Raw genomic sequence first — 286,911 nt, 5'->3', positions numbered from 1 at the left:
AATGGAAATATTTTGTTAAATATATGATTTGAATTTGATTTCTAAATTAATATGTTTCAGAAATATATTGATTTTTGTAGACATAACAAAATTCAGTTGCTTAACTTCTTTTTTTCCCTTTAATTTAGAGCCACACTCAAGAAAACAGGACATACAATTGTCAACTACTGTTTTTATAAAAGGCAAGTGTTGATATATAAAAAAAGTTTCCTCTCATTATGCCTCTTTCATTTTACAGTAAGATTCTATCCATTGCCTTTTCATCTTCAAAAAATTAGTAGAAAGAGAAGAACTTCCACAAAAATACAAACAATTATCTTCAAGAAAACAAGTTGCACAATTTTCAAAGAGTCGATCTGATACATTAAAGACATCTGATGCCCATTAAAGACATATGAATGTTCTTTCTAGATCTGTGTTGAAAATTAAAAGTGGCACTTCTTTGAACCTGTTATCTATTAAAAACAGAATAAAGATGTAAAATAGCTGATGCCCAGAAACTTAGAGATTAGGATTGTCTCTTGAATTTTAAAGTCTCTAAATACCATATTTCAAACAGAAAATGCAATTACTTACAAGTTTCTTGGACTTTTTAAACCACAAAGACAACAACTTACTATGCCTTGCCACACTGTTGCCAAACATCACCACAGAATTCAACCCGTAAAGCCAGAAATGGAGGATTATTTCCTAGATAATAACAGGATTTCTTGTCTGATGTCAGACAGGAAGAATGGGATAATAATTTATTTTCTACAAAAACCACTGTGGAATTAATGAAAACTACCAAAAAGAACAAAGGTCACAATCAGGAGCTCGTGGGGATTACAAGAGCCTGGTAAATCCAGTGGTGATCATTGACAAGATCTTTTTCAGGAGGCTTTTCCTGCAACGGCTGGATTTATCCATAGTGGAATACAAAGCCCATATATGTTTATCTCCTGTGCTCTAACTCACTGCTTCTGAGGAGGTGAAGTCTTGACTAGAAATCTACAACCTCCTGCAGCTTCATAACACATTTCATAGAAATTCAGTGCAACTTCTACACCCAGGAAGCTCTCCCTGAAAAAAAATTTTAAAAAATCCTAAAATCAGATATGAGAAAAATCTATGTAAGCAGAAGTTCTAGATTATCCAAAGTTCCTGAAAGTTGATGCTTTTTTGCCTTTTAAACATTTATCTAACAATGCAACGTTCAGTACATTAATAAGCCCTTGATACTTATTATATGTGGATAAAGAAAATAAGTGACTATGAAAAGAAAGTAAGAAAAGTAAAAGAAAAATTTACAGAGATAAGAAACAGTAAAATACATTTTAAAAAAAATTAAGAGAAAAAATCAGTAGGGAAAAGTTCAGCTCACCATTGTCCTAATGTAAACATGTGCCTTTAGTTGAACTAAAAGATGTAGAGTCTGAATATCTTAGCCTAAATTCAGAGAGATGCTTAAAACATGTTTCAATTCATCCTAATTCAACCAAACACTGAAGAATCTGCTTGATGCCATGGGTCATACATATTCTTAAACTTAAGTGTGTTACACTAGGCTGAATTTTGCTGCTTTGGAAACTGAATACCCTGCTGACTTCTTAGGTGACCTTAGATACATTTAATTTCTCTCCCTGACTTGGTGCCTTTATCTAGACTGAAAACGTTGTAGCCCGTGAAGTTCGATTAGCCAAAATTCCTGTAGATTTCAGTGACACAGTTCCAAACTGAAGCTTTCCTGCAAATACTGTTCAGAAACCACAGAAAAGTTTGCAAAGCAAAGGTAACACACACATTCACTTCTCAGGTGCTGGTTGCCACTGTCATTTAGCACAGAGTGTTTCATTCACCCATTTCTTCCACTCCACTGCCTTCCTCACTTCTTAGAGATGGTGACAAGGAGTCTTTTCAGGTGATTTTTATCTTCTAGCTGGACACGCTGTGTGCATCCTGACTGCTGCTATTATTGCATGGAGTTGTACTTAGTCCATTGCAGTACCCTGTCTAAGCACTTTTGTGTGCACAGTCCTGTTCTGGAGTTTGAAGTCTGCTATAGTTAGAGCAGAGTAAACGTTTATGTGATATTCAGATTTTTCAATTTATTTTTTGTGTGACCTGCCTAGTGCTAAAAATCCAAATGTAGTCAGGCATAGCAAATATAGATGAGGAATACACTGGGACTATAATTAACAAAGTGATGTTGAAATGGCGTGATGATTTTATGCTTAGATTTTGCACTCATCTCTTTTAAGGTCCTTACCCAAAAAACAATAACATAACATTACTGCATTTCCCCCATTTAAATTATTCATGTTTGGTTTTATACTTCCTGAAACTACAGAGACAAAAACCTGTGTAATTTTCCCAGAAATGCTGTGCTGGGACAATTAAAGGTCCAGGTGTTTACATTTACAGGCAATATAAGAGCAGAGTAGGTTACATGTAAGCTTTCCTCTGGCTCAAGGCTCCTAGTTTGTATACATATGGCTTCTAAGGTGGGTTCTTCCTTATTTATTTTGTGGTTTCTGTTGCTTGTTTTTACTGTTGTAGGTTAAAACCTGATTTATATGTTTTGAATCTCCTTGCAAAGCCCCCAGTGTTAGCCAGGCAGAACTGAAGTTGATGTTGGCTAGAGAGCTCCTTGACGAACTTCTAATTTTTTCTTGCTCACTGTAACATACTGATTCAACTACATTTCCTATTATATCTATTTAATTTACAGAAATATACCTCACAATTGTTATATTTATATTCTAAACTTCGCAAAATGAAGTCGGCATTTACAATAGTTTGCATATGTTGCTGTATTATATTAGCAAATTTTTGTTTTCATTCAAAAGCAGCTGAAATAGTTGCTGGGCTATAGGGGCAACAGACTAAGTAATTAAAAATCAATATTTTCTGGACATTAAAATGAATGTAAATAGTTAGACTTGAAAGTGTGTTGTAATCTAAATCTGTGCTTTTTTTCTAAGGGAAAGCTATGACAATACCGTTTCTGAAGGTCTTTGATAATCCATGATGATCCAAGTGATATTTTAGTATGTAATATTATGATATTTGTAATAAGTGATATTTGTAGCATGGATATCGGGATGCACTTTTACCTGTTTCATGATTACATGTACCAATATTAATTTGTTTTTCTTTTGGAGCTCAAACTATTACTTATGAAAATTTTGAAATGTGCCTACATAGAACCAGTGCTTCTTTAGTCAGTAGTTGTTCTGTACAAAGAAATATTGAGCTTTTTCTCTTTTTTACTGCAGCTAATCAAGAGCAAAGCACTTGAGATCAGAACAATATTCAGGCTATAACAGTAACTGGTGTGAAGGGGAGGGAAACAACTTTTTCGCTTGTGTTAGTTCTGCTGTGGGGAAAATAACTGTATTTTTGAGAGTAACTCGGTGGCATAGTTGTGGAACCTCCTTCTCAGTTACTACTATCTACCCTTACTGAAGGGAATGAGAGTGCACAGGCTTTGAACAAAATTATCATTAGCAATACTTCATGGACTGACAAGAAAGCTGTCTGACTTTCTCATTTTGTGGTAAAGTAGCAAGTAAATGAGTCAACTTTTTTTGAAAGTAAAACTCTGCTTTGCAGATCATTAAAGGCAGTGTTCATCCAACTCATCTTCAGCTGTGGCTAATTAATTAGATTTCTCAATTCTCATATTGATGCCATCTGTAATCAATAGTGATAAGATGACCCTGTTTACTTTTCCAAGTGATGGTTGAAATTGAATGAACAATTTTCTGTAGAGATATATCCTGTTCTACTAGACAATACTAATAAACTTGTAGTTAACGGTTACATTAATAAATGATCGTAAAGTCAGTCCTCTAAAATATTGCTGCTGTTCTGTAGCAGTTCTGGAGGGCTGGGGTTTTACAGTTTTTATTTGTATCTGATCAGCTGAGAGTTCAAGAAAAATATCCAACACAAAAGTATTTTGATACTGAGGCAGGTGTGATGCTGTGCTGATGTTCTCCATTTTTTTTAGAACAAAAATACCCCATTAATATTGACATATGAGATGACTTGTCAAGAGTGAAAATACTTTCCTCATTGTAAGCTAAAAGCAGTGTTATTCACTAACATATGTAGTTCAAGCAAGAATGTTGAAATGCCTTGAGTCTGTATCATAAAGCAATTGGCATGTGACATTTCTCTTCTCAGTAGTCTGTAACAAAATCTTTAATTATTTTGTAGTGGTGTCATGAACTTACCTATTAGAGATGCCAGTGACCCTATGTATGCAAAATTTCTGGTATTTTCTTTGATTATGTGTAGTGATTTGATCTAGTGTCTAACATACATCAAAGATGCTTTGCCTTGGATGACAATAAAAGAGACGGTGATACAAACTAAGCAAGTGGGACAGTGAAAGAGCATGTGCCTACAAACACAGCTAGTTAGTCAACACAACTGTAGTTACTGAAACCACCTAATAGATACTTCACAGACAGCAACAAGATAGGGTTTAGAGCTGGAATCCCATAAAGAAGCAAAATAGAAGGAAGAAGTAAATAAGATCTTCTGAAAGCATAAAGTTCAATAGCACAAAATATCTACCATACAAAATAAGGTCTATCAAAACTGCAAATTTTGTTATGGAGAATCAAATTTTGATTTAGGAGAATCAGCCAAAGTTGCTTATGGAAATAAATCTATATATCATTTGTTCTGTCATTTCCACATTTTTCTACCACATTTTTATTCAAAGAACAGAATATGCATTCTTCATACTTTTCCCTACATAGTCTTTCTCTGAACTTTTTTTTGTTTTATCTTTTTATTGTTCTTGAAATTGAATAATATAAGGGAAAAAATATCAACCGCCAAAGCCACTCAATAATTTTTCTCTGGCTTTGAAATACGTATTCATCCAGCATTATAATTTCTACTGTCTAATGCTAAAATTTCTTTTCTGTGGGTATATTGTTGTAGACACAGACCAAAGTAGGTAACATGTTATAGTTCAGATTTTTCCATTAAAGCTCAAAGGTTTTTATTCTCCAGGTAGCATAGAAGGAATGCCCATATTTTAGGGCATTCTTGCAATTCTTGCAATCTAAATGTTGAAAAATAGTCAAAATAAGAATATATTTCAAAAGCAAACTTGAAAACTTGATTCCATGAGAAGTCTACCACTTTTAGGGTACTAAAGAGAGGATTTTCCCAGCTGTTCATGCACATGTGCCAATGTTGTACGTGCGTTGTAGGAAAACCTCATTATGTCCTACCAAGGGAAGATGTGAGGAATCATCTTAATCCTGAATTCAGCAGAGCATCTGGGCATTTGTTAGGTATTTCTGAAAGGTATTCATGATAGGGATTCAGAAATGGGATAATTAAAGCAGCAATTGTACTCTTGATTGCTTCTTCTGACCTGATGAGTACTTACTCATAGTAGCAGTGTCCACTGTAGAAAAGTACTTGAGTCAAAGAGAGATAACGAGTTGCTGAATAAGGCTAAAAGGTACATTTTTTTGTTAGTGCTTTGTTTGTGTTGTGTGGCATTTTGAAGCAAATCTGGCTATTCCTGTTGGTTGCAGTTCGACTTATATTAGGGAGAAATCTCAGAACACGGATATTTAAATCATTACAAGTGAAACAAAATCAGGTGTGTATCCAAAATGCCCTAGTAGCTAATGGATATTCAGGCCATGAGGACAGTCTAGAAGTAACACATAAAGGCTGGGTGCTGATCCACACCATCAGCTGCTTTTCTCTAGATATCTCCATCTACTGGTTTATGGTACTTGATAACACAAAGCCAGCCTATGATAATTAGGTACTGATCATAAATTTTATTTTGTATTAATTCACTTTACCTTTGCTGTATATTTGGGACTGATATTATAGATACTATGTATGCCAATACCCATATCCCCAACCCTCAAAATTCTTCTAAGGGGTAGATGTGTATATTACTGTGTATTGTTATGCTGTACACGTGTTTCCTTGATTTAGAATATTGCCTCCCTGCTAGCAGCATCCTATGAAGCTCTGTTTGTTTGGTTTTGGTGTTTTTTGTTTTGTGTTTTTTTGGGGGTTGTTTTGTTTCTGTTTGTTTGTTCCCCGCCCCACCCCCAGCCCCCCCTGCCCCATCCTGCAAGAATAGGCGTTGGCTGTATAGAATAGCCCGTGTTGTTTGCATCATCACATCTGCTCATTGTCCTAAGTGTATTAACTGAATAGGATTTTCAATAGGGTCCTAGTATCAGTTTCACTTTTCCCTTCCCTGCTGTATGTTACATTTTTATGTATACGATTAGGAAAAATAAGATAAATCATGCAGATTTATTGAGCAAGTACAGCTGACTAATCTGGGCAAGACTCCTTTAATTTGTTGGGCTTTGATTTTTAAAACAACAAAAAGTACCTTCTACAAGCTTGAACTGCTTTGATAATTATTTAAACCAGGAGAGTCAAATACTTGGAAATGTTGGCCCATCCTCTCTAGCAAGTCAAGGAATTTATACCCATGTAGCTCGTTCAAAGGTCCTTTTGTAGAAGTAGGAGTATGGAGAATATCTTGTGAAGGGTTATGGAGAATATCCTGTCAAGTCATGTGATATGACTGGAAAGAGCTGGAACCAATATTTCCAGTTATAGTTGTCAGTGTGTAGTGAGAATCAGGACATACATTCAACAGCAGAATAAAGAGCTTCCAGTGCAGTTTAAACAGTATAGACCATTATCAGAAATAAAATGGAAAGCTATTGTTGAAAGCTAAAGAATTACCTAGCTTTTTCTTTATTAACATTTGCATGATTCTATAAATCCATTTATGTAATTAATTAATGATTTATTTGCATGACTTGGAATTCTACCCCCTCATGAGCTGCTCTGCCATGTTCTGACGGGGGACTGGGGGAAGGCTGGATTTCCTTGTCCTCCATTTGTCTCCTTAGAAATATGAAGAAAATACTTTGATTCTTTGAAAAAAACAACCCCCCAAAATGCTCCAGCACCTGACGATAAACATCGGTCTACAAATGCTATGAAAACCTCTGTTGTTAAGTATGTTGGCAGTGCCACTGAATGCATCAAGACTGCCTACTGGATATCCCTGTGTCTTTTTAAATAGAAAGACTTGGAAAAGGTTTCTCAGATGCTCTGTGTTGGATATTGGTGTAAGGGTTCTCCATCCCCTGCCCCACCCCTGAAATCTATTGGCAGAACTTTATATAAATGGTGAGATAATTTCTCTTTCTGACTGAAGAATCATAAAAAAAAAATCAACTACTACAAGAAAAAAAATGAGAAGGTCATTAATTTGTATTTTAATTTATATATTTCAATTGCTTATTTAAATAATTCAAACTGGGAAAAAAAAAATTTACTCTCCAGCAAATTAATTGTCTAATCGTACAAGCTATTGTCAGACTAGGACCTATTCTTGAAAGTAATCTGCTAATGACACTGTTTAGAAGTAGAATGTTTCATTAAAACGTTTCATGATGTCAATCAGGTTTGATAGGGCTAGATGCTACAAAGAAGGTGTGCCTCTCCAACTCGCGGACTTGAGTAGGTGCATCCATTTGAAACTTAGTCAAAGAAATACCGGAAAACAGTTCTGGATTGACATAAAACTCAAGTTTACATTTCCGTGTATAATATGACAGAAAGGGTTTTAAATAGAAAATTTCTTCAACCTTCTAGAATATTTATTTTATGTATATGCTTAATTATAAATTTATTCACTAGCACAAAGTCAGTGTGAAACAGTATGTTCTAAAAGCTCAAGATTAGAAGCTTAATTTTAAGGTGTTTTTAGTGAAGAAACATGGGTTATACAGTTTCACAACTGCTAGTTTGTTTTTCTTTTGTAAGTTTTGAGTTATTCAAAATATTATTACAAAAGGACATACACTAAATTTAATTATTGTTATATCGTGAACAATGCTGATTCCAACAATGAACAGAAAAAAAAATGCTGGTTGGAAAAATTTGTATACTAAACCAAAATTGCAACTTAGAGTACCATTCACCCAAATAGATGTTACAGTTATAAAAATAAATGGGTTTTGTAATTAAGGTGAATGCATGACTGTTTCAGTATACCAACACCTTTAGAGCTACTTCTGTGACAGAAAAGCTATTTAAAGGACCACTGCAATGACGAAAGACTGACAATATGGAGCAGTACAGAAGGGACCTCATTAGTTTTTTACAGGAGGAAGGAATTGGAAAGCTAAAGCTTTCAGAGGGCAAGAGTCAGGCAGTGTAACAAGGAAGTCCTTATCAGAACTGTGTCTGTTCACCTACTACATAGCAACCATTGCTGTTGAAATTCAAGTGAGAAGTGTCTTAAGACACTGTGGAGAATTGTGAAATGTCTGTAAAATGTTGTATCCTCACAGAATTATCTGTTACAGGATTTAACTTAAAAATGCAAAGATGCAAACCGAGATGTCCTGATAATGAGTAATAAGCAAATAATTATTTACTATGTGGCATTCTTGTTTGATAGTAATGATAGTATCATGGCAAGAATTAAATACCCACGTCAGATGTTTTTTATGTCACTCATACAGAAGAAATAACTTGGAAGGCTTTTCTAATGCAGTAATTTGGAAGCTGTGCTTTCCAGTAGCTAGAGAAGTTGTTAAGCAGTAGTAAATATCCAGAACTGAACAAGTATTTCAGATAATTGTATTTAATCTGTATTAAAAAATAGCAAAAAAAACCCCAAACCAAAACAAACACACCCCCCCACACAAATCAAAACAAAAAAAACAAAGGCAAACAAAACAATACCCCCAAACAAACCACCAGAGAATTAAACTTACATTGAAGGTCTTTAAATTTGCTAGGAAATGTGCTGGCTTCTTCTGTTACAGCCACATAAGAGTTTGTCCAGCAGAGTGACAGGGGACAGGAAATTATTAGGAATGTACAATAGGCAAAATTCCTTCAACTTGTCTTAACACAGATTTATTGCCATGAAAGAAGACATCTTAAGCCAATGAAAACTGTAATGTTTAAAAGATTCTGAATGGTGAATTGTCACCCTTTCTGTCTCTGACCTTCAAATACAGCATCCACCTGTATTCTCTACTCCTTGATAGTTCTATCAGGCTTTTTAGTGTAGCATACAGCAGTCCCTGTTCTCAGCAGGGCAATTTTATGCCCTACCATCTCCAACAGGACATTTTCTTTCTTTTTTTTTTTGTCCTGCCTCACCAGCTGACAGCACCCACAGGACTTGGTCCCAGCATGGCCCATGCTGAGGGGTTTGTGCTTCAGCAAAGAAGGAGGACTCTCTACCCTTGAGCTTGTCATAACAATTGTGAAAACCACTTGTGACAGCTGAGAGTGTACATACATTCACATTTATGTTTGAAGCGTACAACCATGAGACAGAAACTTGCCAAGTTAAAGAAATTTTGTAATCAAAAGTGTACCAAGACAAGGCTTGCTCAGAAAAGAATAAGCAGAGCTGTAACACCACAGCAGGAGAGCCAAGGTGAAACATAGTCTTGATGTAGCTCTTGGTCCTTCCAAAATATGGGAAGCTATATATAACTAAATTATAACATGTGGGTCCTTATATACAGTTGTTAGACCTCTAGATAACACTTATGCTTCCAAATTAAGCTGAGAATACATCTAACCTGTATGGGAATGTAGCAGAAGATTTGTCAAGGTTAGTTAAATGTAAATATGATCAAGTGACTTGCACCTGACTGTAGAAAAAGCACACACACCACACCAATTGTTTTACTGACCTTGTGTGCTTGATGAGTAGAACCTGTGTTAGATAACATAGGCCTGTGAGAAACTCTCGGCACCTTATCACTATGTCTGAGATTCCTGCTTTCTTGTGAGAAAGAGCAGGAGGCTGCGCCTGCCTGAAGCCTTGAAATACAGGCGAGCTCAGCAGGCCCAGGGATCTTCTAGCAGGGCTGAACTGACCAGCGCCTGCATTCCGGCTTCTGTCACCTCTGCCTGGGAGCTCAGATGTGACTTCGGAGATCCCCCAGTGGAGAGGTAACTAAAATAACACTTGCTCTTTGCAATGCATTTGTGGCCTCTGGCTCTTCTTGTGAAGTGTCTGTGTATGTGTACACAAACCAGCAAAACATTTTATGGATCTCACTGTAACAAAACATGGAGAATTGAAAATCAAAGCTGTCAAATTTGTATTAGAAAAAAATTGCAGCACTGATAACAGGTCTGATCTGCATCCATCATTTTTGTAAACCATAATGTTTGTCATAGTCCTCTACAAAAATTGTTCTTTTAAAGAACATTAACATTATGTAATTTTAATGCATGCATTAGATTTTCAACTCCTAGTCTTAATCTCTCAGCACCATTATTCAACTATTCATACATTTAGTTAAATGTTTTCTCATACAGGGTTAGAGAGGTTTTAACAGTAAGTCATGGATGAATTACAGAAGCAATTGAACATTCCAAACATTTATTTACATTGTGACACTTCAAATGAACTCGGAATTTGCACCTGTTTTCTTAGAATAGAAACTACTCAAAGATCAGCAAGGAAATCAATGTTTCCCAAATTCAGAGCCATATCATGAAAACTGATAGATATTTAGCTATTCCAAAGGATCAAGATTTTATCCATGCTCTAGTTTTGGTGGCAAACTATAGCTGCTTTTATATCTCATGTCCTGGGTTGTAAAGGATCTCCCTAAGTCAAAGCGTGGGGAGCTCAGTAAGTTCTATTGAACTTGGATGCTCATTAGGCAGAGAATGGGTATGCCCTTGCTCTTAATGAATGCAGTTATAAGTGTTATTCCTGTCTCTTGGCCTTTTATGCATATTTCTTGTGCCAGAATTCAGAGAAATTAATATAGAGACTTGCTTGGGATATTGGCACTTGTCTTGCTCCTACTTCAAAGCACCTTTCAAAAATCTGCAGAAGATGAGCACAAGGCATAAGTAGAGAGATAACTAACCTTCCCAGGAAAAATGAGTGTGTCTCCTAGGAGCAGCTTTTATAATTTTTTTAGTAATAGAGAGCTATGAAAACACATGCACTTGAAATACACCAGTTTTTCTTCAGTACCTCCAGAATTTCAGATCATACCTTCTAGCCTTAAACAAGACAAGCACTAGCATTAAATTCGTCCTTATGTTTTCCAGCAAAATTAATATACTGTGTCTACAGTTTGCTAATACAGCTTCTGACCAAATCAGGCACTGTAAAAAGAAAACAAAACAAAGCAAAGAAATCCACCACAAACAAGCAAAAACAAACCACAGAAAAACCCCAAACAAAACAACAACAAAACCCAAAACAAATAAATACATGAGTTTATAAAGCAGATTCTTTGTAATCTAAATGTAGTCTTTTTAAAACAAGTGGGAAAAAATCTTAAAAAAAAAAAAAAAAGCATATATTTTTATTCTATCAGTACCAGGAGAACTGATGACATCCACATCCTATATCATGATATGCAGCCAATAAAGTCACTAGGCAGGGTTAAAGCACAGAGGCTGACAGACAACATGAAAATTCATTTCTGTTTCTCTCTGTTGCACATTTACATCTAGAGAACAAGCAAACATCTTTTTTACCTTAGGTTTTCTTGCCGTGATTTCTCATGTGGCTGCTGTATTTCTTCCAAGTTAAAGAAAAAAATTCCCTTCATATGTAGTTTGATAGTGTTGACTGTCAATACCTGTGATTTATATGTAAAGATCTAGAACTTGTGTGTATTGGCAAACTTCTTCAGGGTACTGTTTTTCATTAGCTCAATGAACAAGAGCTACGTTCTGAGGATGTTATGGATGAGATTTCAACAGGAAGGGAATCGTGTCACATCTCTGCCCTTGATAAGATACCAGATGTCTGTTTGATCTTATTCCTTGTAAGACTGGTTCATTGTATCTAGAAAAGCTGAGAAAACCTCTGCAAAGCTCAACCTTGTGATATCTGGACCTGGAATTACACGTTCAGGAGTCTATTTCTGATAGGATGCTCAGAAACAGTTTAATTTAAAAGTGTGTGTGCTCTCAAAGCAAAACTGAGCAATTCTTGCAATGTTTTCTGTAGCTAAAGAACATTATGGCAAGGAAACTTCTCTCACTTGTGCCATTCACTATTGACATACTGAATGCTTATATGTATATGTATACATATATATAATGTTATTGACAGCCAAATGGCCAAGAAGCTGCCACAAAGGCTATTTGCAGCTGCTACTTTATGATATCGGTTGTTTAAGCGGTACAGCTCCCTCTCAACCTGGGCTGCATGCACAGCACAGTTGAGAGTGCAGGACACATCCTGCAGCAGCTCTGCTCCTGCGGCCAGGCAGCACAGCTGCTGGGAGCTGTTGCACACTGGTGATGTCTGAAGCGTGAGTATATCCTTAGCGTTAAACGTTCTTGCGGATGCAAAAGCTGTAACACTGAAGAAGTGCTGCAAAGCTACACATGAGTTATCTGTTCAAGAGTTTCCCAGTCTTGTAACCTGAGGGATGAAAGGGGAGCATGTTTCTTCTGAAGCAGCTCACTGGCTTATGCCCCAGGGCCATGTTTCTTGTTTGAAACTTGGCAGTGGTTGGCAGGTCCTGAGATTCCTTCAGTAAGGTTAAAGATGTAGTTCCAGATTTAACTTCACTATTGTGTTTCTAATTCTTATTTCTGTATCCAACTTTGAGCAAGCATTAATACAAGGCTTTTGTGAAAAATGATGTTGTCTGTAGGGTTCTTCTCTTTGACTTGCTTAGGCATATTCACAGGGAAACTGTTTGTTCTGGGCATATGGTAAGACTTGGATTAAAAACCTCTAATAAGTTTTCTGGTGGTAGATGCCTCTAGCAGCATGCTGGAGCATACTAGCCTTATTTCAGAGAGACTCCACTGATGAAGCTTATAATGCCGTGTTATGACTCTCTAGGTCTTGAAAACTTTCCAACCTACTATGTCACTGATGGAACTGAAATAAAGAATAAAAATGTTCACTGACATCAAAGGCAGACAGATTTGCCTGGTTTGTTTTTAACTCCACTTAAAATATGAAGACAGCCAAAATCACGTGGGAGGGTACTATAATGTAGTTGAATCCATTCTGCAAGCAGGTATTTACAACAAAGGTGCTGGAAAAAGAATTTCCTATTCAAATGAATGTCTACATAAAAAAGAACTTTCGAGTCTCGTTAGACCTTCTGATGAAGTGGACTTGTATACACTGACTAAATGTACTGCAGAAATTGTAGTGGGACTGGGTGTGGTTGTGTAAACTGAGTATCAAAAGTTGCTTATAGTCATGCTTCAAACAGTGTTGAGATTGTTTCTTTATTTAGGCTAAATGTCGTGTTAGACATGGCAAGTTCAAATAAAATTTGAATGCGTGCTTTTTGATTGAGTAAACCTTTAAATGTCTCAGAGGTTCTCCATTATTGAAGTTACATTAACATAATAAAAAGGCAATCTTGCATGTATACTTTATCGTTATAAAGCATAAGCACTGGTCTTTTTTTAAACTTACAATTGAATGTTCTTTTACATAAACATTTCTTTACAGCACAAGAGCACAACAATAATAAGTGAAAATATACCCTCTAAGACAGTCAAACCCACACATTTGCTGATGCATTCTCTTTGTAAGAATAATTGATCAAGTTAGGGTTTGTGTTTGAAAGGTTTTAACAAAACTTGCCATTTAGCTTAAAACAATTCTCTGTTATCTCTGAATTACCCTAATTAACCTTTTTTCAGCATTAGTAAAATGTCGTTAAATTATATGTTAACTACCCAACTCTTTATGTAATATTCCTCTTGTTACAAGTTATGAGTAAGGATTCTGACAAAGTGATTTCTAGCTCTCTCCATCTCTTATGAGGCCATGCCATTTCGTTAGCAGGCTGTTTACTCCAGGGATGGTGACATAATAGATCCACTGGAGTCCAGGGTAAGAGTTCATAGCTGTAGTCAATACAATTCACTTTATAAGTGTGTTAATCACAATGAGGAACAGTCAAGGAAGACTTTTTTTCTTGTATTTTTACTTAAATTTGAGTACTGGAGAACATTCTTAAAATACAGTAAAATGTAAACATTTTCAGAACAGATCTGTTCTGGTACCTGAGTAATATTATTCAAAATAAAAGAAAGTGCCTTGCAGATATTAGTGTCATTGGTCTAATCACACAATTAAAGATGCTGAAATGCAAATGTATTTTTCAGGATGAGATGCAAATGACATAATAAATAGATTGAAATTGGGCTGTCTATAATTAAAACAAAACAGAAGCCTTTAAGTGCTTCCCAATTTTAGTCAATGGCCAGGTAGAAGTGTTCAATTTGGATATGAAATGCTTATTGCTTGATTCTGTGATTATAGAGTACGATAATTAAAGGCTGATGAATGATTTATTAGTTCTCTTAAAATATATACCATCACTTTCAGTTTAGCTTCTCCTCCTGTTCACTTGCTGAGCTAACTATAGATTTGAAACTTTGGGGGCTTTGCCAGAGATTGTATTGTCTATATTTATAACATTTTAAAAAAGATATCAGTCAGTATTTTAAAAGGTAGTTTTCATTAAGCTTCTATTCTTTTCTCTGCTAGTCTCATTCCTTTTCTGTGCTCAGCACAATCAAGTAGTGAAGCAGGAGACACCTACAGTGTCTGGATGTTTTCCATCCGCTGCTCCTGTAACTCTTGCTGTGCCGGCTGGGACCCCTCAGCAGAGCCTGGAGGGGACAACCCCCCGTGCTGCTCCTGTGCTTCTTGGTGGCTTAGTTGCATTATTTCTGTGCAGCCAGCTTGGCAGTACCGGCCTCTGGGGCTGATGGAACTCACTCACTGACCTCAGGACTGAGCTGGGGCCAGAGGTGCGCATGGGAGAGAAGTCTTTCCATCCTAATTACCAATACGGCCATATTCTTCTGGGGCCTTTGGCCTGAAGCATGTGACTTATTTAAAGTATATAAATAGTTCCAGTGAACTCAGAGGAGCTGACACTTAAGTATTTTACTAAACTGAAACATCAACCTGGGTATTCTCTCTCTTTGATTGTCTGCTGTTGTTTCTGCTTATGTAATGCATATTTTTAATTAGTTAGATCCTCTGTGCGATGTGAAAGGTAAATTACAAATACGAAATTCATAGCAATTGTGTAAAGGATTTAAAATATGTAAAATAGTAGTTAACATCTAACAGTATATAATCCATACTGTATGACAAAGTGAGAAAGGGTTACTTCTGCTGGGGTGAAATTTTAGTAGCTCAAACCAAATTGTGTCGTTAAATTAAATAATGGATTCTGTTGTACTGTTGTGCATAAAAGAAATTGTATTCAGAATCTGTTCTTTGAAGTGGATGTGGACTTGCAGGATGTATGTACACATGTGTATGTATGTGGATTTAGCAACATGTATTTTGGTCCCATTTTATATCTAATATTTCTTACCAGTAAAATGTGATATCCAACAGGAATACTGAAGCCTAATCTACAATGCCGTGTGTAACCATCAGACCACTGGCATCTTCTATACTGGTTTTGAAGTGACAGCATGTATCTGTTTCCCAGGACTCACCTTTCCCTCCAGAGCCGGTTTGGAGCGGAGGGCGCTGGCTCTGCAGCGATGCGCTGCTGGCACACCAGCCAAGGGCGGGCACAGGGCAGGCACCCCAGCCTCTAATCAGATCTGCCCTCCATCAAGAGGACGGAAGGGCTGGATGCAAACTCAGAGGAGTTAATGGAGGGGGTGTAAAAATGTCCTGGCTCTGAATACATTCCACAGGGAAAGGAGTAACAGGGAATCTATTTTGCTGAGAACTGCTTTATTTTAAGCATATCTTAAGGAGAAGGCAAAGCCACTCAGCAGACAAACTTGCATGGAGTGCCCTTGCTGGAAATGTTTATGCTTTTTCATAAAGGGATGCTGTGCATGCTAATATGCCAGTGCAGTGCTCAGCTCTTGGAGCTGGGTAAAGCGAAAGAGTAAAGACCTTGTAGGGAGGTTAATCTCCTTTGGGAACATTGCCTTTGAAAATACCTGCCATTTTGGGCAGCCTGATACATTCCGAAAGCAAAAGATTTTCTCTTTAGAAGTCTTTCCATAAGCCCCAGGGAAAAGTTATTTCTAGCAGGGATGATTAAGCAGTATCCAGAAAAGGGTGCACTCCATCAGAGACAGGAAAGTCAAGCCTACCTTCAATTTGGTGGTGGTATTTTAACAAAGGGCTTGTAAGAGCCCCTGAGAGAGCCCTCTGGCAGAGGCAGTGTTGATGTGCCAGGTCTGAAAGACTTGGGCTGGGGGATGCTCACGCAGCTAATGGCTGCTCACACCAGTCCAGGACATTCCTGTTTCTCTCGCTGTTTGGAAAGTATTTAAATTCACTTGGCAGTCTAAGCACATGAGTTCTTTTTGAAAGAGGTTTACTGCTGAAGGTTATGCTGTGCTTTTCATGAAGTCACAGAGCTTTATGTGTTAAAGAGTTCTGGACAGTAAAACTACAAGTAATTTCTACTGACCATAGTCCACTAGAAATGTAAACTGGATTCTTCCTTTTAGACAGGAATAGTTTACAGCAATTCTGTTAATCCATTCGGGGAGGGGGGGCAGGAGGGAGAAATACTGCAGCTTCTTGATTTCTTTACTATGTATGAAATATTTCCTGCTTCACCTATTTTTATTTATTACTATTTTATGTTAGAAAGGGAACAAAAGCTTTAATCTCCAATCTCACTTCTCAAATATTTCTGCATGGAATGAGAGAATAGAGGAAACGATTAATGGCATTATGGCACATGTTTTGCTACGGGTATTGTTTTAAGATGGAAGCCATTTTGACAAGCAAGAATATATGTTTGTACAGTGTTTATAATTAATTAATTTAATCAATTTCTGAACAGTATTTGCCCTGTATAGTAACAGCTTGATCTCCCTTGAAATACATAAAGCAAGGGAAACAACAGTCTCAACATTAATCTCTGGAAAGCAAGTGTTATTATCAAAATACATTTGAGTTTTATTTGAGAGTTATGAATTTTTGGGAGGAGCATTTCTGTTTGCTCTAAAAGGATATTAAAGCAAATAAGGAAGATGGAATCTTGCACTGGAAAATTAGTCTCCTTGGAGAATAAAACTTCCTTTTGAAAATGGGAATGTTAATTATTAATCACCTCCAGAGACTATCTCCTGGAGTTTCTATGAGTTTTTCTTTATTTGATTATATACATTTTTGACTGATTAACCAATTTTTTTGTTCTTCTCAGTCATAAATAGAGAGAGACACCTGCTGATTAAAGTGGAATTTATCAAGCGTAGGACAGACTCTCTTGACAAAGCAGTTTAAAGAGCAGAGAAATAACAGGAACTGATGCATTTAAAGATGTTCAAAATATAAAATAGTTCAGAGGATTTTTTTTTCTTCAGTCTCTCACATGCAGACTTATTGAAGACTGAAAATTTCCAGGCAGAGTCAGGTTCTTTTTTTTTTTTTTTTTTTTTTTTTTTCCCTCAGGTTTCCTAGTTTTCTTTAAAGAAACTGAAGATAAATGGAGGGAATATTTTTTTCTACTCCATCTCAAGTTGTTTGTGAGTCTCATATTTTTCTTTTTGATAACATTGTCCTGCCCAGCAAGCAATACCCTTCCTTCCAGCCCAAAATGATAGCACTGATTTTTTTCGTAGCTACAATGAGGACCATGATGGGCTCTGTATGACCATGTGGGCTCTCTCCAGGTGACTAAAGCTAATGTCAGAGGAATGCTGATGAAAAGGGACTCATTCAGCACCCTCTTTCCTTGTATGATTTATGCTCTAAGTCTGGTTCACAGCTTAAGCAGTGGGGTTGTCAAATAATTAAAATATTAAGTGGGCTGATGTTTGACTAGTCTTTGAGAATTTTTCTCTAGGAACACAATAAAGCCCACATGGCAGAGGACCTACATGTTTGGCTTTTTGTTGTTGGTGGTGGTGGTGGTTGGTTTTAATTTTCACATATAGTACGATTTAGACCTCATATGAGAGGGGAGATTTTTTTCAGGTCTGTTGTTAATTCTTTAGCTGGTAGCTGCCAAGGAAGCATGCTTGTACAAAGGGAAAAGGTATGAGATTGCTTTTTCCACTATAATTTTCAGGGTTGACTGGCTAGTCCTGTCATTGCCAGAAAGAATCACTGTTAAGACATTTGGTGAAAGATTTAGTTTTCACTTGGTTTGTAACAGCTATCAGGACCATGCCAGTCAGGGTTGCCTTGAATACACTGTGGAAGCTGGAATAGGGTCTGACACTACACTGTACCAAAACTACCATATGGATTTGGAAATCATAAGGTAAGGTTTCTTACTAGAGACAGATTAATAGAAAAGAATATCTTTTAACTGGGAATGTATTTTACTTCCTTAACTGGACATATGATTTTGGCTTTTTATTGTGCTATGGGACTAAGATCAGATAAATTGATCTGAACAAAAAAGCTAGGAAATGAGACATTAAAAATACCACAACTCTGTCTGTTACTTACATCAGCATAACAAGCAGTAGTGGTCAGTACTAAACATATTAGAAAAATGACTATGGTTCAAATCCCTCTTGCTATAATTCTGTTATACTGTCTGCTCTGTATTTATTACATGCAGTGGCACAGCAAGAAGTTGTATTTTTACTGCAGCAGACCTTCATCTGCTTTGAATGTTAAATCATTTCAGAATAAACAGCAACTGAAATGACTGAAGTGAATGTAGCCTGCTAAAGAATTTTGCACTAATGATTTCTACAAAGAGAATTCAGCCTTGTTAAAAAGTATGTAAACAGTAAGAAGCAATTCTAAAGCCCTCTGATGTCAATTGAAGCCTTTCTATTTCAGAAACTCGTATATATTTGCTTTAGAAAAGCAGCTTCTCTACAGTGGAATGCTCACAGCAATTTCAAAAACAGCAAAGCAATTAGTTTTCTTAGTCTGGGGTTGCTGAGGCTGTGTAAAAAGAAAAAATATCAGACATACCTAAGCAATGGGTTGGGAGGAGGAAGAAATAAGGTCTTTCATATCAGAAAATAAAACTCAGCTTTCAAATCTCCCAATGAATCTTAACCTGTAATCTAATGTCAAATCATAAAAAGAATACAAAATTTGCTGTGTCACTTAGTGATCTATATAGTCTTTAAATCATGATAATAGTTCACTTTAATTGCCACAAGAAATGAAAAATGAGCAAATATTTAAATAAATATAGCCTATCATGCTGCATCTTTAATGTGAAGATAGGGTTATCTTTCCTCACACTTGCAAGGGACCATCTTATAACTCTATGTGTAACTTGTAGGATTTTCATTATTTTTATATTGTGTTTCTAGGAATGATACCGAACATAAAACTAGGTATCCGTAGTGTACAATACAAAAGATCTGAGGCCAGTGCTTTAAACTTAATGGCCAAACTCATTTAGTTCTCTCTAACTGCCCTAGATGAGCACAGTATTGCCCAGGCATGGTACAGGTATTCTTCTGGAAGGAACAGGGAGTAATTTTATTAACTCTTCACTCGGAGAACACTATTAATCCTTAAGGTGGAAGGGACTAGTTGGTTATAACAGTTGATACAACAGGCTTTTCCTCCCCTTCCTTTTCTGCTTCGTGACCTGTTAGTGAAAGGTCCTATTTTGTGATGGTATCTGAAGCATGTCCTACCTAAAAGGCACAAAAAAGACTTCAGAGAATGGTGCTTATTCCTGGGAGAAACAAATTATCAGAAATATATTAATGACTAAATCTATAATGGAAGAGACAATTCTCGAAGTAGAAAGAAGTCGTCTTCACTTGTATTAGGAATAAGCAAAGGAGAGAATGAAGGAAACTGTCTGGTAATCCTCAGCATTCAAAAAGAGTTATTAAAGTAGTCGTTCTGGGTCTCTCTAACTCCCTGCATAGGCTGTGGCTTCAGAGATGCACAAAGCTGAGACTGCGGACTGAATGTTTGGGATTTTTTTCCTCATCTGACTTCCTATCAAACAGGTGCTACCTCTGAGCCTGTCAGCTAGAGTACCTCACATCCTCATTTCTAGGATTTCTAGGAGTCTAAACTGAGATGGAGCTGGCTGCAGCACACAAGGTGAGATGAACCTTGCACAAAAGAGCAGACATGCCAAGTAAGTATTCAGCCCAAGCGCAGTACAGCAGCTCTTCTGCCATAGGAACAAACATTCTTGTGAATAAAGTCAGATGAAGATTTTTGTAATGCTCACAGATGATGGAAATAGAAATAGGATTTCTTAAATAAAAAAGTTGTTGCCCAAGGCAAGGTTCTATTAGCATTTTGTCTCTTAGTTCAGTTCAGTGAGTAAATTCATTGCTAATGGTTCACAAAGAAGTTATTGCATTCCCCCCTCCCAGCTCCCCAAGCTACCTGTACAAAAGGCTTGTCTGGTGCTCATTGACGTGTCTTTTGAAATGCCCATCTTCCATAGTTGACACAGAGAGGTTAAGTTAGTGCACAGTGCATCTGCTGAGCCATAGTGCCTTATAGCAGTTGAGGACAGAAGTACCCAAATTGTGAATTTGTTTCCATTGTATGCTACTTGACATAATAATTGAAAACTAGATTATCCTCTTCACAACAACAAATGCCTTTTTTTTGCTGATAAACCATTTTTAGCTGAAGAGTCTAGAAGGTCCCAGATGTTACGCTTCCCACTTCTTTAATGTAAGATATTACATAATGTATTTGCCTGTCATGCCCTTGAGAAAGGACTTCTTGTTCATTGATTGTTTACACAAAACAGAAATGCACAATTCTCTGACAATGAGAATCTGACTAATCAGTATGACATTTGCAAAAGTAATCACTGATTACAGAAGGGCATGTAAAGATTGAGCTCAAACTCTGCTGTTATACAATATCAACACATCCAGCAGAACTATATAACTTATGGGCAATTTTTCCAAATAGTCCAGCTTATTTTCAGTTTTTGAAGATCTCTATAGATTTGTGACTCTTTACCCTGTAGTTAGTTTTGAGAGGGTTAGATTTTTTTCTGCAGTGTTTTCTCACCTCTGTCATTTCATTCATTCCTCTGGATGTGACTTGGACTTGCCATTGAGTCTGGCTGAAAACTGAAGGTTTTTGCTAAGCTGATTGGTGCTGGGACAATATGCAAAATGTAACCACAGACCTGCAGCTCTTCTATTTGTTCATGTGTTGCACAAGTTCAGGAGTTTTCATTGGTCACCGGTGATTATTCCGCTCCCCTCAAGTAAAATAAGCAAAAGGATAAATTCACTTATATTTGTAATGCAAAACTTGTCATGGAGCTGAAAGTTTGGCTTAAAATCATCATTTTCCTGGCTTAAGGAAAGGTTATTAAGATTTGTATTTCTAACTACAGGTTTATGGGTATGATCTCAAAATATTAGTGGCCTATTTCCTTCCTCTAGACTGAACACAAAATCTCTCAAAGTAATTAATCTTGATGAATTTGTATTAACTTCATCGGAATCTGGAAGCAGAAAGAAAAGTTCTGAGTATCTGACTATAGCTCTGACTTACTGAGAAGCTCAAACACTGAAACCTCACTTAAACTAGACTGAAATATGATCAGAACTCAGTCCATGTCTAATATCTAAATGGCAGTAATAGCATTACGTTAGTTCCTCAACTGCCACTCTTGGCAGAACATGATAGGTTATGTAAGGTGCTTTCGCATAAATGCACAGTAGGAGATAGTGGAAATTCAACACCTTTAAGGGGTGACCTGGGAAAGATGATCAGAACAATGTATTTCATTATTGCAGACTTGCATTGAGTGTTGGAAATTCAGGAGTCAAGAATTATTTCATTCGTAGTTCTACTGTGCAGTTCTAACATAGTTGATTTAACCTAGTCATGGCTTGATTTATCTGTCTGTACAATGAATGCAAAATTGACCCAAACTTCACAAAGTTATTAACAGACTTAATGCTAGATGGGAGTTTTGCTTTTTCCTCATTTTTTCCCCCAAGAGTCTGGCACTGCCACTGGACAGGAATAGTGTTTGCCCTTTTATAAAGTATTGAGCCTTCTGTGGTAATGAAAGAGTAGAGAAAAGGACAGTTTTATCTCTGTTCACTTGCTCTCTTGTGCAACACTGCAAATATTATACAACCTGTTTTTTTCTGTGTATTATTTAAAAAGCATTAAGATTTCACTGCTGAAGAGCAGTAGGGAAGGGCAAGTGATTCTGTTGATATAGCTGTCAACTTTCAACACATTAAAAGGTTAAGAACTTGAGGTATTGCACAGCAAAGATTTTTAAGAATCTGATATTCCAAATCTCTATCCAGCGTCAATTGCAGCAGAAACTCTCTCTGAATAATTTGCATAGCAACTGTTGCTAAGAAAAAAACCTGCAGCCTAAACCAAAATTCTGATAAATTCAAATCCTATCAGCATTTCCAGCAGCTGGAGAAGACTAAATAAACATAGTTCAAATGGCTGGCTTCCTCCAGCAATGGTATTTTTAGATGTTTCAAAGAAAAATAATGATTCAGAACACACAAATATTCTTGCTATATATAACCTTAGGGGGAAGGGGGAATGGCCATATCAAGGCAACAGAGCATCTAGGTTTCAGATGTGTTATCTGACCATGGGCATAATTAATGCCTGAAATCATATGCACCTGCTCAAGCAAAGTAACTGATACTTCTGTCTTCCCCAGGTTCAAGCACCCTTCAAGGTGTTGAAAAGGGGTGTTTCCACAAAGGCCTCAAAGTCAAAACATAAACTATCCGAAATTTATGAACTTCTCCTGTTCAGAAGTGTTCCCAAGTCACATTGAAAGGCAATGGAGAACCTCAGTTTGCTCCCCACACACCACTCCTAGTTGAGTTTTGATACACAGTAATGTATCTCCCTAAAGATTTCATCTGGTGGAAAGTTTTTGGGGAAGTGCATCTCCATAGCATCTGGAATAAAATAGTGAAAGGTTAAAGAGAAGTACAGTGACTATTTCCTTTAGGGGGAAAACAAACAAACAAAACCCATAAATAAATACCAATGAACATAGCATGCAATGCATTGATAAAAGCACATGTTGACTCACACTAAAGTAGTGTAAACTGCCAACAACACTACTGAATGAGGCCAAACCAAGTAAATCCAAAATTATTTTCTGTTTCAGCTAAGACTTCTTAAGTCTCAGGCCCTGCGGTGTGACTAGCCTATCATAGACAGTCTAGGATTAGCCTGTAGATAGGAATGGGTAAATTGATGGCTGGATTGCCCGGCAGAAGGAACTAAGTATCAGTGCAGTAAAAAGTAATGTTTGTAGTTCGTTTTCTAAAACAAGCTCCCATCAAGTAGATGCCTTCATCTGCTGCTAAAGATATGTTATTTTTGTCAATATCAGGTACAACTAAGTTGTTGGCGAAAAACTGCCAAAATAGAGAGAAATGAACCACAAACTGCTTCAGGACATACCTGCCTTTATAGCCCATCTAATTTGTCCTATTTTCATGTGAAGTAGATGTAATGCTTTCACTAGCACTGAAGGAAGCAGCAGTTATACACAAAAGTGTATAACATTCCACTCTGCTCAAAGTATCTTTTCAAAATTAATTCAGAGTATATTTTTCACTGAAAGTAGCTGGGGCAATAGTCTACAAGACCTTAGAGGCTTTATGAAGTATCTGAATCTTGGAAATCTACTCAGTGAGCTTTCTGTAGTTTACCTGCGAATTTTCTAGTTCCCTTTTAAGTTGTCATTTGGCTAAATTTTCTCTAGTTGCTGCTTTCCAGGTTGAACTGCCTTTCTCCATCAAAAATAACAAGAAAGGTCTCGCTGACTCTAATCCTTCAGATGTTGCTGCAAGAGTCAGAAGCAATATGTGTGTTACCGGTCCCCTTTTTGGTACCACTTTAAATACTGCAGCAGTTGAAAGACATCTGTGTGGATGGGTCAAGTGGACTATCACTGAACTGCAGGACACAGCACTACTATTTAGCTGGGTGTAGATGTCACCAGATCATGGCAAAACTGCTATGTGAATCACTCCTATCCAGTCCTCCACTCCCCTGTGCTGCCAGGAAGCAGGAGGATGCAGATGAAGACTGGAGTTCTCCTGAGCTGGTGGCGGAAGACCAGCACCTTTAGATATGCTGTGAATCACACCTCCTGTTCTGTTCAGATGCAGCCAGAGTCTCCAGCATTTGCTTACTCCTGCTATGCACCCAGCAGTCCTCGAAGGTAGGAGCTGTATGCTGTGGAGTGGTGCATTTTGAATTTATCACACTTTTTGTGTAACTCGGACCCTCTGGCACAAGCTGTCAGCCAGTGCAGAAAACTGCAGAGATTTCAGAACACATCTCTGTGTCCAGGAAGAATAGAAAGGATATTTTTTTCCTTTGAATTTAAGCTTAATGTCCTATGTGTAACTCTTGATTCTGTGGCACTGGCAATGTCTTATGAATATGAAGATGCTTAAGAATATTTTTTTACATTTTGCAGCCAATTAGTACATGATGGCCTAAGGGAAGAATCAGAGGAAGTAGCCTAGACTTTGTACTCCCTCAGGGAAGAAGAAATATGACAGTGAAATAGGTGTGAGACTTGGCCATTTGGACAAGGTCTAAACAATCTAGAAAACAGCAAAGGTAAGAAGCACAGGGAAAGAACAACATAGCAGGAATGAAAAGGGAAAAGAACTACAGGAGAAAGCAGAGAGACTGGTGCATCTCTGCACCCCCCCTGCAGGTCTGTCACCAGCATGATGGCAGGTGGGTCCCCCATCCTCTTGTCCCATCATCAGGCACAAACTGCTTTCTGGGAAGAGCTTTAGGTTTCTCCTCCAATTTCTGTCATCTGCATTTCTGAATGAAGTGCCCATCCCCTTCCCTGAGGACAGCTAATACTTGTTTTACAGATGAAATAACTGCATAGCCAGAGAATCTCATGGGATATGAGTTGGATACATAAATAAGTTTGACGTCAGAGATTGCAGGATCCCTTGGCGTGCTGCATGTCTGAGTGATGTGTGAATCCCACTGAAAAGGGGTAGGGCTGAGCCTGCCCCTGGGACTGGGCTGGTTGTGCTCATGGGCCTGCAGGGACTTTGCATTCCCCTCTAATTCAAGGGCTGTGAATGACCCACCTGATTTTTGGCTACACTTTTCTCTGTTCTTGCGGATATACTTCTGGGAATATTTTCATTAAGAGCAGCATGGTAACATATTGGAGAGAATACAAGCAAAAGAATAAGTAGAAAAATAAGAACATTATGACCACGTATTGGAAGATTCTGCATCTCTAAGTTTTTGAAAAGATGAGACTGTAATTTAATAAGCGCCATTTTCCAACAAATAAGAGTAGCTCTAGGGTGCTTTTTGAAGGAGTAGATAGCTCTGTGCGAAAATAGGAGTCTTTAGCTATGGACTACCATTAGATTATTTTTTCCTGCCTTAATGATATTTATGTAGCTTTTCTGAGTGGAGTTTGGGCTGCTTAACCCAAGTGCAAAAATACAATTTTGTTTTTCTTGGTGTGTTGTGAATGAATGCTTTCTTATCAGCCAGTCTGGAAGCTGGGCATTTAGGGAAAATGTGCTGCATCCTGAACCTCCTGATAACTTCCTAAATGCAGATACAAGCAGCCATATATTCACATGCAATGACATGATTTAGGGTTGAAAGATTCATGATACTTTTTCAAAATACTTCTGAACCTTAGTTTGCATTAGTAAAAAAAAACAACCTTGGTGCATCAAAACAGCCTTTACCCTAAACACCAAATGTGAATGTGCTTCTGCTGTCTCTTTCTTTGCTTTCCCGTTGGAGAAGCCAGGTTTGCCAGCATCTTACGCAGGATGGGGCATGTGCTGAACCAGTTTGTTTGAGGATGTTGTCAGCTGCTGGTGGCCTTAGGAGCTGGGGGCAGGATGGCGTGGGCTCTGGTCCTGAGGCCTGTAAGCCAAAACAAGTAGTAACTGAGGGTTAGAGCTTTGGTCCTAGTTTATTTTTTCCTTTCAGTTATTTTTGAGTGTACTAAACTCTCATTGCTTACTTAAAGCTGTAAGTGCTGAAGATTTTGTGATGTTGGATGAAAACAAGTGTATTCCTGCCCTATTTCATTATATTAATTTGTTAATTAATAAAATAATAACAACAACATTCAGATTTTTATAAAGCTGAAAATATAGGTAAATATTTTTGTCTTGAACAATATAAATTCTTAGAGAAAATGATAGCACATGTACTAATCTAAACTGTAGCACAATATTAACAGGGAGGACTGACAGTAGCTTAACATTGTTCTCTTAATACATGTTAATATTGTTATCCTGGACACTTAAAGAAAAAAACCTACACTTTCTTCCATAATAAGAGGGTTTGTTTCTTTTCTATTACATCCATCTGGAAAAAATTGGGGAAGCTGAAATATAACCAATAACCTATTAAGAGCTCAGTACTGCATTTCCTGGGTATTCAAAATGCTAGTGTTTTCTAAAAGGAACATTTTAATATTCTGCAATGCAAACAAGGTCATAATGTCATGCAAATTAACTTCCAGATTGGAGAGGTCTCCCATTCACACATTTGTTATGCTCCATTTTCATGGATGCTGATGACATCAAAGCATTTAGTTAAACCCAATGTTTTATTGCAATAGAAGTGCGGTGAAATGATAGATGGATAATATGGTCCCATAATCGCATTGCTTACTGGCACATCAGCAAAATATGTTTCTTAATATGAATTTGACAGCTTATGCTTATTGAAATTAATGGTGAAACTTTGGTTGGCTTGGTAGTCTGCAAGAAGTTTTCAACAGTAGATGTTACATTGAAAAGCCTCTCTGAAATTAAACAATGCAGCATTATTGTAATATTGAGCAATAAAGCAGAAAATGTCTTTAATAGTGAACTTTGTTAATCAAACCTGCAGGGGAAAACAATGAAGACGGAATAAATTATGAGCTTTTTTTTTTCCTAATGCTGTATATGACAGTGGCTTTAAGAATAAGAGAATAGTAGCTGTTGGTGAGGCTTCTTCAGAGGCTTTGACAAAGAGTTTTGTGATTTCTTCAAATCACCTGTTTACCAGAAATCATATAAATCACACTGCCACTATGAAGAGTAAACGAACCTTCATAAAGATGTGAGATGCCAGTGAGTTGTGTGAATCTGTGTAGGTCTCCTATAAATGAAGCAGAAAATCTCTTGATGAACAAATACAAAATGCTGATAAGCCTGTGTAAAAATTTCTACTTGGGAAAGTCACTTTAGAATATTCTTCTGACTGGTTACCTGAGTGTTGTGGACTTGCATGTGTGTAGAGAGATACTTTAAAAGATGAGTATTTTATTTGAAAAGGTCTCATAATTGTTGTTTCCTTCTCTGTTCCTGTATTTCTAGCCTAGCTCTGCCTGCTTAAACACATTTGAAGGCAGAAGAGGTACTGTTAATTACAACAAGAAATGTCATTAGAGCTCTTCTCAGTCAAAGAGCTTAAGAGAGGTTAGCTCTTGTTTAAGTATTTGAAGGATGTCTGCACGAATGAACAAGTCTTACAGTTTGGAGTTCTTCATCCAGATTAATTATTTTTGCTCTGTCTTCCCAAACCCTGTAGTGACCACATACATTTCAAGAAAACAAAAGAATAAAATGCCTTGGAAAATAATTATTCTTATGAGAAAGCATAAAGTGTTCCAAAACTGAATTTAAAAAAAATAAATAAATTTTTAAAAAAATCGGGTTTATGTACTACACAGAAGCTGCTGTGTAATCATTTTTTTTTTCAGAGGATATTATTAAACTAATCAAATGCTTTTAATATCAGGGTGCAATTACTAAATTTTGGTGACCAAATGCAAATATTGATCAACTACCTATATGTACATTTCCTACTTACTGTATTAAAAGGTTGGAAAAATCAAATTATTTTCACATAGAAGTGCTGGAGGTATTTGTTTAGAATTGGACTCAATTCCACTAATTTCAGTAAAGGTTTCAAGCTGGTGGGTTTGTTCCTCTGCGTGCCAAGTCTTAGCTCTTGTTTCAGAATTCTGACTAGGCCTGGACAATACCAGCTTTGGAAAAACAGCAGCATGAAGTCCATACTGCACCAAACAGAATGGTTCCCTGATTCACCACAGAGCAAGAACTGTGTTGTGCCACTGAATGAAACAGAACTTCTGAACAAATTTTGTCTGTTGACTTCGTCATACAGTGTCACTAAACAAGCCCTATTTCTGGTGGTATGCACAAACTCTCCGAAAAAAAACCAAAAAACAGAGAGGTTCAATGGCATTGTTTTTAATTTGTAGTATGGAAACTGCAAGGTTTCTCTTTGCCAGTCTCTTTCCAGTTGTTTACTTGACATAGGTTTTTAAAGGGACAGATAGGGCATAGATACATCTATTCTGACTGAAACACAAGTTGTGTTAGTCACAGCAGTCCCATCTCTGCCTGAGTGGTCCAAAGCCTGGTGGAAAAAACCATACATTTTCCATTGGTGAAGCTTTGGAGTAGATAAAACTATTTTCAGTGCAGATGAAATAGAATATACATGAAATAGCTTTGAAACTGATTACGCTCGTGATGACATTTGGAATGTAGAAGTCCTGTCTGCACCGTGACAGCTGGGTCCTGCTGCTCGTGGGCAATGCAGCGGGGTGGGAGGTGGGACATGAGGCCTCTGTGCCACACGGGGACACCCACAGTGTCCTTGCAGATGGTCTTGAGGGAAGGCAGCCCAGTTACACACCTCTTGTCAGCAGAGGAGCTGACTCCAAGGTAGCACTCTGGGAATCTGTTCAGAGATGCCAAAGTCTCAATTAATTTGCAAGAGAGTACTCCAGGACCTTCCCTTAGGTGCTTCATCTGGTCTGTGAATTAAGTGCTGATGCCAGACTCTAAAGAGCAAAACCTGTTTGTTTTGGTAGATGGCAGAGATGAGAAACTGCCGAGCGATACATGTTCCTCTCCTTTGTTTCCAGCTTCAGCAGGTCACCAAAACCCCTTCAGGTTTTTGCAAGTTATTAATTTCTAGGCACTTGTCCCAAGGAGGCTGAGTGATGGCTTAGGCTCACCACAGCTGTCAGCCACCGGCTCTGAGAGGAGAAGGAAAGTTTCTAAAACTTCCTCAGTGTGACAAACAGAGCACATTGTACTCCTTACAGCAGCAAGTATGATCTGTCTTTACCTTCCAAAGTTTCTCTATCAGCCATAGTTTGCTCTTTTGTTTTTTAAACCCTGTCCCCTTCTGAAATCCTTGTTTCTTCCAAAATTTAATTCAGGGTCTAAATAAGGCAGGTGACTTGTTTTATACTTACAAGGCAAGAAATTCTTGACTTTGAACCCATAATGTGTGTGCTGTGAATAGATGCCCAGCATGTATGCAGTTGCATGGGAATTGTACTTAGTCAGCAGTCTTCAGGGAAGTTTTCTACAGCAGTGATCACCAAGAAAACTATTAGCTGAGCCCAAAACCTGCTGATGGGGCATTATTTCAGAATGAGCAGGGCTGGGTGTGATGATAAGGTTAAATGAAGGTGGAGAGGTCAGGGGAGCTGCACTGCAACCTGGTGTTCAGGCTGAAGTATTAATGAGGCAGCCCAGGAGGATGTATTTGACAGTGAGCTCAGAATATTATAAATACTGTGTTGTCTTTGAGTCTTTCTTTTTGTCCTTCTGGATAATGCAACTCAATTCCCCTTTCTCCAAGTCTTTCTCATTATCTGAATTGAATCCTAAGTGTTACATTCAGAGCCTCTTTGCCTTTACTTAGAATTCCTGAGAGGGAAGCGTCTCTTGCCAGGCAATTTTCAACTCCTGCTAGAGTAGGCTGAGTTGTTTATCTGGTTTTTACTTTTCAAATGGTTAATGATAATGAACTGTAATTGAGAATTGCTTTGGGTTGATTAATATGCATGTTGTCATCCATTTATCTCCCTGTTTCCTTTGAAATCACCTTCTCAAGAATTCGGAATGATGTTTGGTATTCATTTTTTTTTTCCTTTTCTTCCTGCCTTCCTGTTAATATTTTCAGGCTTTTATTTGGTACTTTTTTAGAACTGAATTCTTCTAATGCTTTTTCTGAGCAAGTTTCTGAATCTCTCTTAAAATTTTTGTTGCTGTAGGATTCTTGATTTTTAGTCACTCTATTATAGGTTTTTAAATGTGTTGCCAGTATATGAATAGGAATAGAAAAAAGTTCTTAAGCAAGCTATAAGTGAAAGTTCTAAGTTAGGTTTTTGTTATTAACACGTCTAGATTTGCTGGCTTAAGATTAAGAAAACAAGATTTCATATTTCTAACTTTTGTTTTGTCTTGACCAAAAATCTGGAATAACAAAGTATCTACCTGACTGTTTAGTTTTTGAGAGAGAAAACTTTGTTATTGCTGTGCACAAATGAATTCCTGTAGACTTGTTTTTTTGGCCATTCATAGCATCTCTCTGCTCCTCAGCCTGTTGGAAATGCTGGGTTTGCGGCTGAATTACTGAGGTGTAGCATGGACCTCATGGTGTAGCATGGGGCTCATCACCTCCCTGATTCTGTATAAATTAAGGAGTGCTGTACACCTTTGAAAAACTTATCATTAGATACTTCTGGAATGTTGTTGCATGCAGGTAGCTCAGACTCCTTCCTCCATCAGGCGACCCCAGCCTCTGTGCTTTACAAGTCAGTGATGCATCCTGAGGATCATCCCTTGGACCTGTCCTGGGTTTATTTCTAAAGCTTCCACAAATAGCAAATCTGCTTTCTGAAGCAATGCTCAAAGAAAGTGGGAAATGGGAGCTCAGCTCTGAAAGCCTCATTAGTGTGTTTCAATCTGAGTGATCCCACATGAAAGAGTAAGAGGACTGTATCATTAGCAAGAGAAACAAATTTTGTTCACGATCGTTCACAGTTAAATGGAGAGCTGAAAATAATAACAGATGAAAACTAATATGAAATTGTGTTTATTCTAGTTCTATTCATCCTAATTTTAGTCAGCCTTGTGAGAACACTTTCCAAACATCGGGTTTGGAAGAGACATTCCCATCTTTAAGAAAGCCAAAAAAATAAAGCAACAACAAAACAATCATAAATATCTGTAACTATTTTTATATGTTACATTGCTTGTTATTTCCTGAAAGAAAAGTTTAGTATTATGGTCTTAATGACAGCACTTCATTGTCAGCTATCCTCTCTTGGAAATACAGCTCCAAACATCATCAGTGAGAACCTGAAAATCTAGTTCTAAGAGTTTTCGACAAGCTCAGCTCTAAAGATGGATTTGACTGTGGATACCCCCTGATTCAAAGGAGGCTTAATTCAAAAATATTAAGTCCTTCTCTAATGATTTCTACCTCATGTTTTAACATGGATCCTTCCACTTTCTGTATAAGTGCTCATTGTTCAGACTTTTGACCAACTATGACCAGGACACAGGCAGAAAGAGCTGTGTGCTTTCCTTCTGTATTTTATTTGCCCAGGTTTGTCTCAAAAGTTTTCCTTTCCTTGAAAAGTATCACTTTTTTAGAACATGTAGAATACCAGTAGAATGAAGGAGATAAGTTATTACTACATGACGGTTCTTAATATGGCATTTTGTTTCACATGAAGGCTTTTAGGAATGACCAACTCAGAGTTTTAGGATGCTATTCAGGTGGTGAGTCTGAACGCAGTATTATGATTGAGGTGGCTTGCTGCAGCTGCTCAGCCTTTATTGTCACACCTTTCCACTTTGTTTTGCAGAGAAATATTTCAGGGTCCAAAACTGCATTAAGGGGTTCTCAATGCCCTGTGCCTTGGTGAAGAATACCCATGTTGCACGGACCAAAATCAGCTGAAGTATACTCTACTTTGAGTACCTACTTGTGCACCAAGCCAGTGTCATTATGCAGAAGTCAAGCTGTCAAGGATTTAAGAGTAGGACTGTGCAGAACACCATGAAGCTTCTGTCCAGGTTCGTTTGTAGCCAATGAAGGCAACAAATAGGGGTGTGTGTCCTGGCGTATCTCCAATGAATAAATTAATAAGGCTGCTGTTGTTTGCCTCAGTCATGAGCTATCTCTTCTGTGAAGTGTGTCAAAGACAAATCATGTCACTTTTGACTGCTGTGACTTATAAAAGGAAAAATATTTATGTATCATGAAATCTAGCCTTTTGTTTTTAAATATTTTCTCTTGTAATTTCGTCTCTGTTACAGCATTATTGAGTTTCTTTGCATCAAATTACTAGACATCATAACTCTTGTCCTTATAGTGAGTAGAGGTTGAGAATTGTTTTGACTATTGTTTCTGTTCTGTAATTCAGACTCCAGTTCGACCCCTGTGTGCATTAGCAAAGCAAAACTTGTAGTTGTGCCAGTTCGCTCTGCTTTCCCAAATGGAAAATAGGCAGGAGAGTACAATTGTATAATTAGAAAATATACATTTGTATCTATCCCCCACTGCTCTGAAAGCAGCTTGCCACTCTGACTCTTGCAGGTGGAAGAACAGCTGTTTCACAGTTGACATCCGTGCTGCCCCTTGGCCAGCTGGCAGGAGAGGTCCGTCATTGCCTCCCGCTTGAGTTCACAGATGTCCCCTCTGAGACACGTCTTTACACAGAGGGTGATCAAACTGCGCCAAACTCGGCACTGCTGTTCAGTACAGTGGGGGAGTTACGTGTCTGCGAGCTTCTGTTGACGTGCTGATAAAAAAGCCACAGAACTGTCTGGGGAGTCACATATAGTGTGACAGAGACTTAAACAAGCAGTTATGTGGACTGTGATTTATGGTGTGACTCCCATGGGGACTGTTTTTCACTTCGAAAACACAGAGAAGACAGTGCTCATGCCAGCTCTCGTTGCTGCTGCCTGTGTGTATCTCCTCTCCTGAACAGCCTTGCTCAGGCCACTGTCCCACGGGGTCGGTCCCGGCTGTCCCAGCGTACTCAGTTACACACCCTTTCCTGCTTTGGAGGAGGAGTCAAAATAAAAAGTGAAAAGGTTTATGGGAAATTTCAGGGGTAAAAAAGACAATTTATAGTTGTTATTCAAGCAGGCAGTGCATCCTCCCCTATATATTTCTCAGAAAGAATCGATGTTCAAAAGAGGATCAGGTAGAAAATAGCTGCTCTTGGGCACTTACTGTATCACTTTGTGAGCTGTAGACCAACAGCGTTGTAAGCAACACTGGTTTCGTTTTTCCAGGCGTGAACACTTGTAATGCTACTTTTCCTAGATGCCCTATACAATGCTCAGTTTGCTACAGTTACCTAGTTTTCTGTTTTTACAAAAATCACACTGAATGGGCTTTGTAAATTGATAATGCATCAGCCTCCTGTGAAATGTGAAATATATGTAAGCCAAGGAAATTTTCCGTGAAAAATAATCTATATGCTTACGTTGCCTATAGGCATACAGACTAGTAAATGCCAGACATTTCTCTTCCACAGTCCTTGACTGCAAAGCAGTGTGAAATAAGGCTAATTGATCAAGAATTATCATAAAGTGTAAGGTCATTGATTGCCAGAAATACTGAAAGTATTTTAAGAATAGAACTTAAGAGGAAAATAACTCCTAAGAATAGAAGTTTTATGTGTAATCCTGCACTGTTTATTCCAATTGAACAAGCAAACAGAGCAATTCAGGATAGAAGCTCCTGACTAAAGACACCCTCCTGACCAAAGGATCATATTGGTAGCCCCTCTGTTCCTGCCAGGAAAAACCTATACCCAGATTCCTCATCTTTCTGCTATACCATCCTTCTATCTCTTATTGCACAGAAGCCACAATAAAGAAAACCTTTCTTGTTTACAGCAAATATGGTTGATTTCAAATGGCACAAAGGCATTAGTCTATAACAACTGCAGGTCATTTTTAAAAATAGCTGGGGAAATTTTTATTTTCCTTACAGAGGGGGAAGGGTTCATAATAAAGCCAAATATATTCAATGTGGAAGAAGAAATACTGTAGTGATGTCTTTCCTCTTTCTCCAAAAGGGCTTTTAAACAAGCAATTTTTTTTTACTAATTTGGACAATGTAATAGAAACACACACATAATAAGAACTTTTGATGTGTCAGGTTAATAATCTGTTCTTTGTTAGCACTGAGACACTTCAGGGTGTGTGTTAGTGTGTTATTGACTTATTTTTTTTCAGATGTCAAAGCAATGCCTTTGGTTCTCTTCTCTCACCTTAGGTGCGCTCCAATACTGAATTAGAGCAGCCAAGCCCTTTAGGGCTGGAAATGAGCTGGCATGGTGGGACTGTGCTTTGTGGGACTTGAGAGGTGAAATAAATCCTTCCCAGAGGGCTCTGAAACAAAACCAGCCACCAAATGTTTGGAGGGAATGTGGGTCAATCAACGATTATACCATTGCATCAAGCAAATCGACTGGTTCAGTAATTACTACTTCCCTCTTCAAAATGAAGGGGTACTTTTTGGTTTGCGGTTTTTTTTTTTTTTTGTTTGGCGTGGGATTGTTGTTTGGGTTTGTTTGTTCATGGAGTTTTTTGTTTGTTTTGTGGGTTTTTTTTGTTTGTTTGTTTTTCTTGTTTTTTAATTCTAAAGTAAAGTGTAAGTATCTGCTATCCAGTAGCACGACAGTCAGTTGTCCAGTTGAGACAGGGCTGACAGGAAGGACAGCAGGCTTGGAAAGATTTCGTCCAACACATGGAATAAAACTTTAAAAAGCAAGCAAATTATTTCACTTCTCTGCAAATTCATTTCTAAAGCAGCCAGGCCATATACACAAAAACTCACTTCTGATAACTAATTCCTGTTTTCAACAGTGTGGCTGTAGGGGGGTTCAACCATGATCAGATGAGGCAGAAAAGTGTACACAAGCAAGAGTGAGCCTTTGCAGCTCCTGCAACACTATATATTGCACTGTTTCAAGAAGGCACTGTTCTGTAGTTTCTCATGCCTCTTCTAAAATGAAATTTGCTTTTATGTGGCAAGGAACAAAAGTATTCTGAAAAAAAAAAAATCCCTTCAGCTATGACAGTGTGGAGGAATCCCAAAGCAACTCATTCTCCTTTCTTTTATCCACTTCTCAGCTACTAAGTACTGCAATGATGTTTATCTAATAACTCCATTCTCCTTGAGGCATATTTTCTATTAATAGTAATTATCTATGACTTACAATTTGTCTTGAATTCTCCTTACTAGTGCAGCACTTGAACTGATTATGTACTCCCACTATTAGAATAAAAAATGATGTGACTGCATTCTTAATAACAGCTGCGTATAAGTGTGTGCATAAAAATATCATATCTTCTGAAAGTGAGAGGTGTTTCTACCCACAGTGAGGTGGATGAATGTTCACCAATTGCAGAATAAGTGGGATGAAGAGGCTCCTGACATTCTCTTTGACGAGATAGAACATCTCCTGACATTGACTTGCATCATTTGGAAGATTCAGATCATTCTTAGTATATTTATATATTATGGAAACTCGGAGAACAATGGTAGTTTTGGTATTTATCTGGGGATTTTTGCTGTAATAAGCATGTAATAAGGTAGACCCTGATGTGAAGAGTTTACAGTATATGTAGAAAAGACAGAAATCATTATTGTATGGAGTCCCCAGATGTAAGTTCCAGAGAGATCATGAACTTCTCAAGGTCATGGGTGAGACTTTTGACAGCATCAGGAAACAAATTTAAATACCCTTGATCCTGGTTTAGTGTCTTTGCTATAATGTCCTATATCTTACTGGTTTCCTTTCGGCAACTGAGAGTTGGATCCAGTATCCAGTTGGATCCTGTATCTGGATTGTGGTTGAAATTGTATGTTAGCTCTTCACTGCTTTGAATATTTGAGCAAATCCTCCTCTCAGGTAGGTGACTGCTATCCTTTGCCTGTTTGAAACAGGAATTCAGGTTTTGCTAAATACACATAAGTAGGTTGGAAAACTCCAGCTAAAAGAAGAGCAGGTGAACTTTATTCCTCTGCAAAATTGTAAAATGTGTCATTTTGCAATTATAAAGCACTTAGAGCTCCTTGTATGGTTGATAGTCTGTTGGTAATTATAAAACATGCGACAGAAGAAGGAAGTTATGAATTCTCACTTTTGTTCTGTCTTGACTCATCTGACCTTGGAAAGTTGTGTTGATCTTTAAAAGCCATCTGTGATTTTGAGTGTCATATGTACATACAACCTTACATGAAGTTAATGAGAGTTAGAATTTTTCAGTGCATCTGGTGCTGAATGTCATATTAAGCTGGTGTACCTGCCATCTTAGTTTTCTCATCAGTTAAAAAACAATAAGTTAAAGGCACCCAGCACATGTGTATTTACCTCACAGGAATGAGGTAAAATTAAGCATTTTGCCTTGAAAAATCTTCTGAAAAATCTATTAAGAAAAATACTGTTGTAAAACATGGCAAGAAATAAAAAAAATGGTTTAAAGTTATTGCTCTCATTTTAAGCATTCTTTAAAAATTCATGTTAGGATATAGTGTCAGGTCCTTTGGACCTCAATCTTTCCAGCTTTATGTTTGTAAATTCCCTTGTTTCCAAAATGGATAGTAATTTGCATTCCCAGATCTGATTTATAGATATAATCAAGGCCTTTTTTATGAAGGGCATGGCTTATTCTCATTCATTGCAGCTACAGGTGTGGTAGTGGTTGAAGAAAGCCCTCAATATTTGGATACATTAAGTGGGATGACGGGTGAACAGTACAAGCCTGTTTGAATATCAATAGGTACAATATTCCCATGGGGAGCGAATTCAGTGATGTTGAGCCCACCCAGCAAATTAAACCAGAAACAAAAATTTGCATAAAACTGTCTTGAACAGATGTTCATCAACACAATGCAGTCAAAGCTTTTTTTTTTTTTTTAATCAAGAAGTATAGTACAAACATTAGTTTATTGTATTTGGTGGGGGGCAGTGGGGTGGGATGTGTAGCTTAATACCAAATCTACACTCACTAAAAAGGTAGAGACAAAAAAAAAATCAGAGAACCCTTCAATTTTCTTTTCAAATGAACAACTAGTAGATTCTAGACTGCAAAACACACAATTACATTTTATTTTGTTAAAGTAATAGATCATTCATAACAGAAACAGAACTAGTAATATTGCCTGTACCCACTGGTGCTACCTATCATTACAATATGTTCAAATTACTAATATATTTAATAGGTGTATAATCTTGCATGGAATGTTGCATTCTCATTGATAATCTTAAGAAATGTTTAACAGAAATGCAAGTTTTCAGAATTACATAACAAAAGCTATGTCAGGTAGAGAAAGAAACTGAAAGACAGAAGTGATTACGAGATAAATAATAATTAATTAAAAGTAATTAAAATACATGCAGAATTTAGGTTGGAAAACTTCCACAGTTTTCTGTTGTGCCATTGGAAGCAAGGTGGTGAACTACATGGCCACCTTTCTCCAGCTCAACCTGCAGTTCTCATGCTCTGCAGAAATGAGTGAATGAGACTTAACATTGCTGAAGCCTTTGGAAAATCCTGTTTTAAAGATACAGTGAAGCTGGCTTATGTTACGTTAGAATTTATTGATGGATATCTGAATAAATTTGCTGCTTCTAATTGTTGAAAAATTTGCAGTTAAATCTCAGAATTGTTGAATGGAACTAGCAGATAGGTGCTAACTTACTCCTCAGTCTTTGCACCTCTTTACTAGTAATAGCAGTACCTAACATTGTTTTAATAAGGCCACAAAGTGAATTTTTTTCTGAAAGGTATGTTTACTTACGAATTTCCGTAATTATCTTCTCAGGTTGACAAACATCTCTCACAATTTTTTATATTTAGCATAACGAGTGAAGCCCCCTGAGCTCTGAGAACATTGCTTTCTGTTAATTAAAGTAGGACTTTCATACTAGATTTTAGCTTCCATTAGGTAACTGCAAATTTTGCACATTTTGCAAGGAAGTAATGAGATGGAAATATTAGGCCAACAAGCCTAAAGCAGGAATGATATACTCTTTATAACACTCGATGTAAAGTTCAGTAGCCTGAATTGCTTAGAATGCTTTGGAATTGCTTGGGAATTATTTTCCCAAATAGTCTTTGGCTTAGAAATTTTGAATACAAGCTTATTTGCTTAGAAATGCTGGATTTTGTATCAAAATAAGGTGTAAAGGAAACACTGAAGGAAATGTTTGTTGGACCTTCCTCAAAGTGACATTTACAGCCAGTAAATTACCTGAGGCTCTTTGTGGAGTAAGCAATTGAAAATGACAATTATATTTTGAAATTTCTCTAAATATTTCCAGTGAGAAAACACTGATGATAAAGAGAGCAAGTTAATAGGTGTTATTTAGACCCAGTTTATCTTGATCTAATTTGATGGATGACTGAGAGCTCAACAAGACTGAAAATCTGATGATATCTTAGTGCTGAACCTTTGACTTATCAGTGCTTTGTGACTTATTTGAATACACCTTTATATGTTGTGTTATAAAACATACAATCATAGTAGCAAAACTAGATAGCCTTGGAATATTTAAAATGTACAAATATGTTTCTGAGTCTTGTAACCAATCACTTATTTTTTTTATGGTAAAATATTGTACACTGAAATTTTTGCTCCTTGACAAGTACCCTTCTTTCTCCTAGCTCTCCTTCTCAAGTTGTGCACCACAGATTAGTCCACACTTTTTATATATATCTAGTATTTAGATAAATGGCATTGGAGACTTTAATTGCAATTGTTAATCCAGCTGTAGCATGATGAGCTGTTTTAGAGGCTTCTCAGCACATTTGCCTGTGCAACTGTTCTGATTGGGAATATCTCCTTTACATACTACATTTTCTGCATAATTACTTTGTCGTAAGGTCAACTAATCTATGCATTTGCCTGGCACGTACAGTATGGAAAACAACTCTAGCATTTTATTACTTAAGTGCACTGACTCTCTTATTGACCTGAAAGACTGGGTTCCAGCAAACAACTGGCAATGTCGTCAATAAACCATGTGTTATGGGCGTGTAATTGTGTGCACTGAAACAAGAAAAGAACACAAGTGTGTCTACAAATTAAATAAAAGTTCTGTAAATTACAGGTCATCATAAGCATTTTAATTAACCTGTTTAAAAGTGGAAAGTTAGAAATGAGTTCTTGAAGGAACTGTTGTGGAAAAGTACCTTTGAGCCATTTGTCCTCTGTTGTAAGACACAGTGACAACATTCACTTGATCTGAGATGTGTACAAGGTTATGTAATAATGAATTCATATTGATTTACTACAAATATCTGTATTTAGATCTGATCACTAAGTGACTTTCACAGGCTTCTCCTTTCGTGTGAATAGATATCCATTGGATTGGCACTAGTTTAGAATTTTGGGATTTACTCGTGGCTTCTTCCTATTTTATGGAAAATTGAAATGTCTTTACCTCTTATCCTCCTTACAGTTGTCTATCTCCTATTTAGAACTTGCTATGAGACAAAAGTAAGGACTGAAGTAGTATGTAAACTGAGGACATATGGTGCTAATGGAGAAAAGTTCATTGGCAGTATCATGTGTCTGTGTGACTTATTGTGAAATAATGGTTTGACCGAATTGTGTGCCCAAAAAGGACTGTGGGATTTAGGACTAAGAGGTGATCACTTGCCTGCCCTTAGCTGCATGGATGTCATCATAGTCTGGAGCACTTTCTTTCTACCTTTAGAACTGCCATCAGGAGACACTCTGGTATTCCAGCCTCCTCATGGGAATGCTTTTATGAAAGTGCTTTGTAACAAGAATACACTGTCTCCAAAATGAACACAGCATATTAGATTGAAAAAGTAATACACTCAAGAATTATTTTATTTTATAGGAAAAAAAAAAGCACAATAAAACAACTTAGTGCACCTTGTTTCACTATTTCAAGAGGTGGCTTAGCAGTAATAAATATGTATTTGTGAACAATGTATTCAGCAGTTGACGAAAATGTCATAGTGATTTGTATTTACTTAGCCATGTGTAGAAAGACTTCTTAATGTGAAAAAAATAGATGAAGTAATTGTACAGAGGAAGTTTGGGCTTTTGGAGTTATGAAAGAAAACAGTTTTGATATTTTGGAGTGCTGTTTGAAATAATGAGAACTTTATAGAAATGCGAAAGAAATGCAGAGGTGACTGCCGTGGGCTGGAGTGGATAATAGTAGGTGATGGCTATAGTCTTGTTATAAAAGCCACAGCTATATGTGTCCCATATAACTCAACAAATTACAAGCAGAGTTTGCTATTCTAATTCTTAGAATGAACCAGAAAAGACAAAAAATAACCAACTGCTGTGATTTTCAGCAACCTAAGAATCTGTGAACCAGTCAGTTTCACAGGACTGGGACATTCTTGGACACTTTCTAAGACAAGAAGAAATTTTTAGGCAGACTCAGCAAGATAATTCCAAAACTGAAATAGTCAAAGCTGCTTTCTTTGACAGTTGTGAGAGTGGCAGATGTGTGGCCCTCTTGGACCAGCCAGCAGTAGCTCATCACCAGTAACGGAGCATTACTCGCTTCCAGGCAGCGTCTGGAACAGGCGACCTTTGGCTGCAAACCAATGGCTATAACCATTCTCTGAATGTAGGTCATAATTCCTCACTGTTGTGTATGAGTATCTGAGCTGCCTTCTTTTCTCCTTAGACCAACCCCTCATGGCACTTTGTTCACTCAGTTTGTGCCCTTTCTGAAAATTTTGACAATCTTGATTGTGTTTTGTATCTGTATCTCGGGCAGTATCTGGGATGGTTGCCATGGTCCTCTTAGTGTGTGCTCTTTTTTTGGAGGCCACCTGCATTTTTGCATTGCAGTTGGTGCACTAAGTCTGGTATGTGGGGACTGTATTGAATGTTGAAAGCACTGTAAATTTAATCTTCAAATTTACAGCAGGAACTGTTGCATTCTCACAGGTGAGAGTGAAAACACCTCCTCTCAAAGTAAAGGAGTTCCTGTCCTCCAAAGTTCTGCATAATAAAAGGTGTGTCACCTCAGGGACACTATTCCGGATGTGTGTCCTACATTTCGTCATTAGTTCCACTGCAAACTGGTGTTTGTACAATCGTTAGGAAAGAACTAACTTACATTGTAGATAACTAAATTCTGATTAATTTCTGTTGAAACTGTTTCAAGGGAAAATGGGTCTCTTCAACAAACAAAAATTTTGTCCACTGGAGAATCTGTGGTGTTGTGTTTTTTTGTTTTGTTTTGTTTTTTAGTGGAATATCACCTACCTTCTTTAGGGAAGGTGTTTTGGGGATGGTTATACAGTTTAGACACAAACCTAAAACATTTCTCCAGAAGGATTAAAATGAAGAAAAAAGATTTGGAAAACTAATGCTTAGATTTTAATTAAGTCACAAAATAACTTACGATTGCTCTGGTTTAATCTATGCAGATCAAAATCTCACAGGGAGGGAAGCCAGGATCATTTCTCTGTCTAGTTCTACATTTAAGCTTTGTAGTGCAAGAACCACTTTTGCTCCTTTGTGTAGTTTCTTTACACAGATGTAAACTGGGCCTGGGTGTGGGACATGCTGCACTTTGCAGAAAGAAAAACCTTACGCAGAATTCCTTCTAGACAGAAGAACCATGTAAGGAAAGCATTCGCATTAATAATAGGTTAAGTGGGGGTGACACATCAGTGGTGTCACTGCTGGTGGCCATATATTGACTTAGCCTATCAAGTTTTCATTTAACTATCTAGAAATGTACGCAGAATGATACGAGAAATGACAGAGGAACACCGTTCCCAACAATTTCTGAGGGAATGTTTTACTGTCTTTAGAATGAAAGCTGGTGGGTTTATATTTCCCTGAAAACTATGTAAAGGAGAGTTGCGCTGACTTGAATGCTGTTTGCTTACCAGGTTCTGTGTTTTGTTGATAGGTGACATCATGTCAGAAAGGACTGGAGAGAGACTCCTAAATCTCGGGGATTCTCCATATTAAAATTTTGTTGATGCTCATTATCATGTGGGATTTGGCTTTCATGAACATAACATGTCAGCTGAAGTACCTTTAGCAGCAACTGTTGGGATTGCACTCAAGTCCAAGTATTATTCAATTTTCACTATTCAACTGATGTGAAGGAACTAGAAGATCCACTGTCTTTCAACACCATATAAAAATTGTTCATGGATCCATATTTTCTCTGTAATCATGCCAACACCTTTATCATCTCTTCAGCCTTTAAGGCAATGTGAGTAGTGCGGCACATAAGGAATGTCTCAGATGGTGAATGTGGGTCTTGTTACTGTCAGTGTCTCTTCTCAGAGACCATTACACATGACATTTATTTTGAATAATCTTAATGTCTGAACTGTCCCTTGCATGTAAGTAACATGTAGGTAACAAAATCCAGTTTTGCCTTCTCCTTTTAGTACTAAAATCAGAATAGTTTCCAATTACATTTTTCAATTTAGTGTATCCAGGAATTATTTTGTCCTTGTGAGAGCGTCATGGGAAATGTTTTGAGATTGCTGCAACTTTAAATGGAACTTGTAGAGAGAAAAAGTGTTAAGTTTGCCCATCACCGAACTGGATATTTTCATGGTGATTTCATAAAATTAAGGTGCTCATTTATAAAAGTCATGACTCCTTGATCAGCCCCCAATGAAACGCTACCTTGTGAATGCGTAAATTGCTTTCCAATCTAAAAATAAAGGCAGGATGTTGGAGTCATGTGGATCTTAACTTCTAGTACGGCTGGAATTAGAGTCTTAAACTCGCTTAGCTTTGTTTGCCGCTTGTTGGTCCTGAATAGAGCACATTTGCCCAGTGGTTTTAATTTATTTCAAGTACACAATAATAATGCTGTGACTGCCCTGTGAAGAGCTGTTAATGAACAGATCTCAAACACAGAGAGTGGTTTTCTGATAAGGAATTTGTGCATGACTGCAGAATAGAAGTACAAATAGGTAGACTGTGTATAGGGCTTCTTATAAAGACATCTGTGGTCTTTCTGGCTTCCAAGTGCCTGCACCCCTGAGGGTTTTCTTCTTTATTCACTGTTATAATCTCCTCAAGTTGCCTCAATAGGGCAGATAAAGGATGGTTTGGTTTTTGTTTTCATTCTTTAAAAAAAGTACTGCAATAGACATTACTAAGCATAACATTTAAGGATAAATTTGCCTTAATTTGTGTAATTACTGAAAGTTGTAGACTCTCATTTTTTCTTTAGCTGGTCTTTTTAAGGAATCTCAATCTGTGATAAATGGATTTATGTAGCTTTTTGTAATAGGTTGTTCGATAATAAATGTAAGTAATACAGTACTATTACAACAGAGCTATCACATAGGTTTAAAACCTGGTATTTAAAACAGCTGTTTAAATATGGCACCAGTTAGTCTCAGTTATTTCCTTTCACTTTGGACTTATTCAGCCTACTTCAGTAGAATTACTCCACTTTTATGGTGTTGGAAGTAACATCGGAATAAAGCCCTTAATGTAGTAAGGGTAAAACTTACTGCTTTGTCATATTGATTTAAGAATCTACCTTAAAAAAAACCCCTTTATTTACTATCAAAAGCAAGAAGTCTGGCTCCAGCTGTCTGACTTCTGTCAGCAAAGGCTCTGTCCACCTTATTAGAAATGGACTTTTCTGTGAAGAGACAAATACAGTATAATCTGCAGACAGATATACTTGAAGTATAAATATAAATATTTCAAATCCAAGACTAGACAGATGATGTGCTTATTATTTCTTAAATCGGGAAGTAATAATTTGAAAACAGGAACTTTATGGTTGCTGCACTGTAAAATGTTTTGAACTATTTTACAGAGACCATGTTGAGTGTTATTAAGGTCTTACTCCAACTGTGAGTGATTCAGCAGTTTACTCCTTAAAACAAAACCTACCTACCATTTCCTGGAAAATAAGACCAACCCCAAAAATAAGCCTTAGCATGATTTTTTCAGGATTTTTGAGGATGCTCAAAATATAAGCCCTAGTTACAGTTTGTAAAAAAAAAAAAAAAAAAAAAAAAAAAACAACAACAAAAAAAACCCACGTCAATTTAAATAGTGTCCAAACAGCTATGCATCCAAAAAAAGTAATAAGTTTTGGAGCAAAAATTATTATAAGACCCTGTCTTATTTTCAGGGAAACAGGGTAGAAATGTAAACTGATGAAATAAGATTCAAAAAAATTCCAAAGGTAACATTAAATGTCCTGATTCTCCATGCTAGGCCTGCATTGCAGAGATATGAAGATAAGGTAATTTCTTGCCCTCAGTCCATGTATAACTCGCTAAAACTTGACAATGTGCATTGATTACATTTATTGGCCAAACCCCATCTTTTTGATCATACAAAGATATTCCTGCTTTTAAAGATAAGTCTATTCCAGGGAAATTCAAATATTTGAAAAAAGAATTAGTCTATTTCTGATCATATTTCTAGTCTGTCTCACCATCACAATTTTTCCCACAGACTCATTTTTAATATAAGTTCCTGAGGAGATTGCAAACATTATGCATTGACTTAAATAATAGTTGAGTCAGATCACTTGGTAGACACGAAGATGAAAGCAGACAATAAAAGGCATAATTTGAGCTTTAGTATTTGTCTTTTACTATGATTTGTTTCACAAGCAGATAGAACCTGTGACTTCTTTGCTGAGAACCTACATTAAAATCTCATAACTATTTCCCGCATCTCTGACAGTAACGTCATGTCTTCATGTAATTTCAACCAGCGCACTGAGTTTGTGGCCCTTAGAAAAATCACCTTCTAACAGTTGATGTTTCCTGACTTTAACCAAAGCAAAGCTGGCATTCGGTTGTAGTAATGAAGCTTTTTTTAATGTACAGGAATACCAGTTACAAGTATTCTAGTAGAGACTTTTAGATTATTAGTTTTGCATTACAAGATATTTCTATCTGCTCTGTGAAAATATAATTAAAAACAAAGCAGGTGTGAGGTGGGGAGAAAAACCTTTGTAGTAGTGCCTGAATATATATGTGGCCTGAAGAAGGCTTATTTGCCTTAAGGCATGTAAAAATTTAGTACCTTAAAACTATTTGAGATTACTCTTATTTACGGAGTAAAAAATAGTCTAGTCATAACTGAGGTCAGATATGTTGCACCGTGATTCAGCATAAATGCATGTTACATGGTTCAGGAAGTTCTGCAATGACTCGTATTGTCTTACTTTTGTGTAAATATATTAAATAGAGGAGTTAGGGTTGTTTCCTCACCTGGGTTTGAAAGATCACAGATATTTTGGTTTTGGACAGGATTTAGACAAGTGTGTGTGTTTTTTCTTTTTATTATTTTTTTTTTAATTTATTTTTAAAAGACTCTCCAGATACATGAAATTCTGTTTCCTACTTTACAATTGTGGGGATGACTTTGGTTTCTTTGGGTTCCTTCTCTTGGTCAAACTTTCTGTTTTAAGACTCACACCTCAGCGTGGCTTGGTCGCTAAATTTCGATATCCTTCACTGACACTCAGTTGCAGTCACTTGTATCAAACTGCTGTCTGGAAATGAACTGTGGATCTTTATTCTTTGTACGCAATCATCACTCCAGCCATGGTTGAGTGATGATGTTGGAGTAGCAATGCAGAAAAGAGTAGGTCTCTCTCCATTCTGCCTATAGATAAGGACTATTTTCTTCACAGATTTCTCCATAGAGTCAGATGACGGACAGCATTTATGCAGAGACTTGCAAGGCTTTGATTGCTTACTGATTAGAGGAAAATCCTGCAAGAATGAATTATATAAAGAAGGCAGATGAGGAATGCTCTTCTTGTCATGAACTGGAAGAGAAACAAGAACATGATGAACTCAGCAATGACAAAGTCACCTCTGAATTTTGTTTGCGTATATATAAGAGAAAGGCATTAAGTTAGTAACATGACAGGCTCAAAATATCAAACCACTGGACAGTACGCACATTTCTGGGGTTTATCCAGCTCGTGCTTCAGCTTCTGGTGAGGTCTGTCTTCTGAACATGGTAGTGAATGATCTCAGGGCTGACCTAGCTGACCGCTGCATGGTTTCTATTTCTTAGACCTGCTGGATTTTTATTTGGTTTAGAAAATTTGAAAAAATAATGGGGGTGAAGGAAGCAGGGAGAACAGCACAGATCAGTAATACTACAGACAAATGTGTAACTGAGGTTTCTACTGTACTATGTTAATTCTGTAATTGTTTTCCTAGGTCTTTTATTTCTTGTAATTCTGATCAAGCAGAATACATTTAAAATTAATTTAAGCTACACTCTGTCCCTTTGAGGGGTTTGTGGGCTAAAACCAGAGCATCCTTTCTATTGGGATACATAGGAAGTTAGGTTAATGCTGAATAATGTATTAACAGAGTGCAACAGAGCACGGTAACTGCCCATCTTCTCCCCCACAGTGTCCTGTTCTGCACAAATTCCCATCTCACAGCAACTTTAGCTCTTGCTCTTCCTATTGAAATACAGTCAAAAATACTGGAAGAAACCCATATCCCCTAATTTTCTTTTTTTTTGTATTGAATAAAGAAACTTATTATTTATATTTTCTATAGAAATACATAGGCATATATGCATACATAAATATATACATATATTTATACAAAACTTTTCAATTTATCTGCTTTTTTTACTGTATTGTTTGGTTGGTTGGTGTTCAACAATAACCAGGATTGTTAAGAACTGACATTGATTTTAAGTAATTACATTTATTCTAAGATATAACTTGACATTATTAACATTATTATTGATTACACCTGTGTCTCTACGAAGCATTTAATAGGAAAAATACATATTCCCTTCCTACCATTCCAACAGATACAGAGAACAAACCCTTGTCTATCTTTTCCACATGAAAAGCTCCTTTGAAAAATGATAAGCAGTCTTTGTGCTCATGGTGAAATATGCTATTAAATACCGAGACCTGATAGTACATTTTTAAGGTGCTGTTATAGTTTCCTAATCAGAAATTACCACTATTTTATACATTGAAATATTACACTCCAAGGAAATAGTGTCTATTTAGGAACTCTCTGCATCTGCTGTAAAATTCGTATTTAGATTTCTTTTATACAAAGATCAGATATAAAATTTAGCTGCTTCAGTGTCACTTGTTTCTCCACAGCTTTTAAACATTTTCATTTTGTGCACAAACCATTTTTAAAATACTCTGAAAACTTGTATAGATATTGATGTACTCAAAATAGAAAATTTGTCAGTGAGGCAAGAACGAGTATAGTTATACTGAAAAATAACCTGTGTCGCTATAGCACAATTTGCTTTTTGCAAAATAAGATGTATTTACAAATTATAAAATATTTTCCCAGTGTCCATGTTTTAATTTTTTTAAAAAATAGTATATAAAGGCTGAAAATGGGAAAAATTGTCACAAAAGGAAAATGAAGAAAGAATTCAGTGCAATTACAAATACATCCAAGTGTGCCAGCCTGCAGCCAGTCAGGAAAAGCAAACTGCAAACATGACATCTCCATGCAAACAGTAGTTACTGACTCAAGTCTATTTAAATTGTCCCATTTACGCTCTTCAGAGTTCAAGAACAGGAAGTACAACAAGTGATCTCACATATTGAGCCCAGCTACTGCACAAGGAAAAGCTCCGTAGTCCTCTTGAAATGGGAGGAAGAAAACAGCTGGAGCTAGATCATCAGAGAGCTAAAAATGCTATGGAGCCAGTAAAGCAGTTGACAGTGTACTGGTGTCAACTCTTTAATCAGCCTCTAAATATTTTCTCACAGTGACTAAGATGTTTGTTTAGACAAAGCAAAAGTCCCTGAATTTCCTAAATCAATGCAACATTTAATGTTTCTGTTAAAGTTGATTTACTTTCAATGTATTAATTTTAAAGATAGAAGTCCTTATTTTTTATTTGGCTGCATGTAAATGTTCCTTGGGTGCTTTTGACTCCCACTGGTGTCCATTACACCTGCAATGAAGTTGCCTTGGGTTTGATTTGATTAGGCATAGTTTTTCAAATTACATTCTTAAAAAGGATTATGGAGGTGAAGGGTGAATATATAGTAAAATAACAGATGACTATGAAATATGAGAAAGAAATCCTGCAACTGTTTGTGCTGAGAGTGACAAATGAACTAAAATATTGTTTTGAAACTCTGAATATGCTGACAGTATTTTGCATCTGGAAAAAAAGGTTCCAGGGAGCTTACTACAGGCAATTCAGTAGAATCAGCTGATAAAATGCAGCTTGTTCCCTAACTACTTGTCAAGACTTGCTTCTAGGAAGTTCCCTGGAGTTGGAGACTTGCATTTAGCTTGATGAGTAGCTGCATCTTTCTGTCTATTCAGCTTTAGACCTTGAAAATTCCCTGACAACTCAGTCCTGCCTTTCTAGATCCTACCCAGAAATTGCTTGTTATTAGTCTGGTTGTACTTCCAAAAAAGAAAAAAAAAAAAAAAAGCAGTATCATAACTAACTAGCTAAAGTACATAAACAATAGAAAAAATAGTTTCTATTTCCTTTTTTCTTATATCTTGTTCTTTATAAATATTATTTCAAATTTAAGGAGATGAAAATGAAATTAAAGAAAATAAGAATTGATCATTTATCTTTTCTGTGAAAGGGTTATGAAAACCTGATGCGATTGCAGTTCCCTTTCATGGGATTTCTTAACAGTATTTTGGGTGTGTTTCAAGTGCTGCAGATCAGTACAGCTCCTCACCTTTCAGTGAAACTATGCCAAGTTGCATCAGTTCAGAATCAGTCTTATTTTAGCAACTTTTACTGTATTTTTTAAAAATAATCCTGTTATTGTTGTTTTATATCAATGTAAACATTCTGTTGTTTATAACAGAATTAGAACAAATGCACATTCTTTTCTTTGACAATAGAACAAAATAATTTAACGAGAACTTTTATAGTAAAATCAGTATAAGAAATATGAAGGAAGTATTGTTAGAGCCCTGTGCAGCTTCCGTCTTTTGGATTTGTCCAGAGTTTGTTTCCAGGTCATGTTGAATGTAAGTATTCCCTGCTTGAAAACTGAGAGCACCTGCAGATAGACCAAATCCTTTGAAATCCCTTCAGCCCTATATGACCTTCAGAGAATTCTTTGAAACCTTGAGCTGATCTTCAGTTGGACTGATGGTCATTTCGAAGATGCATTGCAGTAGGTTCAAAGAACTGGAAGAAAAGTGTAGAGAAGTTTAAGCTATGGGTGGTTAACTACAGAATCAACCAACAAACCCACCTGATTTCTAACTGTCTCAGCAGACTTAAAATAGAACTGTGTTATAAGGGAGAATCCTCCTAGAATTTGATGTTTGTTACCCAGATCATCAACGCTCAATTGTGTATATGGCAATAACTGTTTTGTCCTGAACTTTATTCTTCCAGTCTTTAGACTGAAACGTGATGTAACAATATGCATTGCAATTTTTATCAATATTAACATACTGAAGCTAAATACTTTTTCAGTTCTTGTTTCTTTCTCTGTTTTTGTTTCTTCCCACTTGACCCATGCATCATTAGCATCTTCTCTTCTCTCTGTCTCTTATGTTCTCTGCGTCAAAATAATATCCAGGACTCAGCACATTTAGCACATTCAGTGACTTTGTACGTTCCTCTACTCACAAACATAAAAGCTGGCCCCTGCTTGTTTTTCATCAAAACTTTAACATCCTATCCTTCTTCAGTTTGATTCACTCCATCATTCCATGTTTCATTACATTACAGACTGTAATATAAATTTATAAAAATTAAGACCCTTTACTTTCTAAAAGAAGATATGCAAGAAGATGTGAGAGCAGCACACACATTGCGAATGATATGGCAAAGGTAGAGTATTTGTAGTCTTCTAATTAAAAGGACATGCTTTGCATTCCAAATCAAGCAAGTTTTAAAATAAAGTAAGCATGCAATTCACCTCCCAAAGTCACTGTCATAAATTAGTATTCAGCTCAAGGACTTAGGAAGATTTAAAACCAAAAGCCAAGCCAAAAAATGCTGTATGACTTTTTCTCATTTGTCAGATAGGTTTGTTCTCCTTTCAAGAACTTCTCTATTTGGCTAATCTAGACAAATGCGTATTGTTTGTTACTGCATAGAGCTTTTTGTGGATGGCAGGTATGACTGTAGTCTACAGATGAACATACACCACAGAAACATGCCTGCTCTGTTTTGCATGTGTAGATCATGGGGATGTCACATCTTCATACCTTCCATCTAAATTAATTACAAACTGACCTTCTGTAGTGAGGGAGTAAGTCCTCTTAGAGTAATTTAATGCTTTATTTTTTTTATATTATAAATGGCACAGTGATGTTGTTAAGCATCTGTCAGCATTACAGTTATAAAACCTTTTGAAAGGTTGGCTTATCATACAAGCATTGGCATTTTCTGTGGTCTAAAAACTGGCATCTGTTATTTCAACTGGGGATTCTTTCATATATATTTTCAATTACGTCATTTTTTTCCACTTTCATGTTATCCTTTGGTTATACTAGGTTCTAACAGCATGCTAGTAAAATGCAGGCAGAGAACTATATTAGCTTCATTTCTCTACTTTTACCAATTTAACTGTTGTCCTGCAATGCTATTGCAAACCAATTTACACTGAAATATCTTTTCTCTATCAAGTTACATGGTGGATGACTGCAACGGAATGTTTTCCCAATTGTTCCAATGGAGAATAGAACCATTTATTTAAACAGTAAGGACAGAAGGTAACTTCAACTCCATCCGTGTATAAAAAGCATTCAGTTGAAGCATTTAGTTTCAACTTGGATTTTTTTTTTTTTTTTGATTCAGAGAATACAGCTATTTTGCTTAAAATTAATATTTTCCTGAATTTTTACTAAGAAAGTTTGCTATTATCTGGTTTACTGAGCTGGATGTGATCCTGTATATATGGCAGTAGAAATAGAGAGTTCAGCCTAAGATACTCTTGCTATCTGCCTAATCCTAGTTGCTCTGAAAAAATAATACTCAAATGTTTAAAGGCATACATTTTTTTAGAGACATCTTGTTCATTATGCAAACTTCCAAATCCTAAACTTTCTGTGTAATGAACATACTTTTAGTTTACATGTATAGTAAGATAAAGTGATTAACCTGAATACTTCAAAAAAATAAAATGATTAAATGGAGGGGGAAGAGAAAGGTACTCCAAGGAGCACTTTGAAAAGTACTGAAGCCCCAAGGTTCTTATAAATATTGTCAGATACAATATACAAGAATGACTTCTTCATTTCTGTAACATATGGCCCATTACCTAAGCCATAAGGAAAAATGCTTAGTGGTGCACAGAAAAGTACCAAACAGCTTAGGAGAGAGCTCCTTATTTCATGCAACTGTGTCGTTACATTAACAAGGCTGCTCATTCTAGCTGGAGGTCTGACTGCAGAACATGAAGTGAAAAATGCTTCTTGCACTTCCTTCCAAGTCAGAGTCTGGCCACAAGATAATTACATGAGTTGCAACTAATGTTTGATTCCAGTGATAATTGCCTGCTTTTACAAACCCATTCATGAAAAGCTTCTTGATTTATTCTATATGCACCGTCCATAGACAGTAGGTAGATGTTCGCTTTAGGAATCTCCACAATAACAGACTTACGTGAATGTTGTTCTATGCTCCAAACTGCACTAATCAAAAATCCTAGAACGGTGTGCAACAAGAACTTCTGCACAGGAAATTTGGTTCTTTTAATGAACTGATTAGATTTTTTTTTTCCATTTTGTTTTTTAAACAAAAGCCAAATGAACTCAAGGAAGTAACTCAAAACAGGAAAGCCAATATATCTAAAATATTGCATAAAATGCACTTTCTAAATGAAATTAAATTTCTTAACTGAGTACCAATATTTAATCTTTTGGGCTTGAGCCTGTGGTTGACTTGAAATGGCCTTGAAGTATGCTCACCTAACTTTATCTTCTCCACTTCAATTGAAAGGTTTAAATATTTTAAATGTATTTTTAAAGCAAAACCAATCCTGTTTTTCCCTGAAAGTAACAACTGATAAACCGATACAACATATTGAATTAGAAACCTAGCAATGTGTATCTCACTCATTATTAGTTACAGCTGAGTACACAAACAGGAAAACATCATTTGCGAATAAGAGTTTGATCAACATTCTATGTAACTGTTTTACATTCTTCATAATTTGAAACACCCCAGCTGTCAATACTGTTCTGTTTTCTGAATCTTGCTGCTAGATTTCTGTCATTCTATAAGGCTACTACAGAACATAATTTCTGAATTTGTAAGTTTGTGAGCTTGCAAAAGTGCCATTTTAAAAATATTTATAGTCAGCACTATGCTCTAGACTTTAGAAGTATTTTAAAAGCCTCGTTGTACTATAACTATTAATATACAAGGTTCAGTGTAAATAATTCATCACTACCAAGGGATATGGCAACTATGTTTCAAACATTTCTAGCTTCAAAATGCGAACAGTTAAATGAAATCACTGGAGTTATGGCAAGCTACAGAAACTGAGGAACTGGCCTCAAAACAGAAGCAGTAATGATTATAAATGAGCTTTTTTGATACTTCCCTTCTCTGATTGAGATAAGTAATTTGCACACATAGTCAATATTTTAATGGCAGGATCAGTAACTCTGGCACAAATGCTAAATTTAGCATTGGGCAGATTTTGAGGGGCCAGGAGGTAGCAGCTGTGACCTCTTGAGAGAGACATCTGCAGAAACATTTGTAAGAGATAGGGCCTCCCATCTTCCTGCCCTCCTGATTTTATATGAGCTGCTTGGCAGCATGCTCCATCTTTGAGAGACAGCATTTTCCCGATCCTACCAGTAGCAAAAATCAGCAAAATTAGAGGCTAGTAGCCCCTGCTTCAAGCAGAGGCAAGATGCCACCCGTCAGCTGATCAGCTCTGTTGTGTTACTTCAACATCTCCTGACTGTCCATGAGATTTCCCTTGGCGTGATCTACCTCTAATCTAGGAAACAGAGGCACAAGCTGCTCGCCACTCATACCAGATTGCCAGCCTCTGTTTTTATTGATGCAGGGACTTTGTGCATTCAGTACTATCTAAACACTGTCATTATCTCTCTAGTTGTCCTAAATAAAGCTAAATGTACCAATCATATTGACTGCAATGTACAGTGAGATGCAAAAATTCTATGGCAACGAGGCAAATGAGTATTTTTTTACCAAGGAAACGGGACACCATTCACTGCATTTAGGCAAAAGGAAAAAATGGAGAATTAAAGCATTAAAGACTTAATACAAAGAAACAGGAAAAAGCAGTGTTAAAAGGTATACAAGCAGGGACTCTTGATTCACAAACTGTATACTGCAGTTGTCAATTCTTCACACTATGGATAAATGTTTAGAATGAATAACAAACTTTTTGAGGGAGACTGTTCTCTTATTACCTCACTGAGCAAACCTTAGGAGATATTAAAGTTCTTGTCTCTTTCACTACATTGCTTCAGCAGATAATTCTACTGTTCCTCACTGCAGATAGGAAGATTAAGAAATGGAAGATTTAGTTTGTTTGCTGAGAACGGCATCATACGTTCCCTTACACAATGTGTTCTGCTCAGTGCAACACGGCATAGAGATAAGTGTTTACATTTCTCATCTTCAAATAGCCTTTCTGCATTGTACTGAGTGCTGCCACAGCTGACTTTTTTAGAGAAAGCTATTATCAGTAACTTTCCTAAGAAAGGACTGATTAACTGGAGTTGCAAGAGTAAAGGAATAATGAAAATAATGTTGGTCAAGTAAATCTATTACATATCATAAGCAAGTAATCAGAAATTCTACTACTCACTTCCATTGTGTCTTTTGAAAGATAAACAACCCAGTATACGAGGTTGAATCCTGCAAATGCCACTGGAAAGAGGATCCTAGAATACTGGTCTATTTTACTTGTGCCTCCAATTGGTGGTGGTGGTGGTGGAGCTGGTGGAGGAACAGACACTGGTTGACACTGGGATGCACTATTTGATATTATGCTGGCTTCAGGAGACTGTTCTGCCTGAGACGTTACAGAGTTTACTCGCTTCTTCAGGTTACAGTTAGAGTCAGAATGCTGTGGAAGAAAAAAAGAAAAAGGAGGGAAAAAAAGGGTGATTTTTGGATACAGAATCTTAGGTTTTGTGATCATTAGGCTTCTCTCCACCTTTATACTCAGTTTTCTGATTTTATTGCTGTTTCTCTGCTATAGAGCAATCTAAAGAAATCACAACAATAATGCAAATATACAGAGGTATGTTTGTGGCCTAAAGCTTTTCTGTAGAAACATAAAAGAATAGGTGATTTCTATATTTTTAACATGATAATAAATGGAAGCTACTAGAGAGAAAGAAAAGATTGAGCTAAAAGAAAAGAAGGTAGTGGTGTATCTAAGGTGCAATATATTGGGATGACTGAAGCTTATGTAGATATGAATCAAGTTTAAACAAATTAGCACATATGGGCTGGTTCAAGTGCAATCTTCACTGTGTGAGCCCATTGAGTTTTGGTAAACTTTCACTGAATGGAGTTCAGCTGTCATGCGTGTTAGTCCCAGACTAGCTGCTTATGAACTAGAAATCTGCTGCATAAAAGAAATAGACTACCTTTACAGTTGCTGAAGACACGTTAAATTGTCCTGTAGGTTTTTCTGGGATGACATTTCATTTTCTAATATATCTCATGATTCCCACAGCAGTTTCATGCATACAACTGAAGATGAATACTCATTCTAACTGTAATGGGACTATTTTTATTTTCATTTATGGCAAAATGAAACTAGATTATTCCTTTATTTTATGCAATATTCAAAGCCAGGTCAAATACATTTTTAGAAAGCTGTATGATTGCTCTTAAAAATTTAGCTGGACCTCAGGAAGATTTAGATTTTGTGTCTTAGTTGCTAGGCTGACATGTATATTCATTATATACACCTGTTCTGTTTGTGGCCAAGTTGCCATTTTTTACTTGCACAACAGTAGAAGTAATAGATTCCTTCCTTGCAGAAATGGTTTAGGAATAAGATCTACCCCAGGATCTAAGCCTGCTTTAATGGATATAGGTTACCCACTTTCACAGTACTATCAAATGGGAGGCTGTTTTCAAAATCCTTGCTGCTACTGCCACTGCCCAGGACTGCCATTAGTAATGTGGCTGCATGGCAGCAGTCATAAGAGTCGGCTGATGGCTGAGAAAATATGGAAGAACGCCTAGAGCATCAAGTTGTTTTTCGTTATTTTAATATGAAGTACTCACATTTTCTGTTAACAGGAAGCAACAGAAATACCCTAGAGTCTAGCAAGAGTGCTAACATACGTTTTAGTCTGAGGCTTCATCAATAAAGGAATGTAAAACTTATTTTCACGTTATTGATGAAGAGTATTGTGCAGCAAAATCACACAACATACACAGCTACTCTTGGGTTTGACTAAGCAGCTTTTTCGGTCAGCAGAACAAGATGACTGAATGACTGAAGCTGATGAGGGAAGTCTTACCCAATGTAAATAACTTAGAATACAACAGCATATGTATCTATTGCAAAATGGAATAGTAACATTTGAATGGTTTCAAGGTGGCCAAATTCTGTTAGATATGCAATTTCCAAAGTCATTCCTTGGGAGTGATTGAGTGGCAATCATTCACTCAAATGCAGCCCACTGTCAACATTTTTAGGATTTATCTTGCAGGATTTCTAAGCATGGAAACATATTTTAGTCAATATTTTAGTCAGATAAATGAATTGTTAATTAAAATGAAAATAAGCACTTTTTCAAATACATTGCTTATACCTTGGCTGTAATTTCTCTAATACAAGACTAGCCTAACACACCTGGTATCTCATGTATGACTGAAATAGAGTTATAACAGGATTTATCTTATTAGCGATCAGTGTTACACCAGAATTTCAGAACAAAGGACGTTGCTATAACATGATGCCAAGTTCTGCTTGTGGATGAATGCACTGGTATCCAACTGAAGTTGGGGAGAGATGGGTTCCTCACAGCTGATTTTAGTCTAAAAGGTGGAGAGAACATCATCTGATTTGAGAAAAAAACCCAACAACAACAACAACAAAAAAACAACAACAACAAAAAAGAAAAAACACATTTTTTTCTGTATCGATCTCTTTTTGCCTATTACGTTTTTGTTCCCCCACATCCCATCAACACTTCCAACTTGCCATATCCCTCATTCTTCCACTTTGCCATCTACACATTAAATTATTAGTATCATGTTTTGAAAGGATATTAATAGCATTCGTATTCCGGGACTGTGCCTATCTGGAACGCAGATGTTGGATTTTGTATTTTCTAGTAACACAGCAAGCAACAGAGAGACTTTAATGGAGGATGATCTACAGATGTGTCTCAGAAACAGGGTTATCCATGTCCACTTGCACTAATCATAATAATAATCCCACTCTATAAAAAGACTGACTGACAGAGACTGGGCTACTGCTTTCATACAAGTTGCTCTTCCGTTTTGTCCATATGCCCTGCTTTGAACTGAATTGTAAAAGTTACAAGGTAGCTTGGTTTTTGCTTTACTATAAGAGAGCTTGACCTTTTGTGGAGAATGAGTGGTTCCTAAAATACAAGTGCTAAGGTGCATTGTCACCCTTTTCATCAGTGATATTCTGGAATACAGTGGGTCAAATTCTGCTCTGGATCATTCAAGTGTGAATCAGGAGTTACTGTAGTGAGGTGATGGAGTTAACAGTAGGCAGAATAGATGTAGTGTATGGTCTGTGGATGATGTTCAGTATTGAACCTATTTAGAATGCAGAGGTAGTAAAATCATTGTGATCATCTGAATATGCTCTTGGTAAAGTACAATCTTGGTAGTTATTTTATTTATAACATTTATTAAATCTCATTCCTATTGAAGAAGGATTGCTACAGAAGGATGATTATGTCATTGTGATTTCATCTCAAATTCGAGACAGGAAGATCCGGAGTCAATGTGTGCCCTCAGAACTTGGGCAGCATATTAACTAACTTGATTATGCTCTCGCTTACGGGCCACTTTAGGTCAATTTTTATCAATGAAGTGATATTAATAACTTCTCATTACCTAAAATAGACTATTCCACTATTTAGGAAGGACCAGTGCATTTTATTGTCTCAGTAAAGTCACAATTTTTTGTCATGCTCTTCACCTGCGGGTGATGGTTTAGAGTTGATATAAATCATTAATAAAGTCCCTGAGTAGTTCGTTACACTGTCTTTAACACCCTCGTGTGCCTATCAGCAAGTCAGGGTCAAGACTATTTTTTTTTGTATATTACTACTCAGGATATGGAATTCTAAGTCCAAATTTATCTCAGATGTGTAATGAAGATGTTTCTCAGTGTGGCAGCTGACTGTAGGTCAGACTTGCTGCCCCAGAACCACAACTCATATTTTTCATTAGAATTTACTGCTAAAACAAGGAGAAGGTGGTGAGAGGAAACCACATAGTTTCTTATTTCAGCTGAGTTCTGAAAAGCAGATACAGTAATTCATCTACTGTATTTACATTTAACTTTTTATTTTGATAAGGATTACCCACAATGACATCATAAACTTTAGCAAAACACAGAGAGAAAACAAGAATGAATAGTCTATTTTGCATAGTTTACATAGGCAATCACTCAAATAGTAAGGACTGTTTTAGAATAATTAAGAGCAACAAAAAGAAGCCTGAGGCAAGGCACACTGTCGTAAAGAAATAATGAATTTTGTTAAGTACTGAATCCTGATTCAGAGGAGTACTCTTGCACTCATGTGGAATGCTAGTCCCATCAGGCAATTAAACTTGTCACTGTGTATGACTGCCCGGTGACACAGAACAAATTGCAAGATCACTGTTTAATTTGAGGTATCATAAAACTAGACTAGACAAAGACTGGTGTGTATATGGGCTAGTAAGGTATAGTCTGGCTTCCACTAGGTTTATGCAGCTCAGCTCTTTGATCCCCTGGAAAGCTCACAAAGCAGTCTCATCTTGTCTGTAAAGGTGCAGTTCCTCACAACTCTCATCAGTATCACTACAATTTGCTTATGACCAGAATGTCTCAGGAAGCTCTCAGCAAATTGCTTGGCTTCCAGATTTTAAAAATACAGCATATATAACCTTGGAGTAAATGGAATTTTTTATCTGCTTTTTCTGATTTTTATATAGATGCTAACTGTGATTTATGAATGTGCTTTGTTCTTATGTTTCTCCTCCTCAAGAGATTTCTGTAATTCATATTTGTAAAATTCTCTACTGCTTTCTGTTCCTTTGTACTGCAAATACATATTCTCACTATCAGTTTAGTTTATGACCTAGCAGTAACATGAGTATCTTACGTATGCACTTAGATACTGGATAACTTTAAATAAATTAATATCTGTATTCTCACTTATCTCTCTTTTAATCACTTATATCTCTTTTTCCTGTGGACAATGCAGTAAAAACAGATTAATGAGAATAAACTCTAAAACTTTGGATTAAAAATGTGTTATTCCTCCTTTTCTTTATAATGTATTGGTTAAGGATATTGAAATTTCTGACCACAAATCACATGAAAAAAACCTATAAACAAACAATCAAAAAAACTAGGACCAAAACTAAATGTTCATACAAGGCAGAACACTAAATTAAATGTTCTTTTTCGTTGTCCATCTCACTAGTAGATACAGTTTGAGTGATTTCAACCATTCATTTTATACACATAAAATCACGTGCTAGTGACCTAGCTGCCAAAGAGGGAGTTAAGCATAGTTTACCCCCCGAATGTTCCACAGTGATCTGTAAATCTCTTCTCAGCTACTGAACAATGCACATGCAGCACCTTGTAGCAGTAAAGCTCACCATGTCACGTAAGATGCCCTTGGGCATGCACTAAGGTACCTCAGTCTTTACAGTTCTGTGCAGTTTAAGTATCCATCTCATACCAGAGCTTCATTATAACCTATAATTTAGACATGTCTTTGCATATCTCATCTATGGGATCTGATTCAAAAAATGTGTATTGCAAACATTTAAAACAGTGTTCTCCATAATCAAAAGCTGAATACAGTTTAGAGGTCATTAACAGTCCTAGCTTTAGGCATCTCTTTAGGAATTCTGTTTCCTTTCCTAGAAATACTATAGAGAATAACACCCAAATTTGTTTTCTTCATGCTTTACCCTAGTAAAAGGGTTAAAGCACTCAGGTTAAATTACTCACTTGGAGCATGAGAAAGCCATGTTCAAATTCTTTCTTAACCTTCAGGGACAGAAATTCACGTCTTTGAAAACATAGCCTAACCATCAGGTGAAGCAGTAGGGAGAGCAGAGACTGGAGCTCTAGTCATTCTCTTGTCAATGTGAATGTACTGTGGTAGAGTCTCTTCCTAACATTTACATGTAGCATATCAGAAAAATCAAATAATTAGCAAAGGATGTGTTTATCTTAAACAGATTTAATGTTCAAAGTCACATTCAGCTCTTAAACTTATCGGTGTCAGTCCTGAAAACAGTCCCTGTCTGCATTTACTCTGCTAAATTTCTGCAGCATATAGGAACTACTTTGAGGGTCTAAATGAGACTGAACTGCACAAACAGTACTAGAGAGGTTTGTTTGGGATTTTTTCTGTAATTTAATTCTGTTTTGTTCTTACTGCCTCCATGCAAAATGGTACTGCAATTAGACTTCAATGCTAAACAAAAAAAATGTCTAAATCCAATTCTTCTTGAGTTTTTCTATTTTGGTGTATGATATCAGCTACTCCTAAACCTTTCTTACTGCCATGCATTGGCTTTGCCAATCAGACAAAGATATAACTCAGGCAGAATCAAATAATCAGCATCTACTTTCCTTGTTGGGATGACAAAAAATCAATATAATTGAAAGTTGTTGTTTGTTTTTAATAGTTTACTTCATAATATGCAATTGTGGAGGAGCAGGAAGGTCTCCTTAATTCGATTGAAAGTGCCACGTTCTCAGCCAAGACTTTAATGCATATAGCTGTTTCTGTTGGTAATACAAATAGAAGTGCTGTCTTTTGAGTTGCACTGGGATACTCATTAGACATACTCAATATATTCTGACGTAATTACAGAAAACTAAATCCTCTATAGTGAAGTGATATATGGCTGCTTTGCCATTGGGCAGGGTTGTTTAAAGAGAATGAGAACCCTTTTCTGCCCAAGCCATGTTATTTCAAAGCATAGGAACATTGTAATAAGAAAGATCTCCCAGCAGTATTTCACAGTTCTTTGTGGTTTTCTGTTAAAACTACAGGTCAAGCTACCACCCTGTAACAATCGTTTGTCTCTTACATGCAGTCTCTCACATGCAAAGGATGTCTTTTGATCCACTGTGTCTGTTCCCTGACCCCCTTGCAGAGCGTTACTTTAAATGGTGCATTCCAGACAGTATCACCGATTCCCCTTCCCCTGCAACTTCCACTACTGCAATATTCCTGGATAAAGGAAGCCATAATGGTGAAATAGTATGATTGATATAGAAAATAGACATTTGAAATTAATTCAAAAGCTAAATGCCATAATGTTTTGTTGTTGTGTTTTGTTTTTTTTTTTTTTTAAATATATGTATATATCATAATGTTTGGTTTTGGCAAGCTAGAACAAGCTTGGTCACACTATGAATAAAACCAGGTTTCTGTCAGGGTCCAGATGACCACTCAGCTTGTTGCCGTTGTATTTTGGAGTGGAACACCCATAGTTTGTACTTCACACAGGGATTGCCTGCAGCTGACAAAGACAGCAAGCCAAATTCTGCTCTCAGTTAACGGAGGTAAATAGAGCGGCTTTCCTGGAACCAGATCAGACATGCTGGGCTGTCATCAGTTAACTGAGTATATGGTCAGACCATCGTCTCTCTTACTGAAACCAGTGTAGTCCAATGGCTTAAGCAGAGTTTCGTCGTCTGCCATCTTTCTTTTCTGAGTCTACAGGTTTTTTGGCTACAATATAAAATCGAGAATATTTTTTTTCATTTGAATGAAGCAAGATTTTACATAAAATTAACTAGACCAAAGGGGAAGGAGATTTTTTGATAGTATTTTGAAATACTTTTTTTTTTTTTCCTTAGGAGACATAGTTAATTTGGAATTTAAAAAAACCCTCAATATATTCTGTAATTATGCTTATCTCAATGAATTTAGGCCCTCACTCAAGCAGTAAAAGCTTCTAACTGGCTGCTTTAGAACTCCCTTGACTTTTCATTTATACCAAAACTGTCTCACTGGGCTTCTCTTATGCAAAGCAGAAGAATGGGTCTCCTGTTATACAGAAAGTACCAGTTCATACAGCCCAAGGCTATTCCCACCACAATGTTCTTTAGCCACTCTTCAGGCACTTTAAGATTATTATTAAAAACATCTAGTCTATATTGCTATTCTTAATGTTGCTACTGGTAGCAGAGTTCTATTGGCAGTTGTACAGCCATAAATATGTTCAAGTAGGTACATCTCACTTTTTCATTTTTATTTTTATAAATGGACTCCCCGAAACTGAGTAAACCTCCACAATCATCAGAATTTTTCTCAGTGTAAAAATACCATCTGACTTCTATAAATGCAGACGACAGTAAGCATTTTTGACACACTGTTCACAACTCTTCATGCTATACCTGCCCTTTCATATAGCTAAAATTCTGAGAACTTTCATGCACTTAAAAATCACAAATAAAAATACTAGTATTACAAGTGGATAAACAACTTTACTATCCTATCTTAAACAGCTAAAAGAATTTTTTAAAAAAATTCACATATTAGAAAAGACAAGGTAAAAAAGACCAGGGTATGAGGGAAGGGCAAGATTTTTTTAAAATCAAATAAAGTACACAGTTAAAAAATATTTTAACATATAAGACATGGATTCTAATAGAATTTTTTTTCCTAATGAGTTAGAAAATATTTTAAGAAGAGAGGCGGAGTAAATGGGGAGAAAAAAGAAGAGCAGGAGAGGGAAGATAAATTGTAAACAATAATAACTGAGCATTGTAGCAACCAAAAAAGAAAAAACTGGAGAGAAAACTGATTAAAGAATCTAGAGGCAAACAAGCAGAACAAGTTGGGGGGTATAGGACAAGAAAAGGGAAATAAAACAGCTATTAAATCTACAATAAGAAAGGAACTGAGTATTATGCTGTGTGTCTTATTTAAATATAACTGCCTTAAAACCAGTAATGTAACTATAGAAGTAAAAAGCTCAGTAGAGGATGATAATCCTGAGGAAATGGTCATATCCTCACGCAATCAGCCTGCGCTAACTATGCTGTTAGCACTCAAATTGGCTGGTTCAGGTCTGTTTCAGCTGAAATTATATCACTGCCTGCAGTATATCCATCTGTGTGACAACACACAAGAGTTCTTTGCCCCTTACCTTCACCACACACAAAAAAGAAATAAAATAGTAATAAAAAAAACTTCAAAAAATCTCTTATCCTGTAATTACTCCTTTTTCCCAGCTTGCCCTTCTGGAATGGGGTCTTTTAAATGTAACAGTTAATTCTTCTAGAAGCTATTCTGACTACATCATCTTTCCTTCAATTGTAAGTATCCTTCATTTTTATGATCACATTGATTTTGCTTTTTCTATTACTGAAGAGGTGGGTTCTCACAGAGAAGTGGTCCTGTGAGAAAAAAAGTGGTGGACTTACGGGGCTCAAAAATTACTGTCTTGGATAATATGATCTTTGAGCAAGATCAGGACTATGGAATTTCGTGGACACTATGGGGTGTTTCAGAGTCTGAATTTATCCTGGGACTTAGATGTGATGGGATTTACTGCTCTGCTAAATCTGTATGCTGTTAGCTAGTTGTAAATAATTTTCTTGATTAAAAGGTTGCAGTGTGCTTCCTAGATGTCTGTTTTATTACTAGATGCCTTTTTGTTTTTCCTTGGAAAGGCTAACAAGTTAATATTTACAAAATGAGAAAAACGTGTCTTCAGTTTGGCTGTATGCCTGTTTGTGGCTGAAGATCTCAATAAGAAACTTGAGATCTTTTAATTTCTTTTTTTAGATTAATTTGTTCAACAGCCATTTTGTAGTTTGTGCTTAGCTTGGTCTGCAATGATACAGAGGCCAGGTAAACCTGACCCACAAGTACTGAAGGAGCCTCAATCAGCAGGAGTATGTTCTAATATACCTGGGCACATGCAGAGGCTTATTTTTTGCAACAGTTGTCTTCTGGAGACTGGGGGAGGAGAGGTGAGGGGGATGTGGTGGTAGCTTTGTAGCATCTGCCGTGAATTCACCAGCAGTAGCATGCGCAGAGCGGGCCAAACTTTTCATATCGCTCAGCAGGGACTTCAATTAAATAAAAAGTAGCTGCATTTTTTTTGTCCTTCTTGGAAACCTCACTATGAGTAATTCAAACTTGAGTAAGGAAGTGTGTGCAGGAAAGAACTGAGCTATTGTTCCAATTCATTAAGTAGCAGCTATCAATATTTTCCATGCTACATAAAACCAAGTGATCTCTCTTTTTCCTGATAGCTTGCCCTCAAAAAAAGAAAAAAAAATTCAACAAGAAATAAATGAAATTTTAGTACATTGTAAAGTTCCTTCTGTTTTAACAGTATTTTTCTTATTTTGTACTACTTTACTGTTGCAATGTTCTGCTCATTCAGTCCAGAGTACTTCTCATTCAAATATTATATTGGGGAAGGGGGACTATATCCTAATTATTGGCAAACAGATACTCTCTTTTCCTCTCATTGTTTTTTGTCAGGTTTAAATGTAATTACAAAAATTTACTGGTTAAAATAAATGTAGATATGAACATTGCAATATTGCCAAAACTAATTCAGCCTTCCTGCTGTCACTTTAAAATCAGTACAAGATTCTGTGAATGTTTGTGTCCAAGCTCCTTTTAGATATTTTGGACTTCCTTTTGTATTTTCTTTATACAACTGTGGTTTAAAAACAAACAAACAAAAATGTATAAAGATTTGCTTCTTTTTGTATCTATATATTTCATGAAAATAAAATACATTCCTCTATTTTATTATATCTTACAATGTCTTCGATCTTTTTAAATAGTAAAAAATGTGTAAGCAAAATACAATATGGCTTACAATTTTTTAAATGTTAAAAAAAATGTAAGCAAAATACCATATGGCTCACAAGCACAATGTTTCCAGACTGAAGTGAAGAACATTCATGGATTAGCTCCAATGAGGAGCAGTGGCAAGGTGCCCTGGAGTTTGGCTTCACTATAATATGGAACTTATCAATTATGACTTTGATGGTTTGTCTGTACTTAAATGTTATAACCTTAACTGCTGTCTATAAGCAAATGTGAAAAAATGACTATGGGGTGAGTCAGGTGTTGTCCTGATGTTCAGTAGCTCTTAGATTGACTTCCTTATTCAACTATAGACTCAAAGGTTTTGCAGAAGGTCATTCAAATTCTGTTATTCCTCTCAGAATAGGAAATGTGGTGGTAGTAAAACTGATTTTGAAAACAGGAGGGCTAGGGCTATAGGGATAAATATATTAATATATGTTGTGAGACAGCATTCATTACTTAGCCTGAGATGTAAAGAATAATATTTACAAGCAACTCTGACAAACATTTTTGATACTAGAAAGCCTTCCTATCTTTCGCATATAGTAAAATCTATCCTTAATCTTTACATTTATGTTTTTTCCCCAGGCTCCCACCAACACAGATTTTTATGAAAGTAACAGATGCCAAGTTTATGTAAAGGCTAATTCCGCTTTTTCCAGATGACCCACTTATGGTATGTACCAGTGTACTACAGTGATCCCATAATCATCTGGCCAATGCACATGTTCATTCCATTGTACAGTGTCCTGCAACTCCGTAGTCTGACTGAGAGAACCACAGCTGCCTGACCACACTGCCTACAGCATTGCTCAAGAGAAGTATTATGGGTAACAGTCTAATGGCTTTCCTTAAATATCTTACCAAATAAACAACTCTCTAGTAAATCATATCCCAAATTTAAATAAACAGTATGAATAAATGAAGCCTTTTCGTTTTCTGAAATAAGAACGATGTCTTAGATAAATAGACATGGTCTGGTTACATAATCTGTCTCAGGTTAAGATCACTTTAATATTGTTTTGCATTCACTACTTCAGCTGCCTCTTCCTATATGATGCTTATTATCAGAAAAGCAAGCAATTACCGAGACAATCTCGTCCTCTGCCGGTACAGTTGCTGCTGATAGTGCTGCTGCCAGTGCTGCTGCCCTGGCTGCCTTCCTCATTGCTCTCTGGGTCTGAAGATTGGTAAAGTAGTTGACAGCTGCAAACTCAATAAGTGCAGAGAAGACAAAGGCAAAGCACACAGCTATGAACCAATCCATGGCGGTTGCATAGGACACCTTGGGCAAAGAATGGCGTGCACTGATGCTTAAAGTGGTCATTGTTAGAACTGTAGTGATTCCTTGAAAATAAGGGAAAGAAAGTGGGGGAATTAGATTTTTGCTTCAACACTCATACTCTTAAATTCATATATATTAAAAAACCCCACAACTCCTCTTTGGTTTTCGCTGTCATCCTACATAACAGCTGACTACCAACACTGCTAAGTCTTTTGTATTCTTGAGTAATTAATGTATACTGGTTTCAGCATCTAAAAGCTCTGAACAAACTTCCTTAATACATTGAATGGACTGAAAGTTAAGATAACTACATACTACCCGGTGCAGCTTCTTAGAATTGTAGTGAACATGGGTATAACAAAATTCGAGGTCAAACTATGAAAGACACTTTACTTGAGGGGTTAGTAAGTGGAGCGTTTGGCAGAAATCTAGATTAGCATACTGTCATTTCCCAACAGTAATCCTATATTTCTCCTGTTGTTGCACAAGACAGATCATGGTTTACAGAACCCTCACTGAATCAGTTGAATTCTGCATTAAAACCAGTGGTAGGCTATGATCCAAATATTTATAGTAATGAGAGTTTGGTCCCCTGTGTCTTTAATCACTGGATACATTGTTTAAGATTCAATAACACTATTTTGATTTAAAAGTGCCCATAGTTACAAATACAGGACAGAAAAGCTACTTCTCTACAGCTGCTTATCTATTTTCACACAACAAATCTGGTTATGTAGCTCATGGGCCCTACAGTGTTATTCATGTGAACTCATGAATTTATTCTTTTTGTTTTGAAGTATACAGCATTAACAATGTAGGAAACATACTTCCCACTGTTGCCTGATAGAAGTTAAAAGTGCAAAAGCAAAGTCATTCATTGACATATGAGCCTCTATGACTCATGTTTACTTATAATTATGCCTGCTGGAATGTGAAAATTGCAGGTATGTAAAGATAGCAAGTGGAGAATACCCCCTTCTGCTCTTTTCTGCAATTGGGAAAGGGTAGGTGGGAAAGTAAAGGATGTTAAAATGTCATGTTATGGTGATGAATCAATGCACTATGAATGATGCTCGGTGGCAAGGATGCAGTGTCATTACATGCTGCAGCATCAAGACAGGGTGACTAGATCATTTCTTTCACATGATGTAGCTTGCCAGCTGTCTGAGGTTAGCTACATCCCAATGTTGTTACTTAACATGTTTTAATTAAATGCAAATAGGAGACGGTATAAAAATATGTAGGATCTCTACTTCTCCCAAATCTGCCAGACTTATTTTATAATATGAATACAAGTATGCTGAGATATATTCCAATTCCAAAGGTCCAGAATGAACCTTTCAATATGATGTGTGATTAGATTAGAATCTGTCCATGTGCTAGTTAGTAATAAAAATGATATATTCTGTGTCTGAATAAAAACTTACTGCAGCAGGAATTTCAGCTTAGGAATATGACTCCTTTTCTATTACAGATATAGATAAGACTTCTCTCAAAGTAGAGTGAATATTGATGAAATGCTCTGCACAGTGGAAAAATACTTTATCAAACTGAATGCCAAATTACAGTTGGTAAACTGTCTAACTGATGGTTGTTTGCCCTTGTTTTTCAACTTTGACACTTCTTTGTAAGTTTTGAAGAATCTGTTACTTAATGCAAATACTGAAATATGTTATCTTTTCTTATTAGAAATGAAGCAACAACAAAAAAAACCAAAACACCCTTCCCTATCTGAGACATTATTATAAATAAAGTTTAATGACTCAATATTAATTTAAAATTCCCAGGGGGACCTCCTCGGAAAGTAGAAACTGAGTACTATCTTTCTGCAAAATAACAGATTAATTTTTTGCCAGGAATAAAAAATATTAGATAAAGGCACATAAAAATGTGAAATAATAGCCACTGCCATGTGGATTTAGAGCATACTTAAAACTCAGCCTCCAAGAACCATGTTTTCAATTCTAAGAAATTTCTGATCATATCATGCTTCATAAAACTTCACACATATATACATATATATGTGTAGCTACATACATAGCTCAAAATAAAACAAAAGGAATTTTGTACTAGCAATCTGCCGTTCTTTGCAATGACACAATTATAAGTATTTCTGTCTCCCATTTTTCACTTGCAGGTCTGCAAAGAGTGGGTGCTTATGACCATTAATTTATCTTTGCAAAATGTTCAGAGTATTTTTTGTAATATTACCTGCAAAAGATAACTGGCATCCATTTTAGAGGTAAATAGAGTTGCTAAATGAATTTGTTCTGAGAAATTGGTTTTGGCACACCATTGTTACTTTTCTACTGTTAATTTCTCTCAGCCTTAGAGTTTGGGAACTGAGATGTAAAACTGAAAACTTGTAATGCAAGTATTTCCAATATGATGCAAAAAGGATAATTTTAAATATTTTCTTTTTCACTGGGGCCTGAAAGTCTTTTTTTTTGTCATAAGGAATTTGCCCTCTTTTCCTTAGATGGAGCTGTTCAAAATCCAGGGAATTTTGAATTAGTGAGGACTATAAATTCAGACTGTGCCTGGGAGAAACAAGAATGGAATAAGGATTGAAATACATTTTTAAAATGTCAACGTGACTAATTTTCCACAATACTGAGAAAGATGTCTATTTTACTATTTTTGTAAAATATTTACTGTTTTTAATTCTGTATTTACTATGTAGTATGGTATCTAAGAGTTGTTATTCTAGGGTTTGGGGTCTGTATGTAACTATTACTGCATCAACTAACGACTTATTTGCACATTACTTCAAGCATATAGAATTGGCTTCCACTGCCCACTAAATAGGAAATACATTTTGCTCAAAGTGTAGAGGATGGCACTGTGTAGTCCTGAGATGCAATATAAAGCCAAATCAGGTAGCATCATATTTGGTGTACAAACCTCCTAGATATATTTTGTGCTTCAGTTGCAATAAACATAATTGGGAATCTACTGCCTGATATTTTAATATTTTTAAGCACTTAAAGAAATCTCAGTTGCCAGAAAATAATACTTGTAAGTGCTTAATGATGTCAAACTGCATCTCAACTCCCAACAGGGATTTCAAGAACAAAAGTGTTGATCTTTCTTTAGAGGCACCTGAGGAAGTTGTGTTCATTCCACATTCCTGAAAGTTTGCAATGCTTTTATGAATACCCTTTCCTGCAGGTAGAAAAAGCCGACTGACTGAAGTGAAACTATATACATTCTGTAGCATGCTAACTACAATTACATACTCTTTTTTTAATTATGAGACTTGCATCATTTATGCTTAGGAAACATGTATGGTTAGGAAACTGAAGACAAGTCTCACAAAGGGCCTAAGAGAAAACAGATAGAGTTGCAAAATATATATGTGTAGGTAGTGGATTCATGAAGTTTTTGACAAGTTTTGTTATTTTTACTTAGTATTTTTATGATTGGTTTTCTAGAAGCAACACTTCAGTCAGAGAAAGTTTACCACTTAATAACGAGTGCAGCTGAAGTGTGGAGTGGTGTAAAATGTAATAGCAGAACACACACTAAAAGTTAAGGAGACAAAACTCAGCTTTGGGAGCATTAATTCAAACCACTGGAAAAAAAAAGGGCCTTGCCATACAGTATGGACACAGCCTTCATATTCCAACTTCAACGTGTGCTAGGGACAGGGTTCATCTCACCTAACTTTATCCACCTCAAGTCCTCAGTACTTGTTTAAATACCTTGGTAGGCAAGTGGAAGAGAGCACTTCAGAATGAATGCTAGATGAGGTACCTCACATCAGATGAGATTAATTCCATCTCATGTGATTTTTTTTTTAAAGCTTTAATTCAGATGGGTTTCACAAGATAATAAATCAACAGAAAATGTCCTCTTCAGAAAATGGAGAGGGTGACATTCACTAAGAAATCGTCCCTTCCTGCATATGAAAGCATATGGAGGGGAAGAAAACATCACGAACAAGTCTTGGCTAACCAAATATCCTGAGTAATTTTGACGCTCATTGGCAGACTGAGTATTATTTGGTTTAATTTTAGTATTTACTTTTGTTCGTTGAAATCTACTAGCTGTCTTTTCCAAGCCCCACTGGATTACAGTAGCTGTTCGATACAATGGATTCAATACAGTGAATGGAGTGAATGATGAAAGAACAAAACATGAATACCAGCCACGGTTCTTGCTGGAACAGATTCTTTGTTGATCCAAAACACAACTTGGGACAGGACTACAGTCATGATGCATGGAATGTATGTCTGAATGAGATAGTAGCCTATTTTCCTTTGAAGATGGAAATAGAGCAGCTGAAGTGAATATTCACCTAAAACAAACAAGCAATGAAAATAATGAATGAATGGTATATGAGATGCTGAACAGTTCGAAGACCTTAATGCAGCATACCAAAAACTGTTCTGGCTGGAACAGACTCCTTGTTAATCCAGAAAGACACCTGAGAAAGAATGACTGTCATAATGCATGGAGTGTATATCTGTATCATGAAGTAGCCCATCTTCCTTTGCAAGTGGAAATAAACTGTCATGATTACATATTCACCTGTTAAGAGACAAGTATGTCAGCATCATTGGGCAACATCATGAGTAAACATTATTGGCTTAAACCAAACATACTGTTCTGAGGAAAGCACTTACAGGCCTCTTAGTGCATAATAAAAATAAGCGGATTAAAAAAAGGTAAAGTGACTTTATGGAAACAGAGGAGAATAATATTCATTTTATGTATTGTTTGTACTGTGGCAGGGAGATGAGGAATTCTTAAGAATTGCATGAAAAATTGTATGCTTAAAGAGACTATTGAAAAGGTTAGATTCTTTCTATGTTTTACAATAGCAAAATATAATTAAACTGATTTTTTTCTATATTAAAAAAAAAACAAACAACAACAAACTGTGATTTATTTTCAAGATGTGTTTTATAATGTCAATAGTTCATACAAGGCTACATCTTACCTGTGTTAGATTTAATTGTTTCACTAGATACAGTTTGTCCTATGAGGTCATACTGGAGGAGACTGGAAGACTCCTGTGGTACTTCTACTGAATGCAAGGGTCCTTTTTTCCATGTATAAATTATTTCACTTTTTGGATAAGCATCTGAGTTACAGAGGAAAAAAATTACTATTGTTAATTATGTAATTTAGAATAAAATGAAAAAAATAAATAACATGATCCCTTTTGTGGCTCAAATACCCACAGAAACATGCATCCTACTCCAGCAAGTTCCTAACCTCATTAATGACAAAATGCAAAAAAGCCAATAAGAGAATGATTGAGGTGGGACCTGATAAGCACTAGCTGTTGTTTACTAATTTGCTATAAAACAAATACATAGATTACTACAGATCAACTAAATATTTTCAAAAGTGATTACCACAGATTGACTAAATATTTGTAAAACTAGAAGTAATATAGAAAATTTACTACAGCTTTTGTAACTTATTGAAAGATCCACTTTGACTACTAGATGTGTAAGAACAATAAACAATAAAATATGCTTCAACAGTTACCCTTTAGTGAATAAATCTATATGCTTATGAATGGTCTGAGTCTCAGAGGAGAAAGTAAGATTCTACTATAAAAAATTATAAAAAATTAAGTAGTGTCCTAGGATCTCACTTCTGAACTTCTCACATACATGTAGACTGAATGTATTACTATAAAAAAAAAATGAAAGATAGAGAAAAACTTACAGCTTCCAAACTTCAATGGACAAGCATGTCCATCCATAGGGAAGTTCACCAACCGCATAGGACAATCAGCATTAATGGTTAGTCTAGAATACATTATAGTAGATGAAAATGAAAAAAACACTACTTGAAAGAATCAAAAACAAAGGTCAACCAAAAGCAGAAGAATAGGTTCTCACCTCATTGTGTAAAGAATAGTTCCATTCTGCATAATTCTGAAAAGTTTGTTAGGAGTTGTCATATTATGAGCAATTGATTTTTTTCCATTTCTAAAAAATGTGTCTGGTGTCCAAATTTTACTAACCATTAAATTGTTCAATCTCAAAATCTCAGTTGGCCCACTAAACTTCAACCTCTCATCAGTCCATGTCTGCCGAAAGAAGACATCCATTGTGTATTCCTATGGAAAACAAACAGGTAGTTGACTGATGTGTGGGGGCCAATGGTCCCAAGTTTCTGTGTGTACAGTAACTCCATGAAAGAACCCAACCCACATGTCACTGGCATTTCATTTACTACTTAAACACTTAATCCTATTACCATTAAGTAGTTACTAAAAAAAAAAAAAAAAAAAAAAAAGCCTATTTTCTTATTATTTAAAGAATAGTTACTAATTAATTAGTGAACAAATAATTTGGTATGAGTAAAAAAAAGAAACCTCATTGCCTCTCAAAGATAATAATTTAATTCAAAGTGACTGAGGTCTAAGGAAATATAAACATCTAATTTAGTATTCTCTCAACGTTTAATTTCCAGGAACAAAAAGACATGATCAGTGCCTCTTCTGCAGCTTACTTTGTATATTCACAAAGAAACAACTGATGTGAGTGAGTCACATTACAGTAGGACTATGGCGTCAAGTTAATATTAATCTAAGTTATTTTTCTCAAGGATTCTTACTAATATTCTCACAAGCCTTCAGAATGGAGCTCTCTACGGAAGTTGCTTAGGAAATAGAGCTTAACCTTGGCCAGAGGCAAATGTGTAAGAAGGCAAGGTTATGCCTTCTCTCAAACAGACTGCTGAAGAGAGGTGGGAAAACTTTGGGTTGCACCTTGGGGCCCACAGTTCCTTGCCTGCAAACTGGACTGCAGGCTCAGGTCAGCAGGTGCTGGAGGAAGTGGGCTAGGGCAAAACCAGCAAAATCAATTTCCAGAAGAACAGCAATGCCATCCTCACTCTGATGGTGCGTTATTTTCCTGGGGTTGCTGCTGTAATTGACAGAGTTCACCCAAATCTGCAGCTGCCTGGAATTGGGGGTACACAGCATGGCAAGGGGCAGCCATCTCAGAAATGGCCATTGCAGCTGCTCATTAAATTATTGCCTAATATGCAGCCTTCCTGCAAACCTATGTGCAGGGCCACAGATGCTTTCAATCTTAATGAGGTTAAAGAGACATCTTTAACCTCCCACCCGTGCCCTCACCCAAGGCTTACATTGCTCTCTGTGCTCAGGCTGAGACCTGGGCCTCAGGCTGTCCTGGCTGACTCTGCTGGGGAAATAGCTGTATGCAGCTCTAGCCAAACTGCTCTGCTGGGGCCTGGGGATAGTCAAGAAGATTAAGCCTCGTAATCTGCTTTAATGACAGTCAACTCAGATGCCACCGTAATGAATCCCGGGAAAGGAGAGCAGGGGCAGCAAGCCGGGCCCTTACCATCTCCACGTCGGACACTGGCCCAAAGCTGGTCACGTAGATGTCCGTTTTGACTTCAGTCACGGCGCCTGCGGGACACGGAGACGAGCTCGGGGCGAGCGGAACAGCGGGGCTGCCCCGACAGAGCCGGCGGGGCACGGGAAACTTTCCTCCTTTGCCGCCCGCCTCTTGGGTTTCACCGCCTCCCTCCGCCGGGACGGGATCCTCCTCCCCGAGCCCGTTCGGGCGAGCCCCCCTAGCCCCCGAGAGCCCCCGTTCGTCCCCCTGCACCGCGCCGTGCGCTCTCAGGCTCCCCGACGGGACCGGAGTTTACCTCCAAATCCCGGTCGGAGCCTGTTGTCGTAGCCGTCCAGCAGCTTGTCGAGGATCCGGGTGATGTTTTCCGAGTACAGGTCCCCGCCGTCGCCCTGGGCCCCCAGCGCCTTGTCCAGGCTGCGAGGAGAGGCCGGTCACGCCGTCAGCCCCTCGCGCTGGGCTCGAGCCTCCCCCCGTCCCCCTCCTCAGCCCTCCCGCTAAAGTGGCGCCTGTCGAGGAACCGGCCCCGGGGGAGAACAGAGGAGGGCAGAGGGCTCGGGCCCCGTCGCTTCGGTCCTCCGGGCTGCGGCCGGGCTTGAGGGAGCCGTCAGCAGTCGGCTGGGGTTGGGAGGGGAGCGCTCACTCACCTCACAGCGACGCACACCCAGGCGATGAGCAGAGCCATGCCTCAGGTACGCGCGGGGACGCTCAGGTGCTCTCAGCCCCGTCAACTGGAGCGAGTGTCCGCGCTCATCCTCCTGCCGTCCGGCCCCTCTCGGGCAGGGGCTCCGCCGGGTGAGGGTGGCTCACCCCCTTCCCCGTGGTCCTCGGCCGCTCTCTGCCCCGGGTGGGGAGGCGGGGGGTGTCTGTGGCCGTGTGTGTCCTCTAGATTCGCCACCGCCGTTCAGCCTCATCTGACCGTTCCAGTGGGGAATTAGAGTTTGAAGGGACGGTGCGCGGTCGGAGAGCAGTGACAATAATCGAATAAGGCATTAGGGGAGATTAAAAGGAAGAAATCCACTGCTAGTTTTGGCATGGAATTAGCAGGGACCCGTTAGGAAATCTGGAAAAGCGCTGGCATCTTGCTGATAGAGATTATGTTAGAAATGGCCTCAGCTTTTATTATGTTTATGGTTCACAGGGAGATTATTATGCAGCTTCTGCATCATTAGAACTTTGAAAAAAAACAACAAAAACAAACCACAACAACCCCCCACCCTACAGTTTCCAATTTACTGGGTTTTTTTGACCTTTCTCAACAGATTTCCCCATAATCAATCCTTCAGAACTGTACAAAGGGCTTGAATATCTAAATATATTAATATATGAACACTGAACAGTAAAGTTGGTTCTGGCTCAGATTTTTGGATTTTTTTTTTTTTCTTTAATACTAAGCTGTTTTGGAGGGTTACATACACAGATTTCACTCGACTTTAAACCAGGGCATTACTAGGACTTTTGTTAGAATTGGAGCTCCTTACTTTTAAAGCACTGGGACTGTATATCATTACTAATTTTGTCCCGATAAGTACTGACTGGATCATTACTGTCCCCTCCTTCAGCAAGTGTGTTAATGTAGTCAGGCCTAAAAGAAAATAAGGCTGCTCCAGCTCTTTCTGAGACCTTATTACTTCTTACAAAGCCAATGAAAGAGGTAGCACCTATGCCATTTAGCTAGACTGTAAACAAAGCAATTGGGTCAATTTCCTTTCCTTCTGGTAATACAGAGAAACAAATAACTAGACCAAAGCAAATTGATTGTTTTTATAAACTTTTGTTGCATAAACCACATTTGCATTACCAGCTTCTAAACAATTGTATTTAATTATTAAACAATGAAAAGTAAATATTTGCATGAAGCTAGGAGAACCATATATTTATTCGGCAATAAGACTAGATGAAGCCCAACACTGGGATTCCATGACACTGCAAAACTAAAAGAATATATGAATGTGATAGAAAATATGGGATATTCTCTGTCATTGATTCAGTTTCCCTGTTGTCATGGGCAATGGCATCATACAATCCATATAGGTGGACTGGGTACACACGGCAAGAGCTCTGGCTCTGCCTTTGAACATTTATTAACCCAAATTCCTGAGAGGCTTTAGTGCTCTATAAATACACCAAAGATGTGATCTCTGTGAATTCATTGTGAGTTTGTATAGCTCAGTATTTCTATTGGTACGTGGAACCATTTATCTACATTAATCTATTCACAGACAATAGCACTATGAAAAATCAGAAGCTTGTATGAAATACTGGGTAGAAAAGGCAAATTAAAATGTTCTGGAGGTTATGTTCTTTTACCTAGTCCTGATTTAAAATCTGCCCGTTCAAAACTTTACCTCCTTTTTCAAATATGTTTGATCTTACTGACATGCTTGACGCTTTTGTGTGCATCACTCTTCTCAGAACATTAAAACTGCGTTTAGCATACAAATGCCAATGATACCCATTACTGCAAATATGCTTCCATTAGTGATAAATATTTTAAAAAACATATTTTAAAGTTTGTTTGTTTTTTCTGACTCCATTGGATGACTTTATTCACTGCTAAGAGATCTATATTCTGTGGTTTACCTTATGTTTCCTCTTGGAATAATGTCTTTTTTCTTTTTGAATGAAAGGAAAAAGAAGTCTTGTAAAATACTAGCAAGAGTATTCTAATGTCATTCACAAAATGTACAAGAAGAGCAAAGTTTTTAAAACTAAGCACATGCCTTGTCCAATCTGCACCCCCCAGCTTAACTACACACATCCAATTTGTCTTCTTTTAAAAGGTTTATTTTAGCAGCTTCTTTTAATAAGCATCTTCTGGGCATTAAAAGCTCAGTGCTACATTGGGCCATGAACTACTCCTTATTTCCTTTACTTATCTTCATTTTGTTGTCAATTACACAACACATTTTCTGTTAAGCATATAATTTACAACTATCTTTTGTTCAATAGTAGCCTGTTCCAAATTATGCACATATTGTGTTAAAAGGGAGTCTGTCTTATTCACTAAGAGTAAAGTAGAATGTAAGTCACAGAAAGAGAATATATATATATATGTATACATACATACATATATATATATATATATATATATCTATTTCCCCCCCCTTGAACTGGGTAGATGAATACATTTACTTTTGGACTGGTTTGGAACTACAGCTCAGCAGCTGTTTTGGGACATCTGTGTTGGTCTTATAGATAAAGTGTCTATGGGCAGTGTTTAAGAAATTTGGGGTTAGATATATGCCCACCTATGGAAGCCTAGTTCATAACTTAAATTGAAAAATAGGTGCTCTGTGGAGAAAACAAATAAAGCAGAGAACAGAAACACTATGTGAACTTAAGTGGTCTAGTAATTCACTGTGCTCTGTTTATCCTTTTCACTTAAAGTAATTTAAAGGGATGATTTGGACAGATAAACAATTCAGTATTTGCCTTCGAAATAAAAATACAGAACATGACACTTGTCTTCAAACAAGACAAGTGTGTTGAATGCCAGCCAGTAGTTAAGTCAAGTCTAATAGCAGCATGTTCAGTTATCTAAACTTAGTATTGCTACTGTAAGGAGCATCGCACCCACCTCTCAATGCCATCTTGCCCTGCTGAAAAGGAAAATTTAAAGGAGTAACAAAGTACATTAGCATGGGATTCTGTGCTACACAGCTATTCCCTTTTCAGTCCCTGAGCCAGCTTTCATGCTGCTGCGCAGCACTGGCCTTTGTTCTGCTGTTATACTGCTGTCAAAATTAATGAATTAATGGTGTAAATAAAGGAGTGCAAGTTGCGAGTTGGGAGCTGAATGTGAGTCCAAGTGCAGTGAATCAATGGGAGTTTAGAGCAAACCCAGTTTAGCGTAATACGTGTATTGAAGGAGCTAGAGGAAAGCATACACATGCATCATCTTGAACACTCTCTGGACTCCTTTAGTTGCCTATTATTATCTCGCTCTGAGACTAGCCTAGTAATTCTTGCATGGCAGCATGGGTCTCTGATGGCAAGGCAGATAACTCGGGCAAATGGACAGCAGTGTTTGAATGAGCTGTATAATTTCAGTCTCTGATTTCCCTGAAGAAAAAATGACATGATGATATTCTTTGTAATGAATTTGCAGAGAAGAGTCAGAGGCATGCAAAATAATCTCAAAGCCATTCAAAATATTCCAGCCTGCTTTCTAAAATGCTAAAACCAGCTTTTGCATGGTAAAGGGAGTAGAAGGGACTTTACTGTCTGGCACAGAGCTAGATGGTTTCATGAGCTGAAATAGGTTTTGGATAGATTGCTTAATTTAATTCATCTTGCACTTTCAATTAACATTTTCTTTTTGTGGATTTGGAATTTTCAAGAGTGAAACAGATATATTCCCTTCTTCAGCAGTTGTGAAATTCTTTGAAACAAGTAGTTGTGTTTTCTTGTATTTGTTTTCTAATTATAAAGAGAAATGCTCACACTATCAAACACAGAAATTCCTTACTCAGAGATGATCAAATCACCAGTAAATTTTAATGAAAACGTGGTTGTCAGGACAGCTTGACAATAAACATAGCTGAGTAAATTATTTGGAAATCCTAGTTTTATAAGTGATCTGAGAAAACTTCATAAAGGAATAGTGATGTTGAAGGCAAGAAAGAGATTTTTTTGGGGGAGACAAATCTCTCGTGAGAATAATGAAAATGTTTATCTTATAAAGGGCTTGTCAACAACATATGCTTTGGGCATTTAAGTAAACAAATGATTTGGAAATTTGTTAAGATAGTGGCATGAACTGGACAACAGCTTGGAAGAAGGGAATGGCAAATTGAGAAACGTGGTGACAAGATTACGCTTTCCAACTGCTAATTTTATCACCTTGTAGGATGTCATTAGCACTGTGATGAAATATGATATTTCTGATTCATTTGGGAATGCTGTAGCTGAAAATTAGATGAGTTTTGCAACAGCTGAAAGCTCCTGGAGAAACGTGTTTGTTTTCTTCTTGAAACTGAGGAATTTTGAAATGAAAATAGGTATTTTGACTGAAGTTTCTGTGGCAACTAGCAAGTTAAAATATGATAAATTTGGCACAAAGGCTACAAGACTGCAGCTAAGGTTCTCGTATTTGCAGTTGATATGATATGTGTTAACTGTTCTGACCCTGATGGAGATGTGTGTCCCTCATTTCTTTTCCTCAGCATGTACATGCCAGATAAGAAGAAATAAACTTTTGTGATGTGGATGTGATTACAAAATTAAATGAAGTGACATACAAAAACTGGCCTTTGCGGAAAGAATTAGGCTTTCAAGGGTTTGTTTGTTTGTTTTTGTTAGCTCTGTTTATTTCCCAGTGAAGAAATTCATTTTGTAGATGACACACAGCAGAGATACAGGCAAAACAGTTTTATCCTAGTACAATTCTGTGTAAATGAGATGCATGCCCAATTGCTATTCCTTTATGGTCGTCTTTCTGTCACAGCACAGTGTTTACTGTTTACCCTTTCCTCGTTTTTCCTCTGCCTTCAAAAACCTTGAGGGAGAACGTGTTCACAGGTTGCTACGTGTGCTGCTCACCCGCCCTGCCGCTGACACTCTGAGCATGGACGAGTCGTCTGCTCACAGATTGCCCCACTGGCACCTCGCAACACTGGGAGCTGGCACAGGACACAGCAGCTCTCAGAACCCAGGGAGCACACTCTGCTAAAGGTGCCTCTGTCCTAGTCGTTCTCATCCCACACAAAGCTCAACCACTGTGAAGAATTGTTTTCTAATTGATACATATCAATTTGAGTTAGGCACCTGCTGACACATATACAAACATACATTCTTATTTTTAGATTTTAAATGCTTAAATAGTTAAGCCTATATGCAGAAGAGATTGAACTTAATTTTGCTTTTGTGTCCAGGAAAATCGAAAGTCCAAACAAATAGAAACCATAACATATTGTTCCAGGTCTCAGGTTGATTCTTAGACATTATTCAATGTGCAGTCTAGCATAAACACTTCAGAAAAGGAAAGAAGTTTGCTTTTGACAGATCTACTGAGCTGCAAATTAAACAAATTCTTCATTAAACATTTTTGAAGGTTGTGGGACAGACTGCTGTTCAGTTGTTAGTCCTTGTTCCACCTACAGTGCAGGTATATAAATGACATTTCAAAGCACAGATGGAACTGGCTGTGTAGTGTATAAATCGATACAAGTATTGTGTGGTTTCTTGTTTTTCTTAGCGATTTCTATCAGTAATAATAATGATTCATTCTATGGAAGCTGATGGCTCTCTCTAGATGCCTCATACACATGCCATCTACAAATAACCTAAACCAAAATGAAGGCCATAAGCTCCTTCCCTGCTGTATAGGGGTGAAACACTGCAAAACAGACATGGTAGGAACCACATAGGAGTAAGTTGTGTAATTCCCTGTCTCGGTACTTGAAAGACCTTATATTTTCTTAGCATTTTTTACCATCTGACACGCCAAACACCATCCAGTATTGACTGACAAGAGGGCTTTTAATGGCAGCAACTGTTTCCTATACTCAGTTGCAGAGGGAAAGGAATCAGGGAGTGACAGCAATACTGTTTTAAAGTCTCTGTCATCCTGTGCTTCTGCGTGTTTCAGTCACTTTTTTTTGAGCACCATCAGCAGCAGTAGAGCTGATGGCTGAGTGATCGTTCTGTAAGTGGATGAGGGAAGGAATGCTTTACTTTTCAAAATCTTGCTGGTTCTCCAGATGATCTCATCTATGTAGTCAGGTTCTCAGTTTTCTTCTGTTATTTCAGTAGTGTGCGTTTGAAAGACAGACCTGTTTTAAAAGAGGATGTTCTGTTGTACCTCTGAAATACTATATGGAAAACAAAAATCTGATTCACTAGGTTATGTTACTGTATTTGGTGTTAATCTTCCATTATTATTTCAGTATAGGTAATCTTTACAGAGCCATCCACAACTAAAGAATGAGGCTTAGCATTAATTCATCAGGAATAGAATAGTATACTTTGTCTCAAGACAGATAGTTGTAGTAGTGGAGAAGCAGGTTCTACTGTATATTCTCTGGTTTTCTGATTGTTGCATAAACTTTTTGATCTTGACTGCATTGGCAAGTGTCCCAGTCCTAATCCAGAAGCAGCAAGTTCTCTGTGTGTAACTGTCAATCCAGCACAGGCTGGGTCCTGTGATTGTTTGGGTGTGTTTCCAGCACAGGTGTAAGCTAGAAGCTCCAGGTGAGAAGGAAATAATTCTCCAGCAGCAACACCTGTGGTAGGAGGCCCTGGCAACTGCAGATTCATTGCACCTGAATTGCTGTGAAGCTTAGTGAATTCAACAGTGTTAACTAATGGTAATCTCTGTGATTATATAATAGTAATGGTGGTAGCAATTTTTTCTTCATAGTGGACAGGAATTGCTTGAGAAGAAAGGGATCGTTTCCAACCTGGTATTCTTCTTCACATTTCAAGAATCAGTGAACGCAAACTCTCAAGTCTCAAGATTTCTGCTTTTTTGAAGGTCAGTCTGTTTTTTACATTATCTAGAGAGAATGCTAAGCCCAAATGCACAGTGAAAAAAAGCCCAGTAAATGCATGCTGGTCTTTTATTAGTTATGTGGTGGAAGACAAATGGTTTTCTATTCAGTCACGTCAATGGTAGACTACCAAGGGTTTTCAGACAGAACATAGTTACACTCAGTATCATTATCTTTGATATAAAGATAAAGCTGCCTGGATAAAAATGTGCAAGACTGCACAAGATACAAAAGTTAGAGGAGTCAAGAGACTGATATGCTGGTTAATATTCTCTCCTTGAGCACATTTCATTAGGAATACACAATTAGAAATCAACCTAAAGGAACAAACCCAGTTTTCAGATGTGTATTTAATAAATCTTTACTAACTATTACCTAATGAGGTTTATTTTATTGTAGAGACTTAAGGTTAAGTTTAGTTTATTTTCACATAATTTTTGGATAAAGGGTTTGGGTGTGTTTTGTTTTTTTTCATATAAATTTACTTCTCAAATATGGCTATTCCTGTACTTGATTTTTCTTCCAAAAGTAGGATTAAAAACCTTTGACTCATTTTAAACCTACTGGAAGGTAAAATAATGAACTTACTTAATCTTTGGGGGTGTTTGTTTGCTTTTACACAAGAATAAAGTAGAACAAAAGAGTGGGGGGTAAGGGAAAGTGTGTTTATTTGCCTCTTACTCAGAGTCACTTGAACCACTGTGTTGCCTTGATGATTTCTTATGTGTTTAGAGAATCCATATTTTTCTCTTGGAATCCTACAGTTCACTGTTTTTTGTGTTGTATGTTAACTAACCAACTAATATAGAAGTACTAATCTATTGCAGTAGCTCTGAAAATGATTAATATATGTGAGATCCAGAGTTTCTTAAATGTATGTTTTATTATGCTATTTCACTCTGGAGTAACGGTGGAACACATCGATAGCCAGTATTATTGCCTCTAGCTCATATTCCTTTACTGTGATCAGACTGGATTTATGTCACTTCCCTGTAGATTCTCACCTAAGCACTTTAGTAAAATTAATTCATATATGTTTGTCTCTGTTTTATATATTCTCTCAGAAGCAGCTACATAATTGAAGTACATAATTTAAATGCATGAGTTCCAAAGTCATGTTCTTAAATGTACAAAAATACAAGCACGCGCTATTAGTGGCATACTCAGTTAAACAGAAAGCAAGGGTCTCATGTAAGTTGTTTGAGTCACAAGTTAAACCACCTTTTAAATATTGCATACTATAGAGCACTGTTTATAAGAAATCTATTAAGATAAGTCTATGAAGTGAAAAATCTTTAGTTGTCCATTCTAGTGTTTCAAATGCTTTCTGTGTAACTATAACTATAAGTCTCTTACCTTCCTTCTCCTCCTCCCCTGCTGCTCTCCCCGGCCTGGGAAAAAAGGAGTGGGGGAGAAAGAAGTAAGACTTCTAAAATTATTAGTTGTAGATTATGTGCTAATCCTTAAAGGTTTCTCCTGATTTTGCTCTGTTGCAGAGTATTGCAATTTCTTCTACCACATCCCATGTTGGAGATTATTTTTTATACTTGCCGAAAATACCCCTTCTGACATATGAATCTTTCCCTCTTGTTGACTGCTTAGATAGAGATAAGCCGGTTAAGTGTTCCTTAATTAGGTTTGTTCTCAACAGTTTCTTGAAGTTATTAGGAAAGACTACACGGTTGCATTATAGAAACCACTAAGATGTATGTTTAAGGCTCTGTATTAGTAAAAAGAACAAGAAGAACATTTAAGTCCCAACTTAACTGACCTATTAAGAACAACACAAATGATAGTTACCACAGATTCTACCTGTGGAGCTAGCGGCTTTTTCTCTCTCTCAACCTTTGTATTCACTTAACCTGCACGCTAATTGTAGTAGTATTGAAATGTACTTGTTATTTTACATCAGTCTTACACTGGAGCATCATCAAAGTTATAGTGTTGTAAAAGGTTAACCTTCTAAACATCTTGAAAAATGTAGCCTTTGTAGTCTTTGTAAATCTTCTTCTGAGATATTTTATATTCAACTTTTCTACTCACCTGTTTGCAAACGTTTCACAGTATCAAAAGAATTCACTAAGTTATTAATTGCTCATACTACAAAAATCTATATGCTCTTTCTTATGTTGCAGTTAAATCACTATATCTTGATGTCCAAGGCGCTGGATTTATTTACTTTGTAACAAATGTTGTTAGGCCTCTTAAAGAACATAACTTTTAATCACTTTGCTGTATACTTCTGTAATGATTGTCCCTAAACGCCTTACTATAAACAGACGCTAGAGATCTCAGTCAATTAACACATGTATTTAAAAGCTTCAAATTAAGCCTAATATAATACAGTTGTAAGACACAAATTTATACCTGTTTTTGCAGCTTCTCCTGGCATAAAATACAAGCATTATTTGCTTGTAAATATTTTTAAAAACCCAATCAAGACAACAGTGTGAGCTGTGATGGGGAAAAAACAAACAAACAAGCCAATAACAAAACAAACCCAAACAACAACAACCAACCCCAAACAACACAACAGAAACATGTAAATTATTTTCAGTAAATATAATAAGCATCTTCTTCCAATGAAATCCCGAATAAGATGATACATTCAAGATGCAAGTTTACTGCAAAAATTTCATTCAGAACTATAGAAAGTTATGGGAATCAAAAAGATTATTATCTTGCTCGTGTATTTGCTACGTATTTAGCCTAAAACAAATTATTATGCATTTCACAGAAAATTCTTAAAATTTATCAGTATTTTAATATTAAAAATTTTGAATCGTTTGCACATCTCTTACAATGGCATTCAAAATTGTGATTTATTGCAGATTTTTCAATATTCCTGTATTCATGTTACTGTATATACTATACTACTATTTTTGCAGTGGATAAAATCATAGTTCTCAGATGAGCATCTTAGAATCAGTAATTTGTCACTGGTTATAAAATATAGAAACAGTAATTAGAATAAGTGGTTTCTAGATATTTATAGGCTTTACTAGAAAGGGGATCTGGCTAGGGCTGAAATGAAAGACACAGAGAGAGAAAGAGAAAACAGAGAAATTGTTTGCTTCAAATACTTGCCAGATGTTCTTTGACATGATATATGGTGAAAAATGAAATATATTCTATTATAATAAAATTATAATAGAAATAATACTCAGAGGCTTCTGAAGTTACTAACACTTCTATCTTAATGAAAAACTGTTCCTTTCAGCCTTTAAATAGATACATAAATAAACACAGTGTCAAGAGCTGGATTAAAGCAAATTTTTGATAGTTCTTCTTATATAGATGATATTCTGGACCAGGATTCCAGCCCTTTTTATATTACTTAGTTAACTCTCTCATCTTCTATTATAATAATCAAGACTCTTGCAAATAAAGAAACGTGGGCAAGGATTGTGAAATCAGATCCTGAACATTGGTTCCTATGTATAGACTAATGGAGGGAGAGATGTGACAGAGTGTTCTTGGTTTTGCCGAACAACATGAAGAGTTAGCAGTGAAGCCTTCCATGCAGAAAAGGTACATAGTGACAGAAAGTGTTGAGTTGCTACTTTACTTTGAACCTTGGAGATAGAAATTCTAAGTGAGTAGTTGTATTACGTCACAGTAATGCCATAAGACAAATATAACATGTCTACTTGCAACAACAACCACCACCCATGTGCTTTTATCCACAGGCTGCACAGTGTTAATTTGTATTCAGAGCAGTTGTAGCATAAGCATGGACATTGTATTTTGTATTATTCAAACTTGATAGTAGTAAAACAACCCATCAACTTAAAATTAAATCCATCTGAAAGTATATATTGGCTTCACCTAAAAGGTTTCCATTTCTTCCACTATTTTCGCAGCTTCGTGTTCATTAGTTCTTGTATATAGTAGGTAATATATTTATATATAGCCATATAAATATATAAACAATCAACTCTACCATCTTTTCATTTATGTATTAATACATGTAATATATGAGACAAGATGGTTTAGACAGTGGACAAAAAACACTATGTTATAGGACAACTGGAGGAAAAATAACATTTTAATGGCAGCTATTTTTATCCTCTTTATCCTATTTCCCAGTGTAATTATTTCTGGATCAGTGTCCTCTTTTCTGCATGTAGGCTTTTGTGAATATACGAAATGATTTTTCTTTTGCTGTAATGTATAGTTTTGTTTTTCCCAATTTTTATAGCTACCCTTTCTCCGTTTTTCACAAAAGCATTCACAGCATTTAAAAAAAAAATCTTGCTTAATGCTTATATTATTTTGTAAGCACTCTATTTCCATTTAGACATGTCAGGCCTTTCTTTCTGACAGTATTGACATTTTCTAATTGAATCTTAAACATGATTTCTCTATGCAAACATTATGGTTGTAGGTAATAAGATGCTATTCTTCTCAGTTGAGTCAGTGTGTTGGGTCACAGTGGCCTTAAGGTCCTAAGATAAACTCAGTTTTCTAAAGTCTGAGTGCTTGAGTATATGGGGAGAAGGATACTGATTCCTTTTGAAATGCCTTGCGATCAATGAATGAAACTAATCATCAGTGAATGAAAACTGTTGTGTATAATTTCTGAACCAATGAGAATGTAAAATTATTTCTGCTCTATGACATGTATGGGAGCTGGATTGGCTTCTGTCCAATAAATCTTCCACGGAGAAGGCAATTCCACTATTTGTGTAGTGCATTACTGTGCTTATTTTTTTTGCAGAATTGTTACCTGAAGTTTAAGTGAATAGAAATCTCTGTCACCAAACTCTAAACTTCTTTTCCCAGGCAGCCTTTGCTTTAAAAATAGTATGTGAAAAATGCTACAGCAGATATTTTAGATTCCCTGACTCTAACTTTTGCCAGCTTTCCTTGTGTTTGGTGAGTTCTATCCGCCTTTATATGCCAGCCAAATGCAGTGTCTCTTGGCAAACTCATCATGTTACTTTGAAGCCTCAGCTACTTCTGGTTTAGCTTAGCTACCACAAAAACTGAAATTATTTGTAGTGTTGTTACTTGCATGTACTATTCTAATTATAATATTTTTGAACGTGAACCTTCAAGCACATATGTCCAAGCTTGCATAAATGCAAGAATGCTGATACATGAGAGAGTGCTACCATATATAAATCTTGCCTCATGAGAAGACTACAGCTGACAAGATGAGACAGTCTTATAAAGGCCCAGAGCTTACTGAAATTTGGTTCTGTGTACAACCTTCTATGAAGGATAAATTATAGCAATAGGCAGATGGAAAAATTCTGATGATAATAAAATCTCATATTGAAATCTGTAGGTCAAAATAAATACTCTAAGAAAACTCTTAAGCTTCTTCCTATGAGGAATGTCTGTAGGCTTCTGTAGCTTTTCTGATGCAAGCCCTCAGCAGGCAGAGTCTGCTAAATAGAGGAGCATGATCTAAGCCTTTGGGCTTCTGTCCTTCCAACAGCAGCTCTGGAGAGAGTGGCCACTTGCCATGTCTTGGCACAGATCAGGAAAACCCTCTTGGAAGGCTGCAATAAAGTGGAAGCTTTGCAGAGAATTTTTGTTCTTTTCTGGATTTCAATGTCAATCCACTTTAAAAAAAACCTTTTTCTTTTCCTAGTCAAGGGTAATGATGATTCTGCCTTCCTCTTCCGTCCTTTTTGTTATGTGTCTGCCTCACTGTTTTAGATTATATAGCTTGCAGAGGGTCTTTTCATAATCTTAGTTTGTACAGTAAGTATTACAATTGGAGCTTGTGGTGCTACAGCATGACAGCCTTTATTGACAGGGTAATATTTATCTACTGAAGCTTTGAAAATTATTAATCAAGTACCTCATGGGAATTGCCAGCTTTCCTCAATAATGTATTTTCAAAATCAATGTCAGATTTAACAGCTAAATTCCAGTCAAAAATTCTTTCTGTGGGAGTATTGTTGAATGTCTGTCAGTTTCAGCAACCAAAGACTACCAAATAATTCCAGTTATCATTGTCTGATAAGTAACACTTTATCAACACACAAAAACATTTTAGTTTTAGCAACATTTCTTCCCAAGTAAAATATCTTCAGACCTTGGTCCTCTTTGTTCTGATTATTTCCATTTATGTCCTAAAAAAATAAAAAAATGCGAAGTCTCTTTACTTCTTCTTTCTGCTAATATCATTATATTTATATTTTGGGTATATCTGAAATAAGAAAGAGAGCAATATACTTTTGTAAAATCATTAAATAATTGAAGTTGAAAAGAATGTCTAGAGGTCATCTGTTCTAGCCCCCTACTCAAAGACTGGATCCAGCTCCAAAGTCAAATTAATTTGCTTAAGGTTAAATCCACCTCAGTTTTGAGTATTTCCAAGGATGGAGTTTCACACCCTCTCTTGGTAGTCTGTTCCAAAGTTTGGCCCATCTTCCTGTGAATTTTTATTTCTATATATCTAGCTGGAATTTCTGTTCTTGCATTTTGGATCTGTTCTCTGTGTTGTTCATGTTTTATGTTACAGCGTTAGTAGTGTTTACCAGAAAGCAAAGAAACAATCCAAATCTTCTCAATGTGTAAGGCAAAACCTATCTAACAGTGGGAGGAAAGGTGTGATTTGGGTTCAGTCTTCCTGTACTGGATCTAAAGTTAGTCCTGTCATCAGTGAATCTCTAACTGTGTTTGAAACTTAACCTTCCTCCACACCCCTCTGAACCATGTCACTCAGATCGCTGCTGACAGTCTGCACAAGTTACCTGAAATGACAGAAAGTGATACAATTATGTAATCGGCATTTGACACCTTCTGTGAAAACCAGGAAATAACAATAGCCTATGTCACAGAGTATAACAGAGAATGTGGAATTGTAGATGAAAATGGGAAAGCAGGGCAATGGGATGTAATAATGACGGAGTAGCAATGAGCCTAGAGTGCTCTATCACAATGCAGTTTCAGAAGCATTCCTATTGAATGTACTCTGAGTACCTAAGGGAAAGTGTTCTTAGAAGCAACATTAACAAAAGAAAGCACTGATCTAGCTGGGCTTAGCAATGGTTTTGACAGATGCAGGTACCTAACAAAAGAATGAAAGGTCAACAGAAGTTGAACAGAAGTTGATTGCTGTACATCAATTTCGTTTGTTTTCCTATCTCCATCTACTGGAAGGAGGCTATATTACACAACTGTCTGCAATGGCATATGTGGGTACCTAAACTTTAAGACTACTTTAACAATCAGCTGAATTCTTATGTTATACAACATATTAAATGACTGCAGTAACCAATTAAGATAATATGTCTGAGAATCGTTTTGGTTTTTTTTTTTTTCTTGAAAATATTGATAGTAATCCCATTTTTCAGCTGCTTCTGCCCCATAACTCATAGGCACAATGCCTTGGAGAACAGCATGAGAAATTAAATATATTGATCATGAGTATTAAGGCATCATTGATTTTTTTATTAATTTGGTTTTGCTTCATAGCCCTGATTAATTGTATTAGTAGTAATATGGACTTATTAAAGCATTTACAAAAATCTTTTATCGCAATAGCAGTCTGTAAAGTTTAACAGTTTGGTTATGGCTACAGTGGCAAATCTTGTGGAATTCCACTGGTCAATTCTGTAAAAGGAGAGGCATTATTGCTTTAAAATTGCCTTAGTAAAATGTGTCTTCTATGCCATTATCAAAGTTACTTTATCTTTTATGGACATGATGTATTTCCACAACTGCGGAAATTTTGGTCAGGTTCTCTCATTCCTTTTATCCACCATGTAATGAATTCCCTTTTTGTAAGTAACGAAGAAAGGAGGGTTTGACATCTTCAGCTCATTGGACCAATTGAGATTTACATGGCCATTCTGCATGATTATTGTTGACCAGATTTTCTGGAGGCACTAGAAATTCCTAGTGGGGCAGCTGCTGGTCTTGAAGTTTCATTTTTTTGTGGTACTCCAGAAGCCCGATTTGCCAAAGTCTAGAGTACTATTCAAGAAGAACATCTTTATGCCCAGCCTTTACTCTGCGCCTTATTTTACTGAAATATTTTTATCTGAGCAAATAATATTTATACAGATGTTTATTCAACTGCACGTGAATCCAACCAGTTATGTGCCTCAACTCTTCCTTGAACTTGCCAGCTTATTTTTACTTTTATTTGAACATAGTTATGTAACTTTTGCTAATTAAAGGTCTGATTTTATTATTAGTTTTGATAATTCATGGATTTGACCTTCAAATTGTATAGATAATGCTTCTATATTAAAGGAACTGAAACTCATTAGAATATTTTATATGTAAGGTATGATGTCCTGAACACAGGAGTCTTTCACTCTTAAATCTACAACACTGTTGTGTCTTCAGGTATCCTAAAAACTAATTGCAATAATTTTAATGCCTTCAGGTTTCAAAAGTATTTTAATTAATACATGTTTCTAAATATTTAAAGGTATTTGGATGTGGGAATTTAAATTAAATATCACCCATCTCTTACATGCCAAAAAGGTGCCATGTTACTAATGAAGCTCATTAATGGGCTACAGATGAGTGTTTTCTATCTAGAGATTTAGTAAATTCTTGCTGCAATTGTGTGATCATGAGATTGAGGTAAATAACAAGACTGTTTATGTATATCAGTAGATAGGGTCAAGGAATATGAATACATGGAGACTTCTCCAGTACTCTGGTGCATAACAACTAGTTTTAAGATCTTTTATTTGAAACGTTCTTGTTATTCCCATTTTTACAGCAGGTATCCTTTTCTTGATCATGGGAAGGTTTGACAATACAGTTCTACCTATGACAGTAAAACTTAATCAGATTTGGTTTTATAAACTAATAGAATCACCACTTCCTGGCAGTATTTTTTTTGTTGGAATTACTTAAGATACCACACAAAGCCTGAAATGTTTCCTTAGATCTATATAGTCATCTTTTCATCATATGATGGCGGCTGACTTATTTGGAAACATAAATTCCATTTGTTACAGCCAGAATTATCTGTGGTTGAGAAAGATGAGTGGAAAAAATAAGGCTTTTTAGATGAACGTGTAAGGACCAGAACCTAACTTTCAATGTTAACACTTTCTTCTGAAGTGTCAGAGAGCATTAGAAATTACTTCTCTCTCTTTCTCCAAGTAGGAATAAGAAAACCCTTGGAAGGCAAAGCCATACATTATAAGTAGTTTATCTGAAGGGTATGCCTTTTAGAATCTACTTTTATAAACCTAAAACACCTTTTAAACAAGATTTTTTTAAAAGGTTTAAAAATCCTTCTTACTGAGTTCCAAACTGTTTTCTGCTGCCTTTTGCTATTAACTTTGACTCCCTGTATCAAATTTAATCTCTTTTATCAAAATTTGATGAGTAGGTAACTTTGAAAGTTAATAAGATTGTTAATCACAATTTATTACTATGTGTCTATTTTACCAATCTTGCAAGCAGTCGTTGACTCTTTTTTTTACACCATTGTAGTCTGAGGTGTTGACTCTGAGTGACCATGTACAGGCTGATGCTGTTTCAGCAGCATTTGGCCTGGCTTTAGATATCCAGCTCTCAAGCAGGTTTTCAGTGGCTGGAGACAAAAAATCCCAATGCAATTGGCCACAGCTGAGTCATGTAACACAAGGCAGGGGGCATTGTTAATGGGGAAAATAAAGTCCCTTCTGCTACATTAAATCTGATAGGAGCACATGCCCTTACTTGTTTCCCATTTTACAGTATCATTTTATGATCTCAGGGAGACTTTGAAGTGTCAAGTAAAGAGGAGAGTGATGGGTCTCTGGCCCTTGCAGCAGGGAGTGAGGAATGCAGAAGCCATTCTCCTTGCAAATGTCCCATCGGCCAGTCAGCACTCCCAGGGCAGAGCCTGATGAGAAAGATGGCTTAATACATATTTTTCTCTCAAAAAGACCAGCCAAATAATAATAGTTTTCTTATTAGCTTGTAAATTGAATCTGAATTAAGACATCCAGAAGTACATTGCCCTCTCAGAGATGTGTGTTATGATAGTCTTGCCTGTTGGTTGGTTGGTTTTGGATTTTTTTGTTTGTTTGTTTTTCCATGGAGCATCATTTGCTTTAACCTGATCATAAGAAAGTGATGAAAAAAAAAGTAATTAATAATTATAAGTGATATTTTATTTTGAAATAGTGAATCTGAATGAAGTCTTGAATGGAAAATGACTTCCAGGTTGCAAGACACTCTGTACTTTTTAGTAACTTCAAGTGATGTTTCCTAATGACACATTGGTTCTTAACATCTCAAAGCTGGTGTGATTGTTAGACAAAAAGTTCTATAACAACTAGACATGATGTCCAGTAATGCTGAAGACCAAGCATTGGGTTTACTAAGGGAAGATCTATTCAGGTGCTTTGCCAATATGGTCAGATTTTTAACAGATTTATTTAAAGGCAATTTAGACAGCAGTATCTGCTTCCCACTGAATTTTACGAAGTCACTTCTGTAAATCCCATATGTATCTTCTACGTCTTTAGGCACTTAAAATATCTGGCCCAAAGGCAGTTGAATAGCTAAAATCTGTTAAAAACATGGGCAGACTTCTGTTTTTCACTACTGGAAGAGAATCACATTTTTAAGGCTAGTATTCAAAGTAATAAGAGCTGTAGTTCAGTGGGGATATTACTTTTTTTGTGATATTTAGTTAATGTTACCTGTTAGAAACATCCATACATATTGCTTTTGACTAACATAATTAATTTTGTAAGAAATATAATCACAACTGCAATACTTTCACTGGCTTTCATTTTTCTCCTTTCTCCTCTCATTCAGATTCAACTATTAAACATTCCTGACTGAATATCAATTTTAATATTTTGTTAAATTAACTAATCATAAATCCAAGTAAGTATAGCTGTTTCTTTGTAGAAACAGAATTTTGTTAATTTTCTGAGTAACAAAGTCCTACAGAATAGGAGACATAAATGATAGTGCTTGGGTGTTGTGGTTTGTGGGTTTTATTTTTATATATATATATATTTATATATTTATATATATTTTTATATATATATACACACACACACTAAGCTTTTCTACTTTTTTAAGCTTACACAGTAATATGGACTAGAGATGAGTAAACCTCCCACTGCCAATGTTTCAGTTCAAAACCAAGCATCCTTTGATGGGCTTATTTAATGGATGACTCATATAACCAACACAATGGGAAACATATCTTCACATACAACCGTCTGTTATGATACTGTGCCAGAACACAGAAGGGGAGAATGGACAGAGTTTTTTGTGGTCTCAGTTGGTATTACCATTTGTTTTTCTTGATCTTATCTGATTGAATGCATGGAAGAAGGTTACGAATTTATCATATAATATGTTAAATCTGTGTCAAAATATGCATGGCTTCATAATAAGTATAAATCTTTACTCTAAAGAAGGCATATATCAACAGAAGGATAAGATTAGCTACAGTGCTAGTATGATCTTGGGCCAATACTATTTATTCCTTTTTTAAGCACCTATTCTTATAACGAACCAATTGATATAAACCCAGAAGCTTATAGCCTACAAAAACATATTCATAGTTTAATGCTGAGTTTTCAGGCTAGAGGGTTTTCTATTATTAATCATTAAGGGTGTCTGAAGATACAATTTTATACAAAACACAACATTGCTGCAACATTACCCGTGGCTCCTCGGTACTTGCATTTTAGTAAGGAAATGCTGTTTGCAAGATTATTACTGAAAATATAGCATATAAATCTGTAAGCAGGCGAGTATGCCCAATAAAAACTTGCATGGTTTCTGGTAGGTTTTGAGATAATCTATTCAGGAAGTGAAAGAAATATTGGGTAACTTAAGTGATGTATCTAAATTAACTGAAAGGTGTAAAGGGTGAACATAAAAAGGAACAGCACTTACTAATTCATAAGTGAGCCACCGTGAGCATTTTTTCTTCTTAATAACAATCATATAGGCTTGATCAATGATGGGCAAGTACTGTTAGATACTGAAGTATATGGGAACTACAGTATAATCCCTGACTTTCTAAAGAATTTCTTGAGGCAGTGTTTTTTGCTTTATGCCATACAGTTTGCCTTTTCGAAAGTAACTGAGACGATGTGACATAAGGAGGCCTTAGTCACCAGTGAATTTTTGGTTGAAAACAAAATATATGTTCCTATACTGTTAAAAACAATGTAAGCAAAGCACAACCAAGGATAGTGAATGCATCACTCTGCAGCCTATCCGTATTCATAAAGTCAGCACTGTGAACAGGACAGGCCATTCAATAATTTTCATGTAAATTCTTAAGATATATAAAAGGTGAATAATATAAGCAGCTCAGAGGATGTGAACTGCTCCTATTCGTCTAACAACAGCTGAAGATGTCCCTGCTCGTTGCAGGGGGGTTGGACTAGGTCACCTTTAAAGGTCCCTTGTAACTCAAGCTATGCTGTGATTCTATTATATTTTTGCAACAGTAAATAGCTTCTTACAAAGATCTGTCCTGTTTTCAGCATGGAGTTTGGGGGATTGTTTTGGGGGTGTGTTTTGTTTAGGGTTTCGAGGTTCCTTTTGTTTCTCTCTCCCCCAGAAGCATGTCCCATAGCAGATATCGCCAGGAAAAATAAATAAAATTGGGTAATAGCTCTAGACATGGAATGGTTAAAAGTGCCTGAGGGAGGGGACCCCAAAACCACTACAGCTTCAAAAAAGATGCAATTTTCAAGCCACCACTTGTTCCAATCAAACTTTTAAGGCATTACAGATATACTGCTTCATGTGGCTTACTTCAAAATACAAGAATCTTAAATTGTGAATCATTTAGTGCTCCTTACTTTGTGCAGCCTATGAGATGTCTGCCACTTGAAACTGCCCACGACTTGACTAATCAATGGGCAAATGCAGCCAATCCCATCTCACCCCACCGCAGTTTCCAAGGTAACCAACAAAGATACCGACATGGGCTGCACGCACTGGAAAGACAGGCACAAAAACGTTGCCGCATTTCCACTTTTTTCAATACTTTGGATTGTATATTACGAAATGCTACAAAAACTAAATCGGTATTGACAAAAGCAGTAGCAAAAAAAGAAAAGGGCAGAATTAAAAGGCGGTGATGAAGCACTTGTCTTCAGTGACTCAGGAGGGCTACAGAGCCCTCTTGAAGCTCTACTACACCAACCGCAGTGCGGCCCCCTCCCTTCAGTGGTGACCATTGAAAATGAGAGCAACATCTCATTAGCACAATTAGGATACTTTCTCTGCTTTGTCCCTGTAAGCACTTTATTAATTAGGTATTTGTTTGGCAGTGATCCATGCGGAAGTGAACTGCTTTTGTCATGAGGCAGTATAAGACGCCTTTTTTTTTTTTTTTTTTTCCACACAGATTTATGTTAGAATTTTAAGTTGTCAGCCAAAAAAAACCCCACAAACCCAAACAAAGAAGATCAATAGTACTTCAGTGTAAAGGAGGAGTCAAACTCCTGTCATTCAAAGCAGAATATGCAAGGGAAAAATCGCTTGGTCAGTTTGGTGTGGGGTTTTTTTGGTTGTTTTTTGTTTTTCTTTACTCCTCCCCACTTCATGCTGATACCAGAATTTCAGGTCCTAGTTTCTTTTAATTAAAGTATCTCTCAGAAAAGTGTAATCTCAGCAAAATGCATATCCAAGAGCCAAATGAAGCTTCTATTAAAGACTTAAAATTGGGATTTAGCAACACACAGGTTCTGTGGTGGTAGCACCGAGCATCGTGCATACATATATGGGGACCTTTTTAGTGGTTGTTTATCAAGTACTTATATCTGACAATGGACTCTGATACAGGAAGGTTTTACTGAGAATCATCTTGACACAGCTTCTCTAATTTTGAAGTTTTCCTGATCAGAGATTGTCAGTCATGTTTCTTAGTATAAAGCCACATAGTGGATAGACATTGCATTCCTCAGAATCTAATATGATCCTGAGGTTTGTTTTTTCTTGTGAATTCATCAAAAACAAACACACACCCCTCCCCACCCCCCAACAACCAAACAAAAAACAAACCCACACTCAAACAACAACAAAACAAACCAGAAAAACCCAAATCAATACACACACGACAGAGTCCAGTCATTGTAACTATTCCTCTCTGCCCTCTGATTATTGTATCTTACAGGATAATTCTTTGGTGGTTAGAAAGAAATATTTCATGTTCCGAAGTCCTTCTTGAGGGCCTTCAATTATCTTTCGTTTTGTACAGTGCTGAATGACGCGGTTTTCTTGTGAAACTGACTCCTCAAGCTCACAGATTTTTCTGAGTGGTTTGAAATGTACTACAGACTCAAATGATTTTAATTGTTTTAGTCAAACTGGTTATTATATTTAACAACAGTGCAGTAGTTGCTAAATAGTTTTAAATGCAATAGTACTTTCCAATTATTGAAAAATGTAACACTAGCACTATCTAAGATAACCAAATACATAAGCATTAAAGTAGATCAGAAGTTGGCAATCAAGTTCTAAGTTTAATTACATGTACTTCATATTAAATCTTGCTGTAAGGTAAAATGGTTTCAAACATAACGCTAAGTAATTTATATTGTACAACACTTGTGAAAAAGAGACGCAGTGGAATCAAGTTCTTAAGTTCTTTAATAAACAGTTCCATAAATAAAAGGCCAAATTTTGAAAGCAAGGTGCAGGCAACAGGACTGCAATAACCTTTGTTTGCACATGCAGACAGGATAACTACAGGCTTAGCCACCTGTCTGCAGAAATACCAGCTCTTATTCTTTGACTCAGAAAATAGAGTTTTGAAATTGTACCCTAAAACTTCATAGAATACAATAAAAAGTAAGATTTATTTTTGTAGTCCTCATACTATATAGTAGTAAAAAACAACAACATCATTTCTTGGAAAAATAAAGATGCAGTTCTTCTAGCTTGCCCATTTGCTTCACATTTTCCCATCTATTCAGACTGCATAGAGAGGGGGGGAGGATTGAATGTGTTTATTAAGAATTTGTATGAGAACAGATTGACCCAAATGTCTGTTACCAAAATAGATTATATTAGCTAGAATGGAGTGTGGTGCCTCCATGCAATCAGCAACAGCCTTATGAAAATGTCAACTCTTATATATACATTCTGATGCAAGGTAAGTTGAATTCTTTTTCAAGTCTGTAAAATAAACACATTAGAAATACCATGCTTTGTACTATGAGCACACAATATAACTCAGAAGTACAATTTGTGATCAGTTTCTTTCAATGCTGAGTTTTATTTATCACTCTTAGTAGACTACCAAAATAAACCAACCAGTTTCAGGCAGTCATCTCAAGCTGTTAATCATTCAGATTAGCAGATAGTCAGTTGCTATGATCAATAGTGTCCTCTGATAGACCAGTCTTGAGCTCCTTGCATCTGGGCAAATCACCACTGAGCATAAGAGTACAGCACCTCATTCTTGTAGATTTAAGATAATACACAGTGGTGCTGTAGATTGCAAAGGACAGGATAAGTCTTTCATTATGCACATCAGAAGGACCCCCTGGGTACCCAAAATGTCAAAACATTTGCATTATAATTTTCAGTTATAGAATCATAGAATGAAGACATTAAACCTGAATCGTGTTGCAATCTGCTCTATCAAAGATGGTGCAACTTGCCATAAACACATTTCATTTTTTTTCTTAGCCGTTAGTCATCTAGGTTTTCACTTAAATGCCTCTCTATAAGGGCACATAGGAGAGAGAAAGGCCTATTTTAGTCTCAGTAAGTTATAAGTATTTCACTTATATCCAGAATCTTCTAATAATAAATGCAAGAGCAGCAAAGCTGTAAGATCTGGGTTAGATAAAAAAGTTACTGTAGAGTTGTCATTTTATTAACAATGATCTCCAGAATGTTCCATAGTGCCATAGAATCATTTGGTAAACTAGTAAATGGTCATTCAATTCATATTAGAATAATATAGCAGAGGAAGAAACAAAACAAATAAGAATGTAAGTGTAAAATTACTATACCATTTAGAGATAGACTTATCTCTGTTTTTCAGCTGCTACTTTCTTAGAACTAGTGTTTAATTTTCATTCTTGAATGACTCCAATACTTTATTCATAATCATAGACTTTTTTTATGTCTATATATAGCTCAATAACAAAATAATGTATAGCTCAGCCCTGATAGTATTTAATAACAATGGGGCAGGTTGCCCAAGGAGGTTTTGCAGTTTCCACCTTGGTAAGTTCTCAAGACCTGAATGGACAAAGCCCTGAGTGATCCTCTCTGACATCAGAGCTGCCCCTGCTTTTAGCAGGAGATTGGGCTAAGTGACCGCTGTGGTCTCCTCCAGCCTGAGTTATCCTGTGCTATGAACCATATCCACAATAACTGTGTGTTATTTCCAGCTGGTGTTTATCTGTTTGTAGCTTGTAACTGTTGGTTTCTATTACTCCTTGTCCTGTTAAAGAACTATTTTACACTTAGTGTCTCTCTCATTGTGAGTGAATATTTAAATACAGCAGCAAGGTACCTCTCAATCAAGACAAGCAGCTAGACAGACACTTAATTTGTCTGCCCTAGAAGTCATTTGCTCTATTTCACCCCGGACAGGGTAGAGCAAAAATATTTAAACTTATTTGTAATGCATATATTGAAGCTGGATCCGCAATTTCCCTTTTGGAGTTTTCAGTGGTGGCCACAGGAGTATCCTCTTCCTTCCAATTTCAAGTTTGTCAAAAATATTCTGAGTAAAGGTCTAAATCAGAAATATTCCTGATCAAATAATTTTTCTATGCATTTTTGAATTGTTAGTTATTTTGTGGAAAAGGAATCTGAAGCAAACCCCTGTCTTATTTCTTTCAAGTTTACTCACCAGTTGGACAGTCAGATGTTAAGCACAGACAGCCAGACACAGATATCTGCTCGCTCCAATCTCTTGGATCCACTGTTGCCATCTCATTCTTTCAAAGCAGGAAACCCTGGGAATTTAAGGGCTAACCCTTCTGAGCCATCAGCTACCTTTTCTGCATGGATGGAGTACAATACTGAGTTGTAAACACTTTTCGATAACCCCCAAAATTTAAGTTTATTACATGTAGGCAATTACCTTCGTCAGCCAAATAGGTAAACTTTTGAAATAATAAAATCAAGCTTTTTGTCCAGACCAATATTTCTGAAATAATGTAGCTGGGAATTAAGTATTTTTCTATATTTGAATTTGTCAGACTGTTGCAGCAGCTTTGTATTATTTTGCCAAGAACTGAAGTTGGGCATCTGGCCTGTGGTTACCTGATTCATCCCTCTTGGCATTTTTATTATGGGCACAACACTGGCTCTCTTTAATCTTCTGGAGCTTCTCCAGTTTTCCATGATTTATTAGAAAATTAACACTAGCAGACAAGAGATTTCCTCTGTCTCCTCCTCTGTAGTACTCTTTGGGGGTTTTTGATTGTGGTTTTCTTTTTCTTCTGCTAGGTTTTCTGTTTTGTTCTTGGCAAGCTTAGCATGCTTCCTAAGAATTCATTGTCAACAAATTATTTTGTCATCTTCCTCTACAACAACTTATCCTGTTTGGTTGTTGTTTGTGGGGTTGGTTTGTTTCAGATAACACGTTACCACGTTACTGTTTGTCCTTTTTTTTTTTTTTTTTTTAATTGTATCCCTAGTTATTATGCTATGATTTATATAAGTTGGTATTACATATACACTACTACTTTTTTTTTTTCTCTCCCTTAGATGAGGTATCTACTTTTCATGAAATTACACTAAATTATTTAAAATAGCATGTTAAGGATGAGTACATCTAAGGGGGGAAAAAAACCCTACAAAATGTATTCCAAATTAAAAATGACAGAATTGACTTCATCTTAGCAGTCTAACTGTCTGGGAGAAGATTGAGCTGGCTATAATTCTTACTGAAATATGAAGAATAGAACTTATTAAAGATTTTCTGTACCACTGATCCTAAAATCAAAGCTGAAAAATAAGAATATGCTCAAATATCTTAAGATGTGCTAGGATAAAGACACTGTGCCTACTTCATAGGATCAATTTTCCATGCTTCATAACTTGTAATTTATATTACTTACTGTCTCCTTTGCTTTTTTTATTAATCAAATTTCCACCTTCACCTGATCGCTGAAATGAAGTTGTCTTTTTTTAGTACTATCATAGATTTTGAACTTTTAATATTCTGGTCTTTTAAAATCTTCAATCTTTCTATCTTATTTTTGTAGATTTTTCTTGCCAGCCAATGGATTTCTTATTTCGAGGGAGACTCTTCTTTAGCACAGAAGATGGTGAGTGCTGCCGGCTTGTTCATGTTAAAAGAAGTTGGTCAAGATGATTACTCTCAAAATAACGAAGTCCAAAATAACATCAGTTTCAGTGTTTCCTGTGTTTTGAAAACTTAGAAGCATTTTATTACTCTGGCTGCTTGAGATTGTTGGCCAGTCTTCCAGAATGAAGTTCTCCTAATACAGGTTTTTCTAATGCAAAAGCTAACTTGGCCATCTAAATTTGACACGCTGAATTTTGTAGGAGTCAACATAAAGACAAGAAATTCAGAGCAAGTACTTCAGAATTTGACTAGGTTTGGGTTTTGTGATATGTCTATTGTTTTAATGTGGAAATGGTTGTAATTCTGCTGCTGTGTTGAAGAGAAATTGTCTTCTCTAGTTCAACGCAATATTTACCCAATCTGAATTTCTGATTATTGCTACTCTTGAATCTCTTTATTCTTCTAAGTATTGGATAGTCCTTGTTTAAAAAAAGTGCAGACTTCCAATGGAAGATGGCTTTGTTTAATTCTTTGTTTGGTCTTGTGCTTAATAAGAAACTCTTAGCAGATTTAACCTTGGATGCTGGAGAAATTAGCCTGATGTACTCCATTGAATATTCACAAGTAATAGGCAAATGTATTTTATTTGTGGTACAATCAAAGCCAAAAGTTATGTGTATGAATTTGGAAGAGATTCCTAACATATAACACTTATCAGTTAATGCACTTGCTATTAATACATCTTTACTTGCTCACTTTACTTATTTAACTAATGTTATACTTTAAGGACAGGACAAGAAACAGAGAAATTAAAATAGGTATGCAGATGGAAACTGTTTCACTTTTCCATATGCTAATAGCAAACGACTAGGACTCTTAATCATCACTCTCATTAGTGGCTGCATTTTCAAAATGGTCTCAAAAGTATCTTTAACTGTGAATAGCCAGAAAGATATCCGCTCAGATAAAACTGAGTAAAATTTTGAGGAAGAAAAAATTAGATGCAAAGTGTAAGTGGTATCTTGGAGTAACTGGAATGCAATCGTGAGTGTGCAAATAACTTGCACATATGGCATTTTTTTAATCTAAAAAATGTCTTTAAATATCATTCTTTTTGAACGATGTAATGGGAAGTCTTTTACAATTTTTTTCTATTGTTAAAGGTGATCACTTTCTTAAAATGTTTAAGAATTTTTGTTACTTTAGAAATTTGGAGTATTGAAGAAGGGACCAGCCTTAAGGCACCCACTGATGTCAAAGACAGCAAGTTAAAACACAATGTTGGTAACATACAGACGTGTTCTCAGCATATCAGTGAATATATATGGCAAAAATGCAGTGTGATGCACCTTCAGTCCTTGAGTATACATACTGAAAAGCATGTAATATTCAGCAGATTTATCCGTATATGTCCAATAAAAGCCTCAGAGTCAAATGTCCGATTGAGCATTTTTCTGAGGAACAGAAAGCTACTGCTTAAAGACAGAAAAAACCCCTACAGCAAACTCGAAACACCTCTCCAGTAAAACACTATATTGTTGATACTATCAGTGGTCATGTATATTTTGATATTATAGAGTATTTTTTAACAACTAAAGCCTCGTTTGTTTAGAATTAAAGTCAAGATAAATAAGACAGCATTTACCTTATAACATGTCTGAGTTTCTTAAAATGGACATGATGAATTTCTAAGAATTATGATATTATGGTAGGAATTACTGTCAAGTTTTAGGTGCAATTTTCTTTAGAGGCCCTTAACCATAACATGCAATGCCTTAGTTTTTGTAATAAATCATACCTACCTAGCGAATATTCACAAGTTCCCTGATTTATCTATCTTATTTGTGGATGGACTTTCCTGCTCACATCTTGAAGCAGACATTTGTAAAAAGCTTTTTACATTAAAAATGAATATTTTCATGTTGTAAAAAAAATATATATCACATAATATGCAGTCATATCAGTGTGTCTGTTTCCAAAACTGTTTCTTGAATAATTTGGAATATTTATACAGACTTTTATTATTATTTTTCTTTAAGATTTCTGCCTATTGGACTCAATGAAACTCACCAATTCATAGAGCTGGTTTTAAGAGCACTTTTCAGGACAGCTAATAATTAGGATGTCACTGACTACAAAAGTTCAGATAAACAGAACAAAGTATCTTGGGGTTTGTGACTGGGCAAAACAATACTAAGCACTAGAACATTTTGTTTCTTAGGAGATCCATGGGATGTGTAATTAGAAATTCAGATTTCTTAAGTTGTTGGGGGAAGCATTCCTATTCATTTTAAGTTTAGGAAGCAAATAGACAACACACAGGCTGAAATTTGTGTTTCTAAAGCACACAGCAAAGATATGCAGAATTTGCAGATGTGTATCTATTTTAAATCATTTTAAGAAAGCTATTCTAAATACTGAAACAAATCACTGGTTTCAAATCAACTGATACCTCTTCAGTTATCAGAGAGTTTCTAACAGTAATTGCTAATGTTTTAGCTCTTGAATTTCTAATCTCAGTTATCACCTGTAGATGCTAATTTATTGCTGCTTTTACCTTTATCCAACCTTATTTGACCTCAGTTCATTGTTTTTTCTTTTTTTAATAACACACAAATACCCCTTCAAATGCATTAATATGCTTTGAATTTTATCTATCACTTATTTCTTCTTTTCCTATTCTCTACCTCCTCATCTCTTCTTAGTTAACATAATAGTTCCTCATTCTGTGGCTATTTGGAGGGTCTTTAAAAGTCTCTTTTTAGGATCAAAGCTTCCTGTCCAATTTGTTGCACAACTTTATATAACAGTATTGAAGATATACACTGTAAAAGTCATTTTAGTATATTATTTAAAATCTGTGACTTACCAGCAACATAATAATTATTTGAACTCTTTAGGCTTCCCCTAGCCTTATACAAAACAAAGAAAGGCAATATATTACAGTTTTCTTCTTGAAAATTTATTGAAAACTTTTTAATCCACATTTATGGTAACCTCAAAACAGTTTGTCATGCTCTCATTAAATTTCTAATAAATCTTGTCAGTAGTACCTCATCCAAATAAATACTACTACTATGTTTCATGCATCATGGAGTATCTCTTGAGGTTCTTAAGCTTTGATTTTCAGCACCTTGTTGAGACCCTAGCTTGGAGAGGAATGGCACCTTATATGGAATTACTTCAGAAAGTAAAGGACACCACCACAATTTTGAAAGTAGGTATACATTGCCAGAATTCACTAGTTGCTTCAGTAAGGGTGGTGGTGTTGTTGTGTGTGTTTGTTTTTTAATAGGAAAACCTTATAGTTTAGGAATTGTATGCTTTTAATGTATCAGAATCAATTTGCAAAGAATAAGCAAGTTGTCTTATGAGTATAGTGACGCGGAGGAACATATTTGGAGGGCATATGGTCGAGAAGGCAGGGTGTGCTGCACCCTGGGAGATCTCTTCCTATTTTCCTGCAGTACTTAACTGACTAGAGCACATGCATATGGGACTCTTTTGAATGTCTATTAATTTAATAGGAGATCATTTCCTAATGATGAATTCTATGCTCATTTAGTTTCTTTCTTGTTTACAAAAATAACACCCTTGAACAGTCAATATATAATAATTGCTGGTCTTCACTAAGAGAATTAAATTACTTGCCTTTGTTATTCATGATTCAGTTGTTTTGTGCATAACATACAAATTTTAGCTGCAGCAAAGCAAAGCCAGAAGTGTATAAAATATTATACATGATATAGCTACACATTCTCTCTATGTACATACATAGAAGATACATACTATATTACATTATACCTTAGTTGTATGTATAGCCTATATTCATCCTCAACTGTCTGATGTCTTGTTTTCAAGCACATTGACACCTGCAATCAAGGGCAAAAATGCACCTTTTTTTGCAGGGTCTCCTATACTGCAGTTGCAACAAGGCTAAGGGAACTTTTAGACTAGCATGTATTTTAAATACCAGCAGTGAGCTGCAGCTTCGTAAAGCTCAGTGTGGCCCGCAAGTGCTTTCTGAGAAGCCTGACTAATTAGTGCATGCTGAGTTTCATGCTGCTACAGCTGAGCTCCCGATACCTGGGCTAAATATAATTCCACAGGAAACCCCTCTGAAGACACAGTAGTGTCAGTGTGTTTTTGAAAGATGGAAATTCAGAGGCAGTGCACTACTTCAGCCTTTCTTGAAGGCTCAAAACAGGGCTTCAATGGGACGGGTGTAACAGACCTTTTTGTAGCCCACTGTAAATACTTAGCTTCCCTGTTATTCAATGGAAATCTGTACTGAATTATACATCATGAGGAAGTGTAAGCCACGGGCTGACTCCAAAGCTAGCAGGAACTAAAAACAGCACAAGTACTCTGCATACTGCATCTAGACACGAATAACCCAAACAAAAGGTTTTATCATATGTATTCTAATCATAACCTGTAATAGTAGTTTATTGATTTTAATAGTCAACAGTGGAACTTAAAAGGAAGGTGTGAAACCACAGGACATCACTAATTTGGCAGTCTAATTCTATGATCTTATGTGAATTGCAGTACAGAACTCATAGCAGGAAAGAGGGCAATAAGTATTCCCCTTTCTACTTTTGACTAGCTATTTATTCTTGAGAAAGTCTCAGCCTTCAACAGATGCTTTATCTGATTGATGGAGATACTTTAAAGTGTAATATGCATTATTTTTTATTCATCTTATAAATCTTGGCATAAGATTTGACTATGTTATCATACCTATGAGTCCCTAATTAGAATCCATATAGTAGACCATATAAGTTTCAGTTCAGCCTTAACCTGAAAGAACATTCTTATTCTTCAAAGGGTTCTGCAGATATTATCTACCAGTTTTGCAAAGAACTCTGAGAAGTTAGAGAAATGCTGTTCTTTCAAAACCTAGTCTGGTACATACACATCATGAAGGTATTAACTCTGAGCTTCATAGATTGCCTAGTAGTGCTTGTTACTGCATTCATCGGTTCTTTCAAAACTCTTGGATAATGTAATTCTTAAAACAATTTGATTATTTATCTTATTTCATCTATTGCTCTTATACTTTTTGATATCCCTATCTTTCGGAACGCCTCAAAAGCTAATTTCCACTTCACTTCTGTATGCCTGTATGTAGGTATCTCATATTCACTATATCTAAGGAACTAAGTAAAAACAATTGTCTCACTGCAAGATCTCTAGTGTGCTGACATCCCACATGCATTCTGCTAAGCTTCCATGGTTTGTTTTTTGCTGCGTGGTGTTCTTATTTTTGGCAATCCTATTGGAATTGAAACCTCCTAGGCAGCCATTGTTCAGAATCTTACTTGCTGCCATGATTTGTGTTCCATTCAGGAGGAGTGGCTTGAAAGCCTACCAACTTTATATTTAAACTGCTTCAGTACCTGCCCTGTTGACTTCATTTTTGTTCTTTCGATATATAAGAGTTTTCAGGTCTCTCCCCTGACTGCCTATCAGAATGGTGTCCAGGCTGCTTCCTATGAATTTCAGTTTTCTATTTTTTTTTCATTGTCTTTAAAACTGCTGGAGCCTACTGATTTAAAAATAATCTAGCTCCTGAATTTCAGTGTCACAAACTACTGCTTAGTTTGATCACGCAAAACATGTCAAATTTAATTATGTTTTTTCTTTAGCAGTTCAACCATACTTATTTACAGAAATTATTTCAGAAAGTTACTTAGGGCAAAGTCAAGAGTAGCCTGTTCTCTTCTATACTTCAGAATGAGCTGTTCCAAGATGCAATTGTTTATTACTTTCAAAATTGTCTTTCCAATTTATGTTGTGATGTGACATCCAACTCATTTATATTTGGTATGATAATTGTCCTAACAGACTTTGTTACAGATTGTCCTAATTTATCTGAAGACTGGCAAACACTCTCAACTGTGAGAGTATTCTACAACATGGATCATGCTGTAGTGTGGACTTATCTAGATTCTGACGTATGACCTACATATACAACATTTTTGACTTAGTAACCTCTGTAAATTGCCCCAAAAAGACCATCTTAGAATAAGAGTTATCCCTCAGGTGCACAGAACCAGAAGTCTCTTGTACTAGTTCAGTGCCCATCTAGTGGAGGATGAAAATAGAGGCAGTAGGGCAGGGGCGGGGAGAATGGACATGATGCACTTCTCATGTCTCATTGATACCAAATCACATATCCAGTGCAGTGTGAAAAGACAATATGAATTGGTGTAACCTTCAATATTTTGTAGTGCTGGATTGGATATTTTTAGTCATCAGAGTCATTATCATCAGGCAATGCAAAGAAGAGCCACAAGTAATAATAAGCAACCTTTGACCTGGAATTTGCCTTTTTCTTTTCAGGATACATGGTATAAGCATGTCCAACTGTATATATTTACAATATAAACACACAACATATTCCCAAATATGTATACAGACCCTGATTTTTCTTAGACATGTTTGTGTATTTGTCTTTTGGTTATTTTCTGTCATTGGGAGAAAGTTTGCATTTTCTCCCAATGGACCCTGTGAAGCTTACCTTAAATCTTTTTGGTTTGCAGAGTTTACTACTTATTTATTGTACTAATGAATTGATTTCAAATGGATTTATTATAGTACTCACCATTTTTCTGTTCTGGTATAGGCTGTAGGAATTACAATTTAAAAATCCTTTTCTTAAAAGAAAGACAGGGTTACTAATATTCAAAACAATGACATTGGAATGCTTGTATTCCTTGCAAGAGATATGTTCGTTATTGCAAATAAATTTATTATGGAAATATTTGAGGGTGATGAAATAGGAAAAGGAAATGGGAGGTAACGTTTTTTTCCTCAAAACAAAGTCTGAAGTGAAGGAATGGTGAAAGGAATCACCTTGTAGAGGCAGTATACACTCAAATTATTAATATAATAAACTTTTTATATTGTAATAACCTCTAAGAAAAAAAAAAGAGGTAGTTCATGCAGAATTATATGTGGCAGTAATGGATAAATCTCCTGTGCATATAGCATGTTCCCCTGTGGGGCAATGGACTCATACAGCGTCCTCAGAAAACTGATCGGTTCAGAATGAAAAATTGCAAGTGAATGACAGCAACATCCATCAGCCTTGCCCTGGAAAGAGAAGAGCTCTTATCCAGAGCCTCAACAATAAGTTGTGACAGTGTCAGCTGTATCTTTTACATAGTTTAAAAGGTCACAACAGGAACTAATGCTGGGAAGAAGCTGAGCAAACTCAGAACAGAAAACATTTAAATGGGACTTAAACTTCAAGAAACTAGAGAGAAAGATGTTTCACTCTTAATTTCTTGACAGGTTCAAATGATCCTTGATGCCTTACGGTGATGCACATTATATCTATGTAGTATAGCTGGAGAAATTAAGAGAGATCAGAAAGACAGGCCAAGTTCTTTTTGAACTTGAACTCTGAGGTGTGATGGACATACAAGTTATTAATGTATAGAATTAGGATTATCAAGCTTTGTTGTGTAAGTTACATAAAGCATATTTAATTTTTCATAGTGAGCTAAACAGCTGATTGTAACCAAAGTAAAGCTAGATATATAAAATAAAGATGTGTAATGATTTTACTATACAGAGAAGGTCATACTCTAAACTCTTTTTTTTTTTTTTTTTTTTTTTTTTGTAATGATGTAAAATTTGTAGAGTTAGTCCCAATTTACACGGGCATGAGGTGTCTGAATTTGCCATTTTAAGAAATAAAAGGCTGAGCGATACTTTTAGTCTGCTGTGTAACAACATCAAATATGGGTATTACTCAGCTGCTTTTTTCACCTGTGAGAAGAAATTTACAAAGCTAATACCATGATTAGTATTACTACCCAGAGCTGTTCTCTTTCCAGTGACAGTGAATGACTCGGTCTGACTTCTTAATTCACAATTCTTCAAAGCAGCTCTGAAGACAGTTTTATTGCCCTGTTTAAGATTTCACTAAAGTGTCCAGGTCTGGAAGAGTGATCAATAATACTAGCTGTTAAAGTGACCTTATGGTGGCATATGGGGGAATAGATACTATATGTCTCTAGACATTAAGGAGGAGGTCACTCAAAATTCAGAATTATATTTTACAATTGCTTAAGACTTTCTCTGAGCTCCTCTCTACGACAAGACGTATCCTCTATTTTGGAAGCTCTAGCTTCAAAAAATATAAGAACCTGAGGATGTTTTCACTTCCATTTAGTACTTTAGTAGATAAAAATTACAAAGTATTTCTTTTTAATTTCTTTGGAAATGTGGTACACACCATATTGGTAAGAAGTTATTGGATAATCATGACGCTTGGGCGCTCTTCCAGTTTTCTGCTATTTAGTGCTTTGTAAGATGGGCCTTTGTGTTGATGTTCCTGAGCTGCATTTTGCCACTAACTTCAGTAGGAATTGGCTTGGGTATTGTAGAAACTTGCTTATTTGCATGAATGAGACCTCTTCCAGATAACAGCTGCTTATGAATTACAAAGTATGGGCACAAAATGGGATAGGAGCAGAGAATGATAGATAACTGTTCACAGAGACTTTGAGGTGTGTTAGAGAGATCCTTGGATGCCAAGTCATAAATACTGACAGTATTACTGTGTTTTGTTTCTGAGAGGGATTATTCCATGGTTAGTTTTGTTGTTGTTTTGGGTGTGTTGTGCTGTGATGTGTGGTGGTTGTTTTTTTTTCCCCTTTCCTGGCATTCTGAATTGTTTCCCCATGATTATTATCACATCCTCTGCGACTGAGTTCTAACACCTGTGTAATACATACTAAATTAATTTCATTTTCTGTTTTCAAATGCCACTTTTGTGGTTCATTTGCTTATCTGGCCTTATCTGTTTTGCACTGTTTTATATGTGCTTTGGTGCGCACATATCCATAAAGCGTAAGTTGCTTCTTCAAGTGTTCTCTGTGATAAGCAGCAGCAGTGCTTTTGCACTTGCTGGACAAGGGCCTTACCATCTTGAATGGCCTTAGTCCATTTCCGTGGCATATACCATTTAAGTAATAATACCCTTTCTGTAGAGGGTAATGCAGCTGTATAAAAACACTCTCAAGTCAGCAGAACTATTCTGTTCAGACTTAGTAATTGCTGCTAAACAGAAACATGTGTCTGTAAAATTTCTAGCTTCTGTAAATAGAGGCAGATCCCATGTAAGGCAAGTATTGATTCTGTGAAACATTTGGCCTATATGCACAAAGTTAGAAAGCATCAGTCAAGGGCAAAATGTGTTACAAAACAGGTATTTATGCTTCTTTCAGCACCGTGGGACATATTTTTCTCACTAGGACTAGTTGAGGTTTTAGGATAGCAAGGAAAAAATAGAAATATTGGCATGAGCACATGTGGGGTAGGCATGCAAGAAGGTGAAAGACAATGAGGAGCTCTGTGTGTTCTTTATTTGTTCTCCAAGAAGGCTTGAAATAATAGTACTGCATGTTTGCAGAAAGCAGTTTCATCTCCCTTTCTAGCACACCAATAAAAGGATAACTGTAATATGTTTTACAGTAAGACACAAACTTGTGTTCTCTGAGTTCTTACTGAAAAAAATCTGCTTGTGGAGCAGTTAGAGTATTGCTTATATCTAATGATAGGAAGTGTTCAAGGAGAAGTGCTATTACTAAGTTTTTAACCTGGATGATTGTTTACCAGAAGATACAAGGAGATTGAGTTAGAAAGTGCATAGCATCATACTAGTTTATTTTTAGATGGACATTTAAAATATTTTACATTATTAAAATACAATCTACTGATTAGGCTTTGGGTGTTGCACACCGGTCACAGTTGGTTTCTTTGGGTTTTGTTTTCTTAAGATATTTTTCATGTGAAAATATATTTTACAACTACAAATGGCAAGTTAGCTTAAAAGTATCCTGGGAAGTTTCCTTATTTACAGGAAAAATAAATTTTAACTTCCAATATACTTCATCTGGAATATGTTTGATAGTTGATATCATGGAGGTCAGGAGTCTTTGTGATCACTTTTCAGTGATCTCCCTTTGTCTAGAGAATAAAGAATTGATGTAGGAACTGTGTGTGCTTTCCAGCGTAAGACTGTTTGATGTTTTACGTGTTTGTTTAAATGAGCAGTATTTTTTTTTTGAGTCCCTGTTAAATAAATGGTCCTCCTCTCTTCATATTTCATTGTGCCATGGCATAACACTTGCCTCCACTATTCTTCCTCTTGCCTCCTTCACTACTTCTTCATATGCCTTCTTTGTTTATTTCGTTTTACTGTGTTGGTTCCTACTTTTTTTCCCCACTCTTGTCCCCTCACCTGGTCAAAGTGGCTTATTAATGAGTTTTCTGAAGTAGTGAGGTCCTTCCAGCTGGGAAAAATCCAGCTAAAGCTATGTAGATTTCCCTTTTAGTCTTAAAACTTGCATACAGTTATTCCAGACCCAAGACTGATGTTTGTAGATAAATGCTTTATAAAAAAAAAAAAAAAAAATAATCAAAAGCTTCCAGCCCAACAGTTTTAGAACCCTCAGATATTGTTTATAGCAGTATTCTGGCATGTATTACCCAATATAAAAAATTTAGGAAACCAACTCTGTCCAAGAGAGCTTAGAAAGTAAGACCAAATCCTGCAATCAAGTGATGCAGACAAATGCCACTCCATTAATTTAATAACAGGTTTCTGCAATCTGCTTTCAGAGCTGAATCTTACCCAAACAGCATGGAGGAGATTTAGACACAGAATGACATAATCTTGGTGTACATTTTGTGTTGTCTTTAAGTGTTTTACTATCCTTGCCCCACACAACCACTCCTTGTGCCCCATCCTCCCTTTCTACCAAAAGATGAGCATACTGTAGATGTTTCCTAGCTACCTAAGTGCCAATGTAGCTAAAATCGAGGAATTCAAAAATTGCTGTCTATATAGCTGTTAAACTAATTTATTCCACCACTTTGAAAGAAATAGGGCTTTTTGTAGTGCTTTCATGATTTGATAAGAGGACTATAGATTTCATTCCATCATAATTCTACGTGCCAGACATCTTGTATTTCACTCCAGTCCCCATCGAGTTGCTAACAATTGTCTGCAATCAAAGCACTTGTGAATGTCTCGCACAACCTTTTCCTTCCATTTTCTTTAATCTGTAATTCAATTTCACATTAAAATACTTTCCTCAATACACATCTAAGATCTGTTGATCCTAAGCTGTAGAGAAGATTTTTCTTAAAAGATATAGCAAGTCTTTGACTCTTAGATCATGATCTGGGGTCAGTTGTTATCTATGGTGTCTGTAATGCCGTGCAGATGCCATGCAGTGGGTCACAGAATGAATAACTATGAGCTTCAGCTGATAGTCCTACAGAAGGATGTAAACCAGTAAGACTGTTACTTGTCCCTCCCATCTGCTCTTCTCTTGCAATTAAGTGAAGTCATGCTGTATCAAGTGGCACTTGTTTCCTAAGCAACTTAGCAGACTCAGGTTCTATACAGTACTGATAATTTCATATTTTTAAGGGCCAAGAGTGGTATAATTGGCAGGTCATTACACTATTGCTTTTGTTGATAGATGTACCACTTTGAATTCTTTTAGATATACAGTGGTTGAAGTACCTGTAAATCCCATTGTTGCTATGCAGAAATGTATTCCATTTCCTATGAAAAGCAGAATCAAGGTATACCTGCATGAATAATTTTTTCTGTGTATGTGATGTAACAGGGATCTCTGTGCTGACAGGCTGGCTGCTAATGGGATAGTGTGTGGTTCATGGACTGTGACATGCTAGATCTGAAGACCTAAAATGACAAGTGAAACAAAGATAAAGTTTATTGAAACTTTGTTCAGGAAATTCCTACAAGGGTTGACTATATTTGGGGTTATTTTACATGAATTTGTAGCTTTACATGAGCTGGAAATCATGTATCAAAATAAATTATTACTAACATTCTTCTGAAAATTAGATAATAAAATCTTGTCCAATACATGGAAACAATTATCATCTGAGGGTTTCTGATCTTGCTGCATCTGAACCAAATGCCCAAAAACTCAGGAAATATCGGTTTCATAGAACTGTATTCATACCAGCCTGTTGATATGCAGTGGAAAAAAAAATTATATATATATATATATATATAGTCTTTTAGTGGGATTTTGCCCTTGTTACTCACATTACTCGTAATATAGGACTACTGTTCTTGGGCTAGCATAAATCAGCATCTCTTCTGTCTCTACTGGCTTGAGTGAGTAGATCACTTGAGAACCTATCTTGAAATTCTTACTCCATCTGAAATATTACTTTGCATAATTTATCTACAGCAAACCATCTGAATGCCACTTTAGAGCAGTTCTCAGTACAAGGCCTGGGATAATGCTTCTGACAGGAACGTGCTGATATAGTCAAAGATGGAAAAGACCAGGAAAGTATGATGTTGCTTCTTATAGCCCATTTCTTGCATAGTGCCACACAATGGTCACCAAAGTTTGTGGGCCATTAATTTAGAGTATTTAAAGTTGGGGGTATATTCTTCTGCAATCCTCAAACTTGAAAACTAAGAATCAAAATAATCTACAATGGGCATTTACAATATGGCCATCTTTGCTCGCTTCTCTGCAAGATTACAGTACTTGTAATCCAATTGAGAATTTTTGAGCTAGAGGTATCATATCCAGTAGGGAACCAGGTTATTTCCCTTTTGTAAGACACACAAAATCTTAGATAGCAATCCTTAAATGTGTTACATGAACAGTTCTGCATCTTGCCAGTATTGGTGTTCACACCAGTTATTTCCTGCCCTTTTCAATCAAACACACAGACAAAGTGAGAAAATGAGGGGAACAATTTCTTTGACAGGTTGCTTAAAATAAATGGGAGATTTTGAAGGTGCTGAGAAATTTCAAATGATGGAGATAGACCAGAACCCTGTGGTCAGAGAAAAAGTGGCACTGCCAAAAGGGCATAGCAAACCATGAAACCATTTGCAAAAGTATGACTTTGTATTCTGTGTCAGGATATAATGATACTCCAATTACATAGACTTGTTTGAGCACACAGTGCCTGGGATGGTGCTAAGGAAGCGCTACTGGTATAGGCCCATCTAGACAGTGGTACACTTATAGCCAGCAAAAATAATGAGTTATGCGGATCATTCCAAGCATGGCTCAACAGAGCCTTTACGCTTCCTAAAATCAAGGATATCCATTAATTTTCCACACATAACACACCATAATATCCACAGCTATTGAATTTGTTTGAGATATGTTCCATTTCTTTTTGCTGAAACAGCCGGACTGAGAGCTGGTTTCACTGCACATGGCACAGTGATTCTCTGGGCTCAGAATGAAGGTTCCTGATTATTAGTGCAGGCACCAGATCAGAGAACAAATGCTAGATCTCTTAGCATAATTTGAATTGCTTGGGTGTACTATTACGACATTCCCATGGAAATACAGTACTTTTCTGCCCCTGATTTTATGTTGATATGTAAATCAAAAGTTCCCATCAGTCCAGCACTGAATGTTACCAGCTTTCAACCTCAGGTTCATGGTGATAGCTGGTTCATATTCACACATGGTGAATGAAATATTTCTGTGGTGTAATGGTAATTAATAGCAGAGACTCAGAAACAGCTCAGAAATCGGGAGTATCAGTCCCAAGATAGCACTTGCAGGTGAGTTTCGCAGTGCAGGATTAAGATGTTTTTACCTGCAGACCTCCTGTTCTTATCATATGATTGCAGGAGAAAAAGAAAAAAAAAACCTATTATATAATACATCTAAAGTAAAATTATTCACTGCACAGAGTATCCATCATCTTCCTTTCAGGACTATATTTCAGGCAGTTTGGCAGTGAACAGACTAGCTGTGTGAGAACAGAAACCTCCGCTGGTGAACAGGGGGAGAGGATCTGTAACATCAGCCATGGAACAGAAAGCTGGAAAATGGGGAAGGGGGGAGGGTAAGGGGGAAGGCTTGTAATTTAAACAAATGTTTACTTGTTCTTTAACTTAAGTGTCTGGGTATTTCTTTTTTAATATACAAATGAGACATTTTATATTTATCTCACACACACAATCTCGCCTGTTTCATCTGGGAAAGTGTTTTTTCTCCTTCTGCATAATTCCAATTGTTACAAATGAGAGAAGGTGGTGAAAATATGTCTTGGAGAATGCTCCCCAACCCTCTAAAAATATGTCCTTTAAAAAAAAAATTATTAGAAGCATAAACCAAGTAGATACCTACTTGATCTCAAAGGAACAGTGCGGTGTTTTAAGGCATTGACAGTGGAGGGGGGGGGGGGATACACACGATTTGCTCATCCTGCTGCAAATACTGCCAACACGTTCCGTTTGCAGGCCTGCGCGGGGGGGAGAGCGAGCGGCTCCGCGCAGGCAGGACGCGCCGCTGGCGGGGCGGGGGCTCCCCTGGCCCCGCTGCCGCGGCAGGTGGGCACTGCGGTGCCTGTCGCGGGGCTTCCCCGCTCTTTAGCGCTCCAGGCAAGGTAGCTGCCGGTCCCAATTAAATGGCTGCCTGCTTTTCGGTGCTGCCGCCGCTTGTATGGTTTTGCCGTTTATTTTTTTAGCAGCCCTGCCGTCTCTCGGTGGCAGCGCCCCCGTCTCCGCCCCGCCGCTGCCCCAGGTGAGGCTTCATCCCACTGCCTCCCTGTCCGCCCCCACCTCAGCCCTTTCTCCTTTAGCCTTTCCCGGGGAGCCGACGCCTCTTCCTTCTCTCGGGCAGCCTCCCCCTCCACGGCCCTGCACATCTCCCGGCTGTCGCTGCTCCCGGGTCGGGGTGCGTGTGTGTGTGGAGTCGGGGCGGTGCGCGCCCACGGCACCCCCCGGCTCCGGCCGCGAGGGGCGGCTGCCTCCGCTTTCCGCCAAGTACACGCGGCGGCAGGAGGGGGTGGCCCGGCCCGGCTCTCGGGGGTGGTGGGGCAGGGCAGAGACCTCCCGAGCGCCGAATCACTGTGCGTGCGGGACCGAGCTGTGCCAGGGAGCGAGAGGGCTCTCCAGCCCGCCTTGCTCTCTGTGCTGCACCCTCACCCTTGTCCCTTCCCCCAAAACCATCCGCGGGTTTTTATTTTCTTTTTTTTTTTTTTTTTTTCTCTCCTCTCCACCCTCCTGCAGCGAGTTAAAAATTTCTTTTGTTAATTGACGCCCCAAGTGTTCCCAATCCCTTCCCCGCGCAGCCCGGGCCGGCCGAGGACGCGTGCACGCCCAGATCCGCTCGGTGAAGCAGCACAGATCCGCGGGGCTGAGCGGGTATGTGCATGAGGAGGAGGTGAAGGTGTAAAAGGAGCTACGAGCACAAGACAGATTTGCGAGGAATAATTTAACTTCGGTGTTTTTTGTTTTTCAAGGTTTTGGGTTTTTTCTTCTCTATCTCTCTCTTTTTTTTTTTTTTTTTTCTTCTGCTCAGGATTTAAATGTCACTCAAAGCATCCCCAAATCAGCTTGCCGCTCGTCTCCGGTTTCTTCCGTGGTATTAATTGGATCACACGCTGCATTTGAAGAGCTTGGGTGTTCTACCCACGAAGGTAAGTGGTCTTATGAACCTGCATCGGGTCTGGATGGTCACTAAAAGCTCGGCTGTCTTTCAGGATGGTGTTTTTCTTCCCCTTGCCCCCTCCCTCGCCCAGCCCCGTGCTCAGGTTTAGCTCTACCTGAGGAACTTGCATCCCTGGGTTAAAAGATCGGTCGATATATGGAAAATGCGCCAGTGGGCCCGGCCGGGGGGAGTGGGGCCGCGGGGGCTCAGCGCCCGCCCCTCAAGTACCAGTAAATGACCCGTGGGAACCGGCGGCGGTAGCCGGCGACCCCCCTTCGTCCCCAGTGCCTTTGCCCCTGCAACAGCGCCTGGCAGCACAGTAAGGGAGAAAACAGCCTAATCCCCTCTTACAAGAAACTATTCGTCTTTTTTTGTTGTTTTTTTTTTTTTGTTGTTGTTGTTGTTTTGTGGTGTTTTTTTTTTTTTTTTTTTTTTTTTTTGGTGAGAAATACTGTAGGCGCCCATCTCCCCTCCTCCCGCACCGCCCGCCCCCGTTGCAGGCGCTGGCTCCTTTGCCCGCACATCGTCTTGCTTCAGGCGGTTCTTTCCAGGGACCAAAAAGTTAAACTGCCCCCTTCCCCCGCTACCTGCCCCTGGCACCATACGTACGCCGTGCATTCCCCTTTTTAACCTGTTCCCCCCTCTGTCTAATCCGAGTCCGTCCAGCCCTCGCCCCTTTAAACTAGGTTGCAAAGCCGCTGTACCTACCCTGCAACTCCTAAAACTTCTCTCCTTGTTGTGATTTAGATTATTTACTAACAAAAAGGACAACAAAAATATACTCGATCTTCCTGTAGATGACTTTTTTTTTTTAAAGAATGCATTTCCTTCTTCCCCTTTAATTTTTTTTTTTTTTTTTTTTGGCAAGGAAATTTGCTCCATCTCCAGCAGCAACCACTGCTCCTTTTGATGTTGTGGTACGCCGTGCGCATGCGCTTCACATTAGAATTACTGCACTGGCCAGAATAAGTTGGATCTCTTCTCTTCACTGAAACCCTAAATCATATCAAAAGCTAAAGGGATGCTGAGAGTCCGGAAAAAGGGTTACTTTGGGATTTGGTCATTCCCCTTAATAATAGCCGTGGTGTGTGCACAGAGGTAAGTGATGACGGTATCTCTTTTGCTTTACTTTGAATTGCACTGCATGCTGCTGCTGCTGAGAGGAATGTACAGCTTGGATCTGAGAATTAAGAAATAATGTAGTATTCTCTTTTATTTTCTTTAGTGTCAATGATCCTAGTAATATGTCACTGGTAAAAGAGACCGTGGATAGGCTGCTGAAGGGCTATGACATTCGCTTGAGGCCAGATTTTGGAGGTAATTTGACTGCTTTTGAAAGAGGGAGATGACATATCCTGGCTGTGTACCTTTCGTGTGTGTGGGTTTTAAACGTGTTGTGGGTGCTGTTGCTTTGGGGGATGAGTGTTGCCATTTTCTCGAGCTGATCCAAAGTTAAGCCCATTGTTACTCTATTTTCTTAGCACAGGATGCTCTTAATGTGGTCACTTAAGTCTCTTGTATATTTGTAATCGATCCTTCATTTTGAGATGATACTTTATTAATTTATTTTGTGCTGATATTTTATTAACCTGTAATTAAACCCTTGTTTAACTGACGTTATCGAGATGCAAATCTCTTAAGTTTACCCAGCGTTTGCTCCTCTCAGCCTAATGTGCGTGTGATCACAGTTACTATTTTTGAGTACAAGATGTACTGCTGTTAACTGGTACAAAAATGCCATTTAACCCCCTGCGTACTCGTACTTCGAACTACTTTATTTCGGACGTGCTCGCTGTGGGGTGTCCCCCGTCCCCCGCGGGGCTCACTGACTGCCGTCCCCTGGGCTATCCCCTCCGCCAAAGCGCAGGGCTGAGGGTGGCGAGTGGGGTCGCGGCCGCGAAGGCCGAAGCCGCAGCCGCGTTCCCAAGCGGTGTGGGGGGGAGAGCTCCCGTACCCCCAGACCCAGGCTGGCCCCGAGCTGCTGTCCGCCTGGGCCTCTCCGGGTGCGCACCCGCGGGCGGAGCGCGGCGAGCCCCGGTGCTCACACGTGTGTGCATTACATAAAACACCTCCACAGCTGGCGGGGGGCGCGCAGGGTGAACCCGGTACGAACGCGCGTTCCCCGCGGATCGGTGGGAGCCTCCGTTGGCTTGCTCCTGGGAGGGCGCGGGAGTGAAGGCGTGGGGACGGCTGTGTTGTTTTTTCTTCCTCCTGCTACTCTGGTTTTGTTTAAATGTGGTTTCATTTCTATGCTACCTTAGTCCTGCTAACTGTGGTAAGAATGAGTTAAGTTCTTAGCGACCACACTGAGGACCATCTTGTTGGTTTGCAGGTCCCCCAGTCGCTGTTGGCATGAACATAGACATTGCCAGTATAGATATGGTCTCAGAAGTCAATATGGTGAGTATTTTGGGGTCGGGGGTGGTTGCTTTCCGAGGGGGTGGCTGTCGCTTCCCCCGCTTCTGCCAAGGCGGAACGGTGCCCGCGGGCGAGTGGGGACCCGGCGCGGCCTCCTGCCCCGGAGCGCTGCCAGGGCGGAGCGCGCCACCTCCTAGAGGGTCGGCTGGGGGGGGCGGGAAGAGGGTCGTGTTTACCCCTCACAGCGCTGGGGCCGGTGGGAGCCCCGGGGCGGCAGCACCGGCCGCACGGGCGGCTCCTGCGGCAGCGCTCCCGAGGCGCCGCGCGCTCCGCCTTGCCGCGAGCAACGGCGCCCCCTGCCGGCCCCGCGCCCGCACGGCACCCCGCCGCCACCGGGCCGCGCTGCCGTTCCGCGGGCGTCGAGCGGAGGGGCCGCTCCCGCGCACCGGGCCCGCGGGGCCGCGCCTCGCCCTGCCTGGGCGGGCGCGCAGCGTGAGCTCCGCCGCGGGTTCTCGGGGAAACGGGCGCGAAGGGTTAATGGGTAACCTGTTTGTATGCCTTTGCTTGCTTTGATTTAATTTTTTTTTTTATGATATTAAAAAAAAAAAAATGCTGCTTAGTCTTAACAGTGCACTTTCAATGTAAACAAACAAACAAACAAAACTTTTCTGTATATCCAAAGCTTACCAGTTGTGGGGTTTTTTGTAACCTGACACTATTTTGGATGGTCATGACTGAATCAATAATTTTTCAATACGTTTGTCTCTCCAAATGGTTTGAACTGAGCGTGCTGAAGTATTGAGTTTGTTCATCGCATAATGACGTTTCCTATGTTTTGCTTTCATTATGTGAGACACTAATGAAGTGTTGGCAAAACTGGGATTCATACTGTAGAAGAAGCTGTTCTGGGTTTAGATGAAACTTTTCTAGCACGTACTTTTCTTATTTGGAAATGTTTGTGGTCAAGTTTTTATCTTAACTTACATCTTCCTTGGTTAAGGATATAGAATTTGGCCTTAGGGCTTTATACAAGAAGGACAAAATAAAGACACTGAAGCATGGTAGCAACAACTGGTATAAAATAAATGTGTCTGTTAAACTTCTATCACTAGTAACTAATATTTGTTTGAAACAAACTTTCCATTCTTTTTGAAGAAGTTGTCAGGAAACATTTCTAAATACAAATGTGATTTAGGGATACTACTGTAGCTGTAATGCTGCATATGAAAAGAATATTTTGAAAGTTATCAGTTGTGTTCATATCGTTCTGATACTAAAATATTTTGTTTAATTCCTGGGTGGCACGTTTGTGTTCTCAGACGTGTTCCACTGAATGAATTGGCAAACATTTGTTCTCATGCTGCATTGTGTGATGTACAGGAGCTTCTTAATGTGAAATCTAGTCCTCAGCCTAATTTGAGAATGACATTACTGGTGGTTGTACTGTGAGACTGGGAGGCCTTGGTGACAGAGAGCTTGATACTGCTCTTTTTCAAGATACCAGGAAAACTCTGAACAGTTTCGCCTTGCGCAACATTACTTATGATATATTTCAAAGTGGCTAAAAAAACTTTCACTAAACTTGTAATTTAGTATTCTACCTTTATGAGCTTTAAGTGCGAAGAAAAAAAAAGACGCATCGTGTTTTAAACCACTTTTCATTTTGGAAGAACTGTGATTAGGAGAGAGATGGATGTGTGGAGTTACTTCTTAGCAATGAGCAGCGTGGGAATGATGAGGGTTTTCTTGAAGGAACTGCAATCTACTGGGTTAGTGTTATATCCTCACATCTCTTCAGAACTGGAAGGTAGTGCCAAATGTTTTTGTTTCTTGTGGAAAGATTCTGAAGATTCTTGTGAATCTTCTTTGTTTCTGTCAGTAATTTCTAAAATTTGGTCTCTAATTAAAGGTGAATGGACATCAGAATACTGTGATCTGACACAGACTAACTACAAAACTGAGTATTATTTTTAGTATTTGTAGTTAGTCTATTGTGTTTCTATAATGAAATGTTTGACCTTTGTGAGAAAAATATTTTCAGACTATCTGCAGAACTCGGGGGTTGGGGTAGGGAATGTATAGGCAATTTTGTCCCACACATTTGCCTAAAGCGTTTAAGCTCTGGGTTTATTTTACTCTAAGAAGCTATCTATTTCTGGAAACAAGGTATTTTACTTTTTTTTCCCTATTTTTTTATTCCTCCTTCTTCACTTACGGTTTCAGAAGAGATTCCAAACCAAGATTATTTTCCTTATCTGCTTAACTGCAAAATGTAACCTGTAACAGTTCATTCTACAATGATCTGTATAGCACAACAAGTACTAATATACCATGACAGACCTGAAATAAATGAGAAGAGAGACACGAAATCAGACAACAAAATACTTAGTATACAGGGCCTTTTTCCTTGCAATCACCAGAATTTGGGATAGAAACCAGGAGGAATACGATTGAATGTTAGCTGATGTAAAGCCTTCGGAGATAATGAGAGACATAGAAAGATTCTTTTGTATTTAGGGATATATTTTCTGAGCCATGGGCTTGCTCTTGCTTTGCCTGTAGTCATGGTGAACACCACTGACTTGAGATAAAGGCAAATCATTGCCTGGGGTCATGTATTAACATTAATGGGATCAAACTTTTGCCCTGGGATGAAGGCTAAACAAGCATAGTTATTTAACTTGAGATCATTTATCTTCATTCCAATGTTAACTCACTTTAAAATTATCATACTTATATTTCTCTTCCAGTCTTGACATATTCCATCTACCATATATATGCGCTGCTCTGCGTGCAGGAGGCTTGTCACCAATGTCATGAAATAAATAATAAAGTTTGTACTTTGTTGAACAGGAGAGTTTAGAGTCACTGCTATAGGAAGTAAATGTGTGTTTAGGATGTTCAAGAACATTATTGTTCACTTTGAATTCTTTGAGATGATAAATATTTTACATCATAAAAACCTCATTGTGTAACAGGCTTTACAGCTGCCTTCCAAATATTTCTTGTATGCAACAGAGTTGGAACTGGAAGCTGTTTAACCTTTTGTAGTCAGAAACTCAAGCTGGCATATACCTTAGTTTTCAAAAATGGCTTTGTACTTATGAACATGAATCTCCAGCTGTGGGAAATGCACTGAATGCATGAGAGAGATTCAGGTATATGTGGTTGTTGACAAGTGTCATGACTGTTTGGACTTTGTTTTTTTTTGTATTTTGCAAAGAAATAATTTATATCAGGTAATGATTTTATGCAGTACAAAAATGATTATGGCTAATTCCACTCACCTCTCTGGACCAGGCCCTGAAGTATTGTTGAGTGTGTGCTTTATGCTAGTTATACTGTAGATTTTCTTAATGCTTTTCTTATTTAGGTAACAATGGTAAAAAAAACATAGGTGTGAAAGCCAATAATATTTTTTTTTCTGGGCTAATGAATTTGATTTTGCATAAGATTAACTGTATTGCAGTGAATCTCATGAAAAGTTCTCAAGATAGTTTCCAAGTATTTCTTTGTGTACTTGAATTTTCTTCTTGGCTTCCTTTTCATTTACACTATCCACTCATTGTAAAATAGTATCTCCAGAGAGCTTAATGGTAGCTTTTTTCCTCTTTTTTTCCATTTTTTTTTCCTTTTTTTCTTTACTAACCAGTGCTAGCTGGGATGTCACATTTCCACATTTTCATCTCCATAATAATAATTGGAGTAGACCCCTTGACCACATAGCAACCAAGGCTGTTCTTAATTTTAATTTTCTACCATTTCCTCCCAACACTTCCCTCTTAAAATGTTTTAAAAAAATGGTACAGGTTCATTAAGAAGTACAGAAATAAATTTTCTTCCCTAGATAGCACTTAAGGTTCTGCATAAAATGTTGTGCATTTGATGAATCTAGCTAAGACATGTGGGTTTCTATGGATGATATTGGTCAAGTGGTGGTTTTCAGTATCTTGGCTTATTTCCTTTTAAATAGGCACCCTCCCCCTCTTCTCTCTCATCTTCCTTGGTCTGTGGCTATTCTGGGATTCTAGTACAGGATGTCTTGGAATGAGAGAGAAATGGTTCGTGGATATGTATTTTTATCCAGGGAATATACACTTTCTGAAGTAGTGGATTGTATATGTAATTAAATATAACTATTCAGGCTGTGGTTCATTTTGGTTGTGCAGAGAGGAACCTGAACACTTAGTTTAGTTTAAAGTATTTACTTGCTTACCATTGTACAGATTTTGGCAGGTGGACTCGGTATGTGTATGTGGAGTCAAATAGATACAATAGATTAGTTTATCTTAGTTGGAGAAACAAAGGAGCTGTTATCATATATCAGGGAAAAGTTTACTTATTAGTGTATACCAATTTTTACACAACAGAACCTAATAACTTCAAAGCTGTTAAAAAAGGGCTTTTTTTCATATTATATTCACTTATATTTGAGATAAGCCAAAGTTGCATAAAATAGTAAGTATAATACTTATATATCAGAATATTCTCAGTCTAAGGAAGTAAAGGCACAACTATAATTTGCTGATAGACCTCTGACTTTCAGTTGCTTTGATGATGGAGATCCCCTACTGATTTTCTTAAAATCTCTGTTTTCTCAAGGTATTTTCAGTAGGGAACATCAACAAAGCTCAAAAGACATAGGTTTAGATTATGAAAACAAAAGGAGCTGTGCAGCTACCTCTCAAGTAGCAACAGTTATCTTTATGTGTGAAAAGGGAGGAGATGGCTCATGATATAAAATGAAATGGGAGTTAAATGGTAAGGAAATAGGGTGGAGCTGTTCCAAACCAGAAAACTCAGGGGAAAAGTCCTGGTAAAGAAAAATGAAGAGAAAGAAAATCATAAACCAGGAAAAAGTGTCCTATATACAGTGCTACAAAAAGAGGTGAGGAAAATTATTCCTGTCAGCAATAACAACTTCTTTTGATCCATTCAACTTGTACATGTTGCTGTACATGATCAATTGAGGGAATAAAGAAAGGACAAGGCTGAAAATGCTTTGAAAAGGAAATACTAGAAATATTGGAAAGGTGTTGCTTCCCTAATCCTTAATACTTCCTGCTGCTAGAGGCTGTGTTGGTTTTATTATTTCCCTTGTGCCATAGGTGCATATGCTTCTTCACACAAAATTGCATTTCTCAGCAGCCAGTTTGAATTTGGCTCTCACCAAATTATTGTGCTTGTGCACTACTGACTCACACTGCAGTGTCTACAGAGGCTCCCATGAATGTAGAGCAGGTTATGTATATCTTAGAACTGAGAACTTTTTTTACTGGAAGTGGGGTGGTTAGTAGGTCAGAGAGGTTCTCCTGCCCCTCTACTCTGCCCTGGGGAGACCACACCTGGAATATTGTGTCCAGTTCTGGGCCCCTCAGTTCCAGAAGGACAGGGAACTGCTGGAGAGAGTCCAGTGCAGGGCAACAAAGATGATTAAGGGAGTGGAGCATCTCCCATGAGAGGAAAGGCTGAGGGAGCTGGGGCTCTTTAGCTTGGAGGAGGCTGAGGGGTGACCTTATTAATGTTTACAAATACATAAAGGGTGAGTGTCAGGAGGATGGAGCCAGGCTCTTCTCGGTGACAGCCAACGGTAGGACAAGGGGTAATGGGTGTAAACTGGAACACAAGAGGTTCCACTTAAATTTGAGAAGAAACTTCTTCTCAGTAAGGGTGACAGACACTGGAACAGGCTGCCCAAGGGGGATTGTGGAGTCTCCTACTCTGGAGACATTCAAAACCCACCTGGCCATATTCCTGTGTAGCCTCATCTAAGTGTTCCTGCTCCGGTGGGGGGATTGGACTGGATGATCTTTTGATGTCCCTTCCAATCCTTGACATTCTGTGATTCATCTGTTCCTTTAGTTATTGTCTGGGATAACATCACAAGACCTTTATTTTTGAACTAGAGTAAGTTATGTTAGTATGGCATTCCATTTCTTGTTACTACATGTCTCCAGTTCATGCCTTTTCCTTTTTTAGCTTTAAGGTATGTAAAAATAAATAAGATTTCCCACATTCAAGTAAAATGTTTGTTCTTGGGGACCGAAACAAACATTCCTATTAGTATGCTACATGTGGATTGAAGTTTTTATGTTAGTTTTGCCAGAATATATGTAGCTACAGTATGAAATTATTGCTCTAGAACATATACACAGGAATGTAGTGAGCTTGTAACTACTTTTATTAGCTATTTCAGAAGCAATAATATGTGTTTATATACATTATGTGTATCTATATTATGTATATTAAGAAGCATTACATCATTCTTTTTTCTTGTGCGCTATAGTGTTGCAACTCTTTAATCAGCAGAAAATCATCTTGTTTCTTTGGTGGTAGTGATTCTTCAAAGTGATCTGTCATTTCGGCAGACCAGGGGATGGTTGTCAGTAATTTAAAGAGATTGCCTTGGAGGTGATTTGTACAACTGGATTAATAATTATTGCCTTCTTGTTTTCAGAAAGCCTTGACCTATAAATATTTGAGTAATTTGGCTCCTGCCATATAAGAAAAGATACATTTATCTATATGTTTTATGGGCAGTGTCTTGGTGCTGAAGCGTGGGAATGAACATGAAGTGTACTTTGTTAGCTCTGACTATAGGCTGCTTTATTTCATAACTTCTCATTGAAAATCACATAAAATCTTTATAGATGAGCCATGTAGTAAAATGAAAGATTTTTATGTTGTGCTCTACAAACTTGTAACAAGTTTAAGCTGTTCCAATGGTCGTATTTGTGCTTCTTAGTGCCTCTAAAGTCTGTTAGTGCACCATGACTAAATCCTTATTATTCCTCCCTCCCATTTTTATCCTCATACCCTGTGCAGCCCTCTGCAAGGTTTATAGTAAAGCCTTAGTATTTAACGGTGTTGAAATACAGTCTTTTATAGCAATAATTGTTTTATTTTTCCAGAAGTAATCCAGATTCCTTGTAGACTTTTCATGGTTAATGCTGTAGGTCTCTGCAAGTGCTTGTATGAATTAGGTAAGCAAGACTTAGTCCCATCATTTCAAAGGAGGGTGCTCATCCATGAGACGTTTTTTGAAATGCCTCTGTTGAGTGATGGAAGAGAGCATCTTCAGAGTTAAGAACTTCAGAAACAGTCAAATGTTTTGAGTTATTAATACCGAAAATTGGCTACTATGAATGGATGCAATCTGTAAGTTAAAACTAAATGAATGTGCATAATTATCATATATTTAAATTGTAGGCATGCTGCAGATTGACAAAAAGATAAACAGGACAGAAGCAACCTTAGTGATTTATTGTATTACTGTTATTATTAATAGTAATTACTCTTACTATGCTTCTATAGGGATTCCCACCCTGCTCAGATTTATTGACAGCAATGCTATGTACAGTGGACATATAATGGCAAGTATAACACAGGGCTCTTAGGAATAGCGATATAGTGGGCATATTTATAGCTCTAATCTTACCTGTCTGAAGACCAGGCTGTGAAGTAGCAGTGCTCTCACTTCACAGGTTTTGCCAATGAAGGTCTTTGCATGCAAATTGTCTGGCTGTTTTTTTCTAATTAGCTAATCAATGCACAGATTCTCCCAGATTTGGAATAGTACCTACCACATGTGTCCTTTTTGTATGAGTTTTGCAGATGAGTGTGTAAATACTTCCCAGTCAAAACTAAAATTTCTGTCATAAATATGAAAAGACCTCTAACATTCAGGAGGTTGACATGTATGTGAATGAATATGGAATTTGTAGATCATATTTAACATAGGTTGTCACAGGCCAGATAAAGCATTTTGAGTTTGAGCTCTTCCAATGTCCCCAAACTCAAAGAACAAGGAGACCGTGCTATTTCTGTCTATCTCGAGCTGCTTTTTGTGTATCTCCATCTATGTTAAATCCTATTAATTTTTATTATGTAAATACTGACAGAGAGGTTCATTTTTTAGTGTTTATATAATAAGAATTTAGCCACATGGGGAAAGAAGCAACCCTTCTGAGAGATGCATTTTGCATTTTAAGTGTGTGCTATTGTAATAAGTATGGCAGTTGGGAGTATTTCCACTGATTTTTCCTATAGACAAACTAGTGATTCATTGTGATTGTGCTGAAAGACAAATTCAGCTCTGTAAATTTTGAACAATTAGAAGAAAAAATTATAGGAAATTTGGCCTTGGACAAGAGTAGTATATTAAATTGCTCTAATGAATGCATATTAAAAAAATCCAGCTGCTTGAAGTGGAAAGTACTTGTTCCAGTGCCTGCTCTCTGGACTATTTATTCTTTATTTTCTTTAATGAATAGGCATTTCCATTAACTAAGCAATTCTGTGAAAATGAATTAAAACCCAGAATTTTCCTTCACAGTTGAGTGTCCTGATTGCAGCTCTTGAATGTCTTTCCTGTGGTCATGGGTTTTTAATTGTTTGCTGCATAGTAGCCTGGGTGCAGTGAACCTCAGACAGCTTATTAGCCTTTGGTGCTTGTGAGTGGAAATATTCAGGTTGCAGAGGACCAAGCACAGGGGTCTTTCATATAATGAATTAGCTTACAAAAGTCTGACAGCACATCCTTTACCTTCTTCTCTGTTGCTGAAAATGTTTCTGAATTGCAGTAGCCGTGACTTCATGTTAGGCATAACTTAAGCCTACCAGCTTTATCTAATTTTTAATGAGATTTAAATATTGTAAAGATGTTTGAATGGGCTGAAGTAGGAATAACACACCTGTTCACCTGGAACAGCTCAGCTCCATCCTGAGTAGTAGTGCAGTACAGATCTTTGGAAGTGGGAAACTAAGCAGTAAATGGCAGAAACTTGTGAATATAACCTTTTCCAGAGATGAGTCATCACAAATAATTTTCTTGAAAAGTTGTTTTGGATTGACACAGGGCAAAGGGCTCTTATGTGCAAAATGCTCTAAATATGTGTACGGTTGTTGTTTGTTTTGGTTTTGCTTTTTAATATGACTTGGAGAAAAATGGGGTAGAAAGTGTAGAGTTGGGTAAAGGACACGCCAAACTCATTTGAGATGAGAAGAAGGTCTTCCAGATGAGTTTGTGGGTTTTCTAGTATTTGGGATGTCTGAGAATGTGGTTCTGTGGTTTAGATTTTTGGAAGCGTTTCTCATTCAACATTTTCTGTTGCGTATGGCTGTGGAGTAGCCAGAAGTTCCAGTTGCTTTCAAGGAACTGAAGGCATTTTTTTCCTTAGTGAGAACTACTTATTAAAACATTTAATTATCAAATATCTGAATAAGGTACTGAAGACTTTTGAAAAGCTATTCACTGCCATTCACCCTTTTGAAAATCTGCTCCTAGTTTCTGTTGTAGATTAATTTTATTTTTTAATGGAAGCTTAAATTGTTTTTTGATACTTGGAACAGAGATTCTTCCTGCTTAACTGAGTAAAATTAGTGTTTAAAATTGTTTGTCCTCTGTATAGGTGTTTAAAAAGGTATATTGTAATATATGTATGTGTGTGTATATATATATTTATTTATTATGTATTAGTGAAAGTAGTGAAATATTTTCCTTATGGTCCATAAGGGTAAATATGTGTTGTAATTTGCATAACAGTTATTACCCAATAGTCCAGAAGTTGTTGTGGTCCATTGTGTAATCCAAATTTGTTTCTTATATAAAGTGTATTTTTGAGTTAATAGACCCTGCAGCTCCAAAGGAGTTGTAGAACATTGTGGATTTTTTTATTCTTTCAAGGGCTGCTGACCCAACGGGCTCTGTTGGCTCCCACAGGGGTGTCAGAGAAATGATGTTAATCCATGTTTGACAAGAGGTGCACTGAAGGAGTCATAACATTTAAGTAAAACAAAATCAGTTTGAAGGTGCAGTAGACTGAATTTCTAAATTAAGTAATTTGGGAGTGAAACTCTTTTATTTTTCCTTTAATGAAATGATGTATTCTTTTAGATAGTGCAGAGGGAAGAAGGAAATTCAACAAACATGCACACCATATTTACAAACAAAAAGCAGTATTTTGCAACTATTTGCAACATTGTTTCCCTAATCATGTAAGTCCATAAATACCCAAAGGAGCCTTTTAATCAGTCTGAAATCTTGCTGAAATTTAAGTGAACTCTCAATCTGTTATACTGTCCTGTTGGTCTTTTTCACTGATATTTTGCAATGTGAGGTGCTTTTAGAAATTCCACCCCTAATAGAATTAGAGATGTAATGTTCGTGTCTTATAGCACATGCTGCCTTAGGTTGCTCAGGATAAAATGCTTAACAACCTAAATAGATAGAAAAATGACTTGCAAAATTACTTTCTTTTTTTTTCAATTTTGAAAGAAACCTTTTCAAAGATGTAGGAATGTTTAATGGGCTAAGCATAGCTGAGACCTTTTGTATCAAGTTTCAGTAAAAATAGATTATTATAGCTGAAATATAAGTCCCAGAAAAATAGATTTGTAATGGAAATGCCAGGAGACCCTTAACTATAATCATTCTTGTTAGTGTAAATGCCTAGAAATGAATACAATTTTCATTGATCCACTATTATGTGACACAAGTGACCACTTACAGAGAAATCCATAATAATTCTAGTTAACTGTCTGCATTCAAAAATGCAGTTAAAAGTACCCACCTCTGTGCATAGACTTTGCAGAATGCATTTGTGAGCTCAGGTCTTGTCTTGAATCCTTAAAATGTGTAAATCCGATGCTGATTTTTCCACTGAGGCTATTTCTACCCTGTTTTCACAGAGGATTTGTGGGTACTTAAATGACTTGAAATGCAATACAAGAGGGCTCATATAACATAGTGATCTCCAAAATTGTTGCTGTGCAGGAGGTGCTCTTTTGAAGTGAATGGATGTACTTGGTAGTTTTTATTGGCCAGAAAGTCATAACACCTTGCTTGCATCTTTGATTTAAAGATATTTAAAAGCTGAGTCCAATCATAGGAAGAGTATCCTTTTACTCTTAGGCTTGTGTCTGTACCATAACCAAATGCATTGGTGAGGCAGCATTAGGAGGCTCATGTAGTTCCTATCAGGGCCAAACTTTGCGTGTTTATAAATGGAATACATCAGTTTACATCAATCTCTTTCTGGCATCCTTTTTTACTTCAAGTTAAATGAATAAAAATGCAGCGTTTTCTTCTGAATTATAAAATCATCTTGGGCAAGGTAAATGGTAATGCATAGTCTTAACTGTAAAATGAAATGTTGATTAACTTTGTAATTGAATTGACTTTTTGAGAACACAATGGTGAATGAGCTTTTGATATGGCATTTGACATTTTAGAAAGAGACATCTATGCTACAATAATATGCAGGCTAGATAACAGTTTCATTAATGCAAGAAGGCAGTAATTAGTAAAGAGTCAGAATAAGAGACTTCAATAAAAATTGCTGCTCTTGTATATTGTTTCTGTAAGAAAGTACATCATATAATATGTAACTTAAATTATCTATTGAGTTAAACTTTTTGAAAAGAAAGAATGTACATATGTGTATTACATATGTAGTTACACGTACTAAATTGATTATTGTTATGGTGATACTTGTAGTTATACAGTAATGTATCATAAGAAATTATTTTGCACAGCTTAAATATTTTTTTGCATTCATCAACCTAGAAGGACTCAAGACTTTTAAGTTTTTATGTGCTGAATCATCATGGTAATGGTGTCTAGCTGTGTTGCTGTGTGATCGTATTAGGTTGTCAGATATGGCCTAGGAGTGGTGGTTTGTTTTGTTTTGTTTTTTGACAATAGAGAGAGTCTATATTATGGTGTGTTTATGTTTCAGGAGAATGTTCATTTAGACCATCTCTTAAGTTGCTATTGAGCTTCAGGTTTTAGTGCAACATATATGTATTTTATAGAGGCCACCCCATTTCTAATTTTTTTAGTTCCTGAAGTGTTCCTCAGTAATAAATTGAGAGTATATTCTTTATGGAGTCTTCAAATATATTTATGAAACCACGTGCTCTTACTGCTGTTGTTTGGGCTACATAAGTAGAATATGCACTTGAACTTTCCCTCACCTTCCTTTTTTAAGTAAGAGATAAGAGAAAGCTTAACGGAGAAAAATAGTTGAAAGTAGGTTATGGATGGACGGGGTTTTGTAAATCAGTATTTTTGTGGTTTAGTACAGTCTTGATATAGGTCTTCTGGATCTTTAAAGAGAAAAACATATAGTTGCATTTTAAATATACCATTTCCTACAACTTTCTTCTTATATTAAAGCAGCCTTAACAGAATCATCAATTGTCAGTAATATCAAGACTATGAAACATTGATTTGGTATTGAATTTGAAATGTTCACATGCTTTGTAATGTCCGCTGTATAACTGAGGGCTAATCTAAATTTGTCTTAAAAAGATACAGATGAGATTTTGATGGGTATATGCTACTCTTCCAGTGTGCCCTGTTTTGTGTGAGAAGACATGACATTTTCTTGACAATTGTGGCCTTTAAAGCCTTGTGCGATAGTCCAGTTGTAAGTTTTCAGGTGCTCCTGTTTGCTTTCACTGTAGGATGGTAAACCAGAACAGAAGTTGTTCCTTCTCACTCCCCAGTCTCTGGTTTAGGTTGAGTCCACATTATTGCAGGCAGTATGTTTGGGAGCCCATTCTGCATTTTGAAAACAGCCTGTTTTTTCTTACCAATTATAGAATGAATCTAGACAGGTGTAGCTTACTGGGATGAAGTCAGCTCTTGTGACTGTTTTGGCCTTCATAATCTTTCCTGACGTATTTTTTTACTTGTGGTTTGACCACAACAATGTTGGATAATACAGGCACACAACTAATGCATGTAAGAAAGCTGAAATGCATTCATAGGCTTCTTTGTACTGGACATAAGCTGAAGCGCAAACCTCTTCTCATCATAGCTGATCTGTTCCTCCGCTGTTTCATCTCGTTCTTACTGTTTGTTGTTCACCGATTTCTGGCAGTTTGGCCTGACTCTGTGGTGCCTGTTTCTTCCTCTTCCCCTCTATGAGTGGGTAACAGTTCCCATTCATTCAGTTCCCTTTGTCTCTTGTTTATTCTGGCCGATGCAGTAAAATGGTTGAGCATCAATGGCTCGGCAAGTGTAAGGATGTTAACAAACAAAAACTGTTAAGTTGAATTTGTGGTGTGTAAATGTCTGACTGTCAGCCTTAATCTAGCAGGCACTGCTGTTATATCGTGACACTGACTGCAGCAATAATGGCAACCTGAGCGCTTACCAAGATAGAAAAAGAAATTCTGCGTGTTCTGTCCTCACGTCTTCCTTTGCTGAGGACACATATCCTTTAAGACATAAGCATGTGCTAGAAGTTAAGCTTGTAAGTGCTTTGATGAACAGTGTCCTTTTGATCATCCTGGCTTCAGTCTGCAAAATTGACTATAGCTGGGAGGTGGGGGAGTTTTCCATTGTAACTAATGGTAATGTCATAAACAGGATTATGTCTGGAGTTGTAAGTGGCAGATTAGACAACCATCAAGAGAGAAAATCTGTTTTTCAGCAAATATTCTCAGTGATAAAGAACCTTAGGAGAGAACGATAAAATGAGATATATAGGCAGAATTGTTTCTATGCAGAACATTTTTTTCCAAATTTCCCTCGAGGCATCAGCTGTTCTCTGAACATCCAAGAAGTTCATTGTGCTTCTGATCAGCTTCCCACACATTCTCACCCACATCACTTTGCTGTGTCATCTTAATGTCATTTTTAAATACTAACAAAAGAAGCATTTTGTTTATAACGGAAAAATAAAAATCTTGAGATTGGAAAGAATGGCTTTTTAATGTTATTTTAGCAGATCAAAGCTGACTCATGAGTAGCAAGTATGAAATAAAGTTATTAATGTATTTAAAATTCTCAATTCCTGAGTTGAGGCTTTGTTTAAGAAATACTTTGATTACAGTCATCAGACTTCATAGACTTTTTCCATATATGATTGGTATTATTTTTAGACATTTTACCTTGCTGTGAAGCGTTACATTTAGAATATATAACAGTATAGCAATTTGAGTGTGTTAAATTGAACAGTGGCCAGGTACGCTGGAGGCCAAGTGGGAAGATGGAAAAGACACCTTTCTCTGGGGAAAATAAAAAACCATCTGTGATATAATTTACTTGGCATGGGAAGGTTCAGTCAACCACTGTCATCTACTGCCTTTGTGGTGGCCTGATCCGGGAACAGAGATATATTATTGCCACCATTGCAGGCGAGCACTCATGCAAGTTATCATTTGCATCAAAACTGAACATTTTCAAGATCATTGAATTTACGCTGTGTAGTCTCTTGGCACTGCAAGGTGAAAAAATTACTCTTTTAGAGGTCAGTGAATCTCGAACCAGTTTCTTCTAGGGAAAAGGGAGGAAGGTGTTGATTTGGGGATGAGAGCTTGGCTGACACAACATAGCAAATGTCTTAAAGAAAAGAAAAAATCTTCCATTTGTGTGTGGAAGTCACTGGATGTATATGGATAGCAACTGGAGAAAAATTATTTGTATTAACTATATCACATATCATCAGCAGAACAAGTGCAACTCTCCTGCACCTTTCTAGACTAAAATCAGTGTAGTTTTAAATATGCTCTTTCTTATTATTCTGGACTAACAAAACCACTTACCTCTATTTTTTTGTAAGCTATTGGGAAACTTGATTCAGTTTTAGATTGAACTAGAGTGGTCTTGAGATATTTGAAGTCTTCTATGACTATATATAATAGACAAAAAGAATGCTTAAATTTGAATGTGGATCTTGTACTTGAAAGAGATGAACTGCATTTTTTGTCTCAGAGTGGTAACCAACAGTTTAGCTCCCTTCCTATCTGAAAGACTCCCCAAAAGATTCATTTTAAAATGTGTATAAAAGCTTCTGCAAAAAGCGAAGGAGTGAATGTGAAAAAACAGCTCTGTATTTCTGTGACTATCCAGTGCTTTGAGAATTTTAACGGAGTACCCATTCATACTGCCTGTAAGAAAGTCAATCCAGCAGCAAAGAATGTGAGAACATCTGGAGTGCAAGCCAAGTACCTGGGTCAACAAATGACGGTTAAGTTGTTGCTTAAAAATGGTATAAGTTAAGGATAACGGTTGAATCTTACTTCTGCAGGATTATCTTAGAGTCGTACTTTTTTTGCTGCTGATCTTTTGCTGATTTATCTTTCAAGTTGTTGGCAGGACATAATTTTCAGCTTCAGCAGCTTTCCACATGCCATTATCCTATGGCTAAGGTCATTTTATTGATCTTGTTATTAATGTGCATCAGACAGTATGGTCACAACAAACTTCGTCACATGGGAGCAACATGTCTTCAGAGACACTTACAATAAAGAATATTGTGTCTTCGATGTCTGAATGCTATTTCTCCAGAGAAGAGAGTTTTTATTTAAATTTCCATAAAGCTCCCAATATGAGATGTTTATATGCTTTATATCTGTAACTTATAGACTTTTTCTTCCATGCTGTCTGGGGTCATTCTCATGCTAGTAGAGGACAAGTTAAAGAGACCTAGAAGTCATGTATGTGTCTTTGATGGAGTACTTTATTATATGTGTAAGTATATTAGGTTGTATGAAAAGAGAAATGGTGAAGTGAATGAGGTAATTCAGTCAAGTAATAATGGATATGTAAAAGTAATTTGAGAAAAATAGCAGTCTTTTGAGGAATATTCCGCAGTTGTACAGTTTAGGCAAATGCCAAGGTATTTTTTGGAGGCCCTCTAAGGGTTAAGGTACTGTGAAAAATTGAAGTGAATAAGGGTAAAATGCATGTAGATGCCTGCAGTAGAAACTTACCTGCTTTTTCTATAAGTATATTGAAAGTGTGTTGTCATTATCTTGGTCTTGTCCCCCAAATAGAAAATATAGCTATGTTTTTAAAGTAATCCCAGTTGGGGTTTTAGGGTACTTTAATCATATACCTATACCATAAGTAGGCCTTTAGAGTCATTACATTCTGATGGGCAAAGAATATGTGGAGGAACACAGAAAGGAAAAATCGGAACTGCAAAATGTTACTTGGAACCCTGCACTATAGCTGTCCTCACATTGAGAAGCATCTTACTAAGTATCTTGCTTTATGTAATTTCTTATTTATGTGAGTAGGCTGTCTTTCAGAAGTAAATTGTATCTAATTCTGATTTCAAGGTACAGCATGTGTGCCTTATTCCTATCTTACACATTAATAATCCATAGCATTTTCTTTGAGCTAAGGGATGTGTTTGTTTGAATATTTTCTAGACAACTGATTATTTTCATTAAATGGGATGTAAAAAATATTGTGTAGCTGTGTATGTTCATATAAGCACATATTTAATAAGTAGAAAGCAATGCAGAAAATGAGTCAATAGTGGAGCTGCACTCCACCCAACAAAAAAGAGAGAGCTCATTCTTGAAGCATTCACGAATAAGTAGAAAGAAGCCTCTTGAAAAGCTTCTTATTTTTTGTAACAGTAAATAAGATAGAAAAACAAAACTCAAAAAACCTTCAAGCAAATACCAAACAAAAATTAAACACAAAACCAAACTAAAACAAACCACAAACAGAAAAAACAAACCCAAACCCCAAAAGAGCTAAAATTAGGAACCAGCTAATGGCATGTGTGTAGTTAAGGCAATGTGCCGCTGATGATGTGATGACAGACAGCACACAATTTCCATTAATAGTCCACACAAGGCTGAAACTAAAGGACGTATTATTTGGCTTTTGTATTGTGGAACCTTCAGTATAATACCTAAAATGTAATCTCCGGAGAAGTTCTTGCACCTCAAACCTCTTCTGGCTCTTTAGAGTTGTCAGATAATTCCAAATTTGTACGCTGGCTGATGTTGTCATTCTCACTAGGAGCTGACTTGGTTTTGTCAATCTGTGCTTTAAGCTCATGTTTTTTTCTGGGACCAATACCTGTGTGGCATCCTTATGGTGTGTGCTGGAGATGATGGGAATTTGGCTTTTCAGGAATTACTTCTTACCTCTCAGGACTGAACTACAGAGTAAGAGTAAAGAGGAAAGACAGAAGCATGTAGTGTATTAAAATGTTTCACCTGAAGTGATCAATTTTTAGGCACAGAATTCAACCTAGTGTTTGCAATGCAATTAAAAATCACTGTCATTTGAAAGGACCTTCACAATGTGGAAAAGGGAGGTTCAAGAAGGTTTAGGTATCTAAATAATTGCCTTTTGGATTTAAGAGGTTTTTTTTTTAAATCTATATAATTGAAGTGACTCATATGAGAACAGCAGACTCTTAATAATGGACAGTTCCTCTAGATCACAGCTGCATGCTATAAACCATTTCTCAACATCAATGTTGACTGGTTCCATTTCATAAATAATCTTCATGGTAGAAAATCTTGTATTTATTTCCATACTACTTTTTCAGAATATCTTAGTGGAAATATTTTCCAAGAAATACGAATGAAAACAGATTAGTCCAAAAACTACAAAGTGCTAATTTTAGAGCAGCAACCCTTATCTTTTATGTCAATCATCGGTGTTACTTAGCTGATACTTAGTAGTCACAAAAGTAATTTGTTTCTTAATTCTGCTTTTACTTTTTATGACAGTCAGTAAATCAAGTGAACCAAGAGCTCAAGAGATGAATGAAGTTGAACAAAACAAACTAAAATTAGTAACATTATTTTCTTGCTGTGAGCAATAACTGATTCATGATGTGATGAGAGTAAGGAGACAGATCTCAGTTTGCAATGTGTTTACTTTATGCATTAATTGGCCTTACTGACCACATCAACTGTGTTACCCTTCTGTCCTCATGTTTTAGTTTATTTGGATGTTTTGGGGATGAGGATTTTTTTTCAAAGTCTTGAACATGGAGCTCTTACCTGTTTGGGAAATTCCACCTTTTCCTTTCTGTCTGCATGTTTTGTTTGTAAATTGGGAGGTATATAGGAAGAATGAAGTTTTGTTTGTTTTTGGTTTTGGTTTTTTTTTTTTTTTTTTTTTTTGGTAGAGTATGAAGTATGTGTAATTTGGGTGTACTCTAAAGTGAAGTTCTGGTTCTCCATTTGTCCTTGCTACCCCTTAGCCAGCCTTCCTGAAAAGCAAAGAGTTGGCTTTTTGCTTTAAGCCTCTGACCGAGGCTGTTTCTGCAGTTCACCTGCCTTTGCTCCCCCCGCTTCTGCGTGGGCCTGTTACCTGACAACTACTGCCTCCTATTTTCAGGCGCTTCTGTTTGCTTTCCTGCATCTTCCCTGTTTCTTACAAATGGCTCCTCACACCTTTGCATAGACAGACTGTTAAGGAGCTTCTGATGGGAAAGGAGAGCTGTGATTTAACGAGCATGTGTGGTTTCAAATTTGCAAGGTTCTTCTCAGAAGCAGATGAATTTGAAGTGTATTTGATGGGTATGTATCAATGCGTCAGAACCACACGGAGCTTGAGGGCTGGGATTTCTTCTTTTGAAGTGTTTTGTTCTCTTGTCTATCTGCCATGTTCTGAACCTTGTTGTATGAACCGCTTGTTGAGACAAAAGACAAAATGTTGATTTTTAGAATGTAAAATATCTCTACTTTCTACTGAGAGGAACAGTCATTTCTGGAGCATTCTACTCTGCACATAATTGCACACGATCTTGTCTGTGAGTTTACATTTTATTTCAGGTGCACTACGATAAGTAGGAAGTCACCTGGCTGATGCTGAGAAGTGCAAAATGGCACCAAGGAAGTTGGTTTAAAGAAATTGAATTAAAAAGTGGGACCTATTTTAGAAGATACAGATAGGTACTTAACTGAGGACCACAACATGAGAGGACCAAGAGGTAGCATATGGGGAATCAGCCAGAACTGATGGTTTTGTTTGGTGGAGAAAGCCAGCTGTAAGTATAAAGAGCAGCATTTCTGTTGTTTGAGATGAAAGTCTGTGGGAAGATACAGCTTTGGCAACTCTGGGCAGTTGAATGGTGTAATCTTCAACTGAGATTTTTGAGGCACTGGCATTGAGTCTAAATGAACCTATTTACAACTACATAAATATGGTCACCAATTTGATTTTAAGTGTCCTTCTGACTTTCATTTTTTTTTTCTTTGGTATATGGCAATGCATAAGTTTATACATTTGGAATTTATGATACCTCATTAAAATATATTGCCATGTTTTAAAATGAAACATTTGACATTGCCTTTACACCTTTCTTGACTAGTACATACTGATAATATCGTGGGGTTTCTTTCTATAATACACCAGTAATATCACTTAAACACTTCTGCAGCAATGGCAGGTTTTAAGTTGTTTTTGTTATAAGGGCTTTGAACCTTCTAGAATGTATGAGACAGAAAAATGAAAATAATGTATTGTGATCCATTTTTTGAAAAATGAGCAAGTTCAATTCTCATCAATGCTCTCTTCTTGTCAGAACAAGTACGTGTAAGAGAATAATTATGGTAAGCTTTCCTTTAGTTGCAGTCGTGCAAGTAGTAACGTTATAACAGGTCTCAGAACAAAAGCGTTTTTTTCCTCTCTCAGTAGTTTTCATGTGTTTAGGATCATCAAAGGTTTCTATCTATTTTGGTATTATATACACAATGAATTTTTAAAAAAGAGACACAGATCTGCAAGGAAAAGTGCACAGATTATGATCTGAACCCTCTGAAATGGTTCTGTAACAATCTTCGGAGGGTGCTTTGTTCTGCAACCTTATCAGTTGGTGATAGCCAACTGAGATGACCTGATGGTGAGAGATTTTTATTGTACTGAACTGTAATACAACTATTTAATTTTAGTTCCTTCTGTGTTTTGGTTTTTTTTTTTTTTCCCATTAGTATCCAAAGGTTAAAAATAGTAAGGTCACAGAACCTGTCAGTATAGTGGGCAGGTTTAAAAGCCCAGCACCATTACACGTAGGCTATGCATGCCTCTACTGTGCCTAGTATGTTTTGGTTTACAGTAGGATCATGATACCCCTTAATTAAAGGAAACTATGTTATTATTTTGCTTAAAGAAACACAAGTTTATAGACAGGAAATCAAATGATGATCAAATACATTGTCTGCACACTTGTTTTTTTAATATATAATTCTTCTAGTTGTGCTGCTGCATACCTTTTAATGTGGAATGGAAAAAGATTAATATTTTTCAGTTTTCATTGTATGAAGAATGTCAGAAGTTTTCAAATCAAATATTTGAGTAATGGTTATGACTTAAGATGAACCTGCTACTCATGGTTATATAGAACAGGACTCTGCTAAATACTAAGGAACCAAAAAGAGCAATATCCTTAACATGTAAGTTTTTCATGAATTATTCTCTTGCCCTGTGATGATTATTCACAATATATTTAAGTTGCTGGTCAGACAGGTTTTTTAGAAGTTTTGTTTGTAGTTGGCTAAGGTCTTATTTTAAGTTACTCATGAGAATGTGGATTGATTATAGGTGTGCAATTCTCTCATCACAAGTATGATGTCTTCAGAAAATGTTCATATTTGTTGCAGCACTGTTACACCTTTGCTTTGTGTTGGAGTTGTCTATGGTTTGGGGTTATTATGGATTTTTTTTGTTTTTCTTAGAACAGAATCTGAAGCTTCTGATCTGGGATGTTAGGGCTATCCAGAATAGCCCTATCTATTATGAAGAAATATTACTAACAACTTATGAACCTTTTCATAAAATGTCTTGCTTGCACCATGTGCAAAATTCAATGCAGGAGTGGAAATTGTTACTTTTCTGTAAGGTCATTTAGATTTCATGAAAATTAAAAGAGGATTTTGCACCTCCTTAGCATCTATTAAGCTCTGACATTAGTAGTGCAGTGTTTATCCAAAGATAATCAGGTCTGTTTTTTATGAGGCAGGTGTAAATTACCAAGAAAAATTGCATAGCATTCTGGAAACAAAAAAGGAAGATAGACAGTGGTTTTGCAATTAAAAAAGATGTTACCGACTGTTTTATGGATTGGTCACTGGGGCTCTAATGTGGGATAATTAACTCTACCTTACATATGGTAAATTATGCTTTTACTCTTTGAGTGCTACTAATGAAAGGCCCTTTAGGAAAACATAGAATGAACTGTAGGATCAATTTTTAAGTCTGGTGCTGTTTACTTTAGCTACCACACTACCTTATGCCACAGGGAGCATAAAGAAGCAAATAACAATCCTTTATTCAGGCATACAGAGACACAAACATGCAGCACAAGCAATCCGGGTCTACCTCCAGAGCATTAATGGTTTCTTAGTGTCTGCTGAGATAAGTTTAAGAATCTATAGATTTCTATTTAAATTGTATTAAACTCTGGCATGCCCAGGTCTTCTTAGACCCTGTACTTAGACACCTCCCCCAGTAGGAAAATATAACTTAATTTACAAAATGTCTTAAGTGGTTTATTCCTGATCACAAAAGAAATCTGTAGAAGGCAGAGGAACCCAACTGAGGTTTAGTGCCTGAATTACTGGATAATCACTGGACCACGAGATGAGGAAGGGAGGCTACGTAAGGAGAGAGGCGGTTAAAAATGGCCTGGGCCTAGCCTGCTCTCCCAGCTTAAAAATGAGAGAAAAAAATTTAAAAACTCAAGGTTCTATGCTTTGGAGTTCCTTGAGAGGACTTGGCTTTACATGTATGCAGTTTCCTGGTCTGAACTGGATGGGCGCTGATGACATATGTTACCTCTGAATTACTGATTTATATATATGGGTTTACTTGTGACAGACTTGAGAAATTACTCATGATTCAGATATAAATCAAAAGAAATATAATGTAATAAATAGAGTTCTGTCAGATACCATAAAACTTGAAGCTTCTAAAAGGAAACATGTAAGCTATATAGTAACATCTCCTTTTAAACATGAAATCTATGACAGATAATTAGAGGTAGCTGGATGACAATTACACTAAGCAAAATAAAATATTGGAAGCAAGCCTATAAAAGTCAATACTTTCACAAAGTTTTTACTGTGGAGGACTCCTGTTAACTGCTGAAATGAACGTGATTATCATTAGAACAATCTCATTTCTCCTTCCAGTGATTGTCTGTATACATATTTTGCTGTGGATATACATGTGTTACAAGCTCCCATATTTCAAGATTTTTTAAAGTGTGAAATAGAGCTTTCATTGTGCCTTTTTTGTTCTCAATTGCCTGCTGTCTGAGTTATAGGCAAGTTTAATTTTTTACTATATTCATCCAGACCACAGGAGAATCCTTGCTTTAGTTAGTAAATTGCTTTTCAGTTATGTTTTTCCACAAACTAATCATGGCTGAGTTTGCATTGCACTGCAGTGCTTATCTGCTCTTGTCAAGTTTGTGTTAGGAAAGCAGCTGAAGGAAGGAAACCAACCAGGGGGTAGGACTTTCCTAAATCTGGAGATGCTTATTCAGCACTGAAATACCAGGCTGTCAGCTGAGGCACAGAAAGTTTCAGATTCTTCAGCTTGTGTTTCTTGATATTGGAAACTCTGAAAAGCCTCTTGGCTACAGCTGCATTGCCAGCATGCAAGCTGTCTTGTGTTCCAGGAGAGATGCTATTGCCACCTCACTTGTTGCCATGAGCCAGCCTACAGCACTGAGCAGGCCTTTACTAGCAGTTGGTTGTGCAACAAGAGTCAAGTTGCCATGGCTGTTGCTGGGGATCTTAGTCCAGATGGCTCTGGACTCCCTGATGGGTTTCCATTTTAGTATGAAGAGCCTTTGCACTGTCTTCAAATGTTGTGTAAGCACTTCTTTCTCCAGCAGCTTTGTCCAACAGTTAGGGCAACTTCCTTGCTTCGTTATACATTTTGGGATGGCCGTTGCTGAGCCAGCACTCCACCTAAAGAAAATGGAAAATATGTCTGAAGATACAGCCAGTCCATGGACGTGTGAAACCTTGTTCAAATCGTTTGATTTTTCCCTCAGGTGAAGGATTGCAAGCCCTTTTTGAAGTTATTGCTTGTTCACCTTGGTGCAGAAATTCAGAAAACAAATATTTTTAAGTAGTGATTGAGTCACGCTTCTGAGATTTGAGCAAATTTCGGAGTTAAGTTATTATGCTTTGAGGCCCCCACTCTGCAGGAGTGGTGCATGAGCAATGAATCAAATGAAAAAAGCAGTCTACTCTTTTTAGGAACCTAAAATCTTTGAAATACGATGCCCACATGCCCTCTTTCTCGGCATACAGCATACCTCATTCTGAAGGCTGAAAGGACATCAGCCCCTCATGCTACTGGTATAAAACACATCCGAGTTTTTATGTGCTAGTGAATGGTTGTAAACCCAAGTAGTAAAAAGCATACATCTCCTTTAAGGTAAATATTTCTCCATTTCTGCTTCTGGTCATTCTGCTAAGCCATACTGTAAAATGGGGAAAGTCTTAGTTTGTCTATCTGCAAAATGGCCGTAAAAACATATACCTAATGTTATTTGAGACTTGGCTGAGATTTATAGGCTTGTATTAAAGGTTGCAAATGCTGCAGGGTTCTGTAGGGAGTCAGTTCAAATGCTGCAAGCTCAGAGCAGCATGTTTGAGCACCTGTTGCTCCGTTGCAATAGCAGGTATCAGATAAAATGATTGAGTCAACATACGCTATTCAATATAATGGAAACGTCATTTGTAGTAGAATATTCTCAAAGGATTAACATCCATTGCTTTGCAAATAGATGGCTTGGCTGTGCCTTGACACTTAATAGCAGCAGGAGGCCATTATCCTCTAACAATGTACTATTTCATTGACATTATCTCTGAAGTAACACAGTATTACAGAAAGAAATTGTCTAGGCATAAGTGTTTCCTTCTACACAGAAAACAAAATAGAAATGTAAAGTTTTTAGTTCATGCAGCTAATTTCTGTTGATCTGCATCTTCCCATCATTGAGACAGGATTGTGAGCAGGGACAGTTCTCAAGGTGTTCTGTTAATAGGAAACATTTAAGATTTTCTTATGATTTGAACAAAATGAAGAAGGACAATATCTTTTGATGATGCTTTTGATGTGTTTTTTGTGGGAAATCCTAAACCTTTGATTAGAAAACTGTGCAAGCTACCATTGTACTTTTCTGGAAGACAGATTATGATATGTGCTTGTTTAATTTTGTTGACTTTTTTTTTTGTTGTTAGTGGGTTCTTTTTGGATTTCGGCTTTGGTTACAGCCAGGCTTTTGGCAGAGGTGCTGTTCCTCACTGCGCAAGGTCCTGGATTCTGCCATGTGTTCTATCATACCAGCGTGCCACGTGCTGCAGTAATTTTGTTGGCTGTTCGTCTCTATCTTTCTTTGCCCAAGCTCAAAGTGGTTAGTTCAAAATAATCTACTAGACTTAATTAAAAAAAAAAAGGCCACAGAATAAATTTCTCAGCCTGCTCCATGGTAGAAATGGTATTTGTAAATGGAGATTTCTGTAGTATGACCTTTATTTTCAAAGCCACAATTTGTCATCTTTTTTTTTTCCCTGTGCTTGCTTCATTGCCATTTTCGTTCCCTGGATTTGCAAATACATGGTTTTCTTTTGTGGAACTAATGTTATTAATGTCCTGTTGCTTTCATATTATGCCCAGTTGTGGGATGTCCTTAACTAGTTGCAGATAATTTTGCTTGGCATAAGGAAATTACATCTTTGAGGAACAGACATGCAGAACATCAGAAGTTAAGTCTGCAATACTGAAATCCATATGTGGAAGGCTGGAAGCAGTCTGCCAAAGGGAGGTACCAAAGTGATTTCTGAAAGCTTAGTTATGTCTGCGTTTAAGCTTGCTGTTCATGTATAATGATGGCAGATGTTGCTTTCAGGGTGCTATTTTACTAAGTTTAATGTATGGTGGTTTTTTATAAGATACATAACAGGATATATGTGGTGGGGTTTGTTTGTTTGTTTTGTTTTTTACAAGGTGTATTAACTGAAATTTTGAAACTTGGAGTTAAGCTGCTTCAGATCACTGCTGGACTCCAGGCTTTCTGTTCTATGCTGTAGTCTAGACATTTTCTCAATTTTCTCATACTGATTTTACATATAACGGTGTGGGATATAGTCAGCTGTTCAGTTAGTTAGAGTAAGATGTAGTCATTGAAATCCCATCTTACAGGAAGAAAGAAAAAAGAAGAAGAGATGATGTAGGCAAATGGATTACTGCAAGAACAAATAAAAATCAAAATGTGAACAACTAGTTAGAATGAATGTAGAAACATCCAAACGGGAGTGTGTGTGATGGAATTGCTTAATATCCCAAACCTCTCCAGGCAGAAAAATAAACTGAGTCATGGTTTGATTTCCCTAGACATTTAAAGACATGCCTTACAGTTGCTTTGTCACAAGAAAATTTCAGCAACTTTGATTTGACATATGTGCTCCACTTAAATACTTCCAATGCACACTGACATTATTCTTGGTCTAGAACAGTAGATAGAAAATGCTGACTTGCAGAACCAGAAATTCATAAAATTAGGATGCTTTTACAGACAATCAGTTTGCCATTAGACATATATATCTGGAGGTTTCTTTTATGCATTTGAAATGGCTTTATGGCGCTCTCAGTTTATCCAAAGCTATGCACTTCATATTGCATTCTTTTCACCTTATGGAGCCCTTAGGTCTACCTATTGTGAAATTGTGGTACAATAAGGTATATAGACTATGCTGTCGCTGTTATATTTGTGAAATGCTCATTGCTTGCATTAAATGAAAAAGACTGAGGTATTATTGTACGTTAACACAGACCATCACAGAAAAGAGGAGAGAACTTTTCAGGGTTTTCCTTAGGGCTGTCACTGTTAGAGTTTTTTCCAGAGGTATGATTGTATGCAACATAGAGGCAGAGGAAACAATTGGAAAAGATTTTAATCAGCCAACTGGTGCACCTAACTGTATGTTGGACTAGGTATGCAGTAATGTGGAACAAGACCAGAATCAAAGCTTCTCTGCTCAGATAGATCCTCTGCCTGTTTGGCTTGCAAACTTATATTGGGTTTGTACATTTCTAGGAGAGATCTTAAAATATCTGTGGTAAAACTAGCAGTGCTGGGTCTCTCATGGCCATATTAACAACTAAACAGATGGACACTTTCTAAATACTTAAGAATAATCCTGTAATCTATAACCATGTCTGGAAAATAAATAAGTGAAATGAGGAAATCCAAGGGAATCAAAGTCAACATACCTTTTCCTTCAAAATGACAGATGAGATTAATTTTCAAAACATTTTCAAGGGCTATGCAATAAACACTAGTTACCTTTATGGGAAGAAATAATGGTACATTTAGATAGTATGAGAATATAAAGTGAAAGGCTGCATTAACACCCCAGAATAGGTCTACCATACTCAGGTGGACATGAGGAAAATCATACCAGTGTTTGAAAACATTGCATGAAGGTGGTAAAAAAGTAACTGAGAACAAATCAAAAGGTAAAAAAAAAAAAGAGGTAATCTTTTTTTTTTGTCATGTATTTTTCATAGGTGTGAAGTTATGCATTTTTTCAGGTCTCAGTTTTTATGTATCAGTGAATATATTGCCAGTACTAAGGGTTTTAAGTAAGTATATTTACCTATAGTTAACACTCTGGTGTAAAAGGATGCAGAAAATTGTTAGCCTTGGAAGAAGCAAGAGAATTCTCTTTTGTTACCATTTCTAAATGTGAATTTTGGGATGTCATCGACCACAGATCTCCTACGTCATGGTAGGACCAACAGGTACTCAAATTCAATCCTTTGGATAACCTGTCTTGTCTAACTAATAGGGTATTCTAACAGGAAGGAAAAATGTCTTTATGCCAGTGTATTTTCTTCAATTTGAGAATAAAATGAGAAATTTCTTTAGGCAAAATAAGAGCACTCTTGTCACTTGTGCAGGTTAATAGAGCTTCATGATATGGCATGAAATTTCAATATTAAAATGAAGGGAATATTAAGGTACCTTTTTATTTTATGCTTGGAATTCTCCCTTCTAGTTTTTAACCCAGAATCACAGAATGTTAGGGATTGGAAGGGACCTCAAAAGCTCATCCAGTCCAATCCCCCTGCCAGAGCAGGAACACCCAGATGAGGTTACACAGGAAGGCGTCCAGGCGGGTTGGAATGTCTGCAGAGAAAGAGACTCCACAACCTCCCTGGGCAGCCTGGGCCAGTGTCTGTCACTCTCACTGAGAAGAAGTTTCTTCTCAAATTTAAGTGGAACCTTTTGTGTTCCAGTTTACACCCATTACCCCTTGTCCTATCATTGGTTGTCACTGAGAAGAGCCTGGCTCCATCCTCCTGACACTCACCCTTTATATATTTGTAAACATTAATAAGGTCACCCCTCATTCTCCTCTTCTCCATGCTAAAGAGACCCAGCTCCCTCAGCATTCCCTCATAAGGGAGATGCTCCACTCCCTTAATCATCTTTGTTGCCCTATGCTGAACCCTCTCCAGCAGTTCCCTGTCCTTCTGGAACTGAGAGGCCCAGAACTGGACACAGTATTTCAGGTGTGGTCTCACCAAGGCAGAGTAGAGGGGCAGGAGAACCTCTCTCAACCTACTAACCACCCCCTTCTAATCCACCCCAGGTACCATTGGCCTTCTTGGCCACAAGGGCCCAGTGCTGGCTCATGTTCATCCTGCTGTCCACCAGGACCACCAGGTCCCTTTCCCCTATGCTGCTCTCTAAGAGGTCATTCCCCAACTTATACTGGAACCTGGGGTTGTTCCTGCCCCATTGCCAGACTCTACACTTGCCCTTGTTATATTTCATTAAATTTTTCTCCACCGAACTCTCCAGCCTGTCCAGGTCTCTGGATGGCAGCACAGCCTTCTGGTGTGTCAGCCACTTCTCCCAGCTTGGTGTCATCAGCAAACTTGCTGACAGTGCACTCTATTCCCTCGTCCAAATACTTGATGAATATGTATTTTTAATTATTCCTGATAATTTAAGTATTTAGCTATATATGAAAATGTTCACTTAATATATTTTAAGTCATACACAACAATGTAACGTGGATAAAATAATTGACTCTAATCTCAATTTTTCTATAGAAGTAGATGGAGACTTACAAAAAGCCTTTTCTCGGGGCTGCTTATAACAAAGTGATGTAACTTCACCACTGATCTCATCCACTAACATCCCACTTATCCTTTCCCATGTTCTGTTGAGCTGACTTTAGGAAGCATATTGTGACAGTATGATGTACCCTTAAAACTACACATTAATTGAAATAGCTTTCTAACCCACAAATTCAGGGCACTAACAGAAATGTCATACTAAGGCAGAAGTCACTGAAGTTCAGGAGAAGTGAACAAGTTTTGCTCCTTTCTCTTATTTATTGGTTTATTTCCTTTTCTCTTTTTGATTAAAAGTCTCAGTTGAGGTAATTCCCTGCTGGTTGTGTGATAGCACATTGTCCCAAGAAGAACATTTTTCCATAAACATTTGTTCCATAAGTAATTTTAACTAATGTCAAATACTTATGAATCACCCTCTTATCACTTAGAAAAAAGAACTTTTAGTCTTCCATCTGCTTGTCCTTAATTTTCAGCTTTATTACACATGCAATTACAATTTTCCTCTTCTAAATAATTCACTGCACAGTTCATTTCACACAGGAGGTAAATGAATAAAAATTTGTTTTCTTTAGCATTAGCCTGTCTTGTTTTCTATGCATGGCTGGCAGCCAGGAATATTGGATTTCAACATCCAATTTTTGAAAGTGAGTCTTAGTGTTAATAATAGATAATATGTACAGGTATTGTGTAAATTATCCAGTGGTTGGAATCTGAATCCTCTTTTGCCTGATTTTACCCTTTCATTTAGTTGTCTGGTCTGTTCTAAGCAGAATGGCTAATTATACTGAACTAAGGTGAATGTAAAAAGTTGCTATTGTGCTACAAATAAGCACGAACTAATGAATGCGCTGAGGTTTCCTTATCAACTAGAAAGTTCCTGTGAGACTGCACTGTTCTTGAACACAGGAGTTAAAAAAATGAAGTAGAAATACCAGCTCCTCCTCTAACCTGCTCCCCCACCCTCAAAAAAATATATCAGACACTGATGGCAGTGGAAGAAAGTTTTCACACAAAATCCAGACTGTGTCATATGAAAGGGATTAAGAAGGTAGCGAGAAGTTACCAGCAGATTACTTGAAGATGGCTGATTTAAGATTTTTTCCTTTTGTTTGAAACCCATGACTATTATGGGTGCAGAAAGAACTCTTGTGAGCTGCTCAGATTTCTGTTATCATGCAGTAGGATGGTTTCTGAATGATGAGGGTGGAGCCATGTCCTGATTTTAAAATTACTCTTGATGGACTATCTACCAGAATGTATAGAGCACCCTCTAAGACTGCATAACAAATTAAAAATTTGTTCAAAGTAACAGAATAGATCTAACTCATTGAGTTGACAGTTGATGCATTGCCATGTTCCAAAGCAATGAAAATCCATATATTGTAGTATTAAAGTGTCATGGTGTCCTTAAAAAATATACTTACCACTTCAGTACTTCTGGCTGTTTTGTTGTAACTTTATTGGGGTAGAAGAAGGGGGTAAAAAATAAATCAATTTGATCTCATGTGATCATAACGTTGAGGTCTATGGCATGGAGATGTACATTTCTGATTAAATCATTCAAAGAGTTATTTACGATTATGTGTCTTGATATAGCAGAGTGCACATATACTCTTTTTTTTGCTAACAAAAAAATATATTGAGAGGTTTATGGCAGTATCTGTTTTGCTTGGTTTTTTAACACCCTTGTGTTCCTTTGACTCATATTAAAGGAACCACACTCACGGAAGGATTTACAATAAAATTCTACTAGGGAATAAAGAAGATATTTACTTTTTATTTAACTGTTTAATTTTTTGACACAGTATAACAGCAATATAAATAAAATGAGTGAACTGAAGTTACTAGAAATGGAATAGGGTACATAAAGGCCTTCCATGTACTCAGATCTAGAGAAATAAGGATCTAAATAGAATCTCAGAAACAAACAGAATCTTAAGAAGAATTAATTGATAAATGGTTCACATATATCATCAGTTCAGGGAGCTCAGAATTGTGCCTGTCTGTATTAATAGTCCATGGAATTCTATTTTTTCCAAAGCCTTATACTGAAGTTCGGCCATGATTTCACTGTGTGTAGGATTACAAGACCTATTAGAAGTTTTGTGCCTAAAATATCTGGGTCTTCATAAAAATGCAAAAATAAGCTTTTTTTACCTATGAATCTCTCATTTATTTATTTATTTTTATTTTTGAGACCCTTCTCAGTATTGATTTGGTAAAGTGCTCAAAGCATTAGTGCTTTGTTTTAAGGACTGAACATTTTCCTCAGATGAGGTGTTTTCATGAAGTACTAAGTATGTATTTGCTATTAATTCATGCAAACTTTGCTATAATTATAGATTTTTTTTTTTCCCCCTATTTTGTCTAAAGAGTCTTTAATTCTCTCAGATTCAGAGAGATCTTTGGTTGTAAATTTTCCTTGCTAAATAGCTCAAACAAGCAAATACTAATATTCATGTTTCAGTGAGTTCCTAAATAAGTGTATTTGAGAGCTCATGCAGCATAACTGTAATTTGTGAATTATGAACTGCTGTAGATAATCATGTTATGCCTTAGGCCAGTTGAGGTCTAGCTTGACTTTTTGAACACTGCAAAGATGAGGAGATAATTTAAGAGGAGTACTTAATTGTAATATTTAGTGACATTATTAACAAGTTGTCTGTTACAAAAAATTAAGCAATTAATTTAGGATGTTCTTGTCTCACAATGTTCATAGAACAGCCCAGGTTGGAAGGGACCTTGAAAGATGAAACCTTCTTGCCTCGCTTCCATGTCCTTCCCTCTTCACACCTGCTGAAAAGAAACGCTCAAAATTTTGCAGTAGTTCTGTATATAAGACCAGGAGTTAGGATATAAGCTTTTGTGTCTGGCTTATCAGCCATAGAGTTTTCATTAGGGATGCTAGTGGAATTGCAATAAACTCCAGGCATCCACTATATACTGTAGTAAAGGGGAGCAGAGCTTTGGTACAGGTAGGAAAGAAATAATTTATCAAGTAACAAAGCAAAAAGCAAACAATAAAAAAATTGTATTAGAATTATAAATCAAAACTTCAAACCTATTTGTATGCGAGTGGTAAGTGACAAGAAATAAACCACTTTGAGTAAAATTGAGAGAGACCTTTCCAGGAAGAGTGTGTATGTGGTGGTTCTGAATAGCTACTGCTTGTTTGGAAGACTTTCGTTTAACATATTAGGATTGACTTAGCTGCTGGGATAGTAATGCCAAGAGACAATACAAATGTCTGTAATAGCAAGATCTATTGAATAGGATTTTCAAAATCCTCTGCATGTTTATGATTCTACATTAGTGTTTGAAAACATTTGGTATATTCTCATATATATTTTATATTTTAAGTTAAAATAAAAAAATAAGTCCATGTTACTGATTTTTAGTCCTTGTGCTGATGCGAGACACATCTATCTCTGTACTTTGACTGATTTTTCAGACATTTGAAAAGAAGGAATATTGTTAAGAAGAGGTAACACCAGTACTTTTCACTAGCTTAATACCTATTTTTTAAGATCTATGATGTTTAACTATTATACTGTAGATTTTAACTATTATAATGATTCTAGATATAGTGATTTTCCTAGGAAAGCACTATAAACAAGAGAGAACTGCAGGTAGGATCCCTATACACAAGTCTCATTTGCCAGTCCAACTTTCAGCTAAATTTATACCACATATTTAAATAATCTAAGGTATGGCTCCTTTGTCTCAAAATAATTCTATTGCTAATTCTCCTCAAGTATAGGGCAGTGGATGTGGGTTACGACTCATAAATTAACTTTTTTTTTTCCTTCTCTCTTTTAGTTCCTTTCTTTTGTCATTATTTCATAGCAAAGAAAATATCAAGCTTCTTAGTGGTTGGTTATGGACCAGCTGGAAAGAATAATATTTAAAATTAACCCTGTCTGTAGTGGAATGCAGGGCTCCTTTTCAGTGGTGCTGGTATCAAAGTCAGGTTCTATTTCATTAATCTGAGTTATTTCTCATTTTCATTTGACTTTCTGGAAAAGACGATCAGAATTCAAGAGTAGAGCGTAGGTAAGCAAAGTCCTGCTGGAACAAATTTGTAGTGCATAAGTTATGCTGAGAGTATTGTGCTTACTTGATGAAAGGGAGGAAAATGAGGAAGATAATGATATCATTGATACTTTAGTGAAACACCCATTCTAACAAGTTCATTACTTAAGAGTTAGCTTTTTCAAATTGGACAAAGTTATTTTTAAAGGGAAAACTTTAGAGAACTTCTGTATCATTTGGGCATGGTTGAGAATGCATCTCAAAGAAGAGTTTAAAAACAATGCTAAATTTTAATTTTTGTGTAGCAATATAAAAATATGTTGTAAAGCATTTTTGTGACTCTTCATGGAGAAACAATGTTGTTATTTTGAAAGAATAGATGTGTCATAAATCAAGCCAGTGAACTGATGTTAAAGTGCATTTCATGCGCGAATTAACCAGCTGCTAACTAGTAGATTTCAAATCGATGTGTTCTGCTTGCTGACTAATATGTAGTGTGCTCAAGCAGAAATACTGTATAAAGCACATGAGGTCATGGCTAGGAATATATGAGCTGCTTGAATTTTTGCTTGTCTAACACTTGCTAAAGCCATGTACTTATTGTGATGGTTTAAAGTCTAATAATTTCAGAGAAAAACCAAAACATTTCAGCTGATGTCTTTTTGAATCCAGTAAGACTAAAATATTTAACAAAATTTTTATGGTGAAGGTACAAAGTGAATTCAGAAATCCAGCATTACAAATTCATCGAGACTGAACAAGCTGCCAGGAGATGAGTCACTATTTTCAGGACAATCTCAGTGGAGTCATCACTGAGCTTTCTGATTTGTGTGTGCGTGTATGTGTGTGCTCAAGTTGTTCAAAAGAGATATTCTTAGTAATGTGTATGCATGCAAATATATACTTAGGATGCATTATAAAACTGTAAAACTGATGGCTACAGTATAACTGTATGGAATTCAATATGTATTATGGAACTGTAATTTGTACAGTGCAATGACTGTTTGGCAGGGAAGAACAGTGATCATACATGTGAGCTTTAGTTACTGACAGCCCATTCTGTGTTCTTCTTATCTGGTTTTAAATTTTGAAAAGAGGCAGGCAGACACAAAAGTTAAAGAGGGAGTTGCTTTTATTGTGTAAACACAAATATTTTGCTGCCTATTTTTTTTTTTTTTTTTAATTTCATGCATTTTGGGGAAAATGTATATATGAAGGTATGAAGGTGTTTGTTGTGTTTTTAATTGCAAAGTATCCTGTGGATCAGTCTGTAATAACTTTCATAAAAACTGCTATGTGGGGGCAGATTCTTGGTACTTTCCTGCCCAACCTTGAGGAACTTTAAGAATTAGTTTCAGATCACTGCTTTTCATTTGTCTTCAATATTGCAGCAGTAGGATTGCGAAATATGTTCGACATCTCCTGACTACAGGAGTGAGAGTTCATAATAGCTTTTACATAAACTTGGACTTGAAAATTTTGCCAAGAAATCTAGTGAATGAAAACATGTTTTGTCTAAATTTTGAAAAAAGTTTGATTCCTGCTCCTGCAAATTACTGGTCCCTGGATTAGTCTGTTTTCCACATCTTTACTAGATTTCTGAAAGGCTTCTTAATGAAAACAATGAGAGAGATGAAGTGGGAATGTGTCCTCGAGACTACACTCTAACAGCAAACATTCACTTGGTTGATTTTGATCTTTTTCCAAATATGTAAAGATGTGAGAATGGTAAATCAATTCCACATGCCAAAAAGGAAGCAAATGCATTGCTTTTCGTTACCAGTGCAAATGACTACAGCTCTCGCAAACTCTGGTTTAGCGTTCCCCCGGGGAACTCTGTTCTTAGTTACTTCTGCAGTATTCATGAATTCATGATTTCCTGGGCATTTTGTCTCCCAGAAATTTCAATAAATATCAAGTAAGTAAAGTAGAGAGAAGGCAGAAAAGCTTGCTTTCAGACTGCTGGTTTGGATACCCAGATGGAAGGAATAATGTAAAACCAGAACCCTAACAAGTTTTGTACATGCCTTCCGGTAAGAGCAGTTGGAGGGAGCTGCTGTGTAATTTGAAAGTTTGCTCTGTGCAAGGTCTGGAAATTGCTTTAAAACCATCCATGTTTTCAGAAGTGTCTGCCAAATCAAATACATTCAAAGTATGATTATAATGAAGCTGCTTAATTAAAAATGGGGTCTGTTTTTCCTGAATAATTTCCTGTTGCATTCATATCGGAATTTGAGAGAAAGGATAGAAGTCTGGGACCAGTAATACTTTTATTACCATTTCCACAACAAGCAGGCTGACCAAAAAAATTGTATGGTATTCTTATTTTGTTAAAATATACTGGATTTGTATACTTTTCTTGCCATTTCCATTAACCATTTACCTTTCATGCCTTGAAAAAAGGCAAGCTTTTGTCTTGTTTCTGATGTTTCTAGCTGTCAAAGCAGTTACTTCCATCTGGTCATTGAAGTACAAGTCTGATTTCAGTTGTGGGCTAAGTAGTGAACTACAAAGGAGACAAATCTTGAAGGCTGATGAGATGAGATACATAAACTCAAATAAATAAATCCATTCAATAATGAAGGATGCCAGATTTTTTTATTATTGTTTTTTGTTCTTGGAGTTATGTTTCTGAGAATTGATAGTTACGAGTCCGATGCCATCACATTAATAGATCTTGATGACAGGGTAACTTCAGTCTGACAAAGTACAAAGTAACTACTAACTATTGCAGAAAATGGAAAATAATTATTTAAATGCATAGAAAGTTCTCTGGTAGAGGTGGAAAGCCATGAAGATTAAGACTGAAAGAGAGAAAGAACAACAACAGCAACAAAGTTGTTAAAAATATCTGCTGTATAGGAAGAGGGAATAGTTTAACGAAAAGTTGTTGGTGACAGTTGAGGAGTACAGGAAATACTGAACAATATAGGCATTCAAAAACTCGATGGTAAATGAATCCTATTGATTTCTACGTGTCTCAAATAGTGGAGACTAAGGAATGGAGGAGATTACTGAGCAAATAACACAAAAAGACTGGAATAATAATACACGAAACAGAATAGGCAGAAGCAGTAGTGTGCGATGGCTGTAAAAATCAGACAACAGTGATTTTAAAATAAAACTGAAATTAAATTGCAGTCATTGCTAGAATAGAGTGATCATCCTGATTTTTTCCTTTTTGAAGCATAGGGAGTTTCTTTCTAAATGCATTTCACTTTTATTAAAACAGTGTTCTAATCTGTATAGAAAGGAAAATGTCCCTTTTCCAAGGCCTTCAAGAGCAGGCCGGATAAAGCCTTGAACAACTTGGTCAGAGCTCCCAGCTGAGCTTGCTTTGAGCAGGAGGTTGGATTAGAGACTTCCTGAGGTCTCTTCAAGCCTGAGCTTTCCTTTGATCCTATGAAAATGCTAATAGAGCATTATCCCTGCTAATCTTTCCAATATTAATCTCGTGTTGATTTATTGTAGATAAAATATGTAGATTGATTCTGGAAAACTAAATACATTTTGTTGTTTTGGGCATTGCAGCTGTTTTTTGCTACAAAGTTTTCTGTATCTGTCAAGGAAAGTTCACCTTTGTGATAGAGGCACTCAGAATGGAAATTCTTCCCTGTGAGATATTCCAATAGACTTTAAATTGTTCGTGGTTCAGCAAAGTCAAAGTATAATTAATGCAGGTGCAATGACTGATAAAGATGCAGTATTTTTCCACCTGAATTTTTTTTTTTTTCCAGATTTTTCTTCCTAGAACATAATAATGTTAATTTCTTTTTCATCTGAATACATCACTTATTCTCTCGGAAGTGTCTCTACTAACTGCGTTGCTGAAGTGTTGGTCTGTCATGCAAACTGGACTTTCTATCAGCTTCCACAGGCTTGTCATCACTATGAAATAAATGATATGTACTTATTTAAAATTATCCTTTTACTGCAGTGCTGGCAGCTCTCTGCAGTGCCTACCATTTTTGAGAGAAGCAGCCTGTCACATCACGGGTTATAGGGAGGAGAGTATTTAAAATACAGGAAAAGACCAGCATGACTTGACGCTATTTCTTTTCTCATCCTCATGCTCCTCATTGTTCAAACCCCATGAAATCTGCACGTAAGGTTACAGGATTCAAGAGATTGTTGGCTGAGGAAAGTGGCTAAATTAAGGTGTTTGTTTTATTCCCACAAGATTTATATGTAAACAGGAAAGAAACACATTAGTCTGAAGTGCAGTATGTAGCCTCTGGTGTATTAGACCATGATATATAAGTGCTTATAGGAACGTATCAGTGGGAGATTTGTACTCTCCAGGGTACATTGCTTCTTTCAAGACATGAGTTTGTCACTAACAGATTAATGAACCATTTTAGAGAACGTCTTGGAATCAGCAGGCCAGAGAGATGAGCTGTTGCAGGATCTGTGACAATGTTTAACAGAAGTGAACTGCTGCTGGTGCTTCTTATGCAAGTGTAGAATGGCATTAAAAGTAACTGGCAGATCACAGTTGCCTAGAACTGTTCGTGTTTGCTAAGTGGGTGAATTTCATAAAAGCGAGTGAGGCGTTTGGGGTTTCCACCTAACCATAGTTTCATTTTTTATTTAAAGGGGAAAGCCCACAAAATACCAAAACAACCAACACAGAAATCTGGCATGATTAGTAGTAGTACGTGAGAAAATAAATACATAGAGACAGAGGGAGGAGGATTTTAAGTTCATTTAGAACAAAAATCAAATTGGGCTATGTCATGCACATACTAGGCTTTTTTTCTCCTATAAATTTCTGTGAAGTATCAGCAGCTCTTGCAGACCACAATAAGCTGATGAAATAATTAGTCTAACTTCATTTCAGTTATATAGTACATTATTAAAGGAAATGTCATACATGCTATTGTTTTTGTAATTCTGAGATGAACTCAATCTGAGAGGAAATTTTGGGTTTTTTTGATAAGACTTTTCCTCAATCTCACTTTCTTGCTCTCACTCACTGTCTCTTTCTTATGTCAACATTCTCTGTGAGATTGTTGTTTAAACATTGCTTTGTGAGCTGATATTAAAATTTGTTTTAAAATTTCAATTATTAAATATATCCTTGATAATTTAGTTTGAGAACTTTAGATTTTGTCCACTTTTCCAATGCTAATATAACAGAGTTTTCTTGACTGTTGACTACTACAATTTAAGTTTAATTTTGAAAAAATTAGAGTTGCCCAGACTGATCAGTAATTCCATTCTGATTCCATCTGCCTAACTGAATAGTCTGTGTTTATCAGTTCTCTCTTTACTATTTTGTCTTTAAAATGGAGGTGATGTTTAGTAATTGCATAATGCTGAGATTAGTGAAACTATTGCCTTAGTATTGATTAACAGTCATACTTACTCCATCTTAATTTTTTAAGAACTCTTACAGGAAGACTGAGATGTTGTGTTTGGCCCTTTCTAACAAAAGCACATTTTCACATAGGTTAATAGATGTTTATTTATCTCAGTCTCACAGATATCATATTGCAAGTAAAGCAAATATTAATAGTTGCAGAATCATAGCATTATAGAATAATTTGGGTTGAAGGGACCTTCAAAGCTTCCCCAGTGCCACCCCTGCCATGAGCAGGGACATCTTCACCAGCTCAGGTTGCTCAGAGCCCCGTCCAGCCTGGCCTGGGATGTCTCCAGGGATGGGGCATCCACCACCTCTCTGGCCAACCTGGGCCAGTGTCTCACCACTCTCAGTGTACAAAATTTGTTCCTCTTATCCAGCCTGAATCTCCCCTCCTTTAGTTCAAAACCATCACCCCTTGTCCTATTGTGACAGGTGCTGCTAAAAGGTCTGCCCCATCTTTCTTATAGGCCCCTTTTAAGTACAGAAGGGCCATAATAAGGTCTCAATAGTGTTCTCACCAGTAAAAGAATTTGAAGGAGAAAATCATGAAGGCCAGAAAATATATCTGAAAGCCACTTGAAGAGTTTTTGTATTCCGTGATGGGAATATGAGTTAGAGTTGACAGAGGGTAGAGATAACACCAGAACAGGACAGCAGAATAGAAAAATAGCTTGAGCATATTTAGGAAAATGAAGAATATACATATATCTTGTTTCTTTAGTGTGTCTGCTATGGAAGTTATCTCACAGAAACTTCTCTTAACTGAGGAGAAAGCTAGCTTTTGACCTGGAAGGAAATACTAGCAAAATAATCTGTTTAGTAAAACAAACTAAATATAGCAAAGTAAATTCCTTTGCCTATAAAAATGGTCGAATAAAATATTGATATAGTATTTTGCTTTTCCAAGAACTGCATCCTCAGGCAGCCCAATTAAATGGGATCAGAGAAGGGATGTATTTTTGTTAAATACTGCATTTCTCAACAGCACTAAGCGTACCAATTCTGTCTGAAGCTAAGATCATCAATTTTTTGTCAGCTATTTCTCTTTTTAATATTAAAATTAAATTTGTACTTTTTCATTGAGATAACTTTGTGGCTTGTTTTCTTATTTCTGAAAAGAGGATTGTGTAATCACTGATAACGGAGTGATGGGAGTGTTAGTATTGTCGTATTCAACAGTTTAAAAGCATTTAGAGTATTCCTATTATGTCATCACTCAAAACAGGTCAGATGTTCACTGTATCATCCTAAAATGTAAACATGATTATATCATTTATTTGCAAGACTGAAGCAGCAGAAGTGACTGCTTAGTGTCATAAACTGACAATTTGCTTGTGGTTTAGTTTGGACTCTAGAGAATTACTGATATAGTAACATTTGGAAGTTTAAACCTAGTACTGAGAATGCTTTATAGCACTTCAGACTTTAATTCTTAGGCTGAAGTATTTTGAGTTGCTGATGATTTGTTGGTAGTTCAGAGAAAACGGACACTCTGGTGTGTAAGGTTGAGTGAGGTGATACAGGAATCCTTAAACTGTCAGGAGGCAGTGAAAGAGCAGCTCTGTCACTCGTTGTTTAACAAGTGTTGTAACGGGCAGCCAGGTTCTCTGGCAGTCTCATCTTTCATCAGACTTGAAAGGATGCAAATAAACAACCTGTTCTAGCAGTAAAATGCTGAGTGCATCTCAAGCTGTCCTTTACTCATAAAGCCTCTGTTTCTGTTGGACCAAAGGTGGCAGCTGGTTATTTAGGGATTTTTATGTATCCTTTTAGATGCAAAAAGGCAGATGGAACAAGCTAGAGTGCTAACAGGCATATTAATACCGTTTTTGTCATTGGAGTCTCCTTGCCTTGATGGAAAGAAGCAAGGCTGCACTTATATAAATTCTGGGAAGATTTTTTCATTTCAGTATTCTCCTTGAAAAATTTCGCTAAATACTTACCTTAAAAGTAAGTGTTATATACTTTAAATGAGCATCTATTAGTTTGATTATTGATTTTGTAAGTTGTTCAGAAGTCAATTACAGTGATACAGAGCAGCATTAAATCGTCAATTCTTTTGTTTTCTAAATGTATTCTTGAGGGGTTTTTTTAATGTGTTAGCAGCTCAGGAAACTGTAAAGCATCAGGAAAAAGAGCACTTGCCCGCATGTCAGGCCAGTTCAGTTCTGCACCTGAGCACAACCTCAGTTCTCATGTTTCAGGCAGATTTAATCTCACTGTCAATTACTATATTCTTATCTTGGATTATTTTTTTGCCCATTAAAAATATCAGTAAGACACAGAGGTTTCTGGTAGCTGTTTCTGTTTTTTTGCCTTTGAGTCTCTTTTGCAAAGTAATAGCATCTGCTGTCATCAAACTTTCCAGATGGATCTCCAGTTCTGTTTAATCACCAGTTTACTTCCACCCTATTTAAGAAATTGTTTTTTTGTTTTTCAATAATATCTTTTTACTCTTTTGCAGTACTATTAATAATAGTCTACAGTAAACGCAATATGAATATGATTTGTGGTGTAGGTATTTACCTTTCTGAAGATTTCTAGGATTGTACAGTTGCATAGGAGATGATCTGTGAACTTTGAATTATTCTCCCTTCTCTGTGAAATGGATTGTGATGTATGAGTAAAGGAAAAATTGCAATTCAAATGTAAAACTTTAAAAAAATATTTCTTGTGGCTTGAAATACTTTATTCTACATCAAAGACATGACTAAAGAGTAATAGCATATAATTTTGTCTGCGATAGAAAAATACTGTTTCCATACTGTTTCCAAACTTGCATTTATTCATCTTTGTATTAGCGTTGTTCATCTGAGAATCTTGACATGCTGTATAAAGAGGACTAGGTCCTTTCAAAAGAGGAAAATCCAACGATATCAAGATATGTGATGTGTGATACGTGATGTGACTCTCTTAAGCAAGCAGCAGTTAGATTACAGTTTTCAGTCCAAGTTCATTTTAATCAATCTTCCTCTTACTATCAAGAGACAGCAAATCAGAGCTAAAAGACATACAGCAGATGCTTTTTGATCAGAATGACATGCAGATTGCTGGCTCAGTAAAAATGCAGTATCATGGTTCAGTCTTGGTCACTTGTCAGAAATTAAAATCAAGTGTCACAGTGTCTTGCTAAACTAATTGACATTACAGGAAACATGTCAGCTCTAAATGCTTTATTTCATTTGAGTGCATGAAATATGATGACACTGCGTTGCAGTGCAATATATAAATCACCACGTAGAAACAATATAAATATTGGCTACTGTCAGTATCACTAAGGAGACACAAATTCCTGATCTTGTTGCTGAAATGGTAAAGCAGTCTCTTACTACAATCAGTAGCAAGAAGATTGATGCCTAGGAGTCAAACTCTACTGACAGTTGTTTGGCTTTTGTACACAAGTCTCTTGCTTGATTCAATAATGCTGTGTTTTTCTGAGGAGTGTTGTAGGAGCTAAACAGACCGTCTTTGCTTGTTTGTTCAGCTGAGAAATGAGAATTGCTGGTGAATAATTCTGGGATAGTTGCTGTAGAATATACAGTAAGCTTACTTGTTGGAATCTTTCCATTTTGGAAAGATCGTAGACTTTAGATCATACAACTCTCATCAAGAAAAACTACCTGGTAAGTATTTGGAGACACAATTAACAAGAAATGTTTCCAGCCTGGGAAGTGGGACTTGATAAATGGAGTGGGTTCAACTTGAACTCTGTAAGGTTCCTGATATCATTGTCATTTTTTTTTTGAAGTAAAGATTTATATAATGTGAAAAATATTTTTTTGAAAGGTCATAAGACATAATTTATTTTGACATTTCTTTGGTATCACCTATTCTTTCAATAGTTCTTTCTACTTTTATGTAAGTCACTTTATGGAGTCTCCAGTGTAAACAGAAATGACTTTTTGTGTGAATTTTCTTGATGTAAGTGGGAGAGGTAATTGTGAATGGAACATTTTGTAGTGGTTGTTTTTAAATGAAATGAGGATTGAAAGGATTGTTAATCAGCGCTCAGGGAAAGACATTGCTCTTGAAATAAATCCACTGAAGCTCCTGTAGCTTGAAGTGCTTTGTTTTAGATTGTTTTATATACCATTCGAGCAGTGAAACCTGTTGTGTTCTTCCCACTGTAGAAACTGCACATGTGAGTGATAACTTCACTTGAGTCTGAGGAGGGAGAAGAACTTACATTTGCTCTTGTCTTCTTAAGTATATAATAGCTTTTAATATATTGAAATACATTTTGCAGTGTAGATACATACTTTTGATACTTTACTTAGTGGCACTTCTAAATATGTCCTCAACAAGACAGCTTTTTAAATGTACATGGTAAACAAATAAAACATTCAGGCAAAATCTTCAGCTTCAAGCATTTTCAGAAGGAAATTATTTAGTTTTATAAATGCTGTACTGGGAAATGTAGTCAAGTACTTTTACAACTTAGGAATAACCAGGAAAGCGATGAGAAGTGGACATAAGCCAAACCACGAATCACTTCTCCATTTATTACTGCTAAGTAAAGAAAAACAGCTTCTTCGGCTCCATGCTGCTATATGTTGTATTGATAATATGCAAAATGTTTGTTATTATTTTTTCTTCTCTGAAATTTCCTGATTTTATTACTTCAAAATTGTTTCAGTAGCTGTGTTATAGCTCTGTTAATATAAGCATTGGTATACATTTTAAGCTGCACCGTGAATCAGTCCTGATTTGTTTAACGTAGAAGAGCGAGCTATATTTGAGGTGTTATTTTTCTCACGTTGGACCTTATTCTCATGCTTTGAAAAAATTTCTATCTGGCACAATCTTCTGCATTAGACTCCCACTGTCGCTGTGAACATCCGTATTTATGTCCTTTTTTGCATTGATCCTTTTTCCAGTATAAAAAAAGGACCAGTAATATACGTTTCACAGCTATTGACCCTGGGTGGGTTTAGCTAAGGCCTGTGTTATAGTCTGTCTAAGCTAATAATAGGCCAAAACTGGCATTTCTCTTTTGGTTTAAGAAAACTTTTATATGAGAGTATCAATGAGAAAATATAAATGAGAGTGCCAGTTTTCAGATTTAATGCTTTCCTGCACAGTATCTTCCCTTGGATCTTTGAAGCTGATAGTCAGTAACTGACAATTTGGCTGGCTGTAACAATTTTATTTAGCTAAATTTAAGTTTAAATCTCCCGGCATATATACATTTCCAGCAGCTAAAGGTGTTTGCAGAAAACTACCACACGAAGATAACGTTCAGGATAAAAGCTACTCATAAATATGCTGATACTAATAAAACTCTTTGCTACTTTTTAATTCATATGATAAAATTTGGGTTAAGATTAACTTTGTCTCATATTTTCTGCTCTTCTGTTCATTGTATGAAATGAATAAGAAAATTGGGAAGCTGAACTTTAACTGGTGCAGAAAAGAGGGGAGATATTTTCTTTGATTAGGATAGAATAGGAATAACTATCCATTTTCTCTTGACTAAACTGTGTCTGGACAAAATAAAGTTTATTAAATTTATATCTATATGAACAATGGAACAATAACAAAAGCTATAAAAAAAGATAATTTTCATGTATTTACAGAAAATACAGTATTTGCCTATTTGTATTCTATGTCATTCTTGTAACTTTATCTATACAAATACAATATTGTAGAGCATTTCAAGCTTCATGTGCCCAGGATAACTGATAAACCTGTTTATTTATGTTTGTACAATATGACTCTGTATGTCTATACTATAAGTAGTCTCTACGTTTGTAGTTTATTTCTGTGTAATGGTATACACAGACAGAGTTATCACAAAGTTTGGTTTCATATGTCTTTCGACTCGTTGTAATTACTGCATCGTCCTAGGCTTTTTAAGTGAATTCACTCCTGTTTCATCTTCATACTTACACTGAGCTTCTGACAATCCCATCCTGTGAATTTAATAGGATGCTAAGGACTTAAATTGAAATTGTCTTTTGCTAGCCACTTCTATTCCTGTATTTCTGTGTGCCCGTCTTCCTAAAGAGTAAAGGTATTTGCCTCTTTGTTTTGATGTTTATCCTTAGAATAGAGGGGGATTCCCATATTCAATGTGAGTTTAACCGTCTTTTTTCTTGTAGTATTTCTGATAGATGAGCACGTTCTTAATCTCAAAGTATAGAGTCTTGGGATACTTGAGGGACAATTTGTACCTGCACATCTTCTATTTGAGTTACTGTTTCATTTGAGATTTTGAAAACAGATGCTTCCCTCCTTTCTGAGGAATGAATTGCAGCTTATGTGACAGGCTTTAACTAATTCTGAATAATCATTTATACTTTGAAATTTGTGTTGAAACACATTCATTAATGATTTAAAACAAACAAAAAAACCTAGACACATAAATTCAAAAGATTGTGAGGTTTTTTTAAAAGATGATGTAAGGTGTCTTAGTTTGACCATCAGAAATGACGGTCACATCTGAAAACTCTGGGGCCAACAGATAACAAATACCTTTTCGCTGGGACAGCCACTTTGCTTCTGGAACACAGTGTGTTTGATTCTGAACTCCAGCCTGGTGACTTGGCTTTTCTTTCAGCTATACCAGTGCTCCAAATTTACAGTTTTATGTAATTCATTTTTTTTTTTCAGCGAACCTTACATGTTCAGTTTTCTTTCTCCTCTTCTTTTCCTCCTTTACTGAGGTGTGAAGAGGGAAGCATGGTCTATATATATATGCATGCTGTTAATTAATACATGTCCATTATTCCTTAGAAATAGGAATAAAAGGCAACATTCCAAGGATAATAGGAGAGCAATTGCTACAGCTCATCTACTTTATGTTGTGATATATTAGTATAATGAAGACTAATACATGTTATTACTGGCAATATATTACTGAACATTTTCTAGTATATGATTATGAATCAGACACTGAAGAACTGGGATGAAGCATTACAGTAAAATTCTTCAGATGTAGATGTTGAATGTTCTTGAAAGCAGACTGTCATCCTGATACAGGAGGGGTGGGAAGGGCAAGAGACTTCAGGTCATTAAAACTGGTCCAATTAGAATAGTTACCAGGTAAATATATTTGGTAGTAAAATAATTGGAGAAACTGATTTGGTGTTTCCCTCTTTGTAACTGTGCATGTTGTGACTGTTTGAGACCCCTGAGCTGAGCAGTGCTGAGTGTCCAGCTGAGTGTACATGCTCCAGTCAGCAACCGCAGCAAGTCATCAGCACTCACCTTTCACCATCGCACATGGGGACGGCGTTACCAGTCCGGCTTTGTCTTGGCAAGGAGGAAATGATGCTGGAAGTATTCTCAACAGAAACATGTAGTTCTTCCCGCTTCAGTGAAAACTGAAGAGGCATTTTTTGAAGCTCATGGATGTGGGCTCTTCTGGGGAAAGATGCTTAAAAAATAAGAGCATTTCCACCATGAAAATACACATCTCTGTAAAAAAAAATGGTTTGTCCTGATTCATCTGAGCACACACTGTTCTGCAGAACAGGCAGGGTCAATTATTTTCTAGGTGCTGTGTCATTACTTAGAGAACTGCTAGCATAGCCATAGTTGTCACAGACCCCTTCCTAATACACGTTTATGGGCAGACTGTGTACATTTTAAAGTGAATAATTACAGCAATCTATTTTATACATTTGAAGTTTCATTAATAAAGAAAGGAAAAGTAGTTTTCTGGGTACTCAGACACTAGTAATAAAAGTTATATCTGATTTTGATTTTCTTTTCAATTTGCCATTGAAACTGGCTTGAATTCCTTTCACATAAAATGTTCGTATCTTACATGCTTTCCTCTGCTATGCAATGCTAGAAATTAGTTTGTGAGATGCAGTCACCATAGTTAGCTAATTGTTCTGAGTTATGTGGGATTTCGTGTTTTCAAGTGCCTTAAACTGATGTATAGATACAGACTTTCATGCACTGAGATGGTTGAATCCTGGGTTTGAATCAGAGCAGCTTTTGTTGACTTTTTGGTGAAAGCAATCTTTCGTAAGCTAACAGTTCTCACTACTTAAGTCCATGTTAAATACGAATTCTAAATCAAAATAGTCTGAGGCCTGGTTATGACTTCTGTGGAAGCAGCAGAACAAGATGCTTGGTTTAGAATAATCCTCCTTTTGGTATTCCTTCGGGATTGTTTTACAGCCCTTAACCCAGTGATCTGTGTTCAGACATACAGCTTCTTTGTGTATTAGCTCTGGAGGTTGTTTAGTATAGGTTAATAAATAACGAATGTTCTGCCTCTGTGTAATAGGTCTCACAAAAATATAATATTTGTAATTATTATACTCTAAAAGATCAAAACATCTCCAAAGTACTTTACATTAGTGGCCTGCATCAAGACAACACAAGCCTCTTAATGGTGCAAATATTTGCCAAGATGCTTGATTGTGCTCTCTGAATTGTTCCATTGAAGTAACCAAAGGTACTTCATCTGTAAAATTAAGTAGAAGACTAAGACTCTGTAGCATAGAAACATCAGAGACTTCCCATGGATTTCAGTGCCCAGGGGAAAGTTAACAGACTTGGAAGAGATTTTAATTTAGAGAAGTATTTGGGTGGTAACTGCAACTTCAGAGATAGAAGGTCTGATCCAGAGCTCTATTGAACACAGGGGGGACCATAACACGAAATTCAGATCCGTGAATGTTCCTGTTTTTTAGATCTCCCAGGATTTTAAAGTACTACAGAAATTGCAGGCTGTTAAATGTCTACATTTTTTTTCAATTTTATTTTAAAATATTGAAATAAGAACTCGCAAGTCGTTCATAAAATGTAAATACCTCATCTTTTCTGTATACACATTTCTTTTATTAAGTATACACAAGATATTTGGTACTGTAATAATAAATAAATCTACTCATAGAAATTCTGAATATAAATATTTTGCATTAAGTTGCAATGACTAGATATGTGTTTACGTGAGTATTTATTTGTGTATGTATGCTGTCTGTTTCAATGCAAACTTTTTTGGTTTTATGTTCACAGGACTATACCTTGACAATGTACTTTCAACAAGCGTGGAGGGATAAGAGGCTGTCGTATAATGTAATACCTCTAAATCTTACTCTGGACAACAGAGTAGCTGATCAGCTGTGGGTTCCTGATACCTATTTTCTGAATGACAAGAAGTCTTTTGTACATGGGGTCACTGTGAAGAACAGAATGATCCGTTTGCATCCAGATGGGACAGTCCTGTATGGACTCAGGTCAGTATGAACCATTTCGAACTCTTCGGTCTTTTTATTTTCAGTCTTTTAATCATGGCTTCAAATTAAAACTCATTCTTTGCCTTTTTTTGATGCTGTTCTTTTTATTGCTATATTCTGTGTAACTGATGATACTCCAAAAACAATTTTGGCTAAAGTATTCTAAGAATGGATAAAGATTTTTTTTTTTTTTTTAAATATAAATTTTGGAGATAAACTGGTATTTTTAGTACAGTTCAAACATTTATATTAAGAACAGATAAGACCATAAATATTATTTTAAATACTCGTTCTGGATTAAAAGACAGTTTTAGAACTGCTTCATCAAAAGAGCTGAAGAAATGCAAAACGAGGATTAGAGGAGAACAGGGGAAATGTATGTGACAGATGAATTGATAATTTAACTAAATGATATACTTGATAAATATTTTTACTGCCCATTAGATTAGTTCATATGCTATACCCAGATGAATCAGTTCTCTGATTTTCACGAAGATGAGATATGACTTGAAATGTTTTTCAGCCTGATGTTATTGTGTGTCACTGTATGGAGAGTGGTGACTGGAGAAATCAACAAAACTTCACTCTTGAAGTTCTGAAAAAGGCAGGGAAATGTCTGTTTAGCAGTGTTTATAGAAAAAAAAAATTACTGATGAAGTGATTTAAATATATTCCTGCAAAAGATGACTGACTTAATATGGTGTGAGTAGCTAACAAAATAGAAAGAAAGGATTGACTGGGTTAATAAAAAAAAGCTGCAGAACATAAATCTAGAATGTCTAGAATGTCTCATGTTTTCCTGTTAAAAATAATATACAATAATAATTTTGGGGAACCTAATTCTTAAAACTTCTATTTGTGTATTTCTTTCATTTTCAGTGAGATTATTCTGTTGTCTGCCTATAACTGTCATGTCAAGAAGCATGCATTTTTAGCTTGACTATCTTCTACCCAGCTGTAAAGGAAAACAGCAGTGTCTTATGTATTTAGTTCTGTCACTCGAACAAACATGGGCCATGAAGTTAATATCTTATCAAGATCATATAAGTCACTGATTTGAATGCCTTTAGTTATTGCACTTTAACATGCAAATGTTTCTGGAAATCTTTACCATGAACTACTTAGATTAATGAGACAGCTGAGCAAATATAACTAATCTTGATATGTATTAATTTCCCTTTAGAGGCTTTTGTTTAGAACATGGGTACTCAAACTGTAATTCAACCACCTAAAACTAAGTCCTAAGGTGTCCTAAGACTTGAGGCTTAACACTTGGCATTTAACTTCAATTTTCACACTCAAACCTGAACATTTCCAGTGTCATAAAAGTTTAGCCAATTACTTATGCCAGGAAGAGCCTTTGTCAGGACAGGCGGTTCCCAGCTCTTGGGTACCAACCATTCCCCTTGAGACTGAGACTGGATCAGTGCTCTCACCACTATGCTGGAGTTGGGCTTCAAATGACTTTTGTCTGGATGGTCCCTGGACTTGTGCAGCCTGTACCAGGTAGTGATTCACCTCTGGAAAAGGGGGGTGAAAAATGTGCATTCACTCAGCATTTTTCAGAATAAATTATGAAATAAATATCAGGTTTAATGTTTTCAGTAGTTCTCACTTTTTATTGCTACTTATGAGGAGTTGTTTTCATTCTGAGTGCTCAACTGCATGGTGTCTGTTTTTGAAAATGTTGCTGAACAGTAAGTAGAGCTCACAAAATATTGTTCTGTAGAAGAAGCAGGTAAAATAAAGATTTTCTTTAGAAACTGTAAACCCGTTCATTCTGCATTCCTTCCCCGGTTGCGCTGGAGTGAACTGTACACTGAGGGCAGCGCCCGATGACTGTCACCCTGCACTCCCCCACCTGTCACACAAGATTAGGGGCTGCAATTGTCACATGTCCCACTGCAACTCTGTACTTGAACAGCAAAGAGAGGAAGGACATCTCTTGTTTCTTGGAGAAGCAACGTGTTCTGCTATTGAGACTATGCAACATGACCAGAAACCTAGCAGATGAACACATGGCAGGAAAAGCTCTAGCTTTTGACCACAGGATATTCATAAAGTCCGTTTTGTTTTCCAGTACAAGACTGACTGAGTAGCCTTTAGTCCTGGGAGGACTGTCAGTTTAAAGTTAACGGCTATTATTAGAAAAAAAAACCACAATTATTCGTACTTGCATGGAAATGGGGACCTAGCAATACCAGTTTAACAATAAAAATATTTTTGTCATTGTACCTTATGCTAGACTAAAACCCATGGGGATGGTCCTTGAAGTTATTTGCTGCATTTAGTGGATATAGCTCTCCCCCTCTAAGTCCACATGCTGTCCTGGGTTTTGGAGGAAACATAACCGTATTTCTTTTTCAAGTGAAAAAAATAAAATTATGGCTAGAAATTTTTCTCTACTTTTTGTGGCATATTCAGGTTAAAAAGAAAAAAAAAACATTTCTAGGCACAATAGGTAATGGGTTCAGATGAGGAATTTTAGATAAGTTTGTATTAGAGGAATCTTGACTGCATCTGTGTACACATTTGGTTGTAATGTATATATCAAAATCTTACACTGTGTGAGTAAGAATGTGTTGTAAAGGCTGTATTATGATGATTTTGAAAAGAAGTATGTTTACTTCTAGCTTTATCTTTTTCTTTTCCAGTTTGTAATATTTACACCTGCCTGCCCTTCTCAGGCTGTAGCCTGTTTCCAAGCAGCACTGTAGAAGGGATTGCCAAGGGCAAGAAACAAACCTGAATATCAATATAGGTTTGCTATAGTGGGATCCAACCTCCTGTTATATGTCCTTATTATTGATGATCCCTGGACAAATTTTTGTGATGAAATGTAGAAGATCCTTCCTCCTGTTCTTTAGACTTAGCTGAGTAGGTCTTAGAAAGGCTTTCTGCCTAAAATGTCTTTCAGATAATGGGATGGATGGGGTAAATACACATGCTGGTAACACAATAGAAATATGTGATTGGCCATATTCTGCTTTTATCTTTGATTGCCGCATGGTCCAACAATGATATGATTCTAATGTTAAGGTTTCAGTTTTGTAGCTTTAGTTATTTCATCTGAAATTAATTCAAAGTTAATGTGATTTAAAGTGTCCATGGTAGTGATATATTTAATGCCTGCTTAATGATTTCCACATATCTTTAAAAACAAGCAAGAAAACAAAACAAACTGTGCACTATTACTGTTCTGAAAATCACTACTTTTATTGTAGCATTAATTTACTTTAGCTCATACTTGCAGTGGCAAGGACTTATTAAATATAAGTCCTAATTTTGACCTTTGTCTCCCTATACACCTATATATTAACGTGTGTATAAATGTACACATACACACGTTTCTGTGAATTTGGTTTCATTTACCTTGGTTGCTGTTACCAAATTCATTGAGCTGCAGGTGATCTTATTACCAAAATGGTAATGTGTAAATGTAACCATCCCATTCTTTTATGCCTCTATAGTTTAATTTCTGGTTTGGATATAGCAAGCAGTCATTCCCTTAACATTGCTCCTTTTGTTTTTCCTACAGAACCCACACATGGTATGCACGTCAGATCTGGTTAGATTTAACATTGTGAAGGTAAATTTCAGGAAGGACTAGGAGGCAGTTTTGTAAGCACCTGGCTTATGCTGTTGCTGAAAGGGGTGAGAGAAATGGCTGATAATGAATGTAGACATCTGTGTGGTAGTTACGATGTCCTCATAGCTGACCCCATTCATTACTACAAGGCATATTAGTTAAGGGCATAACTAAATTTTAACCATTTCTTTGCAGAGAACATGGCACCATGGTTACTTTTAGGTTTAGAAGGATTTTTATTTCTGAGGGATAGCTGCCAGCTACTTATGTTTTGGGAAAATGCTTTTTATTTTTCTATTTCAGTTGCAGTATGTATTTACAAATATGACTGAACTTTCTTTTTTTTTTTTTCCAATTTAAAAAATATTTCACATTATTTTCATATTCCATCTGGCAAGAAAATCCGTCTTTGCTGCCAAGACCAGACCATTCAATAGATGATATACTTAAATCACTAAAATGGTAGAAAATTGCAACATACAGTCTTAAATGAAGAGTTATTACAGGGAAAATTACTATGCATTGGTAGTTAAGATGACTTGCAACAGGATATTAGTGATTTACCAGTGTAAATAGAACAGTAAACGTAGAGGACTAAGATTCATTATAGGATAACAATCGGTTTACAGTAGGTTCAGCAAAGCTTGAAAAGAAATGCAGCTAGAACTCAGGAAAAGAGATGGCTTTAACTAGATCTCCATATGTTGATATATCTGGTTCATATAATACATGTATCAGAAATAATTGCTGTGGTAGATAAGATTTGTTGTTTCTTAAATTTTTATATATATATATATACATATTTAAATTCCTCTGACTTTTGTCATCAATTCTGTTAAAAAATGCAGACAGAAAATTCAGCTTTCTTATGGCTTATTCTGTGTAATTCTGAGGAAGAATCACTCATCCGATTTTTGCAGCCTGTGGAAGTTTATTGAGGTTCTATTCCAGGGTTGGAATGCAAGATTTGGAAAGAATAGCAAGCATGAGCCTTCTGTTTGCCAATTTGGAATTGCTACTTTTTATGTAACTTTCTTAAGGTGTTTTTCTGGCACTTGTCTCCTTGCTGGCAGAGAGAATTTGGGTGTTCTGTGTCACAATAAGGAGGAAATCGAGTGCAGAACACTAGGATCAGATATAGCTGAATAAGTGGCTGAAGACAAAGGTATTCCCTGTGTTGCACTATTATGTTTTTAGAGATATTTACTCTTACACGTGCTTCTCCTATAATCCTCACAAGTGAACTCCGTGAAAGTGTGTCTGTCACTGAGGACTGATAATTGCACAGTAAAGAGTATTGTACACTTTTCTATCTCTTTAGCAGGTTGGTTTTATGCTTTTTGTAGCTGAAGCTTGTGGGTGTTTTTTTGCTGAAAAATAGAATATAAACAGATCTTCTGATAGGGGCCACATCTTGTGAGGTGATGACATTTCCAGCCTTTTTAGTCAGAGGAAAAACAAAGGGAAGTAGAGCAGAGCAGTTTTCTCAGAAATGAAAGACCCATTTGAAAGCTCAACAGTTTTACTTGCCAAGATTTATTTAATACATTGCCAACTATAAGTTTCCAACCCAACCAGAATAATTCCTGACTATTTGAATGATATAAACTAGTAGTCTCCCCTAAATGAGAGAATTATGTATATGATGGTCTTGCTTTGTCCTCTCTATTTCTTGCTATCAGCATTGAGTCATTGAATTCAAAATAGCCCTGGATGCTTGGATTTTGTGTTGTCTCAGCTGTGCCTTCTGCTGTCTGCTCGCTTAGCTTCAGCTGCTTGGAAATTTGCAGTGTTGCAAGTAAAATAGATTCTCCCACGCTTTGGTCTATTAAAATAGCCTTGGGCATATTTGTATTAATAGACTTGTTCAGCAGTTTAACTTCTCATATACAGCTTATTATCTACAAAATCTGATGGAAAGTTTAAAAAGCAGTTGCCTTTCTAAATGCCTTTAGTTCTCAGAACATACTGTTTGAGAGGTCAATTGTTCACTCTAGACATCCTTCAGTAAAACATTTGATCTTTATGTTGCTACTTTTTGCTACTTCTATTTTTTTTTTCACTCATAGTGCTTATCTTTTTAATTAAAATTCTAAGCATAATTTGGAAGTAAATTTCCATTTCTCCTTTTCAGGACTATAAAATCATTGGTGCAGCTGGAATTAAAACTACTTATTTCAACTGCACATAAGATTTAAAATATCCTTGTAACTTGCAAACTTCCTCTGCAATAAAGTGACAGAGATCTGTCCTACCTGTTTGCTACAAAAGTATATTTCCAGATGGTAGACTGAGGTTGTTTAATGAGTTTCTAATGCCCTTTCATGTTAAGCAAAAATTTTCTCAAAAATGGAGCATTTTCAACTTTGTCAATCTGGTGATTTTGGAAAGGATAAAAAGGACCTGGCCTTCTTTTCTTGAGGGGAAGATGTTATTTTGGACACTGTTCCTAATCATGGTAACTGTTCAGGGGGCAGGTGCTTCTGGTTCCATGACATTGATGCGTCTCGGCTGTATGGCCCTCCACTCAATCTGGGGTCTTGTCTATCTTCAGGGGAGAAAAGGAAAGAAATATAATGCGGTACCCTGTAGCAACATAAGAAGCCCTACAGGGACATGCTGTTCTATCACTCTGATATATCAGCCTGAGCACCAACTTGCTCTTTCAATAACATCTCAAAGTAGTGTTGCCATTAGTTAAAAAATATATATAAACATGCATATCTTGAGGGTGTTGGAAGTGTTATGCCAGGGATATCAAATCACCACTAGAAGCGTCATGTGAATTTGAGGATCAAAAATTTACATGTTAAGTGCTAATTTGTAAAATATGTTAACCATCTTAGATATTAGGCTCTTTTACTATCGATGTCCTAGTAGAAAGACAATGTGTCATGCAGTGACACAGAACTTCAGATGGAAAATATTTTCTTGAATGTAAAGTTTCAGAAGTTTTTCTTAAAATAAGACATTATATAGTACAGTAGCTTTCTGTTGCCCCAGTTAAACATATAGGTTTTCATAATTTTGGATATCACTTGTTGTAATTCTTTTTATCTCGTGTAAAAATATAACACTTATATTTCTTGATATGACAATAAGGGTGTATACAAACATTGCAAAGACTTAAGTGAAGAGTAACTCGTCTGAATATGAGAATCTCAGTACAGTGAAGTGTTTCCATTATTTTAACTGGGTAAATTTTTTTGAGCTTGTACTCGTAAGTGCAATTATTGAACTTTCAGTTGCCAACACTTGCTGAAGCTAATTCACGGTCTGACACACAGTTGTTTAGTTTTGCACGAGAAATGCAGTGAATCGGATTTCTGTATCTGAATTGTCAAGGCTGTTAGAGTATACATACACATTTATAAGAACCCTTAAGTCTTGTCTGCAGGTGTTCAAAGCAGGAACTTTTTGAAAACAGGCAGAAATAAATGCAAATGTAGTAAAGCATTGTCTCAAATTGAAGTAATGTAACTGTTACGAAGACTAGAAAAACTTTGAATTGCCTATGAAAAGTGCTGCACAATTATGTAAAATTTTGAATTCAAAGCGTTATCTGCATTAACAATGAAGCATCACCACCCCAGTCTCAACATGTGGAAGTCCTAGGACAGGACAAGTCATATACCAGCTCTTGTCTTGTGCAGTGACTGTAGATCCAGCATAAGGAAAGGAACCTAAATCCCAGTGCGTTGCCCAAGCGAATTCAGTATTGTTTTAACCAAACAAGGTATTAGCTCTGGCCCAAGGTATGAGCCAGATTCTGTTTTCTGCAAATAGTTCCGTTGAAGGTCCCAAGCAATTCACCTCAGAAATATTACTGCTGTTATTTCTGGTGATATATAAGTTGAAGACCTGGACTCTTTGTGACATGAAACAAATCATACAGCTCCTCTGCCTCTGTTATTCCATTGGTTAGTTGGAATACTAAAACCTACTTTCTCACTGGGGTGTTGTGAAGATTAATTAATTAGTTTGTAAAGTGTTTCGATCCCATAAAATACTACATAACTGCCAGGCATTATTATGAAGAATTATAAAATGCCAGCCTTCATATGCACCTTGGGATAGATTTTTTATAGATACAAATCTGTTCTGTTCTCCTTTGAATCACATTGTTCCACTTCTCCTACACAGCAGCCCATTCACAAAATGAGCCAATTTTTTAAAAAGATGCAATTTTTGGAATAAAGAGGAGATCACTGTCGGTCATAAATGTATTTTTCAGTTAAGGACTCATAGATTAAAGATGCATTTTGCTGTAGGATTTGGAATGGTATCATTTCAGAACACCTCCATCCACAGCAGGAGGGAGGTGAGTTGGATTTTAAATACCTCCCCTATCTGAAAGAAAACAAAGATATCTTTCTATTTCAGTTTCTTTATTAGATCTTCAGTATGGGAGAAGTATTCAAGAGAGTCTTTAGCTTTTATTTTATATGAAGTGGCTGTTAGATCATTAGTACGTGAATAAATAATTCCATTAAACTTAATACGGAAAAAGCTTTAAGTCACAGGAATCTTTTCCATTAAAAGCCCTATTATCCAAGATTATTACATTGCAATGAAGTGAAAAAAATTCTGAGCTTTATTGCCTAACAGACAGACTGTGGCATTTACTCCAAGAAAAACTCTCATCAGCTTTAAAGCCATGTAATAGTTTAAGTTGCTCCAAGGGTATTGCATATTCCAAACCAAATAGAGGTCATCAAACATTTAGTCTTGAATTGAAACTTAAACATTTACATAATTGAGAATTACAGCAATCTATCCTGTTTCCCTTCTCTGTTGTCTTTTATCATATCATTTTAGCTGATAGTTGGTGATCCTGACAATAAAAACTTCCCTATAGTAAGGAAATATATAAAATCTCAGAATGTTTTGATCAAGATTCAGCTAAGGAGTTGATTGTTAAATGTGTGTATGCAAACATAGGCTTAAATACAGAAAAGTGATGCCACTCTGTAGAACTAATAATACCTCTTCTATTTCCTCTGTTTCTCTGAGTTACAAATAGTCATTTTCTACTTTTTCTTGTGATTGTACAGATATTTTCTGTTATACTTTTGTGACATTGCTGTAAGACATTCTTGAATACCATTTCTTAAATGAAAGCAGCATTTATTTTTTTTCCTAGCAAGTATTTTGTCTGAAGGTGCAAGTACTTGGGCTTCTTTTTCATTCCAGTTAAATATCTAGTTTTAGTGATTTATTTCAAAAATATTACCTTTATTTTTGAACCTACTTTCTGTGAAGAGCATAGCTGATTTGTCCACCCACTGTTTCATCATGTGTTGTAACTGAGCTTTACAAAATGGTAAAATGGTTTCTGAGAAATAAGAATTGCCTAAAGTCCTAAAATCCAAGTATTATTTTAAAAATCATTTTCCCATATCTCCTGGCTCTGTTTTCTATTTCTTCATTCCTCTGAAAATTTGAATTTCATTTCTTCATTCCTCTGAAAATTTGAATTTCTTTTGGCTCTCAATTAGCAAAGCAGTTGAGTCCTTTTCAAAGAACAATATTCAGTCCTGTTTGGCAGGAGAGAAATTATGATAAGTTACGAGACATTCTGGGATTTTTGTGCTTCCAGATAAGTTTTCCAGACTCCAGGGATGTGTTCGAACATCTGCAGAAAAGCAGCATGAAGCCGTGCTTATCTCTGATCTTCAGGATATAATGCAGGCATTTGCTTTAGCCATCCAGTAAATAGCATATTGTGCTGCGTGTGTTGTTGAGGTGGTTTTTTTCCCTCCCTTTTTGTTTTTTGTTTGTTTTGTTGGGTTTGGTTGGTTGGTTTTGTGTTTGTGTTTTTGTTGTGGTTTGGTTTTGTGTGCATCCCACAATACCCCCTGCTTCTGCTAGGCTAGAACTGTGTAATTTTGGGTGAGAGATAACAGAAAAAGTTTGGAAAACCATTCTTTTAAATTCACTCAAATATGCCATCTGTATGAACAGATGGGAAAAATGTCTCAGGGCCAGAAGGAGACTGTGAGATCAAATCACAAGGAAGGAACTATATGCAGACATGTTCCTAGTGTCAGAACAATAAGGACCCTAACGATTACCTCAGTGATGTGACGTGGAGACTGGTCCCTCAGGAATGTCTGTCTCCATAACAGAAGATGGTTCAAGGGGCTGGAATCAATATTGTACAGGTCCCCACAGCATGTAGTCTCTGGACACTTGCCTTTCTGGGCAACTGCCAGAAAAGAACCATTTTTGGGTCCTTACATTATTCTCACATATGACAGGTAAATCCACATTCAGCAATTCACGGGGAGGGTTTGCTGGAGTGCATTATTCTCCTCAGCATCTGAATTGAGAAATCATTACATTTTCTCCATTGTAGTTAATTTTACTGTAGATGGGGTTGCATGCCAGTGCTTTGCCTGTTTAAAGTGCTAAAACTGGTGTGGTATGGTTTGGACCAAGTGTTCTAGCATTTATTTTGCAGGCTTCCCTCTCATGGACTGCAACTTTTCTAAACCCCTTTAGTGTGTCATTTCTGTCAGTCCCGAACCTACTTGCATTCAGATGTCTCTGAATAAACATTAGCAATATTGGATCTAGATGAAAAGAGTTATTTATTACAATACTGCCATCCACAAGTTCTGTCCCCTTTTTTTTGTGACTTCCTTTGTCGTGCCAGTTTTTATGGCAGTTGTTACTAGTGGAAATGCAAGCAAAAATTAGCTAGCAATAGTCTTTGTGTATTTTTTTTTTAATATCTAAAAACAAGATGTGTTTTAGAATAATAACCACGTACCTTAACAAGGTACTATAGCTGCTACTGCACAGGAAAAAACACTCCAACAAAATTCTGAATGCATCTGCTTGTGTGGGAGAGCAACAAACATTAATTTACTATGATCATGAGACTGCTCAGAATCTACTTTTTAGATATTTTTACCAAAATATTACGAATTTCAGGCAATGATCTTAGGAATCCCCTGAACTTAGATGACTACAGAATGATTGTATGTGGTCAGCTGAGGAGGTAAATTATTTTTAGACCTTGCTGACAAGCTCAGTCCTTTCAGTGAGGTATCATCAACTGTGTTTTCATCTTATCATTTTCTCTCTAGAATATGGCTCATATCTGCTCCATTTGGAGCAGAGATGACAATTGGTGCACAAGATGGGAAATGAGAAAGGCAAGGAAGCACATACTGAATATTCATTCCTCTCTCCTTTTATTTCTGATTATACATATTAGAAGCTTATTTCATAATTACATCCCAGACTACATTATATTCTCTGCTAACAACTGAGAATAAAGCACTGTGCATCTGTAGTCTGTGGGCTGTTTCTACAACAAGAGGGTGTCCAAAGCACACACAATTCTAATGCATGAATGGTACATTATGGTTATCCTGAAATGCCTTAGAATATTGTTTTATAGTGTTGCTGGAGAAATGTCATGTACGACAGAGAGGAGATGAATTGTTGCTGTTGGACTTTCAAAAAGATAGTAGAATAGCCATAAGAAAGATATGCCATTAGTCATTTTTGGGTAACTTGGGTATGCCTTCAAGAAAATACATTCTAGAGCTGAAATATTTATCTGAATAAGAATTGTATAAGGGCATTGCCATGCATTAAAATAAACAACCATCCCTCTCCCTAACCAAACTGAGTAGTTTATTTCCTTTTGAAGCAAGAGATGCTGAAGACATAGTCAAGATTAATTACTTTTCACAGCCTTCTGTGTTCAGCTTCTGATGCGAGATGTTTTTATGTCATAGAGAAGGCACAGTATAGTTTTAGGGAAATTGAAGGATGCTGATACAATGTTGGATGCTGGTGGCCAGGAAAGTGATCTTAGTTTGCAGTTATATATGTCTATAGTAATACAAATACATAAACCTTAATGTGGTTCTGAGGAGTCCTGAAGTCTTTTCCAGGTACTAACCCCACAGAATTCAGGGTTATGATGTTTTGGAAATAGTTAGCTTAAAACCAAATCCAAACAAATAACAACAACAACAACAAAAATCTGAGGAGACATGAGCACAAGTTACAGTTCTGGAAGAGATGGAAATCCAGTTGTTTGAGGGTATAAAGATCTTCATCCTCAAGGATTAGGAAGACAGGTTGCCCCTGCACAGGCAGTTCTGTAGGTGCCCAGTGATGCTGCATGTGGGGTCCCACTTGTGTAAATCAACAGCAGCTGCAGTTCGCCGTTTGAATTCTGTCTTTCTGTCATTGTTGCTTTCTTGTTCCTTCGATTTAACTGTACAGACCCAAAGCTTACATGCATTCACATATCATGACACACTTTCGTTATATTAAACACTTGACATTATTTTTTTCCCCAAAACCATGATATATAGTGATGTCTCAGAATCTGATACTGTGATTTATTTTTTTTCTTCTTCTTCATTTTTTTTTCTTTTCCTCTTTTCCCTCGTGTTAATATTTTGTTTTCATGAGTACCGAAGGTCTTTTTCATGTATTGAAGCAGATAGACTCTCATTCCATCTGTCTTATCTGGTCACCTCATTTAATTTTCTTTAAGTTTCATATTTTCTTTTTTTTTTTAATACAATTTCAATACAGATTAATTTCAATACAGATCTTTGTCTGTAGTCTGTGAGATTGCGAGGAAAATATGCTGTGTCCTGATCATAGAAATAATGGTAAGACTGAATAAAGGTGCTGAGATTGTTGGCACCGGGAATACTACCCCACAGGACTGAAGACAGGAAAAAGGGCATGAACGCTAATATTTGTTGGATATCAAGAACTAAAGTAAATATGAACTGTTACTTCTGCTGTTTCTTATAGCTATTACAGAATTTTATTACTAATTTTTTCAGAGGAAGGCATAGATATTAGATTAATATAAGGCAGTTAAGGAATACATGACTAATAGGTGCAATGCCTGAACTATATAGCTTCCAGAAGCGAAATGTAATTATGACTTAACCTTATGAAAGATGATTAAAAAAAGCATTGATAAAACAGTTTTTATCACATAGATCTCTTTTGTTTCATATTAAGTTACATTTGTCGGTTCAATAAATAGCAAAAAATGACTTTGCTTTGTTTTGTTTTGTTAAGTAATGGATTTGTATATTGTGTTTTATCTTATGCTGGGTATGTAACTGATGGCTAAGCTGGTAAACTTTTCGAGTTTGGGCCTGAGCAAATATCTCAGCATATCACTACTACACTGCTGAATTTCCCACCCCTGCAAACTGGAGTGGGAATGTGGCAAATGTAATATTGTGTTCATGGCAGAAAACCAGAAGTATTTATAGATAAATAAGGTATCCTCATACTTTCAGACTTTTAAAATTCCATTTCAGTTAAGCAAAATGAGCAGAAAATGAGGGTTCGTTTGTGTTCATTATTTTTCACAGGAATGAACAAATGAGAAGTTTTATTCCTTGTTGTTCAGCAGTTCTTACCAAACCTGGAAAACCTGATGTTCAAAGCGCTTTTTAAAAGGCATTGGTAGTTCAGGCCTAGTGTGACAAATCTTTTGTCTTCCATCCTAAAAGTGTGATATCAGTGAAGAAAAGAAGGTGTTAGCTCTGCATTGGAGGAGTTATCTACTAAAAAGTCTTAGGGAAGTCGTTTCATGGCCAGGAACATGGCAGAGTTTTCATTTAGATAAACAAGTGCTTCTCAGTGGGTCAATGTTAGCAAAGACTTTCCCTTTCCCTATTGGAGCATTGCTTTTGTATTATTTTCAATAAATGAGTAGTAATGAAAAGAAACTGTATAGGTGAGATCTGCAGCTTGTAGTGTTGGAGGTCCCGTTCATCGCCCACCCCCTCCCCACCCAATTTGTAATTGATCACGTATATCCTTAGCACTACAAAACGTTCTCCTGCTTCCTTGGGTTTGCTTTGAAAATACATTATCGTCCCTGCTTCTGGCTTTACTTAACTCCACTATTCTGCATCATCGCTGTGTGCTCATCCAGGTTTTCTGTTCAGCAATTTCCTAATGTAAATTCTGTGCAATCTCTAAATCTTTTGGAAAGCCAGTTGTGTATTTGTGGTCAGTTTTCCATTCAATTACAGACCTTGTTGATACCCTGAGTCATCATTTTCCTCTAAAATACACAATGTTCTTTATTTCGTTTTCTTCCTTATTGTAAAAATTGCTTGAATTGGGGGGAAGGGAGGAGGGTTGCCTTAGATTAGTAGCATTAGATTGTCACTTTATCTTGATGTCATGCTTCTGATTACTAACTACTCCTTCAAAATGCATCGTTTTCATCCAACTCCAGTGGGACCATTTTTAAAGTATTGTTTTGGAGCCACTGTGACAGCTTCAGTAAATGGTGAGTTTTAATTCATTTGTCTAATGAAGATTAGGATCTTGGCTAATGACTACATAGTCATAAGTGATGATGCTTTTCCCTCCTACTCCCTCGTTGCTTAGAACATACATTAATTGTGCAGATGGTAGTGGCTTAGCTATGTGATAGTTTGCTTTCCATCTCCTCCTCTCATGACATTTACACCATGCAAAGAGGGTGTATTGCCATCTCCTTATTTATGAAGATTTGTGATTCATCACCTGCCTTTTAAATCAAATGCTAAGATTATATCTTGTTGCTAAGAGGCAGAATTTGGATGTGTGCTCTCTTCTTTTAAGCACACCTCTGCCAAGCTTTGCCGCAAACCTTCAAGCACATCACAGCTAGAAGTGCTGAATTTTCATCTTCAGTCCTACTGACAACATGTGACGCTTAGAGTGCCCATTTTATGGGGGTAACTATAAGTCATTCCTCACAGGTTCAAAAGATTCACAGACGTTTGAGTTTGTAACCTAGCCAAAACTTGAGCCAGGATTTACAGCTAGTTGTTCCACTCCAAACGTTGTTTTTTTAATTACTAGAATTCAAGTGTGATTTATATGTGACAGATGGAAAGTAAATACTTTTACTGCTTTTCTATTGTTTTGCTTTTATTTCTTACTCATACATTTATTCATTCTCATGGCTTGCAAGAAACAACAGGAAAGACAATAATTTAGGCACAACTAAAAAAGACAATTCCTTAAAATGTCATTTCTTCTTTGACGTCATCTGTCTGTCATGGCCATCCTGCTCATCAGATTGTCTACTATTGCTTCTTTCACAGAATAGTATTGCCATTTCTGTGTTCAAACGTTTTCTGGGTTTGCTCTTCACAAAAGTCACTGGTTTTATATGTCTTACTCATAATTTAGAGGATCGTTTACTTTTAAGTATCACTCCTGGGTTCCTGATTATGATTTGCAAACACTAGGGCAATTGCGTTTGGTCTTCATGCTTTATTTTACTCTTCGTTTGTTTAGGAAAGACCTTGCGTTGCAGGTGCAATCAAAGGAAGTTCAGGATTACTCTTGAAAAGTTATTTTGCAAATGAGAGAACAGTTCTTTTCCTGTCAATGGGAGATCTACATCTGATGTCTCCTTAACAAGTATATATATTTTCTATGCAATACAGGGTTTAATACCTCTGTACTTGAAGCTGTGTGCAAGGGGAGGATGCTGGGGAGTCTTTAGATCACAAACATGCTTGCATGCTTTCAGTATCATAAATTTGAGATTACTGACTGTAGAAAAATCTGAGAAGTACAGCAGTTTGAGCAAGTTGGTTATCACAGTGGTGTCTGTATCTCTATTAAACTGGTATTGCAATATAAGCAGAATCCATCTAACTTCTGAAGGAGTGCTTCCTTAGCACAGCACTGACGTGTATGGGGTTAGTCTTCTCATTTGTCAGCTTGGGGGAAAATCAAGGAAGAAACATTTAACCTTAACAACAAAGCTATCAAATTGCAGGCATTATTTGCTAAATTTCTGGTCTATGGTTAGAAATGAGATTTACCACATGTAGGAGAGATTTTGCAGAGTTACTAGCTCTAGCTTTAGGTTAAATGAACATATGTAATGCATGACAGTAGTGATGGATTCTGGCCCATGCTTGAAATATCTGAAAGTAAGTTTGTATGTGAAATACTGAATTGTTGTGACAATTACAACAAAACAACCAAACAAAGCCAACACCAAACCAAACAGAAACCCAATCAGATGGATATTTCTTCCTGTGCAGCATTTAACTAGATACTTGGGAGTATGTATTGTGAAATGAGAATAATGCTGGGACTCGCTTATATGGAGCTATCTTACCCACATAGCAGAGGTAATTTTCATGTTCCTGTCCATATTTCTTCCTTGGAAAAACCTGATAGCCAATAAAAGTGTCACTGTTTCGTTATACAGCATTTTCTCCTACAATCCCTGTATTGCAGGCAGTGCTGGCTTGGACTCTACATCCCTGCTAAGACTTTTCTGTTGAATTGTTACTTTAAAAAAGATTCTCAGGCATCTGTCCTGTAAGTATTATGCCTCATGGAGAGAGTGGCACAAACTACTATTTTCCTTGTACATTAAGAAAATTAAAAGGTGTTCTTGCCAGGTGGTTAATGGAAACTACCATGTCCTCTTATCATCATTTGGTATCAGATAACAGTGTTGACATGCAGGCATTCATAATGTGAAAAATAACATTTAAAAGAGATGCTCAGTGCTCTTCACAGTCAAGATTCCTCTGACAAACACCAGATTTGGGAACAAACTCAAACTCTTGAGTTTTTAAGTTCCTGCTTTATAAATGCATATCCTAGGAAATACTAGTTTTGCTGCTGGAAATTCCCTCCTCTAAAGCCTGTCAAACAGGTTGATTTTTTTGAGAAGTTGTCCACATTTTGCCGAAGGGCTGTGGCTGGATGGCCATTGCTCCTGTGACTGCGCTTGGGAGTTGGTAAGGATGTGGGAAAGAGGACACGGGAGCCACCAGACCCGCTGCTGTGCCTCTGGGATGCCTCTGTGCTGAACCTGCCATGCAAGTGGTGCTTTCACCTTGGGGGTTTGTGCCAGTGTTTTCATTCACCTCAAAGTACCTGTGCATTTAATCAAGTAAATGCCTTTCTGAAGCTCTGAATTTAATTTACTGAGTTTCAGCATGAGTTGTTCTATTGTTTATGTATAAAAAACTTTTAAGTAAAGGATGGGAGTATTTTAGAGATTGTTTAGGAAAAAAAAAAAAAAGAAAAAAGATGTTTAAAGCAAACTGATTGCTTTTTAAAAAACCCTGAATACAGGACAGGTCCAACATATCTCAGATAAGCATTTATTTTTCTCATGAAATGTTTACTTGCTGTGTTCAGGATAGGATTGATGTTTTTCAGTTGACTCTTTGTACACCTCTAATGTGAACTAGTCATAAATTATTTCCTGGAGAAAAGAACGTCCCATGTATAGCCAAGGTAACATGAAAAGCAATGGGGGACATGTTTTCTAACTTAGATTATAGAAGAACCACAATACCAAGAAATCTTTCATATATAGCCGACGTATTGATTGAACTTTCACTGCAGCACAAAATGTTAAATTGCAGTTCTGGATATACAAAACTTTAAAATTTATACCCACTGCATAAGGATATGGAAAGCAGAGACCTGATTAATTGCTAATCGGAATCATTTGAACTCCTCTGATTCTTTTTGAGACTCAGGTCATACACTGTGTGATAATGGCATTGTGTACAAAATCATCTTAGGCTGTTTGCCAGGTCAGAGTCAAGTATCTCCCAAATCTAATCGCTTTATTCATCATAAATGCAAATAACTGTGGCTAAAAGACTGGTGGATCTTGCTACCGTTACAATGGAATAGAAGAGCCTGGTAAGATTACTGAAGCTTGTCTTAAATTAGTACAAATTTTATTTATTAAAAAACACATTCTGCAATAAAACATGGTAATTGGGAGGAACTTTTTTTCTTTCTTTCTTTTTTCCTCCCTCCCCACTGTATTTTCCTCCCTCCCCACTGTATTGAATTAGTGTTCTAGCCCCTGAGAACAGCTTACTGAGAAGTTTTAAAGGCATTATTTCAGAAACAGGAAAGGAGCAACTGAATATCAAAAAGCAGCCTCGATGCAGCTTTTCTGTGTAGATTTCCAATTTTCAGTGTTTTATATAGCTCATCAAGCTTTTATTTCTTCTTGCCAGTATGAGTAGCTAATATGTCAGAAGTTTTGGGGTGTTTTTCCTGTTTCTGTTTGGAACAAAGTTAAGAATATTCTGAAATGAAGATGAGGAACAGAAGGTTGTAACAGAACAGCCTGACTTTGGCACAAGAGGAGATGTAGCCCTTGGGGACTGGTGTGGGTTTCAGCAGGATAGCGGCAGTTGTCTCTTAGTTACAGTTATTAGGTTTGACTCATTGTTAAGGAAGAAAAACAAACAACCCCCCCCAAAACCAAACCCAGCACAACAAAACCCAAACAAACAAAATGACCAACCAAACCTGTAGCCTCTTTGATGTGCTCAACAAACCCTTAACTAAAGTTGAATTAGTCTGAAATGGTAAAGGAGAACATGACTTCCTATTTTCAAAATAATATTGCTGTTACTTTAATAATGTATTAAAGTAATAAGTGTATTTGCTGTCAAAAATGGACCAGCTATGAAATGGAAGATTGATGGTATCAGCCTAACACAATAGATGAGAAGAGCACTGGGGCCAGGCATGACATCTGCAATATGACAGGAGGCAGTTTTAAGTAATTTTGTTTGTTTGTTTGTTTCAAATTAAAAAGCAATTCTACTGCCTTGGGTATCACGTCAGTAGACCTGTCTGCTGGGGGAAAGGAAACAAGGAGCATGATCAGAAATAGCTGCAAAACAGGTTTTCTCCACAGATGTCTACTTGCAGATCAGCCCAAGTAGGAAAAAAAATCAATGTTTAAGGATAAAATGTGCAGTATAAACTGTTCATATTTTGCTTGAGTCAGATCTATCTTAAAGCATTTATATGAATAAGAAGGGTTCTCCTATTTTCCCAGTTCCATATTCTAGCATCTTATATATAAAAATCATCTCTGTGTTTTTTTTTTAATTATTTTTCTTCCTTTTTCCACCCCCCTACCCCTCTGCAGGAACCTTACCTAAAGTCAGCTGATGTTAATAGGAATCTGTCATTTGAAACCCATATGCCGTGAATTAGACCTAAAAATATCCGCTGCAGTGCAAACAGGTGATTTATTAAAGGCAGCTTAATCAGCCCCAGCTCTGGCGGTTAATTGGGGTAGAGAAGCCCCGGTGACACTCTGGACATACAGGGTCAGGTGAACAATGAAGTTCTGTAGTTATATCCCTAGGGGTTAGTTCTTACTGGGTATGTATAAAATACATAATATGTCTTTTTCATCTATGCTTTATACACAGTACCTTAATATTATACAAATCATGATTGGCAAAAACTGGAAGAAATTGTAGCCGATTTTAAGAACTCTGGTAGTCATTTTAAGTAAGCAATTTCTTTTGTATAATTTCAAAATACTGTTCTGGAATGGAAATAAGTATACTAATATAATACATTTTTTTCATATTTGCATACCCACTATCTGTATTTTTGTTATCCAGCTTTGTCAGACATAGTATCGTATGTACTCAGTACAGGATTTGATGTCCTCTTTGGCATACATGCACATCTGCTTAGGTAACTCCGAAGACTAAATATGAGCACTAAAACATTAATGGATAAATAATACATATTTAAAAAAAAATATTAAATAAAAGTCTATTCTACAGAATAAATGATGTGATATGCTTAATACAACGAAAACAAATCTTCTGGAAATAAAAACATCACTGAAACAAAGCCAGGCAATCTAAGATCAATCAGCAGCATCATTGTTTGTCCTGGTTTGATAACACTGCCTTCCACCCACTTACCAGTGCAGTGTCAGCCTCTGGCTGTCGGTCATGGCAAACACGTGAGGATAAGTGGTTCCTATGAAAAGTTAAAAGCAAGAGTAGTTGGAAGCACTCTGTGACTAGCCACACTGGACTGGAGAATTTGACTGTTGAATCCTAACTGAGGTTGTGCCAGTGGAAGAATTCATTCTGCTTTAAAAATGTCTTTAGCTTATTCCTCTGAGGTTTTGTGAGGTTTCAGCAACTGATGCATATAGAACCCTTAAAGATACTTAAATCTATGTTTTACCAGTAGCAGTGATATATGCATTTCTGAGCCCATAAAATTAAAGTGAAATGATGCGTTAGTATCGATGTGCTTACCTAGCCTATGGTAGTGTTAATATGTCAGCATAGTAGGTCTGTAAGTCTGTGGGCAATACTTCAGATGCTTTGGAGATTTAAGATCATCGGTGGTGTTTGTTTGTGTTCTCTCTTTATTGCCAGTTGATATTACAGTGATATTTGAAAGGATGTCGGTAGGGTGGCATTACGTATTTGGATATGTGTCTCTAGCTGTTCTCTAAATACCAGAGTGAAGCTGAAATATTTGTTTGCAGAGCAAGAGATATCAGTCTTATGACAACAGTCAATTACAAGGATATTTGGTTATTGTATTGAATGATTACAATAGATTTAATCAGCTTTGTTCAATACCAGTACAAAAAGAGGCAGTTTTCCATTCTCTTTTTTGTTTGTTGGATTGTGTTATGCTTCGAAGCAGCAGGAGGGGAGAGGGAAGGTGGGGACAGCAGGGATCAACATGAAGGCCTTTCTGATGTGCTCAGCCATTGCCTGTGCTCTCAGCTCTCATCAGAAATAAAAATAACAATACATTTTATCTTTGGTACAGCTGTTTGATAGTGGCTGGCCTCTCTCAGGCAGAGAATGAAAGAGGTATTTGTTGCCAGATGTAAGGAGATCCATTTTGCGAGAGTAGTTCAAAGCATGCAGGGCACATTATACCTGCAGTGGCTGAGATAACGGTGCTGTAGTGAGAGGTGTTGGTCAGGATAAGCTCTCCTGTGACTTAGATCTGTGCTCTTGTTTTTGGGATCACTCAGCATGATCTGTTTGCTGAATCTGAGTAGCTGGTGAACGGCAGTTCAGTTTTTAGACCTTTTCAGGGATTCCGTTATTCTTTGTCATCAGTAGATGCACAACAGGAAGAAAAAAAAAAAATCTAAATTTGTTTAAGACTCGGTTGTACATAGAGACAGCCTAGTGTAATGCTATATGGAAAGTTTACATAAACGGGGTACTAGAAATAACCTGGACCACAGTGGTTACTGAAAGGCGCAAATATTATCACACAGTTCTGTGGTTGCAGATCTGCTCAGAGGAGAATTTTTTCCTCTTACTCATTTTCTTTCAGGGTAAGCACATCACCTACAGTTGTTTGTACCAGTCACCAGACACGCTACTGAAAAGCTTCTGATGCATTTTGGGGAATGTCAGGTTGTCTGTAGACAGAAAATAGAAAAAATGAAGATGAGGTGATTAAATACTTCATTCCTAGCAGTGAGGTCCTTTTAGAGCAGAGTGAAGAGCATTTTTTGCTAGAATTAGAGAGGTGTATAGCAGATTGTTTAGTGGTGGAAAAAAGCATAGAAGGGAAATGGTCTGAGTGAAATCCTATGGTCACATAGAGAGGCAGTGCAATTATTCTTGAGTTCAAGTCTGTGTGGATAGAAAATTCCTAATCATAATTGAACTAATAAGTAATAAATAACCTGTGTCTCTTATTGTACTATGCTTAAAACAGTTTGTCTTTATTCTGGCTGTTAACTGTTGCCCTGTTTGATTGCTTTTAAAGTGTGACTCCTGCTTTAGGACAGGGAGAGTTCATTTTACTTACTTCTCAGAATTCTGTGAGGGTTAGAATTTGATGGGTTACTGCTTTGTTGTAAAGGTTCTTGGGATAAACTTAATTTTGGGTCTGCACTAGAGGGTTTTTACTAGAGGTTTTTTTTGTTCCACCTTTTTGGATCTGAGGGTAATTCTGCTTATGAAGAATCCGTTAAATTTATTATTTCTATTGACATTTCCCTGTGGAAAACCAGCCTTCTTATTCTGACTCACAAAAGCCAGAGGAATAGGAGCTTTGGGTCTTATCTTACTTCTTCTGTAGGAATTACTAAATAAGCTGCAATCATAAAACTGAATGTGCCTTTCTACTGAATATTTTGACTTTCACATGAATTTTTAACTTGAGTAGAACTTTCTTTGTCCCAGGATAGTGAAAATACCTTCCACTCAGATGTCTCCCTGAATAGGCAAGTAATTGGTAACACTCTTGGAGGCATTCTGTGAGAAGAAAGGATTTTGCAGGATTGAATCTGCCCAGAAAGTATAGATTGAGAAGATAGTGAAGAAGTGGATGCATTTTCTGCGTGAGCTCATCATCCAGAGCGCGAGTTGTTTGCCAACAGGAAGGTGCAGGAGCCGCAGGCTGTGTAAACACATGGGCCTTGGAGATGCCTTCCAGGAGGAGCTGTGTCCAGCAGCTGCTGAAGTTTGACTACTTCAGACGTTTCAGGGGTGCGAGGAGAGGGTTACACACTGTTTCCTAAGACCCGTGTGATTTAACGTTCAGACACAGGCTCCTGAGGGAAACAAGCCAAATGTTGCAGTATATGGTGCTAATGCTACTGTAGTTGTCAGTCTCTTAAGGCATGAAAAGATAGGTTGGGGGCCAAGTTCATACTATTTTACCTATGTTAATCTGTAGTTCCTTGTTCCTGCGTTTCTAGCAGCAGTGTTATCTGCACAATTTGTGCATTGAAGCAGTGCATGTTTTGTGGAGAAGATACTCTCTTTTCTCTGTAGCTCTTCAATTATTTAATTAAACATTGTATCTTTATCATCCTGGAATAAAAAATGTTAATGTAGGGTATGATAACAGTGAGCACCAGTTATTTTAGGCACTGAGAACTGATTGAAAAGCCACCAAATTCATGTGTCTCCTTAGAAAGTTCTAGCTCTCTTCCATAGTCTGAGTCTGTACAAAGTGTAATGTGGTATCAGAATTGTAAGAAAGATAATTTTAAAGAGAATGCAATAAATTTTAATAATCTTATACACTCATTTATATAAAGTTGAATTACTAGAATATCTTCCGTCCCCCCGCCTTGATTGTGAGAAAGCTGTTTTACATGTTCTGAAATGCACTGAGCTGTACGATTTTCTCTTAAGAAATTTATGAATTATAAACTTTTTTTCCTGTGGAAGAGGACACAACTGGTTTAAAGATGTATGCAACATGTCTTGGGTGATAGCAATGTAAATTCTTAAGAGAAAGAAGCTGGAATAGTGCACTTTTTATTTCAATGCTGACAATATCTGAGTGAAATAGACACACAATTTTCACAACCAGAATAAGGAACAGGTTTGCAAAATATCTGAAAGCAAAACTTTCAATTTTCCAGTGATGGTCATAAAGTAAAAGGACTATGAACTCTGTATAAGTAGAGGAGATGTACTAATTCTTTAATTCAAGGTTGTTACATACTGAGCCAGCCTGTGTGCTCATACTGTCTCATTGTTCTGTAAGTCCTGTACTGGTTTAGCATTCTCCCTTTATTTTTATTTCTTTTGAAAGGGAAAAGTGAAGTGAATGCTGAAAGGCAAGGTTAAGTTTGCCAGTGATAAAATATTAAAATTATGAAGTGGTCCTCTGAGTTCTTCTGCCATAGCTGCTATATTATGCTATATGGGTGTTATCTTTTAGAGGAGCACATATTACTTCAGAGAAAGACCTGAATAATTTCGGTTTAAAGCTGAGGTTATTGTACCTGAAGATTGTACTGCAGAGTGATATGTGCATTTGCAGGGATTTAAATGATGAACATGATGTTGTGGCTGGGTTCTGGACTCAGTGACAGGATTGTAGCAAAGCTATCTAAATTAAAGAACAATTTAGAGAGCTACATGTGGAAAGATATAACAGAACATTGGGCATCGCATGAAAATCTGATGCAACTTTCTCATAGTTCAGAATTTCTTTACCACGGAAAACCAGCCAAATTCTCCACTTTTCCATGGCTCTTTCCAGCTGGCATGCAGATAGCACAAGAGGTTGTCCTTCAGCAGAGAAATGCACAGCTTCTTCCCAGGAAAGATCAGAGGCATGGATATTTTAGTTTCCTCTTTAAAATCTTTTATGCTTCTTTTCCTAGCAACATAAACACCAAGAGATCTTACTGAGATTGAAGTTTTTGTATGTTGTTTGACTCCCTGTGTTTTATCATCTGCAAAAGTTTTTTCCTATCTTGTATCACATTTAGAAAATGTAATAGTATCGTATCCTTCTTATCCTTAACTTATGGTTGTGCCTTCTAGCTTTAACAAATACAATTTGTTCTTTCAGGGGGTGCATAACTATTCAAGGATTGCATACAACAGGAACAAAAGGAAAGTATCTATGTCGTTAGATACTGAGTCCCAAATGGAGTAAGAAAAATGAGCTAAGTTAGAACTTAGGTTGGAATACTCATGAAACGTGGAGAAGTGGTATTAGAAGAGAACATGTTACAGATTCTGGGTAGCCTGAGACATCAACATAAAAATTTCTATGGTTTTCCTATAAAACTACACTGAGAAACTCTATATGCAGTTTACAGTTGAAAGATAATAGCAGTCAGTAGCTGAATGTTCACATTTAATGATGGACTTGTAGAAATGTCACTGTTGTTTATCCTTTGCTAAAGCCAACTCTTAACCTATGATCATAAATGAGAAGCTTATCCTTTATATGAATAAGTAGGAGGAAGAATTCTGTGGACTCTATAATTAGTAATAAATCTATTTGAGTTTAGAAGTAGATATGTTAGTATGTCTAACAACCTTGACGCATGTCTATATCCAATATTATTGTTCAGGAGAGAGATCACATTATTGTTTTGTTCCTAGATTTCTCCGTATTTGAAATTGTTTCCACTGGCTGCTGCTGCCACCAGTGTTTCCACCTGTTGTGCAGCAGTACTGTTTCCAAGAAGCAAACGTGAACAGTGGTTTTTGCTGTGGTACACAGTTTTAGTAGCTAATCTAGAGAATTTGAGACTTTCAGTCATTGTGTGCAGAGGATTCTTATGAAGTCCGTGATAAAGAGATGCAGTCTGTTACAGAGTGCGGTATCGTCGCAAGCGCTTTGCATTGCTCCTGATGTTGTTAATTGGGAGCTCATAGTCTTCCTTCAGATATGCAAATCTAAAGCAGTCTCTCACTGCTTTTGACAGGATTGAAAGAAAAAATTAGTCTTTGTATTTTCCTCAGCTTCAGCTCTGTCTTTGACTCAATAGGATCACAATGTATCAGTGCCAGAGTAAAGAGAATGTTACGTAGTTCTCATAGTACCACTGAGAGGAATTATCTGAAATTCTCACCTTCTTGCTCATCATTCTGGTGTGTCTGTAATCCTGTGATTGCAGGTCAGGGCTGCTTCCTTCCAGGGCAGAGATAAGTTTCTCTTGCTGCTTATTCCCCATAGCTTTGCAGAGCCACTGCAGCTCTGAGAGGGAATTGGGTTCTGTCCATCTCCACGTATCATTAGCGTTGCTCTGCTGTCTTTCAGTGCTGCTTTTTCTTCACTGGTGATATCAGAACTATTAGCAGTGCTGCGTAATATTTATTACAGGTACTATTTTCTGCATTACTTTAAGCTTGGCCCATGAAAGAATAGTGACAATTTCCAGCTCTTATTTGAATTGGAGAACCTCCACAAAGGTTTGGAGACAAAGACAGATTTTTTGGCTTTCTTAGAAATAAGTTTATCTAAATTATTTTAAATTATCGACAGCAAAGTTTAATTTCCCTGCTAGTTTATTTGCGCTGGAACTATGCTTGCTGTGAAACAAAGTTTTCCATAGGTCTAGTTTATTTGGTCAATTTAGTGCTTCAGGTTTTTGCCTGGGTGGTGTGTGTTGGTTGGTTGATTGGTTTTGGTGTGTGTGTGAGGTTTTGTTGTTGTTGGCTTTGTTTGGTTTGGTTTGTTTGTTTGTTTTTCCCCTGCTGCTCTGTAGTCAGTCTACATTGAAACCATAGATCATAAAAGAGGAAGCTGAAAACTGGTTTGCGTTGCTAGGAATCATAAAATAAATTATCTCAAGGTTTCTCTGTCTTTAAGAGCAAATGAAAAGATTAGTGTAAAAGACAGTTCTGTAATGTGTTTCATTTCATATGGTGTTTCTCTGAGAGCTCTGTTATTCCGTTATCATCCCTAATGACTGTAATGTGTTGAGTCACAGTACTGTTTTTTAAAAGCTTTCACTTTTTTGTTGTTCTCAAGGTTACATTATGCAAAATACAATGTTATATTTTGTGCACTATAAAAATATTTTTGATCCTTTTATGAAAACTGAAGTAGCTCTGGTCTGGGGAAGAGGCTTTATGCCTGTTTCAAGTATTGCAAACTGCTATAATGAGCTGCTGTTTCTTCCTCTGTCTGAAAAGGTATAGGTTGTGTGTCTTGACTTCAGAATTATTCTAGGGTAATTCTTGCATGCTCTTGCATTGGTAATATGGTTTAGCTATTGACCACAAATTTCAAACCACTAAGAATTTACAAAAGGTAATTTTGCTGTTTAAATCATTTTGAAGGTGAAAGAGAACTACTTCTACTTCACCATAACTGTGTGAAAAGTCGAGGTGAAAATATGAGGGACATATTAAGAGAGGAAAGGACAGACTTCTTGTTCTATTTAAATGAATTGCATTATGGATAAGAATGAACAAGCAAGTTCAATTAAATACATTATTCAAAACTGCTGTTTTAGCTTGATAAAAACTCTACCAATCATTTTCATTACTGTGCAGCTTTTTTCTTTACTTTCTGATGAAGTAAGACACTGTGTCTCTTAATGCTTTTGTAATGTGCCCTACAGAGTTTTTATGCTAGCTGGCAGCAGTCTTTGGCTTCTTTTGGTGTACTTGTTGCACCCCGAAATTCTACTGCAGATATGTCAGAATTGTGAGTGCTCAGCTTCACCATCAGTATGAACGGACACTTTGCTGAGGAGAGCACAGGTGTGGTTAACTCTCTGTGTTGGAGCCCCTGGTCTGATAGAGACTGGTAAGAAGAATTTGTGTAGTAAAGAGAAAGATATTAAGCAATTTAGTCAACCAGGTTAATATTTACTATGATTGTTTTGTGCACTTAAACCTTGGCTGTAAATGTATGCTCCTGCCTTTTCCTCTGCGAACTACTGAAATTCTTCAAAAACTCATAACTATAATATACTTAGATATGGAAATACTGAGGGTATTACACAAAACAAGACAACAAACCTCTTCACCAAAACAAACAAAAAACATGAGCTGTAATATTTTTCTGGTCTCATTCCACCCTTGCTGAAGCTTTTCCCAAAATAATCAGTCTTTCATAGATACTGGAACAAAGCAATCTCCTTGATGCTTTTTCTCCAAATTTTAAAATAAGGAACCAAGGATGAACTGCCAGGAGTTGTGTGTGGGTTTTTTTTGTTTGTTTGTTGTTTTTTTTGTTTGCTTTGTTTTGTTTTTAACAATATATGCTGCTGCTTGCTCCGTTTGCATCCGCTATCAACAAATATATTCCTCAGGAGTCTGGTTTTCTTAAAAGCTGGAAGAGTTCCACTGCAGGGAGCCAAAGGCTGCTTCTTCCTTGCCTTTGTCCATTCCAGGAAGCTTTCTTTTGAAGCGTCTGTGGTGACTCACACTGATTGAAAACAATATGTTTTCACAAGCAATTCTGTGAGTGCCCATGTAGTGACTGAAGAAAGAAGTTAATGCCAAAAGGTGTTTTTACTCTTTTCTTTAAAGAAAATTACAGGGATTTTTTTTTTTTTTTTTTCCCCAGAAAAGACAGTAAAGCATTTTAAGATAGGACAGTTAGAAACTGAAAAGATTGTATAGCTTTAGTGTTTCTTAGGTACGTTTTGGAAAGGATTACTGGAGTCAGTTTTGAGTGAATTTTGAGCCTCTCAGGTAATTGTAGTTTTCTGCTTCTAACCAACTCTTACTAGGTATACGAAGAGAGAGAATGAATTCCATGAAATCAAAGAGTTCTCTGTTTTATCAGACTGGAGAATGTAAAATAAGGTTTTTAAACTGTTATTTGACAGTTTTCTTCTGGTGTGGAAGCAGATTCCTCGGATGCAGTTGGCTAGTCAGCTGTGCGTAACGCACAGGAGAAAATCCTTGTTTTTCTGAGGAGTCTGTATAAATCACCAGGCTCAAACAGCTGTAGGAGAAGGGCTTTGGTCAGGTAGAGGGGCAGAGAAGAAAGGGCAGAACCTCTCAGCTTAGGCATTATATCCACGCCTGGCCCCATGCAGAGGATGTGCAGGGCATACTATTTTGACTGTTGGCAGATTCCATATTGTAATGTTTTTTTTTTTAATTGTTACAGAATTATATAGCATGCTTGCAGGGGTAAAAAAAGAAGATTACAAATTGATTTTTGTCTACACACTAAGAAGACTTGATGCGAACATAGTTAATAAAATGCTACTGAGAATTGTGCCTTGTTTCATACTCAGCTCAGAGCAATATTCCTCTGTGAGGTTTATCAGCAAAAGATTTATTGATGGTACGGATGTTTCTCTCAAACTTTAAAAGGCACGCTTGACACGTGTTAACGCTTGTGGGTTTGGTGTAATCTGGAGGCACAAATATGGTCTAGATTTTTGGGGAAAACTGTCCTGAAAATGTTTGCTTTCTAATGTGAAGATAAAATAATACTTCATTTAGAAAGCACTATTGAACAGAAGAAAGAAGAACTGAGTTTCATGAAAGGATTAGGGTATTAAGAGATCATATGAAGTATGTGTCTTTGTTCCTCTTTAGATTTCCTCTGCCACCTTTCTTTGAGCCTCTCCTTTTTTGCCTTGAAGTCCTTCACTAGAAAATGAAAGAAATACTGCTATCCTAATTCATACTTCATTTTGTCAGGATAAATTGGTTGATGATTATTAAAGCTTACGGTACTGTGATAATGATGCATAAAGGGGGAGCTCTCTGGTTGCCCACCAGACTGGCATAACCTTCTTAGAACAGCATTAATTACAAGTAAGCATCAGACACAGTATTTCAGTAAAAATAACCAAAAGAGTCGGTTATGTAGAAATATCTTTTCTTCTTTCAGCTCTCTGAGATCAAGGAGAGATTGGGATAAGACACATTAACAAGCTTTTCTGGTTCCTCCTTAGAATTACAACAACAGCTGCTTGTATGATGGACCTACGGAGATATCCGCTGGATGAGCAGAACTGCACGCTGGAGATTGAGAGCTGTAAGTACTTCTGCAAATCCTACTTACTCTGTGGTCAACTGCTTCAGAGTTATTTCTGCCTGTTGTTTTTTGTTTGTTTGTTTGTTTTCTTTTTTAACATGCTACTAACCTAGTTGTCTTTCTGTCTGATGACATTTAGATCCTTGTAAGCACATGCAAAAAAAAATAGCTCTCCAGATGGATTAGTAATCTGTGGCACAAGGATTAGCAAAAGTTACTCTGTGTTTTGATGGACAATTTGCAGCTTTAAAAGTCTCATTCAAATGCCTTGTTGGAATTCATGTGAAGAGCACGAGGATTATTATCAGTTCTTTATCCTCCTTTACTGCTGAACTGCGTGGCAGCTTGTTTCCATTTATAAATGACAGCAAAAGGTTAGATTTGTCCTTGCAATATGTGTTTTGTAGGTTTTTTTCCTAACTTCTGTGTTGTAGTTAAACTTTCAACACATGCAATACTGTCTGTTATACATACGTATTTAGTAGCTGGTGTCTATCAATCTTTCTGTGTAGATAAAACTTGTGTTGTGAAATAAAATTTTAAATCTCTTTTCACTGAAAAATCTTTAGGAATTCTAAGTACATCAGTGGAAAAAACATTTATGATGCCTTTTATAAAGACATTATTATAAACATGCATTATTTGGCACTATAAGATTGTATCAGTACTTTCAAGATACGATTCCTTTTTCAGGAGAACCATAGGTAATACAACTGGGTGTATTATATGGAATGTCACAAGCAAAATGGAAATTAACAGCATGTTTTAAGATACACTACACAAAAGTGTGTGTATTTTTAAAGTAACTTGTGTTTTATAAAATATTATGTGGGATTTCTGTGTGCAATGACAACAAAATGACTGTGTTACAGTCTGGAAAGAACTTGGTATAGCTGAGCTGCTTTCTGCTATTCTAGAAAGCATTTAAAAATACTCTTTAAATTTTTGTCCATCTTTCATTCATTTTAGTGTAATTCAAAGATATGCCAAAATTCTTTCCCAAATCGAACTTCTGACACTGCTGTGTGAAATAATTTACATGCATAAAATAAGCAAAATGAGTATTTATCATTAAAGTTCACCTCTTCTGCATGCTGAATTACTCCAACAGCAAATGTGATGAAGGACTTTGCTCTTTTGAGAATGGATAAAATCATGGTTGTGTTTGGTGGCTTTTTTTTTTCTCCCCCATCATTATAGAACTTCTGTTGACAGTATTTGAATCAAAATTTCCTACCTGCAGACTTTTACCAGTATAGTAGGTTGATTTTAATGTGCAAGAAAACTACTGGCGTAACTGTATTCAGGTTTACAGAGATTTTTACTGCGGATGTGGCTTGCTGTGCTGCTGGTGTCTTTTAATTGTTGTCGTAGTGAGGATCTGGAATTTTTCTTTTTTGCAATTGTGTGTGTAAGGTGTAAAGCTGGAGAGTCAGGGAACATCCTTTCTCTTTGTTTAGAGCATTGTTTAACTAGTCAACAAAGGCTTGCCATCTCTTTGCATTGCTGAGATGCCTGAATCTTCTTTAGATTCACAAACTAGATATCCCCTGCCTGTCATGCTTGCAGGATCTATTCTGGGAAATATTCCCCAAAAATACCAGGTCAGTTGTTATGCAAAACTGAAAATTAAATTATATCCCTGCTTTTCAATGAGAGCACGTGTTTGTGTTCAGACCTAGATTGTGGGACCTCTATGCTGAAATTCCCCTTTCATCTGATTAGAAGCTTGAAGCTAGATCAGTTATCTTTCAGGAAGCAATCCTGGAAAACATGGTATTGAGCTCTCAAAATTTTTGTTTTTCCCATTTCTTTGTTGCTCTGGAACAAAGAAAAACATACCGAGTTTCTCCTTTGAAGCATGTTCTCACATTTTCCATAGTGTATTAAGGATGTGGCATTAAGAAGTGAATTATAGCCCTGCTGTCTGAAGCCTTTGCAAACAGGGAGCTTGCCACTCAGATGTACTGACCAGGGAAAAAGGGCAGAGTTCGAACAGCACGCACAGGCTTTGCTGATGAATGAGAAATAATTGTTTTCAGGGTACTTCATTTATATTACAGCCTGAGGTGTTTGGATCAGAAATTATTAGATTATTTTTTTTTCCTGTTTCATGACAAAAAGGCCACAGAAAGCACAGTAAGATAAGTTCAAAACTTCCATTTGTTAATAGAATCTAGAAAAAGCCAGAAAGAACAGAGTGGAAAGAATATAAATCCTCCCAGTGGCAGTGCAGCCCAATATCAAACACTTTCTAATCAGATCATCTGAAAGCTCATCTGCAAGAGAAACAGAAATCATCAAGGTGTGCTCAAGGTGACTTTAGAAATACATTTAAGGCACTGAAAGAAAGAGAAAAAGAAATCAAAGATGCCTTTTGCTGAAGCTTTGAGTACTTTGCAGATGTCTGTTCTGGCCATTGATCAAAGGTATAATCAGGTCATACAGGACTAAACGGTTGGATTCCAGGAGCCAACGAGTCAAGGCTTTTCTGGGTTAAAGGCAAATCTGCTTGATACCAGGCAAGAGACTCTGCTGATCCCCAGGGAGTGCGGTGTTCAGAAAAGGAGGATACCGTGGAGACATGTCACTTCCAACAATTATACAGTGACTGGAAAGCTAAATACATGGCTTTTGGGCCACTGAAGTTTAGAATCTTAATAGTGGCTCTTTTTAAAAAATATTTTAATTTTCTTCCAATTTATCAAGGCTGGCATAGGATCCTGTTCCCTTTGCCCCTTCAGTGAAGTTTGTTTTGCATAGTGGCACCTCTCTCAGTAGAAGCTGACCTTATGAAAGTGTCCCTTTTTCCTACTTGTTCATCATCTATAGGTTTCGATGTCTTAATTTGGATTCTGTGACAATTTAGCCTGTATAGCACATTGTGAGGGGAAGAAAACATAGATTGTTTAGCAAACAGTGATGAATTCCACCTCTGTACCCACACAGTCCAATTCAGCAACATCAGCTTATAGTGTAGCTTCCTTAGGACAGGTGCTTCGTTCTTTGTCCTTCGTAATTTTGTCTCCATTATGTTGATAAGAGGTGTAATTTCAGGGGCATAATGCACACTGACAATGAACAGGAAATCCTTGACTCCTCTCGAGTGTGTAGATAGGATGATTCTGTAAAAGCTAAAAAAACCCCAACCCCACAATAGATGATTCTTCTGGCTAGTCTGGAGAGGGGAAGGATATTTAGACTAACCATCAGTGCAAATGATCAGGGTGGGTTGTGTACAAATGAACCGGTGTTTGTAAGGTTTTGGTAATGCCACCACTCCTCACCCAACTAGGAATTTGGGTGAGGAGTTCAGAATGGAACTCAAATAGTTCCAAGATATATTACCCTATGGGTAGGAAAGAAGGAAGTGTATTTATTTTCTTTATATCTCAGTGCATCTTTGCAGCAGTCTACATCTTAGAAGCTCTCATAACACAATCACAATGTGGTACTGTTAGCAAATGAGCAAAGAATTATACAGAAGCTCTGCAACAGCTTTTTAAAGCTTTGAAGTAACCTGGGCTTAAATTTAAAAGGGACTCCAAGATGCTAATATCCAATCTCTGCTTATCAGCACTGGACAATATAGGCAATGTAAATTTCCATGGAGAAACTCATAGCTTAAAGCTTTTTTTTTTTTTCTTTTTAATCATTCTACAGTTGAATATGGAGAATATATAGAATCATAAAGATACAAAGACAAAATGCAAACAGCTCTAAAACTTCTGAAGCATTTTGACTTTTATATCCAGTCAGAGCTAGATTACATTTATCCTTATTGCACATAACCCTGCCTTTTATTAAGGGATTACTGGAAACAAAAAGGGCCCAGTTCAAAGAATCCATATTCAGAGAGCACCAGATTCATTGGCTAAAGGTTTGGGGAAGAACTAAATGTTGGTGAAAGCATCTCTGATGCTGTAGAAAGATGCCCTCCAGTATTAAAGAATATATTTCTAACAATTACTGTGATAATCTTATATGCAATAAATTATGTGGAAGTGTCGAAAGCTAATGGATCGGCACTTTACAATTCTGTTTCCAGAAGGTATGAATTTTATGGGGTAAATATTTTATTTTATTATTTTATTTTATTTTATTTTATTTTATTTTATTTTATTTTATTTTATTTTATTTTATTTTATTTTATTTTATTTTATTTTATTTTATTTTATTTTATTTTATTTATTTTTTTTTCCTTTAGCTAAACTGAGTAGCAGGATCTCTGTAATAACTTATCATACTCTAGGCAAATGTTTTTCTCTTAAGTCTAGTATCCTTTACAAACACCTTGTAACTGGTGATTTCTCAAGAAAAATAAATATTAATAAGTGCTGTTGGAAAGGCCATCTGTGATACTGTGACGTATCTTAGGTCTATATAACCTGTGATCTGAGATTATAGTTTATTTTCATTTTTTTCCTTGGAGTACATATATTTTTATTAGAAGTTTGCTGTACTTAAAATTGCTTATAGCCTTGATTCAGTCAGTAGGCAATTCAGGTAGAATCTTTGCTCTATGTAGAATCTATCAGTAATATTCATTGTTCTGCCAAGTTCTCCTATTTTGGTTTAGGTTCAAAGCAATTGCTTCTAGTTGAGCTGTACCTTGCTTACCTGTGATTTTTCACTTGCTGCCTGGTGCTTCTAAGTGTCAAACCTGATCATTATTATTTGTAGAGTCACAGCTGAAACTACACAGATCTCCCAAAGGGGCAGCCAAGCTCTGCTCAGTGCAGGACGTGTTGTCTCCTGCCAGTCGGAGGTCGAGTTACACCAGAGCCTGTTGTTCATGTTCTTAAGTAGCCATTGGCAACACCAGCAATTTTGTGATCACTGGGTTAAGGTGACAGTACTTCTGGAGTTTGGCCTAATGACACATTAGTTTATCATACTTTTTGCTATCCTTGTGACAGCTGTAGGTGCCATTACAGCTTTTATGGACTTTTACGAGGTTTATTTGCATTGGGTTCATAACAGCTAACAAACCTGATTTTGCACTGGGATGTGACAATAATCCTTTCCCTCCTCCTTTTTCTTTTTTAACCAACAAAACTGTTATTGACAAACAGTGTTTTGCTATGCCGTAATGCCTGGCTTACTTGGATTGTAGAGTTTAGTGCTGAATGAAGGTTTATTTAGGACTTAGTGAAATGACCTAAATAACAAACTGCTATTTGTAAATAATGCACTTACTCCATCCTCTGCCAAAAAAATTACATGCGGCAGTTGTCTCTCACTTGCAGATAGAAATGGCAATGAGTGGTTACTGTAATATTTTTGTTGTGGAAGAGTGAAATGTTTCAGGATTTATATGTAGTGCTAAGTCCACTTCCAGTTTTCAAGCTTTTTTCCCTTTAGATGTGTCCAATTCATGATGAGCTGAGAATATCTGTCAAGGTTTCTGTGAGAAGCCAACTTCAAATACAATTTAGTCTATGTTTTAAAAAAAGAAAAATACCGTCTACATTTTTTGACAGGAGTTTTATTCAACTAAATCCATGTCTTGTTACAAAACTAAAACACTTTGTGGCAAGTTCAGAGTTACTACAATTTATCTGACTTCTTGTTCATACCAGAAGACTTTGAATGTGTAAAGTTTTGTATAAATAAATAAATATTCCTTGGTGGTTTCTTTCCCCATTCCCATGTAAGCAGTCATTTTACTTCGTTCACAGATTTAGAGAAATATCTCTTCACTTTACAATTCCCATACACTGTGGATTTCAGATGAGAAAAAATTGAAATTGTTTTTCTTTTGAGGAGAGAAGATCATCAGTTCTTCTTCTTCAAGGAAAACAAAATGACTGAATGAAGTTACTGTGCCCACATGTTAGGTCTCAAGTTGTCTTTTGAAAGGAAGTTAAAAGGAGAGGAGGGATTTAAAACAAAATTCCAAAGGTTAGGTGATTCTTTTAAAAAAAATCATTTTACATCATTCTAGGTGGTGGCAGTGGTGCTGAAAGTTAATAATGGCTTATCCTCCATAGTACCATTTTTACTGAAATAGTCAATAATTTCTTCAACATGGTACAGCTTCTGTGAAATAGTAATATTTATCAGATGCTGGAATCGCTTGACCTCAGGTTTTATGCTTTAGAAGGTAAAGGAGACTGATTATCTCACAGTGATCGCATCCCTGTGAAAAGAATTGAAATGTTTCCACAGTCATTTTTTTTCCTAAGTGGTTTTTGTGGTGGTGTTGGTGGGGTTTTTTTTGTTTTGTTTTGTTTTTCTCCAATGTCTCTCTGTGTTTTACAGGAAATAAGTATCAATTCATTTTAATTATGACAAATCAAAATATACTTAATTGATTCACCTTTCACCCTTTGATCAAATTATACTCAGTTCCTGATGTCTTTTGGAGACAGAGAAGCAAAAAGTAATCAGTTGGGAAACCCATGAAGCTGAAGCTAATGGCCAAACCAGCTTTGTTTGATACTTCTTCCCCAAGGAAATAGTTTTAAAATGTTGATCATTTTATCTCAAATAGTAGTTTATGGTAATTTTAAGGGACAAGACAAACATCTGTCTGGATACCTTATCTCTTCGAATTTAAATAATAAGCAGTACTGTATGTGGCTTCAGATATTCTTTTACTCATCAGGATGTTTCAGGAATAAGAAGTAACTGTAATTGTCTTTATTTCATTAAATTCAATTACGTACATTTAATGAATGGGGTTTTTTAGATGAGTGTGCAAAACATGTAGGAACAGGACAGCAATTGTTTCAAATCTGTTATCAGTCTGATCTGTATGTGCAATTTGCCACTGATAACAGCAATTCAAATAGTTATGCTAATGCTGAATTACTTCAGTGGGAGAAGGACTAGAAAATGCAAGTTTTAGTCATCATAAAACTGTGGATTCAGATGAAACTTGACAAGCAGTTCTGACCTGTTTACAAAACTAAAACGTTAAACCAGAATCAACTCATTCCCTACACTGGGAAACAGTGTCTCCTCTTTCCCTGCTGCCAGCAATCAGAGCCTTGGGTGAGATGTAGCAATGCTCCTTCAGGTTCCTCCTCTGTTTGAGGAGAGCTGAATTTGCTGCTGGAAGGACAAGCCAAATGACCAGACTTGCAGCCTGCTCCATATTGGGTCACTTTCCAGTGATACTATGCCATTTCCCTTAAGTTTCTAAGGAACTGGAGCTTCATCTCTCAAATGTGAGTTTAATCCTCCTCAGTGGCTCTTATTAAAAAGAAGAAATATCTGTATTCTCCAGCAGGGTTGGGGATTTTTGTTTGAGTGGTTCTGTTTTGTTTTTCCTAAATTCTGAATTTCCTTTACTTTTCTTACTGATACTCAAATGCAAAATATTTTATTTTTCATCACCGAACAGGAAAACAATTTCATTGTTTTTGTTTCAGCAAATAGATGACAGAGTGAATAAGAACATCTTTAGTTTTGATTATGACACTGGATTTGGGTGGAAGAAAGCTTGACTTTCAAGTAGACAAGGCTGGGAAACATTGTTTTACTTTGGTGGAGTAACAGAGAAGAAATTGAATTAGCAGAAGGATTGGTAAAGTTAAACATCACAATCTTTTAATTCCTTTGATCAGTATATTGCACCTTTCTAATGATGAGAGCTTTGTGAAACAAAGTTAATTTTGTTCAGTTGCTCATGTTACTTGGTACTGGTAGTTCAGACTGTTCAAATTTCACCCGCGTCTACAAAATAGAACCTACTTTCTGTTACTGGATGCAGTTCCATTTTCCATGTATTATATCTCTATATTGAGTTTAGAGGTAATATTGCTTACAATAGTAGTAGTTCATTTAAAAATAATTCAGTCATAGTATTATCCATATTTAGGCAATTCTAAGGGAATTAGTTGTCATTTCTATCAGTCTAATGCTACTATAATTGGTGTGAGAAAATGTGATTGCAAATTTGCAAAGGCATTGCATGGGTGTGCAAATTGTGGAAGGAGTACGACACAAGGAAATTATTCTAGTTTTAGAAATATTCCTCATACAGAAGCTATTAATAGTATTCAGTACATATTTGACACACTGTCCAAAATTATTTGGATGGAAATTCAAGAGAGTTATGTCTTTTAAAAATGAAAATTTCTAACTCTTGCATAAAATTTCTCACGATGTGCATTTGTTTTGAGTCAAAATGAAATGGAAATAAAACTGTTAGTACTCTATCCTCAAAAATATGTTTTATGAAAAAAAAACATTTATAAAGGAAGGGATATCTAAGATGAAAAAAATCGTAAAGATCATAGTCTCAGTCATTTATATTGTATTTATAAAAGAATTGGGGCTTTTTTTTCTACTGTTATATAATAATTTAGATATAAGCTTTTCAATGTTGCTTTTTATGTGGGGAAAGAGAAACTACTAAATAGATTATTGATAGGTGCTTATGTTTCAAGGCACACTTCAAGAATAATTCAGGATGGAAGGGACTTCAGGAGGTCTGTAGTCTAACCAGCTCAAAACATAGTCAGCTCTGGGATCAGACCGTGTTGCTCAGGGCTTTGTGTAGCCTGGTCTTGAAAATCTCCAAGGATGGAGAGTGCAAAACCTCTCTAGGCAACTTGTTCCAGTGCCTGACCCTCCTACCAGTGGAGAAATTTCATTGCAATTGTGGAAAGGAGCCACGTTGTGGATCTGGTTTATCCTCTCCTAGCATGCTGCATCTGCATCAGAATTAAGTATTTACTGATCTGAAACAGAATGTAAGTGCTGCGCAACGTGTATTGTAAAAAAGTCTTAAGTCATGTAACTGTGAATGACAATGTCATGAAAATGCTCTGAAAAAAATAATATATTGCACAAGGCATCTGACAAAGGCATCTTTGAGTTAATGAGTTAAACTATACAGTTTTTCTTCCACATATGATCTTCTGGTGCGGTATAATCTGATCTGTATCTTGATTCGGTTACATATATAGGATTCTCACGGTACAGGCTGACCCGTGTCTGTATACCTTGTCATTCTCAATCTCTTGTTAAAATTTAAAACTCTCAAAATAAGGATTCTTTTCCATTGAATAATGATCTAAGCATTTTTGTTATAACGTTTAGCTCAGTAACGTGTTTCTTCTCATACATATCTATAAAGGCAATTCTTTGTATTCTGTAACTGCACAATGTATGGAGCACAGATATGAATAGCCAGCTTTGCAGGAATACATTGGAAATTCACTTAGGTTACAGCTTTGAAACTTATGGTATGTCATATTTCCACTCTTCAACTTCAGAGCAATGCACTACTTACCTTTGCTATCGTACAGGCTCGCCTCATCTTGTGAACAATGTGTTACTGTAGCCAGAATTTGAGATGTTCTCTCAGCCTAGGCGAGGATCTTACATAACAATGGGGTAGAATAACAGAAAAAAACAAGGAACTGATGGAAGCCAGTGTTCAGCCGTATGTCTAAGAACGTACCTTTCCACATTGACACTGTGTGCAGGTACGGTGCTCCAGAAAAGACTGTGCAATATTGGAAATAATAACTTGCAGCAGTAGTAGTCTACAAATATCACAAATGGAATCAAGTACTGTGCTGAATCCACGTATCTTATTCATGTGTGAAAGATGATTATCCAAGTATTTGGTTTTTGCATAACCTCATACAACATTTTTGTGGAAAAATCACTGCTTTTATCCTATTTTCTGAAACAGTTAGATTGACAGTCAAGGTGTATTAGAAGTGAGTATGTGTTCCAATAGCAGACAGAGCTTTGTTCAAGGCAAAGACCTGTTGTGGGCTGCTATGAGAACTAGTTTCATAAAAGCAGAGCAGACACCTGCACATAACCGTGTGAGAGCTCATCTGTGTGCATCAGCAGCTCTTCAGGAAAACAAGAATTTCTTTCTGAGCACAGCCTGGAACAGCCAAGTCTCTTCAACAGCTCACTTCTGGAAGACTGATCTGTGCCAAACTGTTACACAGACAACCTGAGTGATACTGAAATGCTGGTAAGTTAAGTTTTTGCTTGTGAGTTTTCCTTCTATTCCTTTGGGGATTTTTGGCTTGTGTGCGTGTGTGTGTGTGTGTGTGTGTGTTTAGGCCTTTATAAACCGTTACCTGATACACATTCTATATTTTGGGGAAATTCTGGAAAGGGGCAGAGAACACACGAGTAGATTCTTCTTTTTCTTTTTACCTATGAATCCTCTCTGTCATCTTTTCTTTGCAGAGCCAAAATGAGTAATAGAATCAGTAACACTGGTGACTCCTGTTTTATCAGAATTATTGTTCTAGGGATGGTATCCATGTCAAGGAACTTCTCATTCACCACGTAGAGCGACCATGAATGAGCAGGGGAGCAGATAGCATGAAAGTGCTGCAAGTGCGAAGCATTTATACTGTAAGTTGCTGATGTTGCTGTAGCATACTTGGTTTTGGTGGTGCTATATACACGTACTAACTAGTGTTATTTTCCTTTTCAGGTTTCAAGAACAATTTTCTGCAATTCCAGAAAGATCCACAGTCTTATTAGGTAATGCGTGATATTTTCTGCTGCAGTGCTTAAGTTCCTATCAAAGTTTGTTCTCTTGCTGACCAACAAGAACTAGCTCTTGCTTATATCTGTTTTAATTCATTTATGGGAAGCTGCGATTAAAGAAGTGGGGTTTACATTTTACTCTAAGGGCAGAAAAACCTATACTTCACTGTGTCCAAAATGTGCATATAACCTATAATGTACTATGTACAGCACAGCATTCTCTTTTTCTTTTGCAATGTCTCTTCATGTGTTGCTGATAAGACTGTGGGATTGAATGTATGGGTTTGGAAAACTTACTTTTGTTATAAAATTACAAGGTCTTTGCTAAATATATTGGCTTTCTTAAAGAAATAAAACAGTGTTTTTAACTGTTGTATCTGTGTGTTTCATTGTAAGTATAAAGGAATTGTGAACACAGTGAAATGTCAGGAACTTTTAAAGTCTGAGGGAAGATGACTACAAGATTGGAATCCCTGGCAGCTATTTTTCTATTTTTACGTACAAAAAATATGTAAAAATGAGATCCATAAAATATTTTATATATATACATATATATATAAAATCTTTATTTTGGATAGGAGATTTTGGAAGTGAAGAAAATATAATTAACATTTTTACTGTGCACATTCCTGTCAGTTTTTGCTACTGAGTGATGCATATATAGACTTTTAGTCACCTTTTTTTTTGAAGATACATCTTTTTGCAACTAAACAGTAGGCTCCTGTTTGCATATATACTAGCTCTTATTTGACCTTACAACTGTACATAGCGACACTTCTGTGGCTCGATGCCAACTTGTTTTTGATTTTACGGAGTTAAAATAAAAAGGATATTTGATGGTTTAAGTCATTATGCCTGTTACAAATGGCATGGCTTGTAACATCAAATCATAAACACATGGATGTAATTATCATTTAAGGATAGTTTTCATAGTTTTAATGACCTTATCTGAATAGGCATCTTAACATGTTCTTATAGTTTAAAGCATATCTTAAACTGACTTGCTTTTACAGGGAGCTCTCTAGTCTGATTAAGTTTTGGCCTGGGAATACTGAATCAGAATTCAAAACTGAAGCCAGAGTACTTCATCTCCACCTCATTGCAGCCATTTGTGAACAACGGTATCTTGTGACTGTCTTATGACCAGTGAAAGTCAGTCCCTCTCTGGCACTGTTCAATTTTTCACTTTTTCTAGTTTTGAAGTGTCTGTAAGTAATCTTTCATATTTTTAGTCCACCATTTCCTTCTGGTATAATATAACCTTGAGGTAGAATATTGCAAATGCAAATGGCAGTTTCACAGGGATCCTGTAGAACAATCTCTCATGGTAGTGTTGCAAACTCACATTGAGGGCTTGTTATTTTAAAAGTATTTTCCATGTGGTCTTTTCTGTTTTTAAAATACCATTAGTAATGCTTGTCAGCAATTTACTGTGGAGATAGAAGGCAACAAAAGAATTAGACTCTTGACACTTGAGGATTGTTTGAATTGTTTCTATATACCATATTAGACAAACAAATTTTATGACACTTGATCCCCTGTTGAGACAAAGCCCCAACTCAGCCTTTGAAAAATATTCTTCTGTAGACATAGACAATGTTTACAAGTATTAGGACTTCCAATTTCATTTAGACTATTCAGAACACATTCACTCCAGGATGATGTGCTTATAGGCCAAGAATGTGGTCAAGGTTGGTTGAGATTTTGCAGGGGGAGAAAAATAATGTTAACGGATGAGTTCAGTTTAAAAAACTGGAATGTTTTATTTAGGATTCTAGCTTTTTAAGAGATATCAGATAAGTACTTGGAAAACTTGATGTCTAATGGAATTCAACAGTAAAGCAAAGAAAAAAAAATCCAACAAAAAAGGACAGGAGGAGACTGTTACAGGTACAGTGTTCAAAAGCACGTTGGGATATCCTGACATGAATAAACAAATAATGATACATCACCAGTTGATTTCAGGAAAAGCCAGACTAGGGAGTTAATCAAATTCTCTGCAAGGTCCAACCAATGCAGAAAAAATATTCCCTGCTGCCTTTTTTTTTTTTTTTTTTAATACTCCAGTACTGGTTCTGTTTCAAACTCTGTTCTGTGGTGCAGACAGAGATCTTGTTAAATTAAGTCTACAAATAAGAATGAAATCAACATTTTTAACATCATCTGAATAATATTGTAACATCTTAATAAAAAAGATTAGTGACTATACCTTTGCTATTGTAGGCAAAATACTGTCGATGCTCTTTAGGTTAATCTCTTGAATCATTCTCATAGCACTATACTTTAGAGGGAAAATTAACTATGTAGAGTCCTGAAATGTGTTTTAGTTTTGTCAGCACAGAAGAATAGGAATACTTATTTGTCTTGCACCATTCCCTAGAGAAACACATATAGAAACAATAGCATTAATTTTGTTTTTTTCACAGCTGACACTCAGCAAGTTTGATTCACAGACTAATTCTGAGGGTGCAATACTGTTGCGGGGGACAGGGGGCATGTGTGGTGATGAGAATTACTGGTTTCCCAGGTGGAGTACTGAGACCAGGTACATATCAGACACAGCCTTTGAAACATAAAACTCATTTAGTATTTTTTCTTGGAAGCAAAGGAATCAGCTGCAATATCTCTTGGTCAGTATGCTTAATGAAAACCAAGTCAGCCCAGTATTAAATATCTGCAGAGATATTCTCTCTTGAGACAAAACAGAGAAGAGCTGGGCACAGGATGTAGGTATATTTTTTCTCATGGACTCCAGCATGGTAAAAACAACAATTTAATCTGAATATTCTCAGTTGATTTGAGAGTATGCTTATGTGATTAGGAAAATATAGCTACTCACAGTAGCTACAGCAGTATTCAAGGATCTCATCGGGGTTAGATAGCTGTATTTCCCTTAAGTAAATCCAGCGTTGCCCTTTTCTCAAATCTGGTTGCAAAAATAGCTCAGAGTTTCTCTCTTTTAGTATCTGGTTTGCTACCTTTAGTGTGAAGTGTTCTTAGTCTTGCATTCAGGTGAGATTTGATGACTGCAGTAGTAAAAGTTACTCTTGACAAGAGACATGCTGGAATTGCCATAGTGCTGCTTCTTTTTGAGACATAACCCCGTTTTCAGTAGCCTATGTGTGGCAATCTGACTCTTTTAAAGGAAAGAAGTCTAGTTTTCCTGCACTTGTGTTTCCTGCTTGAGCATAAGCCAGCACCTTCCACTGACTCAGGCTCCTGTGACCACTTTTGTATGTTTGTTTCTTCTTGGAATAGGAAAGTCTTATCTTGAATTAATACTATGATATTACTGTGGCTGCTCTGGAGATGAGAAGGATCTCAGGTTATATAGAAACAATGTAATTTTGTGATATCACTTGCTCTTACTGGGAAAATACCGTTGTTCTGAATACAGGATTTTTTCCTTAAATACAGGGATTTAGGCAACCTAGAGCAGCTGCTTGTTTTGTGTATTTTTGGTTTTGTGTTTTTAATTTTTTAAATCCTTTTTCCCTTCAGGGATTTGGATGATTGTGGAAAGTATTTTAGCCAGAAGGTAGAACAAAGCTCACTGGGGAGACTCCAGCTGGGACTGAAAATACAGCATTGTTGGTTCCACATGTTCATGAGTTAACATATGAGGCCACTTGACCAGTCAAAAATGAACTCAGTCTGTTAAAAAGGAGATAATACCTGGTTTTAAGTGCTATTATTAAGGGCATATCATTCTGTTATGACAAATATATTTCCAAATTTCCTAATTTGCATATGAATATTGGTTATTCCATGAGTGTCTGACCTTTGAAGAAATATGATCAGCTATCAGCTTGAGCGCTGTCTCCCTGGTGAGTTATTAAAAAAAAAGATTACAAACTGCTTCCAAATGTAAGCCTTAAATAATTATGAGGATGATGAGTAGGCAAGCCTTTTAGATCTTTTCTTATCTAAACTGTTTTTCCAATCATGATAAAAATATCAAAGTATGCAATAAAAATATCTGAGCACAACATCAGAATCAGTTGCACAGAGGAAGATAATCAGCAGATAGCGTGCATCTGTTCTTATGGACTCAAAGAAGGGCAGATGAGCTGATGTGGAGCTTTGTGTACTTCAACCTGGACTATTTTCAGCCTCTTGGTTATCTTAGTATCTGTCTGCTGCATTGCAGCTCTCTGCAAAAAGGGGTGTCTAACAGCAATTCAGTGTTATTTTCTACAGTGCATCCTACAGCGTATGTGGAACTCTAAAGTTCTGATTTTACTTGCGATAGGAACGACTGATGCCCACACAGTTTCCTGGTCAATATGAACAGAGGAGTTCACGGCAAAAACAGATGCCGAGTCCTTATCTCTCATTAAAATCTGACCAAGTAAATGTTGACTAAAAGTTCTCACCATTTAAAGACATTTGTGTAAGAAGAGATGTTTTCATCTAAAGACATCAATGTTGCAACTCAAACATGCAGTCTGAAAGTGTGTGTACATCTGAGCTGAATGTTGCTGGTCTCTTATGGTACCCGTTATTGCTGATATGTGGTGATACCTAGAGCCTTCAATAAATGCATTTGTGTTCCAAATTATTGTATGAGAATGGTAAAATGTCATCAGTGTACTGAGCTTTACCTGCAGAAGTGTTCTGCTGTTATCGGTATAACACAGTGGCTGAGATTTTTCCTGTTCAGAGAGGAACTTGTGCAATCTCTTCTTGATGGCTAATGTTAGATGTCAAAGTTGTGAGGTTAGTCTGCTCTGAATTACACCTGGACAAGGCAGCTTTTGGTGCTTTGTATTGTCCTTGAGGGGGACCTGTTTCCTGTGACTGAGTTTTTCAGAACAAATGTAGCAATTTAGTTAAACACATTTCAATAGAATTTACATTCTATTTATTTGTAACTTTGTTTTTGATGAGGAAAGTATTGGTGTTATTTGCTGGGTGGCTGCAGCTCAGTTACATGTTGTTGCATTTCAAGTTGTTTAAGCTAGTGCAGAAAGACCTTGGGATGTGTATGACCAGATATGTCAGAAATTTCTGTTTTGCAAGGATAGATATGCTGGTTTATGAAAGCATGATTGTACTTCCATAAATCTTGCTAATGGTAGAATATTTCATCTATAGGACAAGGTTATTGTTCATTCCTCATCCATTTTTTACCTATCTGTATGCTCTGTACAACTCCTCCGGAAACTGATGATAGTAAAGGATGGGAAGAAAAAGTTCTGTAACTTTGAGGGTATTTTAAGAAAGTTGGTGTTGATGCCTTACGCAGTATTCCCCTTTCTGAACATGAAGCTATTAACAGCATCTTCCCAAAGACTGGTCCAGCTAGTTCAAGTGTTACGTAAGTTTGATGTTGATTATTTGAACTTTCAGGTTTTTAGGATCAAATATAAGAAGGTAATTTATATACAAGTGGTTTTGTTCCTGTTTGTGTTTTTATTTTCTTTATTTGTTTTTCCAAACTGAACTAAAATTACAATTTTTTCTGTTTCCTCTTTGTAATATTTGGGGAAAAAAGGGCAGGCTGTGTGCACAAGAGGAGTGTCCTGTATCAGCAGCACTCTGTCATAATTTGTTCATAACAAGGAGGAATTTCACTCCATTCCATTTGGGTTTTTGCCACGTACTTGATGCTTCTTTGCTGTGCTGTTTACATACAAGAGATGCTTTTTAGGATCTTACTGCACATTATGGAATTTCACTGCTTCAGTGGCCTGTATGAGTTTCCCCTCCACTGTAGCTATTTTTTCGCCAGTCCCAAGTTTACTTTTTAAATTCAGTTTTCATTCTCATTCTTTTGCATTGTTAAAATGTTTCCCAAGTGCCAGCCTCAGAACCTCAGATTTTCTGAGAATATCCATTCTTGCTTATTAATCTTCAATCTACTCATGAGAGGGAACAGCTGACCTGACCACTGTTTTTTCTTACAAGGCTGGGGTTATCACAAGTTTCTTGAGCAATGAAAGAAGTCCTGTACGTAACTGTAAAATTCCACGCATTCTTAAAGCATCCGGATTTTTTCAAAGCTCCTCAAAGTCCACTTTCTTGTGGACTCACGAGCCTAACAATTTGGTATAATAAACCCCACAATGTCAGCGTGGCAGCCTAGCACCAGCTTAGCAGTGGTTATCCATCTATTGTAAACCAAGATGACTATTCATGTGTTCCTATGTTATTCTTAGACATGCCAATCACTGAATTCCTTGTGATCTGTCATAATCCCAGACAAGCTATAAGTCCAGTGAAGTATGTACATACTTTGTCTTGAGTGTTTTCTTAAAAGCATATCTGTCTATAGAAAATTGGCAAGTTGCCTTTTTGGTCTTAAAAACAATTCTAGACTGTTTGGATATTTGATTGCCCTTATATTTTTTTGCCATTTTCTCTGTTACCATTTTCCTTTGTATGACTAAATGCATACATGTACTTCCTTGTACGCATCTGTTAAGTGGATCAGTAAGGCATGCCCCACTCTAGGTTTTTCCTTATGTTTTTAACAGTATGTCCTGCTCAGTGGCACTGACACATATGTGAAGAGTTAATGCAGTCTGTGTGTCTACTCTGCCACATTATGGGGAGTGTAATCTGTCTTACTACTGACAGTTTCATGCTGAATCCGTGATTATTTGTTTTCCGAGTTCCTGTGTTGGAATTGTCAACAAGGGATTGCTCTCCTTATTCCAAACCTTCTTTAATAAAACATGCACTAGAATGTTTGCAAAGCTGGCAGCACAGTGAGACCTTGCACCCTCTGCTGCCAACGGAGGAGCCCTCGAGGCTGCTGCCGGCAGAATGGCACCATTAGAGGCACTGTCTCCAGAGAAAAATCACCTCTAGGCAGTCACAGTAAGAGCTGGAAATGTTAATGATTTTAAATGAGCAACAGGATTATTTGCCCTGTTGTTATTTTTAAAACTCTAGTCTGCACAGCTTGTCAACTGTATTTATCTCTCTTCCCCCCCCAGTGCAAATATTTCCTATTTGTGTGACTGTCTTTCCATTTTGAACCTAACACTCCTTTTCATGAGTGGATCCCATGTGGTGGTGTTTGGACCATTTCTGAAGAGCAGAGGAGTTTGCTGGAGGCAGTAGATGTCCTATATTTTGATATTAATAAGGTTCCTGATGTTGTCTTGAATAATATTCATATAAACAAGGTGGGGAAACACAGAGAAAACCACACTTGGAAATTAACATGAAGAACATGATTTTACTGGGAGGAAATATTTTGAATCAAATCCATCTTCAGTGTTTTCATTTAATGATGTGAAAATCATGAAACTTGTCTAAACATTTGAATAGCTTGAAAGGATAGAGTTAGGTTTTAAAGGTTTGCATTTAGCTAGAGAAGTGGTCTGAAAAAATGCAATTCCAAATTTTACACCTAAGAATGGCACCTCAGAGCTAAGAAATAACTGGGTAGATGGCAGTCCAGGGTAGGGGTATGGGAATCAAAACAAAATAAAAACAACAGCCTTGGGGTAATATCTTGGATTGCAATATGACACTGATTCCTTATCAGCACGTGACGATGGTTAAGGCTGACATCAGGGCCTATAAATGGAACTGCTATTTGTAAAATTACTAAAGTAATATTTCTGTTTTATTCCATAGTGGCACGTGCTTGGTGGTCAGGCTACGTCCTTCCAAGGACATCAGGGAAGATTTGTGTCAGTTAGAGAATATCTAAAGGATAGCAATGAAGTAATCCAAGACCTGGAAAACATGATTTAGAATATTGAATGGGGGAGCTTAAATTGCAGCAGTGATAGTTCAAAGTGAAGATGGTGGGGATGGGAAAGGATAATGACAACCAAGGTGAGATGCAGAGATAGACTGTGGCTCTTTCACCCGTTGTAGCCCACCTGCGGGAGGGCTTTCAAGACAAGCAAAAAAATCTTGTTTGACAGAGATGGTGGAAATACAGTTCTGCCTAACCCTGCAGATTAATAGCTTTTGTGTGAATGGCAAGTGGATACACAAGCAGGAAATTATCATGGTATAAACAGCTGATGAAAAAAACAAAAGGCTTGAAATACAGTTCAAGAAGTCAACATGTCTTACTCCAGGACTATATTTGCATTTCCCTCATACCAGTCTGAAGAGCTAGAGTGGGTATCTCTGAGTGTAACCTATAGCATTGCTCTCCTCTCTCTTTTCAGATCTCCAGAGATTAAAGGTTTTTTTGATTTATTTTCTTGTAGAGGGTTGTCTACACTTTCTACATGTGATGGCATACACTTCCTTTTGAGTTTCATACAAAGATCAGTAAATAACAAATATTTTGCTGTTTGTATTTGATAACATTTAAGTATGCATAAAGACAACATTTTTTTTATATTTGCAGATGCAAAACAGGTTGAGCTTTATAGGGTCTGACTTTGTAAATTTGTGTTGAGTTTTCCTCTAGAATAACCCTGGGAAGTAGGTATCATGTCTCAGTTACCTTGCGTGTGTAATTTCTGTGCTATGAAAAGAGCTCAAAAGAGAATGGATATTAGTAGTTTTGATTGTATATATTTGTTTTATTTTATTTTCTGAGGGAGAAATTACTAGCTGCAGACATGATCTGTATTCAGTACTCTGTGTGTGTGTTTTATTTGTTGTTTGTGTTGCTTGTGGCAGTAAAATAAAAAGCCCATAAAAGCATGTGATGTTATAGTCTGGGAAATGTGGACTTGTTGGAAGGCTGTTGTTTAATATCCTCTGGAACTAACAGTGGCATTGCTGGGCTTCGAGCAATTTCAATTTGTCAGTATTCCTGGCTTTTGGGTGTTCATCAAATTGGCAATGTTCTGGGTTGCTATCAAGGAACTAATATATTTCCGATAAGACCGTTTTGCTTCCAATGTTTTGCCTTGAAAATTATGTTTTGTTTCATAGTGTGTGGTGGGCTTTTTTTGTCCATCGTGTCTTCAGACATCATAATTTTATTCCTTTCTCGTATGTATTGTACTCTGGCCTGCTCCTTGGTTATAAGGAGTTCTCTTTCCTGTGATTCACCGTAACAGCTTTCTGTTGTGATAGGGAAAGGTAGTGATGGCATATTTAAACAGCCAGTGACTTTCATATTATTAGCATATTCTAGCTAAATGGATTGTGATAAAGGTAACAAAACACGTGGAAGCAGATTCATGGGTATAAAATAAAGTATTATTCAGCTTAGCACTTTTAAAACAATATGCAGTGTCAGTACAAAATATTTTTCTTTCTAAAAGTCATAAATCAAAGAGTAGCATTTACTGTTTTATAACATATGCTCATGCTTGGCAAAAGTAGTGGCAGAAAGCATGTCAAACGATGGTGCTTAGAGTATTAAAGTTTTAACAAAATGTCAGAGAAAAGTGGAAACTGGTTAATCCACAGAAATCTGTCATAAAGATTGCATTGTAAGGTGGTTTCAGCGTGAATTCTAGTGACATATGGGAGCTTAAAATATAATCTAATGATATATCTCTATTGGTGAGATATTTATGTAACATGATTGCAACAAAGATGTCTTTTCTTGTTAATTTATTAGGATAATGAAAGTTCCAGTCTTTCTGGAACAAGGTAAAGAGCAAGTTTTACTAAAAAAAAAATTAACACTGGAAACAAAACTTTTTTTTTTCTTCTATATGAATTTATGAAAAAATGAATGATGCATCTGGTCTGAAGTATGGTGAAGACTGGCAGCCTATCGTATGGCAAGCTGTGTTGTTGCTGTCTTCTGTTACGGATTGCTGCGCTGGGCATTAGCATGTATAGCCCAGCAAAGAGACACTATAGAAATACTGTATAAGTCATGGAATTGGCAAGCTGAAGTGGAAGACAAAACTTTGGTCAGAGGAAGCTCTGATGGAAATAATGTCGTATAGGAGTAGTCAAGTGAAGGTCTTTTATAGTGTAACTGGAATTTACAAATCTCTGTAACATTGAAGGAAAATCTTAAATTATTTCAATGTGTTGCAATTTATAAACTAGGGGTTTGAATACTGTGCTGCTTAGTTTTATGGAAATGCTATTACATGGAAAAAATGATTGGGTCACAATGAGTTTCTGGTATTCATAGTGCTCCTCAGTGTAAATATTTTTTTCTGTTATGGAAAGTTTTTAAATTCAACTGTTTTTTACATGTGATCTTTAATGTGACATGCTGTAATGTATCTCTAGTGCCCCATAAAAATGTATCTGATTTTGTTAAAATTCCATAGGTGCTGTAGTTAAAATCCTGTCTAGTATACTTGATGTCAGTGGCTATATTTACACTAATTAATCAAACACTACGACAGGAGAGCAGAAATCTCCTTACTGGATTTTTTTTCTCAGAAGGTAAACTGGTGCTAAACATTGTGAGGGGAGACCTTGGCTGCAGCTGCTGCCGCAGAACGGCAGCCTTTGCAGGGGATGGTGAAGAGGCATTTCCAGCAGGTCTCCTGGGTGGGCAGAGGGATGGCACGGCCCAGCCGTCCCGGTGCTCCCTGAGGAGACACAACAGCCGTTCCACCTGGGGAGTGTCACCGCCGGAGAGGGAAAGTCCTCATCAGTCTTACGCTGTTAGGGCGAGGAGTTGGAAGAGCTCAGTTCTTCACAAATGATCAGGCACTCTTGATTCTGGCTGCTGTTGTAGCTGTCTAAACGGACGTGTTCCAGCTTCTTTTTAACAGATAGGTTTTGCATTTCATAATTATTTCAAATATGTTATAGGAGGACTGAGGAAACCCGCTCTGCCACATTACTATGTGCAAGAATAGTGCTTTTAAATAAGAATTGAAGTTATTAATGCACATGTATTCAGATCACGTTTGTTATAAGTGCTTTTCTGGATACCCTGGAAGACGTATGCACCAGAATATGACACTTCTTTCACATAGTCTTACTTTTCTCTAGCTTGCTTTCTTTCTTTTTTTTTTTTTTTTTTTTTTTAAACTAACGATAGTGGAAGAGAAATCAATGCCCAGTTTTGTAGAATCTGTAATATGAAAGGACAAGGTTATAACAAAAATATGTCCATGTTCACAATGACTTTAGTTGTTGAAAAATTGTCTGTATTTGAGAGAACAATATTTACAAGTCACTGTTGGCTTGCTTTGTGTGGTAGGGAAAAATGGCATATGATTGCCTTACTACAGACATTATCATAACACTAGTGTACAGTACTGTGAATTAAGGTAATGAAGTTCAACTAGAGGGATCTGCTGTTGGATTTAGGATCCTCCATGTTATATTATTCATATAATAGGTGAAGAGAGATGTTTGAGGATATTAGTCCTTTTAGTGTTATTCAGGTACATTCCAGCAAAATACCCCATGTATCTGGGATACTTTACGTTTCTTGAGATCATTAGTGTCCACGGTTTATAGTGGATATGAAAATGGCATGGGTTCACAGGCAAATTGGGCGCATTGTTTCATGGCCGTGGTTTGTCTGTGGTTGCATAATGTTTTTTGACATTTTTTTCCTTATAGTATGAGACCGTTATTAAAAGACATTACAACCTTCAATACAGGAGAGTGTCATCGTGCTTTGTGATTCTCCAGAACAATTCTAGATGCTCAGAGTAGCATTTCCCTTATGAATTTAGCTCACCTAAGGATAATGATCTAAAATTCAAGCATCTAGCTAAATGAACTATTGGGTCTCCCTGTTGCCAAGGGAAAGTTTTATATTCTCCAGAAATCAGGTCATCACACCTATTTTAAGAGAAGATGAATACTTTTCTGGAGTTGGTTAATTTGGCTCACTTTCTGCAGATGGAGTCTAGTTGTCTAGTCCGAGTTTTGAGATTAGGAATTGGAAATTAAGGATGCTAAATCTTTCCGTAGCCCAAATTGCACTGTTTATATCCCCAGAATTCTCAGTACGTTAATTTTGTGCTTTTGCAGTATTGTAATTTAAGGTATATTCTATCTTGTTTCTTCTGCTGGTGAAACTGTAAATTTCCTCAAATCCTCATTTTCTATGTCTATAGAACGTGTGTTTAATATCCAAACAGCAAGTCTATAATCTGGACAGTTGACCATGGTTCTTAATGCTTACCTATGAGTACCTGTCTATATATAAATATATTTGAATCAAAAGAGGCTTTAATCATGGTAGTTTATTCAAAATCAGAATGGTTTCTGGTTGGGTATAATCACGATCTGAAGGACTGTACTTCAGTCATCTTCTTGTATTGCAGGAAAAAATAACAAACAGAAATAACCCCCCCTTATATGTTGTAAGTATTTCTATCTGTAGTTTCCCTCAAAGAAAATGTTTAAATTCCAAAGTTACCTTTAGAATGATGGGTCATCTAGGGTAGAAGAGCTAATACTGTAACATTGGAAGCAAGGCTTATTGTCTCTAATATTGCATCCACTTTCTCCTTGATATTTTCTTAATTTCCAGGCTATCTACACAAGGCCTGTCACTGGACCGTTTCTCACCTGGTGAGCAGAGCCTTTGCAGCTCACCTCTGTGTCATTCATGAATTAGAAGCCAACGTGGTGACTTCCTGCCGTACTAGTATGAATGGTATTGCTTTGGCTAAATTTGTATTTTGTAGATGAAATTGGTGACTAAATGCTGATTGATGTGAGTACAATTGTTACAAGGAAAAGGAACAGGAAATATCAAGTACCTCAGGTATGTAAACCACTTTAAAGGGGTGCACTCTGGCACCAGCCTCTGGAGAACATACCTGATGAAAGTTTCCATTTAATGAGTGCCGCTCTAAGGTGTAAGAGAAGGTGCATTTCTTTTTATGGATCAGGTCACTAATTTCTGTTACTAGGTTGACAAAATTTTTTATCTCTCAAGGAAAACTCATTTATGAGAGTTGTCTCAGTAAGGGTGAGCATCTGGTGTTTGATAGCACCAGACTGGGAAACAGATTTCTGATTCTACATTTGCTACTAATTTGGTCATTTCTGTGACCTGTGGTGACATCTGCCTGTGCTATAGTTTCTTTTTCTATAATTTCAATGTTTGTCCGGCTAACAAACCTACTGTAAGAGTTGAAGCTGTTGTCATCTAGAATGACTTCACTGTTAGTAATACAGGATATTAGGAAGAAGCTGCTCACAGTAAGTATAAGCGAGATATAATGTAGCTTCTAATAGGGTATGGTATAATACTACTGCGGAGTAATTACTGAAGTCCATTGTAGTTTTTGGCTATCAGCAATAATTTCTATCAGCATTATACCCTTTACATCTAATTACCTCGTTAAATAAAGCCATTTTCATAAAGCTTTTTCTCTTCTTCCACGTAATGTCTTATGATTCAGGCATCTAATGATTCCCCAAGAGAAAGCACACTGTATACACATTGGCCCCATTAGTGCAAACTGTGTAAAAAGGTAATACTATAGTCTGATACACATTATTTTGCAATGATTGTTTCTTGCTTTTCTTATAGATTCCAAGCAGAAATTGATAGCATCAGGCGGTATATAAGAGCAGACTAATCTGATTTCTCTCTCCCTGAAGATTACTAGCTGTATGCCATCTGTCTTGCTTGGACACAATTAACAGATATTATATTTTTGATACATTTACTTAAAAATAATTTTTATATCCTATCTGTACTCACATACAACATCAAAAAAGAGGAATTATTTCAGCTAATCAAGATATTTTCAATATGAACAAGATTTGAAAAATAGAGCAGGTATCTTGAAATCCAAGGGATTAAGTGGACTTCACCTGATTGCATTTCTTTAACATGAACTACTGATATGGTGCCCTTCCTCTGTTTCTTGGAGAGTATACTTCTTACTTCTCTCTTTTTTTATTTTTTTTTTTCTCCCCTCTTACAAAACACAGAAATACTTTGAATTTTGCAAGTTAGGACAGTGTAATTTCCAGAAACACTTAAGCCAGCCTCTTTCTATCTGAAGTGGTTTCATTGGTATATTTTATTTTTCACTATAGAGGAAGTTGACATTGACTAAAACTAAACACTTTGAATATTGAGAGCATTTGCACGTAACAATATGAGTGCATTAGGGAGGAAAAAAAATGTTGCTTTTTTGTCCCAACCAGTCTTCAACAAGGACATAGAAGTTTTTGTCTTTTCTGTAGAGCATCAAGTATGAGAATGTCACAGTAAGCAGTTATTCCTCTGTAGAACCATAGAAAAGCCACCAAAAAAACCCCAGACACCACAACAAGTTTTGTTGCATGTTATTAACAGCAGCAGAGCTCAAGGAGACATGAGGATCTGCAATATTTCAATAAGGAACCCTCAGGACAGAGTTTCCAGCAAAACTTGAAAAACAAGGTCATGCTGGTTTAGATGCTGCAATTATTTTGTAATTTTTGCAAGCGGCCAGGGCTTTCATCTGGTTTGTAGGATGTGTTGGAGAACTGTTTCTTGGGGCTTTAGGTTGTTTTGTTTGCTTGCTCTTGTGGGGGTGTGTGTGGTTGGTTGGTTGTTTTTTTCCCTTCTCCTGTAGTTTAAACCCTGACAGCAAAGGTGAGAGGTCAGAAAATTCAAGACTAAAGCTATAGAGGAGATAAGATACTGTCTAAGATTTTCTGTTCGAGACTGGATTACAAATTTATATGATAGGATTATGCTATTACCTGCTTTTTTGCTGTGTGTAATATAAAATTGATGTGGAATGTGCAGAGCATATTAACTTGAAATAACTGACACATAAATGTGATTTCAGAGAGAGGCTAAATTGGACATAGCTGGCTTCTTCATGGTGTGAAAGCCACAGATGTTAAGAGCCACAAGAGTAAAGCCAAAAGGAGCAGAGTACTGATCAGCACAGTTGCATCTTGAATCAATCCATTTTTTATTGCTTAAATCTGATAGTTTTGATAAGTATGTGATGGATAGAGCCGAAGTAATGTGTGCAAGCTTATTCCTTGCACATTTTTCAATTTTCTTCCAGCTGCTTTGCCCCATTTCAGTTATAAACCTTATTAAAGGAATTCATTATTAGGAGGAAGAGGGAACAGTATTATGTGAAAAAAATAATGTGTTAAAGTGACTTTTCAGCATTGCAAATTGCTCAAAGCTGTCTAAATGCCGATGAGGTGGGACTTCTCCAATCTTGAAGAACAGCTGATCCAGTTTAGTAGTTATTCCTAGACAGAAGAGAAACAGTTTGAATTAGTTCTCTCTTCTATTAACTATTCTCCTATTAAGGTTGGTGTTTGGTTGTTTGGTTCGTTTTGTTTTTTAAGCATAACATTAGGTTGGGGGCGAGGTGTCAGTGTCACAGGACTCTTGATTTCTCAGTGATTGCAAATTCTTAAACTATTCCTGTAGTTCATTAAATGTCTTAGGACAACAAGAGGAATTTGTAAATACTCAATGAGAAAAAACTGTATATATAAATTGAATTCCTTTAAATTGGTCTGTGTTAAAGATATGCAGAATATATATATCTACATAAAAGTATATAAACTAACATCAGGTAGCATTTTTGTTTCTTCTAAAGTGTCAGTTGCCTATTTTTTAAGAACTAAGCAAACAATATGTGTACTAATACTGAAATCTTGTTTTAAGTTATGAAAGTTATGTACAGAAAATCAGTGGAAGAGGCGGAAAGGCTGTCTTTAAAGGCTTAGATACAAATAGTGCCTTGTATCTAAATTGAGTGATCTCTGTGTGTGACTCAAAATGTTCTTCTGTGTTCCCACAGAGACGTTAATTTGCTGTTTAAAGTATTGACCAGCCAAAGTCAACTACTGGCAGTTGTTTGGTTTTTATTTTTTTCTGATTTTGCTATTGTCGCTACATGCAATTAAAAGCGTAAAAAGTTCATTGCCAGGTAGCATCAACACCAGCCATCTTCAACAAAACTAGAAAGCATGTAAGAAACATTAAAATAAGTAAAATGAACTGAATGAGAGAGAATTTTCCAGGATTTTTCATTATTAATTGAATTTAGAATAAAGGAAAGTTAGAATAAGTATGTTCTTACTTGTCCCCTTGAAGTTACTTTTAACTTAAAAAAGATATATTTTTTTAATGATTCTCTCTGGTTATGCCTGTGTCAAGCTGTAGATATTCCTCAATCATTACACAGTGAAAAGTATGAATGATTTCATGTGACCGTGAGTCCCAGCCTAAGCACCAGAAGCATGTTTCTCCCATGGCAGCAACATATATTCCTAGTTGCATTCACTCCCAGAACAGAGTGGTGTGTTGCACACACTAGCATTTCTTCTATCTGTTACCAATAGTATTCTTGGTCTTGTTTTACTGTCGTAGCACTTGTGACCCCGCTGGCTACAGAGTGGAAGCACAGTGGCAAGGATAGCGACAGTGATCAGCATAGCATGGGCTTCAGTATTCTGTGTGCGAGACAAGGCAGTTATGGAAAGCAGAGATTCAAGCCTATACTGTAATTCTTTATCCGTTGTGTCTGTTGTCAGACACAATTGGAGCAAACTTGGACTCAAAATTGCAACTTGCGAAAGAGGGCGACTGCAACAGACAAATGGAAAATAAGTCTAGAGAGGAGCTTTTCAGAATAAGGACTCCCAAGTGCTAGATACTCGTCTTTACCCAAAACCTGACAGTGCTTCACTCATTATTTCTTCATTGCGTGTCTGGTTTTGTGGGAAGATAGGTTTCTCACTGTGACTGCTGGGCGGTGCAAAGGTTTCGGGACAGAAGCATTGTCCTAAGGACTAGGTTTCACAGATTGTACAGCACACAGCTTTTGAGATACCATCTCAGACAGAACCTATTTTTCAGAAGTTCCTTAGCCAACAAGCTTTTAGAACTGAAACTCCCTTTAAGGTATCTTAAGCCACATGTTACTATCTTAAAAATGTTAATTCCTGCCTATTGCAGAGTTTTAAATGCAGTGCTGTTGGTGGGAAGAGCTAAAATATCTGATTTTATAGGTGCAGGTTATAATTGATACTAGGTGCTTACACAGGAATTGAGTCATTTTTTTTAATCAACAGCTCATAGCCTCTTTATAGCAGATAATTAATGTCACTTGCTGACTGAGAGCTGAGCCAGGATAACCAAATGCTCTAGGTGAGAAGTGGGTTGGGAAGAGAATCCACAGTGCACAAACTAGTAGCGTTCACACAGCACATATCATGCCCTGGAGACTTTTGTGCCAGTGTAAAAGTAACTTTTCAAAGCAAACATGTTTACAAAATAAATTGGGTTTGGTAAAGCTGCATACATTTAATAAACACACTACAGAAAAGATGGTAATCTCTATTGTTTGTATGGTTTTGTGAGATGGGCTTCTAAAACCTTCTCATTTTCATTCAAGATCATCTATACCAGTGATCCAGCCAAACTATATATATTACTCTAAACATTTTCCTCTATTATTGCCTGTTGTTTTGTGTTCTTTCTCCCTCTGCAATAACCTGTTGCATTATTTCTCCCTATTTATGCCACCAAGATAAAAACATGAAGAAAATAGTGTCGTGTTTTAGACAATAAGTCAAAGATTTGCCATAGACAGACTTGTCTGTAGTCATTCCTTCTCATTTTGATGCTGTATCCACTTTTCTCATTAAGATGTCAGACCATAATGCATTTTGCATAAACTTACATAAGGCAAAGCCAGATAGTTTGACAACTTCAGTATCCTTTTGTTTGCTACAGGAATATAAAGTGCCTCAAGTTTTCTCAGTGCATGAATAATTATGAAACTTTTTCTACAGATGTTCACTGAATTTTCACTGTCATAATTAACATATGGGACTTAGTACATTTCACTGAAGGTTTAACTGCTTCTGCCCTTCCTCACGATACACAGTATGGTCATCCCCTTCTATTTCAAGAGTTTTGTTCTGTGCAGCAAGAACATTTTAATTAAACGAGCAGATTATCTAGTATCAGATATTTGTCCCCTTCAATTTTTCAAGAAAAGATACTTTAGTAATCTGGCAATGCCATCTTGAACTGTACATGAGTGATCTGGTCACATAATTTCTCAGTTCATTTTTTCATCTTTCAATAGATTTTTATTATTATTAAAGCCTTAAGTCCTAGCAGTTGGTTTGAGGAATATAGTAATATAATATACAGACTTAATTCACAATTTCCCAAACCACAAATTTTATTTTCCTTTCAATAAAAGTAATTGTAGGAAATATAGAGCATACAACTTCATTTTATGATGAAAAGTTATATTTTTCAATATTGTATTTAAAATGTTTAAAGAGAATTAAGGTAATGGTATTCCTTTTTTCTGTTGTTCAATGGAGAGCTTGGGGACAAAGATGAACATTTTTGAAAGACTCTTTGCATTCCCACTTAGAAAGACATTGCCAGAATTTCTAAGTGAGGTTTCCAATATTATTTTCTCTCTCATTATTTATGTAATTATCAAAGCTCAAAGCTTTAATCTTGGTGCTTTATTTGTCCTTCACTGCAGCTACATGTGGGTTTACGAACAGTAGACTTTATTAAAACTGGGTTTCTGGTATCTATTCCTTTCCTTTCGTCATTAATAGGATAGGATTTTAACTCATAATGCTGATGGATATAATGAATGGCTGAATCTATGACTTCATCTTTTCAGCAGTGAGGTAGTCTAGTGACTTGCTGTTAATGCTGATGAAGTTGCCAGTGGATCTAGAGGAAAAGCGTTAACTGCAATCATTTAAGATAATAGAATTGAATTTGGATTTTAATTCATGATGTTGGTAACTGTAATAATTTACAGGATTTAGAAAATGCAATTCTTAGACTTTTTTAGAAATCACTTCTAGAATTCTGAAAGAAGGGTATGTTTCCATGGATGTTGTGCATACATATCAAAGCAAATATCAGCTTTCTCCTAAGCAGGTAAAAAATACCAAAGCAATTAAAAAAAAAAAAAAAAAAAGTTATGATTATTCCATTCAGGATTTGTTTCATTTCACTGTTGGGAACACTTATAAACATCAGTCATCTGTATTCCAGGAGGTGTTTTAATACCTCTAAGTATTAATAAAACAATGTTCTAATTACTATTTTAAGCATGCAAAAGATACATGGTGGGATTGAAGAAAGTCTCAGATCAAGTCAACTTTAAAAATAAAATGGAACTGACTCACTGTGGTTGTGCATTGCTGAGAAGGTCCTTTTGACCGTGCATCCCAGTTATATCCCAGTGAGGAAGCCAATTTCATCCACTCATCATCCTCCCTGCCTGTTTGACCTTGTTTTCTTCCAAAGGGAGCAAGACCTTAGGATAGTTTGTGATACCTCTTGCCCGCTTGCCACGTGGTGTAAGCACAACCATCTTCTCCCTGTGGCCACTCGCAACAGCTTATAGAGAGCAGTGTAGCTATTTACAGAGAGTAGGGAAAATACGCTAGTAAGTGGGATTTAAACTGTGTGCAGAAATATGAAAATAAACATCTTTCAGTGTTTTGACAGTATTGATTAGGTTGGATTAGGATTTTGAAATGAGATGGGGACTTCTGTAGGCAGCACGAGTAACTGAGGTAGTGATGCTGCTCTCAGTCGAAGGGAAACAAGGATCTAAATGCAACTAGAGGAGCTGTCTAGCAAATGTAACATAAATTATGATCCAAACGTTTGTTACTACATATTCCTTGTCACTTTACACTTTAGAACAGGTGTTAGCCACAGTCTCCTGGCAAAATTCTATCTTTGCTAATTAAATTCTGCCCTGCTAAATTCCCCCTGAAATTTTAATTGGATTTTGTATTCCTCAATATATGCCATAAATTGTTGTGTGAAGCTGCTTTGTGCTATTTAATGGCTGCATTTAATTGGTAGGTGACATACTCCTTATCTGCTAATACAGTGTCTTATCATTTGTGAAGTGATTTAAAATTTATTAATACTGGTTTCTACAATTCATTAAATCTTCATCAAAAAAGCTCATTCTTGGTTTCCCCCAGTCTTCTCAGTTATGTTATTTGGCTGAAAACTGTGTTAGAGAATTGTCTCAAGGGAATATACAAGTAGAACTGTAAAGTGTTTCTGTTGTTGTCTTCAAAACAACTCAGTTTCATCCATACTGAGAACTGATTTTAAAAGAGATTATAGTATAAAGACAAATTATAAAATGAACTAAACTGAAACATTGCTCTCATGAGGCAGACATATTTTGAAAGTATGCTACCAAAAATTGTTTTTCTGCATACTTTAGATCATTTACAATTTAGCACTTTGAATTAATTTGTATATAGCTGAAGTATATACTTGAAGTGGATTTGGGTAATAATAGAACCATAAACACTTCCTAGTCCACTAAAGCTGAAGTTAGGGCAGACAGCTTGAAAGCAAAATTGTTTCCCTTTTATTTTTTTTTTCGAAATATGCTTGTAATTAATTTGACTTTTTAAGAAGGGCCTTTCTTTGGTGAAATACTTTATCTTTTTTTTTTTTTTAATCCAGATTTGATTTGATTTTTTTTGCCTTCCTGTAACTGAAGTATTGAAATACTTCTAGCCTTTCTAAACTGGAATTTTCTGTTCATAATGCCATTTTGGAGTTTCTAATGCATGATGGAGTTTCTAATGTTGTCTAGTGTTGCCATGATGGTAAAAGCAATGGAAAACAAGTACCCAGTGTTAACCTGACATTCTTTCCATCACCTTTCTGGGCTGAAAAATGTCTCTTGATGGATCCTCAACAGGCCTAAGCCCTCGTGACTGTTGACAATCAACACCAGCTGAGCATCTGCCACTGGTTTTGTGATCCTTTCTCAGAAAACTTCTTACTGCGGTTTCTGAGTTACCAATGACTCTGAAATATTGCGACTCCGCACCACACAGATGATATAAGTGCAAGTTCAGATATGTCTGTTCATGGTAACACAGCACACACTTAAAAGATTTTTCTCAACAAAGTCAGTGAAAATTTTTTTTCAGAGAAGGTATCATTCCTGAATATGCAGTTCAGATGTAAGTGCTCAGGAATATTGCCATTATCAAGTAGAACAAATATGACAGTGTGGTGATTTCCTGTTATTTCTTCCTGATATTCACTGTTATTTATATGGAATCTTTCTTGATATACTTGATATTAAAGTTATGTAGAGAATGTCTGTAGTTAGGTATATGTTTATATGCATAGTTCTATGCATTATACCTTATATTCATACTCTGCTATTTAGACTGGTTAAACATTTCAAAATCTGGATATTTAAGAAAATATAGATATTTTTACATTTGTTTTCAGAAAAAGCTCCATTTCTTTTTGTCCTGTATTCTGCTGGTTTTTAACGGGTTGCTTGCTAGTTTGCCAATGGGCTCTTTGAATGTTGGTATTATGTTAATTGCATTTCTTCAACTATCAACCTTATTCCAAGTCCACTGATCCTACAAAAAATGTTAGCAATATAGTGTTATTTTCCTTTTTAATGACGTGACAAATAGTTATAATGGACAGGGTCATGAATACATTTGGGTTAGTGAAGGGAACAACAGTTTGATCAGTCTACTACAGACTTTAATTTTATTTATTCTGATTAAGCTGGCAGGTTGCCACATATGTATGCCATTTCATCCAAAAATCAAACCAACAAAACTTGGAAGGAAAGTTACAGTTAAATTACCATCCATTTAGTATTTAATATCATTAGGCTCTCTTCTCCTCTTTCACCTAGTATGTGTTTTACAGGTGTTGATCTATTTTAGTATTGCATTTCTGATATTGGAAGTTTATTTAATGGGTGATCTCCAGTGATATGTACAGTAAGTTTGCAGGGGGAATTTGGGGTGTGCCTGAGATGCAGAGGCTGAGTATATATGAACAGCTCACAGCTCAGGGCTGTATCCTCACCATCCTGCTCCGAGACTTCTCGTAGTTACCGTGCTTGTGACCACTGGAATATATTCAGGTGGTTTGTTTTTTCTGGGATTGGGGATGACCCTCTCCTTTATGTTCATATGCATTTATTTTTGTGGTACTTACTAGGATAGTGTTTACTACTGTTTATGGCAAGCAGTTTCATCAAAATGCGGAGTCTAGCCTGTGTGGTCCTCCAGTAAGGGCTATTTCACTTTAGCCCTTTTAGTTTTGTTTTTGTATATACCTTTACTGACTTTTTCTGAACACTGCTGAGTTTGCAGACCTGGTTGGTTTTTGGTTTCCTTGAAGAAAATCTCCTATTTCTGTCACTTTTACTTGGCAATATTTTTTGTTTCAGTAACTCTTAGTACTTTACAAAGCAAGAATCAGACTCAGTCTGTGTTTATATATGAGTGCTTGGAACAGGGAAGGTAATAAAGTGTTTCTTAGCCATTTTATCACTGTACACACAAGCTGGATGTAATTACAGAGCCTGTGCCCAGGAAAACATTGGGTTTGCAGCCTTTCCACTCATCTATCAGCTCCATGAGATGTTCCAAGTCAAAGTGGCTTTTAAAAGCCACTTGGGACAGTTCAGCTCTTCAGTATTCCCATGATAAAACTCTAATGAGACAGGTTGATATCTTAACTCACTGCCTCCCAAAGACACATTTATTCTTTGCTACAAAAGAGGCCATTCATTCAAAGGTTTGGATAAATATTTACCTTATACAATAATAGTGCTAAAATATTGCCTAAAAAAATACTACAGCATATAAGTACTTGTAACACAAATAGATTGCTGAAGTAATTCAAATATTGTACAAAATTGGGAGCACCACAGATAAGACAATGGCTTAATAAACATGTTGACAAGGTGGTTGTTAGATACCTGCAGCACTGATGTGATGTGCTCCTAAGCCATGACAGCCTCCCGGAGACCGAGGATGCTACAGAGCGGGGGAGGAATCCAATTTTCATGTTTACAGTAACAGAGCTCACTGTACTTTCAGCTTCTTACTTCGACACAGAAGCAATGTGTTCCCTGCAAATAACAATTTCCCGATTCCTGAATCCCTCAGACACGTACAGGATAACAATTTCCAATGGAAGGACAAAGTTAGAAAATAGGAATATAAATGTTGATACTGATGTGTGATGCCTTGGGTTGCAAAGATATGCTAGGAATGTCACTGTACAGGGAAGAAGGCAGTTTAAGTAGGGAACACACAAGCAGAGGTGTGGAATATGGCAGGCTCATGTGAAAAAATAGTGTCGAATTGCTTTTTAATAGTTTGGAATTTGAGTCGTGATTCCTTTAAGAATGCATCTTTGCAGTTTTAAGTGTCAGAAAAATATAGTGATTATGAAGTACTAATAATAGTATTTTCTGTTACTGCATTGTGTGTTATACATTTTTGTATCATTCATGTGTTTTTCTCTTCATTTTTTTGAAGAAGGGTATTTATTTCAAAGGCCTGAGAGAGGTGCAGTCCACATGGGGCTCTAAGCATAGAGATGTAGCACTCTAACTTCTTTATATGAGGCCGATTCTCTTTTATGTATGTTAGAATATTGTGCTGGATGCTTTTTAATGAACATTTACATGCAGATATGCTGCTTTTCTAGCCCAAGAGGAAACCTTATGTAATACATATTTGCATATTGACACAGTTACGATACCAAGCTAGAGGAAAACAGAATAAAAGTCAACCGAATGTGTTAAAATCTACTTGCATGGAAAAGTTCCTTTAAGGGTTGGCATTATCTTGTCTCAGTTGTATCTGCTTCGAGAAATAGGCATAGCCTCGAGCGATGCCTGGAGTTGCTACTCAGAAGAAAAGTGAATGTTAGAAAAGTTATAGATAATTTTGTTAACTTAAAAACTTCTGAAATGTGGAATGCAGTGATGAAGTCATCTTGGTATGGTACCTGGTAACATCAGTGCAAGCCAGAGGGGAATAAGACTACCAAGTAAAACAGGATATTACACATAGAGGATTGAACATGGCTTTGTATTACATAAAAGGCAAAGCTTTAAGCTAAACTAGAGTAAGTGAACTCAGGAGGAAAATGTGAAAGGAGGTTGCTTCTGCCATGGATTTCACAGGAGGTGGCTGCTTAATGGTATGTTTGATACTCTCCAGGGTCACAGTCTTCTGTGCCAATTAAATGCAGAGAGCTGAAGTAGATTTCTTTCTTCTTCTTTGGCCTTGTCCCATGTCCTGTTAAAAGACTTCCATGTCCTGCTACCTTGTGCATACCTATCCACAACCATTAGCATCTTGTTACCCGGCCAAATAACTTTTCTTTGTATACTGTTTCTACAACCTGGAGGGTTGTGTGTCAAAAGAATTTATTCTCGCCTCTTTCAGCATCCTAGGAAGGTAGCTGGGATACTGCCAACAAACCTGTGCTGTCTTTTCGGATATAGATGTCACAACAGAATTTCCTACGGGAAAGTCCTCTGAGCCTTGAGGCAAGCAGCTCCCACCAAAATACTTTGAGAAGTCAGTAATGTGCTTTTTGATACCAACCAGGCAGTGTGAAGGACATCTAGAAATGTTACAGGTCTATTGCAATTTTACGGAAATACTGTTGTAGTTCTAACAAAATCAGGATCTTTAATAAGTATTCCTGAAAACTTCATTCACATGATACTGTATAAATAGTTCTCCACAACAAAGGTACATGTAATTATCCTTGAAAAAGCTTTTAGAAGAAAGAGGACTTATCCAGATACAAAAATATGTTAAGAAAGTTCCCAAATCTGTATAGTCATTACTAAAAGAAAATTAATTTTTGAAAGCTCAGTTAAGTGTCCAAAACCAACCTTAATTCTACATGTGTAAAACCCATGTTTTTTTATGTTCTAATGGTGTCTAGTTCTTATCAGTAGCAGTTTTTAGCATATTGTTGTTGGACAGTCACTGAGAGCAATGTTTCTATCCTTTCATAACCAGATATTTACTTAAAGGTGAAGTGGTTTAGATATCATGATGTCATGATCACTGCAGGTAAAGACAGAATAATATTCCAGAGCATTGCCTCACACTGCATTGCAAGCTAACATATCTTAATGAATAAATATTTTTCTAAATTGAACAAATGCACAGACGCCAGACTGCAGGGCTTTCTTCTACAAATTACATTTTTCTCCTTGTGGCCTTGGATTTTTAATACAGCTATGGAATAATCAAGCAGAGTGGAGTATTAATGCAGTTTTATAAATGTGAAGGTTGCCAGATGTTGTTCATTTTTCCTCTTTTTTTTTTTTTTTTTCTTTTAAATTGTACAACAGCATTCAAAATGTAGGCTGATTAGTGAGTTGTGGGGAACTTAGATATGTAAGACCAAATGTTATAAGTATAAAAAATTGAGCTTATGTAGATGACGCTTTACTTATTGATTTCTTTGCATATACCCATGACTTCTATTTCCAGTTTTGAAAAGACCAACTCTTAAATCAGATAAAAGGGCAAAACTCCTACATATTTAGTCTTTCAATTAAGTCTTCTCTTAAGTAAGAAAATTGGGAGACTTATTTACCTGTAAGAAAACAATATTTAATATCTGAACCCCTTCATAATTTCCACAACATATATAATTGTTTTGGACACCAATTTTCCTCTGCATAAATTTCAAGGTAACGTAGCCAAATAAAATTAAAGGGTAGGGATCAGATGAAAACGTGAAAATGTGTACAGGTTGCAGTGATTAAATCGCTGGTAGGGTGCAAATGTAAGTATTTGTTTTCCCCACATGATCTTTGTCTTTATTAAAGGGTAGGAAGAGAAAATAATTTGTCATTTACACCCACTCAGTGTGGATGTACGTTTTAGTATAAAAGTGCTTTTCCTGGAAACATGGCCTGCTCAAGAGTACAAGACAGTTGCTAATGGTTGTTTTCAAACATCAGAAATAGTTTTCAGTTTTACACAAAAAGCTGAGGTTTAGGGCGTTTCCAACAGTCTTCAAAACTATGTGTTTGGCATGCAGTTGAGAAATGGACTATATATTTGCATCAAAGTACAAAACCAGACGTTTTAGCAGGACCTATTATGATAGGACAAAGTGTGATGGTTTTGAACTAAAGGAGGGGAGATTCAGGCCAGACATGAGGAAGAAATTTTTTGCAAGGAGGGTGCTAAAACATTGGCCCAGGTTGCCCAGAGAGGTGGTGGGTGCCCCATCCCTGGAGACATCCCAGGCCAGGCTGGACGGGGCTCTGAGCAACCTGAGCTGGTGAAGATGTCCCTGCTCATGGCAGGGGTGGCACTGGATGAGCTGTGAAGGTCCCTTCAACCCAAACTATTCTGTGACTCTATGAAAAAATTGTTCCCTCTGCACCCAAGTTGCATCTTTAATATTATGCAATAAGATAGCAGTACTTTCAAATTGCATCTTACACATATGCCTCATTTAAAAACACATAAGAGATTTCAGATTTAATTCTTTGGTTGATGACACAACCCATGCAAAATCTACTCCATTTTCGGCTGTTTTGCAAGTGTGTCCTTACTAATACAGATATTTCCTCAAATCTGCAAGTTAGAGATCACCGAATTAATTACCTCAGATACACAGAAGCATGGCACGAGAAACTTTGCCAAATGAAGACTAAGGAGAGGCTGAAAGAGGCTAATTATATTCAAGGTACTGGCAGGTCTTCTGAATGGTCTTGGTTGAGGAAGTGTACTGTCAACAGAAGCAAAAGGCCAGGATAATAGCACAGGACCAAAATGATGGTATTTACTGTCTCAGGTGTTTGTGGCTTCCTTCTGCTCATTCAAAACAGCTGTGACTGACTTTTCATGCATAATGTTGGCCTCACTATGGTTAATCACATTATCAAATTGTAATGGACTGCTTTGCAAAAAAGTACTGTAGATTTTTTAAAAGTTGATTTTTTTTTTATACTATACATGTTTATTTATTCAGTCCCTTAGGAAACAACAGAACACTGCACAAATCCACTGGAAGTATCACAGTCAAACAGAGCTCTTGTCCATCTGTTTATTCATGGATTTTATATAATAATCCAGTTAATATTTAAGAGAGGCATGATTCATTTGCTGAAGTTTGTTCAGGTGAAAATTTTTAGCCCTGTATATTAAATATATGCACTTAAATGTAATCCTTTTTACATTGGAGGTTTTTGGGCATGACGGAAGGTTCACATGGGGCTTGAGTAGCTTCTTGGCATTCTGAGTTAGTACTTCAACATGTATACGACAGTCCTGCTTCATGGGACATGTGCTTTGTTTCTTATGAAGGTTAAATCTTGTGAGCTAGGTGAAACAATCATTGTTTTTCTGTAAGCAATTTGCAATGCTGAAGCGTGGTACTGTAGATATTTATTATTTTTATTTAAATTTTTTACTTGATTTCATTGACTTAAGTGTGGAAGAAAATAGTTGACTGATACAGTAACATCTTAAGTCTTGAAACATAATAAATACCTTATATTTTCACCCTCTAGATAACTGAAAAAAAAAAAAAAGCATATTGTCTGCTTATACCTGATTGCAGTTGTCTTTTCAAAATGGTTATTTTCACTTGATTTCTCTTCATTTTGTGATTTAATGGCATTGAAATAGATCACTAAAGAATTGATTTATTCATTTTTATCATATTTACATCAGCTGCAGTTCACATTTAAATAGCAATTTGTTATTTCTGCCTAAATGCTAAATGTTGCTTTTCTCAGAATGGTTGATGTCATCCTCATGGTTACATCTTGCAATTTCCTACTGTGTCTCTGAAGATCTACTCTTATAAGAAGTGAAAGCAAATTTCCTGGTTCTTCTGTATAGCTGATAATAAAATTGAGCTTCAAGAAAATAGACAATTATCCCGGGCTTCTTAATATTCAATTTCCCAGTATTTTATCATAGTCTTCTTTTAATAACAAATTAAAATAAGGGGTTTATTTTGTTTGGTTGGTTTGGTTTTGTTTGTTCTTCTTCCTCCCATCCCTCTCCCCTTAAAAAGTATCTTATGATGCTTAATATAGTTACTTGTGTGTTCTGGAGCTCCTTTTTAATGTAATATGTTTAACAGGGTATTAATAAATGTTACTGTAGAATTGTGGTGTATACTAACCTGTTTTTTGAAATTTACAGATTGATGGATTTTTTTTTTTCTTTATTTTGCTATTAGTGGAAGTGAGAATTACGTTTAGTGCTACTTTGTGTTGGCAACAGTCGCCACATAACATTTGTTATAACATGTTATAACATGTTTTCTTCACATAACATTTCTTAATGTCAGCCATGCTATGCAAAAATCTCCTTCAGACATGATTCAGACTTAATCCGTGCTCACAACTGGCAACTTTGTCATCAGAAGAGGTCTTCTGCTAAATGAAGTGGGTTGGATAGGCTTTGGCAGAACTTTGAGATAGGATGTTTCTAGGTACTTTATAAAACGTTTATGTTTTTCAGACATGCAATTTCAATAGTGATGGAAATCCCTGAAGTTTAGACATTTAAATAAATAAAACAGGACCAGATGTATTATACATTATTGTGTTCTGGGACATAAACATAGCACTTGGTCTTCAGAAAACACCAAACACGAATGATGGAGATCAGAAGAAAAAGATGAAGAGCATTCTTGCATGTAATCTGGGAAAGATATGTAGTCTAAGCTACACAGAAAGTGCCAGTGTGAAGATTGTGTGGTGCCCAGTTGTTGCTGGAGTCTCAGGAAGAAGATATTTCTGATGATGTGACACCTGCTTTGGGCTAATTAGGCATCATTAGCTTCATATCACCAGGCACGGCTCAGTTGTATACACTCATCTCTGTTACGTGGGGAGCACTTAAACTTGCAAGATCTCCACGGTGTTGAATCCAGTAACTTTTTAGATCATTCATACTGGTGGCAGAAACTGAGCTTATGGAAGCTGAAAGATTGCAAGAAATTGCCAAGTTCTAGGAACTAGAAGGTTTTTAAATTTTATTGTGCTGATACGGTTCTCCCTATCTGTTTCTAATCTCTCTTTCTTTTCCTAGAAGTATTGTAACAGTGGAAATTTACTTATGAAAGCATTTTGCAGCAAGTGCCCTAAAGTACAGATGATTTTCATTGAATTATTTAGAAAAAAAAAACAACAATGACTTTTTATGGGTTGCACCAGGACACCTCTTCTACATGTTACTGGTCTTACCATAAGCAAGAATCAGCCTGAAGTGCCTACATGAAAATTAAACTCAGCTCTGCCATGAAAATCCTACTGTGAGCCTGGGAATCAATTTTGTAATTTCACTTGTCCATCAAAACTCCTTTTTTTTAATAGCCCTATACTGTCCTACGGTCATTATGGCTCACTTTTCCTTCTTCCCTTCTTTCTTCTCCCCATCTCGCAATCTCTTTTATACAACTTGGAGACGATTATATTTGGAGACTTTTACCAACTTAATCTAAAAATCAATTGAGTTTCACTGTAGTCAGAAAATTGTACATCCTCTTTTGTATCCAAATCCTCGGAGCCTTAGGGGAAAAAGTTGTTGAAGTGAAATGTAAAAAGAATTTTAATGTTTCATGCAGAAAAACAGAATTGGGAGGAGGGGAGAAAGAGGAGAGAGAAACAAGACAAGGACGATGTGCTTTTTCCAGTTTCTCTGATGCCGAATGGGTTCAGCAGTACACAAACTCTGACTTTCCTTCTCTCCTTTATAATACCCCATTGATTTCAGTGTATGGTGACTTGTATTTTCCTCAGCTTTGAAGATCTCTGCAAATTCAAAGAAACACTTCTTGCTTATTCTGCCTGGCAATGTTTTTAAATGAATAAGTGGATGATGATGAATAAAGTAACGCAGTGAACCAAGTTTGAGTGTTCTGAAGGGTTTCAGAATTTTAAAATATGCTTTGCATGTGTCGAGGGTTTAGATTGCGGGGTGACAATAAAACCCTGGCAGATGTATTGTTATTGTTAACCAACTCCCCCCCCGCGCCCCCCTTTTGCCCCTCCCTCTCCCTCCTTCCCACTCAGGACAGGCAATCGGGAGGGAAAGAAGGACAGAGAGAAGAGAGTTAAATTAAAAATGTTTTACTAATGCTATTGATAAGAATAGAGAAAATAATATAAAATATACAAAACCAATCTTGAAAGTCCCAGTAACTGCAGAGCTGGCAACCAAAGTCCTGGATTGGCCTCTGCAGCCAACGGGAGCTGGATTCAGTCTGTCACTGGCCTCAGTTCGCAGGGCCGACTAGCAAGGTCCTCTCCTAATGTCTGCCATAAGCAGAAGAGAAAAAGGGATGAGATCCTCGTGATCTCCCACTTTTATAGGAAGTATTCACGTGAATGGAATGTGATACACAGTTGGTCAGTTTCTTGGTCACCGGTTTCTCGTTGCCCCTCTTGCGAGATGTCCATCCATGCTTATCAATAAGTTTGCAATCCATTGCTAGGTTTACTGAAACGTGTGTCTGGTTCTCCAGGAAAATGCAGTTAATATGAAGGCTTTAGCTGACAGGCAAATTCACTAAAAGAGAAACTTGTTTTTAACAAAACCAGGACAGCATGTAACTTGGGATTTTGTAGGTAATTTTGCTGTTTGCGTTGTGCAAATGCTAAACTGCTGAATAAATGATTGAAAAAGGAGAAGTTGGTGGTTCTGTGTTTAAAAATAAATAAAATGCATAGATATTGCTGCTAAAGGTGTTCTATGATCTCTTCTGTAAACAGGATTAACCATTTGCTTTATATTTCTGTGTAGCATTCATCTCATTGTACAGGGCCTGTACGTGTCCAGTGTCTCAGTCTGATAGACTATGGCATTAACGTGTCTTAAGACTGTCAGCAGATACTATTTTGCATATTCTTAATCAAAACTTGCAGTCTGCTATAGATATATTCATTAATCCTCTCCATTTAATTTTGGCAAGCTACTATATCATGAGTGGCTAGGCAGAGAAAATCCAGTCGATAGCAGCAGAGATAGGAGAGATTAAGTATCTTGACACTCATTCCCTACTATCAGTCCATAGACTTTTGTATATTGTAAAGTAATTTTGTGATTTTTTTTTTTTCAAAAATACCATGTGTATAAGGCAACTATATCATTCTTCAAAATATAAGTGTTATTCATCTTGTAAATGATTGTTTTATAACAGTATTTAATTCCAGAACCTGCTCTAAGTGGAGTTCTCATGTGTTTTGTATTTGTGAGCAAAACACAAATACTTTGGGTGATGGGGAAGATTGTGCAATGCCAGCTTTCACCGAGCCTCCGGACCTGCTGGAGCAAAAATCTTGTTGCATTGACCGAATTGTGCTACGTTGTACTTCCATGTTGATGACATCTAGAATGACTGATAGAAAATGTAATTAGAAGGACACTTTTTTGGATAAGCTTGAGCAGATGGAGTTAGGATTAAGCCAGTTCCCAACAGGATGCTTTCGTGTCACTGTTAAAACTGAAGGATTTCTCCTGAGCTCAGCTGTGATGCTGCTGGGGTACATGTGTTGTCCAATGCCATTCCAGCCATACTCAGACAATTTGACGATGGTTCAGAGCAGAATGAGGTTAATGTACAGCTTCAGAATTGTCTCTGTGTTTTAGCCACATTTTTACTGTTTTCTGTGTTTATGTCATTATTTTTTTCTCAGGTCAACGAATGTGTTTAGTCTATGCTACCATAGTATTAGTAATATGAACCACTTCAATTCCTACATGGTGTGCACAGTGTAGAAGTGTATGTGAATTTATATATCAACCAAAAATATAGCCCAGCTGTCATGTACAAACAAAAACATTGTGAGGCAATGAATCCTACTGACCAATTCTGAGATTTTAGAGAAGTCGGCTTCTTTTTTTCTGTCATGTGATGTTTCTAGTAACTAGGTTGTGTCTAAATATCCTCAAGCTCAGCCAGTAATAGTACTGCTTTCATTTTAGGTCATTTGTATTTAAAGAATTACACATTTTGACTTGTCTTAGACAGACTGGGAAAAATATGTTTCTTTGTGGTTTCTGTATGAAGAGGTTATTTTATGTTCTAGTAGTTGCTTATTTTTCTTCTGCAGTGCTTCATCTTCTGTCATTCTTGGAGTACAGGCAATGATGAACTCCCTCTTCATGTTAATGGGAGTGGAGAATTCTTTGCTTTCCTCGGGACTGGTGCCATATTACCAGGACAATGTATTGATCTGGTTGACTGCCGATGTGTGATGCATGACAGAAATGAGAAATGGAACTTTCTGAATGTGATGTAAATCATGCTGCTGCTGATATATAGACGATTTAGGAAAAAGCAATCAATCAGATTCTCTGTTCTGGTAGCAGTGCTAACAAACAATTTAATGTATAGTAAAATAACAGGTCTTTTACAATCTAAATCAAATAGTGTTTTGTGCTGACCTCAGATTCTTGCAAAAATGACTTGCAGCATTTTTGGGCTTAGTATGCTTTACTTTCTATGTTACTGACTGATAATGTTAGAAACATTGAGCTGACATTCATTAACTCTGCCTTTTTCTTGTCAAGAGACACAGATGATTCTTTCTAGAGTTCCTTTTATGATTTTAAATTGGTCTTTAAATAATTTTAACTTGTAAGTAGAGTTGTTTTGAGTCTCAGATACGTGCAGATGGAGTTCATTATAGCCACAGGTATCTGTAAAACATCCGCTAGATACATGAATAGACCCATTCTCTCTTCTGGCCGATGTTTTGCGGATATTAGACTTATATTGAATTATATTTGGGTGCTTTTCCAGTACACAATAGAATTCATTTGCAGATGACTATAATGTTATTTTCTCCCCTTCTCCATGTTATGAAATGAATAGAAGGATTTAACTTTCTTGGAAAGAGAAAGAAGTATTTTAATGAAAGCTTGAAGAGACTTCCTGAAATTCTTTTCCATACCTGCTAACAAGTCTTGTCATTCAGTGTCCAAGCCTCAGCCTCACATTTCCCTGGTGTAAGTGCCTTACGCAGCAGGGAGCTCTGCACGGTCTCCCCAAAGCAGCCCAGAGTTGCATAATTTGGAATCTTTGGTTTAAACTTTTGAGAGAGATTTTCAAAGGAGTTCAGCTCTCCTCAAGTAGTTGTCGATATTTGTTTAGTATTAAGGCTGTGAGAATGCTGGTGCATTCAGCAGTCTGCTGGAACAGAAATCCTGGAGTTCTTTCCTGCATTAAACTTGGTACAATTAGACAGTTCAAGGCCAAACCATGTATGGGCAGTTGGGCAGAAAAGTTCTACTAACAGATGTTCCAAAAAATAAAATAAAGAGCCATTTGAACTTTTTATAAAACATATTTTCTCTTACATAAAAAAGTGGATTTTTCCTTGTTGTAACGTAGTTTATAATTCATTTTGTTGGAAAGAAAAAGAAAAGATGGATTTGTTAGTTATGAAGTTTAATGGTTAAATTACTTCAAAATTAAATAATTTACCTTGATTAATCCTACTGACTTCAGTAAATGGTCTTAGATTCTGGCACCTCCTGTTCAAGGAAAGGGTAGATTTGAGACACAACCAGCAAAACTCAGCAGTATCACAAAGTTAAGAGTGAACCCTCACAACAAGGTATGTAATATTATTCTTTCTACTCTCTAAGGATGTCCTTTTATATTTTTCATAATATATATTTGCTTTTCATCTCAAGATCAGCCAATTTATTAATTTTTCTATATTTTTAGATTTTCTTTTTCTCTCTGAAAGGCTAGAGTGAGACTTGACAAATATGAAGTGGTGATAGACAAGGAAACATAAGTAAGCTGTCTGCCTCTTTTCTGAAGATACACTTGTAACCAGAAGAATAAAAGATACCATGATAACCTGATGAATTTCAGGTCTGCAGAATCTGCACAGATTCCTTATACCATGTAACCCTTGGAAAAATGACCAAAGAACTTACTGAACTGAATGAGGGATTTGTGCTTCGCACAAATACCGAGACAAATGTGTTCCCTTTAAATGTCTTATTGAAGTGGGCCTGTCTTGCCATGAGCACAGCCGTTAATGACCTCCATCCATGTACCACTATCTTCCTGGAAAAGTTCCTTTTAAAGCAAATGAAGCAGATCTAGCGGTACTTAAAATCTAGTATCCTACAGAGAGTAGAAACAACTCGTTAACAGCCAGTGCCCCAGTGTTAACAGTAATTTGCCTCCCTGTCAAACAACAGCTTCTTCACTGCGAGAAGGTACAGCAATAGGTGTGATGGTTCTTTCCACCAGCATTTGGGAATGTGACAACAGGTGTTGCTATTAGTGGATTCAGGTGGTAAGTAACAATTTGCAAAAACAAAGTCTGTTTGCTGGAATACAGCTTCTACAGGTATCCACTGGAGAACCAAAGGATGGGGCCGGGCGGGGTGAGATGTTCACACCCACAGCCCAGGGAGGAGGAGCAGAGTTACCAAGGTGTTACATTAACAGTGTAAGAGCCAGAACGTGGTAGAAACTTTCACCACAAGAAATAACGAATGTAGAAAAGCTAAATTAAATATTACAGTATATGGTCAAAGGTTTTTATGTTGTATTTCACAGCTCAGGTCTGTTAGTTCAGAAACTATGGTAATCTCATTTACATGACTAAGTAGAAGTATTCCTCATTTCTTAAAATACTCAATGCTTAAAAGTGCCTCAGTATTTCAGGTCATTTTGGAAGGAAAGTAAGTTTCAAAGTATTGTGCTCTTTCTTCGTGTACCTTTTGCTATCTTTATATTGTGGAGGAAATATAACAAGGTTAATTGAATAAATGAGAGATAGGGAGGGAGGCTCACTTATGATTAGACAGTCTCAGAAAATCATAATTAAGCAGCAAAATACATTATTTCCTCATGAGCACAAAGCAATTTCAGTCTCCTGGGTAAGTCTGTAGTTTTACTCTGGAAATAATTTAACCAATGCTATAGAGCAATTAAAAATCAGTTATAACAACAACCTTGGTTGAACTAAGGATGCCTTGCTTAGCCATCGGAAATCATTGTGCTAAAACTATCTGTATCTCTAAATACAGTATCTCTTGGTCGATGTGCAACAATTTTGTGCTGTAAATTTCATCTGAGACAATTCTACATCGGGTGCTAAAGGTTTTCCTGTGCAAAGTTGCAACAAGAGAAAAGCAAAAGTAATCACATGTTGAACTTCATGAAACAAATTCAAAGCTGATAAATTCTGATAATTAAAAATGCAGATTTGAACATACATCTTATCAAAGTGTGTAAGAAGCATCACTATGATGCATTTCTTTGCAGTGCTAGGCTAATGGTTGGACTTGATGATCTTAAATACCTTTTCCAATCTAAATGATTTTATGGAATCCTAAATATAATTGTGGAGTCATGGTTAGTGCTTGTTTGATTACAAAGGATAGGCTTTCTGCTGACAGCAGTGGTTTTGGCTCCTTTTCAGACCTCTCCTGTTTTAGACTCTGAACAATTAACATACAATAAATGCAAAGATTATGATATCTATGAGATTCTTTGTTTCATAAAAAATGAGTATAGAGGAATTTAGCCAATTCTTTGATGGCACTGTCTGAACAGAGGAGGGAAGCTAAATATTAGGGGCAGTTATTAGTCCAAATTATGTTCACTTATTCCTTTGAGTCTTATCTTGTTGAAATGAAAGTATGTAGGGGAACAAATCAGTGATCACTGATGATTTGTTGGTGTGAATTTAAACTGTTTCTTAAGGAGTTCTGGATTTGTCAAAGGCTTACCATGTTCCACATTGTAAAGCTTTTTCTCCCTTAACTGTTGAAGCTTATTTAGAAGATACAAGCCTCTTTTTTCCTTTGGTTGGTGTCATCAGCTAGAGCTAGTAAACTTTTGGGTAGATGGAAATATTAAAGAAGAACTTATTTCACAAAAAAATGTTTAAAAACTGTTTTCTTATCAGTTATGCTGTCAGTTTCAGCAGCTTTGAAAGAAAAGCAGGTTCCATCTTGAATTCTTGATGAGCTGTTCAAAATCTGTCCTGAATGAATTCCATTGCTCTGATTCATTAAATTAGTTTTTCATTTTCTGCCTTCAAACTACTCTAGATTTGCTGCTAGCCTCATGACAAACAGAATGAGTCTTGCATTCTGGAATTGCTATCAGTATGCTATAAGAATGTAACTACCAAAATATTTTAAAACTTGCTCTGTGCTGGTTAGATTTTTATGGTTATTTCAGTGTTTTTACAGAGTATTTGGCTCATATCTTCAAAGTCACTCGCCTTCTGCTACTGCTGTGCACCTGGATTACAGATAGATGATAAAACTGTTTCCATGCATTACTCTTTTTTTATAGTTTTCAAAAATGCGTGATCTGCATTGTTCCTTGAAATTAAGTGCTCCTGAGCAGTCTAAAATGTTTTTTTTTATTATATGATTTTGTCCTTTGACTGTGGGTGAAAACTTAATGTCAAATATATAACATTTTATTATGTCAGTTTCCTAAAAGTTCATAGTCACTATTCTGAGTTGTCCTTTAGCTTTTCAGTTTTTTTAACAACAAAAGCCTTTAGGAGGCTAAAAACCTTCATGAATATAATATTTCCTGGGTTTGTAGCAGATTTATTTCTGATGTCTACTGATCAGTTCTACCTACCATCTCTGGAGTGTGCAAGTCAGTTCAGCTGCCATTTGGTGAAAGCAGATTCGTATTTCATGCATATGCTTTATGACTCTGTGACCATGTTCTGTCTGTTTGTTTGTTTGTTAGTTGGGTGTTGGGTTTGATTTTTTGTTTGTTTATTTGCTTATTTTTTGGTTGGGGCCTCACCAGCTCACATTTCTGCCTCCAGTGCTCATGTTTCAGCCCAGGGGCTGAGATTGTAGCAAACCCACACTGTTTTGTCCAGTCTTGGGGATCAGAAGTTGCCTTAAGCTGAATGTACAGTTACTATCTGTATAGGGGATGTGTGTAGTCTTAACTTGTTTTTTAAAGTTTCCTTTATTAATATGTTGATACAATGTATCTTTAAAATACAAATATTAAAATACATCTAGGATTGCCATTTGAAATTTTGTTTCAAATTACCTGTGTCTGTCTGTATGGTGATACCTATCATGTTATTAGCAGTTTAGTTTTAGAAATATACTTGAAGTTATTTTCTGAATTAATTATCTGGGCTATTCTCCATCATTTCAGAAGAGACATGTGTCTTAACTGTTTACTCCTGTTTTTATAGATGGCTATACCACAGATGACATTGAATTTTACTGGCGTGGGGGTGATAATGCAGTTACAGGAGTGACAAAGATTGAACTTCCACAGTTCTCCATTGTAGACTACAAGCTTATCACCAAGAATGTTGTTTTCTCTACAGGTTTGTGAAGGGGAAGCTAAAAGGGGAATTCAGTGGGAAGACCTTTAGAAATGGGGTAATTCTCAACGTGCAGTTCAGGATCTGAGCAAAAATTTTAGAAACAGCAATAAATTAGATCAGCAGTTTTTATTCAGCTTTCACAGTGTATACAACATCATTCATTAACATCTGAAGAGAATATAGTAGTCTGTCATGTTTAGGCTTAATCAAATAAGCTGTATTATGTTTTCCTATAAAAACTGATTAAGCCACTTATACACCTCAGAGCCCCAAACCCAACAAGAAGCAACCCAGCCTGTAGTAAACTTAAGAACCTTTCTCTTGCTATTTCTAGATGTTACTTGTGCTAAGCTGTGGATGTATTAAACTAATTATTTTGTCTTTGCTGTAAAACCTTTAAAAATCCTTGTTTCACAGTGTGTGAGCCAATGCGGGCAGGTCATGAGAAATAAACAGAGGCCACGAATGCAATTGAAAAGAGCAAATTTATTTTAGTTACCTCACTACTCTGAAACAGCACCTAAGCTCCTGGGCAGAGGTGGCACAAGCGGAGATACAGGCACTGCAGAATTCAGCCCTGGCAGGAGATCCCTGGGCCTACCGTATTTGCCTTTATTTCAAGTTTTCAAGCAGACTCAGCCTCCTGGTGTGCTCTGCTCTTTCTCACAGCAAAGCAGGAATCTCAGGCATAATGATAAGGTGCCTTAGAGTTTCTCACAGGCCCATGTTAACTAACACAGAGGTTCTACTTGTCAAGCACACAAGGTCAGTAGAACAGTTAACGTGGTGTATGTGTTTTTTCTACAGCCCTGCCGCAGTCGCTTGAGTGTATTTACAATGATCCCCTCGCCATTCTTCCGCTATTCCCACACAGGATTTGCAGTTTGGCCTGTGCTAGCAAGCATATGACTTTCTGAAGGCTCAAAACATGCTTTGTGAGGAGGAGTAGAAAATAAAATTGGATTTCATAAAATAAAACAAAACAAAACAATTTAAAAAACCAACCCAAAGCAAAACCAAAACAAAAAGCCCCAACCAAACAAAACCAAAACCAACCTGGTACATTTCAATGAAATATTAATTCATTCAAGAGAGACAAGTGTTGGGTCGGGCTATTACTGTATGATGTTCTCTACCTACTTGAGAAAGCTGTTATTTGTATTAAAAAAATTCTTTAGACCCAAGCAGAGATGGGACCTGAATAGTCAGGTCTAGGTACCTATTTCAGCAAGTCTTTCATGGACAAAATTATTTCCGGTGTCCAGTGACAAAGGGCAAGGGTTGCATTGCTTGGAGAGCAGGTTAGAGTAAGGGTTACAGTGAAGTAGGCACATAGCTCAGCTATCCAGGGAAGAAGCAGTTCTATGTTTTGATGCTCGGAAATGTATTTTGGCTCTTGATTGTTGAATATTATACTTAACAAGAGATGCACCAAGAGCATCCTTGTACCCTTAGAAATAAAAGATTATTTAATCCCAATTCTTGCTAGAAATTCTGCAGCTGATTATACACGATCTTTCAACTCTGCGTGTACTCTATGTTATGCAAAACAATAAAATCAAAATGACAGGAAAATGTTTTCAGGCTTTATACAAGTAAATTACGGCCATACCAAATATTCTCTTTTAGGTGCCTACCCAAGGCTGTCTCTCAGCTTTAAACTTAAGAGAAACATTGGTTACTTCATTCTGCAGACCTACATGCCTTCTATTCTGATCACTATCCTGTCCTGGGTTTCCTTCTGGATTAATTATGACGCTTCAGCTGCAAGAGTTGCTTTAGGTAGGCGTTTTTACACATCTCCTGCAGTGTGCATTAGCTGAATGCTTTTTCTTGCTTCTGGCTTAGTGGATAGTGCATGATTTGAAAAATAAATCCGCTAGATCTTTTTATGTCTGGCTTGTTAAGCTTTGTATTATTTGAATCAGCATTTAAATAATCACAATTTAAATAAAAATGAAAGTGATTTCATGTCTGAATTAGCTAACTGTATAATCATTGTAACCACAATTAACCTAATTGTCTCAGCATTTTCAGTTGTTGGTTTACTGCTTGTTTTTCTCCAAAGAGAATACATTGAGTTTGCTTTTGCCCATGGCTGTCCAGAATACAAATTCAGCACTGTGTTATGGATTATAAGTTGCTTTTCCTTTCAGGTATGAACTAAATAAAGTTTTACTAAGGTTGTATATCTAACCACTTTTTAAATTGAAGGCTTTTTTTTTCTTACTGGTACCTTACATTCTAAAAGCAAAACCATTTTCCTAATTAATTTCTAGAGTACTTTTATATTTTATCACTAATCCCATGTGTATTTGTTTATACTGTGCCTCTTGTCGGAGGATCCATGCATGTTTCAAAAATAAATATGAGTATCTATTGCCCAATTTTGTATAAATCAGACCAATTCCTGTCAGTACAGCCCTCATATAGATAAAATAAGTAAATTGCCGTAAAACTTACAATTGAGAATCTGACATTTTAACTTTACTGAGTTTTACCATGCCTTTCCATGTAGCATTTTCCCATAGGAATTCAAGACTACAGCCATCCTGAAAATGCTGGAGAAATGCAAGATAACAGTGACTCTAGGCTGGTAACTTATAACCAAGGCTCACTAGGGAAGGTTACAGTTTAGCTGGTTGAAAAGATACTAATAGAATGCAACTGCTGTTTGTTTGGTGGAACACTATTACAGGTGTAATTTTGTTTGCTGTACAAGAAATTAAAGACAAAGATAACAAATATAGATAGAGATTGGGGGTGGGGTTTTTCTTCCACCACGAAAGCAAATCATCTAGAATTTTTTATCTCTAGCATTTGAATATTACGAGCTATTCTTTTAGAAAATTAAAATTAATTCAATGAATAGACTTGTCAATTTTTTTTTTTTTTTCCAGGAATCACAACTGTGCTCACAATGACAACAATTAACACCCATCTTCGAGAAACTCTTCCCAAAATTCCATATGTGAAAGCCATTGATATGTACCTTATGGGATGTTTTGTCTTCGTTTTCATGGCTCTGCTGGAGTACGCATTGGTCAACTACATCTTCTTTGGAAGGGGACCTCAACGTCAAAAGAAAGCAGCAGAAAAAGCTGCCAGTGCCAACAATGAGAAGTTGCGAATGGATGTCAATAAGGTAAATTGAAATGGGGATTTATTTTTAGCATTGGCCCAGGAAGGCAGATGTTCACTTCTGCCAGGCAGAGCTTTAAAATGTAATTTCTCATAGAAATGAGTGGAGTGGGATTATTATGATCTTGTTTTAGCTCTGCAGAGCAGTGTACTTAGCCACCTCAACAATGAATGCTGCCCCCTAGCCTGGAAAACTGAATGAAGATTTTCTAAAGCATGTGCTCACTTCAGCTTTACTGTGAGATGTTTTCTCAGTCAGGATGTTCAGTTAAATATGTTTAATCTGTTTCCAAAGGAACAAATCCAAAATGATGGCTATAGCTGATATTCTAGTAAGAGCTGTATGGAACGTTGAAAAGAAAACCAAATTTACCCTACTTTCATAAATCTTTCAGATGACCTGGATAAGAAATATTTGCTGCAGAAGTTTTTAAAGCTTGAAAAGTTCACATATTTTCAACATATAATGGCCCAGGATACTGTTGACTAAATGAGAAAGTGCTCAGAAATAAAACATCAACTTGCTATGCACTTAATTTTGAATCTAAAAATGGTCCTCTGGGAATGGAGAGTTGAGGCAGAAAAAAGATTTGCCAAGATACACACTTTTGGAAGAAGTACCCATTATGCTTAATGAAAATGGAGCACTTATCATAAAGCACTTGTCATTTTTCACTTTGACTATTTTGGATGAGTTTCACACAGTGACAAATCTGGGCTGAATGCTAAAATGTACTCAGTGTGAAATGTATAAACTTTCACACACATGCAAAATTGGAAAGTTAAATAAAGTTGTTTGTTTGTATTTTAATTTGTAATTCAGCATGATACTCCAAGGAGAAAAAAATCAAAATCAGAATTTAGAAGAAACAAAACAACAACAAAAAATCCCATAAAACCCCATACCTGAACTGGGGAGGGGGGCGGGGAAAGATGTTTATTTGTGAAGTAGAAACATAAGTTTCATACAGCTCTAGTGGTGGAATTTCTCATGTCTGTTCAGAACTTCTACGCTACCGTAGTGTGTCTGTTGATGGAAGGACATATAGGTTGTAGCTCATAGTCTTTTAAGATTGATGATTATGTTTTTATGGCTCAGATCGCACCCTCTTTTTTTTTTTTTTTTGAATTTGTGAGAAAAATGAATGAAGGCGAATGCATAATGGTGAGATTAATTTTGAAGTTATGGTACCATAGGTCACATTTTACCATTGTAAAGTTCACGGAGACTCTGTAAAATCTTTTTTTCTATTGTTTTTTTTTTTTGGCAATGATAAAAAAAGTTGCAAGCTTTTATTTATTTTGTCAAATTTATTTTTTAAAAATCCGTTTCGCTTTAAAATATCAAAGCTGTTGACTAAGAAACCCTGTAAGTAACTTTGAAACTAGATCTGTGTTTACCTGAAGTCTTTCCTCTAATACCAATGAAAATTTAAAGTCCATGGGTGTCAGAGTATCACCTCTACCTGAGGTATATGTTCGTATACTGTTTCACTTATTATATTTTCTATATACTTATACAATGGAGCTTTCAGCCATGTAACAGAACAGCCGAAGTCTTGTGGCAAATTGCTAATCATGAACTAGAATCTGAAAATACTAACCAGTGTACTAATCCAATCCAGTAAACAGACTAATTAATTCCCATAACTGTTGCAGAAATTCACCAGCCTACAGGGTTAACACAAAGTATCCTGGGAAGAACTTATATATTTTTTTATACCGAGCCTTTTGCTTAATATACCAGGCCTGTGTGGTTCATAGTCTACGGCAGTTCTTCTCTGCTATCCAGATACGCTCTGATCTGATAATCAGGTTTGCAATCCCTTAAGCAATAGATAGAGAATCAAATAGGAGAGGATCAGAAAAGAGTAGCGATCAGAGAACATTGTCCTGCTGCCTATAGATTGCTGCGGGGAAGGGGAAAGGAGCTGACAGCTGTTCTTGCTGTTTGACCGGCAGCAAGAAAACAGATTCATATTTAATGGACCTGAATATTTTATCTATGAAAGGGGGCCAAATATTACATAATTTTTTCGTGTACAAAAACCAAAAATGAGTCTGAACTGCTGAATTTTATTCAAATGCAGGTTTCCATGAAAACCCAAATATTTTAGGAACAGGACCAAACCAATGCAGTATGAGTATTCTTTTGTGATATTACTAGGTTCCTCTTGTATCACTACACAGAATACTATGAATTTATGTTTGTAACTTCAGATACTATGTGAGAAAAGATTAATGCCATGAGTAATAAGCCTCATCACATGAGGATGAAAACTTCTATACAGCTCTGTTACTGCATTCAGCATAGACATTGTAAATAAAAAAGAAAAGGCAGATGTTTATTGGAACTGCTGCTTGTAGTGCAGCATCTTTGTCTATGTGTTACAGACCCCCAAATCTGTACTAATTTTCTGCAGATTCCAGCACCAATTTTTGTAACAGCCTCTTACAGCTTTTCTGAGCAACAAAAGGTGGTGAGAGGAGAAGTGCTGATTAGGTCCTTCCACCCCAACTACTTGCAAAGTCAAAGTAGAAGTTAAGACATGCACCTTTTATGCTGTTGAATTCTCTGGTATGGAGAGATTCCAGGGCAGGTACAGACATTTGTAGTTTCTCTATTTGTGCTCAGTGTTATTCAGAAGGTACTAGAGAGGCTACAAAGCAGTATGGATGCCCAACAGAAGCTGTTCTTTCATGACTGTGGTATCTGCTGAATCCAGTGTAATCCCTTGGAGATTTGGTGACTCAGGAGGGGAATGTCCTGTGTTTTTTCCATTTGAGCGGACACCATCAGACTCGCTGCAGATTTTCACCTGGGCTGTTCCAGAAGAAACTGTGGCCAGATCTTTCATTGAATTACATATTGTATTCATGTCATATGCCCGATGAATGTGGTGGTTTTGCTTTTGTTTCACTTTTTTAGAATCGTATAATAATAGTTTGGGTTGGAAGACACCTTCAAAGCTCATCTAGTTCAACCCCCTGCAATACGCAGGGACATCTTCAACTAGAACATCTTGCTCAGAACCCCATCCAGCCTGGCTTTGAATGTCTCCATGGATGGGACATCTACCACCTCTCTGGGCAGCCTGTGCCAGTGTTTCACCACCCTCATAGTAAAAAAATTCTTCCTTATATCTTGTCTGAATCAGCACAGGAGATCGTAACTTCATATCCTCCCTCATTTTCAAAGATCATTGGCTCTGTTTGGGATAAGGGGAAAGAAGATAAGGGATTAGGCCTATATCTTGGTTTGCTTCTTGCATTCTGAAACCTGAGTAATAAAATCATGGAGAAATTCTAAGTATGTAAAAACTCTAGGAAGATTCAGACTCGATTACAAGCAGATATGTTACCACAGACTTGCCAGGTCATACTGGACTTGCTCAATTTCCTTTGTAGTGATGTCAGGTTAAAATGGCTGTGCATATGTTCATTCCACTCTTGAAGCTTTCCAGGCTACATATAGCAGTTTATTCCTTTAGTCTGAGTCATCATCTTTTGCCTTTGTCAAGGCTAATTGTTCTCTCTGTAAACAGTCATATTGTTGCTCCCAGGTAAATCATTGGCTTTCTTCTTACTCTGTACATTCTTCACTTATGATTTTCTCACCTCTTTTTGCAAGCATACAACCTTATGTTATTTCTTCAAATTTCTTTATTATCTTTAAAGTTTTTTAATCTCTTCTGTTCTGAATGGCATAGTACTGCAAGTGTATATATATAAGGATAGGTAGACTGGGAGTGTTGTATTTCTGCTTGAAGACCTAATACGTGTCATGAACTATGGTATATATACCATATATGTGTATGATATATATGTATATATATATACAATTTTTTTCTGTGGACTTTTCTCTTTTAAATAGTAATGCTGGTGGTCCTCAGCATCCTTCTGATCCTTTTTAGGCACATTTCATGCTATCTTTTCTTTAGGGTCTGCCCTTCTGCCAGATGATTACCAGATATGTTAAAAAATAGGGCTAAATTCTAACCTCTGGCTTCACAATATCATTCAGCTGACTGTCTTCCTTTGGGTAAATGTACATATATCCTGGACATTTCATCTCTTCAGTTCTAAGATAACGTCTCAAAGGCTTTTCTGAAATCCATAACTTTCATCTTTTAATTCTGTAATTATATAAAAATGCTCTGGAAAGATTTGGTCTAGAAGCCTCTATGAGGCTTTTTTATTTCTAATTGTAATTTTGGTTTCTGTTTCCTTTTGGGATAAAAGGGGATGGAGGGAGGGACAAAGGGAAACAAGCTACTGTGATATAACCCTTCAGGTTTTCTCCTTTATGAAGATGACTCTGTGTATAGCCTGGTACCACTGCAAAAAATTTCTGATGTAGAGGCCCGGCCATTTTAATATACTTAATTTCTGTTATTGAAGTTCAAATAAGGAGCTTCTTGGTGCTTTTTCAGTACTGACTTATTCCCCTTAAATTTCTTCCAGAATCCATTAGTCAAGATGGTTTTGATTAATTCTTATTTTTTCTCTTACATTATGGAATCCAGTAATTTTACCTTGGGAGTTTCCATCTTGGAACTGTGGCTTAGATGGATGTACTGATGCTGATCACTGTGATGTGTCTGATGCATCTTCTAGTCTTTGTGTTGTTCAGGATTTGTAGTCTGATCATCTCTGAAGCTATGTGTTTTCAACATATTTTCCTGTGTTCCTAAGTTCCCAGTCAACCTGCTGCTTATGTCTGTGTTACGTCTTTTGGATTTATTGCTGTTTTTTCCACAGTTCATCTAACGTATTTGATCCAGAGTACTACATATGTTAATTGACTTCTCTGGAGGTGTAAGTAAGGTGAAAATGCTTTTCAATATCAATTATATCTCTGTATTTGTTCTTCTGGATAGATCAGAAAACCTCCGTTACAGCTTTGTTGCAATTTAATGGAAACCAAAACTGTCACTGTAAAGACCATGGTAAATGTACTGGGCTGAATGAAAAGCTGATTCTTCTTCCTCTGTAAAGCCAGTGCTTCTTGCATCTTGCCAGCTGTACGTTTGACAAGGGGTGATTATAATGGAAAAGCAACTGTATGTGCCATCTTCTTCCAAAGCAACAGAGGCTGGAAGTGTGTCAGGCAGCAGAGACGATACTCGCTGTGAGTATTGCTATCAGTTCCTACATCAAGGCTCTTGCTAAGAGAAGGGCTGCAGATCCATCTGAGCACCTTGTCAGTCTTTTCTTAGACATCAGTATGGTTTCCTTACTAGGGTGTTGCCTAGAAACAGGATGTGCTCCTTGCATTTTTTCAACCCAAATATCAAACCTTATAGCAGCATTACCATGTAATGATTTGGTGCATCTTACCTTCCATTTCTAGTTCTATATTTAGAATTCTTGCAAGCATGTTATTCAGGTCATGTTTAAATTATTTCTAAATTATTTTCTTTTTTTTCTTTATAGTTAGATCATCTAAGTTTAGAGCAGTTAATTATTGAAAATTAACATTTCTTATCTAAAATTTATTTCCTATATTCTTTCAAAGTAATTTGATTTGTCACTTCACAGAAGCGGCATTATGTTTTGCATAACGTAAATACATCACTGAATGTCATTTTAGAATGTATACAGTTGCAGTAATAATTGAAGTCTAGACGTTTCCAGCCTAGCTTAAAGCAGAGATGCTGTAAGTGTACAGGCTCTGTACCTGAAGTACATGGTAACATGAGTCACATAAATAAAAATTTACCTCTAATTTTGCAATCATACTTTCTGAGTATTAATAGAGTAATTTTCCTTTGAAAAAGAGGGGAAAATGTCAGGATATTACGCAATACTTATAGAACTGTTTATACAGATTTATTCAGTCTTTTTTTTTAAATAAATGTGAACTGACATTGCTAACCTCTGCATGTTTAGATAAGGGTTTTATTCTGAATGCAAATACTCTTTTTTAAATATACTGAATTTACTCAGTAAAGAATTATTCATAACTTTAAAAATAGTCTTTGTATTACTTAAGGTATTCAGTCAGCACACCTGAAAATTACAGTGCATTGCTGTTACACAGTGCCAAGTCACAAACAAGTGAAATCGTCAGACTAATGAAGTTTCTGTATCAGAAATTTTGGGTACCAAGTAGAGAACATGGAACTTTAATATGGTAATGAGCTTAAACAGCATATTAATAGATTTTAATCACAATAGAAATGTTCTCTGGAAGAACAAATATAGGGCTTGGCAAGCTGAGAAGGTTTAAACAAATATAGGTATCTTTGCAATTCATTGCCCTCCTGACCCACTGTTATATCCACATTAGCACACAGTTGCTAAAGGAGATGAGATGACAAGAAAAGAACAAATAAAGGCTTAACCTGCCCTCAGCTGCACTTAACACTGTAACTTTCTTCCCCTTCAAGTTGTCTCACCTTTTTGACCAAGTAAAAGAGTCTGACCAAGTTTAACCAGCAAAGTTGAATAATTCTCTTAAGATCTTTCATTTTGAGAGGGCTGCACTGCATTACCAGAGCTTCAAGACAAACAAGACCACACAATTACCTGTTTCACAGGTGATTGCACCTAATTATTTCATCTGTGCAACTGGGCAGGCTGAGTACAGACAGTTTCTGGACATTTTATAGTCTAGCAAGGAAATGGGGCTCCCACAGCAGCCTCCTTCTGCAGGTGCCCACTTTCAGATTCACTGGCTCACGTATGTGTGCTGTTCAGACGTGAAGACTGGGGACTTTCTCTGTCATTGTGCCAGCAATGCACCCTCCGTTCCAGCAGCGCACTTCAAAATGGCATTGAGTCAGCTCAGGTAATGCTTCACTACCCGCCATTTCCCGTGACAGCTTCCAAACTTTTATTCACTTATTGGTGAATAAGTGGAAGAGCCTGAGCATTCTTTTTCCTGTCATATCCATAGATGTCTCCTTTGAGAAACAGAGGTGGAATTAGATAGAGTATATTTACTTGAGCCAATGTGAATCCATTGATACATGTGCAGGCTGACCTGTGATAGCTTCCAGTGTGCTGAAAAGTTGCTCTCCTCAATTTTCAGACTAAGGTATAAAGATGCATTAGCAGGGCTGCAGGTCTGAGATAAAACACCTTGCTCCAAAGTGATGCTCATTAGCTTAGGCTTGGCTAATGCTTTTATTTTCCCTCTGATTTATTGCTGTCTTGCCTCCAGCCTTTTCAGTTCACAGCAATATTTGTCCATTTCTATCTGGAGAAATCACATAAATGCATCTCTAGTGCGGAGAAATTATTGCAAAGGTACCTAAAATGAGTCAGTATTTATTACACAGGACTGCACGTTATACCCTACATGGTACAGGTGCTTCTAGTATAAAACACTAGTAAGCAGAAGACTGTAAAAGCTTTTAGAAAAAAGAGGAACTTTTAAATGGCTACATGCACAGACTCAGTTAATGAACAGGATATTAAAACACAAAGGTAACACAGAGCTCTTAAAATTTCAGTCTAAACTCAAAGCCTCACTGCTCTATACTGCTGGAGCTAATGCTGCCTTGCCAGGTTTAAGCAGAAGCATGCATCCTTTCCCATTCCCCTCCAAGGCGAGTTTTCCTTTTGTTTGAAGTACAGGTAAAACTGCACGAGGACTGATTCTTGATCTAGGGTCATAAGGTATTCCTGGTACAAAAGTTTATTGAAGGACATGTAATAAAAGTAGGCATGAATTATAAAAGCTCAGCCTTTCTCCTAAATTTACATTCATGCATTATTGAGGAACAACTTGTATATGAAACAATCAGGAATGCACATAGTGCTCAGCCAGCCTCTTCATGTTTTGTTAAAACCTGAGGTTTGATAGGAGTAAAATTGGAGGAAGTTCCAGTTTTAGCCCGCAGCACAGTGCAGAAGCAGTCAGAAGGTGATTTATTTCCATGATCCGTAGTGGTATTCCACATGACATCTGAATAAAGGTCAAGTCAACTGCATGAGTTTTTCTTTCTGCAGCCACGCTCCTTTGAATGCCATGTTTAATTAATGTAAGAACAGTGCATGTACACTCCGTTTGTCTAAAGCACGATATCCCTTTTGCTTCTGAAGTGCATCTACAAACCTGCTATCCAGCAATGACCCTTGATTAAATACACTTTCGGTTGCAAAAAATAACCCATTAATGGAGTTTATATTATTTCAGATTGTTCGGAAATAAGGCACAAAAAAGGCAAATGGTGTACAGTGAAACAGAATAAGCTGCAGTCCAGAAGCAGTGTCTGGCCAGTGAATTTAGTGAATTGATTTCCCAAAGCAGATCAGCTCTAAAGACTTTTACATGGTTTGATTGAATGACCACGAGTCAGCCAATTTCTATCCAAAAACTGAGTTGTAACTCTAATGTCATGTACCAGGGGATGTAACCTAGTTGTGCTCAAGAATCTTGAGATCACTGGATTGTGCACACTAGGGCAGCACTGAGTGGCAAGAATACTGTTATAATGGAGAAGGTGACGGTTTGTCAACAGTGCTTAATTCGTAGTGTCTGAAGTGGCACTCTGTTTGGTTTCTTTTTGCAGATAGCAATACAATGTTATATCTAATCTAGGGGAAATCAATTTTAGGTGATCCGAAATTCATATCAGAAGTGTTTATATAGTCAGAATGTTACTATCCCAAACTGGTAAATCTCTCTTTTCTAGTTTTTGCTCATCTTTAGTCTATCATTAACTATTCATTAGGATGCTTTACCTTTGTTGTTGTTTGCTCTTTAGGCTGTAGGATTACCTAGACTGAAGCAAGTTAATACTTTCAGCACTTTTAAAAACCTCCAAAATTGCTGTGTTAGAACACATTCTAAAGACCTTTTCCCAATATTTAAAAAATATTTTTATCCTCAAAATGGTGTTGTCTTTCTCTGTCCCCCCCGCCCCCGTCCTCCTCCACCAGTGGAAGCATTCTGATTCCCAGGAGAGACATGGTGCAGTCACTCTGCAGCATGCCAGGGAGGCTGCTTCTCTTGCATAAAGATAAGGATAGAGCAAGGTCAATGAGCAGAAAGGTCCAAACCACCTAGAAATAACATATCTAACCATACTCGTAACAAAATATTACTAACGTAGCTTATAAACTGGGGATCCATGTAGATATGTTCAAATTCTATGCTTTATTATATATACATTATTTTTTTAAAGTGTGTTAGAGTGTATATTGCATATATGTATGCTAAATTTAATGGAACAGTCATGCTGGGCTGTGAAGACCTAAGTTTATTGGTAAATTCACTCAGTGAATTCTTTTGGGTACTAGCTGCTTTCCCAGAGTTCTGCATATGGAGAAAGACAAAAACCAGGAGTTTTCTTCCCCACCCAAAAAACTGGTTGAGTCTTCTCACTAAGCTTAATGCATCTTAAAACTATGTACAAAAAGCCTTGCCTACTTGTCCTTGCCTATGACCTAAAAATGAACTCAAATTTCTGATAATATGGTTGTGAGAAACTTAATGCTTTTGGGCTGGCCTGAGGGATGCAACAGTGAAGGTCACATGTCCTAAATCAATGTGATGATTCATGTAATGCTTTGTTTCAGCCACTTTCTGTGAGTGTTTTCTTTGAGTATTCAAAGGTTCCTGCAGGTAATTGGAAATGAAGGTCTTCAGAAATGGAAGATTTTAGCTAGATGGAATTCTGAGTTTTTACGATTTCAAGCAATAGTGGTTTTAGGTAGGAGAAAGACTTTACGTAAGTTTCAACTGTTGCATGGAGGGTCTCTTGTTTATTAAAGTATATAATAATATAGCTGGAGGAGAAGACCCAAAAACCAGTTCTGTGTAGGTATCATTTGAAGTGGGCTAGCTGTTGTGGCGGATGATTCTTCAGCTCTTATTTCTTCTTTGTTTTGTATCATGTGCCATATACAATATATAATAATTTGCAGTTTAAAAGTAAACCTTTTAGTATTTACAAAATTTGCCTTGTAAAAATAAATGCATTCAGGAAGTTCAGGTAGTTTAATTTTTAGATTTTTCAGCTTTTCTCCAGGAGAAGTTTTTGATGCTTATCTTTAGAAGAGGTTTTTTTCTTTCATGGAAGGGTTTCATTTTTAGGGTAGAATCACTTACAAATAATTATTTTTGTCTGAGTAATGACTTTCCAATCTCCTGGAGAAAAAAAGAAATCTGTACCTGACATTACTAGAAGGAAGGGCAACTGTCTTTAAATATTATCAACATGAAGCTTATTCAGATCTGAAGACTTCCCAATTAGAAGTCCTCTTAACTAATGTTTAGCTCCACCACTGTGATATGTTCTTCCAGGATTAAAAAACAATACGAAACAACAAAAACAAACAAAAAGATAATGGTTTCCTCCTTATGTGTATATGCATTGGGCATGGTTTTGGATTGACAGCAAAAGTCCCATTCACAGTAAATTGCTTGAAAACATGACTAACCTTAATATTTATTAAATAATAAATAATTAAATATTACTTTAATGTATCTGCTTAAGTAAAGTTACAAGTTCATTTCCTGAATCAGATATCTGTTTACTGTTTACAGTCAACTATATCTGCTGCACTGGAATGGAAATTACATGTACAACATCAAGGCCTTACTGACATAAATTATTCCTTCCACTTCACTGGAAATTGCATTGGACTTAATTATCTTGGCCAAAAGTGAAATGGAAAAATTTTTTGTACAGATTCAGAGTGCAATTTCTATTTTTCTTTCTTGGCTGGCCAAGGTGATTTATCCCCCTTTACTCCAAAAACCCTAGGGATGGTTTTGTGATATTTTTGATGCTGGTGTAAGGTTCAAGCCATTCCCATTTTTTCCTATTCTGTGTCATAATTCAAACAGCAGTCCTGATTTTGCCTGTTTTACTTGTTGGCTTCTGGTTTAAAACATTGGATTCTGTGCAGCAGTTTGAACAATTTCATATTTCATGGTTTTTATTCAAATGTCATCAAGCCAAAGATACTTTAGCCTCTTTCATTTTATGTGAACACTTACTCTACAATGTCTTAAGTAGAGGATCTTTTTCATAAACAAAAGAAATAATGTTTTCAATAATTTCTTCAGAATCCTACAGTAGTTATTATTAAGTTACTGATATTTTACTAATGGTAATGATCAAGAAATCACATATATCAGAGGGTAAAACTATATGGCTAGAAATTGAACTACAAGTAGTTTAAGCAATGTTAAAGCTCCATGTCCAAATCTTGCATTTTCTTTCACTTTCTTTTTTGTTTTTATATATTCTTCTAGGTCTCTTGGGGTTGCATTTTTTTGCTTTGATTTTTAGGCTTTAAAAAGCTCAAGTACTGAAAGAAAATCCTGATTGAATTTGCAGAGTTTCTCTGGATTTTCTGATCTGAGACCAAACAAAGTAACCTGAACTTATACGTCAACCTAATTTTACTGTTTTCTAACCACATACTTCACAGCCTGACCCAATTTTTAGGTGTTTAACACAGTCTGAGCCAATGCATGCTAACGTGGTTTCATAAACAGTTACTGCGATGCTGGCAATAAATTAAATTTTGTACAGACAATAGAAACACAGTGCCTGTTACACTCTTAAGGACGTTGTTTCACATATGGATGTTTTGCAATATTAGGCAATTATGCTTTATGAGTTCATATAGCTTTGTCTCAGCAGACTTGCTTATCATGTCAGATACATCTGTATAGCTTTAAGCAGGTGCCATTCGTAAATCATTAATTCTTTTTTCTTCCAGACTGACCCTAGCAGCAGCTTATACAGGACTATGTATGACTCTGTACCTTCCACTCATTGACTTGTGTAGTCAGTGCAATCCCCAGAGATCAGTGCTTCCTAATCAATAAGTCAAACTTTGCTGGGGAGGTGGAAGATCCCTATTACATGTGCACTTTGTACTTTCACCTAATGTTGCCAGAGCTGCTGTGACTAGTCAGGATTAGAATATTACTGGTTTTCCAAGCAAAGCTCAGCTGTAAGAGGTGGGAAACCATTATAGATAATACTAAGGTCTTTATCTCTAAAAAATTAAATTATAAGTCTAGACATGCCACGTCGGTCTGCATTGCAAAAGAAATCTTTATTTCTGTCTTCAGTTCTTTAGAATGTCAGTTCACGGGACCTAAAGATGCTGAGACCCAATCTCAGGTGTTAATCTCAGTAATAGACTGGGTGTTTCTGTTCTCTCTCCTTGGTTTAGCTCACCATATTTTTCATTTGGCTAGTGGCAGCCCTACTTAACAAAAAGGTATTTCTTTTGAGCTTACAACTGTTCTGTTTCACAAGGTTTTTCCATCAGAAATTCCAGCCCTACTGTCTATTTTATTTATGGCTTCTGAGCCATTCTGCCATAAAATGAACCATCAGTACCTGCCTGTCATTGAATGTTATAGGTGAAAATGAACAGTATACGAGGAAGTAAATGCGTCAGTATTATGATGTTTTCAATTCATCAATAGAAATTTGCCTCGTACTTGTTAAGCTGTGTTTGGCATAACAGTAGAGCATAATCACCAATATGCTGGTTTACTAGGGGTTAGTAATTTCAAAGATCTGGTCATGCTTGGAGGATCTCTCATGTACATATGCGTGCGTGGGGAAGTTGTAATTTCCTTGTATTTTACAGTTGTCAATGTATTAGTGTAAGAGGAATTCCTCAAGAAAGCCATCATTTTGGAGTTTCTAGGTAGCAGGAAGAATATATAATGGTAACATTTCCACACTTTCCTCTCTATTCCCTTTGTTTGAGGCCATCAAACATGTCATGGCCTCTTTCAAGGCTCCAGAGTCAGTTTTTCCTCCAGTTGACCTGGACCTATACCTGAATACCATTTGCATCATATATTTTGCCATCCACCTTTAAGACTGATTTATAAAAACCCCGTCCTCTTGCATGGTTGCTGTGTTGTGGTCATTTCTCCTCCAATTCTGCCTTCACCTTTTTGTTTCCATGGTACCTGTTGCTGGTTTTTCTTCATCTTCACATCCTCCCTTCCTTCCTTATCCCTGGGAATTTTTTCATTAAGTTTGAACTCTCCTGTTCACCATGAAGAGTCTAGTTCTATGGTTGAACAATCCTTCAGCACCAAGAGACCTTTTTAATCTTCCACCTCCTTTTGAAACCACTTTTACACTTTTCCCCCAGAATAATTTTAACAATTGTTTTCATATCATCATATCTTCCTTGGTCAAGTGACCAGTTGGAAAGAATACATTTGCATCACAACACTATGTTACCTTGAGGAGCAGAGCAAGGCAGTAATAGCACCTCTGAAGCCAGAATTGATTGTTGGCTTAGAGGTCCCTATATCTTTTAAATAGTTTTCCTATTATTACCCTAGAGTGTTTTAATTTTAAATGAAAGATAATAGCTGCCTTATCTCTAAGGAAACTGGTCTTGATTTTATTAACTTACAGGACAGAAGAATAATTGGCACATATCATTGTCCAGAAATGTATTCAACAAAGGTATCTTTCATTGTTTTCTAATGCTTTTATCCTCAGAGAGTTAAAATTCAGGTCCCGACCACTTATGGTGGTTAAAGATCCCATGGCACTTTTTTATAGTGTGGTCATCTCAGCCACAAGCATCTGGTCAAATATCAATTTATGTGACTGTTCTGCTTACCTAACATTCCCCACCACCACTCAGCCACCCCATAGTTTCAATTGGCTACAGCATTCTCCATTTCCTTGACTAAAATATAGTGTATTGTTCTGCACTGTCAGTCACCACATTTCACCTCAGAGGTGATGGTGCTTCACTGGGAAGTGAAGTGGTTCTTCTTTCTAATGCTCGTAAAGCGCTTTGGGATCCTTTTGAATGGGTGGTGCTGCTTATAGTGAAAGTAATTCATTATTTTCCTATCTCAGCCTTCACTTAGTTACAAAAGCATGTTTTATTTAGAGTTGGGCGAACCTACTTGGTGAAAATAATACTGCCTCTAATCTGACAAGGAGCAAAGCTCAAAAAGTTAGGTTAATTTATCTTTTTTTTTGTTTAGCTTTGAGTTTTTCTTTGCCTTTTGTTGTTGTGGTTGGTTGGTTGGTTGGTTTTGGGAGCTCTTCAGATTGGGAATTCAAAATACCATGAAAAATGCAGTACTAGTTATAGTCAATCCACTGTTCCAGGTGCAGGAGACTCAAATTAGTGCTTGAGAAGCACCTGAACTTTGTGGTGTTTATCTGGCTATTCTAACACTTGAAGGTTCGCCCATCACTAATTTTTACTGTATTCTGCATAATTTCTTCAGAAAAATTATCTGAATATTGAAAGATGCTGTACTCCAGCTCTGAAATCAGTGTGATATGTGCAGAAGAAGACACTTTGCTATAGAAGATAGTTTAGAATATGCCAAATGTTTTTTCTGCCCAGCCTTGCTAATCTTTCTTACTAACTACTGCCACGCTTACCAGATACCTGCAGCAGTTTGCTGTGTTAAGAAATGTACTGAAATGTGAACAGAAGTTACCAAAGGATCAAAACAAGACATTAACTGAAGGAGTGATATCATGTCGCTAAAACATGTCTACGTCTAACTCCAGTAGACTAAAATAACTTCTTGCATTTGTGTTGCATAGAAAGGATATGAGTGTGCAAAGAGCACTCACATTTCTAATATCATTGCAGATCAAAAGGATAAAATGCTTGCAGTAGATTAATCATTTGAAAGCTTTTGCATATGTTTGCTTTTGTGTGTATTACAATAGAAGAATACTCTTTTTACCTTAGATTTGTCTAATGCAGATGAGAACTGAGGGATGGCCTTCCCAGCCAGAACACAGTGTGTCCTCACTGCGCTCAATATCAGGCTGCAGAGTTCTTAAAGGAATTTTTCTTGAGTTCCAGCTCAACTTTCTCGTTTTTCCAGTGCTTCTCAAAGAGATTGATTTTCCTAACACACTAGGAAATTCAAAGATTTCATATGGCTTTGATGGAAAGCAAGAAAAAATAGATTATTTTGGCTGCTTCACACTGAGTCATTACATTTAATCTAAAAGTAAAATATAATGAAACTAGAGGGGTGAAAATTCACATAGCTTAAAAAAAAAAAAAGAGGCAGTGGAATCTGGCATTTCAGCAATGCCAGTTTTTATGCATCACTTGAACAGATGTAATCACTCAAATGACGGTGTTTCAGTAGGTTCAAAGTGTTTCTGTGAGTATCTGACTTCCCAGTTTATAATAGTGTGCAGTGGATGCTATTAAAAAGCAAGTATTTTCAATCCACTTCTCTCACCATGCCATGTGAAATATCACATAGGGTTTTTTAATAATGGCAAATACAGTGCTATAGTGGGTAGTGCAGTGAGGTATCTGCTATTGACTGCTGGCTTCTAAGTATTACAGAATAGTCTAGCACTGTATTACTGTTTACAAATTTTTAAAAGTCACCGTTTTGCACTTTCAGTAAGTCATAGCATGTACTAGGTACATGATAAATGAATAATATGGCTGAGTTATTCTTGAAGAAGCTCTGGGACAGTTTCATCTCTTATTTGGCCTGGAGTATATCTGCACTACCGTACTCAATTAGCTGCCCAATAGCTATTATTGCTTTTAAAGTATTTTGGTTTAATTATACTCCGTAATCACACAATTCAAAATATATGTAGAAGGAAGGCTGAGAAGAACTAAAACTTCCTAAATAATCTTACATATGTTTTCTACAAATGGATCAGTTTGAATTTCTCCTGACGTGCTTCAGATCTACTCCATATTGCCTAAGAGTAGAATTTAGTTCCCCATCTTTGAAATCCTCTTGACTGTCTAAGGGTTTTCTTTACAACATTGAATTAATTTTATTTTTTTCCACTGGACTGCCTTTAAAAGATATGTCACTAAAACTACCCATTGAAACAACTGTTCAATGTACATTTGATGTGATTACACTCTGTATATGTTTTTCCTTGCTGCAAATTTCAGATCTCTGCTATTCCAGCATTCAGGTCTCCACAGCATGCACTGTACTTATTAAATTCATTAGCACTGGGGCATCGAGATTCCACACAGGTAGTTAGACAATGTCATTGCCTTTCTCAAAGTAACAAGCAGTTGTGTTTGGAATGTAGGCAATTAAAGTCTGCATCTCTTGTGCAGTGCTCTGGGCCTCATTTCATAGAGGCAGACAGACCTTGTGCATCCTTGAAGCTTTTGTCAGAGCAGAAGCTTTCATTTGAAAGAACAAAAAAACAAATCAAAGCAGACCATTTTAATTTTATTTCCCTCCAAAAGCCCTGAAAACTTCAATATTTGCCCCAGATGTCCTACCCAGTGGCAGAATGTCACTTTAAGGAGCTGAGCATGTACTCCGTTGCCAGGTATTGCTTCTGCTCACTGAACGTGAGGTTTAGGGAAATACTATTTATTCCATTATACTATACTGGTCTTATTGCTCCTTGAGTTCACAGATAAATGACAATAAATTTAGTCACAGCTATCTTAAAGTCTTTTAGACAGGCTGACATCCCATGAATTAGTAATGTTAGATCTAGTCGTCTCAGCATGGCTTCAGTTTGCAACTGCCTGGGCTTCCTTTCTCTCCTGTTAAATCTGCCTTCTTACTTTTTATAGATGGATCCACATGAAAATATTTTGTTGAGCACACTTGAAATTAAAAATGAGATGGCGGCTTCCGAGGCTGTGATGGGGCTTGGGGACCCTAGAAGCACTATGCTGGCCTATGACACTTCAAGCATCCAGTACCGGAAAGCTGGCTTACCCAGACACAGCTTTGGTCGCAACGCCCTGGAGCGACACGTGGCACAGAAGAAAAGTAGGCTACGGAGACGTGCATCTCAACTGAAAATTACCATTCCTGACTTGACTGATGTAAATGCCATAGATCGATGGTCGCGCATATTCTTCCCTGTTGTTTTTTCCTTCTTCAATATTGTCTATTGGCTTTACTATGTGAACTAAGAAACAAAGCCACACAGGAAGCAAGAACTGGATTTCTCTTCAAATCGGTTGTACAGCCAAAAGTGGAACTTAGAAAAAAAACTATTCAGGACAAAAAGTTGTTTTAAAACACCTTAGTTGCTGGCCCACTCTATGGTCTGTTTTTATAATGTTTTGATTGTATCTGCTAAATCGTAAATATGTTAAGTTGCAGTATGGACATTTTCCCTTTTCAAAATATAAGTGCATTTTGAGTGTTAAGGCAAATTGAATTTTGACAATCACTTCTGTCTCATGGTCCCTCACTATTTTTTTTTCTATTTTTTTTTTAATGGCCATTTGAGTTTAGTGATACAAATTATAGCATAATTCTCAAATTATGGCATTTGAGAAACAAGTTCTAGGTTCAACAGCAGTACATACCATTCCCAGGGAAAGTGCATATCAAGACATGCATCTGCACTTAAGAGAGTGTATAAGTTTGTTATCATGCTTATGAAGCATATACACTTTACCTTTTAAATGTGTAAACTTGAAAACAAGTAGTGCCTATCATCTTTCCAAGATGATAATGGTCAGAGGTTTCCCAACCATATTCAGGTATTTCCTGTTATTGGAAGAACTAGACCTTTGACCTATAATATTAAGGTTGGGTGTTTGCACAGAAGCTGAAGCAAAAAGCACTAGTTTTGTTTGGATTTTAGAAGAGAGAACATATGCTCATAATCACAATGACTGTAGCTGTGATCAGTAGAGGAATGTAGCAATGGTATAAGAATGCACTGACTCTGAGTGGGTACATACGCTGCTGGTTTTTTGTTGGGGAAAGGAAATCATCTGTCCAAAGTGCCAAAATCAGTTGGCCAAATAATCATTCTGTAGGTATCTGAAGGAAACCACTGGTGCCCTGCCTTTCTGGGGCAGGGGGAGCTAGAGAGCAATTAGAAAATATGGGGCCAAAGAGAGGAAAAGCTACATATATGTAAAAGTATATATATACACACTGTGCAAAATGAATGTTGTCAGTTATAGTACATACCCTAGTCTGCAATGCTCATGTGGAGTCGTGTGATTTCTTCCAAGTTTGCAATCTTTCCAGTGTTATGCTTGCCTCTGTTATGGTTAACACCTTGCATCCAGTTTGATTAAAGGTATCATAACTCCTCCAGCAGTAATGACCCAAGCGTATGTACTTCAGGACAAAAAAACACTGACAGGGTACTTTCTCAGTCTGGATTAGGCAATACCTTTTAACTTCTTATTTTGTTTTCCTTGATGCAGTGTTTTAAAGGGAAAAATTTGGTAGCCGTAGCTTTAAGAGTTCAATTACACTCCTGATTGTTTCCTGCTTTAGGATGATTTCCATTGGAAAAACTAGCAAATTTCAGTTTTGCTTTAGGAAACTTTTTGAAATAGAAGGTTTTGTGTTGGGTTGCTGTTGGTTTTTCTTTTGTTTTGTTTTTTGTTTTGTTTTTTATTCCATAGAACTTTACTCTTATAGGAAAAATAGAATAGACAAAAATAGAACTTTATAGGCAATTGCTATTTAGTCCATTGTGGAACATTTTTCTGTAATTATTTTTTTTGCAAGAACTGTAGAAAAAGTAAAAATTCCTGATAGATTTTACTGGATCAGATTCCCAGTATTGTTTCACACAAAATATTTCATGAAGCAAAAGCCACATCTGTTGTATCTATGCTACCTCTCATTGTGTACAAATTTCTGAAAGCAACTAGAAGTATCTTCCAAATAGCAAAGGATTTTTTTCAGGTAGATGCTTTTTCTCCATTTGAGGATTCCTTTGGCAGAATACTTTAGGATAGTGCTTAAGACTATTTTTCATAAAGTATTTTCTTGGAATTTTTTGTTCTTGCTTTAAAAGAATGGTTTCCTTAAAAGTTTCTGTGGGATTTTTTTCCCCATTTGACAATGAACGACAGTGGTAGGAGGAAAACAGATCTGGGAACTAATAGGCCAATTTTCTGACTTTGTTTTGAGCATATCATATGCTTATTTCTGCTTCAAAAGGGAAAGAATAGTTTTGAGCCTGAAATGGGATTTGCCAGACATACACACAACCTGTTGTTCTCAAGAGAGTTGTGTGTACGTTCATGTAGTGCCTCCAGGTTCAGATTCTGCAATATATAGAGACAGGCTTTCATCATGCGATTAGCTTTTCAAGTCAAAATGTACTTTTTGCTCACATACTTAATTTCTGACTGCATTTCATGCATAATGCAATAAGCTTTGTAGACGCATTTGGAATATGAAATGTTGGATTTTTGCCCATTTCTAAGAAAACGAACGACATCAAAATTCAGTATTTCTCTTCAAAGTCTGTTCTTTAAAAATGGTATTAATTATCATAAATAAAAGCAGTCTTATTGTATTCTTCTATAAAAGCTTTTCTTTCATTCCACAAATTGCTGCCAACTCCTTTCTTATTTCACAGAAGCACAGTGTGAATACAGGGAGCTCACAGCCTGTTTGTGATTGATATACATCAAATATAAAATCTTACAGAGAATATGTTGACTCTCTGCATCGCTTTACTGCATCAGCTATTATGAAAACCACGGAGACTGAATCCTGGAACTTATTTGAAGTTACAGTACAAGCCATAATGCTCTCTGATGTCGCTATTCAGAGAGTGAAAGAAAATGTCTTGTTTCTGCTCAGGTGTCTCTAGGAAAGATAAATTATCTGGGTGGAAGGAGCACTTTTGCTTTTACTACGTCCTACTGGCTGTTAATGTGATGTACAAAACTGGTGAAAGAGAAGGTTTCTATCATTTTGTACCAAGGCTTAACACTGTGATATAAAAAGATGGGGGCAAGAAAGACTGGTGAGGCACTGTCAAGGGAAGAGTATAACTTGAGCACTTACTCCTCTTCTGAGATACTTGAGTGAAAGTAAGAAATGATGCCAACATCAGGAGATACGGGGTTTGCTACCCTCTAGGTAAACTAGAATAAATTTACTTTTGAATTGACTGAAAATTATATTCTAGATCTTTTTAATCTTGTTGTTAGTTTCAATAAGCAAGTATCAAAGTTAATAATTTAGATAAACCTTGTAATATAATTTTAGTTGCACATTTTATTGTTCTATTAGACATAATAGCCAGCAATTAAGGTGTTTTTCATCTTTGTGAAATTCATGGGCAAATTATGACTATAACATGGCACAGTTTTAATGAAAACTTTGAGATCAATCTGTAAATATATACTGTACATGACTGCTAGTAAGTATGATACACATTTTCAGAACTGAAAATTCATGCAACATATTTCTGTGTTTGCATAAGGAATGTTATGTTTCGTATTGCAGTTTAATGACTGGGAAGAAAGACTCAAGCAATGACATCGTGACCATTTCTTTTCTCATTCCCAGGGGAGGAGGAGTCTTAGATAACAGCATGTGGCTGAGTTCTTCAGAGAGTTTTCACATTCTAACAAAAAGGACATAAAATCTGTAAGGTACAAAAGCACAATGCATAGAGAAAATGAGTGGGGAACAAATCCTATTTATTTCAGATTAATATGCATTAAAATTAAAGCTCAATTAATTTTCACTATAATTATGAGACTATGTTCCCATTCTATACTATAACACAGTACTAAGCATAAGTTAATAGAGGTTAAACATTATTCAACTGTATGTACATATAGACATATATCTGCATGTCTATACGGACATATGTTTACATATATACCTATACTGAGTATATATGTGCACATCCATTCATATGTTGGCATATTAAAGGAATAAGCTAATAACAGTTTTATTTCTACCATCAACCAGTGTATGAATATATTTTTGAGAAAAAAAAAAAGATTATTGTATTTAAAAAAACAACTTACTATACAGGGTAACTGGGCATTTCTATATCAGCAGATCAATGCTTATAATTCGTATGGAGCATTGCACCGTTTGACATGACAATAGTACTGTACCTTCTAGCATCTGAAATTAGACTAGTCCTCACATTGCTTGCCTATTTCTTCTCTCTCTTTTTATAACAGCATTATCCACTAGTAAGTTTTCAAAACCAACAAATTCCTTAGGGAACTGAGGAAAAAAAGGCAAAAATATGACCTATTTCTAGAAAATAATCTAGGGTTGGGATGGCCAGGGTACAATACTATATCAGTAGTGATCATAACATTTTGCTATGTGTACATAGAACATACAATGTGAGCAACCATAACTTAAGCTGAACGTGTGTAAATATTATCAGATTTCTTAAACATTTTTAACTTCTAATTTGTACTTTATGGTAAGGCAAAAAGCTAATTCTACTTATGGTTTAGGTTGATGTGTCCTAAAATTATGTAAATAATTAAATAAGCTGTAAATGAGCAGTCGATAGATACAGTAATTGTTTAGTGACTTTTTTTTTACTAAGTACAATAATTGCAGTGCTCTAGCAGAGTAATTTAAACACCCTTTTGCATAAACAGATTTGGATTCCAGATATGAAAAAGTACAGAAAGTACTGTAGTGTAAAATAGCCATTGCGGCAGTGTTACTGCTAGCACAATTGATTCTTTTGTATGGTTGACCTGTTCAGGCACCGGAAGGTATTAGGTTGGCACTCGGTACTCAGAGTAGCATTGACAAATAGGGCCTGGTTCTCACAATAAGGCACCTTTATGTTGCTCCAGTGAGTGGAGAAGTAAAGGAATCCAGGGTAAGTGAGAATTCAGCTGTTGACAATTTCATTACAGAAAGCCAGCACATGGCGTCTCTCTGTTTCTGAAATCTGTATCTCTTATGGTATCTAGTATTAGACTTATATTTTTCTTTAAAAAAAAAGAAAACAAAAAACAAAAAGCAAACAACAAACAAGGATGCTTGACTGTCGTTAGATAGCGTAGTCCCCCAAAGCCAAAGAATCTTCACTCCAGAAATTGTTTAAAAGGGAAATCTAATAAGTCACTGCTTAACACCAAAGGTAAAGCTTAATTAAATGCACTAGGAACTTTGTCTAAATCTTTAAGAAGCAAATGGAATGTTGATCAAAAATACTGCCCTATTCTACTTTGTAAAAATAGTAATAAATATCCATTAATATAAAATTGAAATACATCATCTCTACAAGAATATGCAACACTAACATTTCATAAGTATAAAATTATTTCTTCGTAAGTGCTTTGACAAAAAATGAGACTTAAATGATGAAAAATTTCACCTCTACTTTCATATTAAGGGTTGTATTTTTTTAATGTTTTTCAGACATGAAATCATCTATTCCAATTTGATAGCATTTTGTATGTTTTCACTGTTACTGTCATTTGACAGATAAGTCACCAGGCTGTATTGTTCATGGTCTGTCCTGTTACTTTCAGTTGAAGACAAAAAGAACATTTGAAACATGATTAATTCTTACAAGCTGACTATAATTTGACTTCTATCACGTTTTTATTTGCATGGGTGTTTAAATGGTTCTGTTAGTACTGTCTTTGCACAGTTCTGATTTATTTTTTTTTTTACTTAGTACTATTTACTTCATAATGTAGTAATCATCAGCCTTACTAATGACCTTGTAGCCTTTCTTATATGCACATAATGCACATTTTCCAATGGCTAGAAAATGCGAAATACTAGTGGATATCATTGCATCAGATCTTCATGTCTTTCTCAAAAGGACTGCTAACCTCTGGGATATATGAGGTAGTAAAATGATGATTGTAAATGAGTAGCACATAAGAGATATTTTCTTGAATTTAAAATTATTGCAGCCAGTTTCAGCATGTAAATATATAATAATGTTGGCTAGTGTGTAATTCTTGAACTAAAAAAATATAAATAAAGAAAAAGTAAAAGATGTATATGTAGTTGTGTTATGTTGGGCAGGTTCATTTCTCAAAGTTGCAGAAGATTACAGCTCTTATCTGAAGTGAATATCTATGAATTTGGGTCAGAAAGAGACACTAGGAAGCTGGACATTGAGGCACCTGAAGTGGAGGCTTAATCTGCAGAGATGCAGCCATAAGTCCAGGTCAGTTTACGTGAGCAGCACTCAGGGGGAGCTGAGTGCCTGGGGAATATAAGCAACATATGGTGAGATGCTCAGTTCTAGTCAGTAAGAAGATGAGGAGGGGAACAGCTAAAAATCTCAGAAGTTCTGGAACTCTCTTTCAAAGTCAACGCATATGAATCTGTTACTGATGGTAAATTGCTGGTGTCCTTATAGAACTATGGTAGCAGCTGTTCGCAATGGGATGGTATTTCCTTATACAGCAAAAAATCAAAACAGCCTTAAGTCTGTCTATGTGGACTTAAGATGTAGAAGACCAGATCCATTTCTTCCTGTTTCTACTTAACATCTAACAGGAGAGATCTTTGATAACCAAATTATGGTGGATTTAGCAGATTTTCCTGTAGGAGCATTCCTGTTGCACTTAAAAAAAAATGTCAAGATTAACAGACCAGGAGGAGAGTGCAGTCAAACACGGTCAGAGAGGCATCTGCATTGCTCTACTCCATCTGCTGACCGGTCTGTGCAAAACCTTATTGGCAGTAGCTGGGACCAGAAGCTGGGTCTCCTTTCACGCTCTGAGGATGTAAAATGTCAACTAATGCAGTTCTGCTCTTCTTCTTTCTGTCCTAGTAGATCTTGAGCATTAAACAGACTTCAGAATTAGTCTTGTTTGTTTGCTCTACTGAGGGAACAGTTCACGTCTATTAGTTTTTCTTGTTTTATGCCAGCCCACCTCTAATAAAAGGGGATTCATTCCAAACCCCAAGTATCACTACATGGGGGAGATGGCAGGGTATACATTGGTAGACTTAGCTGTATATACCCACCGTTTGTGCCACAACATGATTCTTTGGTTGGTCCAACCAGGAGGAACAGATGGAGCACCAGAAAAGAGAACAAATGGCCATCAGGCAAAAGGCTGCCAAAGGCTAAAGCTGCCAAACCATCATTGTTGTCTGGAAATGCAGACAGCAGTTGGTAATTCCTTTTGAAGTTATCCACCTGGCTACTCTCTGTTCGCAGCCCCACAACAGCACTGTTTTAATGATGGATCTGTTCTGTCTCACTTTTCTGTGGACAAAGAGCACCAGTTCTGCAGACAAAGAGCAGAGATGGAAGATGAGAAGACCCGTGAGCCTTGTGGCTGGTACTGAGGTGAGGAGCTGCTGTTTGCAGGATGCTGGATAGAACATGAGAAGTAAAATATTCCAGACTGTTAAGGAAAACTGAAGTGTGACTTCAGGTCTTCACTGTTCAAAATATATCACATTTTCCTCTGAAGCTTTTGAACAGTAGATCCAAGTTCTGAAAAAAAGACTAAAATGTCAGCACGATTGCTTTATTAGAAGTATGTGATATACTGTCAGCCCCTATTTTCAGAGATTGTTACAAGCTAGAAAGCAAAGTATTTCAACTTAGACTGATTTGTGATTTTAGGGTCTAAAGATATTTCTATTTATTGGTAAGTATCGTTTCCAAATCAAAACTGAACAAATTGTGTATCTACCTTTTTGCCTGTCTGTATCTATAAATACGTTTAATGTTATCACATCCTAATAGGTGTTATATCAAATCCACTGGCACAAAAATAAGACTAGTACTGCAGATTATTTGTATAATTTTTTCCCTTTATTCTCTTCCGAGCTTTAATACTTCATGACGTGTAATATGGCCTCCCTTCATTAAATTTACTTGACTGCAAATTGGAACAAAAAAAATTGGCTTCTGTTGGTAAATTATACTGTTAAATATATCTGGATAATCTGAAATTAACAAAACATGTCAGAAATTACCTAACATCACAGTTCTCAACTTATAAAAGGAAAATCAATATTTTAAAGAACAAAATTATGCATCTGTCAAATATTGAACAGCTGTGAAAGAATCAAATAATGTGAACTGGCTTCTAACATGTTGTAACTGTTGCATATTAAATAAATGTAACATTAACAGCTACATAGCACGTATGTTCACTAATGCAAATTCTTTGGTTATCAAAATTAATGACCAGCATGACATTATTAATTTGTAATGCTTGTTATTCTTGAAAGATATTTGGAGTGACGGATTTATTATGATGTTCCTATGAGTCTAGGCAAGCAATAAATTTAATAAAAAATGATGGTTATGTACAGAAATGGGGGTTGGGTGTTCAGGTGATGTAAATTGCTTATGAAAATGGAGATAGGCTGGCCTTGACTGAGACTCCGGCCCAAGCAACTTTTTGTCAAAACATCTTTATTTGTTTATGTTTTGTTTTGTTTTAATTTCAGGGCAAAAGTTTTGGATACATCTTATTCTTGGAACAAAAGTATTTTTCACTCTTTCTGACAGGTTGTCAGAGCTGACATAGTACATTCATTTTGGCACTCTGATGGCTCAGGGCATGCTTCCAGCTGAGACCTCTTGTTACAAACTTGTTTAGAAAGAATATAGCCAAGGAAACAACATCTTCCTGAAGTTCTGGATCCTGGATTAACTTAATTAGGTTCCCTTACAAATGCTTGAAAAACTAGATCATGTAAGCTGTGCACATTTTCAATTTCAGTGCTATTTCTTTTTCAAATGGTAGTTGAGTGGAGATATGTGTATATAAGTAGGGATACATATAGGCACATATACATGTCTGAGCTTGGTTAATAGTCTAAAGATTATGCTTTCTAAGCCCATGTGAAGCTCGTCTGTGGCCCTTGAGATCTCCTTGTTAAATGTTTCCAAAGGTCTTTTCTGAAGAGTCTGATTGATTGTATCAGTTTTTAAGCTTCAACTTTTTGATACAATTTTATGGCATTGATGTGTATGAAGGGACTGCAAAGAGAGATCACAGGCAGGCAGAGGAGTACATCATCACACAGGTTACAGGCATTTAAATCCTGTCATGCTCTTTGACAGCAGCTAAAAGGGCAAGATGTGCAGTAACAAACCCACAGCACAAAAGCTAATTTGGTCATAGAAGGATCAGTGCAGTTTCGTTATTGATGATGATATTTCCCCTTCCATGTAATGGAAAGAAATTGTTTCTTCAGGTGAGAGGATGTTGACAGGAGAGGAATGTGGATAATAAACAGACTGAAACCTGCATGTCAGGACAGCAAAAGATTTATCTGCAAGGTTTGCAGACAAATTGGATTGTTCTTGCTGTTCTCCTGTATTTTATGTTCTGAAAGATTGAGGGGTTTTTATTGTTGTTGTTGTTGTTAGTCACTATCCAGAAGGTATCTCAGTTAGAAATATGTGCCAAACTGACAGGAAGAAAATTCACTGGAAAAAAAGAAAAAAGAGCCCCAGCATGGGGAAATCTTGCCAATACCCTCCCAACCTCCCAAGCAGCAACAAAGTGTAATCTGCATTACCTAATTTATTTAACTTTTTAAATCTTCCACTCATAACACACCTTAGAAGGGTTTAAGACTGTAGGAAGGACAAATTTCTTCTTCCCCCATCCTCCCTTAAGTTTAATGTTTTGTTTCTCACAGAAGTTCGGAAACCTAGCACGGAGACCTTGGCTAACTCCAGTGAATCATACAAGCCTTAATTGGTTTTGGAAGGGTCTACAGATCTCCACAAGAAAGGTTAAGCATTATTTATTTGCCTTCATTACTACCCAAAGCGATGTGATTACTGAACAGGTTTGACATTCAAACTAATTAAGAATAAGGAAAAGAGAGGGAAAAATAAAAAAAGCCTTTATATGAGATCCAAACAAAAATTTACAAAAACGAAAAACAAAAAAGTGGAAAGGACAGGCAGATGAAAAGTAAAGGATGTTTTCTCACACATGCTGTAAGATTTTAAAGCAAATACAAGCTGCTTTTCTGGCATAGCATGTTTCTCTGCCTTTTAACTGCAGCGTAGCCATCCATCACCTGGTTTCCTATTTCAGATTGCTCACAAGGAAGCTGTATGAGGTAATACCTCCTGGTGTTGATGAAACAAAAGGATGTCCAGCATAAGTCTATACTTCTTCCCTAGGTGTGTGTATTTTACATCTGACAGTGCTTGAAAACAAATATGAAATCCTGCTCACTTTACTCTGGTGAGCAGGCTCAGGCCCAAAGGATTTCACAAGGTGTTAAGCACCTTGTTGAAAAAAACAAGCATTTCCATTTACTATGGACACCCTGAAAAATGTTTGAGTGGTTAAAACAATGGAGCAGGGGAAGGGAGGTCTTTCTCCTTTAAATAACTGAGATAAGAAGACAAATCTGTTGGACTGTAAGTACAAAAGTTTTGCTTAGATTTTGCGATTCTCATGCATATTGCTGAACTGAAAACTACACTGCAGGCAAAATCTGTAAAGTATTGAGAACAAAGTTGGCCTTGCTCATTTGTGCCAGAATGTGCATTGATTAATTAACCATAATGAAATACAGTGATATAGATATTGGAAAATATAAAATGTCACATTGTGATGCCCCTTGTTTAGCAGGGATGCAGAATGCTGCTTGCTACTTCTGTGTGGAGATCTGTCTGTAAAAGAGGATGAGAATTGTGTCCCAGTATTTTTCTAGTTTCAGAGCACACAGTAAGCATGTCTATGTCAGTAATTCATAATGCATAAAGTAATAGAGGAGTTTTGATTTTGTTTCATTAGCAAAATGTCTAAATTGGACCTTTCCAGATACTTCTTTGCTTTTTGAAGACATTAAATTATTTTCTTTTATGTACTTTATATCTCCATAGACAGCTGGACTGCTCAATTGTGACTGCAGGGACAAAACACAGTGTTCTTTTTACTATTAGAGTCCAGTGCCATAAAGAATATGTATGGAAAAAATATATGCACTGTGCGTATTTACTAATGAAAACATGGTATTTGTTTTATGTGTATATTTTATACTACTGCAAACTCTTGCAATGTATTTATATTTAAAGTTGTATAACATATTTATTTAAAGAAATTTTTCAAAAAATAAAATAATATTTTCCACAATGCAGAAGGGATCTTACCATGTTAGTACGTTATTTCACACTTGTTTTTTTAAGCTATTTTAATATCCTAGTAGAAATTGTTCTCTTCTCTGGGAGATTTCGTTCTTACTTTCAAGTAAAATATTTTTCATTTCAAATGTTGGGGGTTAATCTCCCCCCTGCTCCCTGTGCTTAAAGCTGTCTGAAAAAAAAAACAAAAATTAAACACATCAGCTCAGCAATCAGCTTACCATTGAAATACTTAGATTTGGCATGATGCAGAATCAGGATAGTAGGAAAGGACAAGAAAACTCTAGCAATGATTTGACATATTTTTAGACTTTGAAAGCTTGCATGTTCTGATGATCATATTCCTAAAGTTTCTGTTTCATTATATAGAATTCATAATTGGTTTAACTGATGTCTCATGTAAAAGCTTAAAATCTGCGCGTGAGATCTGCTGAAGGTACAGCTCTGAGACCCGGTAAAGCGTGAGTAGAGGGTTCCTGCATGTGATGTCTCTGCAGACTTGGCCTCCTCAGCTCTGCTTGCTGCCACAGGTAGGACCCATGGATATGTGTGTCTATGAAAGAGTCAATTACTTTGCACTATGCTTGTTGCGCTCAGGTCACTTTGGTTTGAGGAATTAAATTACCATAGCTTTTGCATATTGTGAATTTAGAGGGATGCTGTGGGATTTCTAAAGACATTTGTCAGATAGACAGAGAGAGTCCTGTCAGGTAGGGATTTGACTCAGATTTGCATCCCATATGGCATCCCCCTTCTTCTCTCCTTGGAGAGATAATCGTCCCTCTGCTGTCCCGAAACAGTCGGCTGTTATGTGTCAGAGTGAAGACAACAAACTCCCTGTGGTCACTCATTGAGAATGTGGCACTGCCTCGGTCACTGGTACCCGCTAACAATTTGCAACTGAATGGTCCTACTGTAGGATTTACTGTAGCCTTTTACATCTCAACTGTTGTTAAATTAGATGTTAAGTACCAGATTGATAGTATTGTAATACCTGTGCCTTAACGTATCACTGATTGATAACAGAAAAACATGATGTAACTGAAGAACATTTTTACTGTTATTTCGAAGAACCAAGAGGCAGAACAGGAGAGAGTTAAATGAAACTTTCTCCTCAGAGATCCAAGTTAGCAATGTCTTTTCTAGTTTCTCAGGTCATCAAAGGCCTATAAGGAATTAGGATATAGAAATGAAGTTTTCAGGCCTTAAATAGCAATGGGTTAACCTAATTTTTTCGTTAGTTGTAGAATGCATAGATCTCTGCACTGAGTGGACATGCCAGATGCACCTGTGTTTTGGAAATGAGCACCTTTAATCTACTTATCCTTCCTTACATTTTTGTACACGTTGTTGGGTATCAGCCCTCGGTGGCTATGAACAGAGCAAACAGACACCCACGGTCTACCTGCAAGGACTGTGTGAAATAATGAAGTAACAGATAGGTCAAAAATAAAGAGTGCCTTTGTAGACAGCTGGTGCCTAATTAATTTGCAGCAAAGCTGAGGAAGGCAGTGCCTATGGCCCCGCAGGTATCGCTGGATTTTGTTACTGCACCAATTACGATAAGCATTGGCAGCACAAAAACAGTAAGGCATTTGCTGTGCACTTGGAGGAAAGGGCTGCTAGTTATTAGTTGACTGAAGAAGTGTACTGTGAGCTTTTGTATTTGTTTTCTTTCCTGTAATTTCTTACTCTCTGAAAGACAAAGAAGGAGAGCTTCCATTTTCACATTTTTTTTACTAGCCAGCATCCCCATTGTTTCTATCTGATCTCAGATGTTAGATCCTCAACAGGACGTTCCCATAACACAGATAGACCAACCTAAAGTATTTCATTGGAACCAGCTCCTTTTCTGACTGCTACAGTTTATTATGGTTAGTCCATTATAAATTACATGGTGTCTCCAGGGACCTGTTCTGTACTTGAAATATCACAAGACTGCTGTCATGCATCATGCTGCAGAGAGCTGCTAAATTTATATCCACTAAAAATGTGCTTTATGTTGCAGAGTGACCCATTTTAATGCATAAATGGGTTGCTTTTCCTTTTCTTTTAAGTATTATCCTTTTGGTTTTTTGTTTGTCCACAGTTTTAACTTGTTCAGAAAAGGCCCTTAGAAAATCTGTTATTTGTGCTTGATGTATAGTGTGATTATCATTATTTTATAGAACTTGGACATACTTCCAAATTCCCCTAGAGACAAAGTATGCAAAGGGCAATTTTGTCTGCCAGTCCATGTAAATTCTATCAGACTACATAAACAGACAACAGTGGCAGATTGGCTCCTGGAGCTTATGGTTTCTTCTGCTCCTAAGCAGTTTGCACAGCAAGTAGACAAGAAAAAAAGACTGTGAAGTACCAGTTACCCTAACATATAGATAATGGCAGTTTACTTGTATGTATAGTTTCCAAATGTGCCCTATGAGACAGTTTCAAAAGCACGCTTTTCTGTGTGTGTGATAATAAGAATTCTTCAAATTCTAGCCTGTTTTTAACAAAATTTAAAAAGCAAAGCATAACTCTTGATTCCATGTTAAAGTTTCACCTTCTTAGAGGGGAGGCAGAGGGCAGACTTAGGCTTAAAATGCCTTCAGGGTACTATATACTATAAATTGTTATCTACGAGATGTACAGCCACAGGATTTTTGCCATAAAACTTTAGTGCATAGTAAGAAAAATATATGGCAAGACTATTATGCTAATAATTAATATGGCTTCCTGACATGGTTAAATAGCTGATAATATACTCCAGTGAGTACACATTTATAAGTGAACACAGGGAAGAAAAGAGGCAAGTAAAAATTGAAAATATTTCTGGTTTGATTTTTTTCTAAATCACCATAAAGTGGTCAAAAATGGCCACCAGCAGTTATGCTCCTTCCAGGCAAGAAACATCTCCTTGGTCATAAGTGACTCCACACAACCTAGACAGTGGGGCTAGCTGTTCATTTTAAGCCCCTTGCAGCTGAAACACACCTATTCTATTCTATTCTATTCTATTCTATTCTATTCTATTCTATTCTATTCTATTCTATTCTATTCTATTCTATTCTATTCTATTCTATTCTATTCTATTCTATTTCTATTTCTATTTCTATTTCTATTTCTATTTCTATTTCTATTTCTATTTCTATTCTACTCTACTCTACTCTACTCTATTCATTTTTGTCCTGAGAAAATGGCACAGTATCCGTTGATCCTGAAAGCTGTGGAATGGATGTGCAGTGCTAATGGACTCTTCTGGGCCATAAGCTCCATTTCCACTGTTGGACAGGCAGAGATGGGTGATGCGAGTATGTACTCTTCCTCCTGATGTCTTGGCACCACGTGTTATACTTAGCTGAATGTTGGTCTGGAATTATGTTACAGTGATGGCCTTTGCAGGAGTAAACATCAAGCTGCCTCAGCTCCTACCCCTTCTTCTTCCTTTGGAGTCCTTCTTAAGGAAATAATTCTTTTTATAACAGGAGAGGTCTGGGGAGTTATTTAAGAAAACCAAGCGAAGGATTCCTCCCTGTCTGTAAACGCTCCTTCTCTTTCACTATTCAAAAGAGTGCAGAGGTGAATCTGGAATGTCTCAAGGTGTTAACTTGAAACTTCAAACTCAGAGTGGTGTCCTGGTTTTGTTGAAAAACAAGTTTCTCTTTTAGTGAATTTGCCTGTCAGCTAAAGCCTTCATATTAGCTGCATTTTCCTGGAGAACCAGATGCATGTTTTGGTAAACCTAGCAATGGAATGCAAACTTATCGATAAGCACAGATGGACATCTCACGAGAGGGGCAATGAGAAACAGGTGACCAAGAAACTGACCAACTGTGTATAACATTCCATTCACGTGATACTTCATATACAAGTGGGAGATCACGAGGATCTCGCCCCTTCTGCTTATGGTTGACATTAGGAGAGGACCTTCCTAGTCGTCCCTGCGAACTGAGGCCAGTGACAGACTGAATCCAGCTCCCGTTGGCTGCAGAGGCCAATCCAGGACTTCGGGTGCCAGCTCTGCAGTTGCTGAGACTTTCAAGATTGGTTTTGTATATTTTGTATTATTTTCTCTATTCTTATTAGTAGCATTAATAAACATCTTTAATTTTTCCAACTTTCTTCTCTCTGTCCTTCTTTCCCTCCCGATCACCTGTCCTGACTGGGAAGGGGGGAGAGGGAGGGGCAAAAGGGGGAAGTGGGGGGAGAGGAGGTTAACAATACATCTGCCAGGGTTTTATTGTCACCCCGCAATCTAAACCCTCGACAAGTGGTTATCCTGATATTTTTACAACGTTGTGTGTCAAGTCCCCTTATTTTTTAAATAGACTTAAGTTAGGTGTACCTGTTACCAGCAATGCACAGAAGGAGATGCATTCCAACAGAACTTAAAACATATTTTCAAAATGTAAGATCTAAATAAAGTTTGTTCATCTGAAGACATGAAGGGGTACTAAAATACATGCTAAACCATAATCTGTAACAAATACTTTCATTACTTAAGTGATTTGCAGGGCATTTCTTTCTGTGTTTACATTAAAAAAAAAAATCCTGTTTATATGCAGGTGTTTGCAACTTTCTTTTGGCTTTAGGATGGTGCACTAAGAAGATATACCGAAATGAGACTCAAATAAATATACTATGTAAATATCGTGATTCCAAATGAAATTAGTGAAAATGTCAAGAGTCTGGGGCAAAAAGTTTTGAGGATTTAAAATTTGAATGATTCCTTGCAGGCTGTATGAACTCTGGGAGCTAATAAGCTCCTCTTGATCAGCTGGACATCAGGAAAGTTCATGCATAACCTGAAGGTTCGTAAATTATAAAAAAGGTTTTTTTAAGCTGATTTTAATGAAGAACCAGAACTTTCATAGGTTAGATTTTGAATGGAAAAAGGTTAATGCAGACTGTAATTACTGATCTTTGAAGACAACTGGAAATGTAGTACTGTTTTGCTTCCTTGTTTGAGTTACTCCTGGGTAGAAAAATAGTTCAACAATTTCATTAAGATCCTTGTCAGACTCAGAAAAACAAGCATTTCTCGGTTAGACCTGATGATTACATAGGAGGTACTTAAAATAATTCAGAAGAATGCTAAAAAGGGCTCTTTTCAGCCTTCATAAATATCAGTACAGTAAATGGGGATAAAGATATGAAGCTTGAGTTTAGCAGTGTTCTTTTGCAGTGAGTAATAGTTTTCTACCATTATAAAATGTCAGCTCTGTGGAATAGGGCCTGGGAGACCTTGCGGACAAGCAGCTGAGTGCAGGTCTGCAGTGTGTCCCTGCAACCAGGCCAACTGTCTGTTGGGCAGGACTATGGGCAGCAGCCAAAAGACCTTCTCTCTTGACATATGATGGCTACATTTAAATAACACACGTTGGTCAAAAAAATAATCTTTAAAAAAAAAAGTAACCTGTTCCTGGACTATGGCTCCAATGGCAAATTGTTCATTTTGCCTAATTTTTCTTTTTCGTTTCATTGATAACAGTATAGAAAATTTGGTGCAATTGAGATTACTTTGAGTGTGATACAAGCAACATCATTAAGTTCATTGTTCATATAAGTACTTCCCAAAATTATGGATATGTTCTATATTTACAGTGTCACTGTGCTGTGGTGTAATTAGAGGAATAATTAAAAGGACAAACTTTTATTTTTGACCAGACCATCTCTTTCCTTATTTTTTGTGGAAATCTAAAGTAAGTGTAATCTCAATGTCAAGAAAATGAAATATCTAGAACAATTCATATTACCTGAAGCAATAAGCCACATTTAAGGAAATATTCTGAGTTCAAGCATTTAGTTCCATTATGTGAAATCAGAGCCTACTTATCTGCAAGAGTATGATTCAGATCCTTAAGTACTGTATGTTTTCTGGGGCTTTTAGGTTTTAAAATTCAAGGTAGCCTTTTTTGTATAAGTAACACATTGCCATATGATTTGTTGTTGTTTCGGCAGAAGCTGCATGCAAGAATCAATTTTACTTGTTTTGTCAGGCAGCTGCTGTTCCACATCTTAATAGCTGCTGTCTTAACTACCTCTCAGGTCTCTTGTCCACCAATACAGTATCACAGAGTTGTCACTTGAGTTGTTGGTAAAGGCATCTCCTCTCTCTTCTCAACTTTCATTCTGAACCCTGTGATTTTAGAATGGAATGGAAAAGTTTATTTGTATAGTAGCAGTCTGTTGTCTCATTTGTGTTTTGCCTGGCTTGCTTAAGCCTTGTATGCATATGTCAATAAATGTGTTGGTAAATAATGTTACCCAAGAAACAGCATAGAATTGTGCTCTTTGATCAATATAGCTACTCATAAGGTGAAGTTGGATAATGGTGCTGGTTGTAGGTGGTAAAGAACAGGGAGGGGGAGATAAAGCAGGGAGTTACTGGGCTAGATCTGTACCTCAGTCCTGAAAAGGACCAATACAATCTGAGGTCTTCATTTGCTGTGGGCTCCCCTAGCCCAAGATCCTCTGAGGTGGGCTCTACAGGGGAGGCTTTAGCACCCCAAGGAACGGAGTAACTTAATTATGTGAGCCCCTGGGGTCAGAAGCAGAGGCTGACCAGGACACAGGGAGGTGACCCCTGTGGGAGCCATCATGGTGCACTGACCTAAAGCTGGAGCTGAGGCGGCTGCAGAGACCGGACTCTGAGCTCAGGCACATCAATCAAATTTCTCAGCTGCTTCACCAAAGGTGTTTGTAGGCTCTCTGGAACTGGTACTGCTGTGCCGTCAACAGCATCACTGTCCTCTGCAGGTGTGGGGTTAACAAAAGCTGTCCCGCTGGAAGGATGCTTCTGGTTGGATACACCAGTCCCACTTTAGTGCTTCCAAGTGAGCTCAGTTTGGTAGAATCACGGTGGTCTGAGCATTGGTTATGGAGGACTATGAGAAACTTGAAAGAGGGACACACATATATTAACTGCATCTAGGACTAAGTAGCAGATGAGGGTTTGTGTGTCTTCTGTGGTACTGATTGTGATCTCCAATGTTATGAAAAGCCCACTCAAACATTCAGCACAGGACTTGAAAGAATCCTTTCACTGTGGAAAACTATTAGGCCCTGATGGTATTTTAATCCACTTAGATAGAGTCTTAAATTATTGATCCGAGTTACAAGCTGGAGCTTTCCTTTTTTGGATGGGCTATTGGCCTGGTCTATGTAGGGCCATCTAGTGAAGTACTCTGCCTCTGGTAGGTGCCATGAGCAGGTGTCAGGGGAAGAACATGAGAAAGCAATTGTAGAGTGGTATTTGCCAGCTTCTAGTGAGTTGTGGCTCAAGCATCCATTGAATCAGAGGTGGTACCCTGTGCTTAATATATCTAGTGATTTCTCCTTTCATAAATTAGTATATGTACTTTTTGAAGTCACATAAACTTCTGAATCTATGCCATGCACTAGCAATAACCTCCATAGTTTATTTTGTGTGAAGATGTTTCTCCTTTTGGTTTGAATTTGGCTTCTAGTCATTTTATTACAAGAAACAATGAATGTTGCTGTTAAGCTTTTCCACAGCACTCATAATTTTATAGAACTCTATTGTATCTCCCTTTCATCTCTCTTTTTACCTAACCTGGCTAACGATGCCACTGTAGTTTTAAAATATGAGAGGATAGATCACTGAGTCTGTGCTGTACATTCAGTATTTGTTTCTGTTTGAAGCGTTTACAGAAGTATCATAAACACTTTCAGTTTTAGGAGTGCTCTCTAGTAGGGTTATTATTTGGGAAGCTGGAAACAAAAAGCAAATAACCTAATGGTAGACATAGTATTTAGCAGCAGCCTTATTTGTGTTAGCTTTAAAGTATTTGCTTTGGAAAGTGATTAGATAATATGTGGCAGTCTGAGCCACCACTCATATGAAATTGTGTTGATACAAATATGCACTGAAGAGGTCTTAGAGGCTATGATCACGTGAATATACAGGTAATTAAGAAAGAGAAGACAGAAATGGCAAGATGGCAAAGTTCTGGGTGTGCTGTGTTGACCAGGGTGGCAATTTTTACTCAGCAATGGAGAAATCATTTTGTCTAGAATGCTTTCAACTAATTTGTTATGACTACTTTTTTTTTTGAACCTGACTCCTATAGGTGCCACCTGTTCAGCTGCACTTCAGATGGCAACAGCTAAGTTTGGAAATACAGGGTCTTGGTTTGGCCCAGATGGTCCAGTATGCTCCTCTGCAAATCATTCCTTGCTTAGAGCTGATTTTGCTTGAGCCTTCCTGTGGCTACAGGCAAAGGTTTAAGTAGCATTTAGACAATCTACTTGCTGTTTATCCTGGTTTGGAGGAAACCTGTGCTCCGTAGGACTGTGTTTGGTTTTTGTCTATGCGAATGTGACTCCTCTGGGCCATAAGAGAAGTCTTTAGAAACGGTAGAGAAGACTGCCTGAAAAATAGAAGCTTTGTTAAAATTGCAGGGGTTTGGCATTTATTCTTTATGCTGCAGTGAAACAAATTAAGACCATGCAAATTAAGTTTGTGAAAACATCAGAGAGAGCAACGATGGAATAGCTGCTGGGAGCCCAAGGTTTGAGATGATGTTCTTCCTGACTTGTTAACGTCATGGGCAATGTTCCAAATCACCCTTCTTTAGTTTGATGAATATTTAAAGAAGTATGGGAAGTGGTACAGAATACTAATATCCCAGCGATTAGGACTGCCACTAGAGGTATGAGAGAGACAGATATGTGTCCCTGTTCTGTGTAAATCCTTGCTCTTGCTAGAAGTCCCCACTATTCCAGCATATTTTTGCTGTGAATAACCTTTCTTAATTATGTGTGTCCATGAAAAAATGCTTCAGATGATCCTCATATGTTAAAAAACAATTCTTTTGCAAATGTATCAGTGTATTCTAAAATCAAAGAGCAATATAACCTTATGTGAATGCTTTGGGAAGTTTCACAGACAGACACTGAACATTTCAACAGAAAGACAAAATTCTGTCATGAAACCATCTTGGGTTTGATTACACTGGACCTCATCTCAAAGAAATGAAGTGTCTCTCGTACACTGACTTAACATAAATCCATATCTTGATTTGCTGTACATTAAAGGATGAATGGTAGTTTGTTATTTGTTCCATGTCAAAAGAACTCCTCCTTCAGATTTATGACATATTTGAAAAACAACAACAACAAAAACAACCGTAGAAAACCTCATGTGCCTGCAAATGAATGTTTGGAAGGCAAGAATACTGATCTCAATTCAATTCCATGGACTGTAGACATAACTGAATCCTCTGAGGAAATTAAATATACAAACACTGAGTTTTAAAAAGCTAGGTTGATTTGCTTGAATCAAGCCAGCAATATGCAAGAAAGAACAATATTTATCTATTTAAAGGCAGAGTGACAGAGAATCTGGTTCTATGTGAGATAATAGAAAAGTGCCTTTTTTTTTTTTTTAATGAAGCTCCTAGTTTTTTGAAATTATTCTTTGTCTAAAGCATTTTTAATAAATCAGCCACCCAGACTAGATGGGCTGCCCTTGAAGTACAACGTTACTTTGTGTGCTGTGAGAAAATGAGAATGTAGTCCAAATAAAACTGACAGTTTCTCATTCAGCTGATATTTGGAGATAGGGGAAGTTAAATCTCAATATATAGAAACCTCCTGTAAGATACAATCTTGACTTGGTTCATCTTCTATGAATTTTGCAGTCTGGACAACAAATTTTTTCATTTTAATTTAAATAACAGATGAAAGACATGAAGAACTATGTACAGAAGACTTCTGATAACCAATGAAATACTTCTCTAAACATAGATTTTCAAATCATTGCCACCTGACATATGCAATCACTTCAGTACCAGTCAGGCACACTTGTTACGTGGATATATATCTCTTGTCACTTCATTTCATAACCTATGAAGTAGCCTGTAAGAGTGGCTCTCGCACAATGATCCTGTGGGCCAATGGCTCAGCAAAACCTAGAACCCTGATTTTGTAGAAACCCACGAATCTTTATTATGTGAGGTAGGAACTGATAATGTGAAATACTGAAGTCTCCTTGGATTTGATTGGTTTTACATGGTGCAAACTGAAAAAAGCCAAATGCAAGATGCAACTCTAACTTCTTATAACACTGGACACTTATTTTCATGTGTGTTTAATATTGGTCTTTTTTTTAATCTTGACTTCAGTGGTGAAATTTTCCATAAGCCATAGAAGTAAGCTTAAATACTTATGAAAGCCTATGAGATATATTAATTGATACATTCATACATTATTTTATTACTGAAGAATATATAATTATTCTACAAGATGCAAATTTATAGATGAAATCACAGTGATAAACTTTTAGAGAGAAACTTGATAGACTCGAGCATTTTCTTTCATCCAACCCAAGGAATGAGTCTGACTGCAGTATGGAAATTCAAACTAGTGTAGTACTGACAGATGAATGAAGAGACTATTACATCTACATTTCTGGAATTTCAAATCAACCCTTGCAAATTTAATTTTAAAAAATCATAAAACCTCAGTTATCCCCATTCCCTTTATGGTTTTGGTTGTTTTGTTTGTTGGGGTTTTCTGTATGTTTGTGAGAGGTTTTAATTTGTTTTGTTTGGTGTTTTGTTTTGTTTTACATACGTGTAGCTTCCTGCTTTTTGTCAAAGAATAATTTGGGAAATATTCTGCACCAGAAGACCTACAACCTCATGTACAAGGTTTCATGGCATCAGTATTTGAATAATGTTGATCCTAATGGCTACTTGGTGCTTTTGGATAGAGTGATTGAACTTTACAGGGAGAGAAAGGAATACTGCCAAAACATTTTAAGTGTTATTTTAGCAATGCGGAAGACTTGGCATTTCCCATTGTCATTTTTCATTCTTGAAGTACCATAAACATATGCTGAAGAAGTATTTCAAGTAGCTGGGAATAGTAGCACAATATACTACCAGCTCAAGTGCTCTGGCTATTCTTGTTCATTCTTCTAAACTAAGATACTGTACTTCATGTGAAACTAGTGCTGAACCCCGGTAGTCACCACAGAAAGAGATACCCTCCTATGGTATACCTCCATTATCTCTTTTCTAGCAATCAGAATAGGAGTAATCCTCCTGCCCTCCCACCCACAGCCACAAATTCTACTGCAGATGTCTTACAAACTGCTATATTCCCAAAGAACAAACTTGAAAGTCTAGTTTTCTGGTTTCAGATTTCTTAATTTGTCCCTGTATTTCATCTAGGAAACATCAACGGGAAAGGGATGAGTATATTATTACAGTTTAACACCAGTGTTTCCATTGCCTCAATAAGTTGCTGAATTCCTAGAAGAGATGTGGTTTACATATATCCTCTACCATTTGGAGTGTGGGTGGAAGGCATGCTCGAACTAAAGGTGTGAAAATGACACTGTTAATAGTTTTGAATGATGCTGCTCCTATGAGAACAAAATAATGTCAGCCAGTTAATTTTTTGTCTGCAAAAAAGCAACAAGAGGACTTACTACTGTCCTTGAAAAGGCAGGAGTGTGTGTGTGCCTCTGTACAGATACACATCTATGTATTTATACAGACACACATAAAAAGAATAGCTCATTACAGTGAGAACAGTGGTGATTTAAATGATTTCTATAGTATCCTTTGTATATTTCCATGCTTGCTTAGAGGTATTCTTAGTCCCAAACTAGTTAATAGAAATGGGAGCAGGAGAGGTCCTGCTTGCCTCCTCTTTGCCATCCTAATAATTTATATCCATGCAAAGAGAAACCTCCTTTACACACACATTTATATACTGTACAGGCTGTTGAGTCTGCTTTGCCTTGTAAGAATAGTCCATAGGACATTTAATGTGGCACTAATTCTCAGTGCTTCCTTTTCTTTCTTTCTCCCTATTAGTTAATTTGGGCTGCTGGAATGACATATTAATGTTTCTGATAGAGGGCCCAGAAAAAAAATCAAAACTGAAAAAATATGGCTAATGCTATCAGCAGAGCACTCCTTCCATTTGTTTGATATAAAAATTGGATTTCCTTTCTGTTGTCAATGACCAACAACTGTGCTGAGCTGCCTGCATGGTTCTGTTGTCAGAGAGAAATTGGAGGTCCAGGTAAGCAGAAGACAACTTTTTTTTCTTGCTGTGAAGTGATGAATAAACCAAGTTTTGCATTCTGTGCAAGGAGCTCAAATAAATATTTCTGTAAAGAGAGATCAGTGTGCTTTTCACATTGGTGAAACTGTCACTGATTTAGCTGCAGGCTGTCTGGGTGTCAGAGCTTCCCAGAGCCACATTTCTGGGGCAGTCTGTGAAAGCTTTTTATGGCTTACGATCTCTTCTTTTTTAACTATTTAGAAATAATTTTTTAAAATACTCAGTATTTCCTTTTAAAAGGTGTTTTCTGAAGCTGAATTCTAAACCATAGTGTGGATTCAGCAATAAATGCCCTGACAAACTGGGACAGAGAAAACAGCAGCGACGGCCAAGTGTCTGTACCGGGCTCAGTGCCAGTACTCCAGAACCACACAAACACCTATTTCCAACCTCATACTTATAATTCAAGACACATTTATCGACATATATCAACAATTTCTTCTCCAAACAATGTTAAAAACAACTTCCAGGTATATTTTCAATTATGTTATTTTTCATTTAGACATATTTGAAACTACAGTAACAACAAATCTTTTGCTCACTCTCCCCCTTTTCCTTCACGTTGGTTTTGTTGTTCCTGGTTTTTTGTTTTCCTTTTTCTCTCTTCACACCGTACAGCAGGTTTGCGTGTCTCAGATCCAGAGAGAAATCGATATCGATACGTGCCACGAATGCATTGTAGTTACCAAGGAAGTGGTTTCCTAAGCAACAGTAACCACACAAAATTTGACAGAATTTCTTCCGTTCTAACTGTATCATGTTTGCAGCTTTAGAGGGGGCAGAGTGTGGGCAGCATAAGCGATTTTCTCATTGTTAACCTTACATTTTGAAGCAGATATGGTGATATTTCTGTCATTGTAAAGCAAGAGTTAACTTCAATTAGAGCTGAATGCTTCTTTTTGTGTGTGTGTTTTCGTTTGGTGTTTTCTTTTTTTTTCCTGCTAGCAGACAGATTGTGGATGTGCCAGATAGTTCTTCAGCATGTGGGCAGATGCTAGAGGCAACATTCTCAGCTGTTACACACTCAGAGATGATATTTACCATTCAAGAAAGCCATGCCAACACCTTGGTTTGCTCCAGCAAATTGGATGAGACAGTTGCCAGCTTGATGATGTCAAAACGTGTAGGAAATATGCACATGTTGGGTGTTAGTGAAGGGATGTGAACCAAGGAAAATAGAGGGGCAGAAGTCCTAACTCCTCTGTGGTGGGGCAAACAAGTGACCATGTGTTAGGTGGGCCTTATCCAAAGAAGACAGTATTATAGTTGTTCTGTTTTCATTGAGAAATGACAATAACACAGTAAATGTGGCTGTCTGAAGACTAACTTACTTAATCCTTCTTCCTAGAAGGACATAGAAAAGAACAGGTTTAATAGCTTAACAAGCGGTGCCATTTAGTCTGTTTTTCTTAACAGAAAATATGAATGTTTTCTATCTGCTTTTATGTTCTGATGTTTGTCAAATGGCAAAACACTGCAGAGGCACTGTTACAAAGGGCTCAGTCCTGCATGGCAGCAAAGGAAAAGTTGAGATTTAGGGACTAAGATATCTAAATTTGTTTCAATAATTTGTCCTAAATTCAGCAATGTCTGTTTGTATCTACTTCACATGCATGTTGAAATCTAAAAGAGAAAATGTGGTGGTAATTACATGAGCATAATCCTGAAGGAAGGTGTGTATTTGAAGTAGGAGGTATGTTACTGTAATACTCATTTAGGTTCACGTTGTGTTAGTTCCCTTACATCTTTCCTGAAAACGTAAGGTTTTTGCTTTGACTAGGATAAAAAGATTTTTTTTAAACTGTCTGAAAATATTTTTTTAACTTACTTATCTTGCAGGTCGCCATAGATAACGACACATTTTAGCTAGAAAAGCTTTTAAACTGAATGAAGAAACCATTAAGTATATTATGAAACTGTTAAGCATCATGAATCTGAGCTAGGTCTGCATAACCACCTGTAAGGGACCTGCCTTTAGCCCATAATTGTAAGTCTCCAAGCAGAGACATCGGAGTTTATGGGCAAAGGGATAGTTGGGCTACTGGCTCTGGATCTGTACCAGCTCTGCCAGGTACAAAATGGCTCAAAAAAGCCTTATTCTTTTCTATCACTCATTTGTTTCTACCTTCCTGAACTACTTCATACAAAGAACTGCTTTTTTTACCTGTCTCTCAACCCCTCTTCAAGTTCCGGAACTAACCTGACTCTTAGCCAAGTATCATGTTCTTTTCAGAGAAAGCGCCATCTGTCCAAACAAGGCTCCCCGTTTACCAGGAAATATACATGGACACAGACCTGTTAAGGTTGTGCATTCAGTTTCAAGTTGTCAAAGTGTGTAAGAAATCTTTTTGGATTTAGTGGATGCAATCTTTGAGATCTAGTATTGTTGATTTTAAAGGCTGGGATTCACTTATAGTATGGTGTTATGTGTGGGATGATACCCCTGTGGACTGAATGTCAGAAAACACTACAGTGCCAAGATCTGGAATAAAGTATTTTCTCTATGGAAGAGTCAAGTGATAGAGGCCTGAGCCTGCTGCTATAGCTGAAGTGAAGGAAAAGCTCTTCTTTCCAAAAAAGAGGAGGAGCTCATGTTTCTCCTCACCTCCTGGTATGCAATACTATCTCACTGCCTGAGGTGTGAGCTGTTAGACAGAGGAAGTTAAAGAAAACAGACCAGAAAGCTGCAGCTTTGCATTTAGAAAAGTTTCTAATGAGCTAAATATAAAAGGCTTATAACTGTCTTTCAGGATATCATCAAGTCCAACAGTTAACCTAACAGTGCCAAGCCCACCACTAAACCATGTCCTTAAGCACCACACCTACATATCTTTTAAACACCTCTGCGGATGGTGATTGCACCACTGCCCTGGACAGCCTGTTCCAATGCCCAACAACCCTTTTGGTGAAGAAATTCTTCCTAATATCCAATCTAAACTTTCCCTGGTGCAGCTTGAGGCCATTTCATCTTGTCCTATCGCTTGTTACTTGGGAGAAGAGACTAACACCCTCCATGCTACAACCTCCTTTCAGATGGTTGGGCCCGTCCACACAGCCAGTTCTTTACCCAGTAATGATTACACCTGTCCAAGCCATGAGCTGCCAGCTTCTCCAGGAGAATGCTGTGGGAAATGGTGTCAAAGGCTTTACTAAAGTCTAGGTAGACAACATTCAAAGCCTTTTTCTCATCCACTAAGCAGGTCACCTTGTCATAAAAAGAGATCAGCTTAGTCAAGCAGGATCTGCCTTTCATAAACCCATGCTGACTGGGCCTGATCGCCTGGTTGACCTGTACATGCCACATGATGGCACTTAAGTTGACCTACTCCATAACTTTCACTGGCACCGAGGTCAGACTGACAGGCCTGTAGTGCCCCAGATCCTCCTTCCAGCTCTTCTTGCAGATGAGCATCACATTTGCCAACCCCCAGTCAGCTGGGACCTCCCCAGTTAGCCAGGACTGCTGGTAAATGATATATAGCTATGAATATATCCATATAGCTATGGATAACAAAGCTTTGTAAGAGGCCAGATGTGAAGGTTGATTTAAAATTGATCATTCAGAGAGCTTTTAAAACTGGCATTCAAAAATTATTTATTTAACTAATCTGCCTATTCAATCTGCTAGCCATCTATCACTTTACCTTCTCCTTCTCCCTTGACTTTGTTCTTTCATACACCACTCATTTACCTCTTTGTACGAGATGATTTATCATCTGCTTTTCCTATTCTTCTCTATTGATGGACAAGTTGCCTCTTCTCTTTATTCATATCATTCACACTCATTTAACTCCACAAATAGTGATCTATGTTCCTTCCTTCTGTGTGTCCCCTTCTCCCTCCCTGCAAGATTCGTGCTACAAATACACTTCAGGCATTTCTTCCAAGACCCTTCTCCTTCACTTGCACCAACCTGACCTACAAACAAGTTTATTCAATATTTTTCCTTCCTCCTTTCCTTCCTAGTTATAACCAATAATTTTTTCATGGAAATGAAATGGCACTTATGTCATGTGGTTTAAATGGCTCCCCCTAAATGCTTGATGCTCAACTAGTATTTTTATGAACTATCTAATGCGGTGCCAAAACCTGCTGATTTGAGTGCATTGTGGGAACAGGTGGTCCAGGCATAAACAGCCGTGGGAAGCCTTTAACTAGGTATTAAAAAATGGACGCTTGGCTGGAGGACAAAACCCGAGCAAAAGGACAGAATACATTTTAACCCCTCTTCTTTTTAAAATTCTTCCCTTCCCCTTTAAGATTAGCATGTTTTGCATATCATGTTACCAGAATATTGATTTAGTTACTGTTTTGCTGAGAATACAAAGTGCTGCCTCCTGGGAACAATAAATGTAAACATAAATACAGAATCAAATATGGTGGTAAAATGCCACAGATTCAAGTGGCACCCTGCAGTGAAAGACTGACAGATTTACTTTAAAGTAATTTATGTTTTCTTTGTGCTTTTGTTATTTAATGGAACTTTATTCATATCATTAGCCCATAATTTAATCTGTTTAATTTCCTTCCAGATGATTCTTTTATTAAAAAAAAAAAAAAGAAGAAAAGCCCCAGCAGGGGGAGGGAATTCTGCTAATTTTTTTCAGGACTAACTACTGCTGGATGTGGGTAATAGGCCTTTTACATACCCCGCTTGTGGTGGAGAGTCTAAGTGTGCAGCACGTGCACAAAGCACGCAGCTGGGAAGGAAAGAAGAGAGAAGATAGTGTTGTGCAGGGTGCCGTCCTGGCTCTCATCCTATGGATCATCTGTTCTTGTGAGGAGGGAGGTGGGGGTGGCATTGGCATTCTACTTTAGAGAAATGGAATGTGCTCTGCTTTCTAGATGTTTTGAAAAGCGGAGTGGGAAAGGGTGCTGTAGGGGACTGACTGCAGGGTTTCTGCCAGGAGGAAGGGGGTGAATACACATCAATGTCCCCAGGGTGACAGAGGGACATTGCCAGGCATCAGCAAAGGGACCCTGTGGGGTTCATTCAGCCCTCAAACCACTAATAGTAGAGGAAAGGAGCTGCCTGGTGAGGAAGCAGGGAACAAACAGGGCAGGTTGGCCCTCCCAAGTCAGTCATACCCAGCTGACCACAAGGTGTCATTATTTCGAGAATTATTTTATTCTGGTTTATTGTGTTCTAATAAAACCTGCCTTGAAGACTGAAACTCAGGGTAGGGGTATATTTATTTCAAGGAAAAGCAGGGCAGACCCACCTTAAGACTCTGGCTATTTCAGGCTCCTGCCATATGGTGCTTAATATTTCATGTTGTGGTTTTGTTGTGTGGTGGGATTTTTGCTGTTTGTTTTCTTCTCTGTCCCTCCACTGCCAGTGTTT

The 286,911-nt window shown here is 36.8% G+C and overlaps 2 protein-coding genes across 3 annotated transcripts; one reads left to right on the top strand and one right to left on the bottom strand.

The window, feature by feature from the left end:
• Positions 1–48,913: 48,913 nt before the first annotated feature.
• On the bottom strand, positions 48,914–73,138 carry GABRA6 (gamma-aminobutyric acid type A receptor subunit alpha6; the record flags this gene model as incomplete). Its single annotated transcript, XM_082063409.1, has 10 exons — positions 48,914–48,964; positions 53,586–53,846; positions 64,904–65,163; positions 69,482–69,634; positions 70,047–70,190; positions 70,787–70,869; positions 70,963–71,183; positions 72,439–72,506; positions 72,752–72,870; positions 73,101–73,138. The coding sequence occupies 10 exons, from the start codon at positions 73,136–73,138 to the stop codon at positions 48,914–48,916; spliced, it is 1,398 nt and encodes a 465-aa protein (XP_081919535.1).
• A 41,504-nt stretch (positions 73,139–114,642) lies between these two features.
• GABRB2 (gamma-aminobutyric acid type A receptor subunit beta2) lies at positions 114,643–258,573 on the top strand (the record flags this gene model as incomplete). 2 transcript variants are annotated; one of them, XM_082063820.1, is made up of 10 exons in its annotated part: positions 114,643–114,719; positions 114,847–114,938; positions 115,954–116,021; positions 162,242–162,462; positions 191,013–191,095; positions 238,423–238,560; positions 240,190–240,342; positions 241,461–241,705; positions 255,069–255,119; positions 258,226–258,573. In XM_082063820.1, the coding sequence occupies 10 exons, from the start codon at positions 114,643–114,645 to the stop codon at positions 258,571–258,573; spliced, it is 1,476 nt and encodes a 491-aa protein (XP_081919946.1). The 2 variants fall into 2 exon arrangements, with proteins under 2 accessions (XP_081919946.1, XP_081919947.1); XM_082063821.1 differs by lacking the exon at positions 255,069–255,119.
• Positions 258,574–286,911: the final 28,338 nt, after the last annotated feature.

This window comes from Streptopelia decaocto, assembly GCF_964273445.1.
Source record: "Streptopelia decaocto genome assembly, chromosome: 12".
Lineage (NCBI taxonomy): Eukaryota > Metazoa > Chordata > Aves > Columbiformes > Columbidae > Streptopelia > Streptopelia decaocto.
This window is presented reverse-complemented; position numbering and strand designations above follow the sequence as displayed.